At 39.1% G+C, this 248,254-nt stretch overlaps 3 protein-coding genes and 2 long non-coding RNA genes across 6 annotated transcripts; 3 read left to right on the forward strand and 2 right to left on the reverse strand.

Moving 5' to 3' along the window:
- Window positions 1-20,555: 20,555 nt before the first annotated feature.
- DBX2 (developing brain homeobox 2) lies at window positions 20,556-40,978 on the forward strand. The gene is made up of 4 exons (XM_084498694.1): window positions 20,556-21,002; window positions 33,169-33,264; window positions 37,771-37,958; window positions 40,191-40,978. The coding sequence occupies exons 1-4, from the start codon at window positions 20,666-20,668 to the stop codon at window positions 40,506-40,508; spliced, it is 939 nt and encodes a 312-aa protein (XP_084354820.1). The 5' UTR covers window positions 20,556-20,665; the 3' UTR covers window positions 40,509-40,978.
- Window positions 40,979-46,709: 5,731 nt separating this feature from the next.
- On the reverse strand, window positions 46,710-50,673 carry LOC311426732 (prolactin-like; the record flags this gene model as incomplete). Its single annotated transcript, XM_084503330.1, has 5 exons — window positions 46,710-47,083; window positions 48,722-48,901; window positions 50,202-50,309; window positions 50,387-50,562; window positions 50,643-50,673. The coding sequence occupies 5 exons, from the start codon at window positions 50,671-50,673 to the stop codon at window positions 46,889-46,891; spliced, it is 690 nt and encodes a 229-aa protein (XP_084359456.1). The 3' UTR covers window positions 46,710-46,888.
- Window positions 50,674-74,057: 23,384 nt separating this feature from the next.
- Window positions 74,058-90,026, forward strand: LOC311424846. The gene is made up of 3 exons (XR_014686210.1): window positions 74,058-74,142; window positions 88,181-88,261; window positions 89,142-90,026. It is a non-coding gene; the product is annotated as an uncharacterized lncRNA (long non-coding RNA).
- Window positions 90,027-94,292: 4,266 nt separating this feature from the next.
- NELL2 (neural EGFL like 2) lies at window positions 94,293-240,813 on the forward strand. The gene is made up of 20 exons (XM_084507019.1): window positions 94,293-94,451; window positions 94,536-94,664; window positions 116,004-116,154; window positions 130,122-130,295; window positions 130,395-130,491; window positions 134,868-134,940; window positions 135,115-135,197; window positions 136,247-136,375; window positions 137,654-137,756; window positions 158,790-158,881; window positions 161,818-161,920; window positions 164,501-164,629; window positions 178,434-178,559; window positions 200,928-201,050; window positions 203,173-203,268; window positions 224,624-224,764; window positions 233,517-233,710; window positions 234,642-234,818; window positions 236,939-237,163; window positions 239,958-240,813. Exons 1-20 carry the CDS (start codon window positions 94,397-94,399, stop codon window positions 240,006-240,008), a joined length of 2,451 nt encoding a protein of 816 aa, XP_084363145.1. The 5' UTR covers window positions 94,293-94,396; the 3' UTR covers window positions 240,009-240,813.
- LOC311430446 lies at window positions 212,693-240,960 on the reverse strand. Of its 2 annotated transcripts, none has more exons than XR_014688793.1 (4): window positions 240,809-240,960; window positions 239,666-239,720; window positions 215,567-215,806; window positions 212,693-213,386 (listed from the first exon to the last, which is right to left on the reverse strand). It is a non-coding gene; the product is annotated as an uncharacterized lncRNA (long non-coding RNA). The 2 variants fall into 2 exon arrangements; XR_014688794.1 differs by having other exon boundaries at window positions 212,693-213,400.
- Between the last annotated feature and the right edge of the window lie 7,294 nt (window positions 240,961-248,254).

Raw genomic sequence — 248,254 nt, forward strand, 5'->3', positions numbered from 1 at the left:
TTTTATTCCTGCACTAGAACTGCATTTCTGTCCAGCATAGCAGTCTAGTAGAGCCTCTTCTTCTTAGCTATAGCTTTTGTGGAAGTGTTTTTGAAGCAATTCACCAGTGGTGCTGGTATTGGAAAGTGCAGCAGCACCAAAGTCTGGAAAATTAAATTAGAATACCTGAGTTCAATGAGCTTTTCTCCTCTATTCATGAACACTGAGCTCAAAGATTTAAAACACAAAAGACCAGATTTTAAAAAATAATTTAAGATTAATGGTTGATATTTAAAATACTATTATGTTTTATGATGTTTTAATGATTAACGATTAAATGAAACATTGAATCACTAACTTTCAAAAATAGAGCATGAGCACAGAGTACTTCTGTCAGAGGCAGCAAATAGTAAGGTCAATAACATTAACCCTCTTTGGGTGCTCTGGCAATTACCTTGGTTCACCCTCTTCCTCTAGCAGTCATGAGATGTCTGTGAAACAATCTGTCTCTTGGCTTTTCATGGCCTTCTCCTCCATGGCACAGCCAAGTTTGCTGTTGAGGCCTGAGAGACCCAGAAATGAGGACAGTTTCACCACTTGTCCTTAGAAACAGCTGCTGTGGGCTCTGTGCAATGCCAGTTTTTGTGCTAGACAGAAAAGTTTCCACCTCAGTCCCCCTGGGAAATAGCCACTTTTTTGTGCGATTTCTGCTGCCACCTCGGGACATTGGGCCAGCCCAGCTCAGCACCACCTCACCACCACCCTGGTCACCTCAGGGAAAGCTCAGCTGTGTGTGTGTGTATTTCTACATGAAATCCCAGTGAGAAGAAAAATGCCCCCAGAAGAGGACCTGTTCTCTGTCAACCTTTAATTATCCTCAGAAAGAAAAAAAATCTGTGTTTTAGACAACTTGTTTGAAATTGCCATGCAGCAGAAACACAGACAATGCTGCTCAATTATTTTCACTTGCTCATCAGCAGAAGAGACCAAATTGTCCCTCCGGAGTCCTTGGGCAGCTTGGGGCCACACTTCCTTCCCATCACCTGCAAGCAGTAGGAGTACATGCTGACAAGCATCATGCTGACACTTTGGGAATTTGCATCTGCTCTGCAGTCAAATTATTATTATTATTATTTTTTGTCAAATTAAATATTACTGACCAATGAAAAACATTTTTTTTTCCCAGAAATGCCTTTTTGCCACTTTCAGAAAGCTCACCAAATCACTGTTTATATCTGCATTTTACTTCTTCTAACAAGACAAAGTGGAGACAATAATAAAACATCCTTATCTACAAATAAATTTTAATATAGAGCTATTCAAATATAGTGATAAGCAGTTCTGGGCTTACAAATGCATGACTATGAAAAGAAGTTGAATAAATATTAAATAAATCTCTGAACTGCTGATCCCTGGTGTTCCTAAACACCTGTATTTATCCTTTCGCTTTCATTAGAGCTTTCATTAGAGCATGTTATTTAATTGTTTCATATTAAAATGAATGCTAGAGTCAAGAAAGTTCAGGCCCCACATAATTTAGCATGAGTTATCAATTAGCTTCGTTAATCAGATTAAACCTCATTTGCACAAATAAGCATTTCAGAGCTACTAGAAGTGAGAAATCTCACTCACTTTCCAATAAAATTGTACATAACTGATCTGCCAGTACTGGAATCTCAGCCAGTGAACGCATGAGCTGTTTGCTTCTCGTATGCAAATATTCTCTTACTTGATCTGATAGATTAGAGACGTTTCTACACATAGGTTTTTCAAAGCCCAAGATTAACAAGAAATCCTGATGAATATTATTGGCTAGATATGATGTTTAACACACATTAATATAATTTATCATTTAGGGCATGTAGGCAAATTATGGTGATTACAATACAAGGATGCATTGCAAAGTTATTTCATACATGGGGGATTTTCAAAGTCTCGCACGATGACATTGATATAGTGCTACTACTCTGTTATAATCTTTGTATATTATTTAAGTGTAACAAATACTTCATTCATGGCCTGCCCTAAACTTTGCATTTGGTGACATTCTTGCTGCTGTGTTAATATCGGGTCTATTAAGCTGGACCTCATGGTCCATTACCCTTTCTTTAGGCCTGACCCCATGAAGTTTAAGGGTCTTGAGCACAGTGTGAAAAAGCAAAGGGTTTCACTCTCACCCAAGGAGCTCATTAGGACTTTATAGAAACACAAAAAATACTCACACAGTACCAACATTTGCACTGAGGGATACTCACCAGACAAACAGCCTGGTGTCAGGAGGTGCTCATTGTTCTCTTTTTCCAGGCCTGCACACCAATTTAGCAGGCTAACTAAAGGGATCGCTCATTTGTAATCCAGCATTTCAGTCTTTGTAGGAGGGATTCATTTGCCAGCATCTTTTAACTTTGCATCCTTGAAATTCCAGTTTCACTCGGGACAGTATATTTGAGACAAACTGAAACCCACTGGGTAGGATCACACTTACCAAGTGCTATGGCAGCATTAGGAGGCTGTCGTTGTTTGCCGTTTCAGGGCAAGCAAACAGTCATTCACAGGACATTTTTAAAAGGCAGCTCCACAAATCTCTTATTGACCAAGGGCCAGGTTCCTCTCTGTTTACCTGCCTTCATTGTGCTCCTTTTCTCCTGGATTTTGGTTGAGATACTAAAGGATTAAGGCACTACAAAAGATGCATAAGACTGTCAGAGTCTGACCCTAAATGGGGTAAAAATAAAGAACTGCTCTCTTGCCACTAACAAGACAAGTTTGCTCTTCTTGGGCCAAAATCCGTCTGTCTGTCTACCTGTCTCTACAAAGTGTCAGCATCTTTGGTAAAGGTCCCATGTACCATTATTTGATGATAACACGGTTCACCACAGGTTTGGGTTCAGTATAATACATCTCTTTGAATAAGACACTGGATTGCTAAGGTTTTTGCAGTATTCAGGATAACTCTGAGCATAACAATGTAGGTAGTGCTTCAACCATGTTTTGAAATGATTTTTCTTGTGTATTCTTTGAAAGCTGGTGCTCATTGCCTTGGGCAGTGGCAAGATAGTTATAACTGATTGGCAAACCAAAGGGATCCACTTTAGATCAAACCCTAAGGGCTTTTTATTTTTCAGGGAAACAAGAAAGTTGTGTAGATAATTTAGTCTGGCAAAGATTCTTTTTAATATTTCACAGTAAGGCATCTTTCCATTAGGAGAACCTATATGGATTCCTGATGATTTCCCACATTCGTGGTGCAAGGTTTTGATCTAAATAAGGGCAACTGACATTAAGGTAACTACACCTTCATTGTTGGCCAGGTGTGGGAAGCTCAAGTAAGGAAATTATTGTTTGTACAGGACTAGCATCTAGGTGTGGTATTCCTCCTATTCCCTTACGTTGACATACATTACGCTATGAAATCAGTGGAGAAACATACATTATGCTATGAAATCAGTGGAGAAACATATAAGTATTTGTTATTCTGTTTTAATAAATTGGCAGAATAGAAGCAGCCCTGCATTACACCTGTGTATCTTCACTGTGAGCAAAACTAGTTTTGTTGGTCAGTGCGGAGTTTTCCTGCTCTAAAAAAAACAACAGTATGTGAGTGAATATGGCCTGATCAGTGGATGCATTGTAAAATAAATACAAACAAAATAGCATGCTAAGGATATATCATACCCCTTCAGGTCTGTCAAAATGTGTTTGGGTCACCAGCATAATTCCGGAATGCTGTACATTTGCTGATAGATATGTTCATAGTTAATTCTTGGTAAGTGAACCCTGCCTGGCAAACCAGGTGTGATTTATTAGTCATTATTGTCTAACATACAAAAACCTGCTTGAGAGTCGTAAACCAAACTCATGGGATTCTCTAGCCATGGTTTAGTTACTTTTTAGCTACTATGCCATCTCCATACAATCGCCTTCTCTCATAGATGACAGTTCCCAGGATTCCCTAGCTCCTGCCCCCAAATGTTTCATCTCAGTTTACATTTGCTAAGCCAAAGAGCTTCTATAATTTTGAACAGAATTACAGGGGGAAGAAAATTACAGGCCAAAAGAAAAATTACGTGCCTTATTCAAAGGCAATTAAAAGAGTGAAGAGAGATGTTGAGAAAGGTACATTTAGGTGAGGTGGCAGATAAGAGAAGAAACCATCAGTCCTCTGAGTCACAATTAATACAAAGAGGAATTTTTGAAGATGATAGCCACCTATGGATTCACTGTACCTTAGCCAAGCAGGAGGGCCAAGGAACAAAATGCAGACCAGTTAACAGCAATTGCAACCCAACCCCAAACAGCAGTGTGTCCAGAATGACTGATGTGAAGACTCATGCTGTCATCGGAGCACTGAGTTTATGCTGCACAGATTTACACAGCAGATTAATAAGATATTGCTGATATTTGGATTAGAGAAGATGCAGTGCACGTATACAATCTATTTTGGCATCTTTGCACTTGGGATGCAGAACATGGTGGTGAGCAGCACTTTAAACAGGCACTGTCATTTCTGCAGTGACTGTCAAGTTGTGGAGTAGGATTTTGGCCTTTAGCCTTGAAATATATGTAATCAGAGACAAGGTCAAACCCCTGTAAACAAGAAGGCTCCTCAAGCTATCACAACAATAACCTCAGATTTTCATTTTTTTCTCTCAGAAGTGGTGCAAACAAACAAACGCAGAAACTGTTCTTTCAGCAGCCATTGCTTTTTAATTACAGTACAAGGAAAAAGTTAGGTCAGCAGATAATTGAAATGAGTCCACTAAAAGTCATTGCTCTTTAGCAGCAAAATTATATAGCTTGAAGGCTTGTTAGATAAAACATAGCATAAAAATCACCAGTAGGTCATTGTTGATTTTAATGTTTCCTGTATGGATTTATTGGCATTCTTGAAAATGCAGAGGCTAGGCATTACTCTATCAACATTTTTCAGAGTAGAATTTTTAGATGAAAACATAACTTGGAATAAGTTACATCTTTGCTGTGGGTGCTGGTGTGTCCACCAAAATTTCACTCCCAGATATCCAGGGATGAGTCCTTGGTGAGACAGAAGAAGCTGCAACAAATTTGGCAATAATGGTATTCAAGTCGTACAGCACAGGACCTTTACTGCTGTGTTTCCAGAGTCTTTGCTCTATCTGAGAGCACTGCTGAACTTCAAAGTTTTCTTCAGACTTACCTGAAATACAAATAAAGGTTTCTAAGTGTTAGCACTCTATAGTCACAAAGTACCTAGGGATAAATAAAACTTATACCAATTTTTATATCTACATATACAGCTCTTTCACAATGGACCATGTATAGCTGATCACTAGACTTTCCAATTATATTACCACTAGTAATATAAACATAATATATTAAGTATAATATTGCAACAGTAATCAGGACAACTAGACAGACACAAAATAAATTTGGGCTTTCCAGTGTTGCATATATAAAAATAAACTATATGCCCAGAACCAAAAAAAAGATCATATGTTAAAACAAACAAAATTCCATACAGTGGTAGAAAAACATTTAGTAATCAAAGGCATGAGATGGACATTGAAGGCATGATGATGTGAAAGTAGCAGGCTTTCTAAAGTGGTATCAAATGGCAAAAAAAAATCATAAAGGTGGGTTTAGCTAAAACCAAAGAAAAGGATGATTGCATCAGATCTGAAAAGAAAGAGAGATTTATTGTGCAAGCTGCAAGAGGTTGAGCAGGGGCTCTAACAAGGGCGGATGATGCTAAGATATTAAGAATGTCTCTTCAAGCAGAGTTTTAAAGGTATGCTGAAATATGGGCATGGTTTTGATATTTAGGAAAAAAAAAACAAAAAAACAAAAAAACACAAAAAAACAAAGAGGTGACTGGGCTTTGAATCAAAACAGAAAGTTGATTTTGTAAGTTATACACAATAGTAAGAAAAACTCCACATTGTCAGCTGTGGATGAGCTATTGCCTGCAATTGTCAAAGAGAAGATCCTGTTGTGGTGATCATCAGTATTATATTTCAAGTAGTTTGAGAGAATAAAAAATGGCCCTCCAACTGAGGTTGACATGAGGACAGGCAGAAAATCACATATCCATAAACCCTGCAAGTAATCTATTTCATGATCAGCTCTGACCTTTTGAAAATTGCATTCCCAACTAGAATAATAACTTGGAATATTATCATTTCCTACAAAGTGAAATTTCAGGTGAGTGTTGCCTCCGAAACATGCAGATGATTTTACTGAAGTGTTCCATTTTGATGAGAGTAATTACATTATATATTTATAGCAGATTTTAGCATTAAAACTGAGTGTCTGTAGTAACAAAACATAAGTTTTCAGTTTTGTTAAGGAATTCATAGATAAAAATTATTTTAGTATTTTAAAACAAGTATTTTCCAACCAAAATATGTTGTCAGAAAGTGTTTGACGCACTGTACCATCTTTAACAATGAAAAGTCGGTACCATTGAGATGTTGTTCATTCTTTTGCAGAGGAAAACAAAACAAAACAAAACAAACAACAACAACAAACACTTAATTCACGTGAGCACATATGGAAGAAAGAATAGACAAAGTAATTGTATACAGGGGTAGGTGCTATGCACACACCTGGCTAGATTGCAATCTACCTTAATTAAATAATGGATCACATCCTTTTGACTTCTATTTCAGTGAGCTGAAAACAGGGGTTAAATAGGGGTTAGTGGGCAATGTGATGTGCTTATAGATGGGCAAAGCAGAATCAGAGTTTGTATGCACAGGACAGACTGACAAACAGTGACAAGTTAAGTAACACACAGTAAACATGCCCTGGCAATTCTCTTTGTAGCATTAGGATGTCTCCTAAATACTTTCTCCCTGTTGGCCCTGAGTCTCAGTTAACTTCTTCCCTAATTTCTTCCCTAATACACGCTACCCAGGTATGAATTGCTACATTAAAAAACAGCAACAACAAAACCTAACCAACCAATAAAAACAAACAAACAAACAAAAACTAACCAACCAACCAACCAAACAAAAAAACCCAAAACACAAAACCCCTCACAAACCAACCCACTCCCACACTTTCTTTCAAGTAATTATTCGGAAAGATAACTGAGAAACATATGAACAGGCACACACTTGACATCATGGAAATATAAAGGGAAAATTGTGTTTAACTAATGTGATTAACTTCTTCACAGGAAAGACAATGAAAACTGACAGGTGTGAAGTACAAGACATCCTAAGTTGACTACAAAGAGGCTTTTTGATTGAGCATCACATAAAAGATTGATATGTAACATCATCAAATGCGGTATTGATGGTGACATTTTACACAGGGGAAAAATGGTTCCTTAAATGAAATAAGAGAGCAGTATTAAGTAGATATAAATTGAGGAAAATCATAAGAATTATAACTAGGTACAGATTTTTTTCCAGCAATATATAAACACTCCATAAAAGACATGTATTTGTGTAAAGCAGAGAAAAAATGAAAAGGCTGGATTTACAGAAGAGAAAGAAAATAAATGGTTGAAAATCTTGGAAAAGTGAGATATTTTAAAGTAATGAATCTTACATCACATTTATTGTCAAATCTTATTCTCCCATTTCTGTGAAAATAATCAGAAAAGTTTTTAAGAGTAATAGCAGAAACTCAAATACATTGCTTGATACTTGTGAAAGTTTGGAAAGTAAATAACTTCTTTGTTTGCTGTTTGCTTGGAAAGCAAAATGTAAATGAGTATCTACAGCTTTGTATGCTAATTTGGCATCACATTAAAAGCAGACAATTGAAGAGTGCAAAAGGCACTGAGGGCAGGTAATAATAAAATCTGAGGATCTTATAATCTACAGAAAAAGAAATATTTTCAAGCCAAACTGTAAGGTATTAAAAGAAGAAAACCAGGATTTCTTACATACAATCTTATATTTTTGTCACAGCACAGTTTTCTGCACACAGCCTTGTACCCCATGTTCCTATGAATCTCATTGGTTTTGAAATATTTAAGGCATAATAGTGATTTCTAGTGAAACTTTAAACGGAATAACACATGCTTGAAATAAAGTTCCACGTCAGGAATTAAATAAAATTCCACATCACCAATACAAAAAGACAATGAAACTATGCTGATTTCAAAAGAAATATTCCTAAAATAGATGATGATCTTTTAACAAATTGTCACTTATGAATTTTCTAAGTCAAATGCCCAAATTGGGTAAGATCCAAAGCAAGGACTAGGTAGAATTTTCATTTTTAGATTTGACTTTAAAAAACATGTGTAACTATGTGGATAGGATGAAAATTACTGACGCTGGTTCATTAACTATAAAAAAGTTAATTTCCAAAGACGCTGAGTACCCCCATGCTGACTATACTCATTCAAGCCATTATAAGTTTTTTTTTTTAACAGAAATCCTCTGAAATTTTAACCATATGTTTTCAACCAGATCCTTATCAGACACAACTTTTTAAATATGGACACAGGCCCCATTGTCTACAGGCTTGACCTACCAGACTTCTTGCCAGCTTTGGAAAAGTACAAAACCTGTATCTTCAAGAGTTAAATGCCCTTTTCTCTCTGAGTTGTCCCACAGCCCTTGTCCACATTCACCCCTCATTGCATCCCTGTGCCCATCCCATGTTGTGTTCTTTGGGAGCCACATGTAGGTTTTGGCTTTGCCTGTGTGTCTGGCAGGGCCTGCTTTGTTTGGCAGAATCTGAGTGTACAATGGATGGAGAACCTTAAGATTAGATACAATTGCTAGGGCCTCTCAGAGACAAAATACATTCAGTGGCTAAGACGATACCCATTTTGATGCTTTAGTTAAGAATATGGCTAGGTAGCCTTGGGCCAGCTAGCACAAAACCTGGAAGAGATCCCACAGGAGAATATGAGGACTCACCCATGGGTCACAGAAAGAAGCTTTTCCTAATGTCTTCTCTCCTGCCCACACGCCTCCTATTCTTCACTGGGCTCAGTTTAAGTGTCACAGATTGTGTTAACTTAAATAAAAAAATAAATAAATTGTATTTTGGTCTAGCAAAGAATATCTGCAAAAATAGGTTCCCAAAATCTTTACCCAAAAGGTGCTTAAATACAGAAGAACTTGAGGCTTTGTGGATTGCAGTCTTACCCCCAAAGTTAGGGCTGTAGAGGTTCTCCAGAAAGATCTAGAAATAGTCTTTCTTCACCATACTCTCCAAGCTCAGGCAATTTTCTCCCAGGGTTCAATATACATTGCAAAGCCTATTACATGGAATATTCCCAATCGTGTTATTAAAAATGGTTTTGATCTTGCATCATAGTTTACATAGACATGTTGTTAATACATTTTTCCAGAATCACAGAATAGGCTCATTGGATATCTCAGGCTGGGAAGTACCTCACGAATTCTTTAGTCCAACCTCCTGCTCAGAGCAGGGACACTCCAGGGCTCAGTCCAGGTTGCTCAGCGCTTTATCCAGTTGGGTCTTCAACACCTGCAAGGATGGAGACTGCATGTTCTCTCTTGGCAGCCTCTTCCATTGCCTGTCTGTCTTCATGGGCAAAAAGTTTTCCCTTATATGCAGTCTGAACCTCTCATTTCAAGTTATGGCCACTGTCCCTTGTTCTCTTACAATGCTGTGTGGTGAAGAACCTAACTCTTGCTAACCTCCACATAGGTGCTGGGGGCTGCACTTGGGTCCCTCATGAAGCTGCCTCTTCTCCAGGCTGACCAAGCGCAGTCCTTCAGCTTCTCACAGGGCAAGTGCCCAGCCCCCAGCCAGCTTGGGGCTCTGCTGGGCTCACAGAGTCTGCCAACCTTTTGTGCACTGGTGTGCCCCAAACTGGATGCAGTATCTAGTGCTGAGAAATGAGAAGTAACTCCTTTCCTTGGCCCAAAGGCTGTGTTTCTGGCAATACAGCCCAGGAGGCCCACCAGACCCCGAGGCCTGTCACTTCAGGGCTGTTCTCCAGCCAGTCCCCCCTGGCACTGCTGCATGGGTCTCCCCTGGGACAGTGCTGGGCACCTACCCTCACTGAATCTCATGATCTTTCTTTAGTTCTTGCAGTTCCCCAGCTTGTCCTTTTGGCCTTTTCTGGAGGATGGGCACAACATTTGCCTTTCTCTAGTTGTTAGGGACCTCCAAGTCTGTAGGACCTTACAAAGACCGTAGATAATAGAGTCATGTTTTATACATGAAGATGCAATTAAAGACAGTTTGTTCCTATTTGCTATAGGAAAAAAAAAAAAAAAAAAAGAAAAAGAAAAAATAAAAGTTTTAACAACGTTGGAGAGATGTCACTTTGTTCAGAGACTTCAAGAGAAATGGGTGAATTTGTGTCTCCCTGGAAGCCTATGGCAAAGCTCCCGTTGTGTGCAGAGGGAAATGTAATGGCATTTGTAGTTCAGGTAGGGCTGGAGGTTTTGTGGCTCTGAAGTGTCTCAGCAAAATGAAGCTATATTTGTCAAAGTAATTAAAAATTACTTTTTTTTTTTTTTTTTTTTTTTTTTTTGAAATGTCCCTGTGTCTTCTCTAAGCACAAGTCAAAGCCCCTTGACATTAATGGAAAGGCTATAATTTTTTAGTGCGCATTAGATCAGATATTTAATATGCAAATTTATGTAATTAATTAACTGTGCCAATTGAGGGAAAAATCAATAATCTGCAGGGAACTTCTAGTTGCTATTCGAAGCTAGTGGGCTAGTACTGCTGTAACTGTGCTTTTTTACCTCTCTGCTATTTTGCATTAATTTAACTGCAAGAACGGATGAAATATTCAGGAGAGATTAACTTTAAATTGATGCAACTGGTCATTTTTCCTAATTAATGTTAACAAACTACGCAGATTTTACTGCTGCAAGAACGCCTGGGCTAAGCATATTTGTTTTACTTTGCTTAAATCTGAGTTATTTTATCTGAAATTGTCTTCCTACCTGACAGTCAAAGAAATTGTGTGTTCCTGTAGGGATTAAGTCAGGAAGCAGTTTTTAACAACAACAAATTGAAACATTTACACAAGGAAGTGTTGCTTTTATAAGTGATGGGAAACTTCAAATTTGATTACAAGCAACCTTTGGCTTCCTATCTGTTCAACAATAGGCCATGTTGTTAAGGGCAATTTCCATGCACAGCATGTGGGTCCCATTTTTTCATCCTTAGACATGGTTGTTTACTGTTCAGAACTGTTTATGCATTTTAATCAGGCTTATTCAGCAGCCCTTAATAAATCACTACTAACTGAATGTACCAAAACAAGAACTATTACACAGGATTTGTTCTCCCTATGCAGCATTTGCTGCCCTCAGGTTCCACTGGATATAAAAATAAAGCGTAAATGGGTAATTGAGTCAAAAGAATAAGTATTAGACATATGATTTTAGTGCCTTTTGCTGAGCCGTTGCCTGCAGCAACTTCCGTTAGCTACAGGAGCCTGCCTTTAAATTCAGCCCAGGCCAGAATGACTTAACAATTGGAACCTGCCTTCAGCTCATGGCACTGAAAGTCTTTTTGATGGGATGAAGCTGACAGCCCAGTTCCTGCCTGGCAGAGGTTCACATGAGACAAGACTGAATTCATATATATAAGTGCTTGAACATTCAGGTATCTGAGGCTCTGGAAACAACGGAGGAGAGGAGCACTGTTGGTGAGAAGTTGGTATACACAAGTAAATACGTCTTTGCTGTTATTCCTACGAGTAACAACCAAAATCATTTTTTTTTTTTTCCGTATAGTCTGGTGAATAAAAAAATTCCGGAGGAATTTTATGGTTTTCTGTGAAAGCTCTACTTCATTAAAAAAACTCCAGAAATAAAGCTACTTAATTTTAAATAAAGGAATATTTAGTCCTGAAAGATTTTTCCAATCCCACTTTTACTGATTTTTACTGGATTACTCTTCATGTGAAAAGCAGGGGAATTTTGTAGATCCATAGATGATGTGCAGGAAAGATGAGATATATATGGCATGGTGCCCTATGTATATCATAGAGTTATGTCTGGGAAAAATAAAGTAAAACACAACAACAAAAAGAGTTCGTAACACATAAAGCAGCCTTTCCTGGAAACCACTACTGAAATGCAAAATATCTTTCTGGAAATTATTTAGCAAGATCCTTGTCTCACCCTGTCAGTTTGCCCCATGGAAGAAAAGGGGAGAAAATAGGTATATTGGAGCCATATTATCTTTGCCTGCAGAAATCCTGTTTTCTTTTGGGTCAGTGTGCTTGCTCAGGCTGCCTGGTCTCTACATCGCTCGCAGCAATAAAAGCTTTGTGCAGGCATCAGCTGCTCTGCAAGACTCCCCACTTACTCTCCTGCTGGACCATAACCCACGCATGCAGCTTCGCAGTCCTTTTCTTCTCTCCCCACCCCCTAAATTGTTTGCGAAGCATTTATGCTTGTTTCCCAAGAAGCAGGATATTTGGGGGATTGCTTCAATCTGCTATTGTTTACCTGGATAATGAAAGGTTCCTTTGTGAAGAGAAAAATTGTCCCAACGCAGCAAAATGCTCGTAGCTAAATAGTAAGATTTCCTTCAGAAATTATAAGGCCCAGTTCTCCAAAAGCCCAACGAATATGAACAGTCATCTTGACTTTAGTGGTGCTCAGCTACCATGATCAGTGTGGCACGCAACCTTTCAGCTAGCTGGGTCAGGTAGGCTCAAACCTTTCAAGAATCCGGTGCTGAAATACTGCTATTTTCTTCAGTGACACCTTGGTTAGACTTACACAAAAGATGGTCCCTGAATTGTGCCGGCAAACTGCTCAATTACTAATATCAAACTGGCAATTGCACCATTCTTCTTTTGAAAATGGATTGCAGTCATTCTGCTTGCAGAAAGAGAAAAGATGGATAAATGAATAGCTACATTCAACAACGAATGCTATTGTATTTAATTGTTTATTACTAAGCAAAATGCGGGCAAACCTCTGTTTCTTGTACACCATTTGCAAAGCGTGTCCAGCTCAGAGCATACTGTTCTCTTGGCTCTTTGCTCTGAGTTTAGGTATCTTTTCTCTTTTCTTATGCTGGTAACAAGCTTGCTTCAAACACTGAAAAAAATAATAAGATAAATCTCCTTAATGTTATGATGGTGAGTGGTAAAGAAAAACTGCCACAGGGAACCAGTCCAGTTATGCAACGGTACCTGAGTGAGCCATTTGCTTGACTAATGGACCACATAATTGTATTGTAAATGTCGGGTTGAGACCCGGCTGTCTGTCAAGATTTTATATCTTTCACAACTGCAGAAGCTATTTGTGTTTTTCTTCACCTTGAAATTTCATTATGCTACCTAACACTTCAGCTAGGAAGTGCCAGAGTCATCCACGCCAGCCATTTGGGACCTAACCAAATTGTGAACCTTCACCTCAGAGGTTAAAACACCTCTGAGTGCACTAACCAATGTCCATGTGCTCCCCTTCACTATGATACAAACCTAAAAAAATATATATATAATGTCAATGAAATTAAGTGGGTAAATGTTACACATTAATTCTCTGCCACTTTGGGGATAATAATTATTTCTAAGGTTTAAGCAACAAAGTTAAAAACAAAACAAAACAAAACAAAACAAACAAACAAAAAAATCCAACACAAAACCAAACATCAAAACACTGCATTTGTTCTTTTCAAAGTAAGAATGAAGAGGATGCAGACCTCTTATGCTATCTTACATTATCAGAAACATCCTAATATGATCATATTTGACGTCTCTTTTAATGGCATTATCTGTCTGCATCTCGTAGAGCCCTTTTAGGCACAGTAGAGAATCAAGTACATCAATTAAAACACAGGAAGAGAAGCCTGTCCATCTGTCCCAGTTACTTTGAAACATTCACCTGTGCTGAAGCAGTGGAGCAGCACACTGTATCTTTCTCTGACCTGAAGATGTTCAGGCTTTGGAAGCTGGAGCCGCCACAGTAAAGCAAGAAACTGGGGGAACACTGGCCATGGAGAGAATGGGCAGAGGAAGCCTCCTGGCAAGAGCTAAATAAAATGGTGACTTTCTTACCCTCTTTAAACTACTTAAACCCAAACATTTTTAGAAGGGCATTTAAAAATTTTGTCTTTTGCTAACAATACAGCCTGAAACTATGATCTGTGAGAGGATGGCATTGGTCAGACAACAGAGATAGCTGGCACTTTTGAGCACTGTGTGGATTTCAGCTGGTTAAGCCAATACTGAAAAACATTCCCTAAAACAATTATGCAAGTCTCTAACAGCACCGCTTTCCCAAGATGACAAAGGTGCACAATAGAAGCTGTGTGAAATACTCAAGACATTCAGAAAACACCTTCCTCTGCTTTTCATATCATCAGATTTGTGAGGCATCAACACTGCTGTAAATCATACCAAGGTATAGAAGATGATGCTGGACAGACTATTGGATAAGCTCTGTATTTCACATCAGCAGAGTTGTAAATATGATTTATTCTTAGCAACATAAGTCATCTGCCAAAAACCCACTGTATGTTTTATATACTGTCTCCTGAATCCTTTGTATCAGACTGGGAGCAGGAGTGACTGCTAATGACTAATTAAACATTAATTACAATTTCTGTTGTATAAGCTCTCTTTCACATCCTCCGCTTTACTCCTGTTATGTCACAGAGGGAAAAAATAAATAAATATCCAAACCATGAAAATGAAATTTCCAAGTAAAATCCTTTAGGACCGAAGTTTTCCAAGTGTGGTTTCTGCAAAGAGAAGCAAGGCTTTAAAAAGTTTCAGCCACATCCACAGAGCTAGCTCTTAGCATGTGTTAAAATCATGCATGGAAGTCCGGGTGCATGCTGCAGGACGAATTTGTGCACATCTGCAACATAACTTGACAGCAATCAGTTCCTTTTCACACTTCAGCATTTCACTTCTGTGTATTTTTTTGCAGCTTGCTGAGATCTAATGCCAAGGCAGATTTGACGGAAATGACTTCAGTCATTTGAAACTGAGCTCTCGAAGCTTTTTATGGAACTGGATTGCAAGAATGCTAATTCCATCTGTGTTTGCTAAGGACGATGGTGATTCCTAAGCACAGCAGAGTTTCCTGGTGAACAGTTAAGTTCAGCTGGGAGTGCTGTGAAATGCTTTAGCTAAATCTAGGCTTCTCAAAAGCCTGACTAACCTGGCAAAGTTTATATTGCTTTCAGGATGTCGGGACTTTAAAAAAACAACAACAAAAAATCAACAAAGAACAGCAGGAGGTAGGAAGAGAAGTAAGTGTCAAGGAGAACTGCTTTCTTGGAAATGAAAATGGGCAACACAGGGTGCCCCGAATCTTCTCATGTTGTGGGCTGGGTGCCAGTTTTGCTCCTCCCTCAAAAGGCAGCCGTCTCTTGAGAGCTTTGGGAGGCTTGCAAGTGGCTTGTGTGGGCAGCTAGAGCGGAAGCCTGTATCAAACACAAGCCCACCCAGGCTCTCTTCTAGGCTGCCCCTCATTGTTGCACTCAGAGCCAGACAGCAGCATGGTTTTTCTACTGTTTTCTGTCTCCCAGTGCAAATATTCTAAGACAGATGGAAAAAATAGTGACCTGTGACAGGACCAGAGCGTGCAAATACAATTTTCCTCTCCCTCCAGACCCTGCCCTTTTCTGGGAAGAGATGCCAAAGGTTACCCTGGGCTGCATGTGGGAAAGCTCACCATAAAGCAGTGCAGGTAACACTCATCCAGCAAAAGTCTGCACAGTGCAAGTCACTGCAAAATTTTTTTGGTCTAAGATGTGCTTAAGAAGTCAGCTTATACCAGGTTAATGCTTCACATCATGCACATGCTATACTTTGTGCTTGAATTTCATCCTAAATTTGATGGTACAAAGAGCAACAGGTATAAGCCAGAACAGTTTAGTTTGGTTAGAAATAAGCTTACGGTCAAAACTTAAATCCCTCCTGCACAGCAGGACCTTTGCCCCTAGTTTGCTGAGTACCTGCACTACATCTCCCACTGCTGTTCTCAGCACTGTGGTTTCTCAGGGCTGGAGCTACCCAGAGCGATTTGCACCCAGGTTGGCATAACATGATAGTGAGTGGCTTTCCTAGGCCAGGACATCCAGCCTCACCATGTACCATTACCACTAAAATGTCAAGGGAGTGATTTTTGAGTATGGAGGGGAAATTCAGAGCATGAACTGGCTAAAAGCCTGTTGCAGCTCTGCATTGATGGCACTGCCTAGCCTGTGCATGGGAAGTTTGGTATTATTTTGCAGAATGCAAATAACAAAGTTTTAATTATATTTTGTTGGCTAACGTTGTATTAAAGAGTGCCTAACAGCACAACCTTTGCACAGTTGTCTACCATGCTCAGGTTAGACAAAACAATACAAGACACCTATTTCCAAGGGCATGGAAAACGCATCTCACTTAGAATAACTATGTAATTAGAAGCACATTTTGTTATTTAGAAGCACATGATGTTATTCAAAGCACAGCATGATGCCGAAGCCCTGGGCATTTAGTGAGAATTTGAGGATCAGTCCCAAGAAGCAAGTGTCATGCACTATCCTTCTGGCTTGAATATGCCACACCAAAGCTTAGGAGCAGGAAAGTGGAGAGGGTATGGCATTATTTTTGCTGGAAAAGCAAAGTTGGAAATCATCAATAACTGATTTAAAGTAGATGTCTCTAAAGTGTCATACACAGAATCCAGTAAAATTATGACTGTGTAGAGTTGCCTTTAGCATGGCAAAGCAAAGAGAGCATTAGAAAAGACCTGTATGAAATGACCTCATCTCTGTCTCCTGCAAGCACGCGTCTGTTTCTGTACCAAGATCCCCGTTCTTGGCTGTATGGCATAAAATGGCAGCCACACAGTACCTCAGGCTGCCCAAGAGGAACGTTGTTCATAAGTGTGGAGGCAGACGGCTCACACCATGTGAGGTCTTCACGCCTAGAAGCGGCAGGTGTACTAGAGCTTCTGTGTATCTGAACTGAATCGAATGTAAAGAGCATTTCAATGACTTATTTCACTTCTTAAATCAGTTTTTGATATTTTAACTATGCTGACTGGAGATGCCTCATAGTCAGAAACAGCACAGTGTGAAATTACCCCAGTCTAGGTAGGACTTTTTCCCTTTTTGTATGTTTCTTTTGAATTACAAACCTTTTCAGCTGCTGCTGTCATAGGGTCCTGGAAAGTACATCTGAGCCACCTATGCTACTGGTTTCCAACACAGCCTATGCAGTAAAATAAAAAGATCATCCCCATGATCCTTTGAGTACCTTGGAGTAACTTACTGGCATGTGGACCTACACCTTGGCAGCTTAAGCCTTCAGCAGCTGTCTTAGCCAAGAAAGTTTTTCTTGTTAAAAATGGCTTGCAGGAAAATTAAATGTATGTAAATCTTGCAAATATTTTAGATGTTGATTGAATCTGGTAAAGCGTAAAATAAGTAAATGAATAAAGAATTGTTTCTCGTTTGGATTTTGTAGTAGACTGCTGCAGCTTATTGACTAGCCATATATTTGGCAGTTTTAGAAGTAAAAAAGTAAGGCAAATGTGAACAAGCTAGTAAGAAACTACTGGAAATTTTCAAAAGAAGCATGTGACAGCTAATATATATGCATCCAGTTAAGCAATGGGAAGGTTTATAAGAAAAGAATGAACTAAAAGCAGGACTCAATTTAACACGACTTGCTACTGGGAAGGAGCTGCAATGAAAAAATCCCCCAGTCCAAGAATGGAAATGCCATTTGAGAAGGGGCAAAGCTGATGTAGTAAAGGAATCATGGGGGAGACTTTGATTTGGTTGCACAGATTTTATACGTGATATGTTAAATAAACTGTCTGTCTTGGCAGCAAGACTGTACCCTGGGCTGCCAGTTGGGAAGCCTAAAAGTGCAGGGCATTTAGTGTATGTTCATATACCCTTCTTTAAGCTCTGCAACCTAAGAAGTATATCGTAATGTTTTCCAAACACCCAAAAGCAAGTGAGGCTACCCAGTTAAGGCAAACTTCTTTTCTCCTTAAATCTGGATAAGACAAAAGTAAATTAATAGATTGGCAAAATTCAAGTAGTCTAAATAGCTTCCAAGTTTGCAGAACTGAATGAAAAGAAGTGGGAATACCATCTCTACTTGCTGTATGTATCCAGGTAACACAGATGCAATGACTTTCCAGCCCTCTGGCTCAGGCTCTCTTTGTCACACATTTCCAGGCTGCATTCACTAGGGAAAATGATCTGGGTTTAGGGATGTCACTTGTTTTTGCACTCAAATTGTTTTGTTCTCCAGATCTGAATGAGGAATCTCTATTTTCTTGGACTGTTTTCCAGCTTTGGACAGGTAACAGGTCTTGGGCCTGACTATATCTGGTTATCACATGCCCAGAGGATAAACAGAATTTCCTAACTGCTGTTCAGCAAAGCTACAGAACTCTGTCCCAGGGACAAAGTGCTTAGGGGCTGCCCTGGTATAATGAGTTCATTTGGCCAGTTGTACACTACCATCCTTACTCAAGCTCTCTCAACTGGTTTTAGCCCTCCCCTGGGAATCTCTTGAAAAACAATCTTTTCTTACTGTCTTGTTTAAAACCTATGTGAGTTCCCTGATCCCATTCACAGCCATGACTGCAGAGCCAGAATACGAGTGAGAGGTCACTGATAGATGAAGATGGGAGAGACAGAAACTTTTAAACTCACTGCAATGGGTTGTGTGTGATGTGTTGAACCCTGGAACTACAGGCAAAACCTGACATGAATTGTTAACCCGTTGTGTGGCAATTTGTCACTCCCTTCCACAAAACATAGCAGTTGCCAAAATGCTACATATGTTGGGCTTATATTTCACAGAAACGTGCAACTTGCTTATCATACTTTACTGAACTACACAGCTGAAATTAACACAACAGCACAACAGTAGCCACTTTGGCATGAGAAAGGGCTTTGGAGGAAACCAAACCCCAAGGCTGTCTTCAATAACCATCTTTGGCTTGGTGAATACCTTTTATTCGTGCAGCACAGCTGGGTGGACTAACTTCATTTTCCCGAGTATTGAATTATGGTTTTCAGTGTCTCAGGCCCTTGGGAACTCTGTGAGAATTTAGTCAGTGAAAGGAAAGACAGAAGAAATCCTCAAGTGTGAATAAATTTATGAGGGGTAAATTAGAGAGGCAGCTACTTGCAATGCTCAAAAGCAGGTGCTCTCCTGGGAGAGTTTGCTTCTTTCCCTTAGAAACACAGTAAATATAGAGTCCTGCATCTTCATATTACAATGATACATAGTAGCTTCTGGTACACTCTTGGCTCCACGGGGCTACATTCTGTCCTTTCCTATGGCAAGAGACAACCCCAGTCACAAAATGCAGACAGGTAAAATACTTGTGTTAATATCTTGAGTTTACAAAGATGAAGATCTTCAGATGATCTGCACATACAACTGCTTATACATTGGGAAATCCCTTGAGCTGAGAACATTTACAGAATGGGAGTACACAAGGGGGAAACTATTGGCAATGTTCATTTTTTTCTTATTCTTCCTCACGCTTACAGCCACTGCTGAAGACAGAAGTTTGGACTACGAGAGTCCCCATTGTGAAGCAACCTTACCTTCTTTGGTTCCTGTGCACCACAGATGCACACCACCGTGGTGCCAGTGGAGAAAGTGCCCAAACTCTGGCAGGACCAAGCTCCCCAAGGATGCAAAGGAAAACTTGGGCTGAGTGATTAACTCACATCTCCCAAGATATTACCTAATACCAAAGAAGTTGAACCATTCGTCCAACCTGCTGTCTCAAGACATGGGTGATTCCACTTCTCCAGCTGTTTGTAGCTATAACTACCTTGCTACAATGTCCAAGGCCACGGCTGGGGATTATCCCTACGGTAATAAGGGACACACCTGCTCCAGAGGATTTTGCAGGGAATACTCCTGAGACTGGTCAGCACCTGCTTGAAAGAAAAGGATTTCTCTGCAGAACAAGGAGACACTTCCAGGTGCTTGGGAAGAGCATCCAGTTTTAGCTTTCTGGGTATTTTAACGGGAAAATGATGCATTTCTGCCGTGTTATGTGGTTTTTAAGAAAATAAATAAAAAGAATATACACGAATAGAAACATAGCCACCGCTGCCAAGGAATGTTTATGCCTACAGAAAGCATCGCCCCACATCTTCTCGAAAACATGATTAACAGCACCACACTGATCTTAATCAGATTTATTGAGACAAACGTTAAAAATCCAGTGGGGGCTGGGAGGGGGAAAGGAGGGGGGGGGGGTTAAAAAAAAAAAAAAGGCAAGTAAAAATGCCCAGAGGGAGTGAGCTAATGACTATCTTCCTATTACCTCATGAGATCATTAGGTCGGCGTGACCTCGTCGGTCAGCACCGCGGCCACCTTCCCCCGCCGGAGGCCGGGGCCCCGCTCCCCTTCCCTCCCCTCCCCTCAGCGCAGGTGTAGCCCGCCCTGCCCTGAGGCGCGGGCCCGCCGCCATGTCGGGGCACCCTGAGGGGCGCCCCCGGGCTCCCGACATGGCGGCGGGCGGGTAGCAGGGGGCAGCCAGCGCTCCGCTCCCCGCCCAGCCCCCGTCCCCGGGGGGCTGCGGGGCGAGGCGGCATTGTTGGCCGCGTCCATCACTCACTCCCCAGCCCGGCTGACATAATGAATGCGCTTGGACACACCTTCCAGCCCGGCGGAGAGGCGCGGCGTGCCTCCAGCCGGCGCTCTGCTCCCCTCAGCCCGCAGCCCCGTCCCGGCCCGGTGAGGGGCCGTGGCGGCCGGGCTGGGCTGGGCTGGGGCGGGCAGCCCTCGCTATGCTGCCCAGCGCCCTGTACTGGGACCTGGTGGGCTCCTCGGCTCTCCTCAACCTGCCGGCGGCGCCGGGCTTCGGCAACCTGGGCAAAAGTTTCCTCATCGAGAACTTGCTGCGGGCCGGGGCGCCGCAGAGCCCTGCCCAGCTCCGTCCCCTCCCCGCCAGCCCCGTCCCCCTCAAGCTGTGCCCCGCGGCGGAACAAATCAGCCCCTCGGGGGGTCCCTTCCCGACACGGTGGGCTTTTCAAGTGCTTAACCCCTCGGCGGCAGACGGCGGCCGCCTGCCAGCGCGGGCTCCGGCGGCGGACAGAGGCGGCGTCTTCCCGCCGGCGGCCACAGGTGAGCGCCGGCCCCTGCCCGCGGGGCCCCGGGGAGCTGCGGGGAGAGCCCCGGGGGCGGCTCCGCGGCCGAAAACCTCTCGGGGGGGGGAGCGGGGAGCGCTGCCCGCAGCCCGGCGGCGGCTCTCGCCTCGCCACGGGGCTGCCTCCGCCGACGGCGGCTTTAAACTTGGCGGGCCCGCGCACCTGCGGGCGTAGTAAGCGAGGCAGGGCGCTGGGCTGCTGAGGAGCGCTTTGAATCGCTGCTCATCGCGGTTCTTGCAGGTCTGGTGGCTGCCTGGGGGGCTGAGGCGATTCGGGAGCCCGACCGCGAGCAGACGCGGTCTGAGAGGCTGCAGGGGCAGCGGAGCCGGAGCGCTCCTCAGCGCGCCCCTCGGCCCCGGCTCGGGGGGAGCAGGGGAGGGGGCGCGAGGTTTTCCTCGGAAATTGGAAATTAAATCAAGAGAAGCAGGCAATTTTCTATAAGTTTTGACAAAACCAGAAGGGGCAGTATGCACTCTGCCCCCCGAAAATAACCAACCCCCACCAAACCCCAACCAATCAACCCCCCTCCCGAAACCAAAAAAAATCTCAAAAAAATGCCTTTACAACTCCGTAAACGACCTGTAATTAGCGATTCGACTCGGTGTAAAAATGAAAGACAGTGCTTTTTATGAGGTGACGGACCCACATGCAGGATTTGCCACTCCTGCCGGTTTCGCCCATTCTCTGTCAGCCCGCTCTGCCCACGGCTTGGCGCCTGGGGACCGCGCTCCGCCACCGGGCAGGCCTCCTGTCAGCCCAGCTAGTCGCTTCGAAACATTTTTTACAAAACTATTTTATCTCTTAACGTCCTACATATGTTTAGTTTGAATAAAAACAGTGTTTTGAAGCATTTTTAGGAATGAGCGTTTCTGTCAGTCACAGAACTATCTGAAGTTGAATTAAAAGTTAATTCATAAAATTCAGCAGTAGACTCACCATGCGTATTTTGCCTTTCTGTTGTCATATATTAGCCTTCTGTAGTGTTTTCAGAATTTTCCTATATGATCATTCAGTTTTAAAGGTTCTTAAAATGAAAATAAGGCAAACAGAAGCATAGTTATTGAGCTAAGGCTTTAAGATGTGAAACCAAAAGGCTTGTTTTAGAACCACAATTATTATTTTTTTTTTCCAAGTGTAATTTTACTTTAATTAAATCCTACAAACTGTTCTGCAAAATCCCAAGCATTTTTTGGGGTATTTGTCATAATGTATTTTAAGGTAAGGCAGGAGAGACTCAAATCAACGTACATTTCTAAATGTTCCAGATCTCACTGATGTAAGTGTATCTTAAGCACTTCAGTTATTTAAGTACATGATTATATTAGTCAAGTGTAGACCAGGTCAGGATCCAGGATAAATGTAATCTTTCTGGAATTAAGTGCATATATCTATATCTATTTTTTTTTTTTTTTTTTTTTTTTTTTTTTTTTAAGTTCTAGAGAAAATGCTGCTTTTCTATGCACAAAGCACGCATAAAAAGGGATACAGCAGATTTCCCAGCACTCATCACTACAGGTAAACTTTTACCAAGTATTACAGGAGTGACTGAGTGCAGAGTTTTTCAAGCGTTTGCTTTCAGAATTACTTTTCTTTCATCAGCCTATAGTGGTACCCATGAATTTAGCAAAGCATTGCAAGGTCAGGTCTTCCTAGTGATCTGGGTGGGGTCTGATCCTACATTTCTTGTGATCCCACAACTCCCAGGGAGTTCAGAGGGAACTCTGGGCTCAAGCACCAGGCCCTAACATTTGGGCAGTGAGAAATCCTAGGTTTCCTCATGCATTATGCACTCAGAAAAAGTCTCCTGTTAATGCAGAAGACGCACAACAAAGATGTATATATAGCAGGAATATATAGATGCTGATCTGACTTATGTGTCTTAAAGTGATGAGTGCTCTTAGGATTCTGAACTCTTACAAGTTAGATCAGAACTATTCTGCTGAGCCAGATTTTGTGCTTTCTAAGGAGTCTCTTTAGCGTAGGCATACTCTAGGGGAACTGTTCACATGCTGGACGCTGGCATTTCTGAGTAAGGCATGGTCAGGCTGCAGTTCCTGATTACGCTATGATAGGGCAAATGACTTTGTCAGATTAGGCGTTTTAAGTAAGGAATTTGTACCAGGCAAAGTTTTCAAATTGATGGATTTTTGTGAATATGCACTGATATTTGTAGGTTTTTCTGAGGAATAAATGCATCCCTGTTTAGACTCCCTAAACTACGTGATTTTTTTGGAAAATCATGGTCCGAGTCTTTAGTAAGACTTCAGAACATAGTAAAGTAAATGTGTTTTTAATCTTTCTGAACTAGTAAGTCTTTACATATTGTGTAGGGACTAAAAATGCTCCAGCAAACTAGCTGTGCATAATACAAAGTTTTTAAAAGAAAAAAAAAAATACCTGCAGAAAAGAAAACTGAAAAGCATCACAACTAGCAGGATAAGTAATCTGTATTGCTCATGTATTCCAAAATATTGGTGAGGCCACAAAAGTCTTCAGAAAGCAAAACACATGAAATCACAACAGGGACCGAACTGAATAAACGGAGCCGTTTCACAGTTCCAAAACCAACATGTATCCACAGCACTTATCAAGGAAAGACATGAACAAAGCACTCCATTTTCAAATGCCTTTCAACACTCTGTAAAAATGCTAAAGAATGAAAAATTGGTATTTTTTCTGTCAGCTGGAAAACTCTAGTCCATGTCTGAAGCAGAGACAGGCTGGGGTGGGACTCGATCTGTGATGTCTGGTCATGCCAGCCTTTCCTGTCGTAACTCTTTAGCCCCAGAGTTTTATCAGCAATTTTCCATACATATTTACAGGTTTAAACTGTTTTAGTTTTATCATCCAAGTGTTTATCTGGTTATGTATTTGGAGTACTCCTCCAAAAGTATCCTAAAGGAAAAACTGAACAAATACACACAAAGTATTATACCATAAGATACATCTTCTAATGAGTGAAGGAAATCTTGAAAAGAAATATCTTTATGTTCTCTGTCAATATTAAAATCACTTTCCAGCATTGTAATGATATTTACAGGTGAAATGTAATCAAATTATAGGTTTTTAAAATTTATGTTGTTTTGACTTAAAAGTACAACCACATGAACAAGCATCCAGAATTTAGAAATCAAAAGCAGAAGAAAGTGTTGTTAGATGTAAAACTCGCGTGTCTTCTGCAATGGTGTGTTGGCTTATGCCACGTTCAAATTCCTGCAGGCTTTCTTGCACCTTGCTCTGAAGCCCCAGTGTTGGTGATGGAAGGCTGAACTGGGCCCACCAGCTTTAACAGATATGTTAAGCACTCTGTTTCTATCCAGCTGAACTGAATTTCTCCTAACCCGTGTGCTGTGGGCCTGCTTCTTCCCTTTCAGGATCTTTTTCCTTGATTAAGTAGAGGTGAAATTGTGTCTCTGCTTTGAGCTTCTGCCTTGTGCCTCTGCTTTGTGCTTCTGCCTTCTGCACTGCGGACTTGCAGCCATGACTATATAAACCAAACCAGAATCTGGTTCTGCTTTTTAAGCTCTGGACACCTGGAGCGTGTTCTTCCTGGGAAGAAACAATTAAAAATTGCACTGTTGTAAAGCAATACTTCCCAGTGCAATGTGTTACAGCTATGCAGTTTATACTTACTCTGACAGTGAAAGGGTGAGGGAAGCCTAAAATAAAGCTTCTGAGCAAACTAATGGACTCTAGGTAGGGAAGAGGTCCTCAATTTCTGCTTGCTGATCTCAGATTTGGTCCTTCTCCTTGTACTCCAATGCTGTCATCACCATCTGAATAAATTAAAAGACTTGACAGTTTTCTCCAGCATTTTCTGACATAGGAAAATTACCTGGAGGACGATGAGATGCGGCCTGCCGTAGCACAGACTTCAAAGAGGTCCATTCCACATCTTCCCTCATGACTCAGTTTCCCCAAGTACTGGTTGGCACCAGGTCACAGTGACCTCAGTGGGAAGTACCCAGTTACCTTGCTACCTGAAATTATTTTCTGAAAATCTCTGCTCTTCTCAAGTAATTTGCCCTGGAGGGAAAATAACAGTAATTGCTTTATATCTTGAATATTCTTACTAGTACATACATGGCAAGAATCCATCTTTCTGCTTTAATGTTGGTGTTTTGATAGATTATCAGAGAAAAGAAACCGAAAAGCACAATGAAACAAATAAAACAAACATAGCAGTGAGATACTTCCATTGCAAAACTTGCTGAAAAATTCATCTTACAGGATTTTTTTCCTAAAGCATCAGAATACAGAATAGAATATGGTACGTTACATGTAACACAAAAGAAAGGAATTGGAGCAAATATAAACATAAACTGGAGGTGTAGTAATAAAGATCCATTCTACGATATGGATATGGCTTCTGTTTCTCTAACTTCTGAGTACTTTACATTTTAATGCATTTAGCATCGCAACGTGCTGGTGAGATAGGAGAGACCTCTGCTGCTTAGAGGAGGAGCTGGAGCAAAAGGAAACAGCTTGCCTAAGGTAAAACAGAAAACTGAGAGCATTGCAGGGAAGTGAAATCAAGTCTTCCTCTCCTGGCTGACTCTTTAGACCAGAGTCAATTTTCTCCCTCGGTGTGATGACAGTAATTGTTTCCTGCAATGCTTGTTTTAACCAACATACTTTACTTCCAGCTTTTAGTAGAATCTCTTGTGACAACCAGGAGATAATTAAATTACTGAAATTAAGTGATTTTTTCCTTTATGTTGGATGTCCCCAGTGAAAAAAATGCTTATTAATTACTGATGTAAAGCCCTCCAGCTGTCAGACTGTGTCCTTGAGCAGCACATAATGCTGTAACTTTCACTAAAAGTAAAGGCAGAACTCTGCTCCTTCGAAGTTTGCACTAGCTGCTGGAACTTGCCATCTTCACTTAGTCAACAAGTTGTTGACTAACAGGTCTCAAGATTTCTTTTTTGTTGGGGTTCCTGTGGGGTGGAGAGATCTATTTGGCATGTTCTTTTATGTCCTGACTGCCAGGAGCATTGAGATTCCTTCATTGTTTTAACAATCAAGTCTCCGACAGGATTGGAGATTGGAGACAGAGAAGTTTCTGTATCAGAAGTCATAAACTGATTTCCCCCAATGTAGCATCTTTTCCTGCTTCCAGGCCAGCAGTGTCAGCACTGGGCAGTGCCATCTCCTCTGGTGGCACAGGGTGTGCTGCCTCTGAGAAAGGAAGAGGCTCCAGAATTTGGTCCTTAGTGAGGTTTAAGCACTGCCAAAAGATCTCAGAACAGCACTAGGAAGAGCAATGGTAGAGGTCTGTAGAAAAGCAATTTACTGAGGGGAAACTGTGAAATTAATCATGCCTACAGTTAGCAAACTTCTTTCTGTAAAATGCACTTTATGCTGCAGCATGAAGTCTTCTGAAATCTCATAGCATATTCTCCATGCTTATAGAAAGCAGATGGAAGTGATAAAGATTAATCTCATCAGGCAAGTTCTCTGCATGAGTGCAGATTTCAGGCTTCATTGTGCTATGCTATTTTGCATTCGTAAGTTTCCCATCATTTTGGAAGGCAAATTCCCAGCCTCCATTGCCCAGCAAAGGTCTTCGACAGAAAATCTTGCTTAATTCAGCTGTGCAAACCAATCCCTACTCTATTTTTTCTAAGTGATACTTTTGTGTCAGTCATAACCCAACAGAATTCAGAATGTAATCTTTATAAAGTAAAAGCAAGTTCAGGTACATAAAGCAATAGGAGGCTCTTTCAAATATCAGATCTGTAGACCCAAAACCTTATAAAGTTAGGCACGTAAATATTTTCAGTAACCTAGTCTGTGTTTCACTGAGGTAAGTCATCATGTTGGAGAACAAGTGGCCTTTGCTTTGTGCTGAAAAGCTCACAAAAATTTCCTGTGGGAGGCTGCCTTTTTCTGAAGTTATATAGCCCATAATTCTGTTGAGGTATTTTGTATGTCTGCTGATGAGTTTATCTCATCCACGTGGATCTTGGACAATTTGGTGGCCTTTGCTAAAGTCCCTGCTGCTGGAATCTTGTGACTATATGAATATCTTGGATTTCAACTTGAAGAAATATTTCCTTGTACAAATGTAAAAGGACTAAAAAGCCTCATGTGTTAAAAAAAAAAAAAAAAAGCAGAATTTACCACTTGTTATTTTTTCATTCTATCAACATCTAGCCAATCTGGAGACTTTGGGCTGCTTGGAACTGGCAATAATGCAGCAAGTAAAGACTGGTTCAGGTAGGAATTTGTAGCTACTCAGTGCATACTGCTGGAAGAAATGGTGCATTTTGGCCAATGGTAAGATTTGGAAGAAGGGTTGCAACAGTAGTTTCTGAACTAAATCAAATAAAATAATTTTAGTGTCTTTATGGCTGAAAATTATCATTTTTCCTGCTTCTTTATGGCTATGCAGAGAATTTGTGTTCTTTTGACGTTACCCATGAAGGATAGTGAGAATGCCATCTTACTTCAGCTGCTTAAAAAAAGTAGGTGTCTTGTCTAATCTAGTTGTCTGAATACCTTGTCTAATCCATAGTCAATACAGAGACACCTCCAGAGGATGACACAACTTACCTTCTTAGGCAGCTATTTTAAGGTGATGAGTCATTATATAGAGCTGATTATCTCTTCTCATTGACTATTCAGGAGTCTATTCAGGAGACAAGGAGCTTAGACAGCACGCCAAACTTTTTGACAAAGTGACAGTAATGCCCTTAAAATATTTAACTGAGAGTGAGAAAAGATTTTTTTTTTTACAAGAACTGTTAAGCAAAAAGTGCTGGGGACATGCTAGCACATGGGTGTCTTGAAGCAGAAGGACAGAGTAGGAGGCAAAGCTGGTAAACCCACAGCTTTCCAGGTCCCCATCCTTCTCAATAGGTACAAGGTGTGGTGGAGATGGAAGCAGCCTTTCTTGCTGACACAGGAGAGCCATGTAGTCTTTGGCAAGTGGTGTGGGGTTTGGATGCTGCTTTGGATTGTCGCAATGCTGAAGTGCACACCAGAGTGTGACCATGCATTGTTGCCAGCCTGAGGCACCCAAGTTTCCTCAGGCAGAGAAACAAACCAAGCATACACGTACAGCAAGGCATGCCCTGATAAAAGGACGTGCAGATGGTGCCTCTGAAAACCAACAGTGATTCATGTGATCTGAGCTAATCTTTGGTGGGCTCCAGCATCCACAATGTTGCTGTAGATGTAGATAATCATGCTGTTAGCATATTTGAAGCCCTTTTTGATGAGATAGCTTTTCTGGAGTAACTACTCTGATAATTTTTGAAAGCCCAGTTGAGACCCATTATAAAAATGCAAGCCTGCTTCTTGCATTGGCTGCTTGTACAGGATTTCAGAATATATTTTTGGAACTACAAAACCATTTCTGTGAATGTTTGCTGTGGTTTTAAAACTGGTCTGTGTATGTCACTCTGGTGTGACCTTTGGGCTGGACCAGAGCATTCATGTTGCTGTTTTACAAGAATGAATGCAAACAAATAGTGATGTTAGGAGTGCAGGAAAGCCAGCTCTGAGGGATGCTGTACCACAAGTTCTCGCAGTCAGTTTTGCCACGTCCTTGTGGTGGTGACCGCTTTTGGTGGGAGATGGCAGCAGCTGTTGCTTCCTTCTCTTGGCCAGGGGCTCCCCACCAGCTGGGAAATGCTTGGGGGTGCACAACTGCTGCTGAAGCACGATGCTGAACACAGCAACTGCAGGAGTCTGAGCCATGGTTCACCCCGAGGCCCATGGCTTGTGGTTCAGGAGCAGAGATGGTGCCGTGTGGCTCAGCTGGACCACCAGCCTGGCACAGCTGCTGCTGGAGTGGTTGCAGGGAGCTCCTCAAGACATGCAGCTTTCCTGCAGCTGTGCTGGAGCCTGCTTTAGTCATTGCCAAGAATGGATGTATGTGGGAAATTGCAGTTGACTTGTACCCGCTTCATCCAGGTTTCTCAGATGAAATGAGATAATTTTAATGATATTTTTTATTTTCCTGCCACGGCTGGAGCCTGGGCATCAATGGGGAGAGCAGTTCATGAGGGCTTAGCAATATGCTTAGGAGAACGCAAAGGCTGTGTTCACACAGCTTGAACTCTGTCTTTATTCCTGTGCTTGCTGTTGCATGTTAGCTGGCTTTCTGCTTCTCTGAGTAACTCTTCGGAGGTGTTTCTGCTCTTGTCACAAGACTATACAACATTTTTATCAGTGAGCTATAAAAAGCACACTACAACAAGCAATATGTGCAGTGAAGGAGACCTGTGTAGGTAATACCTGAGGTTTACTGTAGGTTTGCTTTTCCTCAATAACCATTTGTCATTTGCCTCCTGGCTACTGGCCTACGCTATTTCCCAAGTCATTTCACAATGGTAGGATTAGGAAAAGCAAACAATGTCTTTAATAATATGCTGGTTTAAAATTACATATCCATTTCAACTGGATTAGACTTGGGAACCTTCCTGTCAAAATGCTGGGTAGTTAGAAGGAAAACCTCCAAGCCCATTACTGGCACGGCTTTTGGATGGCAAGGTTTTTCAATTTAGAATATCTTCAGAGTGGGCAGTATGTTTTAAAATGTCACTGTCTGAACTAATCTCTGAGTTTTAGCACCGGATGATCTCGAGTTTCATTTGCATGTTTAGTATCATTTTATTGTCTGTTGGGAAAAGGCTTTGAATTCACACAGCTGAATGTAAATGAGCATTATTACCAAAATTTTGCATGCAGCAACAGTGTCAAAAGAACTTATCTTGTGTGAAAATAGAAAAAGAAATTACTGATTTCATTTTAGGTATTTCATCCTTTTTAATTTATGATGCAATAAATTTTCTTTTAAAGCATATAGTACAATTTTTGGAGTGCCAAAAGGCATTTATGCCATACTCTGATGTTTCATTTTCATGCATCTGTGAAGCTAAACCTGTAAAGTCTCACTCTTGTGAAATGCTTAGTTCTCTACAGTGTCTGTTTTTATGAAATGGGAATGCCAAGAAGAAGAATTAGGTATCTTAGGTATCTATAGTTATTAGGATTTAGCCCATGTTTAGTCCACACGGCTTGAAGTGAAAGCTACTTTTTTGTCACTGTACACTTCATTCTGGTCAATAAATTCAGAACTAATATTCTGACGTATCCCCAATTTTCAGCCTTCTGTGAACAGCAAACACTGTTTGCTTTAGATTGCTCAAACAACAAATAGTGGTAGAGTGGCCATGATATATGTGACCAGAAGGTGGAAACATAGACAATACTTTCCCTATGTGCTAGGGTGAAGCATTAACATTTTTCTCTACACAGGGCTTCCACGGTGGAGTTGAGTATCCCTGTGTTGTGCAGTTTCTTTACTGATGCAACCCTGCCTAACTCCTATGCTTTGCTTTGAGTGCAGCTGCCTCGGTAGACATGATCTGGAGATATGGGTTGATAGACCCGACCTAGAGTTCACTCACTCATCAGTGTAGTTGGAGCATATTAAAGAAGTTTATAAACTAGACATGCACAATGGGTTGTATGGTTTAGAGAGACATAGTGCTATTGGTTATTCCATAGGATCTAGAATAAATCTATCTTGAGAAACAGTCTCAGGAACCACTTGGTTCAGAGGTACCTTCATATAAGGTATCTGCATCTTATCACTTAAACAAATGTTCTCCCTTGGAGGGGTATGTGCCATGCAGGCAGAAAAAAAAACAGTTGAGTGAATTAAGCAAAATGGCCAAGAAGGATGATTTCCATTGACTTGAGTAGATCTTGGAGATCTCTCCTGTTTGCATCATTGTGCTGTGCTAGTGCAGTAAATCATTGTCAACAATATTCATGGAAGTGTGTGGCTAGTTTGAGGTTTTCTTAAGCAAAATGTGTGTTTTAAGTTTTGACACTGATCCATTTGTTGGCCTTTGTGCTTATTTGTCAAGAAATTTAATGAATGGAGAAAACCTATCCTTTCCTATTTCTCAGATATTATATATATCTCATATAAGGGTATTTATATAAATATCTTTATTTGCAGGAGTATGCTATCTATCTGAAGCAATAGCTTATTCAATTCTGATTTATCCAGATATCTCCTGGATGTATCTCACATCACGATGAGTACCATATTATCAAAAAAGAACATGGAACTGGAGAGAATTGAGAAACCATAAGAGGGAAAATCAGGGACAGGCCAACATGACAAAAATCATATTCCATGAATAAGATGCTCAATCTATGGTTAAGGGGAATAGGGCATTACAGCAGTCAAGGAATATTTGATACATGTGTAAGGGAAGCAAAGAAATTGAGTTTGGTACTTTTTGTATGGTAAGTTTTATTTTTAGAAGTGAAATTTCAGAAAGAATTCTACCTTACTGTAAGGGAAGCTTGATAATGGCACAAAGAATGTGGCTGCCAAGAAAGGGAGGAAAAGCCTCCTTTGGGAGTTTCCAAAGTGTAGTAGATAAAACATTAGCAGCAGATAAAAAGTGTTTTGAAGAACAAGCTCTCGTGTTCAGGAAGATGGTGGGGATTATCTGGTAGGTCTTTTCCTTCTCCATCTCTGTGCTTCTTCAGTTACAGTCAAACCCTTTCCAATTTCCGTACTGTTCCAGCTGCATTGAAGCCTCATGGATACCTAAGACAGATAAAATTTAGCTGCACTTTCTTGACTCCTTAATGTTCCTTAGAACACAGTGCTGTATTTGCTGGTCTTGTGTGAAAGAGAAGCTTTAGAATACTAATGTCTGGCATAAATCATTCCTTTTCATAAATGTTTTGCAAGCATGCACTCAAATATAGGCAATTAGTTCCTCTTGGAGTATATTTATATTTCATTACAATCAGCAAAGTGTTGATGATAAGCTGCAGTAATAAAACACCTGTAAATTTAAAGAAATTTTCACCTATCGTGTATGAATTCAGATAAAAAGAGGTGAATATTTTCAAAATATTCAGATTTAGGCTTCTACAGCAATACCTTATTGCTTTGGAAGGCAGCAGATCTGAACATCAGGAAACTTACTAAGATGCCCTAGTATGTATTCAGGAGCCTAATTTTGTGTCATCTTTCTTTTTAATTTCAGTTGGAAAAAAACTTTGAAAATTAACTCTGCTTATATACATTTATTTATGTTTCTTCCTGATTATTGATTTGTTGTAATTAATCTGATTAATTATGGAGACTTAGACAAACTGCAGTGCAGAGTGTAGAGCTGTTTATTTTCAGCCTAAACCAAGACAGGGAAGTGACAGATGCTGATCGCGTACAATTCTAGCAGGCATGATGTATCTATTTTCAAGAGAAAAAAAAATCCACGTTTCATAGTTGACTAATATGAGAGAAATGAAAAAATAATTAAGATTAATGAAAAAACCCACGAGCCTTATAGAAAAAAATGTAAGGAATTATTTGATAAGGAAGAATTTTTAAAGATTTATGATAACTTTTTTAACATAGAGAGACTTTGGATTTATTGGTTCAAAAAATCTATAGAAATGTTACCAGATATTACCTAATTTTATGGGGTCATTTAGCAATTTTGTTGTATTAAGCAGCGCCTCCTTCAGCAAGTGGTTTATTTAAATTTAGAGCACTTTCCCAGTAAGGTTGAATTCAACATCGGGATAGCAGAATCATGTTCTGTAGTCAGTGCCTGGATTGTGTCATTGCATTTTAAATATTTTATTCATAAAGGTTCCTCAGTTATGGAAGTCATTATTGCTTTGAGTACTAATAACAGCACTTGAGTACAAGCAGAACAGTCAGGATTCATTTTTAGATTTTTTTTTCAGGTATTATGCCAACTAGAGTTATTTGAAGTAACTTTCTCAAATATATTATACTAATTAATTTGACAATGCATTATTTTAAACAACATGTTCAATCCTAATATTTAGAAAAAAACACATAATTATAGCAATTACAGAAGTAAATCTCACATCTTCAGTTTCATTTTTATAATAAATAAATTATGTTTTCCATATTATATTTAAATGATACATATAAACTAGCCTTGTTAAAATTAAAGAGCAATTACTTGGCTTATCATTGTTTGCCTTAAAAATATCACCATCCAAAAAAGGAAAAAGAGCTTGTGGGGCAGGACTTTACACACTGACTTTTTGGAGGACTGTTGTTATGAATATCACCTAAGCTCAATGGATAATCAATTAGATCTATGCTTTCTCTGCAGCTCTTTCCAAACACTTTTTTCTCCGAGCCCCGCCATTCTACTCAGCATGCTGCGGTGGGTCCTGTCAGCACCCTGCATCCCCCACTGCTTTTCCAAGTAAGTTTTTATGCTTCATCAGTAATGCTTGAGTTATTCTGTAAACCAAAGCAGCAGGATTTAATGTGTTCTGGAAAACTAATTGGTGATGCAATGGCAGCAGCTAATTCCTTAGTAAAATCACAGCAATCCTATTCAGAAGGTTTCCAAAGATTTATCAAACTTAAGTACACTGAGCAATTGTGAGAGATTTCTAATGGCATTGAGACCCCCAGACAGCGCTAACCTAGGAAATCTCCTTGTTTTCAGTTTGGTAGAAAAGATTCTTTAAAAATCAGTAACTCTTTTAAAAATCTGTGTCAATAACGTTTGCAAATAAGAAAAGAAAAGAGCTGAAAGATCATTAAATGGATGCTGCATTTTGATGTCTGTTAGGGATAAATTATGATTCGGGAAGCTCTAGCATTATTTATATAAAACAGTCATTCTTGTTGTAGCATTCAAATGCATGCATGTTTATTTTTTTTTTTTTTCTTTTAAAAATTATAATGTAAAAATATGAAGACACATTTTGAAGAGAATTTTGGACAGTATGCACTTTACACCCAGGATTGAGACCTGGAATGCCTTTCCATTTAATCCAAATCTAAATTTAACCTTGACTGTGAAGTCTGCATGCCATGGTGTAAGAATATATATTCTGATTTTACATGTTTATGCTCAGGAGCACAAACAGAAGAGGCATTTCCTCAGCCTTCAAAATGGAGAAAAAGCACAAATCCTTTGTCAAATCCAAATGGAAATTAGAGTTCATGAGTGCTCTAGTATATACTTTTTTATCACAGTTGCATTCAAACCCTTCCTGGCTACGTGCATGTGTTTTATGAACGTTTCAGAAGGGCAGTTGCTAAGTTGAATGATTCTTGACAAGTGAGGCAGCAAATGCTGGCAGTTTAATGAGCTGCAAGTTTCTGAGCACCTCTTTAGGGGGCTGACACTTTCCCACAGAGCGTTTTACATGGCCCTGGCTCTCCCACAATGGCTGACAGCACCATGACCAATCACCACTTTCACTTTACTCATCCACACGCGACCTCACCACAATTTTTCACTGTGCAGATGAACTTTAGGAACCATTTCACATTGAAAAGGCCTGGGCAAGGGTCAGTTGCCCTTTTGTATGGCCATAAAGCAATACTCTATGTGCCAGTCTTTTCTCCTGTCTCACATTCCAAGAGATTTTCTGGACACCATTTAAAGCACTTGACTGAAAAATAAAGCAGTGAATGAAACTGACTTTTATAGACTCATTCTAGCTCATCTTCCCATATAACCCTGTCTACCTGAAAAGGGATTTAGTGGATGAGCTGAGTGTATACAGGGACTTGCTGAATACATAGGGCCATTATCAACTGTGGGGATTGTTTATTAACCAGGAGTGATACACTACTATTTTGGAAGTGACCTATTAATTGTCCATTTAACTAGAATGTATTGAGTTCAAATGAAAAAATGGAAACCATGACTAAAGCTTTTACTTGCTCCTTCAAGGTGGTCTCTGCCATGAAGGCAAATGAAGATTGTTCCACAGATTAAGGGGACATTTATCACTATATATTAGGACACAAAGGAGAGATTTAAAAACACACACACACAAAACAAAAACAAAAATCAAACCAGCAACATAGGAAATAGTTGGTAACAGATTTGCATTTATGTCAAAAGAGCACTAAACCTTTTGATGTGTGTTCAGTGCAACAGGTTGCAAACTGACTTGCTTCGTTCTAGAGAATTATTGCAATGAGTGAACAACTGCCTATCCCCACATACTAAAAATCTTTTAACCCACCAACTGAACTGTAATTTTTGAGAGCAGAGTCAGAATGCATTTTGGAACATGGGGCAATCTTACAAAATCATCTAGGCTAGACAATTGAAGATGAGTGTTCATTATCCCAAACACGAGTGGGGATCACCATTTTTGACCCAGTGATGACCCAGTGGTTGTTTACTGCTGCTTATGAGTGTTGTGCTTATGATTAAATTTTGTTCAGTTGGGCTTTTAAAATCAGTCGCATACTGTGCCTTAGTCTACATGGAATCTGCCGAATCACTCCTCACTGTTACATTAGCCTAATGCAGGTGTTAAGCTGTACCCTACATACTGCCTCTATAGGAATTAATTGGCGCCTCAGTGCTCTGGCAGGAGGTTGCTTCTTTGCTGATTGACTGTTAACAACCAGCCAGGCAAGACAAATTTTAAGGGGTCACATAATCTGGCATCCTGGGTCCCTGGCTGACAACTCCATTGTGGAACTCCGCCTGGGAGTCACGGACCAGCCCTGTTAAGCTTCTTCCCTCACTGGTATCTCTCATCTCGTGGTAAGGATGAGAGAAAGTAGCAGCTCCTCCACCATCAGACTGTACCTCCCAGTAGACTTGGGAATTGCTGATGATTCATCAGAAACTACTGGGAGGCTCTCTGAAAAAAGGTACCTGAATTCTGCAAACTCCAGCAAGAAGGACAGAAATCACGACTGAGGAAGAAGGGCTTGTGTTTGCCCCCAGCTTCATGAGCAGGATCAGATCTTGGTGGAGGGGCACGCGGGGCTATATGCTCCTCGGGGAAATACGAATCCAGCTTGCCCTTTACAGAAACCTCCACTGTGACATTTTGACGTTTGTGCTGCAGATAGTTTATTTTGGTTTGCAGGGAGTCTGACTGTGTCACTGGGTGATAAATATCAGGACAGTAACCAGTAGGGTATGATTTTTGTATCAGATCCCAAATATCATTTTGAAAATTGAAATACATTTGTATCCATTCTTTATACTGTAACATTTTAAATCAAAATAATTACTTTGACACAGCTCAAAATAGGGGACAAATATAAAGATGGGGTTTTAAGATGTAGAAGAATTCAAGCGAGGCATGTCTAGTAGAAAATACTAAATGCAGTGGTGCCTAAACAGTAGTGCTTGACAGTGGCAATGTATTTTGGGGAAAGAACATTGTATATTTGCTTAGCTTCTAATATTCTTCCTCTGCTGGCCACAGTGGGAGGCAAGATACAGGGGTAATGTGTGTAACGTAATATCAAACCAGTCAAACACACACCACAAAAGTACCTAGTCAACTTTGCAAGACAAACATAGACACTCTAATTCCTCACTGTCATCCATACACAGTTGTACAATACCCTCGGTGTACATGTGTTTGTTTCTCTGAGAGTGTTTAAAGATACACATGCCCGTGTGTATTTATGTATAATAAACCCAAGTTGAAAGGTGGCTTAGCCCCAAGGAACAGCTTGTGAAAGCTGCATCTGGATTTGATCAGTATTTTCAAGAGCACTATATTTATTGAGCAAATGTATTCAGTTCTGCCCCACTGCCTGTACAGTTGACTAAAATAGAATTTTTTCGTGAAAGAAGGTTACAATGTTTTAGAAAATATACTTTAGATGAGAATTTTGCAATTGGCTTTTGACATGGAAATCCTTGTCAGAAATTGAACTGCAACACCCCTTTGCAGCTGCTGTAACCTTAAACTGGGACAGCAATCTTGGTGTGTATGTGGGGAGGTGTCATCAACAGGACAGCTTGTACCTTTAGAGTCCAAATTGCACGTAATATAAACCAAAGCCACCTTTGTGTCTGCCCTCTCACAGAAAGATCGTAGGTGTCCTTGGCTTTACAGCCACAGCATGGGGTTCTGAATCAAAGGGCAACTCTTTCCTGGACTGCTTGTAAGTGTCCCGTGCAATTATCATGTCTGATGCTTGGCCCTGTTCAGCTAGCCTCTGGTACTGCTCCCTGGGTTTGGGGGCATTTGGGGAAGCTGGGACTGCTGGAGGCATACCGAGCCTCACCAGGACCTCTCCCATTACTCCACATCCTTCTATAGGAGAGGGAGTATGGCAAAGCACAAGGGCTTTGGGCTTTACTGGGCATGAAGATTTATCCTATGGGATGTCAAAGGATTAGCAACCAGGCTGACAGGAATAAGTCCAAGTACTCCCCAGATCTGTAGTAAAGAAATTGCTGTGATTTCTAGAAAAGCAAGTGAATGGCCATAGATTTTCTGAGAAATACTTCACTCTGAAAGCCTTTCATTGGTAAACAAAACTTAAGAAAGCCTATTTAGTTTCTTTGAGTCAGTAATACAGACCACTTTTTATCTGGTTCTGCATCTCACATAAGGAGAAAATAAACTCCTAGGAAAACTTACTGCAGGTTACTCAGTAATGATAATGTGCAAAGGAAAGTGGAGAAGTTTCTCTGACTGTACTTGCTACTGTGCACGGGCCCTGTGTTAATATTCCTGTATGAACTCATCTGATTTACTTTTGACCATGTCAAAGGGAGACTTTTGACCACTGACAACACCTCTAGATCCAAGTAAGAATTTCACCCTTAATGAACACGACTGAAGCATTACGACACACTTATAACACCAACAAATCAAAAGTGGCACAGTAGTCTGCTAGCATTATAATGAACAGCACTTAATATTTTTCTACTCTGTGTTAGATACTGTGTGAAATTCACATCTATTTCCACTAGGAGAGGAAAGTGTCCTGCCTCTTCTGACCCAGGAGTCTAACTCCAAAGCCCGGAGAGGTATATTACGAAGAGCTGTCTTTTCTGAAGACCAGAGGAAAGCTTTGGAGAAAATGTTTCAGAAGCAGAAGTATATCAGTAAAACAGACAGGAAGAAACTGGCCATTAACCTGGGTCTAAAGGAGTCTCAGGTAAGGAATGACAGAACACCCATAACTTTTTATCCTTTGAAGAAAAATCTTTAAAATGGCTTTGAAAGAGGAAAATTGAACAGCATAGGGCCAGCCCTGAGCTCCTTCCCTGAGCAAAGACCTCTGTAAATCAATGGCACTTTTAACCAAAGAATGCTTGACCAAGTTCCTGTTTTTTTTCCTGAAGGAGTACAATCAAAAGTTGATCGCTCTGTTTTCACACAAATGAGAGAAATGTTTTGAGAGAAATGAGAGAAATTTTGCTGTTTGATGCAGCTTTGGTGTAAGGAACTGTGCTGCATCTTGCTGCCTGATAAAAAAAACACAGCATGGAGCCTTCCCGTATTCCTCTGAGCACTCTGAACACCCACAGATATACAGCTAGTAACAATGCAATCAACAGCACTTGCTCAGAAACCATTCTGTCCCAAGAGACAGGGGAAACCACCCTGCAGAACAAACTTAGCTGCACAAGGAAAGAACTCTTCAGAGTTCAGAGAAACTCTAGAAGAAAAACTCTGCATAGTGGACTTACAAAAGGCTCCAGTTTTACTTACTAATTCACATTTCATGTTTTGTTTTGTTTTCACACATGACTCTGCATATCCTACTGTAGGACTTCAGAGTTTACCTGAACATTTTAAAAAAATAATAAAAAAAAATGTGCCTGGCATGAAGAGCACAAAACCTGAAAGAAACTGGAGAATGATGTTTGTGAGGGTTTTAGAGCAGAAAATCAGCATTGTAGCCACTGGCAGGTGGGATTCTGAAGATGATAGAGTAGACACAGGTCTCCAGAGTACACCTGAAAGAGAGTGAGAGTGACAGTACAATTTTATTTCTTTGCATCCAGCAGTAGTGAAAGTGCCTAAGATACATATGGCAGAAGCTGTCTGGTGAGCAGAAAAGCCTGGGAATGGTGATGGCTCTCATCATTTTTATCATGGAGGTTTTCAGAACTTGACAAGGCCCCGAACAATTTAATCTAACTTTGCAGTTGGCTTTACTTTGCGTGGTAGGTTAGATCTTGTGGTTCCTTGCAACCTGAATGACCGACTCCGTCTCAAGCACACCAACTATGAACAAAAAGGAAGCAGAGCATGAATGAAGCTGCAATCTCTGCAGGATAAACAATTTCATTTTGATGAAAATGTGCAATTGCACTCACCAGTGAGCTGCCTAAAAATTTCCTAGAACATAATCAAATTCCTAATATTACAACTATTTTTGTTGATCTTTTCTTCCATGTTCTTGATATTCAAAAGAGCAATGGGGAATAAAAAATAATGGAGTTAGACACAGATAACAGCTATCATTACAGGAAAATAATTTTATGATAATAATAGACCAGATGATACCCATGTCTTTTTTTCTCATAAAAGGAAGAGTAGTTCCCATGAATGTTAGTTCTTCTGGTTCTGACTGGTTGTGCTGGAGTAACAATACTTGCCAGCTAAGGTGATGATTCTCAGACCTTTGGAAGTATACTTCCTTCTATATCCTAGAAGAAAGTTCATGCAAATATTTAAGAAAGAATATAACCTGAATAATCTGCTTGGTCCCCCCTGCACACACCCAGTTCTTCTCTTAATGTAACAGTTCCCAGGTGTGTATTTTCCTAAACTCTTCCCAGTATTTCATGAGTGCATTTTGAATGCCCAAGCTTTGTGAATCAAAGTTTTTGAAATTCTGTCTCGAAAGCACATGATTCTAGGTAACTCCTGGAAAACTGTAGTTAGACAGACAAAATGTCTTTAATCCTAACTTCTGTGTCATATAACACACATTTTGAAGCTATATGACCAAGCTATGGTTGTGAACGGGACAGTCTTAGCTCTTGGGGTCTCTTTTGAAAAGGAAGTTTCACCTTGCCAGTACTATCACTTAGTTGTTAATGACAATGCTAATTTACTCTGAGAATCCTTATGAGTCTAGAAAGATGGTGCTATAAGAAATTGCAGTGTCCCTAGCACTGAGCTGTCATCTTTTCAGTACAAGCAAAATAATCACCTGCTTGAGGTGAGGAAATTCACAGAGAGTATTTGGCCAAGCTGTAATAAATAAGAATGGGAAAAATCCTCAATTAATGTCAGTCAGTCAGCTTGACTGGATGTACTATAACATTAAATAGGGAGGTAACATGAAACTAAGGGGATGGAAGGAAAAAAACTTATAAGGGCAATGTTGTTTAATGAAAAGAATGCTTATAAACTCTCATTAACTTGCCAACAGGTGAAAATTTGGTTTCAGAATCGAAGGATGAAGTGGCGAAACTCCAAAGAAAAAGAAGTGCTTTCAAACAGGTGCCTCCAAGAAGGTCTTCAGGAGAACTACCTCTCACAATCCACCATGAATTTTACCTCCCCATGCCCCTCTGTGTGGGAAGTGTCTCAGGAGCAGGCAAGTCCAAGGTGGAAGGAGAAGTCTCCAGGGAATTCTGAAAGACTGGCTAGTACGCAACCACCTCCAAGAGCAAATTCATCGCAGAGCCCACTGTATTTGTATCCTGACCAAGACACTGCAAATAAGGCAGTTACATCATCAGCTTAAAATATAGGGGCAGTTTGTAAATCGAGTGGAGAATACAGGCTTCAAATAAGAGGTCTTCTAAGACTAACAATATTTGGACACTGTAAAGCTAACTAGTTTATGCCTCATAAATTTGCTAAAGTCTAACACCATTAAAATGACGAACAACTAATGATTTAAGAAATACTTTTCAATACTCAACCTTTTCTTGTGTCTTTTCCAGTCTTTTACTGACCTTAAAAGTGGAATAGGAACTGATGGCAAGTAAGACGAAGTGAAGAGCATGACGCTGAAGTTTGGCTCTGATTTATACATCTGCACTGTATATAGATATTCATTAAAACACACTGATAGATGATCTCTTCTATCTCTCACTGCATTCAGATCAAGTAATTTTGTTTGCGCATAAGAATAATTCTGGTTCCCTGAAGATAGTAAGTTGCTTTGGGTTCTTTTTGAAATTGATTAAATGACACAATAGGTTCATATCAGACAAATGTCTAGTATGTAATTTTTAGTACGTTTCCTCCATCTGTCCTCACCTATATCAGTATCCAGCTAGTTCCAACTAGCACAGGCACACATCAGCTGGTAGCCATAGTAAAGTATGCAATACTAAAAGACAACCAACCAACCCACACAATAAATGGACCGTGTTTAAAATGATTTGATTTGAATGCATACTGGGAAAAGCAATTCACTAACTCCTTTATTTTATCCCGTGGATGAAACTTACAGCATTTTCAATTCAATTTCAGTGGCTTTTGTCAGACTGTAAGTGCAATCTCTTGTAATCTGTTCTGTATTTCAAAACTGCGATGGCAATATGCAGAATTACAGCCCAAACGGACTAAGCAGCAGTGCTATAACTGGAAAAACTGCTACTAGAGCCTCCCTCAGTGAAGTACCTAAAGAGATGGCATGCTGTAGTAATCTCATTCCTGACTTACTCCTCTTTAAACTGGTGCCAACAAGTACACATAAGCATACATATGTATCAAAGACAGGACAGCATTCTGTGTAATACAAGAAGCCTGAAAAAATATCATTAAAACTGCTTTACTTGAAATGATTTGTTTGCTTCATCCACATTAAGGTAATCACCCTATGAATTGAAGGATTGATTTTTGTTCACTTGCAAGGCTTTATAGCTCAAAATGAGGGCAGATTTTTTTTTTTTTTTAATCATACATTTATGAATGTATTTGTCGAGAATAAAAACTAAAGGTATTGTATCCTACAGGCAGAACATTTTGGAGAACGTTTTGACTTTATAAGGACTATTTCATTTCTGTCAGATTGATACATTTTATAGCCAAAGGAGATGATTATGATAATCTAGGCTGGCTTTTCTCATCATGCACACCATGAACGTCTGTAATTATTCTTGCCTTTGAGCTCCAAAGGTTTAGAACTGTAATGTGTATCTTCCAGAAAAAAAAAAACAAAAACATACAATTGATATTTAATGTTTTACCTGGGGAGGGTGATCTAGGAGTTCTGTTGTTACGTTGGAGTATCTGAGAGGTGAAGTTTAGTTACATTTACAGCTAAAAACCTTAAGACTGCCATGACAAAGCTTGTATCATTAAACCACGTGTATGATCAGGTGAGTTTTGTATCTCACTTTTGGGGATGGCGTGCCCTCCAAGTGCTCAGCTGTGCAGTCCTGGTTAAAGAAAAAACAAAACTCCAAAAAAATTAGAAGTCATCTCACCGTCTACTTCCAAATGCTCATTAACATAAGCTGCCTAGATACTTGCCCTCGGAGGGCACTTGGACCCATTTAGTATGCCATGGGATAGGCCATTCAGTAATGCCAGAAGTTTATTCCTCTCTTGCAATAGAAATCCTAGAAACTCACACACGCTCCACCTGAAACCTTTAGGAATGGATGGACCGATTGCCTACTCATGGGGATGAATCTGCCTTCCAGTTCTCCTGTGGAAATCATAGTGTCCTGCCCTGTTTGAGTAGTTCACGACAAGTGTTAGTGGGTGAGAGTCTTATGAATGGCACTGACTAGTGATATTTCCAAATTGACATCAAATGATCAAGTGGAGGTAGCTGTGCTCCCCATAGTGGGGGAAATTGGTGTGTGGCGGGGGAAATTTCAGGTTTTCCCATCTCACCTTTCAGGGGAATGGAGTCTTCACAGCTGCTCGTATTCTCTTCCCAAGAGTCAATCGAGTGTCAGTGTTAGAAGCGACTGCCTTATGGACAGGGGAGACAGGATCCAGAGCGCTCCCTGTGAAATTCTTTCAGCTGATGATGTTGCAAGCACTGGCTGGGAAGTACTGTCACAGCTCCAAGGTGATGTGCTAAGCAGATCGCATGTGAAGAACATCTCACTGAGGCAAAGATCAAGCGCGGCTCATGCAGAATTGGTTTCACAGTTGGAACGTCATATGTGTTTTCAATTGAGCAAGTTCTGGTTTCACCATAGTTACTAAAACTTACACCACTTTATGGCCTTCCAGATCTCTAACACCTCCTCATAGAATTCTTATTCCGCAGCTAGAATAAAGTTTCTATATGCCAGATAAACTATTCTTTACTTGTAAATGCTTATCAAGCTGACCTTGAAACCCAAGAAATATACCCGTGAATTTTGAATTGTATGTAAGAGTCTGGTTCAGTTAGTTGAAGTGGATTTAGCCCGTAACATATAGGACCTTGATTCCTCTTTTTAAGCCATTTAAGGAAGTTTCCCTTCAGTCCATCCCACAAAATCCTGGTAAATGAGGAATAGCACTCCCTGTGAACACAGGGAATCTGAGAGACTTACAGCGCCAGTCTTGTTGCGTGAAGGACTGAGTAATATGCATATGTTTTCTTCAGATAAACACTATTTCTAAAAGAACAAAGAGAACACCAATTCCACATAAAATCCCCAGTGGGTGTTAGAAGTACTTCATGAAAGGCACATTGCAGGCGTGCATGGCACAGAACGCATCTGGCTTGGTATTATAGTGATGTAACAGATACTGATGGCATCTTACTGCCAAACCCAGGAACATACCACTTTGACTTCAAAGATAAGACCTGGTGGGTGGGTTTGTGGCATGGTTTTGGGATATCGGGTATTTCCTGTGATGTGAGTGTTGTGAAGGATGTTTGTTGGGATCCTAGGGCTTGGCAGAGTTTAGGTACCTCAAATTCTCAACTGCAGTAAAACCCAGCTCTTCAGAGGCTCTAAACAACACAGATACTTAGGCTGGGCACCTCACTGTTTGTTCAGGCAACTTCTCAATGCTCGTGTATTATAGAATGCAACAGGAAAAGGGGGAAGGGGCTGAGACTCATTGCTCCCTTGGTTAGCAGAGCACCAGACTCAGGCGACCATAGGCCATGCTGCTGCTGTAGGGCTCCTGCTGTACCATGGAGCATGCTGAGGAACAGGAGGGGCTTTTCTCACCCACCTGTTGGAGATTCTGCATGTGGGTCTGAATGCAGCTCTTGAAAATCTGCTCTTGGGGTCAGGCACTCAGAGGAACTTCTCTGGTACCTCACAAGGAGGTGCCAATTTCCACTTACGGCTCTTGGTCTCTTTTTATAAGAGAAATCACAAATGAGTGGTGGATGATGCCAGTCTACCTCAGGCACAGCTGCAATCCCATTTGATTGCATTTGAACTGCTGCTGGATTTTGTAATTGAGAGGCAAGCCCTCCGTGGGCTTCAGGTAACTCCACTAAAAGCTGGATTTGCTGGCCACACCTGTGCCAGCACTTAGTCTGGGGTTGTACACATTTACTGTAGAAAATAGTTTTTGAAAAATTGTCTTGTTTTTATTGGTTCCCTGCCAAATGGGAATTGTGTCGGTCTGCTTAGCAGAGCAGGTCTGCTTTAAGGCACAAAACTGCATTACTACCTTCAGTGTCAGAACAACAATACAGTGGTCAAGTGTCACTCCTCAGCTGCCCTAATACATCACATTTGTTTTATCCACTGTGATTTACTAGTACTGGGTTTTAAATACCAGTTGCCATCACTGTAGCCACACAGCTCCCCCGATGAATATATGTCCCACAGTCAAAAGCCTGACATAAATTAAGTGCCTTCCCTTGCTTCAGCACCCTCTACCAACAAGACCATTATGATCTTCACAGACTAGAAAGGAAGACAAACCAATTGAAAGCAACTTAGCTGTAAAGCCACAGCCCAAAGAAAGGCCTGGAGAGAAATTAGCGCCCAATTAACTTCAGAGTTCATTGTGAGCCATGAGAGACCAAAAGGCCCCTGCAGAGACAGGTTCACAGCCTAAGTGGACCAAGTTGCCATCGACTATGGAAGTCTTCAATGACCGTGCTTCTACATTATGTGCTTGGAGACTCGCTGGGTAAGACAAGCTGAGGTAGGTCAACCTGGTGCTGAGATGCTCCCAATGTGGGCTTGCACCTCAGTTATCTGCAGCTCCCACAGCAGCTTGGTTTCCTGGTGGTACTGGCTGCAATTGTAAATGATGAAGCTGGGCGTAGTGGATGGGGACATCGTCACAAGGCTGTTGCCTTGTTGCTCCCTCGATAGTGAGCCTCCAGTGCTCACCCAAGCACTCAAACACCCAGCAACACCTAACATTTAAGGAATTCTTCAGATTCTCTAAGTCCTTTTTTATTTACATGTCAATATTTGAGTGAGGTGTGAGGTAGCTGAAAGTTAATATGTATCATCCAGAGAAGATTGATTCTATTTTTTTTTTTTTCCAATGTCTTATCGTCATTTTTAGGCTCTGCTTCATTTGTAAAATGTTTTCCACCTGGCAATAAACTGCAGCCACTGGCATAACTCCCAGCTATGGAAGTACCTAGTAGCATGTGCAGTTAATATTCCTGGTGCTCACCAAATCACCTCACAGCTCACACTGGAAACCAAGAAGCCTCCTCTTTTTAAAGGCTGCAGTGTGCACAGCCCTGGGGCTTGGGAATGACACCACTGCACCCCCCTCTACAGAAGTACTCCAAATCCAGAGACCACACTGCATCTAGGCTCCAGGGCATGGCCATTCTCTGTGGAGGAAGCAATGCCAGGTGCCAGGCACCACACCGCCACCCCCAGCCTCACCCTGCCCTTTTTGCCTCCTTTCCATGCCTTCCCTCAGGCTCCTCCAAGGCCTGGGGCCTGCTGCTGGTCCTGTGGGCCTCCTAAAGGTCTGTCAGGAGGACAAATGATGCCCAGGGAACAGTACTGGGGCCTTCAGCCTGGGCAATGGCTCAGAGGGCAGGGAAAGGAGGCCTCGACCTGTGGCAGCTGGAGGGGTGTTGCCATCGTCCTTCTGGCCTGTCACTTCTGCTCCTTTGGTGGTGTTGCTTCCTTGCAGAACCCTTTCTTTATTCTGACTATTTGGATATGTGTTTTGTTTCCAGAACTTCAAGTGCTGCTCTTTTGCTATGTGTTTGTGGCACCTTCCTGCCTAAGGAATCGCAGTTAGTAACTTCTTTGCAGCAGGCACCTTGTAAACCACTGCACTTCTGGTGTCTGTGGCACAACAGGGACCAGAAACAAATTGTGAGCGCTCACAGCATCTAGCTGAGAAAGTACATTGGTATCTGAGTATCAACAGCGAGTGAAATGCACCTGAAAAGGTTCTATCTCTGCTCTGCATAAATGTTCCTTTGAAATGTTTTCCTGTTCTCTGAGTGTCTCAAGACCAAATCCAGCATCAGTATGAAACAATCATCAGCATTTTAATCTCCATTCTTGGCAGCCTGAGCTCCAGCAGCTGTCAACAACCATCAAGATCAGAGGAGGCTAGAAAAGAGCATTCAGGGATGAAGTAGTCAGGAATGTTAAAGATAAGTCCACAGTGATTATAAATGCCTATTCAAATGCCTCATTTAGGGTCCAAATGCTGAGAAGTTTTGTTCTAGGAACAGCAGTAAGCAACTTCCCCACTGATAGGAAATTGTGATGACCGCAAAATTTCTAATGGCTTTCAGATTTTTACTCGCTGTGGAGTTTGTCATTATTACAGTAAAATCCATGCACTGGGTCAGGACATGCAATGGGAAACAGGTTCACTGCTCCATCAGCCATACTAAGCCCTCACGCTGAAATGGAATTTAGACCAGACTTGAGCATTACTGTCTGTATGGAAACTTGGAATATTTAGATGTCTTTGTACCAAGGCCTAACAAACTGACTTTCACTTGTGACCATGCATATGTCTAAACTGGGTCAAAGACATGGCTTCAGCTACTGCTGGAGTACTCCGTTTTAGCTGGTGTGTTTACCGACATCACACACGATGCTTTATTTAATATTCCAGCTGCATAGGTTAACAGACTCAAGTAGCTGCCAAAGAATTTCCAAACCACTTCCCTCGTGAAATTACTGTAAATAAATTATATTTTCCCATCCTTGTAAACAACATGCTGAAAACTCCTTGCCAAGAGATCACAACTCAACAACTGTTTTCTGGCATAATCCTACACTTCAGAATTTTTAAGTAGCATTGTACTTTGTTGGAGTCTCTCTTGAAACAGTGAATAAAGTCAGAGTCGCTCATCATGTTTGCTTCATTAGTACTGGAGAAGCCAGCAGCTTCAGATGATGCCATTCCATGTAAGGAATTGCTGATGATGCCCATTGACTGCATCTGTTTTGGAAACAGGAAAAGAAGTACAAGAAGCAGCTGCATATAAACAAATCTTTAAAATACTAGTGCACAAGTTAAGCCAAGTATCAAGTATGTTAGGGTGTTCTACTCTTGCCTTTTCTGGTATATATTGAAGATAGGTGTAAAGCTCCTAACAGAGAAATAACACTGCCTGTTTATTCCTAAGTGCCCACACCAAAAGACTAGCCTGAAATGATCTGATACACCAGTAACACAAGGACTATAAGAATTACAGAATCTGAATTGAAGTAGAAACCACTGCTTGGTTGTTTCCTCTTGAAGGAATGCAGCAAATCAGCCTCCAGACTTGTAGGCATTAATTTTAGTTAGTTTGTCAGGGGAAGCTTCTGATGTAAACATTTGACAGTGCTGTTTAAGCTGGTGAAATATGGTGACTGTTATCACCTCTCAGAGGTAGTACCTTCCTTCACAATAAGAACCAAGGTTAGAATTAGTGTCTTAAAAAAAAAAAAAAAAAAAAAGTAAATCAAAGAATTGCAAAATATTAGGGTGCTTTTGTGTCAGTTGCTTGATTTGTTTAAATTCTGCCTACAGTGTGGTGTGTCCATGGTCCATAAGAGGTCAAAAAGGGCATACTGCACCAAACTTCAGAGCCTTCCCTTTCAGTAATTTGCCCAAAGTTGTTCTAGGAAATTAAAATCAGGCAAGTATACTAGAAGTGTGTACCTAGCTCCGAATTTGTTGGCTTGCTTAGTCAACTTAATCAAGGCTGCATTATAGAGTGGGGTGCAATTCCTCCTAGTATACTGATGAGCTCTTTATCATTTTAAAACTTATGCTCCCCACCTGTGCTCATAAAGACAACAGATGACTTATGAATGTAAGATGCTAGTTTATTATTTGCTTTTTAGTTTAAATAGGCACCTTGACAAGTGTAGCCATTTCAGAGATTGGACACATAACCTTTATTTGTCTACCCTAAATGACTCCAAATGACTTTAGATATGAATGCAAAGATTTTAATACAAAGATTTTGACTTCTCGCTAGTCCGGAGAAGACTGAAATGGAACTAATGAAAAATTACATGCAATAATTCACATCCTAGTCACCAGAATTTGGAATAGAAGTTTAAAATGGTTTTGTGACTGGCATCTGAGTTAACCTATGTCATTGTTGTCTTGAAGAACTTGTCTTGTTGTCTTGCAGAACCTGCCTTAGCAATTGTTCCCTTGGGAAGGAGCTCTTTGCAGCAGACTGCAGTGACAGTTGAATTAGTTAGAATGTGAATCAGAATAAACCTGAAAACAATAATCTAACTATTTGTGGCGGTCCGCCCACACCTCCTTTACTCTCCTAGAAAAGTAAAGGCATTACTAGCTCATATTTGAAGCTGTCAGTAGTTCTATTCTTTTCTACATATTTGAATGTTTATTATGTCATCTACGTACCTGTCACTGCATGAACGAAGTCACATCCTTTGGCTGAAAAATTGCAGGATCTATATAACAAAGTCCACCTGTTTCATTAGTATGGCATTTTGTGATCACTCAGGGAACATGAGGCAATGAAGAGGGCTCATGCAATTTGAACAGAAGCCCCTTAAATCACTTGTGCAACATACCTGGTATGAAAAAAAGTTCCATTGGAAACCTTACCTTTTCTGTAACTTTCTCAATCCCAGTCTCCAGCTCATGAACCATCTTGCTGATCTGCTTAGCTTTGCTAAGGCTGTCATCAGGTAACTCTTGATGGTGCTCCATGTGCTGGTTAAAGTGGGAAAGTGGTTCTTTCCAGGCGTGCAAAAGTTTCAGTATCACATAAGTTAGTTCTTCTCTCTTGCAAGGTGAAACAATAAAGAATTTCTCTTAGTTTGCAGCAGCTGATCTGAATGCAGACAGGCTCACAGTGAAATCTCTGCAGGGTTAAGAGTTATGTGCTTAACTCTGTAGTTTGGAAATATTCTGCACGTAAGGGGCTACTCTGTCTCTGGTTATTTGCATAGATATAAGAAACACAAAAGTTCTGTTTGTCTTCTTTTCAGCTTTTTTAGACCCATGTGCTCTGGAGCACAGCATTAGCAAAATGGTGGCGCACTGCCCAAGTTACCTGGGACTGAGAACGTTTCAGGAACTCCTGGATGTCTCAAGACCCCAAGAGGCCTCATCCAGACATTTCGTGTGGCTGGTATGGGAGTGTAGCTGTTGCCTCACACTTCACATGGGTCACTTCAAGGTTCACTGCTGACATGCTTCCAAGAAAAGGGCCTGGTGCTCAGGACAGTTGCCTGTCTAACAGGAGCTAGATGGCCGTCCGACCCTTGCAGCCTCACCTCAGAAGCGAGGTTGAATGCTTCAGGCTTCCTAAACCAGGCAGCACCTCATTTCCCATTGCCCTTCAGGGTGAGCTGCTGAACGTCTGGGGTTAGCTCCTCACCTCAGCACAGAGCCAGACGCTGACATTCCTCTCCCTCTGTCTCCTCCTAGAGGCAAAAGTCCCTCCTGCTGTTGTATCCCTGACTTTCCAGACTTTCTGTCTAAGGAAACTTCCTGACTTTCTCTGAACTAAGAATGATGCCTAGAACAGTTTGCTGCTTTCTCCATACCTACCGATTCAGAGATAGTGACTGTGGCATCTTTCTCCTGATCGCTTTTTACAGTTTGATTAATCCAATACATATCACTCTCATAGTTTACTAAGTTTCTATTTCACAGAGCCACAATTAAGACATATATGTCAAAGGGGTGTCTGCCTGTCAGTCGCTTGTCTCAAGTCCCTCTCTTCTGACCCACAAAGATGCGCTCCCGCAGGCAGCCATGCGGATACACCACACGGCTCACAGCCCAACGAGGCAGGGACCGCGGTGACAGGCACCTGTTTGGGGTCAGACCCCTCAAGACGAGGTGTCGGGGAAGCACCAGGGGCTGCAAACTTCGTTGCCAGTTCCCCGCCGGCCCCGGGGGGGCGAGCACCCAGCCGCATGGTGACAGGGGCTCCGACGGGATGAGAGGGGGACACGGACACAAGGGACCGGGGGGACACGGGACAGGGGAACCGGGGCTGGGAACGGACACAGGGGACCGAGGGACCCCCCTCGGGGCCTCCCCCTCCCGCCCCGCCACCGCAGCCCGTCCTTACCGGGATTTTTTGGGCGTACTCTTTGCCGTTGGGGGTCAGCATCCCAGCCGTGGGGCACCTCCGTGCGGGCTTCCCCAGCTCGTTGTCACGGGCAGGAAAGCGGTTTTCCTGCGGGGGGGAGGAAACCCTGAAGAGAGCCCTATACCCTTCCTTCCCACCTTCCCAAAAGCCGTCCCGGCACCCACCAGCTCGGCGCAGAGAGCCGTGGAGAGGCTGTGGATCCTGCCCGAGTGCCGGATCACCCTGTCGAAGAGATCTGCCACGGAGAGCCGGAGGTAGCCGCTGTCCCCCGGGGCGCACACGGCCGGCGGGGCCGCCGCACGGACCAGCAGCCACAGCAGCGCCAGCGCCGCGCCGGGACCTGCGGAGAGCGGGGGGCGTCAAGGTCCCGTCGGGGTCCCGTCCCTGCCTCTATTCCCTATTCCCTGTCCCCGTCCTCACCTGCCTGCCCCGCCGCCCTGGCGAGGGCCATACCGCTGCGGATCCCCGTGTCCGGCGCCTTTCGGCGCGGCGCTGCCCCCCGTCCCCTATATAGGGCGAGTGGGGTGTGCGCGGCGGGGGCGGGGGGCTGCTGGGGGGCTCCTCCCCTCGCACCGAGCGGCCCCGGCTGCCTACCGAGGGCTGGCACCGACGGCTGCCCGCCCCCACGGGCTGCCCCCGGCCCTGCAGCACACGGGTGCCGTCGGAAATGGGGGGTCCCGGGCTCCTCACGGCTGAGCGGGGGCAGGGGGGGACGGGGTCCTGCTGGTGGGGTTGGGATCCGCACCGTCAGGGCACCGAGGGGGTGAGGTGAGGGCTGAGACAGGGGAAAACTGGCTCTTGTCAGGGGTAACGGGGGGTTCATGCTGGTGTAAGCGTGCCTGCTGCAGCGAGCATGCCTGAGGACAGCCGGTAGTGCCTCATAGGGCTGAGAGGATGAGGGATGAACACAGCAAACCGCTAGGGTCAAGCTCCCCAAAGATATGCAAAACCTATGGACCCGTTTGGTGTCTTTTAATTTCTGGCAGTGAGATCCTGAGCAACCCTGTGAGACATGATGAGAAGCAGGATGCTCATCACCAGGCTACTGACTTGTCAAACTAAGAGCTGCTTTGAGCTGACGAAGAGGGGAACCCAGGTTTTGACATCCCACCCCTTGGGAATCCACAGGGATTGGGTTTGGGTCTGGCAGAGCTGGAATCAGGCAATTCCTCTGCCTGCAGGTGAGGGTGGCCAGGGAACAGCCGTGATTGCCGGCTGTTAGAGTCTGCTCTGCCCTCCCTGCTGAAGTTTGTACACATCAAAGAGAGTGGTCTGCTTAGAAATGAGAATATACTTGACATGTAATTAATTTTTTACATTTGACATGCAATTTTAGTGCTGAGAAATAAAATGTCAGCAAAGTCACTCTGAGTAGGGACCCCCCTTTGCCTTCTTGTGTTCTGCTTGGGTTCTGTTTCCCATGTTTCCATCTGATTAAGGGTTTGGCTCTTTGTTAACAAGAAAAAATTTTAAGTAGAGTAAAAAGATACTGCCATTTGACCGATGGAAGGTTGAAAAGAAGACACATGAGAAATAATATTCAAACACTTAGACAGTCTACATCACATTTATTCATACAGACATCTCAAAGGAACGTTATTTCTCTCTGAGAGGCACCCACAAATTATACGTCCTTCCAGGGGCATATCTTGCCATGATGTGCATTGAGTTAGCATTAGTTGAAAACAATTTACTTTCTTCTTAACTGAATATAAGCAAATATCAGAAATCTCACCATTGGGCTAGTCCACATTCTCATCAGATCAGGATCCATAATACACATTTTATCCCCCTTTTTTTTTTTTTTTTTTTTTTTTTTTTTTGTGTGATTTTCTTAAATTAGTTTTTAAAGCAGTTCATTAAAATGAACTTAACAATCAGTTGAGATTGTTCTCATTCTCTTACCTCTGCTTTATCTCTAATGATTAAAACAATGCTGTTAATTTTAGTAGTTAAAGCTGCTGGGCTGATTCTTAATGGAAATCATTCAAAATGCATTGGCAATAGCTCTGAGCTATTTGATAGCTGATAAAATACTTCTGGCTTGTGGTCCAGATGAAAGCTTGCAATGTTAGGATTGGGTAACTATCAAAAAATGAGTAATCATGCAAAAAGCAGGGTCTGAAGAACATTGGTAGCATACTCGTGGTGAGCACTTGTATCAATGGCTTGTTTTTATTGGCCATTAGACATTTTATTTTGTTTTTCTTGCCTTGGAGAAATCCTGGCATATGCATATTTTATCCTAGACAAGATTTCTTAAAGTGTTAAGAAAATTTTGGACTTTAGCATACAGGTAGGGTACAGCTCAGGAAAGAAAAACCCAGTTACTCTACTTAGAAAAGAACAAGTGAGTGCCCAAACAGAAAGACTTATAAGAAATAACAAGCTGAACCTAAGTGTGTAGTATCTTACTGTTGCTTTGTGTTGTTTATTTATTCATTTGTTTTGCAGTCTGGAGCATGTGCTTTGAAATGCTGTCTGTGAGACATGCAAAATAATTCTTCTGCCATACCTTACATTTGTGGGGCCTCAGCTAGAATACTGTGTTCAGTGTCGGACATCACATTTCAAGAAAGATATGAGCCAGTTGGAAGGAGCTCAGAGGAGAAAAACAAGAATGATCAAAGGTTGAAAAAACAAAAAACATAGCCTACAAAGAAAGACTGAAGGAACTGGGGTTGTTAGCTCTCTAGCAGGGAAAGATGAAGTGAGATACAGTTTTCAGATATACAGAAAGCAGCAGCAAAGAGGAAGGCAATCGATTATTCACCACGCTCATTATGGCTACAACATATAATGGGATTAAACTGCAATAGGGGAGATTTAAATTAGAGATTATAAAGAAATGTTTAATGGTTAGGAGAGTTAAGGAGTGGAACAGATTGCTTAGGAACACTGTGGAGTCTCCATCACTATTTAACCTTTCTCACAGACTTTCCAATGATTTTCAGAAAGTCAGCAGTAAGCTCCATGCTGCTGTAGACAGGAGGGTCAGTGGGCAACATCTGACCTCTCCCCATTTCCAGCCTGCTGCAGTTTTATAGTGCAAGATCTGCTGGAGCTCATTAGATACTCAAAATCACTCCCAACTTTAAGTCAGGAATGAGTAAAATATGAACTAAAAATGTTTCAACCAGATACTGTCCTCTTTTGCTTTTCCCTTTTCCTATACCATAGCAACAAGCACATCTCACAGAATAAGAAGGGGTAAGTCATACTCTTTCACTCTGAAAGTTAATAATTTGAGCTTTTGAACAAAACAATATGGAAATGATATAACCTAGATCTTAGAAGTGAAATGCAAAAAAGTGTTCACTGCCTACTAACTACCTACAGAAGCAGTCATCCATTTTCTGAAAGCTGGATCACATATCTATGATTTTACTAGTTCTGTAAAGAAAAAGATATATTTCTTCTGCAAGTATAGCTAGAGTCATGGGAAAGATTTCTAAACATACCCAATGTTTTGTGTTTCCAGAAACATTTCCAGAAGATGTGCAATTTGCTTAGGTGGTTGTAAAAATATGCTGAAGACTATACAAATATGTATCAAAAGTGTTGTGTCCATTTCATATGTAGCACTGCCCTGCTGATCTTTGTCATTAACACTTGTGCTTCCCAGTCCAGGTTGTAAAAGGTCACTGGCTTGTTGGTTAACAGTCTGTGGAACAGGCTTTGGCATATATAATAAGTGAAGGAGAAACAGTTAACTGTTACTACTGATAAAGGATGACCAGTGTTTGGGTTAGAAATAGAGGAATCTTCTCATTGTATAGGGTCTACAAGGTAATACTGTCTTTTTAAGGTACTGCAACTCCATTTCCCCGGCTAACCTTTACACAGACTCCTGCCAGTTACCCTATTCTTTGCTGGACTGGGTGCTCTGCAGAAGTCTTGCCTAGGAGACATGTGCAACTGATTGAGCATATATACATACACTTGCATAGTGTTGACAAGCTGGATGAGACCGGTTGTTTTCCTTAAACTCCTCAGAGAAAGTCCACAAAGGTTTCTGTATATTCTGCTACTGCTCTTCAGGATGGGAAAATGGAAGCCTGGAGTCAATGCCATCACTTTTGTCATTAGTGTCCCAAGGCCAAAAGGTGGTACTACAAAATTGAGTGGTTGCTACAATATTGGAGTTTGTCTTTTGGAGAACAGAGTTGATTTACTATCCAGTTTTCCTCACTGTCTGCTTTTACCAATTCATGCAGAGGTGTTTGGCTTTTCTGTTCCCACTTTTAACATCTCTTTTATTATCTCTTCACTCACTGAGAAATTTTTCCTTTCATAAACTAGATTTCTTTCTCTTTTTTTTTTTTTTTTTTTCTCTTTTATGTCCTATTTCTCAATTTTGATAGTCACTGAGCCTGCTTTTATTTATCTCTTTGTCTTTCTAAAGAGTCAAATCTCGGAACCAGCTCACCATTGTCATCTTCCTCAAACTGTCACCCTCCTGTCTTGTCTTCTCTTGAATTTCACAATATCCTTTACTGGTTCTCCTGCTGAGAGAGCCTTTATGGAACAGACTTCTTGATGATCTTGTCATCATTCATTTACAAAATAGTAAAGAGACAATAATAAATCCTGTATGTTCAGAACATGTAATGAAATTCTCTTCCTTTCATTCAGGATAGGATAGGGCTTCTCTCCTCTGATTTCAGGCATTTTTCATTTAGAAGTGAGCAATTTCTGATGTTCATAGGGAAGTAAGTGCACAGCACCAATCTCTGGTGGTGCTTGTTTTTGCCTGTTGATTGTCAGGGGAGCTTAGGGTGGTGAGCGTAGACTAAGTCAGGGCAGAGGAATCTCATTCTGTGTTTGCAAATGCAGACCAGGAGCTGATGGAGCATGTGCTTGACACATCAGGTGGAGCAGGAGTGCTGCACAGTAAAGAGGTATACTGCATTTTCAAAGAGATGGACTTATATTTGGAGCAATCTTTTTTGAACATAAAGATAAAAGTATACACAAAATTTGTATGTGCATCAAAAAAATGCATTATCTGGGTCATGATCAGGAATTATTTAGAGAAAAAAATCAGGCAAGTCATTATCCTGGGGTGAAGAATTTGAAGGAAATAGAGATATCTTCATCATACATTAGAGACAATCTCAAGGAGATGTCCTAGCACCCAACAAAATCTGTAGTTGGCTTAGGCTGAATTCTTTGACCACTGAGTTAGACCACCATACTGGTATAGCTCCATTAACTTTGATGATTTCATTTACTTTTGTTTCATACTGGTGTCACAGAGACTGGGTTCAGGTCCTGAGACTGTATTATTTATAATCATGCACTGTTCAAAATGAACTGTAGCTGACAGGTTAGTTGTAGAATACCCATCCAGAAAAAATATATGCTATATCCTTTGTTTTATGAAATCAAATAATTTAGAGAGTTTACTGAAGCAGGAAAAAAAGAGAACAGCGTTATTTCATGCACATTTTTTTTTTTTGCAAGACTGTCCACTGATTTGAAGTGATGCTTCATTTAAATTGTGACTTCCCATCTGCCACCGTATTGAAAATATCATTGCAGAAGAGAAGCATGTCAGAGATACCAAAGTTCCATTTTTTTGGTGAGTATAGTATGGATATAAGTTAACTGCAGTTCATTTAACATCTGGCTACAATCTTACAGCATTGGTGAATGAGGAAAGAGCCACCTGGTCTAGTGGAAGGTGTCTCTGCCCATGTCAGGGGGGTTGGAACTGGGTGGTCTTTAAGGTCCCTTCCAACCCAAACCATTCTATGAGTCTATGATCCTAGTGTTGATGTTGCCAGGCTGTGTCTTTCCCAATGGCATAATAATATTTTACAGTATAAAGTACGTGGCAAGATCTCAAGCTTTGTTTTGTTATAGTAGTACTCATGAGGAAAATGATATAAATATATGAGTCAAAATTTGTCAATTTGTAATTGTAATTGTAAATTGTAATTCCTGCTACTTTCTTTTCATGGCATCAAATATTATAAATTTGTTATTATAAAATGCACCTCACTGTGTTTGAAGATACCAAATATGCTATGGGATCTTCCTTCATATTCCTAGTAAATACAAGAATAATAGCCTTTGATGATACTACTGAATGATATATATATATATATATATATATTTTTTTTTTCACAGTGTTTCTGCTTGGTTCAGTATACTGTATTCAGCTGAATAAGCAGCTATTCAGTTTTGGTTTTCTTTGTTGTTCTTTGTGTGCTCCCATGCCTTATTTACTGCACACTTTTCAAACCCGTTCTGAATACATAATCCTTTTCCTACTGGATTCTCTCTATCACTGTTGATTTTTTTGTCTGGTCACAAACATTCACTCATTTATTATCACAGTTTATTCCTGTGGTGAGGGTGTGCTGTCATACCCATTTGACAGATAATTGAAGAGGCACAGTGAAATTATTTACCCATTTGGATAGTCAGTTTGAAATGCAAAAGGCATAATTAGTTCTTGAGGAATAGCCTCACATCAGATTATGATAAACTTCTTATATAAGTACCACCTTTACTGAATTCAGATATAAAAATATTTTGTTCAGGTTCCAGCTGTGCTAATCCCAAGATTCATTTTCCTACTGTAGGAGAAGAAATCCTGAGCTGGAATCACTCAAATCTGCTTGGAAGCCTGTAATCAGTTATCAGACTTTTTAAGCTAAGAATGTGATGGCAGTGGTAAGTTGTCACGCATTTTTGTTATAGTAGTGTATATATATATATACTTTTATATATATATATATATAATATATATATTATATATACAAATATCCTTATACAAATATCCTTATAAAAGGATAAAGATATTTGATGACTCCAAGAGAACATTTAAGGGTAGGACCTGGGAACATTTTGTCCCATCTCAAGTTGTGAAGGTGTCTGTGCTGTAGCTGGATACACCTGAACTCCATTTCAGCCTTGTCTTTTTGGTACTGAGACACAGACACATGGGAAATGTTCCCTTCACCAGGTTGTACTGGGTCTGGCTGGAATGTTAACTTTCCCGGCAGCAGCCTACTATCTGGATATATTCACCAGTTCTCCCCTGCCTTTTTCATCTAAGATACCTTATTTGAGCTGTTGCATCCTTTCTTCCTGCCTCTTCCAGCAGCCTTTTACATCAAACATAGCTTTAAATTCTCCTATTTGTCCCATAACCTGTTTTCATTAACCTCTAATCATCATTCCCCTTCTTGCACCAGACTTCTGCCCTATTCCTATGTCTTATAGTCAGATTTCCCCAGACTGACTGGCTTCTAACTCCAAAATAGTCAGTTTTTCCCTAGTCAGTCCCAGTCAATGGGCAGTGGCAAGCCCTCCTCACCTGCTCAGGTTTAAGCCAATTCTCTACTGCCTGTAACATGAGAACATCTACAGTGAAGTCCTAGGCACCTCAGACCTGAAGCCTCATAGGATGTACCTGAAGTTTGGAAGGACAAATTCAAGGCTCCTGTATGGACAAATTCCTCCATCTCACAGACTGTGCTTCCCAAGCTGCTCTGTACAGGACTGGTACATATTCTCGCAGTATCTGAATCAGACAAATCCCTCTTCCAGGGTTTCAGAGCACAACAGGAAAACAGAGGCACAGCAGATGAGATATTTGTCATGGCCAAGAACTACATGGCCCATAGTAGCTTTGAGTTGCATCATCTTTGCGATGGAAGATACAGAATACAGGTGAAATCTGTTGGAAAGTTTGCAGATAACATCAATAAGATACATTGCATTAAAAAAAAAAAAAAAAAAAAAGTGTTTTCCTTTTTCCTAAGGGTTACAGTTTGGCCATGTGAGGGGGGGGCAAAAAAGAATACCTATCCCAGATATGAAAACATTTGCCAAATTTCTACTTCAAAAGAGGAATGTGGAAGGAGAGTACTGGAATTCTGCTAGGCAAATGTCAGATATTTCTGGAACATAAACAAAATGACTTCCCCCCCAGCCCCCACACTTTTCCTTTATTTGGAATCAGACACAACGATTCAGGCTAAAGTCCTTCAGAAAATCAACAAAACTTCACTAGATCCCAAATATTAATAATTTCAATGTATAAATGAACAAACCAAACCAAACCAAAATCAGAAAACAACAAACAAGGATTTACAAATAATAAGGAATAAAGAAAGAGGAAAGTATGCAGCCTCCCTGTGATAAGCAGTGACTAGATTACTATAAAAATGAACAGAAAAAACAGAGGAAAAGATATTTTTAATATGCCGTTGATCTTTGAAAGCTGTCTATCCAAGATGTTCTTCAGTCATGACAACTTCCCTGCTTTTCCTTTGTATAAGGGAGGGTGGCTGAGGATTTTCTCAGTTGCTTCCATGAGAGATATTTTGTTATTTGACACCACTGTGATGCTAGCATGTGAGTGTGGGCAGAACAGAAACATGGTATGGAAACTATTTCTTCTCCAGTTTTCCAGTTCATTAATTCCAAGGAGGGATGCAAGTTAGTTAGCAGGGCACTAGCCCCATTATGCCTGCAGAATTATAGCTAAGTAGAAAACAGGTTGCCCAGAGAAGCTGTGGATGCCCCATCCCTGGAGGTGCTCAAGGCCAGGCTGGATGGGGCTTTGGGCAACCTGGTCTGGTGGAAGGTGTCCCTGCCCATGGCAGGGGGTTGGAGCTGGGTGATCTTTAAGGTCCCTTCCAGCCCAAACCATTCTATGATTCTATGATTCTATGATTCTATGATTCTATGATTCTATGAACATTTACTTTTTTTTTTTTTTTAAAAAAAAAAAAAAAACAACAACTATTTCTCAATGTGGGTAGACTACCCAGGAGTTTTTACTTGCATACATGACTGGACAGTCTTTCCCATTTTCCCCAATATGTGTCTTTCCTGGACTGGCGATACCCCTAGTATTCCCTGTCATGAAACATACAGGACACCTGTGCTGGACGGCTTATTACTTCCAGCTGTCCTATTCATGATCTCTGCTGAAGAATTTCTGTTCTCTTTCCTCAAAGGCTTTTCTCCTCCCTGCTCACCACATCAGCAGAACACAGGGGCCAGGAGAAGGCAGAGAATTGGACCTTTTTTTTGCAGAACATAATCACAGCATTCAATATCCCACATAAGTGTTGGGAGACATTTTTCAATTATTTGCTAATGGAAGAAACACTGAATGAAAAAGTGACTTATCCAAGGTTGAGCAAAGAGTCTTCCTGGCTAGGAACAAAATCTCTGCCTCTTGGTTCCTGTGCCCTAACCTTAGGAATCCTCCCCTGAACAGACTGGTGCTCCTTACTGAAACATTGCTGGTGCTCATCCTTCTGACGTTTCTGTTCTGTGATTTGTAAAAATTCCAAATTATACTCTTGTAGCTTTTTAATAAATATTGTATAAAGCAACAAATTATTCAGGAAAAAAATTGCTCCCTCTTGTTCTCCTAATGTTGTTTTTCTAGAGTTGTTTTTTTGTTTGTTTGTTTTCTTTCCAAATCACTGACTTGTATTCCATTTATATTCACATGCTTATGGGCTTCAGTTATTCCCTGACTGCAGCCACATGACAGCATAACGATCGTGAGAAAGCCTGCAGGTTTTCCTACCAAAGTGCTGCAAACCATTTAATAGATTGGAAGAAGTGGCTAACCTTCCACTTTCTTATGTAAGATGATGAACATAGATTATTTATAGAGGCTGCTCTCTCTAAATTTGTTTACTGTCACATGGAATGTGTGTTTGTCTTTCACGTGTCTCTGTGAAATCTCCTTGGAAAATATCAGCCTACCACCAAATTCTAAGAATTCACTGGTCCTGTTGTGTGTTTCAGTTGACAAGGATGAGATATGACATACTTATAAGAGAGCAAATTGGAATGAGTAATTGTATACTTATATTATATTATCATGTTCATATGTTTACATCAAACACATGCCAAAGGAAATCATTAAATACCAGGTTGCTGTAACGTAAGTTAATGCTTCATTTCAGTGTTTCCCAGTTGTCCTTTGTATTCCCAGAAAAGGAGTTGTTTAATGTAGGTGGTCAGAATATCCTTCCAAAGAGGAGAAGCAGTCACACAAGGTAAAAATTGCTTTCCTCTGCATGCCTGATGTAAATGACCTTTGTGTGAAGAAGTACAAATTATTGGGTATGTGGCCCCTTTTCTTTCTTTCCATCAGGACATGCAGCAACTGCCTGAGGAAGAGATGGAGGAGAGAAGAGCTGACGGGTGGCTGTGGCTTGGTGGGGACAGGGTGCAGAGGCCAACCTGATTCTGCTAGGTTGCCCTGGACCGTGCCATGGTGCTGCTGTGCCCAGTGTATCACTTGCCAAGACCTCTACAGCCCTTGAGAGTTGCCTTTGATGCTCGTTTCTTGCTGCTGCTGAATTTAATGGGAGCTGGAAGCCAACCACTGCTTTTTCTTTAGTACTGGTCACCCTCTGGTGCGTGTCATGCTCCAACAGTGCCACAGCCTTCTGCATATCGGTGTGCATGGTCCTGTCAGGAGCCAGTGCTAATTCAAGTGACAAGAGTGTAAATCACAGCTGGTGGGAAGAGTTCTCACCTAGAAAAAGCCTGCTGATGTCCCTGACTTGTATAACACATGTCCTATTGCCTCTTAGCCTATTTCAGCTGCCAAGCACAAGTTGTTCCACCTGCAAGCAGGCGCCTTAGAGACTGCCAGAAGAAATTGCAGCTCCCAGCATCCCACAGCCAAATGCAACACTGGCACAAAGGAGAACTTTTCCTCTCCTGACTTGTGCTTCTGTTCAGGCTGATGTGCCCAACTGCAATACCCAAGTAAGGAGGACATGAGCAGAGGCAACGTGACCAGTGAAATACCTGCTATGGAGTATAATAATTTGTATTTATGATTAATGTCATGTTGTTATAAGACTCCAACCCTAACCAATCTTCTGTCATTGTGTGTTATAGGGTCTGACAACTCGGTTCAGCTGCATCCCTTTCTGAGGGGTTCATAAGTTTGTCAAAGGTGTATAGGTGGCTGGCTCTTCTATAGCATTTATCCAAGTAACATCCAGCTCTTTTCTTATTGGGTGTCTGACAAGGTAGAAAATATGGTACTGAAAGAGGAAAAAAGTGGAAAAATTGTCTAGAATAAATTGACATGGGCTAAGAGAAAATCTGAGAAGGTGAAAGTAAACTATTTTAAAAAACTTAAGGCCAGCTGGGAGGAACTAATGGACTTTTCTGTAAAAGTGTTCTAATTGCTTTTCCCTGCAATGTCAAAGGAAAATCTGAAGCCTGAAAGGAGCGTGACAAATAAAAAGGAAAAGAATTTTAGGGCTAGATAACCTAGTGAAAGGAGAAGGATCCCCAGCGTGGGGAGCAAAACTTTCATCGTTTCAAGCTCACTGTACAGGGTGGTGTGTCACTCAGCAAGTGAGAAGAGTGAGCAGAGTTTTCCTGAGCTCTGAGATAGGCCACAGAAAGTTTTGTGTTCCCATTCCTTCTGATTTACATTTTCTTGACAAGTAGACCATTAATAGTATTGATTGATTTTTTTTTTTTTTTTTTTTTTTAATGTCAGTTGGAGAATATATACAAAGAAAAAAGAGGAAAAAAGCCCCAAGACTATGCTTTTCTCATACTTGTCCAGTGGATGTGTTGTCAAAGTTGCGTAGGTGTTCTTAAGTGTGCAGGTATTTCAATTCATGTTTGTACAAAAATGAGCAATCCATCACAAGATCAGATGGAAAAGTGTATGTGCCATTGAGAAATAAGTTATAATTGTGTGTCACCAGCTGTCAATGGTTTTTAAGAACTGACAGTTCCTATCAGTGAAACGTTGTCCTAGACTTTGTAGTGAATGAACATGTGAACCCTGAAGGAAATATTACAGGCAGACTCATTAGCAACTGCTCATTTCTTTAAGCTACAGTCAGAACACGTTGACAGTGAAACTTAATTGCCAAGAATGTGTTTGGTTTAGAATTGCTGAACCAAATACCAAGAGACTTCTACAGGGAAGTACATTGTCACACCACCTCTGATTTAAACAGAGCCATTAATCATCTTGCTACAAATCCAAAGCTTAGCAAGAACAGCCCTGTTATTGTAAATGTGTATAGATATTGAACTATAGCTATTTCATCATTCTTCTCTCTTAATACTCTTCTCTCTATCTCCCACTGTCAGGTCTATTGTGGAAATGTATATAAGCAGTGTGCAAGGCACGGTGCAAGACTAAAGAGCCGTACGGAGCTGAACTATGTGCTTGAATAGCAGTATAGGCAAGTCTGAAATAATGCAACTAAAATATCATGGTTGCCTGTTTCTTTGTCAGTGGCAGAGTATGTCTTTAGGAGAGAAAAATTGTCAAAGAAGAAAAAAAAAAGGCTATAAAGACATCAGCTCTGCAGAATATGAAAGCATATGTGTGACTTATAAATGTATGCTAGTTGGACTGATCAGTCTGACAGCTGTAGGATTACTCAAAGTTACACATGAATACCTTTTAAAATAGAAGCCTGAAATCTTAAGGGGTAGATCGAGATAAGTCCTTCTGCAACTGGGGAGAATCCAGGCCCAGTGTGGTATTGTGAAGGACCAGCAGGAGCAAGGAGGCTCTGCAGAAGCAGCTCTGATATTTTAGGAGATGGCAGCTGAAATTAAATACTGATAGTTGAGATTTTACTTTGTACTTGGGATTCTTATTCCCATCCAGAGCTAATATAAAGCTAATAGCTCCAGGCAAGATTTTAAAGTTCTTCATTTGAAGTAATGACTATTTCTGATACCAGAGATGTGAAGTAATATTAACCTGAATGAGTATTAGTGAGGTCTATCCTACCAGTGAATATGTTGATTTACTATTTTGTCTGTACTGTGTATTGCATATCCTTTAATGGGAAAGAGCTGTGTTTTGGAATCCCATTGTTAAGCACAAGTAGTCTGACATTTATTGGACTGAGATAGGGGAGTCAATGAGAGCTGGAGCTGGGATCTTTGAAAATGATCTCTTTGGTTTTTAGGTAAAGTGCAAATATTGTCTGAGAAACTCAGACTATTGTTTAACAAGTTAATATTTTGTCTTTGCCCATTAGCAAATATTTGACTCATACAATTCAAGTCATTAAAGTATGCTTCAAGCATGAACACATGTGGAACTAATTTTTGACTTGTGTCCTTATAATGATTTTTAGTGATTAGGAGGCCTCGAATGAGTCACTTCATAATGCAAGGTTAAATAAAGATGACCTTTACTTGGGTTTAATCTATCTTGAGGAGAAGGAGGTCATAGCGTGGGGGTTTCTCCAATGCTCTGTAAATTCACCTTAATTTTGACTTGCAGCAGTAGCCCCTAGTTATGCAACAGGGAATTTTAGTTTTACACTTAATTAATTTTTAGTCATCCTTTGACGTTGGATGCTGGCCTTACTGTTTTTGTTGTAATCTGTCATATTTGTCAGTTGCTTGACAAAGTGAAGTTGATTTGAATTAAAGGCTAACAAAGGCCAACAAACTCATGCCAGTTATACACAATAAATCTGAAGATGGTATAGAATTAGTGGCTTATCTTGTTGCAGCTAGATTTTTTCCCCAAAGAAGATATGCTTCATATCTGTTGCCCATGATGTGTGTTGCCTTTACCGTTCAGTTTTTTATTGTTTATTTGATGCACTCTAGCATTCTGTATACCATACTGATTCCCCAGTAAAAACTAAGTTAGCAAAGACATGTAGAGTGCCTGCATTCAGTATTTTCAAATGTCATTCTGGGGAATATCCTTGTTCCAAATGAAAAACAATCCTCTGATGAAAATTTAGCTTTCAACACTTCCACTCCTTGGTAGAACATGCTCTGTTTGCTCTCAAAACAGTATTGTCAGCACAAGGCTCAAAAGACGCATTTTTCCCTTTGGAGCTGGTATAGGCTGTTGTGCAGTTGGACCAGGCAGCACTTTTAATTGGTGGCAATCAGCACCACCAACCTCTGGGGGGCTGTGATTCCTTAGAGCTGCTGGTCTTCCAACAACTCCACTTACCCCCCCAAAGTTGGATAATTCTGTCTTGCAGATTAGAATTACTTTCTCTGTTTTGAAGATAAATACTCTATAACACTTCTAAAGAGAGAAAATTAAGGCGGAGATCAGTCATCTGAGCAGAGGTGGTTACAGCAGCAGTACTTCTTCCACAGAGTAATAGCTAGATGCTACATAGCAGCTAAGTAGCAGCCTCCTGTTATCCATGCCACAGTCAGTTCTTACTTCTGGGACAAAAAGTGGTGGCATACCATTTTACACTTAATTTGAAGATCAGAAGGACAAGGACGGCAAGATTGAAGGTGATGACAAGGTATTGTTGGTGAATCTGGTGTTAGTACTGAGCACCTTCATGGATACGGTGGTGCTGAAGTTGATTAAAGGCAGTGTCAGGAAGAACAATAACAGGGATACAGAAAACTGTAGTGGGAGTGAGAAGGGGGGATAAGAAAGTATGACCAGCCTTCGGGAATGGTGTGTTTGTCTGTCCTGTGGCACCATTTAGCAAAGGAGGATGCCCTGACATGGGACTGGAGCACAGTCAGTTTTCCTCAGCATGTTCTCTGGGAAGGGAACAGAGGGCACATTAATCAATGGAAGCCCAAGGCAGGAAAATGGAGCCATTCCATCAATTTGTGAGGATATTTCTGGTCTGGGCTGGAGAAAAGAGTGCTATTAAGAGAGAGCAAATGGAGAAGAAAAGTGCAGGGCTGGTTCACTTACGAACAGAGTGGGTCACAGAGGGCGGTACAAGTATTAGAGATGAATAGATAATGATTTTTTTTATTATTATTATTTTTTGGCTTGCTAAAGCCAGTAGGCCATCCGTGTAGATGAAATTTATACATAATACAAGTGTAAAATTAACTGAACTTACACAGAATTCAACAAATAAAAGAAAGATATTTTTTTCATTCCTTCTGGGAGGAATAAATCAAAACCAAACAAATATGGCAGCTTCCTGGTAGAAAGAAAAGAATAAAATCATAGAATCATAGAATGGTTTGGTTTGTAAGGGACCTTGAAGATAATCTAATTTCAACAACCCTGACATGGGCAGGGATATCTCCCATTAGACCAGGTTGCCAAAGCCCCATCCAGCCTGGCCTTGAACACTGCCAGGGATGGAATATTCAGTTTCTCTGTGAAACCTCTTCCAGTACCTCACTGCTCTCATAGTGAAGATTTTTTTTTCCTAATATCTGATCTAAAGCTACTCTCTTTTAGTTTAAAACCATTACTCCTTGTTCTATGAAACTACCTGACAAAGAGCCCCCCTCCAGCTTTCTTGTAGGCCTTCTTTAGGTATCAGAAGGCCACTATAAGGTCTCCCCAGAGCCTTTTATTTTTTCAGGCTGAATAACCCCAACTCTCTCAGCCTGTCCTCATAGCAGAGGTGCTCTAGCCCCTTGATCATCTTTGAGGACCTCCTCTGGACTTGTTCTAATACTTCCATGTCCTTATGCTGGGGACCCCAGAACTGAACTCAGCACTCCAGGTAGGGTATCACGAAAGAAGAGTACAGGGAGACAATCACTTCCCTCGCCCTGCTGGCCATGCTGCTTTTGATGCAGCCCAGGACACTGTTGGCTTTCTGGGCTGCAAGCTCACATTGCCAGTTCATGTTGAGCTTCTCATCCCCTAGCACCCCCAGGTCCTTCTCATAAGGGCTGCTTTCAATTCATTCTCCACCCAGCCTGTATTTGTACTTAGGATTGTCCTGACCCAGGTGCAGGAACTTGCTCTTGGCCCTGTTGAGCCTCATGAGGTTTGCACAGGCCCACCTCTCAAGCCTGTCATGGTCCCTCCAGATGGCATCCCTTCCCTCCAGTGTGTGAACTGCACCACACAGCTTAGCGTCATCGTCAAGCTTGCTGAGGGTGCACTTAGTTCCACTGTCCATGTTACCGACAAATATATTAAACAACTTAAAAAGCCCCAGTATTAAAAGTGTTAAAAGCCCCAGTGTTGACCCCTGAGGAACACCACCCTGGACACTGAGACATTGACCGCAACTCTCTGAGTGACCATCCAGCCAGTTCCTTACCCACCAAGTGATCCATCCACCAAATCCACGTCTCTTCAACTTAGAGACAAGGATATCATGGGGAACGGCATCAGATGCATTGCACAAGTCCAGTTAGATGATGTCAATTGTTTTTTCCTTATCTACCAGTGCTGTAACCCCATCATAGACAGCCTCCAAATTTCTCAGGCACAATCTGCCCTTAGTGAAGCCATGTGGCCTGTTACCAATTACCTCCTTATTTTTTCTGTGCCTTAGTATTGGAGGAGGATCTGCTCCATGATTTTGCCAGGCACAGAAGTGAGACTGATTGGCCTGCAGTTCCCTGGGTCTTCCTTTTTTCCCTTTTTAAAAATGAGGGTTATGTTTCCCTTCTTCCAGTCAGTAGTAACATCACCAGACTGCCATGACTTTTCAAATATGATGGACAGTGGTTTGGCAATGACATCTACCAGTTCCCTCAGGACCCACGGATGTATCTCATCAGATCACATGGACTTGTACATGTTTGGGTTCCTTAGCTGGTCTCAAACCTGATCTTCTCCTACAGTGGGCAGTTCGTCGTTCTCACAGTCCCTGCTTTTGTGTTCTGGGGCCTGGGCAATGTGGCTGGAGCTCTTGCAGGTAAAGACTGAGGTACAAAAGTCATTGAGTACCTCAACCTTCTCCATATCCTGTCTGACCAGGTCTTCCATTTCCTTCCACGGAGGGCCCACAATTTCCCAAGTCTTCCTTTTATCATCGGTGTACCTATAGAAGCCTATCTTGTTTCCCTTGACGTCCCTGGCCAAATTTAATTCTAATAGGGCTTTAGCTTTCCTAACCTGATTGCTGGGCACTTGGACAATTTCTCTGTATTTCTCCCAGGCTATCTGTACTTGCTTCTATGTGGATTCTAGACATGGATCTGAAGATTCATCTGGACAAATCCAAAAACCTTTCAGACAATGGGCCCTCTACTGAGTTTAAATATCCAAGCCTTCGTGATATCTGGAGAAGACACTATAGTTTAATATTTGTATATATTTATTTTCACAGAAATGGAAAAGTACATCTGTGAAGAATTACGTCAAAATAAACAATTTATTGACAAAAGAGTTTAGTGCTTATTCAATTAGGAAAAATATTTAAGATTAGATTTGTATTCATAACTCAATTACTAAATAAAATATTTTCCAGCATCTTAAAAACTTCACAAAACTGTATCTTTTCTTGACACATCAATCCTATGATATGTCATTCACTGTTGAATGGTAGGCTTCGGGGTCTATCTTTTCTAGCAGTATGTAATAAGGAATATAACCTATATTATTAACCTATATGCCTTAAAATGTTTGTAGACAATATTAGTATAAGCTGTAAATTGTGTGAAACATTTTTAGAGGAAAAAATTTGTAAACAGGTCAGTGTTCATATTTCACTTCAGCAAAATGGCAGAAGAAATAACATTTTGATATCTAACTCTGCATTGTGGTCACAGGCAACATTTGTGTTTGCAATCAAGGAGCAAAATGTCAGCACTCTGCTTTTTATTCAGATATCAATGCAGGGTCCTGGTTAGGGCTCTTAGGAAATGTGACCTACATGTCTAGGATGTTAGTGATAATACATTTTTAAAGACAGAAAGGTAAAGAGGAAATTGAGATTCAGGCATAGCTATAGCAGTTAAACAAAATGGCTATTGGGAAAGGGTCATGGTTTTATGCACTGCTTCATTGCAAATTTATGCTTCCTGCCTGGAAAGACATATGTGGATAGTTAACTGAGGATTAGTAAAAGTACAGTATAACCCAGAATGAAAAAAATACTCAGCCTCCCAAGAAAACCCTTCTTTCATTAATGTTGAGACTTTTTTGTTTGCTGAGGTGAAGACTGAAGAGCATTGCATTTCATTCCTCATGTTGCTTCTTCTTCAAATGGAAAAGGAAAAGGGGACGGAAGAGGATTGCATGGGAGAGGAAGGGAGAGGAAGGGAAAGGGGCTTTTTTTTATTATTCAAAAAATAAAATAAAAAAAAAAGAGCAGAACTCTTTCACCTCTAAGCACTTGGGAACACTTGGGAAACCCTTCATGGAAATATAATGAAAAGTGATAGAATTATTACCTTGTGCCCCTTTTTATAAATCCTGCAGTAAAAGATAGTTACATCTTAAATCAGCTTATCTGTGTAATTCTTAGGACATTTTATTTCAATTCCCTAATAGTTACAAGTGGTAGCCTGTTGGCAATTTTAAGTGGACTTTCTGCCACACGATGGCACTACAAGCCTTTAGATATTAGCAAGGGATGCTGGCAAACTTTTTTTCAAGTTAGAACCTTTTGGAATATCCGCACAAAACCAGGGTTTGAAGAGACTGTTTCCAACAGCTGTTGGAGTCAGGAGAAAAGAGCATAAGAGCTGCTTTAACTGCTGTTCTTCACAGCTGTAGTGAAAACAATTCCCTATATACCTGAAAAAGTACAATTACTTTTTAATTATTGGGCACATTAAGCCAGTTCCATTTAATAGATTTGCAAAGTAAAGAGGGATTTTGAGTTGAGACACTATGTATGCATCCCAGAATGCTACAATATTTAAAAGTCTTATTATAGCCGATTTCTTTTGGGTGTACCTAAATACAGTGTTCTGCTGCCAGGAAGAAGGCTGGGTCTTATAGTGTGCCTAAGAGTTTTGTGGAAACAAGAACCACTTTCTAGCTTGAAGTCTGGCACTTCACTAGCTTCCCCAGCCTCCCTTCCTCAGTGTAAAATTAACTACAAGAGAAAAAATAAATGCAAGAAAATTAACTGGCTATTATTTTTCTTTTCCCAATGGTCGAGAAGTTTCCATCTAGTTACCACCTGGGGAAAATTCTGTGAAGAAACAAAGAATCCCAGCTCCAAGAAATCCCAGTTGAGAGGATGAATCAAAGATGGCAAGGTAAGAATGTAAAGTGAGCCAAGGATCACAGTTCATTCCTCCAAGTGCTTCTTTTATCATGTTGTGGTAACCTGTATGATTTGGAAAGCTCCATGGATGAGTTTTCTATTCTTTTTTTTTACACATTCAGAGGGACTCAAAGATGGTTTGAAAAGGTTAACAAAAAAATGGATATGTTGTTAAGGATTTCAAATATAATACCTGCCATCAGTATATAATCAGCACATAATAAAGGCAATTAGGGAGACACAAATGTGTCTAATTAAGTATAATAGGATATGCCAAAATGTCTCATTTTCATATTTTGCATTGACTTGCAAAAGCTGCTTTAGGTAGGATGTGGTTAAAGCCTGGGCTTGGCACTCAGGAGGAGCGGAGTGCAGTTGTGCTCACTGCCGTGCTTCTGCGTGACCTTGGAGTCAAGGAGATGCAGAGATGAACAGGGAGAACAGATTTTCCCTCAGTGTCTCTGTCCTCATCTCTGAAAGCAGAATTATAATTCACTCCTACTTTCTCATATGGATATCTCACCTGTTTTGAACATAAATTCTTTAAATGAGGGACTGCTTCTACTTCTGTACTATTACAAAATTTACTTGATAAAAATATTTCTTCCAGCTACTCTTATGATACTGCTAACACTGCAATCAAATGCACTATCATTGTAACAATAAACTTGTGTGTGAGTTGGCAATCTTGTGCTAGACAAAGGATTTTTTTCATGGATTTATTTAACTAGTTCAGTATTATACACTATCCTTGTTTAGGTGCTTGCTAATTTGGACATTTTTCCCTCTTAGGAAACTTCAACTAACCATTTTGGTCTAACAACACCACACTTCTCTGGCAATAAAAAGTGTTATAAACAGATATATATATTTTTTAATATAGCTGAATTACTATCAATAGTTAAAACAGGTGTAAGTGAGGTTAATAGGAGCTACTATGACATGCACAGCAAAGACCGCAGTCTAGCACAGCCTCTGTAATTGATAAAGCAGTTCAGAATCCAATGAGGGTCTGGAAGGATGAGAGTTATGGAAGGGAGACAAGCTGAGTTGGTCAGTTAGTCGTTGGCTCACCACTGCTGCCTTAAAGAAACTGCCAGTTTTGTGAGGGTATATTTGTAAGTAGAAACTAAAAATTCTGACTTCTTCTTTCTGAATAGTCACCTTATCTTCCTGGTTTGTACTGTATGAGGAAGGCCATGAATGCATGAGACCAAGTTGGGAAGAGATGAGTTAGTATCAAAAACACCTACACTTGTTAATGAAGCATGAAATAAAACTACATGTTGTAGCAAAAGAAAATTAATGCTTGACCATGAAAGTTTCTGTTGCATAACTTGGAATTACAGTTTTAGTTATTATGAATCCAATATAGTATATCACTTTTATAATTACATTGCTTCACTAATCTGACTTTTTAGTATATCTGGTGTCGTATACAGGGCCTGTAGCACTACATACCACTAAGCCTGCCCAATTTTAAAAAGAACACTTTAACTAATTTTTATGATTAAACCAAAGTCTGTTTTGTTTGAAATCCCACATACTGAAATTATAGCCTCAAAGTAAAATAATTCTAACAGTTTCAGCTAAAATAGTCCAGCCATTCATTAAGAAAGAGAACTGCTTTGCCTAGCAGTGTAGAGAAGGAGACCAGAGACTGAAGAGAAAGCTGGAAGTTGCTGGGTGAGGACATGGTGAAACTTTTAGATGACTCTAATGTGACGACTGAGACTTGCAGGAAGAGACAGACTGGAACAGAATTGAAGCGAGGAATGGACTCTTCTGGAAAGAGAATTTGAAATGAGATGTGGAAAAACAATTCCTTCTGAAAAAAAACTCACAAACTAAAATGAATACAGCAAATAGGTATTAATAGACTGTGACAAAGAATCTTGGGAGCAAATTAGGAAGTGCTACAGAAAGAGCAAAAACTTTTACATTTGGTAGTGATGGGCTGGAGAAGAAATCAAACTAGGATAAGGATAGGAAAGCAACCACTCAGAAGCAAATCTGGAGAAAATGGTCAATGAAGGTCACATACCCCTAACCCATACCACATACCTCTATATTTTAAAGGGAACCTTAATATTAACAGCAAACACCTGTGCAAACATCTGAAGTCTACTTGGACACGTCTCCTGAAACTTGTAACTAGTATTCTAATGTACAGACTTTTGTTGCATAATATTGACATATTATTGTCAATATACACTCTCTTCCTCCCCCCCGCCCCCCATTTATTTTTTAATGCAAGAACATAAATATTGGACTCCAAAGAAGAGGTTTCTCAGGTTAGAGAGGGAATTCTTAGAGGAGGAAGAAATCTTTACACACAGATGATGTCTAATGCCTGATTTCCTGCACACTCTAGACCTTTCTTGAACAGCAATTATTAATTTCCATATATGCTTTAACTATCATATGAGAATTCATGCAAACTGATCTTCACATATATCCTGCGAGATGGGAGGGGGAGGAGGGGAAGGAGGCGCAATAGAGTCCTCACAGCATAGACAAAGTTGATAAGCATAAAAGCTTAAAGATGAAAATACCCACTGGATCTGAGATGTTTAAGAACTGGCTTTCAGAGCACAAGCTCTTTTTATAGCACTCCTACTTACAATAATCTCCACTCCACAATCTGCCTTATGTTTTGGCTGGGGCATCAAAAGTCCCCCATGGCCCCATTTTTTGTCTATCTCACTGCACAAAACACAGTGCAGCCCCTACCAGAACTGGAAACATGAGTGCACATGTCCTCCATGACAGAAAAGGGAAAAATTGTTCCCAAGCCCCTGGAGTCTGACCCAAAAGTCACACATATCATTTCCTTCCCTCATCTTCATAGCTCTCTCTGCAGCTTCTTCACTCTCTACAAGTTCTCTGACTTCTCTGTTCCTGAAATATTAGCAGCTACAGGTCACTCCAAGACAGTGTTACCTGTGTGTTCTCCCCACCTCCTGACTTTTCCTTCCAAAGGGTTTGTAAGATGCACAGAGCAATGCGTGTGAAGTGTGAACATGCTCACTATGCTTGGCAGAACCTCACGCCCCCCAGCCAATGCCAAGTTCCTTGTCAAACACTTGAATCAACATCTAGGCATCCAAAAGACACCACTCCTAAGATTATTCCACAATTTTCTCAGCAATACACAGTTATATATATTATGTGCAGAGGATTGAGTCTGAGCAGGTATAAAGAACTGTCATATCCAGAAAACTTACAGAACTTTGAAAATATCTGAAAAACTTCTGAAAATGTTTCTGAAAAACTTACTGAGCTTTGAAAATATCTGCTTACTGTGCATGAAAACACCCACAGAGAAGAGCATTTGATTTAAATTATGTGCATTTGTTTTCCCTAATGACTTTTCTTCTCTTATTCTTCTAATAAATATTCACCAAGCAATAATGGTAAGTGCACCAGGGCCCAGACCACCCCCATGCATGTGATGTTATTACCCTTGAAAATCAGGGGTCTTTTGTCTTCTCCTTTACCAGCCAGACCATGCTGTAAACCAGTATGAACCCACGAAGCACAAACTCAATCTGGGCTCTGTGTCATGCACATTAGGGGGTGCCTGAAAACTCTTGTTCCATTTTGTTTCTTGTCAATCTCTGTTTTCAAAAAGATAACTCCTATAGCCCTAAACCTGCATTAAACAAGATTATTATGACTGGAGGCTGAAAATTCACGCTCAGTGACCTGAGTCAGGTTGTTATTGCTTCTTTCAACTGTGAGTGCCTTCTGTGCTAGCAGAACTTTTTACCAGGGGTACAATGATATAAACATGCAGAGACAGTGAGTAAATGTTTCTGAAATTACAAGAATGTTTTATTGTGTTCCCAGTCATAAAATGGCTCCAGCAATTAATGACTGTGTTTGCATTATTTGGACAGATTTTGCAGGAAATGGATAATTCTTGCTTTAATATTTCTTTGCATTGTTTTTGATTAGGTCCAGGAAGGTCATTAATTCAGTTTAGCCAATTAAATTCAGAGGAATGGCATCTTTACTCCCCAAATGAGAGTAATTACATTGCTGCAGCACTGGCTGTGGGCTCCCCTGTTAATAAAACCCCAGAAAATGCAGTCACAAAGTCCTTGCTGATTATACAATACTTGGGAATCCAGTGATTTATACACACAGCTTTTTTTAAAGGAGGGGGAGTTGTAAAGAGCAGGGTGTTCACCAGCATAAAGATAACAGAGAAACACATATTGACTCTGTTTTGCTTTGGCTGATGTTAGGGAAGAAAGAAAGGAAGAAAGGAAGGAAGAAAGAAATGAAGAAAGAAAGGAAGGAAGAAAGAAAGAGCAAAAAAAATGCAACATCAACAACAACAAAAAAACACACTAGAAATAACAAAATCTACAGACTTGCCCCTTGCATCAGTGCAGCATGAGCAAAACTAGGCTCAGGGTTAGCCATCGGAATGACTTCAGGCAAAAGCTGAAAGCCAGAGAAAACACAAGTGACCATTTCATTTATTATTTCTGCACAACTTCACTGTTTCTTTTGTTTGACTGCTGTCTTTCCCCTTCTTTGCTCAGGATAAATTGGGAAATCCACCAAAAACAAACAAACCAACAAAAAATAGAAATGATCACAGAAGGAAAAGGCAGCTGCAAGAATACAATTCAACCAATGTAAATACACCAGAAGGAAAAGAATTCAAAGAGTGTATTAGAAATTATGACATGGATTCAGTGACAATGTGATTTATCATTTGGAGCATTTCACCACTGCAGCTGAGAGTCCTTAACTGAATGAATTGCAAGTGTTTGGGTTCAGTATCTATTACCATTTCTGTGGGAAAGGAGATCATCTGAAAATGGGCTTAGTTAGTTCACAGCTGATATTTTCAGTGGTATAAAAATAGCCAGTGTGGAGGAAGAGAGCAAGGAGAGTGGTGAAAAGCAGGGACTCGTGGGTGTGAGCCTGAAGGGCTGGTGGAGAAGCTGCTCTCTCTGCTGCAGCAACCTCTTTCCAAGGTGAGCATATGCTATGCAGCCTCCAGAAAAGCAAACAGTTTGTGGGAGGCGGTTTTTAAGTCAGATTAAAAGAAACTTTAACCAGCTTCCCCCATCAGCAGTATGGTGCACAACCTTCCCATTGCATTGGTCTATGTACTTAAAGGACCCTCAATGAATCACTGCCTAAGGCTAAGAGAAGGTGCAGGCTCTGCATGAGGCTTTAGCAGGTTGGGTTAGATGGAAGTGAAGTCTCTAGATGACCTGTCTTTAAAGTGTAACGTGGATATACCAGAGTTATACTCAGGATTCATCTTTTTCAAATTCTTTACTGGGCTACATGTATGTAGCTACTGATGCTCTGTGTAGCCAGGTTAGTGTTGCCTTGAGTTCATCTAAATGTCCTACCATCTCATCTCTCTCATAGTGTGGATACATTCTTTGTCAGTTACGATTTCTGTTTTGTTTCTAAGAGGATTTATTTGGGAAAGTAGAGCTTTTGGAAATCATCACTATCTAGTAAGAGAAATCTCGTTTCACTTTATCTTCTCTCACGCTTCAAGGGACTTTAATCCTTCAGCTTGCCTTGAAAGCTTTGGAGATTTCATGGTAAGACAGAGAGAATGGTTTCAAAAAAGTAACTGGGTTGCAGAAGTGACCGTCCAGATTATGGGGCTAAACCAGAACTCAAGAGACAGAAGAGAAGTTGATACTTTGAAATGAAATGGTATTATACTGCTTACTGATCTTAGTTTAAGGAAATAACACTTCCTGAGACAATAACGTACTTGATAAAAGCTGCATTTAAGTCCTTTAAAATGACTAAGTCTTTGAGAATAGACCCATGTATCTCTGGCGAGTGCAGATATCACTGCATAAGGCAAAGCTGGTGGTAGAGCTTGGATCAAATTTCTAACATTTTTAATGTTGTGAAATACGTGCTCTGCCTGGTGATGAATTGGTCCCCATCCACATCTGAGCTGGTGGTCTAGACTTCCTTTTGAGAGAAAAATAATATTAATATCATATTCTGTCATATTATTAGTCTCACCCCAAAGATGACATCTGAAGTGGGTCAGCTGAATCAACCCCTAGAAGTGGAAGCAAGCATTTGTATTACAGGTGTCTCAAGTGAGGTGAAATGAATCTGTCTGTCTTTCCTGGGCTGTATGGTAGAAGACAGGAGATATTTTTTCAAGAGGAAATCAATTCCTACTTTATTTCTAATTTCTGTAGTTCTGCTGAACAATAGTACAGTTTCCTGTACCGTCTCTTTGAGATTATTGTCTGTCTAAGCAGTAGGATCTTAATTCTCTAGAGTGTTCAGATCTCAGATGTTCTTGAAATATTTTCTTCAAGAAGCATGAAACAGTTTATCTTGAACAATTTCTCATTGAATTCTTAATGGTGGTCCATATTAACAAGTCTATTCACACTATCAGCTTTTCTGTGACAAGAGAAAACTGAAGAAAATTAGATGCCCTCTTCCAAAGGAAGATAAAGTGCAGACAATCAATCCAATCAAGTGCAGACAGAGGGGCTATGTCTTGTCACCAGATCTTGAGCCCTGGGATGAAGGATATATATACTGTAATAGGTCATGCTGAGGGTGAAGTAGGGTGGTTACAGCCCCTCCGAACTTTCCCTTCTCCCCATCCAATAAATCCATACCTGCTTTACTCTTATCAATAGGAATTCAAGCTGTATGAGAACTGATATCAACATACAATATGCTATTTATCAATTGCAGTGGGAGAAATATTCCTTCCTTCTGGGGAAGAATAACTTCTGTCACCCACTTGTCTTTATATGCAACCTATTCACCCCATATTCATACAAATGAAGTACCAGCCAACCTATTTAAAGTTCCAAGATGTGTCGTTGCAGCACTCTCCTACCTATCACCCAACTGAATGCAGTGATTACAATCTGATATGAAACATTATAAATTTACACAGGATAAGCTTGCACAAAAATACTAACATTACACACAGATTTTTAATCAGTTCGGGGTCATTTTCCAAGGCACATACTTTCTTTTCTCACATGCCGCATTTGTATGACTTAGAAACCTAAGCAGGTAGAAAGTGGACACAAACAGTGGATAATTGTATAGACACTTAGCTGTCAGACAGAAGATCTAAGATGCAAAACTCTGGACATTTGGGAGATACTGTGATGTGGTTTTCTCAGTATTTTTAGAAACAAGTGTACAGCGTGTAGAATATATAGTTGAAGATGAAACAAAACTCTGCTTTCCTGAAGAAAATAGAAATCATGTAGAATGTTAACTAAATTGTTCTTGCTGCTTTTTTTTTTTTTTTTTTTTTTTTTTTTTTTTTTTTTTGTGAAGGAAAAAAGAGCTTTTTTCCTGCTCTCCTAAAAATAAAAGATTGATGAAAATGATGCATGACATGCACATCAGGAAAATGCACCCTGACATTTTTGCACAGAATATGCATTACATGTTGACAGATTTTTGCTATAAAACTGACAGTTTTGGTGCAAGCTGTTCTTACCGTGACTATAGGGAATAGATAGCAAAAGGAAAAAGTGTAATTTACACTGTGCACACATGAAGTGAACCTGACAGACTACAAGGTGGCTCAGTTGTTCCATGTAAAGGTGCCATAAGGTATCTAAAACTTGTTTCCTTGCCCTTTGTGACACAACATCCCTAAATGTGGTGCTTGTAATCTGGTGTACTGATTACAGAACAATCATGGGTCTCCTTATAGATTTTCACAGGTATTTAAAAAGTACTGGTGTGAATCAGTGACTTGAAGTCCTTGTGAGATTACATCTCTTCCCCCCAAACATTTATAGAGCAAGACCAAATTTCCTTTAAAAATGTACATGAAACAAGACTGTTTATGTATGAAAGGATTAACAAAGGTGACCATGGTATGTCTGCACAGTTCTAAAGACTTTTTACAAGAAATAAAAATGGTAGCAGTCCTTGTAGCAAATTAAACATTTAGCTGCGCAGAATGTATGTATATTAATTTTAAATGAGTACACCCCCAAAAATCTTTCTTGTTGTGTAAGGGTTATCATCAAAGCTATAATGTATTCAAACTCAATACAAAATGTCATTTTACTAATAAATTCCTTATGCATTGAAATTTGAAAAAAAAAAAAAAAGGAAAGATCTTTAATAAGCAATGATTAAATATGCAAATGAAATCCTTACAGACTTTTTTTTTTTTTGAGAAATATACCTTTTAGAAACTTCTCTGCAGAGAAATCTTACTTCTTTCTCATCTTATTTTTCTTCTCCGCCTCTTCTATTTTTAATGATGGATTGCTGTACAGTAGGCTGAACACTACACAGTTTCAGTCTTCCCTATTTAGATTAATCTAGGGAGAACATTAGATTTCTAATCTTGGGCAGTATCACTGCCACTCTCCCGTTGCTTGAGGGCTTACCTCCTGTCACCTCAAGCTAAATCTTTCTCATTTATTCACATGAACCATTAACTTTCCTGAAACTCCCAAAATAAATAAGACTAGCAGGATACGGCTCCATATTTATTTCAGTGACACCTTTCTTCACTGTAAGTGCTATGCAGAATGACACTAGGGTTCTGCTCTTCACACCCACTATTTTCTAGGAGAGCAACTTGATTTTTGTCTTACAGTGTGAGCTGTTTAGTAAAGTTGTAAGAAATGAGTGAGTTAGGCATAGCCTCTAAACCTGATTCAGTTTTGAGGTATTCTTGTTCTCCTTGGCCCTGGATTACCAGTTTTGCTCGGTACCCACTGAGGCTCACTTTCTTGACTTCTAGGTGCCTGTTCTAGAGGTTTGGCTCTTCTCTAGATGTCTCTCAATGGTCCATGTTTGGAAAGACAATACTTGTAGAGCTAGTCTGATGAAATACTGAGATCAAGGCTACAGTTTTAAAGCTCACCTTGGAGGTGAATGAATATGATCATTCCATTGGGAAATGGCTGCACACCAGCTAGTGTCAGAAACCAAACCAACAACTGGAGTTCACCTACATCCTTTGCTTGCTCATCGTCCTGAGTGCAGGAAATGGGTCCTGGAACTACATAGGAGAAAGCTGGGATTAGAATAAACAAATAAACAAATAAATAAATAAATAAATGCACCCGTCGCAGCCTGTGATAATCAAGACCTCAATATTTTGGGTATTTATATTATAAATTAACATTTATCTGGACCCTGAGCTGTATGTGTCTTTTTCTAATACAGCGGTCTTCTTGCACTTAGGTAGCCCAGCAGGCCCCTGGCCCAACATGCTGTCTTGAACAGCAGTGCAGAAAGAAGTGATGTGCCTGTCATTACATCTGGCCACCTTTCACTTTCCACCTTTAAAGACCCTAAGTCCAAATAGGAAAGGTAGCTACTGCATGATGGAAGGCAAAAATGGGGGAGAAAGAAACTCTGGGCCAAGGACTGGTGGAGAGTCCTGGCATCTCATCAGGTTGCTTTGTGTAATACCAAAGCAGTGGTTGTCCACTTTCTTTAAACAGCCCATATGGTGTCTGCCTTCCTCTCCTTGATAAAAGGGGCACAGTGCACGTTGAATCTCCTCATGCTCTCTCTCCCTCTCTGTCTCACCCTGCTGGAGCCACAGTGCCAGGTCTTCCACATTGCTGCCACCTCTGCACCTCCCTTGCCATCAGAAACAGCTTGGGCAGAGGAGGGAGGAGGTGGGGAGGTCAGCAGCTGGCCCAGCGTGTACAAGAAGAGATTTACACTGGCCAAATGCATCCCCCGACTTTTGCCTTTCCTTTACACATCTAGTCACTGTGCAGTGCTGCCTCTAGTTAAAGAGGCAGAAGCAGTGCCAGAAAAGCTGCTGCTGCCTGTCCCCATCTCCACATTCAGTGTCAGGATGTCTCACTGCCAGGGAGCCCCTCTGCCAGGGAGGCTGCTGCTAGCTTCCTACAAGCAACAGCAGTGGGAATGAAAATCCTCTCTATCTCCATCTATTCTCTCAGTCTATCCCTCTCCCACAGGACATGGTACAATTTGGGGCAGCTGAATCTTCAGATCTGCCATCTGCTTCCCATAGAGCTGCAAGAAATGTATGAAAGAGACTACTGCTGGTCAAAACCACAGATGACAGATGAGTACAAGACAGAAATATGCTGAGCCATCCAAAAGACAAGTTTCTCGCCTAAAAACAGAATGCAATAATGATCCCGAAGGAAGCAAGGCCATATAGTAAGCTGTTCAAAAATGATATTCGGAATGATATTGAATTGTGGGTAATTCTGAGGGGAGAGCAAGACCATTCCACACTATTCTGAGCTCACCCATTACAGTAATTTCACCTTGGCTACCTTCTCTCCGTGGTTGCTTTCCCATATCATGACACACAGAGAGCAGAGCTATCATGTCACATGGGCTAGTATCCAAAAGCATCTTCAATGTGCTACTGATTTTTTGCAGAGCAATCTATCATGAATGTAAGCCAGAAGGAGGGAGGAAGAAGTAGGAGTGGAAGGGAGGGAAAGAAGTGATGCTCATTGTCATGGAAACACTTCCCCACTGTATCGTGGGCCAGCACTTATAGACTTGGATTACAAAACAGCATGAAAGACCCAAAGAATCCATCAGCAGTGGTACATGTGACCCAGTGTGTAGTGGACAGGATATTTGCAGTTTAGCTACCATTGTGCAGCTACTTGTACATCGCAATCAATAAACTTCTTCAGCCCAGTACTCCAAGACACTTGCAGTAACCTGGATACTCCACTACTGATGAAGACATATGTAGGATATCTGCAGACAGCAAAATCTGCTGTGGGGTTGTTCTGCATTCTAACAGTTGATTCTAAGTAATACATTTTCTGACCTTGAGCTCTGCATTTATTTTTGAAGAAGCTTGAGAATCAGTTTCAAATTATTGGAGGAATAGTTGTAATCTCCATTTTCTTCCAAGTGCATTGCTTTCAATTCCCATCTATCCTTTCAGACACCTCCTCTATTAAATGGTCACAGAAGATGAATAACAGTGGTGTGAATTCTTCAAAATTGCATTACATATTATTCTGCTCCTTGTTAATGTTCTGTGTTGTTTTATTTACGATAACCTTGTGAACAGTAAGATGAAATGGCATCCACATGGTCTCCACATCTAGCAAAAAAAACTACACAAATGTATTAACATCCAAGGATGGGGAAAAAAAAAAAAAAAAACACATAAGAAAGCAAGGAAGAAAGGAGAGAAAGTACTTTCCAAAATTCAGTCAGAAATTAAATGAGGGCTGTTACTGCTATGTGTTTGGATAAGCTCCTTCTTAGTTGCCAAGGTTTTAAAGATCTAATTGTGTAGTTCATTTAATTGTCAGAAGTTCACATGTGCCTCTTGTAACACCTACCGTATGCTAATGTGTCTTTTTCTAATGGATTTTACACAGAGTTACTTAATATACTCAAAAATGAACACTGTGGTTTTTCATTGCCTTTACTGGCTCCGAATATAGCGTATCACAGAGAGTTTTGAGATCAAGGGAGGAAAGGTTTTTTTCTTCTACTATGTAGTAGAAAGTTGCTTTGTGGATTGGACCATTGCAGCAGGATGACATGGTTCTCGTCACTTATCCAAAGTATCTTAACAGTATGGTAAACATTCCCTACTTACGGACCACATAGTAGGTGATTAAACAGTTTTCTACATCACTGCATCTGTAATAAGTCCATTGCAGATGAAACTATGTTCTGTACCTTTTTTCTAGCTGCCTGAGAAGGTAACTTTCAGGTTATGAAGTCTGCTTCACCTTATGGTTCCCGGGGGCCCTGGCAGCAGGACATGTGCAGTTTTAATGTAAGAACTGTAACTCTTCAAGTCTGTTTTGTGCGTGGGTTCCCCCTTCCTTTCCCAGAGCACACAGGCATCAGGCTGGCGCAGCCTCCACTTCTCTCTGTATTTAGCACAGTGTTACCACCAGACTCAGAGCTCAAAAACCATGTCTCAGACTCCAAAACTCTTGACATCCCTTACATCGTGATTAAAAAAAAAAATAAATTCATTTCAGGTATCTCATTTTCTTTTAAGCTTCAGAGTGTTTAGGTGCATCTGAGTCGTATTTTTTGGCTTTTATCTATGAACATGAATGACGAACATGTTTCTTTTTTTCCTTTTAATTTTTCCTTAATGAAAGCCAATAGTCTCACGCAGTTGCTTTCTGCTTTCTGTGTCCTTCAGAAAAACAGCAAACGTCCCAAGATTCAAAGTAAAATATGAGTGCTGCTGAGATAGCCGTGAAAATTTCTCCATTTTAGGCTTTTATGGGGAAATTGCTTAATCATGAAGGGCAAGAAAAGGTGTTAGCAAGTCATGCAGGGCTTTATGGTGGGAATAAAAGGTACAGGAACAGAAGCATTCTGATGAACAGAAGGCACAAAGTAGAAAATATGTTTCTGTCAGAGCCATCTGTTGTGGATCTCCCCAGGCTCAGCTGTGGATACGGGTGGAGATCTTTGTGAGATGATGGAAGAATTATGTGTTGGTAGAGTTCACAGGAGTTTTTAACTTGTATAGATCAGAAAGTTATGCTACCAGCAAGTGCAAAATCCTGGTATTCGTGGATGTGGAGATCTGCATTTTCTGCTTTAGGGTCACTACATCATCCAGAGATGATCCTGCTTTCCACACAGATCCTTACAGAGTTACAGAGGAAACTGGCTGACAAAGATCATCTTAGATCAGGGGATTAAAATCAATTAAAATTGGTCTGTAACTGAGGTTTTAGATTCACTATGGCCATTTGGGTATGTGCATGAAGCAAGGCTCGATGGAGAGAGGAGCTCAAGAATTTTAAGGTGAAGGAGGCTTGGATGTAATTTAAGTCAGAATGTGTTACTTCATGGTTTGTCTATGTATTCCAGGTGCAAGGGGAAAACGGTAGGAAAGGTATCTTGACCCACCTGGCAAAAAGTAAACACTCCACAGAAAGTGTTTAAGAGTGAGAAGAAACCTGCTACTAATGGGAAAGGAACTGACCATTAAGAGATCTGTGTCTTTAAGGTCATAAAAGGCAGAGATAAACAGAATATGTTCAAAAGCCCCACTGAGCTGCACCACTGGAAGAAAGCCAAAATAAATAGCAGGAGATACTGTATCTTCTAAAATAAAATGAGAACATGGAGACAACTGCTGACTGACAGATGGAAATAGGAGGTTAACCCAGGTTTGGCTACACCAGTCCAGTTCCCAGCATCTTAGGACTGTAGGGCAGTGAATGTAGCTCTCATACAGCCCTTCCACCCAGCACTGCTTGGCAGCTCAAAAGGCCTCATCCAGTTTCTTGCTGTTTTTAGTGAAAAACTGAAGCTTCATTGCCCACTCGGAAATCTGTGAAAGTGGGTCCTGGTCTGGGCAGCCAGCGAGTCACACTTCCCCGCTCCCAGACCGTGAGCTAGGACTTAAGCAAACAGAAATTTCATCATAGGGCTTAAATATGTTGAGAGGGGAGACCTGAGCAACCTTCCATGAGGGGGGCAGATGCTTCAGGTGATTTACTGGCCGTGACCCCGACCACATTTCCCCCACTGCTGGGTGTCCGTGAGGTGAGTAGTGCTTGCTGGCTGCAGGCTGGTGCATGAAATGGGGCAATGAGGGAGCTGCTGGGGAGCTGCACTTTCCTGCTCCATAGAGAACAGTGCAGCTGCAGTGGGTGCAGGAGACGGGCCCTGTGCATTGCTCCTGCTCTTTATTTTAGAGATGAGCCTCTCCTCTCTGCTCTCTGTACTCACCCTGCTCCTGGCACAGGCTGGCCTTCACTCCTGCCTTTCACGGGCACCCTCCTCCAGTAAGCCAGCACTGAGTTGTTTTGGAAGAGCTGCAAGGACAGCCAGGACCTGCATGGATCCCTTGCCAGTGCAGGGAGATTTTCTGAATGCTCATTTCCCTTCATTAAGAGTCTCTCAAGGTCTTTAAAAGAAATGCCTCCAACACTACTGAACATGCGTGCTTGTTAAATCTATTTAAGATTTAGTGGAAAAAAAGTAGGACTTGGCCCACCGATGAACATTACTGCTCTCCATCCTGACACCTCACTTGCTCAGTAGCTCCTCTTCTCCCCAGAAGGTGCTGGCACAGTACTTGTCTTCTGCTGGCACCTCTCCTCCTCTATCCTCAGGGAGAAATATGCTGTCTCATAGCATGAGCAAAAGTAAAAAAAAAAAAAAAGAGTGGAGAAGAGATATGTAGGTAATCACAGCTCAGTTGCATTTGGTTCTGTATGAACCATAGAAAAGATTTTAGAGAATAAATAAGGATGAAAAAGCAAATATGTGATTTTAAATTAGGAAAAAGCAAAAACGTGGGATGGAATCTATCCAGATTTAAGGAAAGTGTTGAGACAGGGTGTGCCTTACAGGAAATAATGTTTCAGCAAAAGATGACAGGGGATTAATTCTGATATTGTAGAGCAGAGGAGGTTGCTGGACTACACGAGCAGGGGAATAGCTGTGGTCCTGGTGTGGGCAGCTATGGGCCCAGGCTGGCTGGGTGCTTCCCTTACTGACCTTGGTGCAATAGCTAGAGGTGCACATACAATATCTGGGAATGACACAAAGCTGGTACGTATGTACGGCTAATACAGACCAAGGAAGGCCTGATTATTATGCAGGAAAAATCAGATGACCTTGTGGAACAGCAGAATAGAAACAACATGAAATTTAATAATCCAAAGTGCAAAATCATGCCCTTGAAGACTAATCACCGGAACTTTGGCTATAGGAAGGGAGTTCATGAACTGGAGGAAGGAGGGATGAATTAACTGACAATAGGATGGCCATGCCTCCTCCCCTCCCTCCCCACCCCCTGCTGTATGTCTGAGCAAACAGCAGATGACATTCTCACATGGACCTAGTGGGAATCTGCAGCAGAGACAGGAATTCGTAGCAGGGTGAAGGGTCTGGGGCTCAGACCATATGCATTTCTGCTCACCTGTGTTCAAAGGACACTTAAATCACAAATGCAGAGAAAGGCAAGTGTGTAGAGTTGGGAAAGGTCGGACAGGGCAGCAGTGATTACTGTTTCCATGCTGTGTGCCCTTTGCTCCCCTCCCTCCCCAGAAGCTTCCCTGCACTTAGAGGATTTGCTGCTCTGCATTTACATTGATTGCCCTTATTGAGTTAATCCTGTCCTCGAAGGGATATTCCAGTCACCTGAACAGGAGAGGAGTGAATTCCCTTTTCCACTGATGTATAACTTCATTGTGGGGGAAGAGGGAATGTTTACCTTCCTTTGATTCATCAGAGGCTGGATGAAGTAAGACAGTAAGGACAAGCATGCAGAGCCTCTTGTAGTCCTGAGACATCAGCCTGTGCCCATCAGCTGGGTCCTTTTCACCTGCTCAGGGCTGAACTGACCCACGGGGCTGAGCAGGAGTGCTGGAGATGCCAGCAGGTGTGCTGGAGATGCCAGCAGCATCCACGTTGTGGAGTTGGGTCCCCACAAGGTTACCATCCAGATGCTCTTCTCTCACAACCCCGTCGCTGAAGTCTCTGTTGGGCTTTGCTGAGTTAATCCTCATTTACATCCACACAAGGAAAAAAGGCCATCCAGCTCAATGTAATCTCTTTGCTGCACCCCTGGCCTCACATGCACACCAGGCTTGCATTTCCCTCCTCTTCCTTCTTCCTTTCATGTTTTTGGGACCTGTCTGGGGTCAGAAAAAGGAAGTCAAATGCTTCAGTGGGTTGGCCAACATGAATTTTCAGCCAAACCCCTCCCACCAGCACTGTAATCTGTAAAAAAAACCTGTCTTGCAATGAGGACAGGCTGTTCATTTTCCTCTGCGCACGGTTTGGCTCGCCCCGTGTAAGCAGAGGCTATCTTTAGAGTGTTGTCGGTCTTTTTTATGAAGAAATATAAAAGCTCCCGCAGCAGGAGTCCTCTGGCTCTGAGACTGGGTGAAGGAATGGGGCTGTGACAGACTGCCTAGCTGGCCCCGCTGCTCAGAGCCATCTGCTTGCCAAGATTTCTCAGATATTAGGAGAGAGGCAGACACTGCCCTTCACAGCGGTGGTATGTCACCGTGTGAATCCAGCACTGCTTGGAGATTATGAAGGATTCGGATAAAATGAAGCTCCGACGATTTAAATATATGAACAGAAGACACTTTGTGCTTTCTGCTATTTTAAAATAATACATCTCCTCGTAAATAAACACCAAAATGTAGAAACTTTCCCCTCACAAATGCAAGCCAGAAGGGTTCTTCCATAATTCGTTCAGAGCCCATTAACGAGCATAAGCAGTTTAAGCAGTTTGTTTTATAGCCTTATCTCTGCAGTTGCTTATGCCGAACATCATTTCCTTTCCTGTTGCTAGCTTTGCAACAAGTCCCAAGAGTTATTTACAGACACCTTCATTTTATCTAATTTAACAGCTTTGTGCTGTCAGCAGTTTTGCCATCTCATTGTATTCCCTCTATTCCTGGTCATTAATAAATGGATGGAGCCAGAGAAAGAGTGAAATTAATCCTGGCGGTGATCCTCCGGTACAGTCCCCGGGGCATCACACCCTTGCCACCTTTCCATCGCAATCATCTGCCATTCATCCCTATCCTTTTCTCTCCCTTTAACCTGTAACAAAGAACTTATCTCCTACCCCTGGGTTACTGAGTTTCCTTAAAAGCCTCATGTGAATGATGTTATCAAATGTCTCTGTAAACATATATTGCCTGTTTCTCTTTTATTCAATGTTTTGTTAACTCTTTGTAACATTTGAACCAGTTAGGAAAGCTTGGTTCATTCTCTCTTACATCAATTTATCTTTGCTGACTTGCAATTTATTCATCCCATTTTTTTTTTTTTTTCCTTTCCCTCCTACATATCACCTGTAGATGTTTTATAACTATCTTAAAAGATTTTCTCAACTATTTTCCCCATTAATGAATTGAGATTCTCTAGTTTTCAGTTCCTGGGGTCAGCCTTAAGAGCTATTTTAAAGATTGCTACAGTGCTGGCCATTTTCCAGCTATCCATCAGAGTGGCTGTTTTAATGATGAATTACGTATCGCTAATGATAAATTATGGTAGGCTGGAATTGTGCTTCATTCTTAGGATTTCCTCAGAATCTCTGATGAATTCCATTTGGTACTGTGAATTATTGGAACATATATTTCTAGAGTTGTACCAGTGGTATTTTTAATATTTTTCATCCAAAAGTGCTTTAACATTGTTACATGTAATTTCAGAGTAAAGATTCACCCCCATCTCCTCTTTCTGACACTCAAATAAATCATTTACCTTCACTGCAATCTTTTCTCACCCTGTGTTTTTTTCCTTTACACTTAGCAGCTCTAGTACACCCATAATACTCATCTTCCTGTATGTATCATTTCTTATTATTTGTGGTTGTGTTTGACTGTTGTGTACTTTCTGAGCTTCCTCTTACTGTGTGAGCTGTATCTTGCCTGCCAAATGTTCCATTTGATTTGTGTTGCTTTAAATAAGTATCCATTCCTGAAAGACACTTTGAGGAACAAAATTAATTCTTGAACTTTAATTATCCTGTACCTTCCATTTTTTCTTTGTTCTGAACTGTGGAGATCTACTAAAGCACAGGTTATAAATAGTTTCCATCCTAAGGTTATAGATCATTTTTTCCTTTTTTTTTTTTTTTTTTTTTTTTTTTCTGGAAGAAAAATTCAGCTTTAAATGCTAATATCTTGCATATACCTTGAATTACTAAGCCAGAATGCGATTCTATTTATCCGTACTTGCAATTCTACCAGCTACAAGGGAAATACTCATGTAAATAGGGGTATTGTAATTATTATCATCTTAATTATTGTGTTTGGAACCACCCTTTCTGAACCGAACCATGTTGTCACTAAGCTAGTGAACTCTATGAGACATATTATTTCTTCATGCTTAATCATTTTGATCCACAGGTATGTGGAGTGATTGCAGTGCTGAATTTGTTTCTCCACAACCTAAAATTCATGTGCTAGCAGGGTTGTTCCAGTCAGTTCCTCCTACACAACTGGATTTCCTATCAGCAGTTTAAGTGGCACACTTTTAACTCCTACCTTTTCCACAAAAAAAAAAAAAAAAAAAAAAAAAAAAAAAAAAAAGATTGGTATTTACTTCCAAGCAAAGTTACTTATTCACAGTCACTTCATTTCTTCCCAACTTGGTACTAACCCTACCCTCCTGTATCTCTGTGCCTTTCTGTTACTTACACACCTGTGATTTACCATGCCTGGCTTCTGAATCCTCCTCCCCATCCAAGAAAAAAACACCGACATAATTGGATATTTAATTTATTTCTCAGCATTGCACTGTTAGAATTTAAAGTGAAGATGATAAGAAATTCCCAGCTTCTAGCTTTGTTTTTCCATTAAAGTTTAAGTACTGAAGCTGCTGAGAGTCACCTGTCCCCATTAACAGTCCCATAGCCAAGCAGGTATGTTAAAATATGGGATCTCTCGCTTCACATGCGCTTGAATAAGCAATGAATAGAACCACAAGTGATGTTCATGTGAAATGTCTAGTGCTCAGACTTTTGAAAAACAGACCACTTAGATTAGGACTAATCAAGCATTTTATGGTGAAATAATCTTCTGCTAGAAATAACTCAAGAGTTGGGTGCTCACTAGTAATAGAGATAAACCAGAACAAAACATACGCTGTAATCAGATGAAGCAGGCACTCAGACCTGGTCCTCCTAGTTCTAAGTGCAATTTTACTATTAGAGGGACAAAGAGTGGTATCTAAAACAAGTCAGAATTTGTCTGTAAATGCTAATTTTCAAGAAATATGAGCCCAAGTCTTCCTCTGTCTTTTGTTTGTTCAAAAAAAAGAAAAAAAAAGGCAATAATGGACCTTATTTAGTATCATGTTCAGTAATAATTTAGCTGATGGAGATTTTTTAAACCTTGTGGCTTAAAAAAAATTAAAAAAAAAAAAAAGATAAATCATACACATTTTAAAATGTATCATATACATTTACACTCTAGAATTGCTGATTTATTGTATTACCAGCCAGTTGGTTCTAGCTATTAGGATTTGAGTGTTTTTTTTTTTTTTTTTTTTTTTTTTTTTTTTTTTTTTTTTCCATATCTGTAGGACTAACCCAAGGAAGCATGTGCATACCTTCTTTATGCTGATGCATGACAGGAGCTCTCCCTTCCTCTGCAGGAAGAGCTGGTAAGACCTGCGTTGGGCATGTATAGACTGTAGAGTGGGCAGGGTTTGGAAATGCCCAGACTTTGCCATGCCTTGGGTCCAAATGTCATCCAGCACATCCCAACACCACAACATCTGGGCTACCAAATCTGTACAAATGTCCCAGCAGGGGAAGCAAATACTGCTTAGGTGTCTGCACTAAAGCCTAGCTGGGCCCCTCACCACCCAGACCCATCCCTTTCCTCTACATTTTTTACTCCAGGCAGTAGAAATCCAAGGTCATTTAAGAATTGGAGTTCAAGATGTGTTAGTGCTGCCACACAATGCTACACTACTTAAAGGCCTTCTTAATTATCTGATAGACTGAGAGAATCATTGAAGCTATTCCAGTTTTCCCAATAAATATGCCTTTGGGTATGAAGACTGTACAGATGAGTTTTGAAAATCTATTATTTGTCAGGCAGTGTAAGAAATCCTGTGATACTTTCTCTCCTGATACTGCAGAAGTAATTAGACTATACTAGAAACTGTTACACATGTACCTTTGAGGTCACAAGCACATTTTAAACATTTCCTCCCTCTCTCTACAATGCAAGAACCAATATCTGGCTTTGTTCTGCTGAATGAAATGAGTATATGACAAGTATTAATGTTCTGTCCCCACTCATGGCACACCAGACATTTGAAATTGTCTGTGTTGGATTTGGGGAATATGTTGATACAGCAGCTTGTGAGCATGGTAGGAAAGCAGAGCCTTTCACCACAGGTTTCTGCCATTCTTCCTGAGGGAGTGGGATCCAGGGATGGGGTATAGATCCTTATCAGCATCTGCTGTCAAATGAGGATTTGCTTTGATTTGATGCTCAGCTACTGGATTTTGTTTTCCCTTTATTTTCTACAGGAGGGAGTCTTCTACTGCCAGAAATCCTCTCTCCACTCTGGTACTTGCAGATGGATTTACCACGTTACATCACATTGTGGAAGGAGAACAAAAAATTGCTCTGAGCCTCTTTTACTGACTCTCACTCCAGCCAGTGCCTGGCTCCAGCGAGGGCTGTGCAGATTTTTCCTGTACTGCAAAAAAAAGGAACATAGCAAATTAAGGTCTTTACATGCCAGTTTTGTTATCATAAACACTTGTGGTGGATACGCTGATACATTTTTAATAGGGGGTAATATTTCAGATGGCAAGAGGATCAAAGCACAGAGCACACTTAGGTCAAAGTAATTTAACTCTAGTCTTGCCTAATTGTTATTGTGACCCTGACTGGCAGAACTGAGATAATTAAAGCCTGATCATGAACTATCCTCTTATCCTCATTACAGTTCCACACACCAAATACCATGCCAGAACTCCTAGCTGACATTTTCTCCAAGAAGACATTTTTAGGCATCATAATGTGTGAAGGCTGCCAGCAGGGCAGTCTATCACTTCTACCTCACATCAAAAGGATGTGCACCCTGTTGGAGGAAAAAAGTAAAGCTAGTATAAGAAACAAAGCTCTAGCAAGGAAGGTTAATGTGTGCACCTTGCAACTCAGAAGATCAAGGTTCAAAACTGGGAAAAAGAGAATGCAGCCTGCACCTCCAGCCTTTTTTTTCTTGCCCCTGAATCAAACAAGAATCTTTGGGAAAACTTCTGAAAAATACTTTCATCTCTGCCCCTCATAAATGCAATTGGCCTCCGTTCCTCTTCCTGGGCTCAGATGCACACAGCCTTAGCTCTAACCTTGTAATTGCCACCACTCTTTCCATGTGCTGCTTTTCCACTTCTGACTGCACCTTTCGCATTGCCAATGCTGAAATGTCAGGTGCAAGACATGAAATGTACTTGAGTGAAGATGGCATAAAAAAACGTGAAGAGATGAAACTTTAAGAGGTGTAAAGCGTGTTCCTTAAATAGCAAGATCCTTTGTTTCACAGCTCTATTTCCTGATGGTAAGCAATTTTTGAAATTACAAGCGGGGCAATATCAAATTGGTATGAAACATTCATGACTGTATCTAAAATCAGTGATGTATCTTCAGCCGATGCATGTTTGAGAAGATTGCCAGGGCTTTTTAATGGGGCTGGTGCTGTCATGGTCGAGCATACAGCTTACTCGGTTTGACAATCTCTGCTGGGCCTCAGCCAAGTGCTGTATTTAAATCCCAAGTTCTCCACAGCTTCCCTGGTCAGAAACACAGAGTGCATTTTTGAGATGGGAAACCTGCATTATGTGGGACATGGATACAGAAACCACTTCTGAGATGTCAGAGGCTGTAAGACTGGCAAACTGCAAAAAGAAGATGAGCAAAGGGGTGTACATGCATATACATTTGTGTCTGAGGAAGGGAGAAGGAGGGGGAGCATGTGTGCAAGAGAAAGCTGCTAAAGGACAGAGAGCACTTGGGGAATCGGGAAGAAAAGACTGCAAGGAGGGAGCTCTGAGGAGGCTGAGGACGTAGCAGAAGTAAATTTCCTGATTTATAGGTACTAATACATAGAAGTCTGTATAGGTTGGAGGGAGAGAGTGCTGCAGGAGAAGTTCACAGGTCAGGAGGCTGGCAAGAAAAAAAATCGAATAAACACCTGAGGTCTATTGCAGAACAGCACCCGAGGTTTGCTCCTCACTGCTGAAGTCCCCATTTAGAAAACAAGTGCAGATGAGTTTAGTGGTCTCACCTTGGTACATCCTGGTACTTGAGGCACCACACAACTGGATGGATTTTGCACGCAATAGTTTTCATTGAAGAAAAGTCTGGATCGTAATGATGTAACGGTGCAGATACAAGTCCCCATTGAAGGGTGTCAAGAGGAACTGCTGCAGAGTAATTTGCCTGTTTTCCCTGTTGGTAGCTAATAAAACCCCTCATCCCCAGCAATATCAAATTTACTCCAATTAAAAATCTGCTTCTCTATGACAACAGACTATTTCTCCTCGTTCCACTTCAAAAAGTATTAATTATGTAACATCATGTTTTACAAATATTTTTTTTCTTCCATATAAATGCGGCATTAAAGTACTATAACGTCGAGTAAACAACTGTGTTTTGCAGTATAAGGAAGTTTGTTTTCTATACTCTGAGAAAGAAGTTGCATCAGTGTTGTGTAAGTAGGTCAGTGACAATTCTTTATGTATTTCTTAAATTCACATGGACTCTCCAGGTTCCGGCATAGGAATGCAGGGCTAAAGCTACTGTGAATAAAATATTCATGTTTTTCTTTAAAAATAAATAGACCCAGATAAGCTGCAGTAAGAGAGGTAATGCTTTCCCAGGGCAGGATTGTCATCGGCACACTTTAAGAGCTTTACTTCCTTCAGTTTATTAGCATATAATTAATATTAGTATAATTAATATGAGATTCCCTTTGCAATGAAATCATTCATGAATTTGGGACTTGCAACACATGCCTTAACTTTCCATTTGTCATAAAAATTGTTGTGAATATCAGCCATTAGTCAGAAGACCTACTTTTTTTTTTTTTTTAGATTTAGTAGGGGTTTTGGTGGGAAGGAGTCAACACCATTATACCCATTTCACATGAAAATCTCACTGCAGTTGGAACATTTATGTCCAGAAGACTTCTATAAGCCAGCTGTATTACAGAACTTGTGTTACACAGTGTGCTCCCACCTGTGTTCCCAAAGGAAGGAAGGAAGGAAGAAAGGAAGGAAGGAAGGAAAGAAAGAAGGAAGAAAGAAAGGAAGGAAGGAGATATGTCAAAGACATCTAGGTTCTGGAGAGCCTTGAAACCTGCTGAGAGCCTTACAAGTTAATATCTGGAATAGACTGCTTTAGTGAGAGACCTGCCTTAATATAGAAAGCTCTGGATTATTGTGCTTTCACCACTACATTATTCTTATGTAGATGCTCTACCATTTTCTTAGGTCTGTCACCCTTTGCTATGCATGGGATAGATTATGGTGAGCCTCGGTGTGACACATATGTAGATCTCCTGGCTAAAAGATACGGTTTTCATCAAAGGGAAGAGCCAACTAAAGTTTTAGCTACATATTTGAAAGATCTAATCATCAATATCATGTTCCTCCTGTTGGTAGAAAGTCTCTTTCTGCTGTTCACTGAGTTGTTGGTTAGCTGAATTATGTCACTACTGACATCTCACACACAAACACACCTCTGTGTATGTCTATAATGTCTGCCCTGGGCTCCATGTAGAGAACGGGGAGCAGACAAAGCAGGTTAGATGGCAATTTGAGTGATTTTTCATGTATGTGACACAACGATGAGTGGCCACTCCCTGGGGATCTCTTGAGAGAGAAATGGGTTATCACAGGGGCGGGCTCCACCTGATTTACACTCTTACGCCTCTGTGGCAGCTCCAGCTGATGGAAATTGTTGGTGACTGCCTGCATACACAAGAATTAAATGTAGGTGTTTGCCCCTCTTGTTTTGTTCACTTCCACATCTGACTCAGCTGCCTGTGAGGTTCATTATGCACCATTATTGCTCTAGATTTTGAATCCCTTTCTTAAATTAATTGCTTCTGGTTCAGTTATCTGTAACCAATGTGATTGAAATAGCATGAAAACAATCACTGGTGTGTGGTCGTTGTCCATTAACTCCCACAGCAAAACCCTTCTTTCCCCAGCCTGCTTGTACAGCTAGTGGATTACATGAGTTCAGGGGCATGGTGTGACTTTGCCAAGGGGCCAGAGAAGATGTGTTGGTGTAGCAGAGGGGTTTTGCCTGGCCAGGACATCACCACCTCCTCTACTTCCTCCACCACCACCTGGAGGGGAAGCCTGGAGCTCTCCAAGGGTGGCACAGGAGAGAGGACACACCGGAGCTGTGCTCAATGCCCCGGCTGTGGGCTTGGCTCGAGGGATGGAGTTCATTCTTCTGCCCTCATCTTTAGACAATCCTCTCTCTTATTTATTTATTTTTTCTTCTAGGAGAGAAGGTGTTTGCTTTTCATGTTGCTTAGGATCTGAGTTGGTTAATCTGGCCCAGAAAGGAGATTCACCATTGCCTCCCACGGTGATGAAAAAAAAAAAAAAAAAGAATATGGAGAAAAACACCTCTCTTAGTCCTTGGAATTATTATTCAGAAAGATTTGTAAGGATCATTTCTAAAGATTTTATTATTTGTAAAGACCATAAGTGATGAATTTGGGGGGAGGCCAACAGACGCCACAGGAAATCACATATAAATCAGGGTCTTACTGGCGTGCATGCAAAGCTGGCAAAAATTAAAAAAAAAAAATCGATTCCTTGTTCTGCAGAACGCGGCCAACGGGCAGCAGGGCGTTAGCATGGAGCATCAGGAGCCCTTACGAACGGGAAGGTAAGCCCGAGGCTGCCCTCGGCCCCCGTTACACCCAGTGAGGCTCAGAAACGCCACTTGCCGGGGGAGAGGGAGCTGCCGGCTTGCAGGGCGGTGATGCCAAACCGTCCTTCAGGACGGGGCGGCCGGCACCCCAGCGCTCAAAGTCCCGATTTCTCCCCGTTTCACCCCTGACTTTATTTTCCTGGGATCAGCCCCGGCTTTCTCCCGTCTCGGGATGACTCCGGCGGGAGGGGAGGGGGCGACAACAAATCAGGGGGACGGGGGGAACCCAGAGGGCTGCCTGCCGCCCCCCTGCATCCCGGGGGCTCCGGCGGCTCCCTGCGGGCGAGGCGGCGCCGCCCCCGGCCCGGCCCGGCCCGGCGGTGGGCGGTGGGCGGTGGGCGGCTCCCGCGGCCTCGCCATAAACCGGCGGCCCCTCCCGCCGGCCTCCGTGCTCCCGCTGGACGGCGGGGAGCGGAGCGGTGCTCCCGGGGGGGGCTCGCCGGGAGGAGGCTGCTGCAGGAGCAGCGGGGGCATCCCCTAGCAGGGAGGGAAGGGGAGGCTGCGGGGCACGACCCGAGGCTGCCTCCCCGCCCCGGTGGTCGGAAGCCCACCCGGAGGAGAGGGGAGGAGAAGGGGGGGGGCTGCGCTGCCCGGCCCGGCCCCCCCGCCACCGCCTTTGTGTGCTCCGGCCGGCCGCCGTGATGCGCGCTGCGGGGCGGCGGGGGGTCCGCTCCTCCCGGTGAGAGGCGGGGAGGCAGCCAGCTTCTGCCCCCCTCCCCGGAGCCTTTTTTATTATTCTTTTTTATCCTTTTTTTTTTTTTTTTTTTTTTTTTTTTTTTGGAAAGGTGGGGGGTGGGCTATGGACTGAGCGCTGCGCTGTGCCATGGAGTCCGGCAGCGGCTTCGGCACGCTCTGCCTTCTGCTCTGCCTGGGGCCAGGTAAGGTGCGGGGGTCCGGGGAAAGGGGCACCGGGGGGGGGTGCGGAAAGTTGCGGCGGGGTTAACGGCACTTTTGTGGGGCAGTTGCAGGCTTTGGCGTGGACCCCTCGCTGCAGATCGACGTGCTGGCCGAGCTGCGGCTGCCGGGCTCGGCGGCGGGCGTGCGGCAGGTGCCGGGGCTGCACAACGGGAGCAAAGCCTTCCTCTTCCCAGGTACGGCCCCGAGCGGCTCCCCCAGCACCCCCTCCTCTTCTTCCTTCCCTTACAGCCCGCTTTTCCTCCTTTCAGTCCCCCTTTTTTTAATCCTTCGTCTGGTAGACGCTTAATTAAAGTACAGCAGGACCGGGGATGGCAGATGGCTGCTTGTGCGAGCCGTGGGGTGCGGTGATGAATAACAGCACCACCCACTCCTCGGCTCTACTTGGGAACCGCCGAACATGCCCCCAGTCCTGCCAAGGCAACGCTTGCTCAAAGTTTCCCGTGAATCCGGCAAAATGCTGCAGCCGGAGTGCCCCAGAGGAGCGAGGCAGATGGCGAAAAATACCGCTTTTTACTGGGGAAAGTGGCCTTTGTGAGCTCCGGTGCCATGCCCGCTGCGAGAAACAAAGGCTGAGTTTGGGCTTTTCAGAGTGCCTGTGATTTTTTTCTATTCCTAAATAAATAAATAAATTTTTTAAAAAAAGGTAGTCTTGTTCCACTTCTCAAAAATGCAGATACACTTATTTCAAGATACTTAGACTTTCTAATATTGTGAGTCACACAGATCTATAAAATAATTCTCAAAGGACATCTGAATTTGTTGGCACAGGTTGCATTGCCTACACTTGCTCATCTTCAGTGTATTTTTTGAGTTATGCTTTAATAATGTACCCATATCTTAAGTGAAGCTGGAGTCCTGAACATTTTCAGGAAAAATTTCTTCTTCATCTGGAGGAAAAAAAAAAAAAAGCCTAAAAATAGCCTTTAAAAGCACATGGAAGATGAAGAAATGCTCTTCAGAAACCTGACTAGAGAAGAGCAAGGGAATATAGCTCAACATCTGGTGGATCAAGAGGAAATCTCTGCAGCAGCCCATAGTTTTCAGATAGAGGGACTTGGTTGTTGAAACTCCTGGCATGACAAGAAGCCAGCTCTGGTCTGAAAGAATTTCTGATGCAACAGGCAGGAAGCTGTTTCCCATGCAGAGGAGTTATAATTTAAGGGAGATGAGATCTGGAAAGGGAACTTCTTTTTCATGGTTGCTTTAATGAGATAATTTATTAGAAGCTAATAGTTGCCAGGGGCTTTTTTTGAGGTGATCTCTATAGCGGTGTCCTTCCCTGGTACAGCCAGCATGTGTCACTATGGACACTAATGTGGAGACGTGCACGTTATGCGCTCTGAAGCACTGACACATGCTGCTTTTATTAAATGTCAGGGGTGGGCTTGCAGCTTCAGAACAGCCTTCTGTGAGAGGGTGACTGTGGAGAATGGCAACACATTTGTATGGCTGTGTGCTTCCTAGTAAAATAGCTGGATTCCTGAGGTGCTTAAGGTACGGTGCTGCTCAGAGATGAGGTCCCTCTGTGTTACGATGCAGTGTGAAGGTGAGGAGTGAGACCTCCCTATGACTTCAATCTTAGTAGCATTAGGGGTCTGTAAGCATAACTCTATTATGTACTTTCCCCAGTGTTGGGACAAAAAGATTGCTGGGTTACTAAAGAATCTTTCAAGTTATTCCCTCTTGCTTTGTAACTATGTGAATATGCAGTTCCCAAGTAGGCTGCTAATTTAGCTGTAACAAAAGCAGAGAAAAGTTTTTTTCTTTTTTTTTAATGCCAACCTTGTACTTTGTTTAAAGGAATCGGGAATAAAACAGACACGAACATTTAGGTCTACGTAGTGGTTAACTCGGCATCCTTCAGTGCCCTGAAGGATTGAGTATACTTCTCCTGTTACTACATAAAACTCCTGATTTTCTTATAGGAAATAGACTCCTTAGCGGGCAGGCAGTGTCATTTTTCTAACTTGCTTTTAGAAATACAGACATTACCCTACTCAGTCAGGCCACTGGTCCATGTAGTCATTTTTGTTCTGTTCTTAGTGCTAACACCATGGGAGCATTGCTGCAGCGTGTGCATCTTAATGTATGTATTTACAGTGTCTGAATTTGAAATACATATTCTTGCTGGCTTCAGATTTGTTTTTTGCCTGTGTGCTTTTCCTTACTTATACGAAAGCTGTAGTCCTAAACCCAAATAATTTGGGGGAAGGAAACGTGACTTTAAATCTATGAACTTACTCTCAAAGCTTTAACTTCTGGTCCTTGTCCTTCTGACTTCTTCAGAAGATGAATAGTCTATTGCACAACATACATTCTTGTCATTTTAGTGTGTTGTCTTTTCGATAGACTGGTGTAAAGCCTTACTTTATATATGCTTAAAATATACAAAAAGCCCAAACACTGTTCTTTATTTTAGAAAGAAATTATGAAAGTGGAGGTTGAACTGAACAGGCATATAGAGATTATATGGTGGGGAAATTGTACATACAGCTAAAGCAACAGCTAAAGCAGAATGGTCTCTCTTCTTCTGTTTTTAGGTGAAAAGACAGCTTTTATTGCTTAATTGAATGCAGCATTGATTTACAATACAAGGGGTTTTTATCATCTAATTGGCTATCCTGATAAATTCTCCTTTCCGTAAGAGATTTTTAAAGGAATTTATATCTCTAGATCATATAACACAGTATACAGCTGCCATGCATTTTTTTTTTCTGTTACCATCTATTCAAGAGCAGTTAGATTCCTCCTTAACAGTTACTGATTTAGACGCAATTCAAACCATTTGCAATTTTTGTTCACTTGGACTTTCCTTTCATGTATCAGTCTGATCTCTTGCTATACACACCCTGTAGAAAGCATAAGACTTATGAAACAGAACTCTTCCCACTGGCTTCATCAGGATTAAATGCTTAGTCATGATTTTAAAGCTTTTTAGGTTTCTGATGTTGCTTGGTTGTAGTGGCTTGGTAGCACCTGAATGCCAGTGCAATCTGTCCCTGTATAGCTTCAGGGACTTATTTTTCTGTAGGAAAGTGATTTACAAAGTAGTTGTAAAATGTTCCAGTGTAGCTCGTGGGAAGATGGAATTATGAATAGAAAACAGGAGGAAGTCTTAAAAAAAATAATGTTAGTGTTGCTATATATGAACATCTGCCAGCACTTCCTAGCCAAGAGCAGCTATTATGAAGTCAAAATATGTTGAGAGGAAAATTATTTCTTTTCTGGTCAGAGCACAGAAGTCAGAGATCTGCACCACAAACTTCTCTGTTGGTGCCTGTTTATGTATTACAGTGAAGTTTTCAATACCTTAGTTATCCCTTTCAAAAATGGGGATGACATTTAAGGTAAAGCCCAGAGCAAATGAGTGGATTGGAGTATAATTAATGTATTTGAAGAAGGCTTTGAATTCCTTTTGGAGAAATCCTAATTGTCATTTTTACAACTTTCTTTGTAAATGACATCAATACAATTCGAGGTGATAAGTGGGGATTGAGGTAAATGTTGTGATTTTCCTATGCAAATATGCAAATCATATTGCTGCAAGACCACTTGAGCATGTGAACACTTGATGAGGCAGACAGAGGTATCACCAATAAAGGCTGGATAGTGTTGAGAGTTTCGGGTATGTCAGACATATCTGACTTCAGTAGGTTTCCTGAGCATAGGCTTCACTTCAAGCACATGTAAGGCCCAATGAAGCCAGGCATTTCAACTAGCAATGGAAAATGTTTTCGGATGTGAGAATCTAAAGGCTGCCAGAGTAACTTTGTTTCCTTCTGGCAGTCCTCTACGCAGAGACTTTGACACCTTCTCCCCTCCATTAGGCTCTGTATTGTTATTATATCTTATATAATATTTTGATCGTGTTTCTGGGTCCCACCTGAACTGCTGTAATTCAATGTTACACATCAAACTATTGTTGTCCAATGCACTAATGGAGACATCTTTCAGTCACCTCTAGCAGTAGTGGAGAGTGGTGGAAGGTACATAGTAGATCAAGTGAAAAGGGGCACAAAGAGTGAAAATGAGAGCTAAGTGATGTGTAAGGAACGTATGTATCCATGAAAAGGTGTATGTGTTCCTCAAAGAGGAGAATAAAGGGTGGTCAGAACACTGCAGTTGGGTGATTACAGACAGGAACATTTATTTAAGGAAAACATAAAAAGGGCATGACTGTCAAAAATGTGGCAGCTTGTATATCTGAATACATGACTTGGAACTCACTCGGAATGTGTTTTTTTCTTTACTGGTTAGGATATGTAACTTATATGTTTATAAGCAGCATTCAACTATTCTTGTAATACATTCAACTGTATTGTAGGTTATGGGGGGGGTGGGGAGGGGAGCGATATGCTTTAAAACACCAAAGAAATAACTTTAATGCCTGTGTGATGCAATGAAAAGGACTTAGTGGCACTGTTTTTTGAACTGGGTCTTGTTGGCACAGACTGTGGGGGGAGATGGAGGAGAAGAACCCTAAAATACACCTCTTGGTGTAAGTAGTTCATTGCTTATTGCTGTGTGATTGGATCACTAGCCCACTATTTAAAAATGTGAGCAAAATATGAAATAGAACTGTATACACACATCTTCTCTCTCTGGAAAGTCAATTTTTTTTTTTTTTTTTTTTTTTTTTTGGCCTGTGGTGTCATCTCTGAATGTTACTAAAGGAGCTAAAAATAAAGCTTCAGAACTAGATGTGAGTAAACTTTCTCTCATTGCAGAAATAGGATTTAGGTTAGCTATGCACTTCACACATGCTTTTTTCCTTGCCACCTGCCACTGGAACCATGGACAGATGCTCTCTTCTAGTTCCAGCTGAGTGTGCTGAAAATATTACTGTTTCCAGCTGCTTGTCAGTGTTCAGGAGCTAGGGGTTACTGTCCCCACAACTTTTCCAATGCAAGAGATCATACGAGCATCCCCTAATCTGCTGATGGCAAAGTTGGCCAGTTTCAGGAGCTAACTGGGCTGACTGCAGTAACATGGAATAGAGATTCCTGTTTAAAAAAAAAAAAAGTCTTTCTCCAGCTGTCCTAGAGACCCAAATCATCTCTCAGAGGAGCAGGAACAGAGCTGGGGGAGGGAATGCTAATGTTGCCAACTGGCAGGGCTGACTGCAGAGCGAATACCTGTCTGCAGCTTTTCTGTCTTGGAGCAATCTGGTTTCTCTTTCAGTCGTCAAATCCTTAAAGTGTGGGACCTTCCAGCATGAAAATCATCTATACATGTAGGTAACTAAAATTCCCAGAATGTTTCAAAGAGACAAAGAAAGCCCCTTACCCCTTAGTTTGGATAGACTGAAATAATTCCTTTTTGCTTTAGCAAGTACTGGACTTTCTTTCAATGATAGAAATGTTTAGCGTAAGCAAGTATTCTAGGACAACTTGGTAGCCACAGCTGCATTTGGATTTTGGCATAGCTGGAACAGCTGGATGTGCTTTCCCACCCCTGCCCTCTTTCCCCTTCCACCTTTTGCACATGACTGAGTCACCTCTGCCCTTCGTTGCTGCTGTACAAGCAGGAACTATTGCAGTATGGCACTGCCAGGGTGATCTGTGCTGCTGTGGAGCTGGGATCAGTGCTGGAGGAGAGCCCTGAAGAGCAAGGCTACAGAGTGGGGACTGCAAGACACCCTCTTGCTCCAGAAGTAAGAGTTGAATGCTCAGTAGCCTCTTTCTCTCAGCAACATTAGCAAAAGGAGGTGTTTGGGAAGCATTTGCTGCTGGAAGAGCCTGCCCCCCCAAAAGGAGGATGCAGTATGTGAAAATCCTGTATGCAATACACATCCCAAACCATGCTGAGTTACCACACATGGAGAATCACAGAGTCATTTAGGTTGGATAAGACCTTCAGGGTCATCAGCTCTAGCCATCAACCTAATCTACTGAGTCTCATCACTAAACCATGGCCCTTAGTACCACACTTATGCAGAACTGCCATGTACTTAGCCACTACATTGCCATACGCTTTCTTTACTGCTGAGTAATCATAAATACACCCGCTGTCACTGCACTCTAGGTACTGCCATGCTGGCTTATCTGTAAAACAGAAGGTGGGAGAATTATTGGAAGAACAAAACTTCAGTGGGGTTGACATGTGACTCCTGCTTGTAATAATAGTACAGCATGGGCTGGAGCTGAGAAATGGGTTGTGAACAGAGACCTGATATACTCCACAGTCATGTTTCTGGAGAGGAGCTTGCAATCCCTATGCATAGTCAGTAATGCATAGTTGATGCAAAATTTTGTTAAGAATTGACAGAAAACAGCCTGTAGCACTCAGGGGCTGTAACTGTTTTAATGCTGAATGTTTTAAGTAAATAATGTCACTGAGAATGTATACTGGGAATAAAAAGTGTTGTAAAGGTCTGAGTGCAGAGCAGTAAAGCTACTTTAACTATGGCTCTAAAAATGATGTCATTGTTCATTGCAAGAAAAGATATTCTATATAAAACTTTTTTTTTTTTTTTTTTTTTTTTTTTTTTTTTTCCCTGTATTCTTTGTTTTTCTACAGGGGGCTGTTTGGGGAGAGGGAAATGAAATATGCAGAAATTAGATATTCCTTCCATAGCCTTTTTTTTTTTTTTTTTTAATATATATATATACATTCAGATCTTGTGCTATGTGTCTTGGTATGGACTTTGGGTGGCTTTTGGTCTGGTACATTCTGAAGAGCATAGATTCTAGAAGAAACTACAGCTTGGAAAGAGAAACATGTACTAGCTGAAACAGGCACCATGTCTTGTCTGCCCAGATCCCATGGGGAGATGGTGCCAGACAGCATGATTTGCATGGGCTTAATGAGACATCGAAAGCCTCCCACCTTTGCTACTTCAACCTTTGCAAGCAGATGAGTGTCTGCATTTATTCATCTGTGAGGGTTTGACTCCATATGAGGGAATGTCCTATTTTGCCATGCTTTCTGGTGCTTTTCACAGCCAGGTTGCTTCTAATATCGGCAACCATTTGAGGGCTTTGGGGCTCCGATTCCTATTTGGACAGTGTTTGTTGTCTAAAACTTTGTATTTTCTATGACAGTCTGGTTGCTCAGGTTAATTCAAATTACTGCGCTCTGTTTAGAAGCTCAGTATTGCTCAGAACAATTCATGCTGATTAATAACAAGTAGGACTGCACATGCGTGTTCCTACATCTACAGTCAGGCCTCTTCTAATATAACGTAAGAACAAACCCCTTGTTGAAGCTAGTGCTGTCTTAGGGCATTGAGTGTGTTTGAAAGCAGAAGATGAGCCTGGTGTGCAGCTCTGGGGCATATACTGAAGGAAAAAGAGGGCATCCCTGTGCTGCTGTGGGGCAGAGCCTTCTCCTCCCAGAGAAGGAGAGGATGGTCAGAGGAGTAGGGGTGTTTCCTCCATGGCTACGTCTCCACCAGGCCAAGCCTTCACCAGGCAGCCCCTCCTGCAGTGCAGCAGGGTGTAGCTGGTGACAGAGGTGACACTGACAACATGATGGCATCTGTCTTGCATGTGGTAGAAACCCCAGTACCTCAAAACACATGTGTCGTGAGAGCAGGGGCAGAGGCCTATGGGCTGCTGTTAAGGATATCTTTCCATACTGCTGGAGGAGGATTGTGTTAGCAAGGGGCAGTGACGTGGGAGAATGAGGTTTTGCTGCCCTTATGTAACTACCTTGCTGTGTCACTTCTGTAGTCATGAAGTAGCTAAGTTAAAGTTATTTTTATTTTTTATTTTTTGCCCTGCTGCTGCACAGTTCATTCTCTAGTGAGGTTTTGGAGAGGAGAGAAGCATTTCCTATACATTCCTTCATGTCGATCAGTCTCATAGTCTGCTCCCTCCCCTCATTTTGACACAACCAAGCTGTTCCCTTATAAAATCTGGGAATTAGTTTTCCTGCAGTCCACCTATGGCTTGAGTTCAGCTACTCTGTGCTCTCCATCTCATGTGGGTGCAGCCTTGAAAAAATACCTCTGCGAATGGTTAACTTCCCTGCTTCTAGTGCATCTTCGGGGAGGCACACAGCTCAGCTCGTAAGTTATTTAAAACCAGTGGATGAGAGCAGGAGATTATATATAGCTATCATGGGAAGCCGTGCTTCCATGTAGTTACTCTTCAGTTCCCCATATAGTGTCTTGTTTGGCTGTACTCCAAGGCGCATATCCACAAAGCAGCTATGTTCTCCCACCTTAACTTCTATAACTTCTAAGGCAGAGCTGAGTGTGGGGGGAAAGAATTAGGGGGTGAAAAATTATTTTCCACTTTTTTTTTTTTTTTTTTCCTCCATCTGTTTTGGCTAAAACTCTCTACGTTTGTCTCGGTGTTAAAAAAAAATACTGATTTATCCATTTCTGTGTTACCCAAAAGATTTATTCTTGGGAAAATCTGAGAAGAAATGTGATAAGAAAGGGTACTACAGTATTTATTTATTTATTTATTTTCCTGGTTGTGCTTTGTTTTCCATGATAAATACCCGTTATGAACGTTTATTCAGTTATTTCAGGTAGCTGGCACTGGAATTAAAAAACTTAATTTTGTTGCAAAAATATTTTTACAATCTCATTCAGGGAGATTCCCTCCCTCTCCCACCCCCCCTTTTTTTAAGCCATGTTTAGGTGGAAAAAGAATGCTGTAGCCATTTTCAACATGCAAGAATTTAACAGCATTTTTTTTTTCATTATTTATGTTAAGCATTTTTTTGTTTATTTTTCTCTTCTTGGTGCATACTTTTTGTGTGTGTTATTCTGATGACTTCAGGGAGAAATAAGAGCTTAGAAAACTGACTTTTGTGTTGTGCTGTCTTGGGAGATGCCACTCACATCTCTGTGTGCCGCTGGAAGGTGCTAAAGCAGTGGGCATGGTATAAAAGGATGAGATGACTGAGAGAGAATTCTGAAGACAGTGTTCAAAAGGGTTTCAGCTGATTAACATATTTGCAGCAGCAACAACATTGCTACGATAGACTGTAATGTTTCCAAAGGAACCATTACAATCAATATTGCTAGTGATCCATAACTGAGAACTCTTTTGGTGGAATTTAAGTGGCAATTTCCTTCTCTAAAAACATAGAGGGAGTATAATAAGAAAAAGACCTCCACTTTTAGAGTTGTTCTCTTTGTTAGAGGAACATTTAGACAGTTTCATCAGCACAAATGCTCGTGTAAGGATAATTAGAGGATGGTAATGTCCACATTGTTTTTTCTTTGAAAAGAGTCACTGGGAAGAGATGGGCTAGCTTTGACCCCATGGCTGGAAGTCTAGCAGTCTCTAAAGACTAGTAGTCTATAAACACAGCTGAATAATGATCCAGAGACGTTCCAAAGGAACTTTTGTGGTTTGGAGGTCAGTAATCTGTGCTTTAAAGCTCCCTAAACATGCATTCCCGTATTGGGCCATGGCTGTTCCAAAGATACTCAGAAAATTTCCTGTCACACTGGCTCATTCCCTTTAGCTTACAACTGTCCCCAGCTTTGTTCAGCACCCATTCAAGGTGAGATAAACTTGAGTTATACAGTAAAAAGGACTGGCTTACAAAGAAAGATTTTGAACAAACTGAAAACATATAGCTTGTCCAAGCAATGACAGAAGTGTTGTATGATAAGTGTCTGCTATTAGAAGATTCCCAGAGGTTTAGAATGAAAGACTTATTTAGTATTCAAAGAGGTCAAGGAAAGAGTAATTAGCTATGTTGTAGTCATTTTGTTACTTCTAATTCATATGCCAAGGGCAGAGTGGATTACCCTGTAAATTTTTCTGAACTCTGGAAATCTGGGATGTTGATGGACAGATTTTAAGATACAATGGGATATCCAATGCCTAATACTTATTAAAATCAAGCTGGTGCCTTTGATTTTTCCCTAAAACTGTATTTTGGTGCACTTGAGTATATTTTAATGTTACTTGGATGAAACAAGCCAACAAGAGTGAGGAAATCAGTATTTGGAAGCATTTGTGATTTTAACTCATCCAAGCTTATAAATTGTGCATGTGGGTAAAACATGTACCTGATTCACTGGGGCTAGCACATCCATCAGATTCCATTAATACCTGATTTAAATGGAAAATTATTGCAGGAGTTCAGACGAACTTTGAGCCTCCTCGGCTTCCTTGGGACCTCTGAGAACTGTAGCCTGAGTCCCTCATGTATTTCTGTTTGTCTGCCCTGCTCATAGCTGAGCGGTGTGTATGGTATTCCTTGGTATCCATAGTTCCAAGTCCTTCTAAGCCTTCTAATCCTTTTCTTCACCTGGCATCAAAACAGTTATTAGATTAGTAGTAATTTTTCTGAGAATGCCAGTGAGGTTGGGGGCTTGGGTGTTCTTCTCCTCCCCTCATCTGTGGCACCCTTGCCCACTTGCACTTCCCCCTCGTTTCTGCTGGAACCTGAATTCTCCTTATGATCAATCTCCTTCCTTCTCTTCCTACTGCTGTTTGCTCAGGCCACTGCCAGAGGCCTGGGGCTAGCATCAGTGTTGTTAGATACATCAGGCATGTTTGAGATATTTTTTTTCCACTGGTGGCCTCCCTCCCCCTGCCTTGGATGCCTTGCTGGCTTTGTTACTGAGATGAAGGTCTGGGTTTTTGGATTTCCCTAAGTTGCTGACTGTTGACCATTCTTCCGTGTCAGAAGTCGGTCTTTCATGTAGATCACATCATTGTGTTCATCTGGGAATGAAGATTGATCTCGCATTAATGCTTTCTTAAGCTTACCATTGCCTTGTATGAAAATAATTCATCCTTGACACTTAGATGTTTGGTGAGCCAAAGGCAATGAATCCTAAAGTGACTACAAAAGCAATTACACCCCAGAAAGCCAGAGGTTAGGGAAAGCTTGGATGAGCACTCCCAGCTGTTGCAAGGAGGGAGAAACCATTAGATTCTTAATACAGAAAAAAAAAGCTAAACCTTCCAGGGCATCTGCACATGCTTGGGGTTGGGCTAGATGATTTCAGGAGGTCCCTTCCAACCTAAATGCTTTTGTGACACATAGGCTGCATGTGGTGGGTTCTCAGGAGCCGCAGAGAGGTTAAGGAAAAGGAGCTTTTGAGAGGGAGTGAGCGGGCTGGAGGCCGTGATTAGGCCTTGCTGACACTGGCACAGCGAGAGCCAAGGGAGGAGAGCTGGGGGGGTGCTGCTCAGAGGATGTACGAGTGCCCAGCATGATCCTAATCCATGGGTGCCCTGGAAGGTGCTGGCCTTTTGCAGTCAGTCAGTGTGTGACCCAGTTCCCTGCTATGATATGATACATTTGAGGAGCCTGGATTATGTCATAGCTTCTGGGAGGAGGGTAGGTCACGTAATCCAGCTTGATCTACATCCAGCGTAATCTGCTTCTGTGGTTTGTTATTGCTGTTGGTTCGTATTTTATTGTTTTTGATTGATTTGACTTTGTTTACCTTCCTTCATCTCCTTTTTCATTTGGAAAAGGCTAACAAGCCTGCTTCCTCCTCCTGTCCCTTCCTCCATGGCATCACCTGCATAACTTTTAAAATTCTGCCTGTGCTATATGACTAGGGAGTGGAGATAAATCCAGTCTTTTAGCAGTTTTCAAGTGTATCATGCCTTTATTATAGCACCAGTAGGGCTGGAAGATGATACATTTTTTTTTCTTGTGCTCTTCAGTCTGTGTCTCAGTGTTAACGCATTGTGTGGTGTGATATTTTTGTTTGTTGTTGGGTCAGTTTGACACAGTGTGCTCGTATGACAGTATGCAGCCAAGCATAACTAGGTGCATATGCCGCAGATGGCAGCAGCAAGGAAAACAAGACAGGCTTCATTTTCTCCACAGGTTTCAAGGTATTCTCAAACCTTCTAGAAAACCACATTGTGCCTAAAGGGGCACGAGTGTGTTCATGTATATATACATGTATATTTATAAAGCTATACGAACTGCAGCCTTTTAAATGTAACTGCAACCTGTTTTAAGAACCAGACATAAATCTCACTTTACACTACTTCTGTGTTCTTCAAACACAATAGTTTATATAGTGGTATTGGACCTGAAAAACCTAAACAACATCATTAAAAGTATTACCTACAAGCGAGCAAATACAAAGAGTCTTCAAGAATTTAAAGACAAACTGATAATAGTGGTGGAATATAGACTAGGGAAAACTAGTAATCAAAAAGCTATTGCATCTTATAGTTGATAACCCAGAAACTCTAAGTCACCAGAAAGCATTACAATAATAAACACCTGGGGCAGAACATACTATACAACACACATTTTATTTTTCCTACGAGTAGAATTTCCATGATTAGCAGAAGCCATCTTTCATCTTTGTCACTTTGTTATCATGTAATAGGTCCCCACTGAATAGCACCCTCTCTCTTGGTGATAACACTTTGCATGATGACATAGTTACAGCGAAGGAGATAGTATTGCTTGTGGGCAGGGAACAGTGGTTTTCTGTATCATATATGCATTTAAAAATTCCTGATAATGCTTTTGTACATGTATGTTGCTTCCCCCTGTGTTGATGCACACATTACTTATATTCCTTTCAGAAGTGCACATTCACATATTCTTTGGCACTTTGGTGGGAATTGTTTTAGTAACAATCTAGCATGGTAGGATCTGTATTGTTTTTCTAAGCAGTTCAGTTGTTTCAGTCTACTGCTAAGAATACAGATTTATTATCTGGAGCTCTATACATTTAAATTCAGGTTGTTCTACAGTTAGGTTTCTCATCCATTGCAAAAAGCTTGAAAAATATGCTGTTGAAGATTCTGTCTAGAACTTTTACTGTATTTATTTACCTATTTAGATTTTGCCTACTGAGTCTCCAAGTCATGAAACCGCTGACATGGACCCTACATATTTCTGGAAGAGTGCACCTGACTTGCATCTGTGCTACTTTGCCTTATAGCAAATTGCTCAAACTTGTAATCTGGGTGATTTTTTTTTTCTTTTTTTTTTTTCCAAAGGAGCCATAGCCAAAAGGAGGGTGAGAGACATCTAATTGTACTAGCATTGTGATCTGGTAAATTAAGCCCAAGATCAAAAGAGAATTTTGATATGTCGTCCTGCTGCTCAAATGGAGTTTTGTAGTAGTGTAAATTTAGCCACTGGATCCCTCTGCATTTATTTTGTTGTGTTGAAAGGATCTGCTAACCAAGCAAAGGTGCTGTGGTTGTCTGCATTGTGCTACTGGCACTCTGAGACTAGCTGCCATTGAAACAACATTTCTGTGGTTATTATCAAGCTGGGGAATCTTCCTTGCGGCTGCACTGTTAATGTGACAACTTCACAGAAGTAGGTGGATTCTTCTTGTGTAGTAGGTGGCTTGGTGGAAGGAAAGATCCACCTTCCCCATTCCATGCAGTATGATGCAGTTAGGTATGTGTGTACCATGAAGAATTGTTTCATAGCTCAAATCCCAAGATTATCTCAGGGGTTTGGCCATGTTTGATTGCTTTTCAGTGGGTAGCACCTGAACAACTGTTTTGTAGATGCACAAGGGTGTACAAGGAGGCTGTTACAGCAGGGGAAGTCAGTCAGGCTGTGGGAAGGTAAGCTCAGCATTATAGAAAGATTCAGCTTTGTTTGAATTCCCTTGGTATCTGGAAGTAGATAGTTTATACATTCAGAGGCTTAATCCCTAGTATAATCACTTTCAAACTTACATTGAATAGTCTCTTCTGCAGAATGGTCCTAGACATAAAAAGATTTTTGGTGGTATTATTGTCAATTTACAGTGAATGCATGATATATTACAGCCATAGTTTGCCCTGGATGCTCTTGTATTTGCAAACTCTTTCATAAAGACACTTCCATGTCAGTGCCCGGAGCTAGCAAGAATGATTGAGGGCTTTTGGCCAGCCAGTTGTCCAAATCTATAATATCTGGTAGAGGGTTTTCTCCCATATAAAATACGTTCCATTTTCATTGCATTTTGCAAATACATTTGCATTTGTTGATTTTTATTGTTCCTTTAGCTTTAAAAGAGCAAAACCAAAACCAAACAAGCTAACAAACCAAGCAAAAATTGCCTTGGGACTTTGACCATGGAGAACAAAACATTACAAACAAAGCTCTTTGAATGAAATCATGATTACTTATGTAAATGCACGAACAACTCCCAGTTACACAAGCTCAATAATGGTTTGGTTATTTCAGATCAGAAACATTGCAGCTGCATTCAAGCATATATGCCCAGGCTCTCAGCACCTTATTCTTTTCCTGCACTGGATTTGTGTTCTCAGCTGTGCCAAAAAGGCTTTAAACACACAAATATATAGCTTGTAGGTCGGCCAGAGTTTTGACCAGAAGTGATGTGATCAATGTTTGAGGGTATCAGTATGAACAGTCAGTATAATTGAGAGAAAAATAAGTGTGCTCAGAAACAGGCCCTTCTAAGTCTCTTGTGTCACTCCGTTGTGACTTGTGGGACTTTGCATATATACCATAGGTCTTCCTGTGTGAAGTTGGAGGAAAGCCCTTGCTGCGTGGCTCACCAAAGCTGTGGCTGACATTCAGAATAGAGACAGCTACGAAGCAAAAGCAGTGGAAACCTCTCTAAATGCTGCAAGAACAAACTGTGACTTTTCTCCTTTTTTTTTTTTTTTTTTTTTTTTAATTTGAAGTAATGATTTACCTTCAAGTGAGTTTTTGTGTCAATTGCTTAGTTTAAGCACGTTTTTTACTCCTCTGTTTCTCCTTGCCATCCATTGCAGTTCTTCCTACCTCTCTGTGTGCTGAGCCATCTCTGTAATGGAGATAAGAAGGAAGACACATAGACGGTAATCAACTGTGGTGGTGCCTTAAGTGTACAGGCAGATGCAGTCTGTGGGGTATCCCAAGATCATTCCCTGAAAGATCCCCAATCATTCAGCCTGGGATATTTACTGGAGTCCTTGCTCCCTCTCCATTCATGAGTTTTTGTGCTGTTGAGAGTAGGTTGCACCCAGTTTATAGGGAGCACCCACGTGTTAAAGGTCTCTCTATATATACCTGGTTGGATCCTGACTTATAATTAGACCATAGTCATTGTGTTCACCCAGACCTGGCAATCTGGCAGTGCCATGCACTTCCTTTGGGAATGGCCCCAGTGGGAGTCTTATGGGGTCAGTGCTCACCCCCTGTGTTTTAGTCTTTCAAAGCTGGGACAGGAATACAGCACCTCCTCCCAGACTCCCACAGAGCTCCTTCTTAGGGCTTGGCAGAAACCAAATCAGGTTCATGTGGTTTTGGAAGACTGCAGCTGCTCCTATTTTGCTATTCTCTCTGAAATGCTCAGGAACCTATCAGGAGGGAGGAATGAACAAGCATGTAGGAAAATTGTGTTGTTCTTAAGGGTGTTTTCCAATGTACATGATTCTATGAAAGGTAGCTCAAAATGTTTTATCAGTTCAAATAAAGAGTCAGGTATGTATTAAAAAAAAAAAGCTAACCCAATCAACATTCCCAGTGAAGTATCTAAACCATAACATCGTATTGTGGGGTTTTGGTCTAATAAACATTGCTTTACTTCTTTCTATCTTCAATTTTCATTACAGTCATTGTTATACGAATGCAGCTCATAAATTTGGATGCCCTGTGCTCCACTTAAAAAACTGCTATACCCTTTCAACCTTGTAAAGATTCTGCTTTGGGACCAGCTTCACATTCTGCCTAGTTTGCTGAGAGTAACTTAGTCTGCATCGGTTACTTAAATAAAGAACAGTGTAAGGTAAACAATCTGAGATATTGTTGCCCTTTGTAGGATTTGCGAAATCCCTAGTTAAGTAAAAGATTAGCCCAAAAATTTAATAAGGAGAAGTGACAGAATGTGAATTTATGCTTGTGACACTGATCCCAACTAGTGTAGGAAAAAGAAACAAAACTGAGCTAGCTTTATTATATTTTGATAGTGTTTTTAGCCTGCAGCACTTCTCCATTTTCTTACAAACCACTAGAATTAAATTTGGGTAGTTCAGCAAACCTACAGTCAGATGCAGAATTGATTTATAGATGCAGCTATTAAAAGCTGATTATGTGCACATGAAGCAAACTGTGGAGCTCCATTAATTAGAAAGCCTCCTTCAAAGGCTCTTCTGCAGGAGTTGGTTTTATAATTCAGTTCATCCTGTATGTTTAGTTTTAGATGCACTCCAGAAACTGAAGAGCCCACCCTTTGCTAAGACAAGTTATCCATTCCATTTAATAACTGTTTTTTTTTTAATGTGGGCTGGAAAACATCTGTAATGAATGGCTGGTCCTAAACCATACTTGAAATTGCATACTTTTTACTATGCAATTTGTTATGCTGCTGGAGGTGTGTGTGGAAGTTTTCCTGCTTACCTCCAGTAACTTGTTCCTGGTTGCTTCCAACACCTCTTTTAAGTAGTAGGGGGAAGTTGTTTAGTTATAGCTGGATCAGCTTGGATATATTGTAGTAATTAACATAGAATTGCTTGGTTTGGAAGGGATCTTAAAGATCATCTAATTCCAACCCCCTTGCCATGGGCAGGCACACCTCCCACCAGACCAAGTTGCCCATCCAACCTGGTCTTGAACACCTCCAGGGATGGGGCAGTCATCTCATGAGCATGACTGAAATGGCAGTGTATAAGCTTAACACCTCCAGGAGTGTATGGCTCCAGTGTCTGCAAAAGCTGTGAGTACAGATCCTCTGTGAGAGGGAGAATGTGTCCTCCTAGGTGAGACTGCTGTTGCAAATGCTGAGCAGAGGCAGTTATGAAGCTTCTTTGAATGGCAGAGTTCCTGCAGGTCTTACGGTCAGTGGTTTCCTTCACTGAGCATTCAGACTGCTTTGCAATGCTAGATCTTAAAGGATTTGTTTTTCTGTGCCTGTGGCCAGCTGATCACCTCACAACTAGCTGTCCCAGATGAAGACCAACCACCTCCTACTGTTTGTCTGCATCCTTCCTAGGACTGTAAACTCTCCTCAATTACTGTGTGCAAACTTAGCCGAATTAACTCTAATTAATTCTCAGGTGATCGGTTCTGCTGACTTTGTAAATCATTATTATTGCCTACCATGGTACGTGCATGTTGCATATTAATTCTCCCTTCCCCTAGCCTTCTTTCCTAGTTTATTGTGTTGTTTTCAGTAGTTTTGCTAAATCACGTCTCACATCAACTCTGCATGTTACCAAATGAACATTATTATTCCATCTAAAGGCATTTTCATACTATAACTTTTAAATTTACCAATGAATTCAATGTGTTATGCTTGGAGATTGGATTTTTGTTTCTTTCATTTCACTCGCTCTTCTAGAAATTAAAAATAGAGTGCTAATGCTATGGATTTGTGAGTTGTTACAGTGTAGTCAAACCAATCATATGCAATATTCTAGGAATGCAAAAATGATACAAAAGTAACATGGCTAGAGAAATATTTCTTATTCAAGCTAATAGTTTTCACCTTTTTTTTTTTTTTTTTCACTCTAATATCAAAAGATTTAGGATATTGTTTTGGTATATTAAAAATGCTCACAATATGAGGTTTTTATGTAACTCTTGAGAAACCACAAACTATTAACTGAGATATACCAGTTTGATTTTCTAAGCTATTATGGAAGAAGTCCAGTTCCAGTAAAGTATTTTCCTTCAATCTTAAAATGATTTCCAGAAGCCAAATGTCAAGAACAATCTTGAATCAGTATTTATTGAGCACAGCTGGTGATCTATCAAGCAACTACTGCTAGTGTTCAAAGGTAATTGGAACGAGGGATTTGCACTGTTGTGTTAGTGTAAAAAGATGGATCAAGGACCTTTCACCGGTCTTTTTATTTTAAGAAATCCACCTGGTGCTTGCACTGAGCAAAAGGTGCTGTACTTCATCAGAGTAGGAATAATTCAAAAAGCTGTGTAACTGGTACAGTAAGTATGAACTATTTGCAGTACCAAGACTGAATGGCCATGTGTTTTGGCAATTTAATACTGTATCAGGTAATCTTGATACATAGACTTTCAGCATGATCTGATCAAGTCTTGATGCTTTTATCTTTTTCTGAGAAAAAAGGCTAAGGCCACGGAGAAAGTATAGTGTGAGTATAGTGTGCCCAGGTTTTATAGTATAAAGCCTTTTTTACAGTATAGTGTGCTATCGTTTTATAGAAATAAAAGAATAGAAAACTCTTGTCCAGACTAATGATAGGGTAATGATTCACGGGGGTGACAAGAGTAGACTTTAAAAAAAGATTCCTCTCTTGCCTGTGTAGAGGCAGCTCTGCTTTTCCCATGCCTCTCAGTGTAGTAATGAGGGATGGGGAAGCTGTGGACTGCTCCATGTGGCTGCTAGGTTTTGTTTTCTTGCTCTATCACAGGCTGTCTGTAGCAAAGTGTTTGCATTCCCAGTCACTCCAATTAGAATAAAGTGCATGTATGGGAGAGAGATAATCATTTATGTGCAAATGGAACTGGCCTTGTGTAACGGTACCTGTCTTATACATATACTTTCTTTCAACCGTTGCCACTGAGAATGTCATTTGGACTTGGTGGAAAATAATATTTATTTATAATTTAAAGGTTATGGATTGTATTTTTGTTAAACAAGCATAGTCCTGTGGGCCATGTTCAACTTCCAGCATAGAGCATTCAAGACTTGCACTGGTAGGGTGTGATAGAAGTTAAAACTAGGAATGATGCATAGGGATAAAACAGTGTGTAACTGGGGCAGAGAGGCACCTTAGCACCTTCTATGATTCCGAATCGCACAGGGAAAATCCAGATTCTTGGAAAAAGGTAATAGTTCTGCATTTCTTATCTTCCCTTGCATTACCACTTCATTGTCTTGAAGGAAAACTGACAGAAATCAGTTGGGAGACAGTGGGAGCAGAATGAGAACAGTCAGGGAATTTTCTTCCTTTCTCCCTGTCTTCCCATCAAACTCATATATCTCCTACTGCAACGGAAAACCATAAATGTTTTGTGTCCAGCTCCAATACACAACCACTGAAACTGATCATATCTAATCAGTACCTTAATGCCTCTGTAGATTCCTGTTTGCTCACTTTCTAAATTAGAAGATGACTTATGTGACCAGACACAAAAGCTGTTGAAGGAAGGCCCTGTGCAGCTTCTTCACTGTCATGTCCATGTGGATGGGTGCTTTATCAGCTCTAACTGATAGGGAGGTGATGATATAGAAATCATCTTCATAGCCATTTTCTGCCACCCTTCCCGTTCCTCTTAGTAAGGCTTGCAATGTTGTAGGTGAAGGGGAATCAGCCTGAATTAATGTGGCTGAAAAAATAGTGGGTTTTCATGGGGTATACTCTATAGGCTTGGTTTCAATCGTCATCTGAAATTGAGCAAAATATCTCCAGCAAGGAAGTTTAAAAGAAATATGAGGTTGTTGGCAGGACAACATTGCATTGTTACAGTGCAGTAACAGTGATTAAGATGTAAGCAAGAAGGTTTCACACATTCCAGTGGTCCCAGATCGTTTTGGATTTTGTTCTGCCACTGTTATTTACTTTAAATTGCACTGCTCATCCTGACAGAGACTTCTGAGACTGTAATCCCTTCAGGCAGGTGAGCTCTGCTCCTCAGGGCAGAGCCTCTTGACTATGCGCTCAAACACATAAATATGGTTTTATTATTCCTGGTCACATCTTCTGTCATTAGTCAAAATCAAATTATTCTAGTTTGAGTGTTAACATGTAACGTGTTTGTAGGCCCCAGACCAGACTGTGTTTGATAATGAACCTGAAAAAGAAAAGGATATAATCTGGGTTTTTGAAGATGAGAAACCCAGCTCCCCCAGTTGCCAGCTTGGCTAGAGGATGTGCTTTATACCTAGGAACTTGGCTCTGTAGGCTTCTATGTGGGTTTCATATTTTCATTCTCCTGTATTCTTCTGTATCTTGATAGGAAAGCTGCTGATAAGAGCTGTGGTGCATGAGGAGCTTGTGATCGTGATTAGAGAATATGTTTGTTCTGTGTCCTTCCTCTGCTCTGCCTGCTGCGAATAGATTGTTTATATTGCTGGAAATAGTTAATGCAGTTAAACTATCTTCCAGCATGCAAACCTATGTCATTCCACTCTGTTAGTGTCCCTTGGCTAAAAATGAATGCTTTGATGTAATTGTATTTGAGTTGCTTTATGATTTATTAAGAGTTCCATTAAAATACCATGGATGTCTGCTTCAGTGAGAGAGTTATGCAATACACAGTAGCAAAGATAGGAACTTTCAAAGATTATTCTTTCCTTTCCTTTTTTTTTTTTTTTTTTTTTTTTTTTTTTTTAATTCTCCTTTGTGAAGAAAAAATGAGTTAAATTCAGCTCACTGTACAGGAGTTTGGTTAGGACTTATGGGTTGTGCAGATTGTTATATTTCTTAAACACATTAAAATACTCTCGTTTCACAAAGCACATTAAAATGTTTGCTGTTAATACACAGTAGTGTTTTTATAGTTACCCCTCGCAATGTAAACCACTTTCTTAGAACAGCAGTATAAACCAGTACTCATCTTCAGTGCTGCCAACAGAAAATCAGCATTTCTGCTGCAGTTAGCTCTTCCGCTGTTTCTGTCCCTGAATTAGTGCTCCGACTTAGAGCAGGATGTTTAAATTGTAATGACAAGAAGCTTGTGAATTGATTTAGTTTTTGCACAGTTGATTACACACTCTAATGAATTGATTTTATGCATTAAAAACATATATTAAGTTTTTTTTTCCTTGTATAATGTATTATGAAAAACCCTGGGAATTGTTTTTCTAGCATTTTAACATCTTATTTTGTAAATTATCTCTCCAGGGGGCTTAAGGTTGAGCCTTTTTATTTTCTATGTGTGAGTTTGCATAGAACTATGTGAATTCAGCAGAAGCATTCCTTCAGTCTTCAGATTATGTGTGGGCTTTTAAAAGAAAATCTTTTGTGTGTGTGTGCAATTACTCTAACAAATGTTTGTGACATCCTGTACAAGAAGAAGCAGAAGCAACATGTTGCACAACTGGAGTATATAATGATTAATAAGCAAGACTATATTTTGAAAAATGGTGAGGTTTTAAGTTCATTTGTAACTATTACTTAAAACTGAGTAGATTGTCCCTAATGAGAAACTTTTTTTTTTTTTTTTTTTAATTAAAGAATAATACTTCTGCATAGTGATTAAGCATAACATTTTTGTAGAAGTTATAAAAAAGAAGCTCAGGTCATGCTTCGCAGATTAGCCTCATATCCAGTGCTATCTGTCTGTGCTTGTCTCCTAATGAGTCCATATTTCGGATGAGATATTAAAGGTACCATCTGGCCATCCATAGATAGAGTAAAAGTCATGACCCTGTCTTAAAACAAACAAATAAACGAACAAAAAACCACAGGAAAACACAAACAACTAAACAACAAAACACTGACGCCCCCACCCCGGAATAGAATAAGTGTCCTAGAAAACGAGTTTCTTTTGTTGCAATGGCTCTCACTTCATGTAACAGCTAGTGTTTTAAACTCTTTTATCTGTGTTTTTGCCTCTCTGTTCATTGTGCTACTCAGATGTAGTTTGTTATTTTGTAAACTCTTTCATTTGAGTTTGTAAAGTAATGTAATATTTCATACTGAGTGTTTTTCTATATTTTCTTTTAGATACTTCAAGAAGTGTAAAGGCATCTCCAGAAACAGCTGAAATATTTTTTCAGAAGTTGAGAAATAAATATGAATTCACAATCCTGGTGACCTTAAAACAAGCCCATTTAAATTCAGGGGTTATTCTCTCTATTCATCATTTAGATCACAGGTAAGTACCACTTGCTGTATGCAAGCTGATGAAAGTATATGTATTCAAGTAGTCAAAAATTGAACATAAATTATGGGAATATTGTGTAACGGGTCATCTGCAAGTATATATAGTGTATGGGTAAGCATATTGTGAGGATGCATAAAAATTCACAAGTCCAAATCTGCCAAGGGAGAGTGAAGCAGCTGTCACTCTTCAAATGTCTTTTGCCACTAAGGGCATGAAAAGCCACTTCTCTCTTGCTGGTCACAGCTGAGCATCTGGTCCTTACAGTTGGTGTGAAGCTGTCACATCTGTAGAGCCACACTGATTTGCAGAGCCTGCCCTTATACATTTGCTTCTTCACCAGTTAGTTTTTAACACTGTGGGTAGAGAAAAAGATCCTCCAGTTATGGGCTTACACCTACAACGAATGGCAGAGCACTTAACTCAGAATGCTGTCAGCCTTAAATAACTGAAGTAAATGACACTGAGCATTTGAGGATTGTTTCTTTGAGAGGATAACAACTGCTAGAGGAATAAGATATTCTTTATATTTCTGTCTGAGTAATGGCTAATAAAAATAACCTCCCTATGATTCTGTGACAGAGTAAAAAGGAGTTTTAAAATGTGTGCTTTCTAAGCAGTCATCAGTACCAACAACAGACATCTGCTTTAGGTTCACAGTTCTTTTTATTTTTTTTTCCTATGTATAATCCCACTAATTCTTTCTTATCAGTCTCACTGTAATGTAGAAAAAATATAAGGTAAAGATGGATGTTCAAGCAAAGCAAAATACCTGTTGCTTTTACAAAAGTGTGCAAGTTTTCATTAGCAGGTGTGGCATCAATTATTTAGTTCTGGAAGGTGGTCCAATTGTATTCTATTTCCCAGAGGCCCCATTTTCTGCAAATCACCTGTTTAAAAAAAAAGGGAGGAGGGAGTGGTAGAAATAAAAAGGAAAATACTCCTAAGGGTCATTATGCCAAGCTTATAAAAACATCTTTAATATTGCAAGGGGCTGTTTGAATACCTCCTGCATGATGTTTTTTGATGTTATATCAAAATGCCAAGTGGCTTCTCTATTAGTTGTTACCTATGTGTCATCTGCAAGAGTGAGCAGTGTGCAATGGGCAGAACTGGGCAGCTGTGAATATTGAGTTTCTAATTCAGATTGTACCACCATAGGTGGAAATCTTCCCAGATGGACAAGTTTATTCTGGCACAAATTAGGAAGCCAGTCTGCAGGGCCAGCTGTGCCCTAACTAAGCTTGTTTCTACATTTATAGGAAGAGCGTGGGTTGGTTGTGCTGCTGAAAGGACCAACACAACTAGAGTTGAAATTCCAAAATGAGAGATGAAACTTTTATGTGTCAAAATGGCCACAGAGGTGGGAAATGATTTTGCCCATGTGAAACTCTAGATGAATTTGGAAAAGCGAGTAACAATTGTCCTTCTGAGAGGAAGCAAGTGACTTTTAGCTGTGACTGGTACTCAGTGTTGTTGATGAGTTATGGATTCAGATTGTCACCCAGAAAATGCATGTTGCTATAAGGAAAATTCTTGCCTTTTATTTGTTGTAGTTTATGGGCCCCAAACTGGTGACTGGTGGCTCTGTGTGCCTGGACAGGGGTAAAAGACGGTGTACATGTTCCACCACTCAGATTTCATTCTATCATATCAACAAAAGGGGACTTTGTTTCTGCCATTCTTCTTCTTTAGTGTGCTCCAGGAGTAGTGAGAAATTGCTTCTGGTGTTAAACCAGATCTCAAGTGCAACAAGGGAAGATTTCAGTTCACAGTGTACTGGATGAGAGATTTTTGGTCTGTGTTTTGGGACAGGCAAAGGTCAGTCCTCAATGACTGCAGGCAAGCTGCCCTGCTCTTCCTAAAGGAGCTGCAGAGGTGGGCAAAGAGATGTGAAGCTCTCAGAGTTGGGGAAAGAGAATAACCATGACCTGTCGGAAAGGAAGCAATGATTGCTATGAAACCTTTCCTGCCCACAGGAATGGCATGAAGAAAGAGAAGATTGAAAAAATGTGTAGTGTATAACTGAGCCAAACTTGATGTTCACTTGGAGGGTGGCCAACTGGGAGAAAACTGTGCTACTTCACAAACACAAAGATTGTGATAGTAAAGTACAAAAAATGTGCAATGAACTTTTATCAAGTTGAAGAAGAATTTGAGGTATTGTTTGAGAAAATTAGTCCTTTAAGTGAGTAAGAGTGGACAAATAGATCCACCACTGGTCTTATGGGAATAAGAACACACTAAATTGCTTCTATCCATCCATAGCAAAGAAAAGTAAAGGTTTAAGCTGTGCTGACATGTAGGTCACATGGCCACAAAACATAATGCTTCTTATCTGATTTGCATCTTGTTCAACCATGTCATCTGCTTATAACCATATAAAATATGGTTATAAAAGGCTAACAAGCAGGACTCTGAAAATCTAATTATTTTATACTGGCATATTTTTAGGGATGGGTGATTAGATCTTTTTATGATATATTGACAACATACTTTTTCATGAAATTTCTCTCAACCCTTCAATACTTTCAGGTTTTGCTGTTACGTTTCTGTCTTTTCCTTCTGTTTATTTGCATCTCAGGACTTTAAATGTCTAAGCGCAATGAAAGGCAAAAAGTTTTTCAAGGTTTCTGGCTGAAATAAGGTCTGCACTATGTGTAGATATTTTAACTGCATATGTATTGCTGGGCATTTTTGAGGCCCTTTTGCTCTTAACTATGGAAACGTTTAGTACCCTGATTCTAATGTTGTTACATCATCATGAAAAGTGATGATATTAGTTCATGCCTTGCTGAAAAAAAAATCTCCTGTCACCACTGTAGCCAGTGTGCCTTCTCTATCTTGTTGCATCTTAAGTGATACCTGGTGCGTGTATACAGAAGGTATACAAGGATGTATGCTTTGTTTGTTTTTGGGGTCTCCTTATAAGCCTTTGGATAAAAACCTTCTAGATTATTTAGGCCAGTAGAATCACTCATCAGGTCAACTTTGGGTGAAGTAGATAAAAAATCTACATGTGAATATTTCATCACTTTCTTTGGGAGAATATCAGGTAATCTAGTGAAAAAGAAACTTGAATCTCTTTTAAAAAAGGCTAAGCCTAATCTAATGCCTATTGCAATCAGGGAAAACATTTGCCTCCAGCAGATGTAATATTAGTCTCAATGAGAGTATTACCAGAAAGAACTTGTGGCTATTGTGCCCTTGTGCCCTTAAGCTTTTAATAAACATTTTCCAATCTGGTCCGTATCCTACATCTAAAGGATGTACAGAATATGTATTGTCTGTGTGTCATAATAGTGTTTGCTTCATTTAATTGTACTGACCTGGCAGTTCGCTTAGTTTGGTGTTGATAATACTGGAATTAGGCTATCATCTCGGAGTCCCTTGCAGTATCTCTTAAGGCTTTCATTTTATTTTTATGATGAATGACAATGATGATAGGGGAATGTAGGAGTTGAAAGAAAGCACTTATATGCTTTACATTAGCTAACTGTTTCTTCAGTGCCAGATTTCCATCTCAGATATTGCGCATTTCTGATGAGGGACTTGTCTGTAACAAGGCTTTAATTTTTATACAACTTTTTGTGAGCTCTCTCTGTCACAACAGTCATTACGTTACAATGCTGGAAGAAGAAATAGCAACACAAAACTGCTACTCCACTCCATTGCATCAGCTTTAGTCTTGTGTAGTTCCTCTGAAGTCAAAAAAAAGTTGTGCTGGTTGTCCCATAACTGCTGCGTTATGGGACAGTCATACCTGGCTATATTCTTAATTTACAAGAGTCAGTGTTAGCTTTTACTTTTCTGTCAAGAGGGAATTGTGGTGAGAAAGGCTGGAGACAACAATAACTGATGGATATAATCAGTCATCACACAAGTAGGTTTTCTTAAGTTTTATTTTACACAGGTTTCATAACACCTGATAGTTCTAATTTCTAGGGTAAAAGAAAAAAAATGTTTGCTTAAAACTTGGAATAAAGTATGTCCATTTAATATTCAGTGGCTTCGGAAATATTTTACATGCTTTAGAAAACAGTAAAAAACTCATCCTCTGTTTGCATGGGTCTAGGCACTTCAGTGCACATATGCTAATTTAGAGTAATTGAGGACAAATTACTGTTGCAAATTAAAGTTACTTTTTAGATTTCATAATGTTCTTTAAAGTAACGCACCTGAGATAATTTACCTGATTCAGTCTGTTTTGCCTAGTTTTCTATTGGTTTTGGTTCCTTTTTGCTGGTTCCCTTTTGAAGAACGTAAAAAATAAGTACTTCCACTGAGTTATGGTCACTCAGATACTTAAGCCTTTGACTCTCAAGAAGTTGATAGGATCACCCTCCTGAAGCTTTCCCTCTAACTTCATGTGGTGAATGCTGTCTCTGGGGTATAAGATAGATGCAGGAGTTCTCTATATAAATTGAGTGAGGCTTGGGTGTTTGGGTGGGGCTGGACTGTTGCTGCCACCACAAACAGTAGTTCTCTAAAGGATTTTCTACAGACACAGTCATCTTGTTCTACTTTATTAAGTGCTCTTATTTTTTCTTTTCCTAGTTGAATATCAAGACTGTCTTTCTGCTTTTATTATCATTATGTTCTCTCTAATATTTAATGTATTCAAGTCTTTCTAAACTGTTCTCAGAGTGAAAGAATCTGAAACTTTATCTTAACTATTAATTTTTAATTTTTAATTTGCTCACATTCTTCCACAAAGATAGCTTTTTTTCTCCACTGTTCACAGCAAGTAAAGGGTTCAGGTGGTGGTATGTTTTGGGTGCAGCTTGGAAATTAAAGTTTCAAGAAAATTTGTATGGTGTCAGTGAATCCAAATGTGGTGGTTTTACCCAGCTGGGCAGCTGAGCTCCACCATAATTGTTCTCTCACTCCTTCTCCTCAAAGGGAAAGGGGGAGAAAATACAATGAAAAGGGCTCCTCAATGGGCTGCAGCGTGGAGATCTGCTCCATGTGGGACCCATGGGCTGCAGGGGGACAGCCTGCTCCACCAGGGGCCTCTCCACAGGCCACAGGGGAACTGCTCCTGCGTGCCTGGAGCACCTCCTGCCCTCCTGCTTCACTGACCTGTGAGGCTGCAGGGCTGCTTCTCACTCCTGGCTCTCCCAGCTGCTGTTTCACAGCATTTTTTTTTTTTTTAATCATTCTTAAATCTGCTCTCACAGAGGCACAAACAACATCACTTATTGGCTTGGCTCTGGCCAGCAGCAGGGCCCTTATAGAACATGGGGCAGCTTCTGGATTCCTCTCACAGAAGCTACCCCTGCAGCCCCCCACTCCCAAAACTTTGACACTTAAACCCAATGTACCAAATTGCACATCCATGATTGTTCAGCTGAGTTTCAGGCAGCTAAAGACATATTTCTGGGCACTTTTGTGTACGGCATATATCTGAAAGACAGAAGTTATGAATGTTCACTTGACTTGAGAAGATCACCTTGAATACATAGAGTGCCCTGCGTAAATGGATTGTACTTACCAATAACAGGGTAAATATTTTGAAAACTGTTAATGAAGTGATGCCTGAAGTCTGAGTGGAAGTACTGTTAAACACTGATTGCTGTGTGCTTGCTTTCAGCCTTCAGTTTAAGCTCTATGAGCCTCCTCACTTCACTTCTGAATTCATCTCAGCTTCTTCTTGATGAAAGAATCAGCAGAGAGATAACTTTAATCTGTGACAGGGCTTTAATATATGTTAGACCTCTCTATTCCATCATATATTTTCATTTAATTGGCAACAGTGGAGCAATGTAATAAGGCTTTTTCCTCCCTTCATGGTTAGATGCCTTTACACAACTGATGTTATATCCAAATCTCTTGAGGTACTGCATATTAGGGCCCCTAAAAGATTAAATCATTGGATTGGAGTTTAACCATTATTTCCTTCAGTTAGTGTTTTTGTAACCTAAAACAAAGCACCAAAATCAGTAGGATATTGTGGATAGGCATTTCCTAAACTTAATTGTATTTCTCTACTATTTTATTCGATTTCTGCCTTATATAGCATTTATTTTCACAGCTATTGGTGTCTAGTGATTATCTGCCATCAAATGTGCTACACTGTACAGTAGTGTTAGACCTCTTTCAGTACCTTATTGTGACAATTATCTGTGACAATTTCTCTCTGTTATGGATTTACGAGGTAGGTTGCCAGAGGTGAACTCCTGATACATGAATTTTGCTGCATCATTTGACCATCTTACTAGAATAGTTCTGGAACTGTATGTTCCCTGCCTTTGATGTACGAGTGTCTGTATTTCTGGATCACAGTATTAAGTCTCTTTCTGACATCAAAAAAAAACATGCTGTAAACACATTACACTGAGTAAAACTTTCAATGTTCACCACTTAAACCAATACCGTAGATCTACATTGGTTTTGTTTAGGGATGCTTTGTCCTTCCCCATCAATAACTTGCAGAATAGACATTAAGTAAGACATTAGGTAACATGAGATTCAGTTTCAAACATTAAAGCTGTGTGTGGCTATTCCTTGCACCAAAAGAAGTACTATTTTATTTCTGCTTTTTAAATTTTGTGCTGAAATACTAGTTTTTGCTGGAAGCGTAAAAGGTTGTATTATTCTTTTTTTGTTGTTGTTTTTTGGTAGTAAATCTTAGTTGCTGTTTCTTACTATTCTGATAATAATTGCAAACCCTTTCAAATCTGTTAATAACAATCAATGTCTTTTGAATTGACTTCTTCTAGTGATGTAAAACTCCTCTAGTGTCAGTCTTCTTTTCTTTTGATGAAGTTTTCATGTTTCATCAAAGGTGTCAGAAGAAGGTATTTCTTTTGTTCATTCTATATTATAGTGCTCAAGAAGATTCTGAGAGATAAGAGACTCCTTATGTAGCTAGAGAGAGTTTGCCCAGATTCTTTTCTCTTCCCCAAAGAGATAGATTCCATATTTCTTTTTGTTTGGGAGATTAACTTCTATCCTTTAGTGGATGGCTGGATGGAAATATCTGTAAAGCAGTTGTTTTGTGTTATACAGAGTTCCATACAAAATTGGGAAAGGCCTGTTTCTTTAAGTGTTGGTTACAAGGGATGTTACTGAATTGATTGATGCCTTGTCACCATTATCTTTCTTTCTTTCTTTCTTTCTTTCTTTCTTTCTTTCTTTCTTTCTTTCTTTCTTTCTTTCTTTCTTTCTTTCTTTCTTTCTTTTTTATTTTATTTTATTTTTTTTTTCTCTTCAGTACAGCTTATACTTTCTGTCAGGAAAAAAAAAAAAAAAAGGGAAAAGTAGTGATTAGCTTGTGAATTCTTCTAAGTAGTGAATGAACCCACCTTAAAACACACCTTCCTGTAACTTTTATCACATCAAGTGAGGTCAGCCTGTCTGCTGATGTAAATCATTACAGTGCCAACAAATCCAGTCTAATTTGGTGAGAACTTGTTACAAAATGCTCAGATGAGCCTGAATCCAGTAGTTTGAATTCAGATTAGTGACACATCTACTTGAATAAGAGACAAAAGATTTGTCTCTGCCTATGACACTGAAAACACCACTGAAACAGTTGAAATGTGAGTTTTGACAGATATCATCATTCTTTTGCTGTTGTTTGAAAGAGTTTCTATTAACAAATAAATAACAAAGAAATTTGTATTCTGTCAGCGTAGGAATGGGGAGGAGTTAGGTTGAAACTGGCTTTTGCTTTTAGTAGTATGTATTGGAAATTTGTTTATTGTTTTCACAGTCTTCTCACTGTCAATGGAGAAAGGGAGTGAGAGGGATGGTTTGTTCCATTTTGATCTGAGAGAGTTTCTTCCCTCCTTGGTTTCTGTTAGGAAAGGAAGCTTCAGAAAGGCAAGGTTAACATTAATATGTGATAGTGAAAACAGAATGGGAAGTAGTATATTGATAAGTGGGGTAATCGAGGTAGATGGGAGGAATGAGAGCAATTACTCAAAGCCAAGAATTCTGTTTTAAAAAGTAGTTCCTATTTTGGCATTTGCTTTGATTCATATTCACAACTCAAACTCTGACAGCACAGACAATGTGCTGTAACACCAGCTCTTAATTTTTGTGATGCTAAGCCAGCAGTTTCTGGTAGAATAGCTCCTCTCAGTCCTTTGGGGAGCTCGCTGTGACCTCAGACCCCTGCTTCTAGCTTCCGCTTAGTTCTGCAAGTGCTGCAGGGACCTTCCCAAGGCGCACTGGCTTGTCATTGGCATTAGAGAGTCCATGATATTTTGCCCCTGTGTTGACTTCTTGGATCATAGCACTAATCTGAGCAAAAGCTATGCAGACCTTTTAAGTGGTGAAGGCAAGATTTTGTCTCCCTTCTTTAGGGGCATAGTGAGTTTGACATTCGGGAGTGGGCAGAAATACCTCTCAGATGAGAGACAAGTTCTTACCTTCAAAGTCAGCAAAGGCTTCCATATCACAGCAGCCCCACTGAAGTCAGATAAGGCACTGCAGTGTGCTGATAGAAACAAGATCTCATTGACGTGTATTTAGGTAGGTGCAGGCACTGAGGCAGCAGGGATGAAAAGGGCTTGAGCAGCCTCACTTGCATTTATTTCTTTCTGTCCAGAGAAGTGTTGTCCGTAGCCAGGAGTGTTTGTGCAGATGAGAGTGTGTGAATGCTGTCTCTGATCTTCCAGTCTTTGGTCTCCTGTCTGATTTCACATGTAACCTCCCAGTGTAGAGGGTGTTCTTCAGTGCAAATCCCAGCATGGGGCTTGGTCTCCCCTACATTTGAGGAATGCATCTCCCTGCTACCCAGCTGTCCCCTATAGCTGTCCAGCACAACAATGTAGTACCCAGGACCTATGCCCCCAGGGCATGGGGTTGTTATGACCCTAGTGCAGCACCCAGCACTGGCTGCTGGAGCACTGGCCTGATACTGTCCATTCTGTGTAACTGTTGGCATCCTACTTGGCATGCTTTTGTCTTCTGCAATTATCAACTTTAAAGACAGTGCCAGGGCATGTTTTGTGGAACAGTGTTGGCCAGGGACTATTCCCAAATGACAAAATAGAAAAAAAAACCCACACTATTTCAAGCAAAAAATAGGAGAGTGCCCATAAGGATGCGTACTGTGTTAGAGCACCACTGTTGATAGTTTTCTTCAGGGCCAAGGAACAGGCTTTGCTGGGTCTATTTATTAGTATAACTGTAGAGCTTGAGATCAATTTACTAAGGTTAGGTTGTTGTACCTTATTCTGATGTATGGAATGAAATAGCCTTACCAGGTCAACCTGGGAGACTGGTTTTACTGTCCAGCTGTTTGTGTGCTCCATTTGGATATGGGAAATAACCTCTTCTGATCTGGGCCTGTCTTCACTTGGGATCTCTGCTTTCAAATATGTCATAACTGTGGCATTGTAGAGCATTTCAGGAAATTTTCCAGAGAGCCTGAGATTAGCTCTCTCTTGTAACGTGGATTTAATCCTGGACCCCACAAACCTTTCTACTAAAATATTTGTAACAAAATATTTGGTTTTAATGGATCTTTTTTTTGTTTTTTGAATAAAAATAACAGAAAACAGAAATTTCTTGTCCAGCTGCTAAAATGTATTCAGCAAATAAAAGGTACAGAAACTACATTGGCGTCTTTCCTGCTTGCAGTTCATTTGCATTAAGTGCTGCAAAATTATCCAGAAAAAATGAAGACCAGTTTTTTTACTTATTGTTCTTTGGCTAAACTGCCAGTTTTGTCTCATGACTAGGTAGAGCTCTAGATAGGTAAAAGGGCAAAAACAGTAATGTCAAACAGTAATATAAGTGAGAGATGGGGAGTATATTTTACAGCTCTAGTGTGGGTGACACTTGGTATTTACGGTTCATCTGAGGATATTTTGGTGTGGTATTGTTCTAAGGGATGCATCAAGCAGTAAAAACTCCTAGTTAATATTTTAGAGCACTTGGAAGTATTAACTTCCAAATAGAAAAATGTGTCGCATGCTCCTAAATGCCCAGTTGCCACACCATGGAAAAGAACAAATAATGCATTGCTGAATGTGGTGGCTGTTCATGGATTGCTTTTACAACTTCATAATCTACAGCCAGTGGAATTACTTAATGCTGTTTTAACCATAGTTTGCAATGGATTGGATCTACTGAGTAGGATCTTTTGTTTGTTTATGTAATTATACATAGCTGATGAACCAGAACTTTTTTATCAAAGATCTTGAAATAATTATTTTCATAATTAATGGAAAAATGGATTTTATGTATGTATTACTCTTTAATTTTATTAGTTTTCCTTTTCTTCTTAGTGTAAATCAAAAAGCCATGAAAAATTGTTTTAACACTATATCCGAAACTGTGAGAATTAAAAGTTGTAAAAAAAAACAAAAGCAAAAAAACCACAAACCAAGCCAAAAAAAAACCACAACAAAATAAAAACCCACAACAAAATACCCTGTAATTCCTGTAATAAATTCATAAACAACAGACAACGATAGCCTTTAGCTTCTAAAATATTTGTCTAGATGCTCTGAACTGAAGTGGTTTTTTATTAATTGCCTGGAGTAAGAGTGGGCAGATGCAGTATGCATGTGCTGTGTGAGTCAGGATGCCAAACGGGGGAGTGAGCCATCAAAGACCTGGAGCTACCAACATTGCCCATCAGCTAGAAGGGACATTCCTCCCTCTTCTCAAGGACTGATACTATGTACCCCATACACCCTGTTGTTTCACATCCTAAATCTCCAGGTTTTGGCTGCACAGTCTGACTTGTACTTCCTCAGCCTGCCCCAGTGCTGCTGTGCTACAGTTTGAAGAGACCCATGCAGTCTCCTGCAGACCACATGCCCTTCACCGGGGAGGGCTGGGGCATCTCTGTGCTCAAAGAGATCTACTCACGAACTGTGGTGTTGGGATCTGCACACAGCAGTTATGACAGATCAGTGCAGGGCAGCCAAGAAAGCATCACTGTTTTCTTTCTCAGCTTTCTCTGGGGTATTTGAGACAAATTTCTTCCTCTTATGAAAATAGGCTCAACCTTAGTTGGTACATAAGGGATTGCTGTCTGGCAGGTTTCCACACAGACTGGCTGGTCTTACTGTGTTCCTGGCTGGTGCCTTTGAAATGATTGTGCATGCACAGAGTGATGTGCAGAGTTGTAACAACCTTTTTCAGGTTAGCATTTTCTTCTTTGTATGTCAGACATAGTAACCCTAAGCACGTATCATCCCCCTGCTAAATTAAATCTGTTTGACCTGAAGTGTGTGTGGTTTTGGGGGGGTTAACATTAAATAGGCTGGTATTGATCAAACAACCACAGAGATTGTGGGCAGTAGTGAAGGGAGAAGCAGGTTCTACTGCTGTATGGTGTTTATCACTGTGGTTTATTTTTTTTACTCAAGGAGCTGTTTGCCTTTCCCAATGTGGAAGGACACCTTGGAGCTATTGGGAAAAGCAGAAGCGACATTAGCATGGTGAAGTTTTTGGCTGATGCTCTCCCTAAGATAAGTGGGCTGGGCTGGTGTAGGCAAAGAACCAGTGATTCAGCTGATGGGGTTCCCCTAAATCTTTTCCTTAATGAGGTTCTTAGGAAAAGCCTGCAGTATGATGCAGTTATTGTTTCCTTGGGAAGTAAGTCCTTTAGGAAACTAGGCTGCATTCTATGCTGTGAAGTCTGCTAAATGGAGACAGATCTATTTAAGACCCAGAAGTTAAACAAATACAGAAAAGTGGAATATCAAGCACAATATTTTGCAAGATAAATAAATAAATAAAATAGTGAAGTGAAAATGATTAACATTCAGTTCCCTGTGTTTCTGTGTCATGATGTTAGTTCAAGCTGAAGGGAATATTGTTTTGGCTGTCATTGCATTTGCTTTTCTAATTGTGTTTTCCTGCTGCTTCTACAGATTATTAGTAACCATAAATTATAATTCTCCTAATGGCTATTATTTTCTTTTTCATTTTGATGCACATATTATCTAACTATCATCAAGCCTTCATAAGGTAGAGGTATTTGTTACAGTTTACCAAATGGAAGAACAAAAGAGATTGCCTGTGGATCTCAAAACACTGAGTTGATCACAGAATTTTTGCACAGCTTTGTATAGGAAGTTTTCTTTGCTGTTGCAGTAGCATAGGAGGTTAACATCATCACTCAGCAATTCTTTCTCAATTCCTGAAATTTTACATCAATGTCTGTTTTATTGGGAAATTTGTGTTTCCTTCTCAGGGATCTCATCATCTCGTCTGTGTAAGGGACAACACAAATGTTCATTTTACACCTTTGGTACCGAGTGTATCTCTGCTTTGTTACCTTCCTGCCTGCACTTCTGTGTGCTGGGATCACTTAGCCATTGACTTAGAAGAGAGTAGGAGTTAGCTGTTGGCTGTACCAGGAGATAACGTTTCCACATATTCATGCCTTTTTTGTTTCCAAATTATATCTCCAGCTGGGTGGAGATATTTAAAATTGCCTGGAGGAGTCCAGTTCCATAACGTTTCCCTTCTTTGTTAGGTTGAGATTGACCTTATTGTTATCCTTGAAGCTTGAGTCATGAAGGAGGTTATTAAGTTGACTGATGCCCTGCCACTATTGGCCTTTTTTTTTTTTTTTTTTTCCATCCAGACTTTCAATTAGCTTATACTTCTTGTCAATACAAATTTTTTGGGGGGCCATGAGGTAAATGTTTGTGGATTATAAAATTTACTGCTGACTTTAGTTAACTGCTATGTTAATATTGGGGGTGAAGTTAAAATTACCCTTTGCCAGTTTTGTGCTGTTGCTAGGCGTATTTCACTGGGAAACATCCTGAAGGAAGGAGAGATGTGCAGTGAGCCCAACCTCCTCCTAGGGATGATGATTATACAAGATGGTTTTGATTTGGTCTCCTCATATCCTCTTTTGAAAACTAAAATTTTCTCATCTGTTCTTTAATATGGATGGCCAGTTAAAAGAAACTATGCTGTAATCCACATGCACACACATATTAACAAATCATTGCCATGCCTCTCTGCAGAAGTAGTGGCAAACATATGCAAAAATTAATTGCCCATTCTCCTTCTTTTTCTGAATCTTACTACATATGGTTATTTTTGTTATTCTTTAGCTATTGGTTGCATATACGCGTTAGAGAATCTTCGTTGCTGTTTTTCTTTTTTCCTCTTGTTTTAAAAGTATGTTAGGGGAGGACTGTAAAATGAGAAAGTTAGTATTTAGAAATGATTTGTCAAACTTGTTCCCACAAGAGGTCCAATGTATAAGAAATAGGTCTGACTACATAGAGAGTTTGCTTATATAGTGCTCTTTAAATAGATCTGCAGCAGTCTCAGCAGCAAAGCAAGTGTTCACAGTCTGCAAATCTGGCATATGAGACACTTTGGGGAAATGCAATGCTGTTTTTTTTTTTTAACTCTGTGCATACATTTACTTACACACATATACATGCATACACAACACAAATACATACATATTTAACAATGTCTGTGCATATATTCATTTTTAAAAGTTAGCACTTCTTGACTCTGAATTTCTTTTGAGAAATTTCATTATGAAGAATGAAGAGATGTTAACGATGTATCCAAAAGCAAACAAAGCAGTGTCCTGTCTCAGTTCTTGCTTACTTCTCTGGTTGATAATGGCTAATAATGTCCTATCACAGAACTTGGTGTTGTTTTTTGTGTATTCATGTCTTCAGGGTATCCTTACCATGCTTTCAGGATATAATGCAGTTGTTCAGAATAGGATAATTATATTTCCAATCAGGTCATGCTATGTAAAGTAGCATTGCTAGAAGAAAAAATATTTAGCTTGGCATCTTTCTACTTACATGAAAGATAGAACCTGCTCTTATGTATTATTGAGGAGGATTCAGTGCGAACCCGTAAAATGTCTCCTTTCATCTTTCTATCTCTTCTCTGTCTTTCTCCCTCTTTTAAATAGTTCCTGCATGATACTGAGAAGTTATGTGATGTAAAATGTTATTGTGCTGCTAAGAATGGTTCACGATGATGCATTTATGGTACAGGTACCTGGAACTGGAAAGCAGTGGTCATCGAAATGAAATCAGGTTGCATTATCGCTCAGGCAGTCATCGCTCCCACACAGAAGTATTCCCTTACATCCTGGCAGATGATAAGTGGCACAGGCTTTCCTTAGCAATCAGTGCTTCTCACTTGATTTTACATGTGGACTGCAATAAGTAAGTAACGAGTGTTGTTTTGTAAGTTGTCACTTCTGGGACATTCTAGCTTTCAGTAAATGAAATGATAACTTGGGACTTTTTTTTTTTTTTTTTCAGAATTTATGAAAGAGTTGTGGAGAAGCCCTTCATGGACTTACCTTTGGGTACAACATTTTGGCTAGGACAGAGGAATAATGCACATGGTTATTTTAAGGTATGCATTCCCTGAAAGGAAAAAAAAAAAAAAAAAAAAGAGAGAGAACTTAGACAAAAATGGATTCAGTTCTGCTTCCTTGAAGCAGATAAAATAGTGTTAATACTCTGTGATATGAATAGTATTTCAGGTGAGACTTGTGATATGGTTCAGTTGAGATTAATTGATTTACTGGCACACAGGCATGCAGGTGGGATATGACAGTATGTTTGCCATGCTACTTCTCTAGGCGGGCTTGAGTGGTACACAAAAAGGTACACCTTGTAGACCAGAGATGAGAACGAGTTTTATTTGTGGCTGGTCATCTGCTGGAAAGACTCAGCAGAAGTAAAGCTGCATTGATCAAATTGTCATCAGGTTTGTCAGTTTGTTTTAGTAGGTTAAAAACAAGTTTCTGTACAGTATGAATTCATACTGTGCCCAGTTCTGGGCTCCCCAGTACAAGAAAGACATGGCGCTACTGGAGAGAGTCCAGCAAAGGGCCAGAAAGATGATGAAGAGACTGGAGCATCTCTCCTGTGAAGAGAGGGTGAGAGAGCTGGGACTGTTCAGCCTGGAGAAGAGGAGGCTTAGGGAGGGACCTCATCAAAGTGTACAAACATCTGATGGTTGGAGGGAGGAGATGAAGATGAAGGATCCAGACACTTCTCAGTAGTGCCCAATGACAGGCCAAGAAGCAATGGACAAAAACTGAAAAATCTGAAATTCCATCTGAACATAAGAAAACACTTGTAACAAGAAGGTAGTCAGAGTGAGTCCACGATGGAGGTATTCAAAAGCTGCTTGCACATGTTCCTGGGCAGCCTGCTATAGGTGGCCCTGCATGAGCCATGGTGTTGGTTATCTCAAGAAGTTCCTCCTGACCTCAGCCATTGTGTGGTTCTGCAGTTTTAACACAGTTTTTAGTGCCATGGTGTGTTGTAAAACAGTTTAAGACAGGAAAAGGTAAATGGCCAAGAGAAACGGAATTCCAGGAAATTTATATTCATGTTATTGTCTGTTTCATAACTGTGTATTTTTTGTCAGAGAACACTAAGGTCTAGGGAACTCCAATCTCTTCGTGATTTAGGTTTCACCACAATATCCTCTAGGTTCAGAAATAAGTGAGATGACAACCATTAATGAAGAGAATGCCTTTTCCCTCAGAGGAAAAATACTTGATCATGTTTTTTTGCTTACTCTTTCTCCATTTTTCTATATACATATATATACACATATTAATATATACATATATATCAACCACCTGGTGTATAGGAAGATTGAAGAAGTGAATGCTGTGTTTCCACTGGAGTGTAAATTTTGATTCCTCTGTGTCCATTAGGTAGCATTCATTGGTCGCAGACACTTTCTGTCATTTGGCTTTAGTCCTCTTGGAAACTGCTTTAGCAAATGATGGCATCCCTGTGGAATACTGCAGTCCCATTTCCCTCCCTGTGGGAATCTTTTTACTTGAGTTGCAAAGTGGAATTGATAATGTTGGTCACAGACCTAATCACTTTGTTAAATATGGCCTGCTATATCTTTTTTTTTTTTTTTTTTTTTTTCTTTTTTTTTTTTTCCCATCATGAAACGCTCTGACTTGACTACTGTTGTCACAGCAAGTTCTGTAGTTGTGTGCTAAAATAAGTTTTTGGGTGTTGTAATACCGTTTGCTGTACTTAAATGCTAAACTATGTCTTTGTTTAGTGTAAGATATGGAGATCGGGTGGGGAACTCATGTTTGAAAACTGAAGTATGACTATGATTTTATTTTTCTATTCAATATGTGTTTCTTTTTATTTTAAAACAAAAGAGGATACATGATAAACAAGCAGCAAGATTATATTACTGGTTTTAAAAAAATCAACAACAGTTGAATCCAAGAATAAAATCATAAAATATTAACAAGTTGCCTAAACTGATCTCAGACACACTTCATTTATTCTATGTATTTATTATTTATATATATATATATATATAATATTCCTTTTGTTTATTTGTACCTTCTCACTTCTTGACTTGATTATATTCTTTTTGCCAACTCATTGTGACAATGAAGAAGCTCATTTGGTGTTGAAAAATAAATACTCCAGTAGTGGACTGTATTTTTTGTTTGTTCATTTGTTAATTTTCAAGAAGGATAAAATGGACCGAGATATATGGAAAAATTTGTCTCAGTTACAAAGACAAACCAGTCTGGAAGAAATACAGAAACTGATAGCTGTTAAAAGAACATTGATTTAGCCAAAAATATACTGTGTGAAGTAATTTCTCCATCACAATAGAGTACAAATGGTTGAACTACATCTGCAAATGTGACATTGTTGTACAGAAGACACATCACTCTAGAAGATGAGTACTTTCAGTGATTCTTAGTGTTTTGGAGAGCATATGTTTTTAGATACTGTGTGTGACAACTTCCACTCATCTGATTTTCTGACATCCATTTGTTTAGTTGTTTCTGAAAATCAGGCTGCTTTGAGTGGGTCTTAAATGAGTTGTCCAGAAGGATCAAAGCACCCAAAATCATTAGCCACTCATTGAAATGATTTTCTTTGTCTAATACTGCTCCACTGAAACAATGTGTCTGTAGGCTTACTCACACTGGGGTATATTTGTACCCATTTCATTTTAAGGTTTTAAGTCTGAGAGTGCAATTCTGGCCATCTAATTTCTGGTGTTGTGTAAAGTCTCCAACACCTAATATCCAGAAGTACTTTAATTTGAACCAATAGCTTCTTCTGGAGCCTGTGAATAGCCTTTCATGTACAGTCAGGAACTCCTGATTTGGCAGCCCAGGCAGGTGAGGTGTCACAGCTCCTGGTTGTTAGGCTGGGGAGATGGGAAATAACCTGAATTCCTGTCAAGTGGCAGAGTCCAGCTCACAGCACAGCTGATGTGTGGTGAATATATCTCCCCAAATAGTTGCAGGGGCTTTACTGTTGATTAATAGCTGAGTGATTTGAATACTTGCCCATGTGTTCAGTGAAAGATCTGTTTTAAGCTCTTTACAACCTGAAAGGATTGGACCCTGTGATTCTTCCTTTTCATGAAAATGCTGTAACTTGGGTTGACACGAATTTGAGTTTGGTGATGCTGAGGAAGAAAGGGAGGAGAATTGAATATTGTGAGCTTTTCAATGTTCTCTTCAAAGAGGTCTTTGATCCTGATTCCAGAACACTTGCTGAGGGAGGTCCTGACGTGGAGTCCTGTCTCAGGCATACCCACCTATTTTTCAACTATTAACTAATCACTGCAGCTCTTTGCACAGGATGGGGAAGTATCCAGTTGTCATAGATAGTAGCTTTATTGTTAAGGGAGAAGGGTAGCCATGACACTTCTCAGTTACTCTTCAGGGACACCTGCTCTTCTCCATAGGTCACTTAGGTGTCTAGACCACCCTGATTCATTCACTTGAGGTCAAAATTCTCTTGCTTGGACTTTGCGACATCTGTAGTGGATGCCCTGTGTACACACATGAAATGTGGCCTTTTGCATTTAGTTTGCATTGTATTCTTTGTGTCTTGAAACATTCACTTCATAAACATGCTGAAGCATGTTGAAATTATTCTGCTTTTACTTCTAAGAAGGAATTTTGGACATGCAGGGAGGGAATCATAGATGAAAGGGACATCTGGAGTGTATATGATAGGATGGCTATTTGGCCTTTGCTTTTGGAAAGCAGCAAAGTGGCTGCTAATTATGTCTTAATGACTAAGGATGCATGTAAATTCTGCCTGTAAGCATGTGATTTCTTCTGGGTGAAATGGGGCCTTTCCAGATGGCATATTTGAATTTCATGCTAAGCTTCCCGTTCTCCCAAATTCTTGCCAACATGTTACTCTGCAGCTGTGTAACAGATATGTAGGTTCTTAACACTCTGTGTGTTCATGAAAAGATCCACATCAAAATCATAAAAGGTTTGCATGAATGTGTTTTTCCTGACTCAAGTTTTCTTTAATCTGCACTTGTTGACAGTCATAGCTTAGTGAAAAATTTGAGTTTTATTTAAGAGAGCTTCAAAATAACTGAAAGTGCAACTTTTTTTTCAAATTACGTTTAAAGGTCATTTTCAACCTTTTCTGCAATGGCTAACTAAAAATAACAATGAATTCAAAACAACCAAACTCTTGCCACATAATTATATCTTGACAGTTAATGTTATGTCTTTAAAAATGATTCACTATGCCTGTACATGTACATCTATCTATTTTGCTTTCTCTTTATTCTTCTATCGCTGCATTGTGTCCAGAAAAGAAGCTATGTATTCATAAATATTGTTTTTATCAGGCACTTTTTCTGTGTGGGCTTTAATGTTTTACATGGTAAATGGAAAACATAATTTTGACAGGTAAAAATAATACATCCTTTCGTTTTTTCTCTCCACTTACACATAGGGCATAATGCAAGATGTGCAATTACTTATCATGCCTCAAGGATTTATTTCTCAATGCCCAGATCTTAATCGCAGTAAGTCTCTTAATTCTTATACCATAAAATGAAAGGTATGCTTTGTACCTATTTTCTGTCCTACAAGCTTTCTTAAATCCTTGAGTTTCAGTATGTTGGTTGTCAACTTTGATGTGATTGAACCAACTGTAAATAAATGGTCTTGTTACTAGTATACATATCTTGTTATTCTAGCATGCCCAACTTGTAATGATTTCCATGGACTTGTGCAGAAAATTATGGAACTGCAAGACATTTTAGCCAAAACATCAGCAAAGGTAATATTTACTAAAAGGCATGGCATGGGAGAACTGAGGACCTTTAATTGCTGTTTTTTTAGATTGTGTATCTGTGTGGATGTGTATGTGGGTGTGTGCAGAACACCCATGCATGTTGTGTTTATATATGTTTGCATTTATATATCTGTGCCTACTATCTATGCATACAAATTCACAGTTCAGAGAGCTTTCTTGTTTTTTAATGTTTTTATAGAATAATATATTGTAATAGTAAACAGAATCCAAATGCCTGAACAGGGAAAGAACTCATACATATTCAGGCTCTATCTATCAGGCTAACAAGTCCATAAAACTGGTCTGAAATAGGTTACCGTGCTTATATGGCTTATTGCAGCAAGATTTATTGGTCCAAGACTTTTCTAAACCTGAGCTGACGGAGTGCTCAGACAAAATCTTTGCAAAATAGGGAATGGAGAACCCTAAGCAGTATTTTCTTCTTGTTATTATTATTATTATTATTTTTACAGAAGATAACACTAAAAACATTCACATCTTCCAGTAAACATAGACTAGTCTTCTGTTTTTAAATGACAGGTCTTTAGATGTCTGCAGGAATGCTGTTACCTGGCTAATTTGATACACAAATGATAAAAATGAGTTAGTTGAAGTGGAAGAACAATTGCCAGTGTTGGTTTTGAGCTTTACATCCAATGTGGCCTCTTCACTCAGATTCAGATCTTTTGTGCTTAGCCTGGTATCTGCAGATGTATGTAGAGCAAGATTCTTGGTTACTTCACACATACAAAGATCAGGGGTCATACTCATCTATTTGCTTTCTGTCATGACCTATTCACTTTCTGTCATGATGTCCCTGATGTTACAATCAAAAGATTAAATGCATTGTTTCTTGCTTCTTTATTTCCATTTCTGAATGACTGGTGGTTTAATCATTTTGTATTTAACAAAAGTCATTATCTTTGCATGAATTTAAATGCATGCTTGACAGTAAGTGGGACAGTTTCAATCATGTTTATGCTAACATAGTGATCACTTACAAATTTCAAACTTTTTGTGAACTTCAAATACAGTTGTCCCAAGCTGAGCAGAGGATGAACAAGTTGGATCAGTGCTACTGTGAAAGGACCTGCACAATAAAAGGCATGACATACAGAGAGTTTGAATCCTGGACAGACGGTTGTAAGAACTGCACTTGCATGGTATGACTACATTTTGAACGGAGACCCAGGAACCTTGATGTTTCCTCTGATTGTGGGTTTATTGGGGCAAAATAGTAAGGGGTGTTTATAAATGTGTGCTAAGTAGTAGCAACAAAATGTGAGAAAAATATATTGTTCTAAATTTAGGGGATAGTATTAATAAATGTATTTTCCTATTGTTGCAGCAGTGGCGGCATGTGTAGCTCTCCTGGATTTCATGCCAGTATAGGCAGATCCTATGCAATACACTTAGCTATCACATTATTCCCCTGCACTGAGTTGCAAACAGTTTCTCTGGATAATTAATTACCTGTTTTTATCACTATAAACACAGCCTTTTTCTTAGCAAATCATTTAATAGATCCCTTGTGTCTGATTCCCTTTAGTTGCCTTTGGTTACATCTCCAAAAGCAATAAAGATTAAAATGTCAGGGTCATATGCATGCTCTATTATATCACAAACAAGAAAAGAATTTAAATGGATAGAAGATTCCCAAATGTATCAGAACTCCAAAACTGAATGCAAGTATCCTTTCAAGCACCAAATCATAGCATCTTTATTATTGTCCAGTCATTTAAAACTCATTAATTCCATTTGGACTCATTAAATGCCTAATCCAAAGGCCATTAGTAATTGATGGAAAGGCTGTTGTCTGTACTGCACCTTAGATTGATTTGCTGCCGTCTATAATTTCCTAAATGGTTCTACTTAAGCTTAATATGACTTTGATCTTTATATTTTTGCAGTGATATTAATTTTGTTTTTAAGATTTTGTGGTTGAAGAAAAGGTTTAGTCCATACTATCAGACCTGGCTGATAGCTGTCTAAAATGCTTTGAATTTAGTGTTACATGCATTACATATTTTTGTCTCAGTTTTTTCTTGCTGCTACAGTATTATTACCTTTTAGAAATGTATTGTCTCTCATATAAAAATCAGAAGGTAGAGTATTCTGTGAGGTTCTTATTTCACACTATTATGTCAATTTGCTGCTGATTGGCAGAATGTTTTACCTCCAAATAGATTTGCCTCTAAAAAAAGTCTTTGATCATTGACATCTGAAAGAATACATCATATATGTCTAAAAGGTTGTATGCACGTTAATCTGAAGTTATAGTTTCTGTTCCTGTAGTTATTAAAAGAACCATGCTAAAATGGCTTTTTGGGTACTGTCAGAGAGTTCATTGCATTTAAAAATAAATTTTAAGTTCTTGTGTATGAGAACATCTCTGTTCTTGCTAAATATAACTACCAGTTAAGCACCTTTTATTCTTCTAGAATGGTACTGTGCAGTGCGAAGCTTTGATATGCCCCCTCTCTGATTGCCCGATTAATTCTGCCCTGACATATGTGGATGGCAAGTGCTGCAAAGAATGTCAATGTAAGTTTTACTCTGGGGCTTCCTTTAATGAATATTATGAAATCTGGAAAGAAAATGAACTTTTCTGTAAACACGTCATTGAAATAACTGGTCAGGGATTGTAGTATTTGGGTAGAGGAATAGGGGATTTTTTTTTTTTTTTCTTCTGAACACACAGATATTTCTTATCAGTGTTTTTTAAAAAAAATTTAAAACTTTCCACAGACTTCCTATAGGTTATCTTTTATACCAAACTGCTAGAAATTTGAGAATTGCCTCACATTTGTTTAGACCAGTGTTTCTAACACAATCTCAAGACTGTACTTTCAACCATATGTTGTAGTACCAGAAAAAAACAGTCACCTAGCAAGGTTCTTTTACAAAAGGTCAGACAATTATACAGGAAATGGGATACAGGTAATTTAATATTGTCATTTAATACAGGTGATTAGCTTTTGGTTTTATAGCATTTTGGCTTTGTTGCAAATTGGGTTAAAGAAGGGGAATTTTAGGTTAATCAGTATCTAGATGGATTGTATATAATATTTCATATTGATTATGGATGTGCAAATATGTTATGGCTGTGGTGGAATCCATTCTTGAAACTGAGCAGAAGATGCATACATTTCTTTATTATATAAATTTTGAGATTTTTCCATATAGTTTCATCACTCTTCTGCTGTATAAAACTTCTTAGAGAGTATAGAGATACATGTAACTGCTTGAAATGCCACGTTTTATGATAAAATTCAGCAAGATGTTTTGTAATCCACTGATCTTGCTCCCACAGGAGTTTATTAATATTTAATTGTGTTAGAAGTTACACAAACCATCCCATTTTATGAAACCTTATTAACTTAAGTAGATTAATTCTAATTGAGGGGAAATGAGAATTCAAATACTTTTTTTTTTTTTTTAATTTATTTTTAGTCAACTACACAACATTTCCATGCATATTAGTTGTCTCAGGGAATTGGTAATTCAGGGATGAAAGATGAGTGGAGTTCAAACCTCTATTTGAATCTTTGACCATGCTGGCAAAGTTTAAAAACCTGATCTTCTGAAGTATGTTTTTGTAATGCACTGCTTGCAAATTTAGTAGGGAATTATCTATCCAGATGTTAACAGGGAAGCACTCACATCTCAGGAGGTCTTATGAATTTGTTATTTTTATTGGGAGTCTTTGTGAAGGTCAAGAAATGTGAATGGGCACGTGGACATAGAACTTGTCATACAGCATTAATGCTTCCACTTGCAGTTAACGTAGAGCTCTGGTACACCACACTGGGAAGTTTACTCTGGTATTGCCTGTTTGATGTTCTTAATGTTATCAAAGCTTTTTAGCTTCCAATACTGTTCATCTGATGCCAGTACCTAATTGATAATGAACATGCAACATATAACTCTTGACAAGATAAAACAAAACAAAACAAAACAAACAAACAAACAAAAACTTGTTTTGAAAACTTGTCTGTTTTGTCTATTTTAATCTATTTCAAAACTATTTTCACCTAGTTTATTTAAAGTGCCTTAAAAACAAACAAGTCCACAAACAACCAAAAATCAAAACAAATTAATCAACAAACAAACAAACAGAATGAAATTAAAAACCCACAATATTTTAAGTAAACAGTTCCTGGGAACCAAAATACTGAGGGTGTAAACTGGAGTCCCATTGACAAGATAGCTATATTCCATTGAAAGTGTAAAGAGTGGAAGTTAGATGTAGTGGTGGCTGTAGGACCCTCATTTATTCTCCAGGCTGGTTTGGTGGAAATGTCAAGTGCTCACTGAGTTAGAGGTCTTCCAGCCATATCCTGCCCTCTCGGTGTCTTCAGCTCTGGGTCTGAGCTGATCATGGTCAGTGTGCTCAGTGACTACAACTCTTGCTCAAGGGATCAAAGTTGAGTTCCTCCATTTAGATAACTTCTGAAAATAATGTTTTTGTTCTCTTGTTCTCAGTTCTTAGAACTGTATCAGGGGATGTAGCATCTGTCTAGGTGATGGCATCTAACCAAACACAGATGGCTTATAATTGGGAGAGCAGCTAATTAGGGTTTGTTGCTCAAGGAGCCACTGTCCTTACTATTGGACAATCAATCATAAATGCTGAGAAAAATTGAGGCCCATACCCATTTCTTACACCGAGTTTTAGTATTTATTTATTTTTTTATTTATCTATTTTTGTGAGATGCAACATATATGGCTATTTCTTCCTGCTATTTGTGGTACCTCACACCAGATGATGGAGTGTTTCTGTCAGCCTCTTGGGAGTGTAAAACTGTCCAGGCAGTGGTAGCTGTGGCAGCCTTGGTGCTATGTCTCAGGGCTGAGTTTTCTCCATCCTTCTTTCTTTCTTCTGCTTGTGTGATTACAAAGCCAGAAAAAATGAAAAGAGCAGGGTTTGATGTAATGACAGCTGGCATAAAGAGTAAAAATATACAGTGCTTAAGACATTCAGAGTGACGAGCAGGCAGGCTTCACAGCTTTTTTGTTTTGTTTTGAGGAATTCAGAATGGATTAATTCAACATGTCTTTAGACACATAGAATTTGGGATTGCAGTCTGAAGTGGCTTTACATATGTTACTACATGAAATAGGGCACAGTCCTGTGGCCCTGGGGTTAGGTGCCATTTGTGGCTCACAAAATACATGACCAAGCTCTCTTCCCCCTCCCCTAAAACAGTGTCTGCCTCCAGATGGCTGACTGGGAATGATTCCTCAACAATCCTGTCCCCCAAACCATGTCTGGCATTGCATCAAAGATTGCTGGCTGGTACAGGCCAAGGGGCTGCCATGAGTTGTGCTAACACTCAAACTGTGTGGAGGATTATGCACCAGTGTTTGAGCCTGTTGGCACTTGCTATTTCATTTACCTCTCATGTTTCATTTACTAGTATGGACATCATCATCAGTTAGGCTTTCTCAATAACCAGTGAAAGGGACTGGCATATCCAGAGGGTGCTTGGTGCTTAGAGGTGGCAGGAATAGATAAGATGAATTGCCCTGTGGAGGTGCATGTTTCTTCCCACAGGAGGCCTTATACATAGGGAGGCCAGGCAATGGATTAGATACCAAACTTGCAGGTAGCTAGAACTGTGAGATTAATCCTTCCATCAGTTACTGCAATGAGTATCAGCTGTGTCACATAGGAATGGAAAGTGCTGAATTTTTAAGCCTGGAGCTGACATTAAGCAGTTATGCTAAGAGACTGGTGAGAGCAAGTGACGCTTCCAAGCACTAGGAAATGAATTTCAGCCCAGCTCAGCATTTAAGAACTGGGCAGTGCAGCGATGTTGTGCCTTGTTTGATGATATTTTCAACACTTCAAGTATTTCAGCACAACTGACCACATTTTTTTTTCTTAAATATTTAGTTCAGGGAAGAACAGGTATTTTGGAATGTGGTCGAAAAATAATTATAGCTTTGACTTTGATTTTTCTTGTATGCTAAAACATAATAAAACCAGACATGCACCTTCTGACCAAACTGCATATCTTTGCTTGAGAACACTCAGAAAACTTGTTCTGGGTTGTTAGACATTGTAACAGGCTGCCCAGGGAAGTGGTGGAGTCACCATCCCTGGAAATCTTTAAAAGACGTTTAGATGTAGAGCTTAGGGATATGGTTTAGTGGGGACTGTTAGTGTTAGGTCAGAGGTTGGGCTCGATGATCTTGAGGTCTCTTCCAACCTAGAAATTCTGTGATTCTGTGATTCTGTGAAGGTCAATGCTGATATCAATAGGAATGACAGCGCATATGAGTTATCACTGTATTTTCTGTTGTCCCTAATGGGCTAAAAGCAGCTACAATCTTCGCAGGCACATGAATTGGCCAATGTGCTGGGTGTATGTTTCAGCTACAGACAAGCTATTCAACACAGAATTTGGTCAACCTACTGAAGTATGCCTCTTAGATCAGTGGGAGCTTCCTATGGAGAAGTGTTTGGAGCTGGAAAGCAGAGGCTACTTTCTTTTCTATTCCAAGTGCAATTTTAAGCCTATCTGAGAAGGTATGCGCAAGAGATCTTTATATCTTTTTTTTTTTTTTCTTCTTTTTTTTTTTTTTTTTTTTTTTTTTTTTACTCTGCAGAAAAAAAATGCATTGCGTGGTGATAGGCACTGATACAAAACATGGAGAAATTAAGCTCCCCTACTGACTCTGTGAAGTATTGCTTTAGCCCATGGACTTGGCTTAAAATGTACAAGGACAAGTTCATTTATTTTAAGTGAATCGTGAAAGGACTAACAATGTCTTAGTAGCTGAGACAATTGGTACTTGGTCAGCAAATCTTTTTATGGTAACTTTCCTATTAGTTAGTGTATTAACACTAAGGCATCACTTCCAATAACTGTTATATATGTATTTTTTTTTTTAATGAAGCGAGTGTATTTTTAACAAACTAGCTGACTTTCTTCTTCTTAAGCCCAGAAGTGATTTTTGTACCACTGTCTGGCACAGTAATAATTTCTATCACCAAAGACTGATCTCCAGGAAGAAAATAGGTCTATTCTTATCACTGTCCTTCTCATGACATTGCAGACACAGATCTAATCCCAAACTATTTAAATCTATTGCAACAGGTTTTAGTGGGGGCTAAAGTCTAAGCCATTATATTAAATCTACAGGCTGTGATTTTCCATGTGCTTGTTTTTTTCTGAAGCAGGACATTTGATGTGTTTTGGTGCATTGTAGCAAATTCTGCACTCTAGCACAAGTGTTTTAAACAGATGTAAGAAGCATAGAACTGTGTCGGATCAGCTGCCACTTCTGTTGCTAGCTAGCATGGAAAGAGCATATATCAGGAGGTTATTGTGACTCAGAAAGGGGTTTTGAATAAAATGATTAAAATACAAATATGCAAATGTTTTCTTGTATAAAATGAATGGGTTTCTGATACATTGATCTATTTTGCTAGCTTACAGAAACTTATAATTTTATAGTCACAATTAAGGGGATTTCCCCTTTTTCTCTTCATGATGCTTTGATTTTTTCTGCAAAGCTATACACTGTTTTTGCAAGCTCCAGCATGCCTGGCTTACTAACACAGAGAAGGAACTGTAGAATTCCATCTGGTTCTCATATGCAGAGCAATTGACCATCAGCAATAGTGCAAAATTTGTACCTAGAAAATTAAGGAATGTTGATTAAGCTTCTTCGCAAATTCATTAATATTTGTTCAGGAGGATTGAAGTATTATGTACTTAATACTGAGCTGTTTTGCTTACTAAGTTTGATCTTTTCACAAAATTGGCACTTTTTTCAGGGCTGAAGGAGTGGCACCACCTTGCTTTAGCTGCCAGTGGCAGCTCAGCACACCAGCCTCAGACTCTGCCTCCCACATGCCAGAGGAACTCTTTTTGCATTTAATGTGGCATGATGTGGTTGAATGACATGATTGGTGTGCACTCATGTGCTGAATTACATCTATGCCTATTGAACACGTCATCTAATCCTTGCAGGAAATCAGAGGAAAGGGTAGTCTGGAAATCAAAGCCCAGCTCCAGTAGGCCATCTGGGGCAAGGCAAGTGTGTCAGTACTGCAGAGGAGCAGGAGACCTCACGGGGACAGAACAGGCACTTATAAAGGAGAAAAGAAGAAGGAGATTTCTTAGTTCATGCAAAACTGCCTATGTAGGCACAAATCTTTTTCTTCAACAGTGAAGCAATGATTATTAGAGCTTAGGGATATGGTTTAGTGGGGACTGTTAGTGTTAGGTCACAGGTTGGACTCGATGATCTTGAGGTCTCTACCAACCTAGAAATTCTGTGATTCTGTGATTCATTTACCATTTTTTTAAATACGTGTTTTAGAACACAAAGGTGGAGAAATCCTTTGCAAAGGACTAGTTGCTCTTTGATGATAAATATTTGTGTGGCTTTTTAAAAATACAAATGCAAATAGAGCAGAAATTCTGTTATTCTGAGATTACTTTTTTTTTTTAATATGTGAAAAATGAAATAAATTAGACTACTTTCAGAACGCTACTAAAAGATGTCTGGAAGATATCTGTCACTGGATTATTTCCTAGAACTATGGCATTTATTATGACCTCTTGTAGTCAGCAGTCAGAATGTCTGAGTGTTATTTAACACTGTAGTGGAACAGTGTCTCTTCAGCCTCTGTTTTCTGGATTTCCTATGCTGAAATTATTTCCATCAACTTTTTTTTTTTTTTTTTTTTTTTTTCCTCTCAGGTCTTTAAATACATATGAAGATAGTATCACATTATAATGACAGACAAAAAGCATCATATACAAGCTTGTACTACAGAGATGAACCACAGTGTACTTTACTGCTTGTTTACCATTCTATTACTTTAGCAAATCCATGTCTGAAAAGGAAAGGTGGTATTTTTATTTATTTAGAAATAGCACAAACTATTTTTGAGGGGAAAAACATATCCTTGCATTCATGTAGGTCAATAAAATCAGTGGAGCTATTTTAGATTTGCAAAGGTATAGTGGAAGAGCATAATTGGTGAATGTGAATAATTAGATCTGTGAATCCAGCATACTATCAGAACTATAAAGCTCAGAACCTCACAGAGTGGTAGAGGTTGGAAGGCAACTTCTGAGAACACCCGGTCCATCTGCCCTGCTCAAGCCAGGTTGTCTAGAACAGGATGTCCAGGGCTGTGTTCAGTTAGGTTTTGAGTACCTCCACAGATAGACTCCACAGCCTCTCCAGACAGCCTGTGTCAGTGCTCAGTGACCTTCACAGTAATATATATATATGTATACACACACATATATGTATATATATATTAAAAAAAAAAAAAAAAAAAAAGAAAAGTGTTTTCTTCTGTTCAGGTCAGATTTAATGTATTTTACTTTGTTCACATTGACTCCTGTCCTGTCAGTGGGCACTGCTGAGTCTGGCTCCCTCTTCTTCATTCCTTCCCATCAAGCATTTATACACACTGAGAAGATCTCTCCAGAGCCTTCTCTTCTCCAGGAAATTTAAGATCTCAGGAAGCTTAACACTGAGACATTCCAAAAATGTTTTGGATGCTTTTCTTGTGCTGAACTCAAAGCCAGCTAAAGGCACCGGCAAGGGCAGTCTCTAAAGGTGTGACAGGACCCATGACTCTAGCTGCTCAGACTCTGATATATCTTTCATGGTTAAGCTACAGCAATTTTCAAACTACTCATATACCATAGCAATATATTTGGCTTACATCAGTTAAATTTCCAATGCCATAATTGTTATGAGCTTTTTGGGCAGAACTCGTAAGCTGGGCAATATGCCTATATCAAAAGGGAAACCCTTCAAGTGTGTCTGTTGTACTGTGTAAATTAAAATACAGATTGCAGGAGTTGGACTCTTCAGAGTATTTTATGTCTACCTTTCCTTTCCTCCTTCCCTATGCCCTTTGAGTTGCATTGTTCTGTGCTAGCTGAGGAGAATTAGGGGATTCAGTGCATTGTGCCTCAGTCAGACTTTTAGTGCACCACAGTGCAGCTCCCTCCTAGGCTGGTTGCTTTTTAACTATTATGGACCCCATGCATTATGGAACTCAACTGGAAGACTATAGCTCTGGAGGCAAGGTATCAATGTATGAGGAGAATTCCAGTTAATGTGAACGTAACTCTGTTTTGGTCCTACTGTGTGCCTGAGGAAGGAATTATGAAGTGTTTAAAAAAAATTTATACATTAAAATACATTACGTATGTAGATTGTATAACAATCTACACTAAAGGAGAAATTGGGAACATAATATTGGTAATTTTATCAGTAGAGAATTAGTAATATTTTTTTTACATTGGAAATTTTGCTGTAGGCCATCTTCTGCTTTCTCCTATTCTGCTTACAACCTATTCTATTCTTGGCTGTCAGGGAAAGGAACCTATTCTTTTCCATTTCTTTTTTATTACATTCTTACCAGGGAATTCACAAAATATAAAAACTGTTCAGTGTATTGCTACTTTATTATTTGCACTGGAAATAAAATACATTAACATAAGTTAGATATGAATGTTTTGGTTTTCAGACAGCTGGAAGAGGACAGATGTTCCAGTCTTATAATATGTCACTACCCAACTTCAATAATGCTGATTTCAACAGAATTTGATTAGTTGGGTGTTGTAAAATAAATACACACAAAATCTGGTTCTATTTATAATTACAAAAATCACCTAGGTTATGTGGGTGTTCATGTGGCTATACATTAATTTCAGTATGTTTTTTCTTAACAGTAGTTAGCTAACGTCACTGCATCATCAGATGTGTGTATTTATATATGTCTCATAATCAGGAGCCCATTGCCAAATCAGAAGCTTGTAGCTGATGTCCTGGGTTCTGCCTGGAACTTTTGCTCTGCAAATGTCTGTAGTACTAGTAACACTGATCTTTAATGGACATGTTTTCTGAATTTGGTAGAATTTGGCTTTAGTCAAACACCTCCAGACTGCAAATTTAGGAAGAAGTCACAGAAAAGTAGCAAGTGGGAGTCAGAGAGCACATAATGGAGTCAGCTAGAGCAGACTCCTCCTCCACCCCAAATAAACAAATTAAAAAATGAATTAGGGCTTGTTGAGATGTGCATTTTTGCAAGACCAGTTTGCACTGGACATGATGGTATTAATAACAGGTTTGCCATATTGTCAAGGGGCATCTAGGTGAAAATTTGGCCTAGAGAAGACACTGCAAGGAGCCATGGGAGTGTAAAAGAAGGAGCATGTACAGTTTTCTGACTGTGCTTCGGTCACATGAAATTAAGAAAATGGGAAGGTTGTGAAGGCTGAAAATCAATAAATAAAATTTGGAAAATAAAAACCACCACAAAACCCTCAAAAATGTGATCTTGATTCCCTGGCAGTTTAAGGAAGAGATAGTAAAATATGAATGACATTGATTCAGTGAGCTTAATATAAAATGATGTATACTGTTACCCTTTATTTGTCTCTTTATAAAGATAACAATTTAAACCAGTGGCTTTCAGTCTTTCTCTGACTGTAGAAATCTGAACGTCTTTCAGTGGAAACGTGTAGTGAATTTATCCTTCTATTGTTTGGTTTACCTTTCTTAGCCATCACTTGCAGATATCTGAATTGTGGTGTAGAGACCTCCAAGCTGTTATTGATCACTGTTTCTACATTTGTCAGCTCATAAAATATTTTCTGTTTCAAATAATGGCAACTTTTGCTCATGTGAGACACAACTTCAAAATTGAAATCTATGGTGTAACTGTCCTTTCTCGTGCTCTCCTCATCTGTTCCCTTCAAAAGTCTTTGCAATCCTCTTTTTTAGAAGTATTTCTGCAATTTGCTTAATTTGCTTTCCTCACTTGGCCCAGGGCTATATCTACAGCACTTGGCATGTTTTCTTGTCAATATAGAGAGTGTTTTTAGTATTTTTTTTTTTTTTGTAGTATATTTCAATTAAAATAAAAGCTCTTCCCATTTGTTTAGGAAGGTAGTTGACCAGACTAAGTCTTATGAATAGTATTTTTTCCTAATAATTGTTGAAATTATTATTTTTGTTTGTTTCTTTGTTTGTTTTTTAACAAAAGTTCTGATACTTCCCTTGTTGCTCTTGCAAAAAAGTTTCTTTAGACTCACTTTTCAAACACAGTATTGATTGGTTTCCAGATTTCAATTTATTGTTATTCGTGACATTTAGTTAAAATCCCTTAAAATTATGACATCATGACATCATGAATGTAATTTGAAGATGCTATTAGGTATGCAGTTTCGTATTGTCCTAAGGTATCATGGTAGAGAACAGCATTTTTATCTTGCTTGTTTCTGATATCCAGTACTTATATACAGTTGTGTTAGAATGGTAAAGTGACATTATTGTTTGATGTAGTAAATTGGTGCAGAAAACACTTGGTTTCAATTATCAGATTCATATTTTGCTATCCTGAAAGCAAGGAAGATAGTGTTTTGAACTCATGTGGAAAACGGGCACATACCTTTTATTTCTAGTAGGTGAATTTTTGAAATACTTTGGCGGTAGGAAAGATAAAATGGCATAATTCTCCATTTATCAGTATTTTAACAAAGAGCTACAAATTCAGGTATTTCCTTACACTGTCTCATTTGTTTTTATATATATTCACTAAAATGCAGTGTCCTCTCTAGGCCAATTTTGAAGTCTTGAGAAGAGGGTGTTTGTTTTGTAGATGTTTTCATCATACTATATCTAGAAGCTTAATAGGTTCTCAAGACACCAAAATGAGAAATCACATGAGTAGAGCATAGAAAAGGTAACAGTCATGTAAATGGATGTTGCAAAGTTCTCAAAGATGCTGTTTAACAGTAGTAGAATATCACTTCAAAGTGCTTAAACCTTGTATATGATCTTTTGCTGCTTTGTGTGTATAGAGTTGGTGGTATTGCAGAAGCACATAATACCACATACTCATTTTGCATTGCAGAGTTGCTCTGAAGAAATGTGGAAAGTAATAAGTACATTTTAAAAATAGAAATTTAAAATAGACATAGAAATAAATAAAAGAATCATTTCCTTGTTTTCATGCAACAATTCAACCATCTTTCCAGTTCACCCATTTCAGACAGCTGCATTTTGGTTCCTGTTTCCAATGCGACATCTTGAGCTCCATGAAAACTCAATGTAAGGAACAGGTTGATTTCTTACAGTGTGAACAAACAAATTAAAAATCTTTGCCTTGGCTGCTGTTGTTCTCTGAAAAATAGTCTGTATGTACTTTGCAACACTCTTTCATCATCTAGAAACCTATTTATTAGTATATTTACCAGATGCTGTTTAAAGCAAGTCTCAAACATTTTTCCTTCTTGCTGACAACTGATCTTAGACAGCAAGAGACCTGTCCTTCATTCTTTCCAATAAAATTCCATGTTTTGAAGTCTAACCTCTTTAAAACATATGTGGACAAGTCTTATGATCTGTTAAAAACAGTCCTAAGAAAGTCACTGAAATAAAATATTTTGTGGAACACAAGAAGCTCTCTCCCTTGGAGGATGACAGCTTTTTTTTTTTTTTTTTTTTTTTTTTTTTTTTTTTTTTTCTCAAAAGCTTGAAGGTCATGTTGCAAAACAAACTGCATTTGGCCTTATGCCTTTGGCAGTTCTTAGCATACTATCTACTTGTAAGTAGATGCAGAAAGCAAGTTTATTTAAGTAGTTGTACTTGATATTGTACTGAGATTGCACTGATTATTTGTATTAAGACCATTTAAAACCCTTCTGTATGATGAGCCATTAGTTTAGTTACTGTACACACGAAAGACAATCCACTGTTCAGCAGAATTTGAAAACTGAAGTGTACATGTAAAAGCAGAGATAAAACACTAGATATATAAAGACCTATGTGGGAAAAATAGTGGAAAAATAGAAGAAATGGTTCATTCTCCTGTCAGACTTCTCTCTCAGGTGTGTCTGTGCCTGTCTGGTTAGACATTCATGAGCTCTGACATGGAGCTTTTGTGACTATGGGTGATGTCTTGTTTTCGTATTTGGGATTATGTCCTGCAGGAAATGCACATACTGAGTTACTGGTTCAAGATATGAAGGCAAAATTGTTTGTTTGTTTGTTTCCCCTCTCAAGATATTTGGTCCCATTAGTTTAGCTACTAGAATGATTAAAACTTAGAGGGAAGAGAATTAAGATGCTAATTTGACTTTTTGATATAATTCAGTATTACATGTGTAATAAGGTTATCTTGTATCTTGAAAATACATTACCAGCATTATTATATGCTCTTCACTTTTTCCATGAAATACTGAAGTATTCCCCATATATTGAGCTGATGTGATCACAGGCAGTGGGAGGTGAAGTTAAATTAATTTTCTAAGTCCTGATAAAGTTCCCTTTGACAAAACTGTATTGTTCCGCAGGAAAGGTGGCACTTGTTTTTCCTAGGGTACCACTCCAAATTTTTTATCTGTCAAGTTTGATCATCATAATTCCACTGTTCCTGTTTGATTCAACTAAATCTGAACTAGATCTCTGCAGCTAATAAAATTAAGGTCTTTCCTAATAATCTCTTGGTAACAAATTCAAGAATTATTCAATACAAACTGGTATTTTTCTCTTGGGTTTTCAAGAACATGAAAAAATGAAAAATACTGAGAAAAAAATCCATAAAGTTCATAAAGTATGTTCTCTTAATGTTATTCGACCCATTCCAGTAATTTCTTAGATTCTTGGTAATGAAAAAGATGAACCTATTCATTTAAAGATGAAACTTTTTATTCTGTGGCATTGAATCTGCAGAACCTTTTGCAGATTTGATGATAATAGACTACAATTGAAAATGAAATATTTTCTTAAACTGTTCATTTTGACTCTTATTTTCCATAGAAAGGTAATGGTAGACAAAGAAAAAGGAAAAAACAGAACAGCATGAGTTGGCTGATGTGTCATTGAGATGGAAGTATAGCAGCTCTCTTAGAAGCTGACATGCTCTGTTGCCCCATATAGACAAAAATAGGTGGTTGCACGAGCATCCAAATTCTGAGTCTAATGTCTGGAAAGGTCTGCCTGAGGCAATAGGACTGTTAATATACATATATTTTTTTTTCCTTTCCCCTTTCCCCTTTCTGTTGGTGAAAGCAGCCACTCTGAGGCTTTCGTTAATGCACTTCTATACTAAAAAGGAATAGTCACATTATCAATTTATGTGAACACCAGTTTAATGTTTTCCAGTAACTGTGTCAAAGCATCAACAGCTGCACTGTGGAGAAATTAGCTATGACACAGCAGAATCTGTGAGCATCTGCTCAGCTGCTTTTACATTTTTAAATATTTCAAGTCATGAACTGACTTTTGACAGTTGACACTGACTTTTGACCCTGTTGTTTGGGAATGCACAATGGATAATAGTAACTTCTAGCAGCCTTCAGAAGTAGGAGCATGATATTAGGCGTACATAGGTTTATATTTAAAATTATGTTTTGAAGATTTCCAACTCTATTGGTAGCACCTGATTTTTTTAGATTAATTTTTGATTAAATGCTATTTGATAATGAATGTTGAGAGAGAGTAGATAACAAATTTGGAAAGGTGATTTGCATAACTAAATTTAATCAAGATTTCAAAAAATGTGTTTACCTTACTATCTTTTTAAAAAACCTTTTGCCAAACTAATGCTAAGGACAGCTTAGGAACATTAAGTAGAGTTCTCTGGGGTGTTTGTGATTATGCCAACTAATCCTGTAATTTCAGCTCAAGTGAGGGAGGAAGGATGATGGGTCTTAGAAGAGGACTGGGAGGATGGGCAGGTTCCTTATGCAGGAATGAAAATAGGTAAAGGAGGAGGTGAGAGTGTGAAATTCTGCTCAGTTCTTTCATGGACCTAGTTGCTTCTATACAGGTGCTCTGAAAGAAATGAGATCTAACAGCAGCTATAGATATGGTACTCCATCTGTGCACTAATCCATTCCTGGGAACTTCTAAACACATTAGACTGGCCTGTGCAATTGTGCAAATAAGGCTTACTTGTCTCTTACAGTAATATCCAATTTAACAAAGGGCTGCCATTTGGAGTGGAAGTGAAAGTGCTTGGATTTGGGAGGAAAGTAAACATAGCAAAATAGGCAAAGCTAATGGAACTAGATGAAGTCAGGTCATGGGATGTTGTGCCTTGTCCACAGAGGCATGTGCAGCAAATTCACAGTGCAAAATTGTATGTGTCTGAAGAAGTTGTCTGGGCAAAGGAGAGTCTGGCTAGGAATGGGGGCATCTGTAGTGTTCCTGGTAGTCACTCAGATATGGGTGTATTCTGTGGGTGATTAAATAATGTTGGGGCAAGCTTTTGATCCAAAATAAAAACAAAAAATCTTTGGAAGTAACTGCATTTTTGATGCAGAAGTTTTTTGTAACTTCAATGGCTTGAGTGCATGGAAATGTCACTTTCAAGTTCTTTTCCCAGAATTACAGAATGGTTTGGGTTGGAAGGATCCTTTGGAGTTCATCTGGTCCAAACTTCACAAGATTTACAATTTCTTGGTAAACTGAGTAGTTTTGCTGTTTTCGTATGTTTTTTTTTTTTTTTTTTTTTTTTTTTTTTTTTTTTTTAAGTGCTTTTAGATGAAACAAATTGTAAAATCTCTGAAAGTGTTGCCTTTTAGAGGAACTTGCCTTTTACTGTTTCACTGTGTATCTAAAAATCATCTGTGGCCTTAAGGCCATCACCCCAGCAAATATACTTAAAGAATTACATATCATTGGCACACTCTACTTTTCCATGGTAAATCTGGGGAAAAAATGTGGACAGTATCCCAATGAATAGCATACTTAATTCCTCCCTCTTCCCCTCTATTTGAATTCTCTGTGAAACCAGATAACAGTTGCCCCATATAAGCACTGTTGCAGGAGTAGCTGCCCTCCTCATGTTCATTGGTGGTCTGAACTTAAAACATAGAAATGGAGAATACAACCTGCTTTTTATAATGTTAAATTAATGCTGATGGTGGCAACTACTTACCTCTCATGGATTTATAACAGTGACTAGAACATGTGGAGGCCCTCAGCAGATCCTTACTGCTTTCAGAAATTCTCAACACAGTCCTGATCAATTCACCACACTTTATCTTATATATGGATCCCTGTGACTTGAGGCTTTCTGATGGTTGTACTTGTGAGAGTAAGCATGTGATGAAGTAGAAGGTGTTTTAGGTAGGTGTCTGCTTATTTTTCTGCACTGCACCATTTTTCTACAAGCACAGTTCTTCAGAAAAGCACCCTTTATAGTTAGCCTCTAGCAATACCCACTGGGAGAAGGTGAAACTGAAGCAGAAACTTCCCTGTCATTAGTCATTGTCAGGACCTGATCTACTTGAACCTTTAACTAAGACACAACTATGTAACTGCTTTTAAGAACAGCTGACAAAAGGAGTCCATCAAAAGATGTCTAATCCCACTTTAAAGAGGATTAAGTGGGCATGCAGCGTTTGCATAGGAATTCTTTTGGTCTTGCAGACTGTTGTGCTATTTATAAACCTTTAATGTAATTGTAATACAATAGTCATATAATATAATTAATGGGAACTTTAATTGCTTTTTGTCTCTTGACACCCTCTAGCACTTTTGTCTTGGCATTTGATTTTATTACTTGACATTTTGCTGAGAAAGTTGTTTTGAGTACTGGGTGGCCAACACAGTTAATTTGGCAAAGGGATGGACATTATGATTGCATTAGTTAAGTCCAAGTTTTCAAAATCCTATGTTTAGAATCCAAAATATTCCGGTTCTGTTTGACAAACAGAATATGGTTCATTGCTCTAAAGCCAAAGTTGTGCATGTCTGTCAGTATAAATATTTTGGCTGCCATATTTAACCAAGTTTAAGTATCAGTAGCAATAATGCCATCATAGAGAGAAGCTGACATCAAACACAGCATCCAGATTCCCTGTGTATAGATACATTCTCTAAAATAGTCTAAAGTAGTAATTTTTTTTTCCCCTGCAGATGTGAACAGAGTTTCTAATTTTATCTTAATTATTATTTGTTAAAATGCTAATAGCATTGTGGATGCTGACTAGAGGAAAGAGGAAAGCAAACCTAGGGTCAGTAAATATGAGGACACTGCAGCTGGTCTCTCTGAATGTGTGATTATAACATACATTTCCAAGTATTTTGATCCTGCAGCCTGAAACTGAAGAGTGTTGCTTATGGTACCTAATGCTCTTACAGTATTAGTAGTAAGTAAAGCATCTTCTCTATTGTTTTTCTTTTTGTTCTCAGTACAATAGAGACATCCAGCATTTCTGGCTAACAAGAAACAAGATACAGATAGTAATTGATTCTTTATCATTACAAAATTAATTATTTTATTTTATTTTATTTATTTATTTTTAAGGAGGAAGCTGAAGCATATTCATATATATTTTCAACAACGATTGATTAAAAAATTTAGCAATAATTTTCTCCAGCTTGAAATCTGAAATCACTGTGAATTGTTGAGGGGAATGGCATGAAATGAAAGAAGTCCTATTACAGACTGCAGTTACAGAGGAACTTGTGCTATCCAGGAAATAGACAAAACAAAACAAAACAAAAAAGTAACACCTGAATCCCTGCAAAAATAAATGAGAAAGGGGTGAGAACATGCCTCACAATGGCATGGTAATTGAGAGAGAGAATTTGTGGCAGGTGAGCATTATCTCTATGTGCATACCACACAGAGGTTTGCAAAATATGATTAATGATACTAAAACAATGTCTCAGCCTTGATCTCTGAACAGTGGAGAACGTAATCAGGGAGATTCCAAGGAGGAGGCTGGAAAATTAAATGAATGAAATGCTATTGCTTTGCTATTGTTTTGTTTGTTTGTTTGACAAACCAATGTAGTTGGACAAAGTTGCAGAAACATGGAATTTTTTACCAGAATTAAGGTGTACATTCATAACTACTGATGCATTTCACAGAACTTCAAGTTATATCTGCTACTCATTAGCTGATTATGAATACAAGAAAATAAAGTAGTTTGAGGAGTTCACCAGTGTTCCAAACCTTCTGCTTTCACTTGGTGTTAAGTCTGAATCAAAATCAGCTAAGCACAAAGAAGCGTACAGGCATTTCTCAGAGGAAGGCATGAACAATCTAGGTATCAAAGGTGATACACACATAAGTGAGAAAATGTACAAATGACATACTGTGAAATCAGTCAACAGAAGGTGAGAATTAGCTGGGTTGTGGATTTTGTGTAGACTTTTTAAGGACACATAAATGCAGAGGGAAAGTCTCATTTGGAGGCCGATAGGAAGAAAAAAGGATGGTGAAAGAAAAGTGGTGGCTTGACAGAGCGTTGGTAATTCATTGAGTGAACACAACAACCACTGGGCTCCTGAAAGATTCCTTTTGCTGGATGAATATGAAGATGTTGTGTTAGCACAGTCTGTTAAATGATACTACAGGGAATAGTTGTATTATTACTACTACATCTGCACAAATTAGTCATGGATATATAAGCAAACCTTCCTAATAATTTTTTAGACCCTGTGCTGATACCTATTGTTTTAATATTTGATCACCCTATGAATACCAGTAGATCAAGAGTAGTTAAACTTCCTAGCAGGTTTTGTAGACTTCCTGTTTCACCTTCTTAGAAAATTAAGCTTTGAATAATATACACTGTTTTAGGTATGTTGTAGGGGGATATGGAAGTTTGAGTGTGGGAGGAAATGGTTTATGTGATCCAGCTGTAGAGAAATCCTGCATAGGCAATAACTATGAAGTTGTGGAACAACTAATCATCAGGTAATTTCTTGACTATGACTCAATCTGTTGGACTAAAGGAATTAGGAAGATGAAACATGTTATGTCTCCCCAGAGAGATACCAATCACAAACTAATCACAGTATCTTGGGAAGCATCTAGCCAAGCAGAAATTAAATCTTCACCGGACTTTCCAATTACACTGTTCTAGTCCAGATGTTCATGTTGTTGAAATATCTTTATTTCTGAAGGAAAATAAAGACATGAAGTGCCAGCATCATGGGATATGTACTGGCTGTGTCAATTGCTGGCAGGAGGCTGGAAAATAAAGGTGTTCTGAATGTAGGTCTATCTTAGCAGAAAAGCAGAGGATAAGAAGATTAGTACCTTTATTTTACTAGAAATCTTTCCAAGTGTGCTCTGTGGACAACCTGAATGTAAAGTTCCTAGAAATGTTCAAGTGGCTTGACAAAAATCTGCTCTTTTCTATCTGTCAGGATGTCTCCTCTGTGGCCAGCAAAAGAAAAGAGGACTAGAAAAGAGAAGCATTTATGAGGGGTCTGGAGAAGACAAGACAGTGTGCACTGGCAAACTTAGACCATTACTAAAACCACTGGTATCTGTTGTGTTAAACATTGAGCTGGTGCTGGTGTAGATGAAGTGCCCATGTGTTTTTTGTCAGCTTATTTGATCTAGATTAGCACATGTGAAAAGAAAAGAAATAAGTGCTGGTGCTCTGAATAAGAGCTTCTGGGTCTGACCTTGTTCTTTCAGATTCTTAATGGCAGGAATTGTCTAATGATGGTGGAATCCTTCAGGTTTTACAGAAAATGATCAGGAAATAAATAATTGAAATACAGTTGATTTTGATGACTTCAAGAAGAAATGTCCCTTTGGACTGTAGTCTTAATAAATTACAGTCCATAAGAAGACATGTTAAGCTTGTACTCAGATTATTCAGTTTATTCTTATTATTTTAATTTCACTTTAGTTATCATGTGTTTATTTTTTTTTTCTCATCTTAAACATAGTTTGATCATTTTGTATAGGCAAGTTGCTGATACCTGGAGGATCTATAGCCTTGCTGACAAAGCAACAGCAAATTCCAATAGTTAGAAGTTTTGTTTAGGGAAATTCAATTAATCAGGTATAATTTTCTAGCTGCTTGGTGGTCAGGAGTTATGGTGGCATATCAAGGAGTGAATGTGGGGATGTTAACATTGCTTGGACTTTCTGAGACCTACACAAACATGTGTCTTTAGCATACACACTGCAATGACTTTCAAGCCTTTGAGAAACAATCTTCCACTTGTGTATGAGACTCAAGAGAATCTGTCTGGACAGAGCAATCTCTCACAGCCCTAGGATTTGTGAGTCTCTGTTCATCATCTTTCTGTTTGTTTGTTTGTTTTTTTTTCAAGGCTTTATGGAAAAGAGTTGCTTTTCTTACTTTCAGCATGTGTTTGTGATACTGTAGTGCTGCGTTATGATAATTTAACATTCTGAAGCTTCAGAGGGCTGATGGTGGAATGAAGAAATGACTTCCTGATGTTGCAGTAGGCTGGATGTGTTCAGGCAGTTTTTCTATGTACTTTATTTTCTAAGTTTCTCTGAAGAACCAGAGGTTTGCCCTGTTGATAAAGTGATGGGATTCAGTGGACTGTGATTTGAGGTAGTATGGATACTACCATTTAAAAAATAAATAAATAAAAAAATATGCCTCAGTGGTCTCATTAATATGCTATGAGTATTCTGGCTTCAGGAGAGAGTTTTCTTCTGTGACAGAATGACTGTGATCTTGATATCTTTTGTCTTTCCTACAAATAGGCATAGGCTGCCTGTTGGAAGTGTAAGGATGTGTTATCAGTCCATTGCCATTGTCTGGTCCTCAGGCATTGCAATACTTTGTTTTTTTTTTTTTTTTTTTCTTGTCATATGTAGTTGTTCTTGAAAGCCTGAAAAGTGTGGGGCAAGGGAAAGGGCTTAATATATGAGTATTTCAGCTTCGTGTCATGGCCTGTAATATATAGGAGGTCAATATATATATGACTGGATGATTGCTTTCTCCTGTCTGGATTCAAGATCTGCTAGTCCCCTGTAAAGATTTATGTGGATTTTTTTTTTCATGTATTCCTTCCTTCTAGAGGAGCTTGAGTAGTTTTTTTTTTTTTTTTCCTTCTCCTTAGTAGAGGAAAGAGGCATTGTATCATTGTATTGAGCTTTCTAAACTCTTTGTGACCTCTCTTTGTGGATACTGTGCAAACCTTCTCATTTGGTTACCCCTTTATTAAAGACCCTTATTAAGTCTGACTGCAAACTCTGCCATTCATGAGATCTGGAGTGTTGAGCTTACTGTGATATTAATCCTTGAAAGGGTTGTGTTGGCTTATTTCACACAAGATACTTTATTTTATACAAGATATTAAAACTAATATTTTGAAATTTGGAAGGAAAAAAACACTTTTTATTTTTTTTTTCACTATGTCTATCACTTCTTTTTCAGTATCAGTTCAAAGACTTGGCTTTTTACATGCTGACAATGTAATAAGAAACTTGCAAAATCACGGAGATGCAAGTAAAAAATAAAATAAAATAAAGGAGAAATTAACAGCAGTAATGGTAATTAATGTAGGTTATGCGATAAAAACTCTTGTACTTTCAGAGATTTTAAAATTGTCTACAAATTTTATAAACAGAATAGATAAATCAGCATAGATTTATCTAAACAAAATAGATAAATCAGTCTGTGAATGAAAAAAGTCTGTGAATTGTAGTACAATTAACTTACATCTCCAAATGAACAATTAGCAAATTAGGCTTCAAACAGGTAATCCAGAACTTTAAAGCAGTAGCCTACTCCTGTTATTTCATGACTATGCTTACCTGATGAGCCTTGACTGTGTCTTAAGCAGTAGAGACAGACATTAGATTTTCTGTACCTAGCATCTGTATTACTTAGCCTTTACACTTTACATAAAGTAATTGCAATAATAGACCCTTTTTAAAAAACAGGGAGGTTGTTTGCTTTGAGGGCATTTTACATAAGCCTTAAACACCAAATAGGAACTTTGATGAGAAGTGTGATGTGAGCTGTGTCGGCACGCTACTGGAACTCCTAGTATTGCTGGGCTGTAGGAGTGGCAGGTTGCCAGATCATGGTGTAGCAAACAACTGATGTGGGTAGGTTTGACCTATGGAGGTTTGATCCTACTTCTATCAAAAAAAAATAATAAATCATTGAAGGTCTATTCCTGTGCAATAAAATTAATATACATTAATATAAAGTAGAAGTAATGGTAAATAGCTGGAATAATCAAGTTACAAATATGTAAGTTTGAAAGACCTGTGTGGGGTGGGGAAACATCCAAAAGCTGTGATAACAAATAGTAAATATGTTGCTTCAGTGATTGCCCTTTCTCGTACAACATTCCTCTTCAAGACATTGGTTATCTGTTAATGTCACTCGTGCTGCTCTCACATCTCTATTCTTTTCACCTCTGAGCTTTTAATAGGGCTGCTTAGCATGGCTTCCCTCAGCTACATTGCTTCTGGTCCCAGCTGTGTTTCTGTGCTTCTTTCCTGCCAAGGCAGGCAGCCACATCTTCCTTGTCATGACCTGTGATGCATCTCTTCTGCCCTCTCAGCTGCTATCAGTACTCCATCATCAACTTTACCATCCTTCACCTTCTATTTATACACACTTTTGTGGTTCTTTCATCTTTTTCTCCTCTGATTTTTTTCCCTGTGATATCCAGACTCCTGCAATTGTGTTTAGGATATTCTTGCAGCTGACTCAATTTTTAAGTTTTAAAATGCAGTTATCTGTAAAACAGTGCGTCAGTTCTATGAACAGAGTACTAATACTTTCTTAGAAAATCATTGTGGTATTTTTTTTTCTCCTGAAGCGGTGTGCATATTTGAAGGCAGAACCTACTTTGAAGGACAAAGAGAAACTGTGTATTCAAGCTCAGGGGACTGTGTTCTGTTTGAGTGCAAGGTAAGAATATTGTTGACGGAAAAAAAAATAATTCTTGCATGTTAGAAATATCAAAGTCCTACTGAATGAAGCTGTTGAAATAGAGACAGGTCTACGCTAGGAAATGGCAACAGAAAAGGCATCTAAGGCATCCTGTGTTTGTTTTGTCTTACTGAGTTCCGCATAATATTTTGCAAATATATTTGCTTTGCATAGCTGCAGCCTTGATTACACAGCTTATCAACTGAGCTGCATCCCTTCCTCCTTACATATCCTCAGCATCACCAGTAACAAACCCCACCAGGCTACATTATGTTTCTATTTACATGTGCGCAGTGCTATTGTTCATATTTGTAAGCCCAGGTACAAGTGACGCACAAACATGATGGGAACATAATTTGGACTCCAGAATAATTTTTAGTGGAAAAAAATAATGAAAAAGAAGGAAAGGCGGGGGGCACATCAGATGTCTGGTTGTCTTTCTAGTGTTTGAAATTGGGAAGGGTTGTAGTTTTATTTGTAAGCAGAATGTGCCCAATACTGCTGGTCTCATCCTGCTGCATGAACAGAGATGCTCTTGAGGCCACAAATGCACTTTAAGGGCAAAATGTGCCCCAGGGCATGGCTGCAGGTTGAGTGTTACCCAGATGGCTGCAGTGGACCCCGGTTTGCCTGCCAGGGTGCAGAGATGGTGTGGAAATACCTCCGGATAGGAAACCACATGCTGTGGTGCAGATCTGAGAAACTGAGCATGTGTTTCCAGTGCAGAGAAATGGGGGATATCTTCTGTGAAGCTGCAGCACAGGTTTGGGGATTTAACAGCCATGCTTAACACTGTACAAACTCTGTGGGGCTGCAGGAAATCCAGACTGCTAGACAAAATAACTGGTATGAAATCCTTTTTAGCTGCGAAGGTCAGAAATGTATGGCAGGTTTGCATTGGCTTCAGAGCCAGTGCTCTGCTCTTGTTCCTGCCTAAAGTCTTCCCCTTTGGCACTGTGGAGCCTCTTGTGCCTTGTCTGCCTCCTGGAGGGAGGGGGCTCTGAGCTGTCTATGGGATTGTTTTCTGGAAATTTCAGAACATTTTCATGCTGTTGTGAAAAAGTGTGTTTTACCAAGTACAACTGGTGAACCTCGTCTTTCTCTCATTGATTTTCATCTCTTTGAGCTTAATTCCCTGAGTAGGTACTTTGAAATCCTTTGCAAAAGGAAAGGAGAAGATGGCCAAAAATAATTCTGAAAACTGATGGTTCAGTCATATGGTTTTCAGGCCTGTGTACTTGTATTTTCAACATGGCAACTGGGACACGAATTCTGTGATTAACTCACAGCCATCAAAACTTACATGATGTTGCCTTGTGTTTCCTGCAGCTGTCAGGTGCTCTATGAACAAAATGCCTCTGTTGCCCATGCTAGTCTGCATTTTGTTGATGATACTTGTTTGCAAGTGGGATGCCTGCTTTTCCTGGTAGAAATGTTATGCAGCAACTTTGATTCAAATTTTCATTTTTTCAAGGTCTGAAGTACATATTGGTTCTGATGAGCAGGCTTGTGAACCATTTTTCAGAGCAGAAAATCCCCATATTGCAAAATGTGTGAGTCAGCCAGGAATTCATAGGTTGGCCCTATTTTAATACCACCAGAGTTCCCATAAAGGGATATAATTAGTAACCCAACTCAATAAAGACTTGATAAGAATGGCACTAGCACAGATTTCATTCTTGAAGACTTATGGTGAAGTTAACAAGGCAATGTAGAAAATTTCTTCTTTCAAGTTACACATAATTTTAAACATTATAAATGACAGTTCTATCTGCTATAGATAGGCTCTTTTCTGTTTAAATATTGCAAAACAAGTGGAAGAAACATTCTCTTCCAAGTTAGAGTCTGCAAAAGAATAAAATGTAATCCAGACTACCCTGATATTATTTCTATCAAAGGTTATTTTCTTCATTTTGAAGGATTGTTGTTTTTTGTTTGTTCTGGTGTACAGTATGCGTCAGCAGCTGGTTTGATTTAGTGTGTTTTCAGGCTCTGTGCCACGAATGTTTAATGTAAAATTTGGGTGGCAATTTTGATTTCATCTTTGTAGTTTCTGTTCAAAGATTATTTAAAATCAAATGCTAAACCATACAATAATACATGTAATAGCATATGCATGATTTTAGGCACTTTTCTTACATGTAGAAATATAGGGTCCTGAGTTCAGAGAGCTCATATTTTAACCAGATTGCTGATCTTATGGTAGATGCCTCTGAGGAACGTGTTTGCTATGATTTCTGTCTTTTCCATGAGAGGACCAAAGCACTTCAGAACACATTATTTAGGGCCTGAGAGAGCCTGAAGGTGGTATTTCTGTGGTAGCCTGATTGCCAAGGTAGGCATTTCCCTGTGGTCATACTACAGTGCCTGTGCGTGACCTGCACTAATGCCTGAAGAGTTTCAGATACCATCTTGGCATTGGACACTTCCAGATGCTGATAAACATCTAACTGGGAAGTGCTTTGTTCCTAATAGGGAATCAGTGCCTGTTTCCTTCCGTGTTACTACTACAGTGTTGAGATCAGAGGTGTTCAAGTTTTATTTTACTTGCTGGATAAATACAAAGCTGCTTTAGAGTATTCACAAGGCGGACCCTTGATTCTGGAATCTGCATCCTCAGTTTCTGAGAAATAATTGTTACTCTTTGAGGCATAGTTTTAAGATAAACTTTTGAGGCATGTAGCTTTACAGCTAAGGTCTGGTTCCTCATTTTTGCTTGCTTGGGAAGGTTTTCACATAGAGTAGTTCCTGATGCTTTTATTGTGCTGTGCTGTCCTTTCAAATAGTTTTCAAAGGTACCTGGAATTTGGCATAGTCATTTTTTGTTTGTACATTATAATGCTAAATCCAACTAAAGTTATCATTTATCTTTATTTCTTCTCCCACAATATTAACTGATTGCCTCAATTTGACAGGACCACAAAATGCAGCGTATTCCAAAAGACAGTTGTATGACTTTAAACTGCCCAGAATCTCAACAGATCCCCTTGTCTCACAGTTGCTGCAAAATCTGTAAAGGTAAGATAATAGTAGGATATATATAAGCTCAGTGTAGTTTTGTATTCTTATAGATTACAAGACTTTGTGATCTTTTTGAATAGGGCATTCCTGTATGTTATGATCACAGCAGATTTTGTGAAGCTAAATGGATAACATCTGCATCATGACATCTGAAAATTATTTGTAAAATGTCTAATATTTTAAATCCCGTGAAAGATGTTTGCTGGCTCTTCTGTGTTTCATTCTAGCCAAAAGTGGGTGAAAAGTCAAAGAAACCATATGCATAATTAGTGACTTTCTATCCTTCACCCCATCTAGTGTCAAAACAAAATGATATTGGAAAAACGTCTGTGTTCCCCAGCATCCTTCTGAGGTGCTTTGAGTTGTCTGTTTTGGAGAACAGTGTGTGCTGTGCAATTGTTCTGAGGCTGGCATGCATTGTTTACCTGTTTGGGGTTGCAGAGAAAATAATTCTGTGCTTCTAGTGCCAAGGAGAGCTAGAAAGTTTTAATACATGTTAGATTAGTGCTTTCTGAACATTTTCAATCCTGCCTGAAGCATGCTAGTATAGCCCCTTATGAGCAATATATTTTATTCTTTAAACAAGAAGCTGCTGCATGCATTCAGCAGCATTATACAGCTGACACATGGGTGTTAAGAATCTTAAGGAAAACAAACAAACAAAAACCATCGTCCACTTCCTTGATAAGATTTACATTCTTAGTTATGTAATGCCAAAGTCTGATACAAACCAATAAAGGCCAGGAAATCCCCAAATAAGACTATTGCCTTGTCATTAACTCAGGCTTCAACGAGGAAGGCAACAAAAGGGCAAAGAGTATATATCACCATGGCCAAAGGTTGCTCTTGATGCACACTCTTTTGCTGTCATCAATGAGTACTGAAGAGCCTCTAATGCTAGTAAAAGTGTAGAGCTTTTTGCTTCTCCATGTCCTGTTAGATAACAGCATTATGGTAGTTATGGTAAATTATAACATATAATATGTAAGTAAAATAAGCACAAAATTAGTAAAATAATAATATACTAGTCAAATCTCTTTATCCATAGCAGGAAAGACAGAAGGGAAGTCACCTGCCTCTGATATCATAGTAGGTCTGTGATGTTTACATCATGATGACCATGTCACTGGGTCGAAGTACTAAAACCTTCTGCCTTTATATGCTCTTCTTTCTGTTGTCCTTTTTTGCTTTGTTTCTGTTGATTAATGCTGTTTGTGAACTGCCCGAGTGCAAAACACACCTTTGATCTGACCTCCAGGCAGATTCTGCCATTTACATTTCTGACTTACTCATGTAATTTAGGCATAGAAGCAATTCTACATCAAAATATGAAGCAGAAGTCAGATGGAGTGATGATAAAAATAATCCCTACTGCTAACAAATACATGTTTGATATATCGTAACAGGCCAGCGTTGCAGGAAAATTCCAGCTTGCTTTCTGGAGTTGTTGCTGTTACAGAAATCCTGGTCCCCTGACCTATGTTGTCCACTTCTCCTATGGGGGATTTTGAAACAAGAAATAATTATTGGCAAAGACCAGTGAAGTACTGCTGCTTGACCAACTCTGATGTTTCAGTTACAGAGCAAATTAAATTGCTGAGAAAATAGTGAAGAGGACAAACTTCACACCTTAATAGATATGGAAGTCTGGATGCTTCAAGTCAGTTACTACAACCAGATTATATTCCATATAATAAAGTCTGAGTTAATGATGTTCAGCAACATTAGATTTCATGAGAACATACACAAGGTATTAAAAAAAAAAAAAAAAAAAAAAAGCATCTATTGAGTTGAAAGGCTCACTCTAAGTCTTTTAGTCTAGAAAAGAACTTCAGAATCTGAAAAAAATCATAATTAAGGTGCAGTCAAAAGCAGTCACACTCAGGAAAAATGGAAAGACAAAAATAGGAATACAAGAAAATAAGAAAGGTTAAAAGGTGAGAATTTAAAAATAAGTTTCTCTGAAATGGAAAGACAGAGGCAATCAGGGAAGAGTGTTCAGTCAGTAGAGCTTGAAAGGAAAAGATAAGGGAAAGAAAAAAGCAAAACAAGTCAATGGTAATCAAAGACTTCTAGTTAAATGGGAAAAGATTGTAAATACACTTGGGAATAAAAAATGCTGAAAAAAAAAAAGGATTGGGCTAATGCCATTAGTAAATGAACTACTGAATGTCAAAGCTACAAAGCTACTGAGCTCTTTTACAAATGTCTGACCAGAAAAATAAAATTAAAAAAAAAATATATATATATATACACATAATTAAGAGATGTCCTGTAAAAGTACTTAACAATGACTAGGAGACTATAAGGGGATTTAAGCAAGCCACCTACACCCTACCCAGCTGCCTTCAGATCAATGCCATAACCTGCAATTGAATCGAAGACCTAGAGACAGTCTGTTCTTGTGGCCTTTACTACTCCTTTCATCATGCTTGGTACAATTTATTTTTCAGAATCTCATGAACAATAGAAAGGTATTCTTTGACCTGACTGAAAAAAGATACGCCTGTCTTTGACAGGGGTGTTTTATAATCCCTGGATTCTTCTTAACCCTCAATCATATTTGTTTCTGAACAGGCCATGACTTTTGCACCGAAGGACACAACTGCATGGAGCATTCTGTCTGCCGAAACCTGGATGACAGAGCTGTCTGTAGCTGCCGAGATGGCTTCAGAGCCCTTCGAGAGGACAACGCCTACTGTGAAGGTAACACCTTGTAAAGATGCTTAGCTTCACTGTATTATTTACTGCAGAAAGAATGTATTAATTCATGAGTAGTCAAAGTGATGTGCCTATTAAATGGAATGAATTAGATATGCAGCATATTAATCAGCTAAAATAATTATCTCTCCAGTTAAGGTGTTATTTATTTATTTATATATTTATTTTTTATTTTTAAATTCTGGTAAGTGTAAAAGTTGCAAGTTGCTATGGTTGAGGTCTGGAATTAGAAACATACTTCCATAGGAAAGTTTTCCTTTATTTTCATAATATCCAGATATTCAGGCAACCTTAATGTCAAACATCTAAATGGCATTTCAGTATGATAGTTTCTCTTTTCACCACTGTCTGTTCCTATTCTCTCAACCCAGGAAGTAAGTAAATACAATACACTAGATACTAGTATTAATTACACACTAGCTAGTCATACTGAGTGATGATTTGTAATTTGAGTGACTCTTTTGGTATCAGGGAGCAACAAACTACTTAATAAGAAGTGATGCTTCTAAAATTTGTAGTTTTAAATTCTCATGTAATCCTGTGAAAGAAAAAACATCCTCACTGCTGCAGCAAAAGCCATAGTCCTCTGCACGATCTGCTTTTGTGCTAACTATTACTCTTTCTTGTGAAACCCCTGATTCTGCAAGCCCCAAGCACTGGTGTCACATACATAATATCAGTGTGCTATCAAGTCATTCTTACAATAAAGCTTAAGTGTTGCCAGTAGCACGGTCTTTGACTAATGAGCAGTTTGGTTCAGATTTAGCCAGCTGAATTGAAAATTAAGCATATGTGAGTAGAGTCTAAGGTCCTCTGTAGTCCCACCTAATACCTGGATTGCTCTCTGGTGATGTTCAATTAAGTGGGATGGATTGAGGCATTTTAAGACAGTTTCTTTGGCTGAACTCTGCAAAAGTTAATGCCTGCAGCTTACTTGAATTAGTAGCTGCATTAGCCTTGGTGGTAATGCTCATCTGTAAATTTAGATGCGAGAACTCCTGTCTGTTTTCAGGAAAGGAGTGTGTTATTAATTCAGCTTCACATACATCTCTGCTTAACTTTTATGGTAAGCCATTTGATGGAAATCTGTTAAAAGAATTAGAACTAAGTCATAGAGAAACAAATCCCTTGCCCCTCATCCTGTCCCAGAAGACATCTGACATCAGGACCAGTTGTATAGCTTGGTTTGCAGCATCAGCCACTTTTTGCCACACAGCCCTTGGAGACTATGCAGAGGCTTAGGCTGCAGAACTGAATTTCAAGGAGATTTCATCAGCCACTACCATTCTGAGGGAGTCACTGGTTACTGAAACTGTGGAATTAGAGTGAAATCATGTGCTTTAAGATTCCATCCTCCCCGCCCCCCGCAGCTGTATTCTTACTCTGCTGACTGGAAAGCAGAAAAACAAATTATGCTTTTAGTGATCTCCATATCACTCAAATCAGAGTCTGTTGCTATGAGTAGAACTTGCCAGGCATGTAATAAGTTAAAAATAGGAAGCTTCTAGATTTCACTGTTGGTGAAATGTTTAGATGAAAGGTGAAGACATGGTAGTTTATCATATGCGAGATTGGTGCATCCATATTATAAGAGGATTTACCAGTCTGTGCAATACCTGAATTAGACATGATGATTTTTTGAGATTTCTTGGTTTGAGTGCTTCCATATGGGCAAATGATATTGTTTCTGTGTGGAAATTATCAGTCTACTTCTGCACTTTCAAAAAACTTGCTAAAGTGAATAGAAGGTTGGGGTATGTTATTTACATTAAAATAATCACTGTATTAATATGTATGGATGCAGAAAATGACCTCCTAAAAATGTGTGTGATTTAGGACCTGATCCAGTAACACTCACATTGAAGATAGTTAAGTCCCATTGGGAAGATGTACCCATGTGAGCAAAGCTCATGAGACTGGGTCCGTGCCAGATGAAGTTCTTGTAGGCAAGGATGAAGCTCAATCTGCAGTCAGAACAGCATGTTCTGATTGTTATGTGTCATGGCTGAAACCCTGTGCTTGAACTATGCACCTTTTGCACATGGTTTGAGAACTGGACTTGACTGGCCTTCTCGGACTGGGTGTAGAGGTCATATGCTGACAGAGGGGAACTAAGGTCACAGATTTGAACCTTTTATTGTGTTTTGTGAAAGTGGGGGGCAGGGGACAAAGGAGACTGAAATACCTGTGTTTTTTTTTGTTGTTGTTGTTTTTTTGTTTGTTTGTTTGTTTGTTTGTTTTTTTCAGAGATGTGCTTTTACTATTGTATCCCTTTTTCCAGCCCAAATACCTCTTCGGATACTGAGTTTTTTCTTCTGGAGGGAAACTCTGTCTTAATATTAAGCAATGTAGTAACAAAGGTCACATTAGCAATAATATAATTCCAAGTCTTTTCAGAGTCCTGTCCCTCATCCTGAATGGCTCAAATGGTCCCAAGCTCTCTTTCTCAGCACAGACCCATTCCTCACAGTGACATTATTGTGGCTTTAATTACTAACAATACAAAGTGAAGAAATGTCAAGCTAACACAAAGCTTTTCAAAGAGGGCATTTTGTAATGGCTATAGCCTATGGGTATGATAGCTGTTTCTATGTTCTCACTTAACAAGCAAAATATACTGCAAAATTGGATGTCATTTATTCTGCATTAGAGCCAAACTTCACCAATCATGATTCATTCCTGAGCACTGCAAAATTCAAAGAATAGGTAGAAATAGCAATGCTCCCATTGGTAGAATTTCTCTGTAAGGTAGAATAACAAAAATAAAAATATTCAAAGCTGGTTTCAGTATGGGTCTTGAAAAACTGCATACATTTCATCTGAATGATGGAAAAGTTTGGCTTCTGTCCTAGAAAGAACTGATGCTTTTCCAAAGCTAAGTGATGTCTCTAGATACTGTTATGGTAGATACCTTTCTGTTTTATAACAATAATACTTGTTAAGATTTATGTCACATTTAACTTTCCTTTGGAGGACTGTTAAAAGCAATATTTTAAGAGGTGGGATTTCTTCATTTACCTGCCCTAAGCCTTATTACAAGTACTCTGAAATACTTTCTGCCTCAGGTCATTAAGCAGTTTGAGATACTTTACTGATAGGTTGGGTATGGATTATGCTGTGTTCAGATGTAGGTGCTTTTCAATATAACATCCTTGGCATATAGCCTGCTTAACATCAACATTTTACAAAAACAGATGTTCTGATGATGTATAATTAGTTATACCCACTGCAACACCTGAAGTCCTCTGTAACTGACAATCACCCTTCAGGATATATTTCAAAGAGTGTTCAGTGCCCATGACATTTGTGGTGGTGGACTTCTGATGAAGTTTTTAAGGATAAAGTTTGTGACTTTTGGCTATCAGGATACATTGATGCATCTAGAAGAGTTAAATGCACCCAGACAGCAAGACTAGGCATCTACTGAAATAAGATGGTATGCAAATAGTCTGCTGGTAGGCTCAAGTAAGAAGACAGGAGAACGCAGTGGTCTTCTGTAAGCATTGTGACTGAGCATGATCTGCTCAGGTTATTTCATTATTTATCCAGAGGATTTTGCCTGATGCAGAGGCCATTTTACATCATGTCTTGGGTCTGGCTGGGATGGAGTTAATTTTCTTCATTTACAGCTCTTAGGGTGCTGTGTTTTAGGTTTGTTACTAAAGCACTGTTGATAACACACCAATGTTTTGGCTGTTGCTGAATAGTGCCTTCTCTATATCTCACTTCCTGCACAACGAGTAGGCTGCAGTGGGCAAAAGGGTGGGAGGGGACACATCCAGGACAGCTGACCCCAACTGACCAAAGGGATATCCCTTAAATCCATATAATGTCATGCTTGGCAATAAAAGCTGGGGAATAGCCTTTCTAAGGTGGCTGTTGCTTAGAGATTGACTGGGTATCAGTCTGCTCATAGGAAGTGGTAAGTTATTGCTTTTGCATGACTTCTTCCCCCTCCCTCCCCTCCTCCCCCCTTTTTTTTCCTTTCACTTATTAAACTTATTTTTTTATTGGTTTTGCTCTTCTGATTCTCTCCCCCATCCTGCTGGAGGAGGGGGAATGAGTGGCTGGTAGATGCTTGATTGCTGACCTGGGTCAACTCTCCACACATTCCAAATCCACAATATGGTTGTGTGGGCCATAACATTTATTTTCTGGTATTTGGGAATTTAGTTGTTCTAGTTGTGCAGTATGCAACATAGCTAACTTATCCTAACAATATTTGGAAGCATTTAATATTATTAAACATAACTGTGTGAACCATTTTCCATTTTTCTTCCAATTTACCTCTTTCTCTCAATAACTCTCCTAGTTTCTCTTCTGTTGCCATGTTTGTCCCAGTTTCAAGTGCAGCAGCTGAGATGAGAGCAAAGACTGAGTGACTGTTTACATTTGAGTATTACATGAGTTTCACTGATGATTTTCCCTCTAGGGAACATGGTATTCAGTGTAGAAATCCACATTTGAATAAGCTGTCTCGATTTGAATAATCCTCGGATGAAGGAAGTAAACAGTCTTAGAGGATGAACCCTCTCCTTCTAGAGTAGATGTCCAAAGTAGTTTGGAATCAACACTTGGTTGGACGTCATCAGGTTTCTCTTAGTTTAGAGTTGTATGTTCTCATTCTGCTTGGAAAGATTTACTAATGGAAGCTTACATTTATCCACGTTTGTGTAAAAATGCTAGTATATTATTCAAAAACAAACAAACAAACAAACCACAAAGAAACACCAAAAATACATTAAAACAAACAAACAAACAAAAAATGTAACAACAAAACTGTTGCACATCATCATGTACATAATAGGCAGATTACTGTTTTTTGTTGTTTTTATCTACTGGCTAACCAGACTACAAAAATAAGGTAGTTTTCAGATTGAGTCTGATTTCTACAGATTGCAGTTAAGAGAAGAAATCTTACAAAAGTGAGAAGAAATAATCAAATTACAATAAAATATACCTGGTATCATATTGGCAGTAATCAATGACACATTTGCTCCTTAAGGAGTGTAATATTGAGAAGAATATAAGTAAATCAGATAAAGACATCTGAAATTGAGATAAACCCCTGAGTATTTAAATATATTATTTTAAATCTTGTGATTAACTAATACTCTGCTATTTGCTAGTCTTGCTGTCTCTACAGGATGCACAATGTTCTTTAGGTGAGAGTCCTACTTAGGAGCTGTGCAGTACTGTCAGTTTTGTTAAAGTGAGAAGACTTCCTGAGCTTCTCTCTTCTTATGTAAATTCTTTTTTGTAAGTGAGCTGCAGCAATAGTATCACATATAGTTAAGAAATAAAGATTCCTATCTGCATTAACTGTCTGTGTTTGAATTATTACCTTGTCATTTTGGGTTGTGTTGGAAAACTAATAAAGCAGATAGAAAAGCTTTCATTCCAGGGAAGCAGAATGTTATTTTCAAATCTCTATTAAAAAGTAATTAAACTTAATTATATTACACATTAAATATTAAATACTAATATTAAACAGTTAATATATTATCAATTATTAATATCTTTTTCTTAGCAAAAGCACAAAATGTGCTTTTTTCCACCATTATGCTACTGAGAAATCTATATCTGTGGAATATTCACTGACACTTCTAATGTGTCAGTGTGGCTTAGGGTAGGCTGAGTCCGTCTTGTCTGCCATGGCTCTTATGCAGGAAGATAATAAAATATATTCCTAACTTAACATGTACCAGAAGTATGCCTGACACCAGTACATAAAGTGTGGTACTTGGGTACAGGTAGTACCACTGCCTGTAACAATGGTAGAGTTTGTACATTTACAGATTGCAGGATGTGATTCAGTGTTATTTGATTTTATTTACTTATATATGGGAAGGATATTCAGACCAATTCTACCCATAACCAGGACTGATAGAAATGTTATTGACTTAAACAAACAAACAAACTGAAACAAATCATATAAAGAGAGACTCATGGAAACTCTATTAAATTCTTTGCACTACCAGTGCTTGCTAATGACAGGCTTTTCTTTTACTTCAGACAACCTTTTTCTACCTGCAATAAAAGAATATGTTGCATTTTGGTTTTAGAAGAGAAATTAAGGTTAATGTTTTAATACAAAATGTTTAAATCTGCAATCTAAGCAAAAGAGAAAAGAAACTAAAGCCTTAATCTTGTTCTTGTTTACTTCTGTCTCCAACTTTCATTAGTAGCTGGGAGGTGTCTACTGAGAGAATTAGATGCTGCTTCTGTGCTGAAGAGTACTCAGAGCCATTGCTTACCTAACTTTTCAAACCTTAGTCTAAATGTGCAATATATCTTTGAATCCATGGAGGCTGGATCCCCAAGAGCTGTAACAAATGCACAGAAATGCTAGGCATTAAACCAAAGTGATCTTAAAATACAGATTCTTTCATAAAGCATGCAGAGCAATAACAGCCATAGTGATTATATGTGCCATAATACTCTAACTTATGAGGCATCATTTGAGAGAGATGAGTTTTGATATCTCCACTTATTTCTGTAGAACAGGCAGTATTTTACTGAATAGCTTGTGGGAATATGTTACATACTTTAGATCCTACCCAAATCCCAAATGCAGTCTAACCCACCCACATGGTCTCTTACCACAGATAGTATCCTATATGCCTGCGTCTATCTTCCGACAAGGAGTTTTAAAATATACACATGTGGCATAAACTGATATATATTTGTAGTTTCTGTATAAAAAATTTATCACTTTTCTTTCTTATTCTCATTTTTACATAGAGGAAAACAAAAATCTTAACTGTGGCAAGTATTGTTAAAATCTTGAAATTCACAGTTGAAAATGATGAGATACTGTCATAATTTCAGAAAAAGGCAAAGTTTATTTTGCAATTCAAATTTAAAACCTATTTCAAACTCAGTGTACTGCTGAAGGGGGGAATGGATCACGAACTGTAGTTTCAGTAAGTTGTTCTAATTTTTGGAATTCACTAATTAATCATATACAACATCTTTTTTATTCTCAGTGTGCAGCTACATCAGACTAGTTATTTGGTGCCTAAGGAGAGCCCCCTGGGATGCTTTCATGCCTGACAGAGAGCTATATATAATTACTTGTTTTATCATGTATACACTACCATATGAATTAATTATAAGATATTAAATAGTAAGAAGATGCAGTTTGCCAAGTAAAACATTACATGATGGCAGACAGTATTTGTTTTCAAAAATTTCCTGTGATTTATATTTTCAAACTGCATAATGTCTGTGGAGTCCAGCAATGTTTTCATGAGGCTAAGATGAAGATTTCATTTTCTTCCAAGAGTCTCACTTGCACCGGTAGCTCTTGAACAATATCTCCTACTGCATGTGTAACAAGGATAGTTTTATCTCAACAGTCTGTCTTCCCTTCCAAAAACTAGGGCAAATTGAAAGAAAAACATCTCTATGTACTGTTGAAAATGATATTTCTGAAATGTTGTAATGTTTATTGTGTCCTTCCAAAGCTATCTAGAGCTTCTGTCAAACAATCTAGACCTTGAGTGACTTTACCTTTATTTTAAGCATGTTTTCTGTCCTAATAGCCCACTCAGGTTGCAGGAGATGGGCAGAGAAATCATGAACTTAAGCAAAGATTGGAGATGTAAAATAATGTGACGGGAGTGACACCAAGATAGGTACAATGTGTGGAAGTGTTATGTAAGCAATTCAATTGTGGGCAAGAAAAGAACACAGCTTATATGAGGATCCAGTAATTGGAATTTATTTTTAGCCTAATTGATGTTTTAGCAGTCTAGTCAAGCTATAACAACCTCTTATTAGTTCAATTACAACAGTGCTAACACTTATAATCCAACTCACTCAATTTCTCTTAAAGTCCATTAATAATTCAATAAAAATCAATAGACACAAGTAGCTGCCCATTTCCTCTAATGTTCAGCTCTTACCCTCCCTATGCATTGCTACTGTAAGTTAGCAGCAGCCCCGGCTCTTTGCTGGGAGCACCATATGTGGAAGGTGTTTTTTTTCTTTTTTTTTTTTTTTAAATCTGTTTGAACCCAATACACGGGTTATGTTCTTGCAGTTGATTCACAAGATTAATTATATTGTGATTCCTTAGGTTTTAGTGCTTCTAAAAAGTGCTTGGGGGAGAAGAACAACTCTAGAGGAAAAAAAAAATAATAAAAAAATAAGGAAAAACAAACAGGCAAATGGAAAAAGAACCAGCAGAGGTAGACAGCACACGTGAGCACTGAGTAATTTTGCTGTTGGAACTAGTCTTCTGTTGTCTATTGGTACCAAAAGTGGTCAGGCACAGGCCTATATCTATGCGGAGAAGAGTCAAAAATGATCTTCAAGAGGTATGAGTGATGACAACAATAGTGGTGAGTAAGCTGAAGATAAATAATGTGGGAGATTGAGAGAAAATGCACAATCTGACTGAAGTGGAATATGCCAGTTGGAAAATCTGCTGCACCAGATTTGGGAGAGCAAAGCAAAACAAAAACACAGCAATTGGTTTGACTCACTGGAGAAACGGTGGTTAAACCAAAGGTTTGCCTGCTGATGGAGAACCTAGGAAGAGTTGTGGAAGGAGGTAGAGCAAAGGCTGTGCCAGAGCCCTGAGGTGTTTTGTCCTCTTGGGCAGCAGCATAGGGAGCATAGCATTGTGAAAAGCAAAGAATTCAAGGCATATAGGAACCAGATTGTATCTGAGAGTGAAGGGAGCCTGGAGAGAATAGGAGTTTGGAAGTACAGCTGGGGAAAGTGGGAGAGACTCTACTAAGAACATTTTTATTAGAGCAAGGGACTGGGGATTTTGAAACTTAAGCAAGTTGGAAGTATTTGAGAATGAGTCAGTACATTTGGTGGTGAAAGAAAAAAAAACAAATACAAGTAGGTGAGCTGGAGGGAGCTTGCTTTAAATGTATAGAGGAAGAGTCTATCCTTTCTCATTTAAGCTGGTGAGAAATGGGCTGCAGATCAGGTGAGAGACAACATGAGCAAAGCCTGGAGACAGGACTATAGTTACTCAGACAGGTCAAAGATGGGTGAGGGGGGAAAACAGTAGGGAAAGCTTGATGCCAGAGGTAGAAGGTGGGGAAAAGAACACTGTCAGTGGAAGGAAGGCAAAGAGAAAGAAAAATGACAGAACATTTTGTCCTTTGTAGTCATGAGAAGGTTGCAAGACAGATAGTGTTGATTTTGAATCCACCTATTTTCCCTGGTAGCAGTTGCTGTGATTGGTCTCTGTTCATTCTCCTCTTTTGTCCTTCCTTAATGAGCAGTGATCTTCTGATGCCCTTTTCCTACGTCAGGGAACTGATAAGAAAGTCATAACTTTTTCCCAGCTTGTCTATTTCTTTGAAAGTTAGGTGAGTAGTGTTAAAAAAAAAAGGGGGGGGAAGGGGGAGGGAAGGGGAAAGAGAGGGGTCAGAAGGCTCTGAGGCCTGAGACTCACAGGGATGGTGGGTGCATAAATGATGCTCTTGCACTTAACATTGGAGCCTTCATGTTGGCATGCAAGTTTGCTGATGAATTTGTGTGGGAGAGGTGGAAAGCCATTGCCCTGCTCTGCAGGTGAATGTGGAGCTTCGTATTTATGGGCTGTCAAAATGGAACCTTTCATTAACAACAACGACAAAAAAGTATTGTCTTTTTTTTTTTTTTTTTCTCCTCTTCTTAATTCTAAGTGGAATCTACTCTGCTCTTGTGTTCAGAGTAATTTTTGATGCACTTATGAAAGTTTTTTTTTTTTTTTTTTAGAAATACAACTTTTAATACTCCTGTTTGCTCTCCTCCTAGATACTTAATATTATCCATTGCAAAAATCCTGCAAGAGCATCTCTCTGTCAACCATATGCCTCTGTAAGTGTGAACAGGGAGATCATTTATGCCAGATAACCATTGAGTTTTAAAGAAAATGGCTGGAGGCAAGACGCTATCTATAAAGTATCCTCACTTCTGGAAGCAGCTTTCTCTCTTTACTTTCCAGCCCAGATTTACTGACTTAGCACCAGCCTCATTTGTTCTGGCAGGCTTTTGTGGTGGATAAGGGCAATGATGGATAGCTAGGCCTAAGGAGAGACTTTGTTAGCTTTGGTCAGCATTGATATATATGTTACAGGTCAAGTTCTCTTCTTATTAACGGGACTGTAAAACATAACTGGGAATTTCATTATGGGGAAGCAAATTCATTTGGGCACGAGAGTGAGGGAGATGAGGAAACTTTTCCTGGGTTATATATTTTTGTATAAATTTTGTTAGAGCTCTTGGAGGGCTAAAGAAAGGCACTTTCTTCAGTTTTGATGTTTTTGCAACTATAAATAAATCATTGAAGTGCAGATTCCAAATACTTTTGCACTCACCAATTTTCCCAGAGATTCCTCTTTTATCTGCTCCACTGGGAATCGAGCAGATTGATGATCTCCATGACTACATTGTTGTCAGTACATCCCAGCTGGTGGCTCAGTATCACATCACAGACTTAAAGCACACAGGTCTTTATCGTTGGATGTTTAGAACCAGTGGAGTGGCGCATTCATCCTATTGAGCTGACTGACTTCAGGATCTTATTGACTAAACAGTGAGACATTAATGCGCATTAATATGCTAACAAGGCTTTTTGGCAAGGGAAAATTAAGATAAATGTTGTAGGCTTTCATAGATATGGAAATATATCAGGTTTACTGTTGTATTAGTGCATTTGTGTCTAAAGGTGAATAAAAGACTAAAGCAGCGTTTCAACCACTAAGCAGGATGAAAAGACTTTTATTTTGGTAGTTTTAAAAGAGAACAGCTGCTGAGCTTTTTCCCTGCCCCAGTTCAGTCTTTCTTGATCTGTATACCTTAACCTAATGTATACAAAGCTTGCATATAGTAGGCAAAAGGGGGAATGGAATTACATGTTTTGTTGTTGTTGTTTTGTTTTGTTTTGCTTTTTTTTTTTTTTTTTTTTTTTAATGTGTGTGGTCACTTTCTTTGCAACTAGTGATTTGTCTGACACTATCCCTTTTTTATCAATTATCTTAGTGTAATTTAGTGCTAAAGTTGCAAACGGTTTGTAAAAGCAACATTCATCAATCATGTGTCTTGATGTGAAGCAATGGAGTTAATACTTAGGGTCTTTTGGTGCCAATGTAAAATAGTAATGTAATAGTGGAAGTAATAATCACTTCATTTTCTTTGCATTCTGCATAGGCATTCTAGAGAGCTGGGTGGGAAAGAGTTTTGCTTTCTGGTGAGCTTTTAAAATCAGTTTGAGAAAGAAATCAGGTTCGTTCGAATGAAACACTTCAATCTGAAGTTAACGTGATCATTTTGTTGTTATAACAACTGAACAAGCAAGGTTTTGAAATAAAGGCAATTATAAATAAAACATTTTGCAAAACTTCAATATGTGTGATGTTGGCAAAATGAAATCTTTCATTTACAACACGTCCAAATTAGAAGGTTAGAACCATTAGCATTTTTGGTCTCCTGTGGCTTTTTACCTGCCAAAGCAATCATTAATATAGTTCATAGAAAATCCTATTTAATGTTTTTGAGGCTTTGGATCTTTAAGTAGAATTTTCTGAGGGTGCCAAAGCTGGCTCATAGGCAGTCTGTTGACTCCAAGAACATAAGGCCTCTAATTACTCGAAGACTGATGTTATTACTTAAACATAAATCAACACCATTAATTTAATATGGAGTTGGGAACTAGGATAGGAAAGACACAAGTTGCATCTTTTGTAGGGGCAGCCAAGACATATGCTGTAGCTGCTGACTGGTTTTGTGAACTCCACGTTTGTGTTTCTGCAAAACATCTGTACTTCAAGAGGTTTTGTGCCATTTCCCACTTTCTGTGCAAAACAGCCGCTTCTGTGGTAGTCTTGGGATAGCCTCACTTTTTTCTTTTTGTGCTTTCTTTGATGATTTGCATAAAATGTGTTGTCTTAGTATGCTCACTGCGCTCACTGTAAATATACATTTATTTTTTTTGTATTTACGTATGTATATGAAAATGAAAAGTGCTTTACAAAACATTACCAGTATATATAGATATGATTCTTCCATGCCTGCAGAGCTTGCAGGGAAAGGAAGGGAAGGAAAACAGATGAAGTTTATTAGAACTTCCCTTGGGAACAGAATTTGTGAAAAATAGGTTGTGCTCACCCCACTGAGCATTTAGAGTTGAGAACTTAGTGTTTTTTAACAAACTGCCCCCAGCTTCTCCAGCAGTATCCTAGGGACAGTTGCACTGGGCAGAAAAACTGGGTTCTAACAAATTGGGGAAAAATAGATTTTTTTTCCAAAACTGAATCAAACTGGAAAATGACTATAGAATCACTAGCAGTCAATGTGTCACATTGTTTTGTACTGAAATTTTCCTGTGGAAATGTATAGGGAAAAGCAGTCAGTGAGTAGGAAAGTACCTGTTAATTTAAAAAAGCTGGAAAGAGGAGGAAGAATTGGGAGGTAAGCATATGATCTAAAATGGAGTAAAGTACAGGAGTTAATAGTGTTGACATTTAAGAAGTCAACCCCAATTTGAGTTTATATATCCAATCTATTGTTTTGAACTATCATCAAACTCTGGAACACAGCACTGTTCTCCATCAGGAGATTTTATTTTCAACTCAGAAAGCTGGAAACATCATTGAAAACAGGGAAAAAATCAAAACTGATGAGCAGGAAAAAAAAAATCGACAATCCACCCTTTTGATTTGTAACATACTTTTCTAGCAAGGTTCAATGGCACATTGCATGACAATATACTAGATGTACAGAGCGTCTCAGTAATGCAGTCTGTATCATTGCTATTATGGGAACAGCATGCTACTAATCACTTCCAAATTAATATAGCCTTTGTTCTTTACCACATATTAACAGTGTGCAGAAGTTGTTTTGTTATTTGTGGTGCTTCCTTGGTCTTACCATTTAAATATAGCCTGCTACAAGAAACAGGCCTAATTTTGCAACCAAAGTGAGTACCAAAACCAATCGGTTTTTAAAGTCTGTGCCTACAGTGATTTATGTCTGGAGTTTGCTCTGTGACTTAATACTGCAGCAAGTATTCCACCCCAACAAGTATTTTACCAAGTTCCAATTTTCTTTCTTTTAGAGCAGGTCTTTATATAAACCAGAATCTTTCAGGTTCCGTTCAGATACGGTGTGTGTATCTGTGAATATATATATGCACAGACACACACGCATATGTATTTATATATAAAAATGTAATGTATATACGCACAGACACACACAGGTATATATTTATATATAAAAATATACAAAAAAAAAGTTACTGCTTTGTGGTTATGACATATATTTCTAATAAGCTCTAGTGTCTTTTCAGAACTTACTGTGCTCTTTACAGGTCCTTCCCAGAGAACAGCACCTGTTAGATCAAAGACATATGGAACGCATGCAGTAGTGTGCTCATATACTGGTGACTACAGTGACTGTAATGATACAATGATGGATGATATTACAATACTGAGCCAGTTGGTCTGCTGTTTGGTCCCCCAGTTATTTTGTTGTTGTTGTTCTTTAAATAGTAGGAATAACAGCATAGGCACTTCAAAAGGATTTAGGAAAGATCTAAGCCACTGTAATCTTCTTTGTAACTCCACTAACAGCTGCTCACAGAAAGCTCATGCTGCTCCTGTTGTTTGAACACTTCAAGCAGTTGTTTGAAAGGAGAAAGCCAAAAACTTTCCAAAATGCATTGCTGTTTAAGAAACAGTTTAGTCTAATCCAGTATTGCCAGAAGTGGATAGTGGTGTATGGAGGTATTCTGAGGAACAAGTCTGAATTTGACTCATTCTCTTTGTCTTGTTCACAGATATTGATGAGTGTGCTGAAGGACAGCACTACTGTCGGGAGAACACCATGTGCGTAAATACACCAGGATCCTTTATGTGCATCTGCAAAACAGGATATATACGCATTGATGATTATTCATGCACAGGTAAGAGAGGTATATTTGTGAAAGGAAATAACAGGGTAATAGCACTGAGGAACACCGATATGATTCCTCTAAAGTTAATCTTTTTTAGGTTCACAAAATGTCTACATGAAACCTAAACAGAATAAACACTGAAATAATTAGAAGGATACAGTGCAGTAAAGCTACTATATTTTTACAGATCTTGTATAAGTTCCATTGTTTGCCTGAATCTGTAAAGCAGAATGGATTGTCTTGTAGGTCTGCATGAGCTTGGATGCTGAAAAGGTGAGGGGAGGAGGCTGAAGGGAAAAACAAGAGACCAAAAGTAGTGCTATGGGGTCTTGGTTTCCACGTGGCATACCAGTACAACTCCACTTGGAGTCTAATGACACTTCTACAAACTTCTGATGGAGTTAAATATGATATTAGATATGGGTGTTCACTTGTTTTAAATGCCCTGGCATCAGGGAGGTTCCCCAGTTGAATGCTTTGTGTTCAGAGAGCAAAGGCTCAGCCTGCTTTGTGCTGCTGGACCACACCATCTGTCTTACCTCTGTATCCTCCCTTCCTCTTCTGCTGGCACTGGAAGCTCCAGTGGGAGTGCTGGGTTCACAGTGGCTTTCTGTTGTTCTAGTCTCCTTTTATTTCAAGGTACTTTAGGGTTATGGAATGAAAATGGAACGTTTAAAATAGTGTTCTGTATCAGAACCAGTCTGACTGTAATTGTCCCTGGGAGGAATGTTTTTTTCCTACTAGGCAGATAAAGCAAATATGATTCAAAGATGTGGCACGTTCTCTCAGTGAAGAAAAATGTGTGTGAACAAAACAGTACTGCTATTTTGTGTGCACAGGGGAATGCATCATCTCTTTTTATAAAAGGTTATATTTGTTCAGTAAAACTTTCTTGGAGCTCATGTTTTGTAACTAACACCAACATGATCTATAAAGAGACTATTGTATGAGACTATTCAGAACGATGGTGCCAGCAGTGTGAAATTCATTTTTAATTTTATTTAATCCTGTCCTTTCTGTTTTGTCACGATTGGCGTCAGTGGTATGTTTTGGTACAGAAACAGCTTCCTCATAATCTAGCGTAACTGGTTTGCCCAGGCATGCACAGTACACAGGGACATAGATTTGAAATCATATATGTGTTATTTTTGTGCAGACTGTGCTACCTGTACTTGGCATTGCTCTTACGTACACCGGTAAGCATTATTTTTACTTAATTAAGCCCTGTTCTTGAGTGATCAAGGTATAGGCTGCTTGCAGCATGTCTTTCCTGAAACAGCCAGTGTGTTTCTGGTCACTCCCTCATGCTTTCCACACTCTCAGTTGAGTAAAACAATTGTTTCACCACTTGTTGAATGGGAATATTCAGATTATTATAGGACTGAGTTTAATGAAATCACCATGATATTTTTTCCATTTCTTTTACCCCTAATTTGCCATTCTCATAGAACTCTACAAATGGTGAACCATCCTAAAGAAGTTCACCAGGGCATTTGGTACCTATAAATACAGTAAAGGTCTTTCTCAATGTTCTGCATGCTGCATTCCTCTTATTTGCTGAAATGGGCTGTCATGAAATTCAGTGTAGTCCAGAAGCTCTGGACAATCCAACTGGTAAAACTTGCTAGAAATCCATTACAGATCTCCCATTCCAAATTAAGTTTGGCTCCTCATTTGTAATTAACAATTTCTACTGGAATCAGCCTCATGAATGACAAGATGAATGATTTTTCTTTCACCTTTTCCCTGACCATGCAGGGAAAAGCTAATGCAAAAGGAAGTGAAGTAGTAGGTGAAATAGATTTGTAAAATTTCAAACCTTAAGGCTCTCTAAGCCAGATGAAGCTTAAGTTGTGCAGTGACTTTGTGTATGTCTGAGCAATGCCACTCACTGTGATGCAGAAACTAGAGTTTTCCTGTAGTTAAATTAGAGTAGATTTTGGATACTGAGAGGCAACTATGAGGATGCAATGACTACTGAGTGGTGGAATTTCCACTAATGGCAACCTAACATAATTAAGTCTATATGTCAAAACAAATGTATTTCCTTCTGGTTCCACGATTATGGCAAGCACCTCCAGTGGAGATGTTAGCCACTTAGTGAATTAGGTAGAGTTATGAGACTTGAATGACATATCCACCAAATGACTAGGGAGTGGAAGGTCAATTGTTTTAAAAATGTTAGTGAAAACCAGGAGACTTTTAAAGTCATTTGGCTTGATCAGTAAATGGCATTCTGTACTTGTTTGAGTCTATATGAGTGACACTGAGAGCATTTACATTACAGCACTGTATTAAAGCAAATTGCAAGCGTATGTATTTGCACAAGATCTCTATAGTTTTTCCACCTGTCAGCATATTCTTTTCTCTTTAATGGTTTTGCCACCTATCAAAGCTCCTGATTTATGAGACTTTCATATGCACCCATTTGCCCAAATATAAATCTGAGGTAAAGTGAACAAAAGTAGTGAAGGTATGCTGCTGTGGCTTTGACATGGAGTCTGTAAAAGTCTTAAATTGCCAGTTTGCTTAAAATTGTCTTTCCTGAAGACACTGACTGTGTTATGAGAACCAGCAAAAACTCTTATAGCAAAAACACTGAGTGCATTTACAGGACACTGCATGTTAATAAATCAGTGCAAAATAATAATGGGAAGGATTTGATGGTGATAATAGTAGTGTTTTGCTGTCAGAAAAATTTGGCAAAAACTTTGGTCTGGGTATAACTGTTTGGGTATAACTGACTTTTCATAACCAGTGTTTTCTCTTGCAAAATATTGTGGTATTTTAAAGCAAATGCTTTAAAGAAAATCTCATTATACTTTTCTTTTTTTCCACTTGTTTGTTTGTTTTCATTTATAATTTAAGTGGAGCCATAATATCATCCAACTAAACAAATGACATTTAGGACTTGAGAAAGAAAAGCATTTTCCAAATAGGTTTTGTTTAGAGAACCAATTTCCAGGCAACCTGGAAAAAAAAAAAAAAAAAAAAGGGGGCTGTGCACTATCCTTAAGAGATTTTCCTAGGTTTTTCATATATATATATTTTTTTTATTCTAATAATCAGGTTATTGTGGAAGCTGCACTAAATAGCTGATGTATTCCATAGTTTATACAAATGCCTGATGTTTACATCCGGCAAAAAAGAAAAGTGGTAAAGGAATGGTATTTCGAAACAAATTCAAACACTAATATGTAAAATATCTTCATTTTCATGCCATCAGGTAGTCTCTGTTTATGTAATTCATGCAGAAGGTGAGTATTGTAGGATATAACTTCTGCACTGCTCCTTCCTTTTTTCCTTGAGATAGCTGAAAGCTTCAGCTTTGATAGCATCAACTATCAACTGCTGTGGAAGGGTATTATAACGATGTGTGTTGCCAGCTACTTGCGAGAACCATAAAGTAGATGCCTTACAGACATCTCTTGTTTGCAAAGGCAATCCTGAGAATCTTAGGGGCACCTTGGTACTGCAAGCATACTACAAAAACTACCAAGAGCCCATGCTCCAGGACTGAAGTTGGTGTGGTTGGACAGTATGCAATTCTGTTCAAATGTACATGTAACAGTGCTTGTGTACAGAGGGTCTGATACACTTCGGCTTTTGCCAATGTGTGCAATTAAATTTAGTCATTCAGACATCTTTTTTCTTCCACAGAATTTTAAGTTTTTTGCAAGTACCTGTTTGCCTTGTTGGAAATTCTGGGTTTAACTTCTTGACTGAAAAATTGATGAAACTGAAGAGGCAGATTTTTAATCCAGTTCAGGAATAATAAGAATAGGGCAAACAAATGACATCTGGCTCTGTGTGTTACTAAATGTTAAATTTTTGAAATATATTTCAGGTCACACTGTTCCTTGTAATGCTGTGTAATCAAATCCAGTTGTGGAACTGTAGCTGTGTATGAAATAGCTGACTTGCTGCAAGCTGGGCTAAAAGATATGCTAGCACATCCTTGGGAATATTACTAAGTAGGAAGAAAATGTTCTGCAGCTTGGCATTAATATGTCATTGTTTGCACAGGATAGCTGAAGCACAGGAAGGAGATGTTGAAAAATTATAGATGAACCTTGATTAGGCAGTTTATAATGTGAATGGTGCCCATGCAGTTTGCTAGCAGACTAACGTGGTGTCCTATTTTTTCATTCTGATACACACATGCACATATGTAATTTGCCAGTCATTGATCAAAATAGAAGAGAGACATAAAATCAGTGGCATTTAATGATTTTTCTCCTGCATGAGACATTTGAAAAGAAATCTGCAGTATCTACCTCTGACAGAACTCTCTGCACAAAAGACTGATTTAGACAGCAAATAGTTATTTCCAAAGCAGCTCTAGTCTCTTTCTTCATGGCATGTTTATTGCAAGTTTTACAATAGATCTGAATTACATTTTGATTTTCACAACAAAGGATGTAATGAAGACATCAATTTCAGATTTTGTTATTTGTATTCATCTTGGAAGCAAATTTTGCAGGGTTAGATTGTGTTAGTCACAACCATATTTACACAGAAATCTGTTGTTCATGACTGATTTTATGGTCAGAAATCAATCATAGCTATGAGAAGGGGAGATGACTCCTAAGCTGCACCCATATGCCAAATGGGTGCACAAACTGCATAAAGGCATAAAAAATATGCCCTGAGCTACCATGCTTTCTTTACTTTCATATTGCCTCATTCCCCATCCACTTTGCTTCACAGGACCTGAAGTGTTATGGTGTTGCACTGGGGAAAGGCAGGCAGAAAATGGCATGACTCTCTGCTGGGATAGTTTTGTATGTGTAGCAGTATGTGGCACCATCACTGTTGTAGATGATGAAATCTAAATACCATCATATTTTTCTGGAACAGTAATACTTACATCCTTACTCTGTCTGGGATTATGAAAAGGCACAGGCTGTTTTCTTGGCTGCAGAAAATAAAGTTTTCCTTCTAGAAATAAGGATGCAGCCATTGCCACTGGCAGTGTTTCAGATTGCAGTATAATCTGCACCTGGTAGCAGAGCTCTGAGCAGCATAATATGTAACCTTTCCTGCATTTTTTTTTTTAATATATTTTTATTAATAGAATAATAGAATAGAATAGGGAGAAGTTAGGAAATCAGAGATGAAAACTCTCTTTTTTTCACACTTTGTTTCTGACAGTGAGGAGTTCACATGCTGTCCACAGGGGATGATTAATCATATTTTGTCCCAACAGAAGTCTTTAGTTTCTTAAAGAAACTAAAGTGCCTTGGGACCACTCCCCCTAAATAACACATCAAAATGGAGCAGAAGAAAGAACACTCTGTGGGATTTAGTGCAGCATCCTCCTTAGATCATACTGAGGCAGAGAAAGATGCATCCCATGGCCCAGAGAAGGGATTTTCCAAGCTCGAGACAATTTTTAAAGCCTCATTTCTGTGCAGTTTCATGGGCCACCTACTCTCTTTTTTCTCCCTCCTTTTCATGCTGGCTGGAAAGTGGGGAAGTGATTCCAGTGGAAGGGGTGCAGCTCGGGGCTGCTCTCCAAGAGAAACCTCGAGGGCTGCCCTGTGCCTTGAGCTTAGAGCTACCAGTGAGGGAGGTATTAGGGCTCCCTGTGGATTTCAGGCCAGAGACATGAAGATCGTAAATCTGTATCTTCAATAAATATCTCTGTTTGTGCAGTCTGTGTAAGGTGATAAATGACAGAGGGTCTACTAGAAGCAATGGACATGTACTGGACCTTGCTAGCTGAGCTTCTCCCCCTCCCCAGCATACTTAAGTCATTTATGTCTCTCAGAGCTTTATCTAACATTTTTTTTTTTTTTCACAAAGTGCTGTTAATGCATTCAGCAGCATTTTTTTTTTTTTTTTTTTTCCAGTAGCCTCTCTCTGTAAAATGAAACTTAATAATTGCATAAATTGCCAGGAAGCATGGTGGTAGCAAGTTGAGTGACACCTGAAATGTTAATTCTTTGGAATACTGGCAGCACAAATCTGTTACAAATTGGAAGAAATTCCAAGAACAGCATTAAAATAATTAAGGGTCTGAGGAGATTGACTTGACATATGGGAAAAGTTTAAGGAGAAAGCTACACATTTAGCTGCATAATGATGTGCAAAAAGTAGGAATTCTGGTAATGATAATACTAACAAATGATTACTTGAGGGGTGTCCATAATGAAGGGGAAAGTGGGAGGGAAGGGCCTGTACCACTGTGCATCATTTTTCCACGTTAGTTGTTATATCTCACCCATGTACTCTGCTCTTTAATGACACTGTGAGATGTCTTCAAAGCAAAGGCACCGGGTCATAATGTATAGACAAGGGACTGTCACGTTTAGCCTGCTCAGTGCTCATGCATCTAATACTATCTCACCTATTTCACGCTATTTTTCCCCATGCAGCCATTACTGTTTTGTCACTCCAGCTTTCTGACTGGCCACACCGTTGTGATTTATTTTACATTTGCTTTGCCTGCAGTAATAAAACCTGTGCCCCTCCTAAGCCCTCCTGTTTGGATCCATTCTTATAGATAGCTGTGTCTTATAAAAAACAGTGTATTTGCCTGGCTTACAGTCAATGCCAGTGGATAGTCTTTTGAAGTTGTAGGGAAGTTAATATTTTATGTCACTAGGAATGTTTTTGATGCACGGTTGTGTTTCATTAGTAAGGTTGGTAAGGAGACATAGTCCTTACTGCTCCCAGAGATTGACGCTGCCTGCTTTGGAGAGGGAGAGATTTTCTGTAGGTTACACAGCAGCTCTGGTGATGTCCCCACTTAGGAAAGATACCTGTTGGTTTAGTATTTTGCTAAGCAGTGATACAAGCTAATGATGATCTCCAGCAGGTGGGAGATGTTTTCTTTCAGAACTGCCAAACTTCTTCCACAGCTTTTGAACACAAGTATTAAAGATACAGTTATAGTCCTCAGCAGAAATGGGAGTTACCTTTAGAGGCTTCTCTTCTACCTTTCTTTTTTGAAATCTCTGTATTAGTTTTGTACTTCTCATACAAAATGTGTTTTATATGTGCAAATGCCCAGTTTCCAATATCCTTTTAGGCAGGAAATAAACAAGACTGTTTTTTTTTTTTTTTTTTTTTTTTTTTTTTTGTATAGCGTACAAAGGTTGTGTCTTGCTTTCTTTTTTTGCATTAATGTTTTGTTACAATGTAAGTCTTCTGAAAACACTTATGATAAAATGGAGATAGGTGATATGATATAATGATGGTATCCATCATTATCACTTGAGTGCAGATGCTCCCTCTGTTAAAACCAACAGGGGCCTGTGATTTGGTTGAAATAACTCAGGTCAAACACTATCATTCAGATTCCTAAATTGGTAGAGGTTTGGCTGTCTGCTCAGTTTCTGCTTCTTGCAAAATACAGCTTTTTCTGAGGGGCAAATACAGTCACGTGCTATTTTTATTTATTTATTTTTTTACCTTGGTACTCTGACACATTTCAGATAAATGATTCCTCTTGGAATCTAGAAACTGAAGCTCATAAACTTGCATCTGCCTCCATCGATTGCTTGGGACATCAACAGTGAGAGAAATCACACCTTTTCCTGCATTATACAGCAGAAGCAATGCAGGGATACTTGAGAAAATGTTTTGTTGGACTGCCAAAACTTTTCTTCCAGATATTAATGAAAATGTCCACAAAGGATTCTGTTGTGTGGCTGGAAATGGATTTGTAACAGTATGTGTTGGTAGAAGATAAACTCCAATTAGTTGTGAAGTGTGGGTATTTTACAATATCATGTATTTTTAGTTATTTTTGTTCTAGCCGTGCATTTCCGTAACCACAAATCAGTTCTGGGAGACTGAAAGGAATGCCTCTCCTTAGTTACAATGAAAAATAAAATCTAGTTTACATATGAGGAATGTGGGCTATGTTTTAGCACCTGCAACTCCTTCTTCTAAGATTGGTATAATTGCCAGGGATGAATGCAACTATAAGACTGATGTAATCCAGACTTGAATTAAGTCATCCAGCTTCTGTGTTTAAAGCTGCACACTCATCTCTTGTTAATTAACAGTATAAAATTGACCTACTTTTTCAGACACACAAGAGCATCCACAAGTCATCGCAGAGATAATGAGAGCTGATAGTGCTTAGTACATTGGTAAATGAGGCCACGTTTTAATAAGCGACTAAATACGCCTACAAGATGCAACTTTATTCAGCACTGCTGTATACACTTTACCTCTCACTGCTGCGAAGAAGCTTCAGAAAAAATCTGTGACCTCAGATTAATAATATAGCATACCAACATTTTTATTTGAAAATATAGTAATATAAGGCATTGTGAAATTAAAAGGTAATTTCTTCTTGTTTTTTTTTTCCCTTGACTCATTTTGATACAAACAGCAATATTTCAAGTTTTCCTCAAGTTCTCCAGCACTACAGCTGAGCTCGTTGACTCTACTTAAGTCAAGGCTGAGAATAATTATACAGTACGATGCAAGGGATAGAGCAATAATACTGACAGGGGCTTGTTATAACATCAATGTAGTGACATTCAGTGGCTTGAGTAAGGAAATGTTTTAGTCAGCAAACCACCAGAGAAAATGTGATTAGGAGCTCTGGATTTATAATGATGTGGGCAAGATGAACCATCTGTCTCTTCTATCTCCGATTTCGGCGATTTTCCCACCACACACGCACCTATCTCCCAATTATATGAATAAAAGAAGCATGAACACACATGCATTATCAAACAGTGTAATCCAAAACCCACTGCGGTGATGGTGTCTAGCTATACTGTCATGGTTGCTGTTAGTAATAAATGCCCTGGCTGCTAGCTTGTAAGCACAAGGCAGTTCCAACTCAAAACCCATTTGATTCTGATTTCCTTTACTTGGCACAGTTTACATTCTGCTTTATAGCATGTCAGCCTACAATCCTCAGCCTCTCAATCCTCTTTCAGGATAAATTCTCTCCTGTGTTGTACAATATCCGCTTTCTAGCTGTAAGATAACTCACAAAGCTAATAGAGGAATGATCATTCAGACAGAGCTTGTTGCTATGCTACTGCATTACTTAGATAACAACACAAGTAATTTTTATATATCTGCTGTATCATATACAAAGGAACTCACTTATGCTTTATTTGGATTGGATCAAGTTATCATTGACAACTTAGTTTAGAGGCTGTTTTAATCTGGAACCAGACTTTAATTTATTTATTTTTTTTTAAGAAGATTTTTTTTTTTTTTTAAAGAGAAGAGCCCCATTTCCTCCTGGTTACCAATCCAGTTCATAACAACTGTTAATCTGGCTGTGCAATTACAGCAGGATTGATTTCTTTGCTGATCAAAACCCAACACATTTTAAAGGGTCTTTGGTAGAATACAGTGTGGGTTGATAAAAAGCAAATGTATTCACTTGACAAATACATGAATGTGTGATTTTCAGTATTGGATGATTAATTCTTTTACAGAAATTATCCATCTTTCTATGGATGATCACAGACTGTGAAAGATAAGGGAACTGCAAAGATAAAGGAACATGGTAGGTAACCTTGAGGGTAGTTTCTTTGAAGTTGCAAAGATCTTTTTGTCTCAGGAGATGGGAACCTGCTGCTGTCTCAAGTAGTGAAGCATAAGTCAAGGAAGTTAGATAGCTCATATCTATCATGTCTGAGCCAGCTGGTGATCATCTCATGCTGGGAGAGCTTATCCTGCTCTCAGAGGAACTCTAGCCAAGGTCAGTGAGAGATGGGAGCTCTTGTATGAAGCAAGACAGCTTTTAAAAAGGAACAGTGGAATTATTTAAGGTTATGTGGTCATGCTATATTGATGTCAGCATTTTTCTACAAATTCACAATAAAAATCAAAGACACTATGGCCATGATATAAATTACACCATGTTTTGAGGGTATTAGACACATCTGGCAGTAAATGACTACTGCTGGACCTGTTGGTCTGTTGGCTTTCCATTGTTGAAAAGTATTTCTGACCTTAAGGTAACACAGTTGTTAGAAAAGGCAGGGGGGTAATTGTCTGTCAAGACTTATAAAAGGAGACATAACATTTTTTATTTTTTAATATAGTATCTGAAAGTTTTTTTTCTTTTAATAGAATATGGAAACTTCTTATGTGGAGAGGAAGGAACCCCTGAATTATTTCTGTTCAGATAACCTGTGAGAATGGAAACTTAATTCTTTATAATTTAATTTTCACTGCATGCTAAATGGCATATCCAGTAGTCAGCAACTCCAACTTATGTGTCCTATATTATTTCATGAAATCTTTCAAAGATCAGTCTGCTCTATGCTAAATGGCAAACCATTTCCTTAACTCATGTTTTATACTATCAGTCAACACTGGAAGTCACTGTGACTTAGTATTTGTCATCATCTGTTACAAACCCTGCCTAAGTTTGTTGCTGGGATAATTTTTTTATCAATGATACTCACTTTTATCAGTCTCTTAGACTGATGATTTTTGACTTACAAGAACAGATCTACTTTGCTGCATCAAACTTCTTCAGATTAGAAGTTCACTGCTACAGCCAAAAGAATTTAGAAATAGCCTTTCTTGTTCTTTCAGCTATGTGCTTGAGTAGAAGCCTATGTGGTACAAACTTCTCAACCACAGCACGAGCTGTGTACTTGCTAGTCCTTCTTTGCAATCAGAATTATGATGAAATCAACCCTGAAATGTCTTGGTGCACAAAGTAAACATGTTGGATTTATTCACTTCACTGACTCATCTGGTGTCAGTGTTCTTCTGTGTAATCCCAAAGAAAGGCTTATATTTTTAGTTCTGCATATTACTTTTGTTGCATGTAGAAATTTGCAGCCAGACGGTAGCTGTTCCTGCACGAAGGCGTACCAGGAAAGCTAAATTGGTGTTTTTTCTGCTCTTCTTTTTCTGTCTAAGCTTGTTTCAGTTCCAGAATTTGCTCTGTGTTTGCCAGTCCACCCAAATGAGCAGAGAGGTGATGGCAGGACCTCCCCGCAGCAGTCAGAAAGAGTAGGTCAACAGGAAGGAACAAATACTACTTACTAAGAAAATACATTGGGACCCATCCTCAGGGTTTTGCTCTGGCACTGCCCTGAAGAAGACTGGCCAAATCATTACAATTAATTTGAAAAGCCATGTTAATACAAAAGGGAGCATCGCTGTTTATGCTGTGCTCCTGTACAACATAATACTAAGGTTCTTGGGTGAAATTTTACTTTTTTTTTTTTTGTAGATCCATATTGTGAGGCACTGTTTTTAAAATAATGCATCTCTAAAAGGTTCTTGATATTATTTCAGAGGGCATTCTCAATATACAGAATTATTCTTATCATGTCTTTTTTTTTTTTTTTTTTTTTTTAATTATTATTATGCTAGTGGTTTTGAGGCATCTTTAAGTATGAACTGGAAAACTAGAAAACTTAAACCAGAAATTATTTCAGAAATGTTAACCAGCTTTCCTGAAGTCAGTGCTCTATACAATTTATTCAGATGGATGTGCAAAAATTGTTGCCATCCCCCATCAAATCAGTAAAAAAAAATATTGAAAATCTTGATGTTTCTCTTGAGAACTGAGAGCTCTGTCAACAAGCTTAGCAATCAAATAGGAATCTGTCCAACCTGGAGATTTTGTAGGAGTTTTTGTAGGAGTAGATTTTTTTTTTTTTCTGACAAGCTTCCAAACCATTTCAAAAAGCCTGCTTCTGTTTCCTACTGTCCTTATATGCCATTATTTTTACACATCATCATAATATGATTAGGAAAATAAACAAACAAACAAACAAAAAAAAAGGGAATTGTGTCTATTTTATATTTTAAAAGTGTATGGTATTCCATGGAAACACTTGCAGTCAGCTAGTTTGGTAAGCCTGTAACTCACAGTGCTTTAAGCAAAAAGTCGCCAATGTCTTCTGTAGGTATTCCTTAAAATCATTATGAGAAGGTGGGAAGGCAATGAGAATTAAGTATTTTATTTTATTTTATTTTATTTTATTTATTATTATTATTTTTAATTTAAACTCATGCTTTGCTTTGGGAATGAGAGTTTTGTGAAAATCTCAATGTACTTATTGGCATTTTATTCCTTTGTTTTGTTTACTTGTTTCAGCATGTTTCCCTTCCAAAATATTAATAAAAAAAATGACCATTTGATTTAAATGGGAAACCATATTTCATTATACATGCTTATTTTCAAATTTAAATGATGTTATAAAGTGGTGGACTGCCTAACCATGCAATAAATTATGAATTTATACTATCCCAAATATCTGTCTTGGCAGATATTGGAACTAATTTGTAAATACCTGCTAAGTTAATGTCCAAGTCACATGGAAATGGAGATTTGGACTGGACTGACAAAGATAAGCAGCTCTGAGTCACATAGACCAATCATCAGGGAAAATATATTGTCAGCAACGGTAATTACAGCAAGTAATTGTGTCATTTACCCTGTTACAGACCACTAAATATGATGACTTTGGAACATATCAGCTGTCACACAGTGTTAACTTTGATGTTCGGGGTTTGGAAAACTATCGAATCTTTCAGTGTTAGTGCATTTAGAAAAAAAAAAAAGAACGCTTCACACTTTTCAGAGTGGGCATAAAATGGTCAGTTCTTTTCAGAAGAGGACTGATTTCTGAAAGGGTAGGATGTCCATCAAGAATAATACCTTTTAAATATTTTTCAGTGTTTTGCATAAGTTTGGGGTGTAGAACAATTGAGTACTTTGTTCCTAGTTCTTTGAAGGTGGAAATGTAAAATTCAACTTAACTTCTGTATACAGTATTTTAATGTTTGGGAAGTAAGTAGAGAATGTGGTTGATTTTTGTCTGCACATTCCAGTCTGCTATGAGTAGCCAAGGTGTACTATTAGCTTAGTGCACTTTTCAGGGAGTGGGTTTCACATTAATTTGAAGTTGTTCACAGAATCTCAACTTTAATTCTAACTTGTTCAAATGGGAAATGTGTAAAGGAGGTAGGATGACTGTAGTATTAGGAAAATTAAATATCATGTCAAGGCTTGCTTTTTTCCTTAACTCTGTGGTTTGATTTTTAATTCATATTTTGGATACTTTAGACCTAAACAGCAATGAAGGTATATTGTCATTTTGTTTCTGCTTATTAAAGCAATTAATGGTGTTCTTAAATATGATAGCAGATTTGATGGCAGAATTTTTCAGATACATAAATTTTGTTAACATGTGCCTATGCAAATATTTATAAATATATAAAAAAATACAGAAATAATGATCTGTAAGGCTGGTTGGCACTAGCAACCAATTTGTTTCCAGGGAAAGCAACTTAGGTGCAGTGGTTGTGATGATGCATTTGTTACGCTGTTTTGGTGTATCTCTGTAAACTACCAAGAAGGATCTGCCTTAGGGAAAATCCGGAGCATCATTAGAGACAGTGTCAAGGCTGACCTGAGAGCAAAGCATCAGTATCATTCTGCTATACCACTGTTATAGCACATTTTTGTCCCTGTTTTCAAGTAGAGAACCCTTTCCTCAATTAGGTGAGCAACACTAAGGTTTACCCTCCCCATTGAGAGCCACAAACACTACAGTTACCTTATCAAAAATAGCACTGTCCTGCTTGACATCCAGTGAGTCATCCGAGTGCTTGTGCCACAGTACCTCCAGGGAAATAAAGTGAAGTATCTCATGCATTAAGAAATCTCTCTGCTGTATAAGAGAACCGGAAAAAAAAACAAACACATTTTTTTTCCCTTATATTTATGGTTAGATAAGTTGCTCCAGATTCCTGAGGAAAAAAATAAATAAATCAGGAGCAATGCAACAGCAGCAATTCATCCACTACTGTGGTGTGTTCCATTTTCTTCACCTCACAAGCACTGTCCACAATAATAGCTATATTGTAACTGTAAATTCCCTATGATCCCCCTGCAAAATCTGTTGACAAATTCATGTCATGGTGATGTCCCAAAAAGAGTAGATGTCTCCAGAGAGTTTGTACTAAAGTTTTAGTTTATCAGACCAACTTTGGACAGTACTTGATTGGTTTTAGACACCTTTCTTCTGTCCTGTGGTATATCCATCCTTCCATTGTCTCCATGCTGAAAAAAAATATGTTTTGTTCAGAAGTGTTTCTATGGAGCCCTCTGATTGTAGAAATGGATTGTTAACCAGAGTAATCTGAGAAGAGGTAGCAAGTTATGTGTTTCAGCAGCAGTCTGAGAGCCAGCCACATCCCGCTTTCTTTGTGTAGCAGAAATATGTATAGGATGGAGGCCAAGTATCCAATACAAGTATCTGTTGCTTGTGGCAGACTTGTATAACATTCCTTACTTTTAGTAAGGAAACAGTAAATTAAAAGTGTTGTCATTAAGAGAAGTAAAATAAATATTTTCACTTGTCTGAGTAGGATATTTACAGCTCCAGTCTGGCTGTTCTACTACCCATAAAATAGGGAGCACTACTGTAGATGCAGAATTCACTATCATTGTCACTTTTGACAATATAATAGAAGATTTTGAAAGCATCAGTTTATCATAAGTACCTGAGAGATTTAGTGCACAATACAAGTTGAAATTAAAAAAAAAAAAAAACAAACACAAAAACAAACAAACAAACAACTACCTAGGACCAAATAACACATCTAATAAATAAATAAAGAGAGAAAAACTAAATGATGAAATCTCTTTTAAAACATAGAAACCTTATTTTTAAATGTCAATGATAAGAGACAATATATTAAGAGATCAGTTTGAATTAAGGCAAAAAAAGAAGTCTCTGACAAGGTCGCAGACCTTATGTCTAGACTAAAATCTCTTAAAGTGGGGTTTTCAGTTATTCTGCATTTGCATTACAGTCCTACCATTGAAATCAGTGGGAGTTACAGATTTTCCTTTAGGGGAAACAGGCCTATGCTAAGTGCTTTAGAAAATCCTTCCCTTAAAATTTTCTGTTCAAGGAAGAATACAGAAAATGGCAGACATGGAGGAAACTGGAAATAAATTAAAGCTTACTTTACTTTAGCAGTCATACTAAATATTCTTCAATATATTTCCTCTGCCTGACTGGTTGAAAAGTGTAAAAAATTATAAGATGTTATGTGAAGTAATACTGATTAATTGTACAATAGAACCCTCCATGAGAATGTGGGTATTTTGCAAAAATATATCTTGTTCCATGAAACTGGAAATCATGATTATAATACACATTCTGAGGTCGAAGAAACGTAAGTGGGTTAAAAAAAGGTTTAAAAAATTTGTTCAAGAGCTATGGAGAAAGTAATGGTAGTCCTGCCTGAAAATATGTATTTTAGCCATCAGCTTACCTATTGTGGCTGGGACTGAGAATATCTTTGTCTTCCCTGTGTTCAAGGAGATTTTAGCACTGATTTTGTGATGAACAGATATCACAGGAAGGAAGGACTGGTCAATGTTCAAGCTGTGTGTTGGGCTTTTCGAGTTAAATTCTGGGGGAAATGTATACCCTTCTTAAAGCCATAAAAAATATTATTGGACTTACAGAGTTTGGAGTTACAGCATTTATTGCTGTTGGAGTTAAAACATTTTGTCAGTCTAGGAGGAATACCCAGAACAGGAATAACCAAAATCTAAAGAAGAGATTTTATTCAAAGATCAATTTGATAACATTCTGTAAAGAAGAAAGTCTTAAAGTCCAAGTGGAAGAATAAAAAAACCCATATATATGCCTCTTGCAGGATTTGGTGTGTGAAATATTTTTGCTAGATGAGTCTGTTGTGAAATAATATGTAAAATTGAATTTTGTCTTAAAATATGTTTTCAAAAAAAAAAAACAACTAATTTTTACTCGGATTAGAATGTCACATATTTTTTGAAGTTATATTTGCATGTAAATATGCAGTATTTCTCTCTCTTTTTTTTTTTTTTTTTTTTTTTTTAAGAATATGGTAGCTAAATATATAATAAATTATTCACACAGTCACAGGAGCGTGCAAAACAAATTCAGCAACACAGTATAGTTTGGCTAATCCTTTCAGTTGTGATAAGCCTCCAGAATCATCAGTATTTGGGACCTTGATGCAGAACTGTTTTTAGGTAAATCAGTGTCCCACAGCTATGGTTATTAAACTGGAATAGGAAAGGTCTGACTTCGCTTAAACTGAAAGAATTCAAGCTGTACATGTGCAACACCAAAATGCCAGTTCCATCCCTGCCTGTCTCTAGTCTCCTCAGAGGTACAGCATACGCAGAGCTTTCTCCAAAGCACTCCTCACCTCACAGAGAGAAGCAAGGAGTGTGGGCCCATGCTTTTGCCCTCTCTTCGAGTGTTTTGCAGCTACTTTTAATCCTTTGCCAATAATGGCCAATAATATAGGTTCCCCTTTACTGTATAAATAGTATGCAGTCCCAGAGCTTTCTTATAATGAATAAGAAAAGGAACACTGGATTTTGACAGTATCCTCAGTTTGACTTTCTTCCTAAGCTTTTGTTATAGTTTTCTTGCTTTCCCTTTTTATCATCTTAACACCAAATATAGAATAAGTGAATAAGCTAATATATAAAAGAGAGAAGTAGACATCTGGATGAGATGATGGCAGCTGTTCTCCCTGAAGAACAACAATGGACTAAGTAATTACAGACAGAAACAGCATTTCAGAAAGCAGGATTGTCTCTAAACAGACCTTGAAAATAGAACATGCACATCCCAGATCTATTTTTATTATAAACATAATTGAGGGGGAAAAAAATAGGAAAGTTCTTGACATAGGTTTATAAAAAGAGCTGTTTTCTTTCTGAAGAGAGAATTAGAAAATGAGGACCAAGAACAGGATGGAAATATGGGAGTGGATGAAGGTGAAAATCAATCAATTAACAAGATTAGCAATGAATAGACTATTGTAGGACGACCTGGATTTTCATATCCCCAGCTTCAGCTTTGAACACAGGACAGCTGCTGGTGGTCATTAATTAATGATTAATGACTTCAGTGTTAAATAAGGGTATAGACTGTGATGGCAACCATGAGTGGTTAAAGCATGGATTCCACTTTGCATTTGAATTAGGGAGTACGTGCAGAAAAATGAACTGGGGAATATTTGAATTGGGTAGTATCAATACAAAAATGTAACTTAAATATAGAGAAATGGTAGCATAGTCATCAATAATTTTACAGCATTTGCTCCTTGAAAATAGTGTGCATATACAGAGACAAGTAACCCTGCTAATTAGAGTTTAAACTATCTAACACGAACTCTTTAAAGAAATTAACCATCTGTCATTTCTCTAATGATCTTAATGGAATAAGTCTTCCAAACTGCCTATATAATTAATACTAATTTTTGTCTTGTACATGAACTATATGAGGAAAAGAAGCTTGTAATTAAGATAAACTGTAAGTGGGCATTTAAATGTGTTAAGTGTTGATAATTCAAGCATCTCTTATCTCTTGTCACTGTCACTGCCACATCAGATTGTTAGCTGGTCACCACACGTCTATCTATAGATTTATACTGAATCAATGGGAGTAAGACAGGTGACAAAAAGTAACTGGAGCTCAAGAATTCAGAAATTTTATGCACTTCTGTGCCTCAAAAGTGATCTCTTACTTTCCAATGTTAGTAATGAATGGTTTGGGAAAACTGACAGCATAATATTCTTTACCCATAAGTACGTGATGCAGCTCAGTCAAAATTTGTTTTTGCTGTTGGATTGGATTCTATTTGTTCTTTGTTTTTTTTTTTTTTTTTTCTTAGATGTTTGCAGAATTTGGATGCACAAGATAAATATTGCAAAGTTGGTAGGGGCTTGCAGCACACAAGTGGGAAATGCTATATAGATCTTCTGTTTATTTTTAATAATGAAATACACGGTAGGAAGAATAGGGGCTGATGTTGCACAGCACTAGGAAAATGAGAGGAGGAGGAGATAGATGACACACCTCATAGACAGTGTGTTAACTTTTACTGAGTTCTGCAAAAATGTCTGCATGGCTAATAAAATTAGTAAAACGAACCCCCTCTAGTTGCCATTGCTCTGTTGTACTTAATAAGGTCTAATGGGTCTGTATTATCTCCTGAGAATGCTGTTATTCGCCCTCAATAATCTTATAAAGTTTTTGTACAGCAAACCACACAGTATTGTGAAATAATAGTACGTGTGTGTGTGTGTAACGTGTTTGATGCACAGTCAAATGCACATAATTGAATTAATTACATTGTTAAATATATTTTGCAACTCTAACTTGTCTGTGTCATAATGAACATTCTATGTTTTTTTTTTTTTAACGGAGCTTTCATGTGCACTTAGTGTTATTATTACTGTGGAGCATAACAAATGATGGAGCTGAAAAATATTTTGTATCTAGAAAGAGCTCATTTTAGACATAATTTAGTCAATATAAATACTGCATTTAAAACTTAAGTTGATTCTCAGAACAGAAATGTTATGAATTTTAGCACTGTTGAGCATAGATTTCTAGCCAGTACAAAATGGATTTTGGATATATTAGATAATACAGCTTTAGAAATAATCACTGAAACTAGTGCTTTTGGTCTTTATTGAACGTTTATGTAAATTTGGGTGTGTTGATCATTTAAATCTCTCTGGAAAAGTAATTTTTATTTCCTTTCCTCTGTAATACTCTTATACGGTCCTGTCTCCATCATCATTATGATGTGCACTGAAATAAGTATGGGACATTTGTTAAATGTGTTTCACGTAATTTCCAAAGATGCTTGAAATAAATGGCCTCACTGCTTCTTCTTAGAGCATAAGAAATATATCTGGGCAATACTGGCATTTCTAAATAATGCAAATAATGATTCTATTTATTTTTGAACTTCAAAAAGTAGAAGAATCCATATTCACAGTTCTCTTTGAATGATTATTTTAGGAATTGTTTTTTAGCTTCTTTGTAATGCACAGTTTTATCTTCTACAGTTCATGGATTGGCATTTGAAATTTCTGAACTCAGTTTCCTCAATGTCCTCTCTATTTAAGATAACTTCCTGGATGTTTCAGTAAAAAAAAAAAAAAAAAAAAAGTGATGGACATGAATTAATAAAGAATTATCAACAGAGCACCACCCTTTTTATTACAATCAAGTATTTATACTTTTAATAAAGCTGGAGAGTCATACCTTGTTATTAATAGAGAATTCTGGCTAAAGCTGTTTCTGATGGTCTTGTCAAAACTGCTGTGGATGGTGTGCCATACATTAGAAGAGTGAATGTCTTAAGAAGCTCTATGTGCAGGAATTTTTCCTCTGTATTTTAACCATCAGTCCGTATCAGAGACAATCATGCAGTGCAGCCTGATTGCTCTCTGAGGTGCCACTCAATATACATGTATATTCAGCAAGTATGAAGAAGTATGGAAGGAATATGAAGAAGTACTATGTTTAAATGGTTTAAACTGTGTTATCGAACACAAGCCAACATCTAGGTGGAAGGTAGAACACCCTGATTCTTTTTTGCTGCTTTTTTTTTTCTATTCATATAATTTTAAACTGTCTTTTCCTTTAATAGAATCACAAATTTTCTTGTTACTCTGGGGCATTTTCCCCCTAACTAGTGACATGTAATCTTCAATCCAAAAATCATTTATCAGGGCCACGCTTTTTTTTGTTATTGTTGTTAAATGCTAGTATTCTGTTTAAAAGAAAAATAGACCTCAAGATTGAACACATAACCCAAACTGTATCAAAAGAGCCCACACTTCTATTTCTGTGGCTGAGAACCGGATCCTCTTCCTGAAATGTCAGCAGACATACTACAAAAGCTTTCTTACAGGAGGATATGAAGTACTGGAGTTTCTTACAGCAAAAGTAGGAAACCAAGCAAGTTATCTTTGAATCCAAGCTTTCTTATTTAGCTAATGGACCATTAATTTTATTGGTAATGTATGCTTTAAGCAAGTCCATCTTAAAAGACTCAGTAGGTTTTCTTAGCCTGGAGAGTAAATGTTTGGAAGGTGCATTTAAGGATGAGTATTCTTTTTCCTACAAAGGTCATACATCTGTGCAAATGGTCTTTAAACCCCCAGCACTGCAAGATGGAGTTATCCATATCTGTACTGGAACACCGACAGAAAGTTCACTTGGCAAGGCAGCCACAGCTTCCCCCTGCCTTTGGGTCTCTTGTGGGCTTTCAGAGCTGTGCTTGGGTATGCCCTTACAGCTGCTCCTCTGGGTGTCAGTCTGCCTCCAGCTGCTTTTCTCTAATAAGCTCTTACCCATAGTAAAGAGCTGTTGTGCATGCTGGGGATGCTGCTGCATCCCCAAGGCATGGGGTGGATGGTAGCACTTTCTCATTGAGCATGATATTTAATTTGCCAAACGCAGTGATTTGAGCTGAGTTTACCAGTGTGATGTATTGCTGTATGTACCCTGCCTCCTGAGATTTGAAAATAATGGCTTTGCAAGATATTTTGGCCTGCTGAGTGCATAATGTTTCTCAGATTTCCATATTTTCCTGTTGTATGGTATATAAAACCTTTAAAAATGAGAAAATGATATATATTTGTATACATATACATGTTATTAAATAGCACACCATATTTAAATAATATCATAATATTAACACAAACTTAGAAAACCAGAATATTATTATGGTATAGAAAACACTTTTAACCTCATTTGCATGGTCATGACTTCCCTTTCTTTTATTTTGTAGCCTGATCTAGCATACATACTGCTTCAGCCAGCATGAGAGATTTTAGTGTGGTAGGAGGTTGGAGTCAAATATTGTAACTGGATTTTGAGGTGCCGGATCATTTGGTGAACAATAACAGTTTCAGATATTCACACTGAGAGCAAAGTAATTAAATCTCATGCTTCAGGGCAGAGGCCTGCAGCCTGTGCTTGGCTGCATCCAGTAAGGGACTTGGCCTAGTAAGTGCCAGGGCCTCCATGCTGAGGGCTGATGAGAGTGTTGGTGACGGTATGAGATGTGCAAGACCTTGTCTAGAAGAGGGAGAACAGGTTGGTTTAATAAAACAAAGCAAACAAAGAAAGAAATGGAACAACAACAACAAAACAAACAAAACCCACAAACAACAACCACCACAAAACAACAAAAATACCACAACAAACCTGTGCAGTGTTTAAAATAATATATTTTCATGTTGGTGATTTTTCCCTCTTTTAAACAACAGGTACTCGCCATTGCTACAAGAAAATTTATATCTAGTCATAAGCTAGGGATGTGCCATTCTGCCAGTTTTATACTCCTGTGGTTTATGGCCAGTATTGAAATAGCAAGCTGAACTCTTCCATAGTGATTTGCAAATGTTAACAAATTAATTTTCTTGACAACCCTGTGGGGTGTGTGCAGACTTCAGCTTTTATTTATAAAGCGGAAGATTCAGAGCAGTGTAACAGCCAAGACTAGGGAAGAAAGAGCATCCAATTCCAGATTTAAGACCTGTGTCAGACATCCAGAACTGCCATAAGCTGCACTAAAAATTTTTTTCTAAAGCCTGTACAGAACGATGGCTATGGAAACCTCACATGCAGTTGGCCCATGTGTGCTGACTCAAGTTACGTACCTGTATGTTCCCCAAACAGACAGTTTTCCTGAAAAGAAAATTTCAGGGGGTCTGAAGTTATTTATGCTTAGATGAATGCTGTTAATTTAAAAAAAGAAAATGCATTTTGAATATATTAGAACATTTCACGTGACATATGGAAATGACACTTTAGAGCACCTCATTTTGAAATTGCATTTTCCACTTAAAACAAATCACAAACTAAGATATTAAAACATTCACCAGTGGAAATGCTTGCCAAATACTTGTTTGTTTCAGGCTAAACGGTACATTTAAAGTTTACACAAAATCATATTGTCCATATTTTGAATGTATTCCCCAAAGGGATATTTTCCCAGAGTGTCACCAGACTGAGGATTTCTATCTCAGAGCACACCGTGACCAAAGTTCCTTACTCTAAGGAGCAGTCAGACCTTTGCTCCTAGGTTACTTAGCTCATCCAAAATAAAGAGCTTTGAATGCACTGAAGCAAAAGAAAAAAAAAAAAAGGCTACATTTTGAAGTCCAGCTTTCTGCTAACCATATTTTTTGCAGCTTGGAGCACGTGACACACACCATTAGTCAGCTTTCTGCAGGAAACCCTATGAATCCTGCATAGGATAAGCCTGTGTGAATAAATTATACATTAGAACTAGCATATGGATTTGCAGTATGTTAGCCATCTCTTTGGCAAATATTTACAAGAATCGTGTAGCCCACATGGAAAATGTATTGATGATTGCTTCCCATTAATGAAAGTGGAGTTATGCTCCAACACAGCCCTTGCGTAGTTGCATGTCTTAAAACTGTGTACTCTGCTTATCCCATTGTTACATGTGCACATAGCTGTGTCATCACTAACTACTACTGTGTTAATCTCTTACTAAAAGGCTTTCATTTTTTTGTGGTGTGAAGCTTCAAAAGTGTCCCATTCTTGTTTCACTTTTCAGAGCATGACGAATGTATAACAAACCAGCACAACTGCGATGAAAATGCTCTCTGTTTCAACACTGTGGGTGGGCACAACTGTGTCTGCAAGCTGGGTTACACAGGAAATGGTACCGTGTGTAAAGGTAAGCTGCTGAAATCCTGGCGGTTCAGCTTTCCTTGAACTGGGTGAGGTGCTTTGTCATGATTAATGCATATCTGTTTGTATACCCTGAAGAAAACAGACAAAATGGTAGGCTGGGCATTGAGACCTACAATGTCCACACTTGATATATTGCTTGGGTGAAGTGAAAATTATTTGGTTTGCTGTGTCTTTTTATTTCAAATGAGAAAAGTGGTAGACATGTTTGCACAAACCCTTTGCCACAGATGAGGTGGTGCCCTGTTTCCTAGCACTCTCACTCCCTGGTAAACATTAGAAGTCATATTACTGCTTTAGGAAAATGGTTTTCCAGAGATGAAATGCTGCTTTTATTTCTGTTGCATCTCACGTGAGAGGAGATGATACTTGGACCCAAATCCTTGGAAGTCCTCAGACTCCTAGCACAGGATGCCCAACAAGAAAAGTAGTGCAGTTGTAGAGGAATTGGCCAGACATGAGAGGTAGTCTAACTGCAGCAACAGCATACCCAGTGTTCCTTGAAATGGCACTAATCCACGTGATGTCTTAGGTGTCAGACTCTAAGGGGCCTCAGTTAACATTGATAATGATGCAATTGTGCTGCTGCTTTATCATGACTAAGCAACCATCTGATTGATAGGCCTACTGATGATCTTAGCACTAGTTTTTCCTTCACCTGAGTCACAGTGTGACTCTTCTAAATATTCCTCACATAAATGAGCAGTTTGTAAATCACCTTCACGCCTGCATCCAGTGAAACATATAGGTAGATAGAGCAAATGCACCCTTTTGTGCTGTGTTCCCTCCTCTGGGGAATTGGAAAAGCAAGTTAGCAGGGGAAAGTTCAAACCCACAGCCGCTGCTCAGCCTGTGCAGCTCACAGGTGAAAGTCTGTCAGCTTACAAAAAGGTGACAAAGACAAGATGCGTAACCCTTTTTTTGGCACTGAATGCAGATCTAATATTTCAGGGGCTACCTGGCCCCACTGTAGAAGTGCATCCTTCCCCTCCTTTTTGCTATTAAAAGCAGGATTCAAGAGAAGGCTCACAGCCTATGTATCCCATTCTCTGTAACCCTAGCTTGGATGCTAGGTTGTGTCTTTCAGAGGGAGCTGGACGTGCTTCTTGTCTCTGGGGGTCTGGCAGCTTTTCATGTGCTGTGCTTGCTGCTCTGGGTAATTTGCACCAGGAGGCTTAGATGTCCCAATGCTGGGGTCTCACACCATGAGACTGGTGCCTCAGAACTGAGACCTGGAAAGCTCAAATTCATAACACCTATGGCCACTCTCAGATGAGGTTTAAGACCTCATCCCGTGGCTGGTCACAGATGGAAGGCAAGCACAGTGTGCCCAGATTTCCACAGTTTGGAGAGCTTAGTGATAATTGTTGTCCACCTCCTCTCACCTCAGTTTTCTGTAGGTTCTTGTGACCAGAGCATTGCTCATTCTGTATTGCAGATACAATCAGCAATTAAACAGCTGCTGTGGTTTGCATCAGAACTAGTTGCATTTCTCTGTGAGCAGAGGAGTCTCTTTAATGCATGCACATATTTATAACTAAATCTGGAGAAAGCTGAAATGCCTAAATACATGAGCACAGCTTCTCAGATTGCAGTGTGCCAACAAACAAATCCAGGGATTGACTTCAAACTGTAAATGGTAAATGTTTTTGAGTTCTTCACAATCTCTTGAGAGAAATTGCTATTTTTATTGTTTCAATCTAGTCTCTGAATCAAGGAAGAGGGTAGCCAGCTGATTTAGTGCTCATTTGTGCCTGTTGTGCTCAGGCATTTACTTGGGAAGCACAGAAGAACAGCACTGCCCTACGAAGTCTGTTCCAAGGGAATATGCTGCCCTTCACTGATTCCCAGTGCATGGGAAGAAGTATGTATGTGGGCTGTTGTCTTCAGATGACTTACACTAATCTTCTTCTGTAGCTTGTCAGCCCATCTGGCCAGTGAGGCAGGGGGGCTATAAACCATCCCTTAGTGACCTCTGTCCTTAGGAGAAAGAAGCCTCTGTGCTGGGTGCTGTAGGGACTGCATTTTGTCTGTCTGCCAGAGCCCTGTGGACACCTGCATAGATACTGAGTGTAGCTTTGTTAATTTCTATGCTTTTATTATTTCAGCATTTTGCAAAGATGGGTGCAGGAATGGAGGAGCCTGTATTGCTTCCAATGTGTGTGCCTGCCCACAAGGCTTCACTGGCCCCAGCTGTGAAACTGGTAAGATTATTATTGAATTTATGGTGAAGGTAATGCAAGAAGGATGCTTGAGGTAATCCAAGAACGAAGGGGAGTTTTAACTGTGTGCCCTAAAAGGGGAAGCTGCTGCTCAAAAGTTACTCACTTTTCCTATATGCCTCCCAAGTGAACTCATTACAGCAGTTCTAATTAGAAACACATGGACTGCAAAAATGAGAACATGAATTAAGATGTCTTGGGTTTTGATGTTTCATAATTAATAAGAATATTATAGACTTGCTTTTCACCTCAAATGATCTTTGCTATTTCCTATAAATGGCAGATAATTTGACATTTCTGATTTAAGTCCCAATAACTGATTACTTCTCTGCTGTATACGTGTCCCTCCTTTGCTAGCCCACCTTCCCTTGCAACCTTATTTGAATACTTTGATTAATTCAGCATTCTTTACTCATTGTAAGGCAGATTTCCTGCTGCTTTTACCTCCTCTTGCAGGCATTCCTTTCTCTTCTTGCTGTCCCTGAGGATGGCTGTACAAATAAAACCTTGTTTTAGAGCTTTATTTTTTAAATCTTGGATCTAGTCAAATTACAGCAGGAGGCACTTTGCCCAGCAGAGTACAGTGTTAATACTTAGTATTTCCAGTCCCTGTAAATAATTTCTCAAAGTTCAAATGAATAGTTTCAGCACCTTTATTTATTGCTGCAGAATTTTAAAACGCATTCTAACAGTACGTGCCCTCAGGAGGTAAAGAGAGAAAGCTCGCTTAGATTAATTGGCTTCAGTATGCCTAATAAAAGGGCAGTCTGCCACCTATGATTGACTATTGTTGCCATTCTATATTGCCTTCAATAAATCTTCCAAGCAGAGGAAAGGAGGTCATTTGAGCAAGTATTGCTTTCATCTGACTTGTAAACATGTCCAGTTTAATGAAAAACACAGACTGATCTGAATTCTGTATTATCTGGTCCATTTGAGAGGTGAGAAATTAGATTGTTTTCGTTCTGCTGTAGCTGGACATATATTACCACAGAGCGCAAGAGGGGTGCTGTGTGAAAATCAGTATTCTGACTGTTGATCTATTTCTAGAAAAATGTCAAAATGGCAAGATTTCAGGTATTTCTCAGTCTTTCACAGACTGAAAATAACGTAGTGCAGGATGTCAAGGTCTCTTCAGTGTAACTGTTGTGTTTTCTTTGGAACAGTTAATGTGCTAAGATAATGCTGAAGTATTAAAACAGTTACTTTGTTTTAGTAATATTTGTCTCACATGCTCTTTGCTGCATTCTGCTGATATCAACTAAACATAATGTGTATCATTTCAAGGCCCATATTCATCTTTTCCAGCTTTTTATATCTATCTGAAATATGTAGACTAGAAACATCTTTGTTTTAGTCTGTACAGGCAAAATGAATAGCCACTATCAAAGGGTGAGCTTCCTTGTCTGAATTGTCGCCTGGAAGTCCTGTCTCTGATTCCTTCTTTAGAGGAGAGCCCAGGTACAGTCTGTTCCCAAATCAGAAAGTTCAGATATTGGCCTAGAGTGAAACTTCTGCGCCTTCAGTGCAGTCAGGCTCGATTACCCTTCAAGGGCAGCCAGACTGCTGGCCTTCCTGCCCTACAGCAACCTTACAGGAGGGCAGGCAGCATAGCAGAATGCCTCCAGAAGCATTGTCCTATACATGTATGCTCTGAACACCTGATCTCAATATTTAACATATGATTAGTATGCTAGTTTTGACCTGATATATGAGAGCTAGTGATACTATTGCTATGATTTGGAGGCAGTTTGGTAGCACCAAACCAGTTTTGTAGGCCAATTTTACAAAGAGAAGCCCCTCTCCCCTGGTGGAGGTCCAGTGGGCATCATATTTGTTCTTACTGGTGAAATAAATTGTGCAAGTGGTCAGCCAAAGGGTACAAGCCTGGTCACTTTATTTGGATATTAATGTCCAGGAATGGGATTATAGTCAGATTACATGTGGCTTTGAAACATACATAGTCTGAAATACCTTCAGTGTGACAAGTGGAAGAGATGCTCTGTTCATTCTGAGACTGTGTGCTTAGAAGCATGCAGCCATAAAGGAAAACCTGAGTTTCAGATAGCACATACTTACTCCCAGTGAATGTGGCAGAGTTTCATGAAGGTAGTTCTTGTTAAGCTTGAAGTGATCAAGACATTCACACTACAAATAATTTATGCTGGAAGCTTCCCTTTTTGAACAGTCACTTTATCTCCAAAAGTGTTATAATTTTTTTTTTCAGGCAGACATCTTTAGTTGCAGTCACATACAAGTAGGGAGGAGGATTGATATAATGATGCCATCTCTATTTTTAAATCACATACTACTTATTTTGGTTTATGCCACACATATTTAAAAACTGCTTATTGAAGATTCTTGGCATTTTTCACCTAAAACATGTAGTGTTATAAAAATTATCATCAACTGCTGAACTCATGAAGCAATTAATAGGATATCGAATCCACACTGCAGCAATAACCTAAAAAATACAGTCACCAATTCTTACTCCACCCTTCTGTAAAAGATTGATTAGTAGCTGTTTAACTAATTTCTCAGAACTGTGGTGAGGATGAGGTTGGGAGGGGTCTCTGGAGATGACCATGTCCAATCCACTTGCTCAAAGCAGGGTCAAATGAAGTGAATTTCTCCTGGGTTTGTCCAGTTGGATATTCAGTATCTTCAGGGTTGCCTCTCTGGGCAACCAATTCCAGTGTTCAGTCACCCTCACAATAAACAAACAGACAAATAAATAAAAGTTTATTTTTTATTATGTTTAAATGTGATTTATTGTATTACAATTTATGTCCACCCTCCCCAAGTCATTTTCCTGCACATAACTGAGAAATGTCTGGCTACCCCAGCACCATGATGTATCAATAAGATCCCCCTCAGACGTTTTTTTCTCCAGGCTGACCATCCTAGTTCTATCAGCCTCTCTTTGTATGACAGATGCTCTGCTCCCTAAATAATCTTCAAGACTATTCACTGGATTTTGTACAGTATGTCCATGTCTCTTTTGTGCCGGGGAGCTCAGTACTGGACCCAGCTCTCCAGATATGACCATGACAGCATGAAATAGTGGAGAAGGATCACCCCCTTGATCTGCTGGCAATGTTCTTCCTAATACAGCCAAGGAGGCCTTTGGTCTTCTTTTCCACAAGGGCACATTGCTGCCTCTTGTTCATCTTGGTTGAGTGCCTCACCCTTTTCCAAGTCCATTCCAAACACCAGCTCTGCACATATATTGTCACTGTAAGCCTGAAAGATGCTGCCCCTGCTCAGTTCTTGCCTATGGGGCCAGACTTGTGTGTTGTAGGACACGCCATTGACCCAGAACAGGCAGAAACCACAGCTGAAATGGCTGGGATTGCTGGTATCTAGAGCATTCCCCTAAGTCTTTAATGAGGCTCTCTACCATTTATCAAAGACCTGGCCTGCTCCCTTGGTGCCCTTGCTGTTGGCTGGGGAGTTACACTATTTCACCATTCGTCTGTCAAAGCTGCAGTTGGGAATGGCTTGCAATAAGAGATCAGACCCTTTTGAACCAGCTAGGGTGAATAGCTGATGAACTGGCTATAGCTGTAGGCATGGAAGCTAAAAGGTACAAGATGGAAATTCAGTCAGGCCTGGAGGAATGAGACTCACAGCTCCTCTGAGCCTTCCAAAAGAGTGGAGAGAAGCAGGGGCAGTGAGTAGGAAGCAGACAGCCTGCTTCTGATGGGAGAGGTCAGAAATCTTCCGACAAAATTATCCTGAAATTGAAATGTGGTCTTAGGGCAAGCCCATTCACCCAGGACACCAAGCAGCCTTCCCAGTTTCTGTAGATTAGTAACCAGAAGCCTGTTTGTCTTTAGAGGCATAGCTGTAATTCTTTTCACTTGTCACCTGCCATGGAAAGGGTATGTCAGATTCCTAAACACAATGCAGCTTTGGCAAAGAGAAGCAAAGCTTTCTGTAACTAGGTGCTGTAATGGACATTGCATTTCAGAGAATTTTTTGCTTCTGAGTGGGTGCTTCTAAGGTGTCAGTAGGAACCACTGCTCCCTCAGTAACATAAGAATGAGGATCAGCTAGTACTGTTAGATATTATTTGTGTGAGATGAGGTATTCACTGTGAAGTGCCTTACAGTTAACAGAGCTGTTGCAAGGCTTTAGAATTTTTCCTGCAAGCATTTTAGATTAATCGTGGCCTATGCCCTATTGAAATGAATCAGAAGGACAAGGAAGCAGATGTAAGAATTGTGTGCAGATACACTGACCTCCAGCGCTTTTTTTTTTTTTTTTTAAATTGGTAATAGAACATAAAAATGAGATCTGGGAAAAAAATCCCATTTCTCTTCCCAAAGGAAGTAATTTGAGGCATAACTAATGCTGGGAGTGCATTTGTTGGCTTGTATATGTGTTAAAAGATTTTCAAGTTCTACAAGACACAGCAGTAGTTAACCTGGTAGAGCACTATCTTCTGCAGCTGAGACCACCAAGGGAATCTGAAAATATTTGTGCCAGTTAAACTTCAAAATACCTGACAACGCTGTCTTGTTTGATTGCAAAATTATGAATTCTTCAGTAGACATTTTTAAATGCTGTCTTAAACTGTGTTTGAAAACTGCTTTATTTCAGAAAGTTATAGGATAACTTTGTTAGGTTGCCTTGATGTTATGGTAACTCCCCTTTAATTTGATGATAGAACTTTAAAAGTGAGTTTGTTCTCCTACTATATATGCATATATGCTAGTCCATGTGTCTAAGATTACTGCATTCTTGCTGTTTGTCAGCTTCTCTTTTGAGTTCCCACATTCATTTTGTACTTTGAGTATTCCCTTGGACCACTTTTATTTATGGAGGAGATCAAATAGCAGAATTTCACTACTATAGTAGTGTTTTGATGTAGTTTTTGTAACAAGTTGTTTGGAAGTATATGGCTTCTTTATGGATGATTGGCTCTAACTTTCATTTCCTGATAAGAAACTTTCTTTGGTTATCAAAGGAATCATATCTTAGAGGTCTTTTCCAACCTAAATGATTCTATGATATCCCCCTGCTATTATGCCATGGCAAACTGCTGAAAATAATCTGGCATACAAAGCTGTTGTGTTTGAACGGATCTGTTGAGAAAAAGTTTAACTTACAGACTCTACATTTATTCAACCCTATATTATTACAGATACTAACCCGGTATTTTTACTGACAGTGTAGTTAAATATATAAGTGGATTTATGAAAAAAAAAAGGTCAGCGTGAGATATATGAGCTCACTGTCTTTTATCAGATCTCTTACCAGAAGTAGCTAGATATAAGGAAAAATATATTATTTGGCTCTTCTATGTATTTTTTTCCTGTATGGAAAGCTCAAACAAAAATACAAAAAGTGTTGTTAATATTTCATGGAGAAACAAAAAGACTGATGTAGCAAAAGTATTCATGACTTTACCCTTAACGCTTGTAGTTCAAAATACTAAAATACGACTCAGACAAGTGATTTGGCAAAACAGTTGTTACAGATCAGATCTCTCTAGAGTTTTGTGCCACTTTCTGTATAAGCTAAATAATTAGCATGTGTGACTGTTGCTCTTTTCAACAAATCCAAATGAATTTGTTCATGTGCACTGGCCATAATAATAGCAGGCTTCAGATTATTGAATACTATTATTATTCCTGTTTCAACGAATGCTTGAGAAATTCTTATAATTCTGGTACCCTTGTTGTTGGGAAAATAATTTTACTGGTATTGGAATAGAAGACATTGTCAAAGTAACCAGAAAACTTGTTAACGTTACTGATTTTGAATATATATATATATATATATATATGTATATATATATAATTTTTTTTTAGTACTTTCATCATCCTAAGATAATTGTGTCCATTTAAGCCCTTCATTATTGGTGTTCAGCTAAACCAACTACAATAAGCTTGTGGCCAGGTAGGCTCTGAAGCTAAAACTGTGACACAAATGGCATTTGAAGCCCACAGAGCATTGAACCAATTCTAAAAGAACTGGAATTACTTTTGGCACAACACTTAAAAATTCTTGGCCCCAGTCTAACAGAAACTGTCTGTAACCTCTGAAGTATCGTACTCAAAACTTTCACAACTAAGGAATCTGCTTTTCACCCAGTTTTATTTTTAAAATGAGAATTGAAATTACTGAGCATAGGATTGGAGTTTACAACAAGAATGTTAAAAGGCTCAAATTTACAGTGCAAGTGTGCAAGATTCTGCATAAACCTAAAGTAATAATAGTACCTTTAAACAGTTTGTAGTCTAGCTAGAGAAAGCAGATGGTTTGCAAAAGAGGGGAGCAAGATAAAAGTGGTGAGTGAATATGAAGATAGTGCAGAAGTAGACTGTCCGGAGTGAGAGCTATAGCAAGAGGTGATGCCTTCCTCAGTTCATTGGTTTTCACATCCTGCCTGGCTTGCTTGCCAGAGAATTCAGGCTTCCATTTTTTGGGAAGGCTGCCAGGTTTAAGACCATATCTTAGAGGATACTTTCAGTGGGCAGTGCTTTAGTAACATTAAAGTGCTGACTTTGACTCACAGAAATAGGAAAATGTTGAGTTAATCTACTGAACCTGGATAAAACTTTTTTAAAGCAAATAGCACTTAAGCCTGATTTGTGATGTAAAACATTTTAACAGATCCCACTGGGCAGTGAATGGGGAATTCATCATCTTCTGAAAGTCAGGACTTTTAGAGTCAATCAAGTCTAGCATTTCAAGTTAAGTCATTTTCAAAGTTCATAAGCTATTTAAAATTGTTCCTTTGATGCAAACCAAACCAAACCAAAACAAACAAACAAACAAACAAAAAAAATTACCCAGGACAAAATGCAAAGAATCCAAATTGTGGCTTGCAAGCAGCTGAGATCCAGCTTGCATGCTGGGCTGCATGCTGCTACTGGCACCACAGCTGTGCTGAGGAGGTAGTGGCAGGTCCCCACATAGCCCAGACCCTTCCCTTGCTGTAGGAGGAGGTGAGTGAGGAGGGATGCTGCAGCTGATGTGTCCCCCACATCGCTGGACTTAGCAGTGTGCATTCCCTAGCCCTGGGCAGTCACTGCTATTTCTCATCCTTGTGTTATCTGTTGTACTCCCCATTTTCTTGGTACATCTGCTGGCATCCTGCCCTATGGAAATTTGGGCATGTGGCATATTGAGTTGGGAAATTTGGTCTTTCTAGCTATAGCTCAAATGTAGCTTTAGACATGGGATTCTCAGTATCCTCTTTAATTGGTTTAACTGAGGCTTGCAACAGCAAATATCTAACTGTATTCTCTATTTGCAGGAGCTGACTTTGAAGTAAAAACTCTTCTGAATTACTGCATACACCTGCATTTAATTAATATTTTCTGTAGTCTCCATTTCAGCAGAAAGAGACAGGACCCAGCTGCTAAAAATAATGAAATGATTTTGCTGAGGATGCTGAAATATCTTCCTTTATAACTTGCATCTTTGTTACATAAGGTCATTACCCAGCTTGCACAGGCTGGGTAATGAGTGGGCTGCCTCACGGTCTTGGTCTTCTCAAAGATGGTTTATTTGCATATGAGTTACTGATTACAGAAGCAAGAATAATGTTCTCTGAGCTATCCTTGGTTTATCAAGGTAATGTGTATAACTAGTGTGTTCAGTGGTGCTAAATCTTACACTGTATTATTCCATTTTAAATGCTCACTTACTGTAGGAGAAGCATATATGGGAAGCATCCTATATCATCAATTTCTGTATCTTTTTTTTTCAATATAACAGCTAATTCAATATAACAGCTAATAATTAAAAAAAAAAAAAAAAAAAAAAAAAAAAGTTACTATGATAATTTCCAATACCTTGATACAGAAGCCTAACACTGAATTTGGAGATATATCCTTCATATTTTGCAGTCCTGTCACTGAACTACAATTATGCATTGTGAATAAAAAGAATCTTCATTTATAATATTTTGGTAACACAAAGATAAGTTAGCAAGAAATGACTATGAGTTATTTTCTTAAAAAGGCATACTGGTATTTCAGTCATCTCATATCTCCTTTTCTTGTAGTTGCTTTTTTTTTTTTTAATATTTTCAAAATATGAGATGACTTTTGAGATTTGAACAAGCACTAGCAGGGAGTAGGCTAAAATCGCCACAGTAAGTTGCATAAGCTTAAGGTAATTTTTCTGTTGCTCAGGGTGAAAGCTATTAAACTTCACCTCCTGAATTTCTGAAGGCAAATAGTGCCTAAGGGCAATGATTCAAATACTGAGCTGTGCCCCTGTGAACCATCTAACCCAGAACGTTGGTGGTGATCCTGTCTTTCCAGTACTTGGAAAGTACATTGATTCATTGTCTTTTTTCTTTTGTCTTGCTTCAGTTTCAAATGTCTTGCTTTCAGTTTGTGAGAACAGTAATTCTATGAATTTGAACCTCCACGTTGCTTTCTTGCCAACCTTTTGCATTGTTTTTTTAGTACAGTTTTCTGATGTATTGGTTAGAGCATAATGTAGTGACCTACTTGTGTCTGGTGATTAACAGGGAGAAATATCCTCACTAATACAGGGTAACTGTTCCAGACAGACAGGCCTAATGTGTTCTCTGTCAAATCTGAAATTCCTAGAAAGTCTTTGAAAAATCTCCTTTGGCTGTTCTGGAACAGAGAATGCAAAGAAACTTTTGGCTCCTATATTTTTTCCCTACACTCTGTGATATCATCATGATAACATAACATCACGAGGGTAGGACCTATCATCTTTAGAGCATCTCTTCTGGTCATGAGCTTTGTTGATATGATGTCTCTAGTGAAACAAAGAAAGAAAGCAAATTATGGCCTTGATAGTTGACCGGGCAGGAGGTGGACGTGGTTCTGTGCTGACAGATTGAAAGTGTATGGGTATTACTGAAAAGCTGGTACTGAAAGTCCCATAGAGTTCTTCTGATGAAATGGTTTGTTATCCTTAGTTGTAGCTTTCTGTAATCATCTGAAGGTATTTTATTAAAAGTGTAGAAAGTTATATTTTTAAACCATCTTCCAGAAATTCAAAATGAATGACTATTTTGTCTTATTTTTTTGCCCTGCTCCTCATCTCTTTTAGTTTCTAGGTTAACCTGATAAAAATAACTGTTTTCCTAACTGATCTCCTTTCTCACACTTTCATCTCATAAAAACTAGGCCTGGTATTCAACTGATACGAACTGATGTAGTTCTCTTGACATACACTGTTATGTGCTTTGAATGAACTGCATGTCTGCTCTTTCATCTTTGCATGTGAGCCAGTTTCTCTTGTTTATTTCTATGAAATAACAACAATAGCAGGTTGTGTTGAGTTGTTCTGAAATGTCCATTTGGGCTTATCCAAACCTGATTCTGTGCCATTGATGGTCAAGACCATTCAACCATGGTAGTTCTGATCAAGACTAAGAAAAAAAGGGCTGTGAAACATGTTGTTGAATTGCTTATGCTTTAATAGATTTCTGAAGTCAGGCCTTGGGTTAGCAAGAATCCCATTAAGTTAGAGTCTATGTGAAGGAACTATAACATACAATATGTTCATAGCATTATTCATAAATCATCTGCCTCCCCACAACTAATTAGTATTTTAGGTGAATAGGTGCCCAGTCCGACATGCATAAAAATAAAACAAGTTGCTACTGATGCTTGTACTTTTATGAGGCAGCGGATGCACTATGGTTTAATAAAATTTGAGATAGGGATAATTTCAAAAAAAGGTAATACCCACATAAGGATCTCGAGTGTGATGCAGTTTTCTAATCTAGTTAGATGTGTTCATGAAAAATATTTTGACTTTGCCTAACTTAAAGTCATGCAAAGCATTTGATATATTACATCTTAAGGAACACTGAGCACTAAAGAGGCAAATACTGAAATCTCTGCTTTTTTAATTGGGCATCAGTTGCTCTTCTAAACATAAGCAGACTGAGGAGAGCAAACACTGGCAGAACTAAGTAGAGGCAAAGATATTAACTCTTTCATAACTCTACCTCTCTTCTATTTGGCATCTCCTTCTTTTTACTGAAGTCCAGTGGAAGCAGGAGAGAGAGCATCCTGTGGAATGCATGATGCAGCAGCAGCTTTGCTCACAGGGCTTGTAGGTGGCAAAGGGCATGTCCCTCACTCCATCTAAAACAAAAGTACTGAAATGAAGAGGTGAAGGCTGAAGGAAGGGGGTAAAATTCATCCAGGCACAAGATGAAAGTTCACAGACACTTACATCCTGTAAGAGGAGGACCCCAAATTTGTGGGGAATCTTTGTCAGTTGGCAAGTCAATAAACTGTAAACTATGCAAAGTATGAGTAACAATCTGGTAGATAATAGGTTATAAATATGGGTTGTCTGGGTTACCATCAAGTCCCTGACCCCTTTTACTTGTCAGAGATTTCTCTAATGAGGCATATAAAGAATGTAAACCAGCTAAAGTTTCTCTTTTTTTGCCCCTGACCCAAAAGAATTCAAAAAGATCCCTTTTCAGAGAGAACAAGAAATGCTTGAACAGAGTTTCTGTTGCGACTCTGCTTGAAGAGACTTAGCATGTATTTTTTTTTTTTTTTTTTTTTTTTTTTTTTTTTTTTCTCCCTCAGGGAAAAAAATTAATGGATTTGCAGGATTTTATTCTTAAAAAGCTTAATAAATCTTGGGCATGTAATGTTTACAGCCTAAGAGTAACTATAGATTCAGAAAGGACTGTCCCTAGGAAGAGAAATCATACTGCATATTTCATAATACCAATAAAAATCTGTTAAAGGATTAATGAGCGTCAGTTGAATTATTATTATAATTAATAATTCCATCAAAATTCATCTAACCTTGTGCCAATAAATGCCAAGTCTTTGAATTTATTGTTACAAGGAAGTTCTAAACAAAAAAAAAAAAAGAAAGGAAACATGATTGGCAGTCTCAGAAACTGTAGTAGAGAGGTGTTCAGCTAACCCCTGGAGAACAAGCCTTCCTGCAAGGAATGCTCTATTTTAACAATGCTCCAAGTGCTAATTCAGGCTACAGAAAAACAGACATATGCAGCTAGCAGATGGGTTACAAACAAGGGATATATGGTACTGATGAGCTGTATTTAAGAAATTCTGAAATTCAATGTGCTGGTGTAAAAAATAGCTTCCTGCTCTTCCCTCTCTAAATATCTCTTCTGAACATATATAGTAATATGAAGTCTAACCGCTATGGCACCAGCACTGTGTTCAATCACTCTTTCAAATTTGCAGAAAAATTAAAGATCCTTAGAGTTCAGCAGAACTGTACGTGGGAATATTACATTATTACAAAACAAAACAAACAAAAACAAAACCAAGCAAACAAACAAACAACCCTCCCCCCCCCCCCCCCCACACACACACAAACAAGAACACTTGTGGTCTACACGGTGAGCTCTGTTTTAAAAAATTGCAAGACAAATAACCATCAGTGAGTGCTCTTGTGACTTCTATGATATGTCTGTGGTACTCAGTAAAGTAGGTGAGGGAGTAAGGGCAGGGGATGCAGCTTTTGTCTCCAAAGCTCAGTGCTCCTCCTCTTGCCTCCCCCCAGGACAAGTTGGCCTCTTTGGTAGCTCCTGTTCCCCAAACCATGCAAGAATTATAACAGAATCAGCACTGTTACTTAAAACTTTTCACCCAGAGTCCTTTATGTACAATAAAAAAAAATTAGAGTGCTGGTATAGGCACCTTCTCCTCATTTTACAGACGTGGAAATTAAGATGTGGGAAAAACTGAGTAGGTGACAAGGTTTGTAAAAGAAGGCAGCGGCAAAAATCCAGAGAAGACATAGATGATTTTATTTCTGCTCCTCTGCTCAGATATGTCAGTATCTGATGGAAGAAATGGTGGTTTTTATATTGTATTTTTCAGAAGGGGAAGTGAAGCGAATTCATAAAACCTGAGAAAATACTTTTCTTTTGACTTTCAAAGAGGACATATTCTAAAACTGCTAGCTCATTAAATTGCAGAAGAAGGTTTAAAAGTTGTCTGTGAGAATAAACAAATGAGATCTGCAGCAAGCCAACAGGAAAGCCAGGGTTCTGCAAATGAAATGCTTTTTGCTTTGCTGCAGTGTCTGGAAGGGAGGTCACCCTAATCCCAGTTATCACCTGAATTTTTCTCACATATGAAAAATCAGCTCAAAAATGAGCAGTGAGACAATGGCTGGTGACTGTAGAAGCTTGGAAAGTTTTGCTTTGCTTCACATTTTTGCTTAGATTTATTCACAGAGTACATCTTTGGCAGAAATTAAACAAAAATACCCAATATTGAGTTTGGTGAGTATTCTGGATTTAGGCATGAAACCTTCTTACCTCACCCTTTCTGTTTTGTAGTTTAATGTGCTTTAGTGCTCTTTCCTTCTGTCTCTTTCTTCCTTCATTTTCCTTGCCTGACACGCTTTCTTGGGTGTGTATTATTTCTTTCTTCCCTCAGAGTCCTTGTCAGTTTTGAATAGCAAAAGACATCTTCATCTTCTCTGCTGAAGAGTCAGCTAGTACTTATCTTTATATTTTCTTTAGCTTGTTGAAACACTACAATCCTATATGTAGCATCTTAAAAAAAAAAAAAAAAAAAAAAAAAAAAAAAAGAGAGAGAGAGAGAAACCAGGAAAGGAGGGTGCTACAAAAGAGATTGGAGGAGATGGGAAATTTTGTTCTTTATTAAAAACATTGAAATGCATCCACTACTTAGCTATTACTTGCTACGGGAAAGAATCTCCTTTACAAAACATGAAAACTAAAATTTCAGTTAGGTTCTTAAAAGACAGTGTACTATAAATAGAATGTGAATAGTGCAGCTGGGCAGCACTATAATAGAATTTCCTTCTGTTATACAAGAGAAATAAGGATGACCTTCATAACTCACTGTAGGGTCTCTCTTTTATGAATTATGAGACATTCAACTATTAGTGGAATTAAAATCTATAACACTGCCAATCATTGCACCATATCCCTGTGGAGCCCTTCCTCTTACTGTCATCATGAGGGAGTGTGCAATCTCTGCAGATATATGCCAATGATATGTTTGTAGCCCAAGCAAAGAATATAAGAATATAGCTTTTTTTTTTAATTATTTTTCTCCTTTTTTTTTTTTTTTTTCCTTCTGTGATTCAGCAGTTGTGTGCAGTTGCTACATCATTTGACACTTTAAGAGCAGCACTGTAAATCTGTAGTCATAGAATCACAGAATGGTTTGGGTTGGAAGGGACCACCCAGTTCTAACCTTGTTGTGGACAGGTCCACCTCCCACTAGACCAGGTTGCTCAAATCCCCATCCAACTTGTCCTTCAATACTTCCAGGTCAGGGCTATATGGATGATATATACATGTATATATACGAGAGTCATGGTGACAAGTTGCTGGTAAGAAGATGTAGGTAAGAATGTTTTTAAATTATGCACTTTTTTAAAGGATAGAAGACTTAAAATAGAAGACTAAGCTCAGATCAGGGTGTCAGATCAGACCCTAGCCAAAACTGAGTTATTTTGTGAGTTTTTTTGTTTGTTCTCCTGAAATAACCTCTGAACTGAATCATTGGAAATTTATTGTAATTTGCACCAGAACTGAAATGAAACAGCTTTTTGCAAAGTTGAACCCAAACATAGCTGAGAATATGCTGGTAGAATCCGTGGTTCAAACATGTAGAAGTTTTTCTTACAACTGGCAGTTATGACTGAGTTTATTCCTCACTTGAGAAAACTCACGATCTTCAATCAGTGCATTCTGCAAGCAAAGCCTTCTTTCCCACTCATTAGAAAAAGAGATAACATCTGGACAATCTAAATCTTCTTCTTCCTTTTCTTTTTTTTTTTTTTTTTTTTTTTTTTTTTTTTTTTTTAATTTTATTTTTCAGATGAAATGAGCTAGCATTTTTGTTTAAGACTCCACTGCTGTTATCCAGTAACTGACATGCTTAGGGAGATAGGGAGTATTACTACTGTGTTAGTCCTGTTCCTAACATGGGCAAATGGAGTTACATCACTTCCAAACACCAGTATGCATCTAAAGTGGTTTTGTCAGTGTATTTCAAGGTACAGAAGTGCTTTTTCTATCTTGAAGAAAATAATTACTTTTTTTAATATAGGGCTAATAGGGAAATGGAAGTGTGTATTAGGGTAAAGATGAGGTGCTGTCCTGAGAATTATGGACAAAGTGAAAGCAAAACCACACCTTTGTCAGTGTCTAAAAGAAAACCAGTATCTCTCAATTAGTTTAAATTTCTACTGGGGATTGGCTCAAGCAGTTTCACAGAATCTCATTGAAAAATATATTCCTCTTTTTTTTTTTTTTCTTTCTTTTTTTTTTTATATATATTTTTTGCTATTCATGCATGCACCTAGTTCATCATGGCTAATTAGGTGTTCTGAATTATCATCTTCAATTGTTACAATGTCACATCTTTAGATGATATTGGGTACATAATGAAGAACTGTCATAGTTTCAGTTATCTGTGGGGTCTGTGATTGATCAATTCTTGACAACAAAGAATTGTTAACAGGGCTGCATGGTGAAGCAGTCAGTGGAAAATTCCCTTTCATAATGTTTCTATCTAATTTTGGAGCACCGCCACTGACACACATGAAATAACAACACAATTGAATTTCTTTTTGCTGGCATTTAGCAAGACCTATGGGGGTGTGCAGAAATCAATGGGGGATCAGGAGTCTGGAAAATTACATACTTGAAGAATTAATGAACTATAATTCCGTATTACATCCTCAATCACATTTTGCTTCCTTTTCATTAATGGAACTAAATTAGTTTTCCATGGACAGGGTACTTTAAAAAATGCAATCATGCTCTTGATGGGATTTAAAAAAATATATTAAAAAACCTGTTTCAACGACAGTTATTTTTTCATGCAACATGACAGTTGGAAATTTAGAGGGAAGAACATGTATGCAGCATTGACTCAACCTGTTGAAGCAATTTTTAATGTGACGATTATAACTCCAACTCTAGCTTTCAGCCCTTTGAGGCAGATTATGGTGTTAAGGTGACTCAGACAGAATTTCTGCAAGAGTCTGGGTGAAGTAGAGACATAAAGAAGAGTAGCAACTTCAAAGGCATTTAAAATGCATTTCTTCCTGCATTGGCCTAAATCATTATACAGAGGAGCAGGAAGAGGAAAGACCGTAGTCTTCACTGTTCTTTGAAAGCTTTATCCGAGATAACTGATGTTTCTAATACTATATCAAGACCTTTTACTCATGGAATTATGCTATTCTAAGATAAAATTGTGGGTGACTCTACTCTTTGCTATGCCCCAGCAGTAAGGCCAACAGTAGTCTGGCTCTTCATGATTTAAACCTATAACTGAATAAAATGCTGGGATGCTAATATGGTTAAACTCAAGAATATTCTATAGTTTACTGGAAGCTTTGATGTGAGAGCCCATAAAATGGAAAGTGTGTCCTAGTATTCATACTATAATATCATATCTTTAAAGAGTTGCTGGAAGTTGAAAAAATCAGAGTGAGCTTGTAAGCAAAATCAGGATCTAGAATTAATGAAGGAAAGAGTTCCTTTTGGGAACCAGCAGTAATATTTGAAGAAAGGATCTGATCAGACTTTACAGAACGTATTTAATAGGCATTCTAAAATAACTGCTTTTCTGACATAACTTGTATCTTCTTCAACTACTTATTATAGCAGTCTAGGCTTCATTCTCACTTAAAAAAAAATATCTTCTGTCTGATATACAGATACATGCACTGCATGCAGTGTATGGGAATGTAGCAGGATGGAAATCCCGAAAACTGATATTTTAACAAGATAGCTCCAGTATATTGAACTAGTTTAAAGCTCTTATATTTCTCCACTGGGACCTGTTTTTTGTTGTTGTTGTTGTTGTTGTTTGTTTGTTTGTTTTTTTGTTTTTGTTTTTGTTTTTGCATAAGATTTCAAATCAAAGGTCTGATTGAACAACAGGGTCTTCTCAAGTATTATCATATTAGAAACTTGCTATAAAATGAAAACCAACACAAGCACTTCTCGTCTTAAATATGGGACTCTGAAACTTGCCGTAGAGGTGATGAATCCTTTCACAGCTACTGAGTTTTGACAGCAGATACATTATGCAGTACAGTGAACTTTTATTTTGTCTTACTCAGTAAGGCCTTTTCCTCACTGCATACGTATTTACTAAAATCAGATATCCCAGACATCCTAATGTTACCAGGCATACTGTTGTCTGAGCATAAGTCTGAATAGCTGGGACATGGTCTTTTATACTCGAGTCAGACATAAAACCCTTGAAAATGCATTGAAAAATGCAAAGACATATCAAAGTCTGACTGTTCCAAATGTACTCAGGAAAAACAAAACAAAACAAACAAACAAACAAAAAACGACACATAATAACAACCAAAAAAACATTGAAGACTTCTTTTTTTAAACAGCTTAATAGTACCCTAAACAACTTATTTGGTGATCTGTTTCTGACATGATTTTTCTTTCAGTGTATGCATTTTATTTATACTTTTTGTGGGGATAGGATGTGGGTGGCTCTGGAGGTTAGCATTAGGCTCAAAAGGCTGTTGCATTTGAAATGAGATCTCAGGGTAGCCTAAGCCAGTAGTGACTGAATATTACAAAAGTTGCTGGCTGCTCATTAATCTTTATAAATATATCAAGTTAAAATAACAAAATTAGCACTGGGGCAGATTACTGTAATTGGGAGTCTATTAATTGGCAGTCTTAGCCGAGTGTCATGTTCTATACTGTCCCAGAAAAACTTCCAAGATGGAAATAATTAATTTATACATATTCACAGCTTCCAGTCTGTGGTGTTTCCTTCATGACATGAAGAGACTGCTGAGGCTTTGGTTTGCATTGACCTGTATAAAGAAGTTTATGAAATAAAGAGTTTTTGGACTAAACTGTGCTCTATGTCTCTAACTCTGTGTTTGATGGTGGCATGATGACTATTCTGAAAGGAGGATTTGGTGATTAATATTTCAGTCCTGAAGCAAGTAATACAAAATGGTATAGCCATACCCCGCCTCTCATCACACATGGCTCTTTGTTGAGTGCAGCTTGACCACATTAGAGAGCTTGGTCCTATTGCTGGATGAAAGAGTACTACTATCTTTCAAATTGGCAATTTTATACCACTTTCTATCTTCAAAGCTCTTATTATACAGAAATTCTCTAATAATATTCATCAGACTGCTAGCTTTTCTTTTTTTTTTCTTTTTTTCCTTACTGTACCAGTGGATAATTTGCTAATGATCTTATTTTACTCTTCAGGGAGCAGGGTTTTCTTAGTCTCCCCAAGAGAAAGGGTGTAATAGCTGAAACTGTTGCTACAGTTCAGGAAATGAGTGATTATGAGGTATAAAGAAGGTGATTTGGAAGAGCATTTTTTTTCATGTCAAGGAGAGCTAGCTGTACACAGTACTTACTTTCAAAATGCCAGACACTGTTTTTCAAAGTAGGGCTTCAGTTTGGAGGAAAAAAAAAAAAAAAAAAAAAAAAAAAAAAGCTGTTTTTTTTTTTCCCCTGTTGAAAGTTGGGTGACAAAATATTGACAAAACCAGGCTGACTGATTTCAGTTTCAGAAAAACGTACAGGATACTGAATATTTGAAAACCAAATCATGTGCAACATAAGTGTGTAATAATCAGTTACCCTGTTTTATGGCAGTATGGTACGTACAGTATTGCTGTGAGTACATTCATGAACTACATCAGGTAGAGATTCCCTGTGTTTCTGATGTTTTCTGGGCTCAGTCAGTCTCATACATGTGTGTTCTCCAGACAGTTCAAGAGGTGAACCCACAAATCTGCTGCCTTGCAAGTGTCCTGAGGTGGGAACATGGCCAGAACGGGGTGCTGCCATGTAGCTGCACTCTGGACTAGGGTGAAGGTTTCTGGTGGAAACAACCAGTCTTAGTGTTACTGCCTGTTCCAAATCTGATTCCTCACATGAGTGGGGTGACAGATTTGGTATGTGCAATTGTGCAACCTGTTTGAAAAGGAAAAGAGAAAAATAGAGAAAATGCTGCCTCTGTGATAGTCAGTGGGAACTCTTCCATAAATTCAGGGCTTGGATTAGACCATTTGCTCTAGATCATAACACAAATGACACTCTGTTTTACAGTTAGTTGAAGAAGGGAACTTGCAAACTCAAAATAAGATGTCTATTTTGTCTGTCTGCTTACAGATGCAGTGAAAAAATGACATCCTTCCTCTCCTTGTACTTTTTTTTTTTTTTTTCAGAAGTGAAAATATAAAGTCCTTTCAGTAACTTCTTTCTATAGAACAGTATTTCATTTTCTATGCCTTTCTAGTACAGCATCAAACAGAACTTCATTAGTGCTGTTAATGTTCCGTATAGCCCACTGATATACCATAGCCACTGGCCAAGCAAAACTTCAATCAGTTTTTTTTCCTGTTGTCAGCTCACACCTCTGACTGAGCAGCTGCAAGATGATTCATCGGAGAACGTTTCACCATAGGACAGAGAAAAATTATTTCTAGCTGCTTTTTCCATACTAATAAGATCATTTCAGTTGTAGAGACTTTTGCAGCACTTCCTGAGCCATGTTATGCCCATTTGAAAATAGAAATCCTTTCATCCAAATGTCAAGAAAATTTTCCATGAAATCATTGCTTTGGCTCTGCAAAACGTGTCTCTGCTGTGATTTCTTAACAGAATTGTGACTCTAACAGAGTTTTGTCCTATTACAGAGAAAGTCTGATAGAATTAATAATGAACATTGGTTGAGAGATTTAATGAAAAATGTTGTGCATAAGGAACATTTATGTTCTGAAACCCACCAACACATGCTGTATAATATCATTTGCCTACAAAGTCGGTGTGAGAATTTATTTATTTATTATTTACTCTCTTTGCTGCAAAATCATGTAAGGAATAATGAAATTTTCACTGTCCATGCAGCAATAGTTCCAATGGAATGATTTCAGGCAAACAAACTGTCAAGAATATGACATTTCTTAAAGACCAACAGTGTGCTTCCATCTATGCTTTTTATGGTAGCCACTCCTTCATAATTCCACTCAACTTTGCATGCTGCCATAACAAACCAGAAGGGTGTATTTCTTTGTTTATTGGCATCTGTAAAAGCTTTTCATTTCAAGCACTATTTCTTGTGATATGGGTTTGTCAGCTAGTTTGCAAATAAATACAAAAAAGCACTTTTGTTGTCAGTTTACCAATACTGATGTGACATTCAAGACTTGTTTTTCCTGAATAATCAGTAAGTGAATTCAGTAGAATGCATTCAGCCTGTGCCTGCAATACTGTGCACATAATTATAAAAGTTACAGATTCACAAATAAATTGTCCTGAAGAGAGGAACTCAGGCTTTCTTTAATTAATATTTTTCCTATGAACTCTAAGACACTCTTTCCTCCACCTCATCATAATGAAATAAATTCCATTTTCCAAAAGAAGACATATGCTATCTGGTTTCTTAATGTGTGATATTAAGTAACATTAAGAAGCAATCACATGCTTCATTGATTCTCTTGGGCCTGTGGCTCTGACCACCCCCAGCAAGTTATCTTGTACTGAGCAGATGATCCCAAACCTATAGGATGATAACATAGGTTATGTCCAGGCAGGTAAGCTATCTCCCAGACTGAATGCACCCCAATGGTAAGGGATCTTCTAGATTGCAGTCCTCCTTTCTTTTCCTTTCACTTTTCTTAAGCAATCTGTGGGTACGTGAGTGAATACCTGTAGAGAAGGCACAGACTGCAAACCAACCTTTTCTCACTACAGCAACATAATTTCCATCGATCTTCCTCTGATCTCTCAAGCACTTCTGAAGTCCCACTGGCTCCTGGCTGCTCACAAGAAAAAGGCCAGAGTTTATACTGATTTATAGAGAGACACACTGAGCAGCTGAAGGTTGCAAAGGTTTGGCATTTCCCAGTCCTGCAGCAGGAGCACTTACATGATTATACTGCCCGTCACCATGGAGTTGAAAATTCTGTGTTTTAAACCAATTGAGACTTAGGACTTAATTTGTGGTACACAAAGCTGAGAAGGACTGTGAGCAGTATTTTGACATACATTACATATAGCTCAGTGGTCATATCACATCTCTCCTCTGTAGTCACATCCCAGAGGATACTAGATCAACTGTTGAGGTACTTCTGAGAGTTTGAGTCTTAATTCAAATCGTTTTTATCAGTTCTCAGATTCCTGGCTAAATTCGTACCTCGGCCAGCACGGCGAGTGCATTGAGGGTTTATTCAATATTCAAAAGCATGGGGTTATTTTAAAGCTTTTTGTTTTGGAAGGAAGTTTGTGTGCGTATTTTGTCTCCCTCTGTGCCTGTTCCATGGGCACATCTCAGTCAACCTGCTGTTCCATTAGGTATGCTACCCTTCATATGAAACAGTGATAATGTGATGAATCTGATAATAAAGGACCCATTTTTATCCCTGTCTGTCTACATGCTCCCTGAAATTCCCTACCTGTTAACAGAACTCATGTTCTGGAACCTACTCATTAATATGGCTTACTGCTTAACTGAAGGCACTAGAAATGAACCTGTGGCAAAGTCCTCTACTTTACTAAATCCGTGAGTTCAGGTATCTGCAAGACACGCCTTTGAGGATACTGGATCTAGTGAGTGTGTCCAGAAATTCATTCTACTGTGGGTCATTACTGTAATGTTTAGTTAGTAGAAGTGCTTCTTTAAAGAAATGGGCATCCCAAAGAAATTATCAGGAGAAGGAGAAAGCGTTGTATTTCATCTTCAGGATCTAAGCTTTGGTTTGGAATCCCAGCTGCTCTTTTTGATAGTGAGAGAAGTGAACTACAGTCAGTTATGCTGAGAGTCAGCAGCATGATGATGTAAGTCAGCAGGAACTCCATGAGACAGGGAAGTCCTACTGACCTAATATCAGTGTTACCAAGGACCACAGCAAACATTTAATGTTTGACATGGCACCAGAAAATAAAAATTAAAAAAAAAAAAAAAAGAGAAAAAAGAGGAAAAAAGAAAAAAGAGAAAAAAAAAAGTTTTATCAAGCAGCTTATACCCAAAAGGTTAACATCTTATTTGAAGTGGGATCCAATTCCTTCCTTCATACTGTGGGCAACTTACACAGAAGACAGACTACCTAGCATGTACTGTGAAGAATTGAGTTGCTAATACGTAAACAGTAAACTGAAATCAGCAGAACTCCAGTTAGCAAGGCCAAAAGTGTTAGCCAAAAACTGTTATGGAAATGATTTAAAATTTTACAATAAGTAAGTAAAAATTCAAGTGGCAATAATCAGAATACTTCTGTGAAACCCAGAAATAAAAGAGATATTGTTTTTCCATCAGATGGATGTGTTAATTTCTTCTGTGTGAATTTTCTTTCCTTTTTTGTTCTTTTGAACCAGACATTGACGAATGCTCAGATGGCTTTGTTCAGTGCGACAGCCGAGCTAACTGCATTAACCTGCCTGGGTGGTACCACTGTGAGTGCAGAGATGGCTACCACGACAATGGGATGTTTTCACCAAGTGGGGAATCCTGTGAAGGTCAGTATCTAAGAAAGGTGGGGTAGTGTTATAGCTTGCATTACAGTGGTGTCTAGTATCTCAAGCCGTTGTGGACAAGTATTGTCTTGGGCACTGTTATCAATGAAAGTTAAACCTTGACCGAAGAAATCATTGTCTAAATAAGCATCGTAAGCAAAAGGCAAAAGAAAATAAAGTATGAATAGTTCTAATTTCTATGTGGAGCATTAATGGCTATTTCTATGACTTGCTAAGATAATATGCAGTCAGGCACTGTGCTTAAAAGAGTCTCACTGGCCTGACATCTGCTTCTGTGCATTAGTGATTTCCCACAGGCTGATAGTAAGCACTGTAATCTGTCACTCCACAGTAATCTGTTTATATGTCAGGTTCTTTATGTGTATAAATGAGCCTGAATCCAGACCCCAATTTTTCCACTTCATTCCTCTTACACTGAAATAACCTGTGATGAAAATATTTACTGTTGCAAAGAATGATTTTGCAGCCCTAACACTCTTACCCACATTCAGGTTAATACTGGGATCCTTCTCTGTGCACAGACCAACAACTACTTTTAGGAAGTTGTTATTTGAAGGACAACCTCACAAACTGTGAAGTTCAGTGGACTTGGGGATGGGGCAAAACACAGGGTGCAGGAAATGAGAGGGTGACAAGTAGATGGGAAAGGTTTTTTTGTTTATGAATGATGCTAGAGAGAACAGCAGGTTAGTGAGTACACAGTTATTTTCAAACGCATATCTCTTAGTACAAAATGTTCTTCCTCTTCTAAGAGCAGCTGATCTTAAATAAGAGAACAAACCTACCTCTTTTGCCATAGACTACTTAGGGCAAAATTAGGAGTTTTTCTCCCTGCTGTCTCTAAATGCTTAAATATTCAGTGCTCACACAGTGTAAGCTTTCCCATCTTACTGTTTAAACTCACATTGGTGGGCTGCATTAGCCCCAAAGGGAAAGAATTGAATTAATTTCACTAAGGCAGACACACAGACAGTTCTCCAGGAGTGAGAATGACCTTTTCGGTATCCCCATCATCAATACTTTATTTCAACACATTTTCACCACAGCTGAAAGCCTGTGTTCCCAGGAGAATCCAGTGATTTGAATCAGCCACTGCTTTCATAAGTTCAGCTTTCTTTGTCAAGAACTAACTAAATGTCAGTGTTAGCTGGCCAGGTGTTAGGACAGGAAGGTGCAAAGACTTCTGAAGAAGTTGTGACAATGGCAATAAAAAGTTGTGATGCTTCTGACTGCAACGTCACTCTTTTGTCATTCATGGCACAGGTACCCTGTCCAAGCATTTATGGAAATGTTCTCAATACCCCAGGTTTTATCTTCAGCATCAATACAGTATTTGTCTTGTGGGCTGAACCTTCAGGTTTGGCATGTGCTGTGTCAAGAAATCTGAGATGTAAAATTAAACTAAAGGTATGATGCTTTTAACAGTACCTCTGTTGTTAAGATGTATGCAAACAAGGAATGATTAAGCAACAATATGTAAGGAAAGGAAAAACCAAGGAAAAAGAAATATGGAGACCACCACATGTATGCAAAAGGAAAAACCAAGGAAAAAGAAATATGGAGACTGCCACATGTATGCAAAAGTATCAGTTATTAGCATGCTTTGGCATTTTCTACAAAGTTTCAGCAGCACATATTAAACATATGCAGAGTATAGCATAATTAGAATTAATTCACAGATGCCAGGAAAATATCTTCATTGCTGATAACTTTGGTCACAATCAGTGGGAACGCTTTCGGTTTGATCAATTGCAGCTCCAAATTTTGGAATATTTGGAGATAGGTAGGAAAACTGGATATTTTATTAGTCTCACTGCATCACTTTTTATAGTATTGAAGACTGTGACATTATCTCTCAAACAGAAAAACAGTTTGGAAAGTTGAACTTTCAGCAGTAGAGTACAGCAGTGCAAAAGCAATTGGTTTCTCCCTTGTCAGATCTTTCCACTGTGAGAGTTACCCCTACTGGGTTTAAAGGCAGTCTGGCCATTTCTTATGTCACTTCTTCAGTATCCTCTGTGTTAGAGGTGATTAGACTGAGCTGTTGGTGGATGGCCTTTCAGGTGCTCACTGTAACAACACTGAAGTGATGGGAAATGCAGCTGGAGGGCTTCAACCTCTTAGTAGCACTTGCTGCTTTTCCCTTGGAAATAGAATTATGTTGTTCACCATCTTATTTCCAGAAAAGTGGTGAAAGATCAGCTGTTTAGTCTTTGAGAATTGCATGGGTTTGTGAAGTCTTGAATTTTATATATATATGTAAATAGAGAATTCAGCATAGTATATTACTTTGTACCTTCCTCTTCATCCTCTAACGGCTTTTCTTTATAGTTTCCTTACTCAGCCATATTGGTGCTCTGGCAGTTGTCTCTCAAGAACCATTTCATAAAAGAGAACTTGGCTGAGATAGTAGATACCACAGCCTCAAGCTTCACTGCATTCAAAAACTGAAACCACTGAAGGCATAATCCTAAAATAAGAACATTCAGGCCCAGTTAACATTTACAATGCAATGTCTGAAAGCTTTCAAGATCAGTTAAAGAGAGAGGCTATATTGGTTTGTATGAGAAGTAGTGGAGGTTATATCTCATTGGCTCTTGGACATTTTGCATACTCCCATGTCAGAAGAGTAGCTCACCTAATAAATGAACTCCCATTGGACTTGCCAAGAGTATCTGGCAGGTACCAGCTGTTGATACAGAATATAAGAGAAAAATATCTTTGCTCTCGACAGGTATCAGATTCTTTAAATGAGACAGGTGCAAATGAACAGGTTGGAAAGCATCAATCCAGAATGCCCCAGCCAATTCAAAAAGCATCTCTTTTGTTGCAAGAGTTTACCTGTATGTGAACTTACAGTTTACAATTTTGAAATGTCTTGTAACATTCTTTAGTACAACTGCTGTCCTGCTTCAAGAAGTAGAATCACTTCCTTCCCCATGTGATAGCACAGGCTGCCTGACAACACAGAGGGCTAGGACTCCCTGTGATTTTTTTCTCACTACCGAGAATAATGAGGCTACAAGGATGCTCTCTGTTCTTAACCAGTGAACAAAGTCCAAACTGGTCAATTCTGTACCTAAATCTCTGAATCTGGAAGGCAGAGGAATTGCTGACTGTCAGGATGTCTGAATTCATCTCACGGTCCATCCAGTGTATTAATTAATACATGAGTTTTCTCATAGTTGAAAAACCACTGTCAGTTTAGAGTCCACACTCAGGTATTTCTACAGAGCTTGTCATGTTTAACAGAAGCTTTGTTACTGATAGCATTTAAGGAGGCAGGAAATAAAGAATCATTAATCTTCAGCAGATAATCTTACTAGCACTCACAAAGCTCCATGGAAATCCTTTCATCTTTATTTACGGTCACAGAAGGTCAACAATTAAAACTATGAATTGACTTTTTATCCTTCTGTCTTAAACAGAGCTATAGGCATTAAGGCTTCATTTTTGAATTTAGGAATGCAACATAAACAACACTGGAGAGAAAGCAGATTTGGGGACACATTAGTATTTAAATATTCTGAAGTGTGGGCAGAGTACAAAATTGGCAGAGTTTCTGATGCTTTATTAGAGGGCTAATAAAAAAGAAGCACAGACTGTACATTTTATGAGACAGTGACTTGAACATGTTTACTGTATCAGGTAGCAACATTTCTATGAAGCTGGGTTTACTGACATCTGAAGTCTCAGCTCTTCATCTTCCACATCTGCTAAGCACTCTGACAGCTGGCTTGCATGAAGTCACAAATAAATTATTCATAATTCACTTGCTCTTTGAAGAATGGTTACATCAGTTAATAGATTTATTTGGGATAGACAACAGCAGAAACCAGACTTTCTGCTCAGAAGAGCTTGGGCTCCAAATCAAATATACTCCTTCCTGTTTCGCCTTAAGCAAAAAGTATCCAGGTATCCTTGTACAGCTACCCTGCTGAGAAGGTTGTCAAAGCTAAGGTAATTGAGAATCTTCAGTTTTTTCAGAGCAAAGAAACTATCCAGCATCTCAAACCATCTTTCAACAACATATTTATCAATAAATGAGGTGTTCATCTTTTCTTTACATGAACAACACTAACTGATTCAAGTGATTCTGTTAGGAAGCCATGCCTGGGGGAGACCTTTTTTGGCTTTATGTGAATGTCATGCATATAAATCTAGATAACTCATCAGAGGAGGGAAAGTTACAGCTTTCCATCAGTTGCATCAGAGCACGTCTCTTAGCTATTTGTCACTACCTAGCAAGGATATACACACTTTTTCTTTTTCTTCTAATAGTGCCTTCACAAATTCATGTTCCTTGTGAGTGTACTGCAAATCTTCTCACCTGTTGTTATCAATAACGTTTTTGTTGTTTTTGTTCAAAAGAGTACTGGGCTGTCACTTTTAGACCCTGACATAGTAACTCCAAGATCACTTTCCATAATAGATCTAAAAAATGGGTTTGACTTTTGAATGTGTACTTTTCCATGTGCCTTACGACTGAATTTCATCTGCCATATTATTGCTTACTCAGTCAGTATCATTAAATACTTCTATATTTCACTGAAAATTTTTGTTTTTAATACTTGCTTAACAACAACCTTTTTCATCTTATACTTTATCTAGTGCTCCAGATGACTTTTAAGTACAACATGGGCAGCACATGTTCTGTCACACATTCCTAGGGAACTTTACTGGTATATCAATCCATTATGACAACTTGACCATTTATTGTTGCTTTTTATTACTTACTAATTAACCCACTATAAATCTGTGAGTGGATGACCCCTTTTATTCCAAGGCAGATAGTTCCTTTAATAGCATGTGTTATGCAAAAGAGCTCACCAAAAGTTTTCAAATGAAAGTAGTGCATTATATCAACTGTATCCCACTTTGAAGTCTCTTAATTAGTATGGTAAATGTTTATTCTGAATCTATAATATAGTGTCTTAAAACAATCTTCTTTCTATCTGAAAACATTTTATAAAGATTTAATTCATCTTTAATTCATCATCATTTGAATATAACACACCCCCTTTGAAACTAAGTACTACCACAGAGAATTTTTGCAGCCTTTTAAATTACTTTATGCATGTTGAACTTGCATACATTGTAGTCACCATGTGTCATCAATACGGAGTAATTGTTCAGCAGTGACATCTTGAATCAGAGGCTGCACACTGCTCATGGCCAAGTCAAATGTTGCTTTCTCTCTGCGGGAGTCTTTGTCTGTTCCAAGCAACAGTCAGAAAATCTGTTAAATACAATCTTGGCTCACAACCTGGTGGGCAATTGAGATTCCTGTTTTTATATAGTTTTTTGCCTTTGCAGTCTCTCAAATACTATGAATGTAGTTTAGGCATTCCAGGTACTGCCACCATTATGTCTAGCTTTAGTCCAGTATTTCTCCTGTTTAGGCATGAAATTACTTGTGATACAATTAACTCCCAGCTCTCTAATGTTTGTCACTACTGCTTCATCCATAGTACTCTTTTGTCGTTGCAATATTAAGTTGTACTCAGGGAAAATGAGAAAAGGAAAATCCTTAAAAGTGTGCCAGATCAAAGCTGCTGCAAATTAGATAAATAAGAACTGGTCCTCAACTGAGTACAAGATAGCTAGTTATAATTTGAGTTTGTTTTCTTTTCTGAGGCAAACCTCCAAGTCTTTCGAGATTTAATGTTTTAATGTTGTAGCAAACAAGCTGCTGGATTCCTAAGTAGTGTGTTGTAAATAGCCTGAAGTGAATTGATATGCTTTGTTGTTGTTGTTGTTTTTAAAGGAAAACATAACATGGGAAAGATAACAGCATAATCTGTAGCTGGATATACTGGCAAATAAACACAGGGTGTTTATTTGCCAGTATAATAAATAACCCTTACCCCTTTTCAGACACACAAGATGCAGGGGTCAATGTACCCTGTCCACATGGCTGTGGAATTTGGAAAAAAAGTTGAACAAAGTTTTGCTTAGTGTGGATGCTTTGTATGCAAGTCTTTTGCAGATAATGACTGAAGTTTGATGTGGATAAATAATCCAGATGAGAATTTCATGCATGCAAGTTTATGTTTCTCTTGACATGTTGTAAACACATTGATGTTTATGATTAGGTTAGAATCAAAACCTAAACAGCTTCTGCTTTGACCTGGGATATTTAAACTGCCTTATCCAGAACATTTATTTTCATTAATCAAACAACCGAAAAACAAGGTTGGGATTTTTTGCAAGTGCTCAATGTTGGATAAGCTCTGCTTAATATCAGAGTTAATGACGAAAGCTCAATTATTTTCAGTAACAGTGCACTAACCATTACCATGTTGAAAAACAAACCCCAGAAGCTCTTTCCTCATAGGCAGTTTGTGAAAGGCATTTGCACTTATAGTGCCAAATGCAGACTTAGTGTTTATAGGGTTACTGTTTGTCGTTTAAAGTAAACGGTTTTTATTTACATAACAGCTGAACTTTGCCCAAGTATCTCATTAAATATGTCTGCTTTCAGTTAAGTGACCAGGTTGTTGGGAAGTGATATTATTCATTTATGACACTTGCTGTGACAAAGCTTTGTACAGAAGAGTGTTTTAAACAAATGAACACAAGTGTCTGGAAGTTGTTTATTAAAAATGGCTTAAATGGTAAAGAGAATCCTGCTGCTAATCATTATATTTAGATAGGATTTGTATTTGTTCTCTTCATTGAATAACTTAAAACCAATTAGGTTGTGTGTGTGGAGTTCTTAATTTTCAATTCCCAGATCATATTACTGTCAGTATGGATTTAAGTGAAAAGAGAGGGAGGAGAGTACAGTTCTTCCATCCCTCTGCTCTGCCCAGATCAGTATTACTCAGACAATTCCTGTTAGCTACTTGTCTAAAAACCTTCAAGACTGGAGCCTTCACACTCTCTGCACAGCTGTCTGTCCCAGTGATTATGTATCCTTACTGTTGGGATGGGTTTCCCTGTCTGAGGTGCCTGTGATGTTTCAACTGTTCATGTCCATGCAAACAGCCACACTCAGGCTAGGTTCATGATCTCAGTTGCCTTCTGCCCTGTTGCAACAATGACCAGCTCCAGATGCTTCAGACAGTGAGGCAGGAGATGTGGAGAACTGAGATGCTTTGCCCATGCTGGATTATCTGATGCACCTTTTTTCCCTCTTAACAACATTCTGTGGCAGCGAGTGTCATAGTTTGTTTATATATTGCATGGAAAAAGTATTTCCTGAGACATGAATTTGTTGTTTTCCTGTTTCATCTACTGTCCCATTTCTTGTCTATTAGGCAAGTCTGGTCAACAAAAACTCTCAATAAGTCTTCTCTGGAGTATTTATTATTTTTTGGTTATGTTTTTCTTGCTGATATTCTTTCAGAGAAGAACAATCCATTACTTTTTAGTTCTTCTCAAATGAGATTTTCCTCATCTTTCTCAGAAGCCCTAGTAATTTTGTAATACATTTTTTTCAGATGGACCCACCATTACACAGTATACTTGAAGGAAACCCACAACACTGCTTATTTATACAATGGAATTCTAATAATTTCCCTGCTGTTTTTCATACCAATTCATATTCATGTTAGCAACTTGTTTACTTTTGTTTGACTGGAGCTGCACATGGAATTGAAATAATTGAGTTATTTTGCTTTAAACTGAATGTGCTTAAGGTGAATTGAAGGTTTCATTTCCATTCTTGAATCCAAAGCTGAGTGTTTTATTAAGATTTTATGCTGATGTTGAGAGATATGTGCTGAATATGATCATATTGCTTATTTTATTTTGTACTGATCTGTTGGACAGTTAAATGTCACAATACTACTTTTTAATGAACTCTAATTAAGAGCTTGGGCCAGACTTGTATATAGACATGAACCCACTGTATTGATATTTACAATTGCCATAAATCTAGTCTTTGATCTTGTATTTTTTTCTACATTTTATCACATCTAGCTGCTTACTTCTTTCCTTTTCAAAGCCAAATTTTTTTTCAGATAACTTTTCTCCAGATGAGCAGCTGAAAAAGCTAAATAAAGAATATTCAAGTATAAAGCACTTTGTGCTGCCAGTTTGCCTTTGCAAAATAATTGTGTATATGTATAATGATGACATAGGCCTCTAAAAGTACTCTTGAATTCTTTGTAACATAATTATTTTTAACTAATTTACCTTTATTCACTGAAGGCATTAATTTTTTCATTATTTTCTGTGCTGGGTACAAAGGCTGTAGATGTTGCTGCAACTTGAATAATTAAATATTCTAGTTTGTACACTCTAATAAATGATGCAATGCTTATTTAAATGACCTTACAGGTCAGACAACACCTTTCACGTTAACTTTTTGGCAAGTGAACTCAAATGTGCTAGACAGAGCCAACAAAAGGTTTTGAAAACAACTTTCTGCAGCTTTACTTGTTTAATTGAAAATGTCTTCTGAATGGTTCCTACAAACTATTTCTCTTCAGGGAGTCACGTATTATTTTTATTCTTATGTTTCCTGTGATTGCTTTATTCTACCTTTCTCAATAGTATTATTTCAGGAAGATGTATAAGAAAACTCCAAATATGATGTTTCTAAAGCTGATGTGACTTGAAAAATATTTTTGTGAACTTGTAAGTTATTTTTCCCTGTTCTGGTGAAGAGCAAATTAATTTTCAGCTGAAGGCTTTAATGGCCACGAATCATTTATACTGGCTGCCACAAGAACATTTTTGTTAATTGAATGTGGTCTAAAAGTATTACATGGCATGTTTTTTTCAGACATTGATGAATGTGGGACTGGAAGGCATAGCTGTGCCAATGACACTATTTGCTTTAACTTGGATGGTGGGTATGACTGTCGATGTCCGCATGGCAAAAACTGCACAGGAGACTGTATCCATGAAGACAAAATCAAACACAATGGTCAGATTTGGGTGCTGGAGAATGACAGATGCTCTGTCTGCTCATGCCAGGTCAGTAGAAATAAAACTATCTGCTACAGCAAAGATTTTGGTAGGGATGAAGGGAAGAACATTGTGATTCAAGCAAAATTCCTCTTTTGGCTGCCTTTTCATCTGTGTATGTGGTGCTACACAAAAATGGCATTTTGTAGGGTTTTGGGGTGAGCTTCTCTTTCCAACCTGTACAAGCAGAATTTCCACATGAGGTTTATTATATACTCCTGGCAGATAGGGAAGAGTACCACTTGGTTAGCAGAGATGCCACGTATGTTTTCTGGGTGGGAGTAATGGCATTTTCACACAAAGAAACTGCCTAGGCCGATACTGGTGTTGGTAACTAACGCCAGTATCTCTAGCAGGTGGCTATAAACAGAGGTAGATTCTGTCTCTGCAGGGTAATTCAGCTTAGCTTTCTCAAATGTTTGTTGTGGGAAGCCTGATCCCAAGCTAAATGCTGATGATGAGTAAAGAACTAATACACTATTGTCAAAGTCCTGAGTGTTTCAGAAGCTTAAGTTGCATTGGCATGAGTTTAATTTCATACCAGCTATCATCATCTTTATGCGAATAGTTGCAAAAAAGAGCTGGAAGTTTAGCAGAGGACTCAAGTAGCATCCATATGAGAATGATAAAACTTAGTGCGATCCACTAAAACTTGACCGTTAGTAACAACACCATTGAGTTTCATCAACTTAGGTAAAAGCTGTCTGAAAGTTGCTGCAAATCTGAAGGTTTTATAAAAGACAACAATTTATGGTGGTTACTAAGTGTGTATTGTAGTTTCTGCCTCTTTGAATTGTATTTTGACAAAGTTATGGTATCATGGAAAAAATCACAAGCTGGCAGTGGCTTAGCATCATGCCAACAAATCAAGTTTTGGTACAAGAACTGTAGGAGTCATGCAGATTTCTGCCATTACTCTTTGTCTGTCTTCCAACAACAGAATGGATATGTGATGTGCCGACGAATGGTCTGTGACTGTGAAAATCCCACTGTAGACCTATTTTGCTGTCCTGAATGTGACCCAAGGCTCAGCAGCCAATGTTTACATCAGAGTGGGGAGCTTTCCTACAACAGCGGTGACTCCTGGATACAGAACTGTCAGCAGTGTCGCTGTTTGGTAAGGCTCCTGATTACAGCAGAATAGACAGGAGGAAAAAAAGGATATGAGATGTTCTGATCTGTGAATAGTTCATTTTCATGTATTAGCATCCATTTAGTTCCCTCTGGAGTATGTGTATAATCAAAATCTGGTTTTCACGGATATTTGTCAGTATTATCAAGTCCCAGTCAAAAATGCATTTGGACACAATAGACATAATAGAAATTATTTAATCACGAAAATTGTTTTAGCAAAGAGTGGAGGTCATTTGGATGTGACACCTACATAGTAACACTCATGTGATCACTCATTCAGGGACCGATGAGGCTGCATAAGGATATGTATTTATGTAAATATGTATTCATTATCACAGTTGATAATTTCAAATATGTTGATAGACTGAAATGTGTTTATTCACTCAGACATTTCCAGTAACAGAAAATTTAATAAGACTTGATGCATTCTTCGAAATAGTGAAATGAGGTTTGAACAAAAATCTTTTAAAGCTTGTTATCTTTTTCCTGGGTGGGTATTTCAGAGTCTTAGGAAACCTGTGCTGCATAATGGTGCTCAGGAAGTTTCTATGACAGAAGCAATCCCAAGATAAAAGCAACTAGCTTTTATCACAGGTTATCTCCAAATGTAAAGTGTAGTCCATCTAGCAGCTTTCCTTTGTCAGGGTGTCATGAATTACAGCCAGAAAGCAATTTCTGTAGACACTGCTTTCCGTGTTGCTACTGCTAAAATCCAATGAAACAGATTCCCAGGTGTTTCATTAAAAGTCTTAAAAACAAAACAAAGCAAAACAAACTACAGTTTAGGATCTCAATGGGTGTCTATTCTTTATTCAAGATGCTACTCCCATAACTGAAGCCTGCTTTCTTTCTGTTGTCACGGTGATTTTTTAGGTGACTACATATTGTCTACTCCTTGTACTGTCCATTGCTACAAAAAACTAATTGAAATATCAAGATCAGTAACTGGTTTAAAGATTGCTTTCATTGTTACCATCATGCGATTCAAAAAGAGAGGAAAATTGACCCAGATAAGAATTTTGTAAAAGTGTAACTTCACAATAATTTCTGCAACAAGAGGTGTAAAATTGGAGCTATGGCAAAATGCTGGGGATTTTTTTTTCAGCTCTGGTGTTGAACTCATAATTCTCAAAGCATTAGAAACAGTTTTTGTGACTACACTTCATTCCTTGGACCACATGCCATTATCTTCACACACACACAAATCCATGCCCTCTGGAGCAGAGGTAGACCAGTTCCAAAGCAAATGTGCATTAGTGACTTCAGTGAACTGTTCCCTTTGACTGATAGATCTGCAACTTTGGCCTTTGACCTGAGCTGAATAGAAGTTAGCCCCAACTTCTAGGAAATGAAGTGAATAATGAGGCATCTTTAGATTTGTGTTGAGGAGTGCAGTAACTTCTCCTACCACCATTCTGGCCCAACAATAGTCTATCTTATGATCTTTTCATACCGTGACTGTACCAAACCCATCATGTGACATGCAGAAAGAGTGGTTAAGTTTGGAAACCAGGTAATCTGATCATAACATCCAAAAGAGATGGTAAGTGTTTAGAGGTCCTTTCAATGAAAATGCTGTGATGTTCTTGCTAAGTTGGGTTGCTTGACACCCTTAACTAAGCTAATGCATTTGTAACTGTGGAAAAGATAAACTCTAGTTCACCCAGAGCTGAACAGTTGAGAGATTATACAGCAAACCAGCAATGTGAATAGAAGTAAGAACTAGAGAAACAGAGATTTCAAAGCAGTTTTGTAGTGTAGACCTGTTATGGCTTCTGCCATTCACAGAAGTAGGACTTCACAAGAACAGATCCATATTCTGTATTTCACAAAGTTCATGGAGAAGTTTCAGCAGCAGCTTGATGCAGAGTATATTGAAAGACATTAAATGTAATGCACTTTCTCAGTAGCAAGCAGAAGAAAGCAACCAACTTGCTACTTCTCCCACTGGCAATGAATGCCAGTGTTCTCTGTGCTGACTTCTGAGTAGGGACAGATGGAAACAATTAGCCTTCTAAGAGACATAATGCTGAGTCAGAGAAATGGGCTATGAAACAGAACTAATAGCTAACAATCTTCTCTTACTGTAATGTTTTTGAACAGCAAGGTGAAGTTGACTGTTGGCCCTTGCCATGCCCAGAAGTGGACTGCGAATTCAGTGTCCTCCCCGAGAATGAGTGCTGCCCACGCTGTGTTGCTGACCCCTGCCAGGCAGACACCATTCGCAATGACATCACTAAAACCTGCCTGGATGAAACCAATGTCATTCGCTTCACTGGGTCTTCTTGGATTAAGCATGGCACAGAGTGCACACTCTGCCAGTGCAAGGTAAAGTGCTTAAAGATTAAGCTGTCTCTTACTCAGCTTGTTTCATGACAAATAAATATTAATGCATTGAGCCTGGTCAGTGGCTAGGTGATGTCAACACTTGTTTTAAAGCAGTGGAGATTACAGTATAAGTGTTCAGTTTTGGTATCTTCACTCTTGCATGTGCTGGAATGATGGTTTGACAGGCTAGCAGGTCAGATGTAGGACAACAGCCTGTGCTGCAGTGTTCTGTGAACAAGTTAAGGGGCTTGGCTTTCCATCATAAAACCTCGGTTCAAGTTTGATTGCAGTTCTTATGGTATAGATCCATGGTATCTTGGAAATACGTACATGTACAGTAACAAATAGGTATGTAAGGCTAGACTTCACCCGAGAAATGTGTTGTGTGTGATACTATAGAGTTATAACTGATTGATTTGTTCTTTGAGAGTAATAATTGCTTTGAGAATAATAGGACTAGTTACCTCATTGTGTGGCTTTTTTTTGCTTTAAAATTAAATGTGGAATCAACATGACATAGAGAACATTTTATAGTTTTTGTAGTCAAAGAAAAACATTGTCTGAGGATAAAAACATTATGGCTATAGGCTTATGTGAATTCTTATATCTCTTTTTAAAGATGTGAGAGAAAAGGAGGTTAAAATAGGTTTTTCCATTCAAAATAAGCCCTGTGAGGTGAATTGTACCTATACTGAAGAATGACAGAGTGCTCCCACAGTAGTCAAGCAGAAAGAGACAGGAGGACTCATCCATATATCTTTAATTTTTACTGAAATTCACAGTTGATTTTGGTCTTTATCCCGTGTCTTTCCCAAGGAAGAGACTTCCCAAACTCTAGAACTTGGTGCCATTAACTACTTGGAAAAGTGCACATAAAAATAAACTAACTTCAACATCTCTTCCTGGGAAAGTTGGGGAGTAACTGATTGTTGAGCACAAGCTGACAACCGACACCTTCTTCCACCACTTTTCTGACATAATACTGTGCGCAACAACAGTTGCTGTTGTCAAGGCATAGTTCTTTTACTATGGAAGAGTTACATGCCAAGTAACCACAAGCACTTGTCTTAATGTAAGAACAGGTCAGTGGTTAGGAGGAAACACTGATCCGACAGAGTGGCTAATGGTTTGAAAGCCAGACGCTGCTCAAAAGATGTTACAACGGGCTCATGTGCACAAACCATTTTTAGTGGGGTCCACAGCTGGCAGTATACACCAACTGCAATGCTAGGAGATACTTTTGGAGAAAATAAAAATAATAATAATAAAAAAAGGAGTAAGAGAAGCCATGAGGAATCACATTCCTGTGTCCAGCTAATTTGGGGTTGGGCGGTTTGCTGAGGTTTCTGTGCCTCATTTTTCCTATCTGTAAAACAAATTGTTTTGTGTGATTCTTCTCTAAACCACAGCTGAGATTCAGTGATGGGAAATGCTTTCTCATTGTTGTAACACTAATCAATGGCAATGCGGAAGCGATCAATTCTGCTGATGGCCAGCAGTGTGCTGCTTCCATCTGCCCTTTTCTCTTGAGGCTCAACAAAGACCAAATCTTAAGCACAAACTAATTTCTACTCAGTGTAAGCAGATATATAAAATCTATTGCTGCAGTATGAATGTATAGAAGACTTAAACAGATACTCTGCCAAACCCATAGATTTAAAGCAGCTCAGGTGAGAATCTGCTTGACAATGAAGATGTAGCACTTTGACCTTCAGCAAGCAAAATCTTATTCAATTCACTTTCCAGAGCAGTTTTCTTTTTGAAATAAACTATCTGTTCATATTGGCAGCATTTTTGTATTGTAGTTCTGCGTGCAAGCAGCCCGCTCCTGCAGATCAGGTTAATGCTATGCCCAATTTGTATAGTTCTCGCATTCACCCTGTGTCACCCCACTCTTTCCTTGCAAAGCACGACATGGAAGGTCAAAGCTCGAGGCTAAGCCTCTCTAACCAAGCTATAGCAAAATAGGTTTACATAAATCCTCTAAGAATTCAGAAAGCAGGCATCAGCTGAAGCTGACTTAGCCACAAAACCATGTCAAATCACAAGTAAAGAAGGTGAACAGTAAGATTGTCTAACCTTCTGTAACAGAAGGAGTGAAGGAAAATGTTTGAATGATTCAGACCTTGGTCTTCAATTAGTGCTGGCAGTTTAGTCAACTAAATGTATTTGGAGTAATCTAAAAATAATATAAATTTTATTTGCCTTATAAGAATCAGTCTGAAGAAAAGAAGTAGCCAAAATGTAGAAAATATTTTCTTCATAATTTAATCATGTCCAAAAGTAATCTGCTCCTTTAATTGCTAATATTTTCAGAAAAATGTCTCAACTATCAGGAAAAACTTTATGCATTAACATTTGCTGGTGCTGCACCTAGGATTAATTAACTTGAAGCATTCAATGCTAAATAAAACCCAGAGTCTCTTCTGTGTAATCTAAATAAAACTCCCAAGTGCCCTGTCTTGTTCAACAGCTTTGTGTATTTGGACAAATGCCCCATACCTTTATGACAGGAGTATTCCAGTGATCCTAGCTCCTTTCAGTCTGACTGTTGTAGCTATGGGATATAGACCACAGAAAAACAAGCAATTAGAAGAATCATCATAGCCGATACCCTTAGGCAACAGGACACAATGACAATTTCATGAATGCTATCAAAATTTGTACACATGTATTTTACAGATCTATGTCTTAAAATCTGATGTGAGTTTTTAAATGGTTGAGCTTGTTAAATTGACCAAGCTTATAAAAAAATGCTAATTGTTTCAATTCTCTTTGTTCTTCCTTCCTTTAGAACGGCCATGTCTGTTGCTCAGTGGATCCACAGTGCCTTCAGGAACTGTGACACCAACAACCATCTCTCACAAAGCAGTTTCTGGTTAAAGAATTTTCCTTCACAAAAAAAAAAAAAAAAAAAAAAAAAAAAAAAAAAAAGATCTTTAGACCAAAAATTGTATAAAATTTAAACTAAAATTGGATTGTTTTTGTCCATCTGAAGTGCAGAAATGTGATTCAGTTACCTGAATCAGAGTGAAATTTATGAGACTCAAGACAAGCTCAGATGTGTAAACCTTTGTATGAGGTCAGGCCCAAATGTTCCGGCTATTTGTCTGTCTGACATCATTATGCAGAATATTAGGTTAGTGTAAAGTGACACATTGTAATGCTGTACATAACGATGTCAAGATCCTAACACAGCTAGGAGCTCTTACAGGGTCTTCCAAAGCTTTGAGAGTCCAGCACTTGACCAGATGCAGAGATTTTTACTTAATCGTTATTGGTTCTGCACAAATGTGTTTGATTGCTCACTGCAGAATATAGCAGATGTAAAAGGATGAAGCCTTCAGGAATAAAGAACATAGCAGCTAAGATGTGATATGTACAGTATATGCGCTGAAAAAAAAAAAAAATACAAGCTATTGTAAAAACAAAACAAACAAACAAAAAAAAAACATACAAAAAAAAAAAAAAACACAAAAAACCCTAAAAACAAAAATCGTGATGCACAGGCATGGCTTCTTAATGTTTTCTGATGGGAAAAGTCATCAATATTTTCTTGTTTTACTGCACTTACTATTATTTCTTGATTGAGTTTGTTCAGTATAAGCTCGTTATTGTGCAAATTTAAATAAATATTTCTCTTACCTTAAGTTTCTGTTTGTGTCATTTTTCCTTTTCAGGGGTGTCATTTTTTCATGTGCGTTGTTATTCCTCCTCCTTTGTCGGCATGCCTGGGCAGCTGGGCAATGCATATAGAGAGGAGCTCCTCTCTAGTTCCTCTGTGTGTGGGAGTCTCTGCCCAGCACAACCTTATAACTTATCTTTGTTTGTAACTTCACACATGCGAGTCATTGCAATGGATTGAACAGAGTAATTCATGTGCCCTCCTGCCCCATGTGCCAGTGGGATGCTGCCACCCAGAGTGGGTACAGACCATTTGTCTGACCTGCATCTGTTCACATTTAAGGGGCTGTTCTCTAGATTCCCACTCTGCTCTGAGCTGGTTTGTCTCTCCATAAGCTCCACAGCTGTTTCAGTTGTTTGTGTAAACTACCATAATTCACAGGGATCACTCCAATACGCAAGCCCTATTTTCATTACTGTACTGTTGGGACGATAAATAAAAGAGGCTGCATGACCAAAGCTGTGTTACTCTGGGAGAGAAATAAAGAAAAAAGCAGTGTTTACAAATTAAGGGTTGAAAAGGCTGAATATATAAGGAATGCAAATATCTTGTAGGTATTCCCATCTGTCCTGGTGTGTATCAAATAATTCATGTTTCTGGAGCAGGGAATACAAGAGATGCCAGGCCACTGAGTGCAAATAATACAAAGAAAAACAAGAAACTAAAAACTTGAAAAAAAATGCAAAATTTGATTGATAGTCTACATTGGACCATTAAAGCTATGAAGATTTTTCAGACCAAATAAACCTTTTTCTTCACACTGTCCATAAATAACGGGTACTCAAGGGATTTACTGTTTTGTCCTATTCCTGGCAAGCTATAATCAATGCTTTTTGAGCACAATGTTAGCTCCTTGAAAAAGAGGCTGCTTTCTCTACAGTGTTTTCTTGCCTGCTAGTAATTGTTAAGAGGTCATGTTTTGCCCTCAGCCACAGAGGCACATCTCCAGTTGATTTCAGTGGCAGCTGCATGCCTATTTCTGAGAGGAGGTATAACAGAGGGTATAACTGTTTAGAAATTGCACTTCACTTTCATTAAAGAAAAGGTATAAGATAGGTATGGGAAATACATAAAAACAAGTTTTTTTTTTTTTTTTTTTTCCTTTTTTTTTTTTTTCTTTTAATATACAAAAACAAGTGAATATTTTTCAAGCACAAAATCCTGAGGCTCTGTCAGAGGCTGTAGATATGCAGGGCAGATATCCACAGCACAGCTGTAAGAATCCCCATTTTGGACCAGTGAATAGGTAAGTTGTATGTGAGGTGAGTGCTCCTGCCCTTGTTCTGCTTTAGTGCGTCCCCAGAAATCAAATTTAGACCTGTAGCAGCTATGAGAACTAGAAGAAAAAATCTCTCAAAATTTTTTCTCACTCCTTGGAAGGCACAGTAATCCTAGCTTTTATTCAAAACAAAAAGGTGTGTAGAGGGAAAACAAGAATCTCTTTCCTTTTGTTGCCTACTATGCCTTGAGTGTTGTAGGATCTTTCTGCTATTGCAGGTTCATGAAGCATGGTACAATACAAAAAGAAACAGGCTAAAAAGCCAAGAATTGAGACATAACATAATAGCTAAACCTTGAATCAAATCCTTGGAGAGACAGTCAGTGCCACATGTATGTGAAGAGCTGAAGTTATACTGCTGAACAAAGCTGGAATTCTCTTCTAAATAAAAAAAAATGGGAATGGGCTGAGTGAATATTATCTAATTTATCAATGTTCAAGGTTACTCATCAGTTGGGAGTTCTTCTAAAGGTCAACTAAGTCCAATGAGACATCTCAGTGACCTTCGTTTTCATTCACATTCAACCCCCCTTCCCCATCTCCCCCCTGTTCAGTCAAGCCACTAATTAGTGGTACATGTTTTTAATTTTTCTTGAAAAGTAAATTTAAGTATTATTAAAAATTGATGTCTAATTTCCAGGCCTAAATTGTCTGTCAGACAATGTAGTCCATAAAAAATAATAATTATTATATTTCTGTGTTTTTGAGCAAAGCAGGTACATTGTGCTCTCTTAGTGGCCTTTCATTATGGATGCACTGTTTGCACTACTAGAATTCAATAACTTCCATAAAGGAATTGTCACCTCTCTGCAGAGTAATTGCCCTAAGTTAATAGACCTACAGATATAAACGCTGAAATGTCTTCAGTTCCAATACTGAATTTAATGCTGTGGCAAAACAAGTTGACAAAAAGCAGCGATGCTGTAAACCGCTGAAAAGAAAGCTGGCTGTGGTGCTGCACATTTGCTGCACTCTTTACAAGGACATCTAAAAGTGGGTATTTACACAGAGAGTGCTGTAAAGCTGCCCTCATTCAGTGCCAGCATCGGCTTTCCACAGAGCACATTGGGTGTAGCAGATTCACCCTGGGCACCTCAGATAAGTACAAGGTTGTGAGCTGCAGAGCCCAGACGTCAGCTCCCACTGTGATAGAGCAGCAATAGCAGCTGGTTTCAAATGCTGGGCTCTTCAAATGCTGCAGATACATATGGGACAGCTCCTGCCCCAGCCCTCTCCGTGGGCATGGTGCTTCTCACCTTGAATGGGTCACTTCTGCCAACGCTCTGGTGATGTGCTCAGCCACAGGGCAGGATGTGCTGTCCAGACAGCACTCACAGGCTTCCCATAAAGCGCACAAGTCTCTGTGCATCACGGCTCATGCATCCTCCCCTAGTTTCTCAGCCAAAAATAGCAGTAGCTTTAAAGTAAGGCTCAGCTAGTTATTTTTTAATGCTGAAACTAACTTACAGGCAAATGCAGTTTAACTTGTCCCCAAACCAGTTAATAATTTAAGTTAAAAATCATCGGATAACTTTTGCCTACTGTTTAAGAAAATGTTTCAGAGGAATACGAATAGGAAGACCAGAGCAGCTCTGGCATCTCCTGAGTGCACAACCTGTGGTGAAGAGGCTCTGGAGCACTGGAGAGGTCCTGCAACAGCTGCTGCTTCTGCCCAAGCCAGAGCAGCAGCCAGCACCATGTTCTGTGTGCTCACGGGCCCTGCTAGCTCTTCAGTTGCTATTTTAATTTCTAATTAAAAATTTAAAACTTCTTGTTGTTTTGGCACTATGGCCAAGTCTCTGCCCTGGGAGGAAAGAAAAAGAGCACAGCTGGATTTCTGACTTAGAAGAAGAGTTTAAAGGAGGGCCTGAAAGGAAAAAGACCATGTTGCTTAATTCCTGTCCTGGTCATCAGCCCTGTGAAAGACCACTAGCATGGCTCTATTTCACTTTTTTTTTTTTTTTTTTTTCCCACTGGTGGAAAACAAAACAGTATGTACAGATATGTATGTGTATATATATATATATATAAATCAAATTTTAAAAGCAATTACACTTCTAGGTCTGCATTAACCAGTATTTTCTTATTGCCAGAGCTTACACAGTCTGTAAGATGCCAAACAGACATTGTTTAATGTAACAGGAGGTTTGCACCCTTTATTCTACCATTCTGTTCACGGAATACTTCTATAACATGAAACTTTAACTACTACAAACCATAATAATCTATTGATCACATAATGTTTCATCCATAAAAGAGCCAAACTCAATTACTATGCTTCATCTGTAAAATCTGTTTTCATCAGTAATCTCATTTTGCTATTTTAGACTTCAAATGTAACTCCCAGGATGTCATTTATGTATCAGCAGCATCACTTGGAACTGTAAAATAAAATTGTTTAAGGACTGAGTCATATTTGAAAACCAAAATAACTAGAACTACATCAGCACAGCTAGAACATCCATCTAAAAACCAGCAGAAATGAAATACTGACTCAAGTGCAATTTCATGGTAGGGAGGGAGTGCAATTTCATTTGGGGGAGTGAGGAACAAAACAGAAAAACAACCAGCAATCCCACCAATGCTAACTCGGTCCTCTCCCTGCTTTTAATGACCACCAATTTGAGCAAGAAGGAGGATAGGATACAGCTTTTTGCATGGCTACCTTATTTCTTATGAGAAGCTCTGCAGATGATGTTGCTTTTGAATATTTCATCTGGCTCAGTGTGCCATAGCCCTTTCCTGTTTATTTTTTTAGAAACATTAGTAAAAATTCAAAAAAATAAATTTTTTAGGACCATCACAACACCCACAGTTTTTTATTTAGTTAGTTATTTTTAATTTTTTTCCAGGGTTGGGACTGGCCCTGGAGTTGCACTGCAGTGGGTGCCTCCTGTCCCCAGGGTGGCTGCAGGCACTGGCCCCCAGGGCAGAGGAGCAGCTGGGGGAGCAGCACTCCAACCAAAAGTAGTGCAGGATCAGGATTGGGACCCCTCCAGGAGTGCCCTTATCACCCCAGCACATGCAGCCCAAGGAACAGGAAAGTTGAGGTCTGCCTTCTTCACACAATAGTTGTTATTGCCTGTTTTTTTGCCCTTTTTTTAAAAAAAAATATTTATCTTTCCCCAAGGAAGAATCAAGATACCAAGCTCTTTATTTGATTTCCAAGACAAAAATCCTTTGCTTGCCTCATCCCCACTATGGGCTCACATGTGTGCTCACAAACACACCTCAAAGTGTAGTCATTCCCCAGCATTGGTGTTTTGTGGCTATACAGGTAGGTAGAAATTACCTTGGACACCTGAGAGCAAAGCTTTTTCTCTACAGGATTTTTTTGGGGCTACACTTATGGATACAACTTCATGGTCTTGGACCAAGCATCCCCTCTCCCTCTGCTTAGCGTGGCTGGGCTGGTGACGAGTGGATATCAAAGCCCAGCTAATGGAGGCAGTGTGAAAATTTGGCCTTGCAGACATTGCCAGTGGCAATGTGAGTGGGTAATGTAGTTACTGCTTAAAAGATCCTTTTTTAATTAGCCTGTTTTGCCATTTTAAGTTTCCTCTGGGTAACAATTATTTTTGATGGTCCCCGATGCTCCTGTGAAAAACTCAGCAGGAGAGGAAGAAATAATTCAGTTTCTTCCCCTGGTAAACTTGAGAGGCTGCTCATCTGATGCTACCTTCAAAGGAAGGAGAGCTGTTACCCACAGAGCCTGTGATCCCACCCAAACCAGCACAACTCAGCAGAACCACAGGTCGAACCTGGACTCATCCCTAGTGCTCTCAGCAGCTCCTGCCCTCCAGCCCAGCACAGCTTGTCACTGCAAGTTAACTCTTTGCTATGGAGCTATGGAGTTTGCTTCCTCTGGCTGGAAACAGGGTGGAGAAAGGGCAACACACTGGGTTCTGTAACTACATTGCTTTGTGTTTTACTCAGAAAATTATATACAGCTTCTTCCTCTTCTTTGTGGGCACAAAGATGGGTACCTGGTAGATCATTTTCATTGCTGGCCTGTCTCAACACAGCACTGATGGCTCCCAGGACCAATCATTTTATTTTGTCATGTTTTAAAGCTTTCTTGCATTGAATTCATCAATTCTTGTGCTGGAGATCACTCACATTACTTTAGAGGTTTCAGACAGTATTAGCCATTCCTTTACAAAATTAAAACTATATATTCCCACTGTGCATTTTTATGTGTTTGTATGGAGCTGTGTGATTAATGTCACTGAATTGGGACATATTTGGAGTCAAATTCTTACTTTAGCCCCACTTTTGACAATTCAGACTCATCCGTATTTCCTATTGCTTTGGGACTTGAGCCAGACCGAGAAAGTTGTTGCTGAAATCCCAATTATCTTTTTTTTTTTTTTTTTTTCATTTTTTCCTCCTGAATGAGGATTATAGAAAATCAAGTTTCTTTCTTTTTTACTTTTCTAATGGAAGCAACTTCTAAAATCTGCAGCCCAGAAGGCCAATTTCATCCTTTCAGGTCTAAATCCCTCAATCACCTTACACCAAAATGTGAAATGCTTCATCAATTCCCAGCAAAGCTATAGATATTCAGACTTTTATACAGCCCATTTGAGTGATCTTTTTATTTCTTATATAGCAAGTTTACATCATTCATGCATCTTTCAAATGATTTTTTTTGTATGCTTTATGTATTTGAATTGCTTCCTATGGGTAATATCCACTTGAACATAAAGCTTCTCAGCTGTTGCATTTGGCTTTTTTGAGCTGTTAGAATTTATGGTTCATACATGAAATACATCCTCATGTGCACCTGGCCAGCAGAATCTGACCTTTCTTCCTACAGAGAGCTGAATTTGGCTCAGTGCACATAAAGGTGAAGCTGAACTTCTGTTTGATTTAGTATTCGAAATAATTTCTGTGTTTTATTGTGTTCTTGTGTTCCTGCATTTTTACATTAATCCAGTTTACAAGTATAAACTTGGTTTTCTGAGCAATCAATCAATACAAGGTCAACTACAGCCATTTCCTGCAGGGTGTGAATCAAAACTTAGACACAGGGACATTTATTGTAATGTAGAGAGGCATAGATTTCACTGTAACCAAAATGCTTTTCATGTACAAAAAGAAATATACAGAATAGCTTCAAGTGAATTAGGTAATAATTTTTTTTTTCTCCAGGTGTAGCGAGAGCAAAATCACAGGCAAACTTAGATGTGAATTTAAAGTATATTTGCTGAGTACTGGACCGCTCTAACCCAGAAAATACTGAGAAGGCACCAGCTGAATAGAGCAGACATGGATCATCTGTCAGGGAAAAGCTTCGGGAAGTTCTGGACTGAGAAACTTCTGCTGCTGAGCTTTAAACACATTGCATGACTGCTGAAGCACACCTGAACACAGGGCCAGCTGGTGACAGAGGAGCAGTTGAGGGATGCTGTCACACTCTCAGCTGTGATGAAAATAAATCCCAGGAAAGTCAGCAGAGCTTTTCCCTCCTCTTAGGACCCAGGTCCTGAAATATTTCTGCACATGCTAAATGAAATATTGTTATAAACCTTAGTTGTGTCCCCCGTCACACCCCCTTTTTTTTTGTCTTTTCCTTCCTTCCTTCCTTCCTTCCTTCCTTCCTTCCTTCCTTCCTTCCTTCCTTCCTTCCTTCCTTCCTTCCTTCCTTCCTTCCTTCCTTCCTTCCTTCCTTCCTTCCTTCCTTCCTTCCTTCCTTCCTTCCTTCCTTCCTTCCTTCCCTCCTCTTATTTTTTCTTTTGTAGGACCTTTGAGCACTTACACATCATACACATCATGTCTGGCATGGTTCAGATGTGTTCTTTCTCCCAGCCCTTTCTCCTCAGGGATGATATTCAAAGAAGCTATAAATATATATAAACTGAAAACGACACTGACGAGGGATAAAGTAATAAAGTTGGTCTATTTTGTTAGTACAAGGCACAAAGAAAAAAGTCAAATCTGTTTTGAAGCTATTTTGGCTTCTGCAAAGGAGTGTGGTGTTGGTAATGTCAAGAAGGCCCTGGCTGTGTCCCTTTAGGTGTTGCAAATGAAAGGATCCATTTGATACAGGGCAGCTTCTCGAAGACTGGGCAGCGATGCAAAAAATTGCACACACAAAGAAACAGAATGACTTGCAGATGTGTGA

The sequence above is a fragment of the Aythya ferina genome (genome assembly GCF_964211825.1).
Source record: "Aythya ferina genome assembly, chromosome: 1".
NCBI lineage: Eukaryota > Metazoa > Chordata > Aves > Anseriformes > Anatidae > Aythya > Aythya ferina.

Bases quoted from the DNA above. Each gene is read 5' to 3' on its own strand.
- NELL2 (XM_084507019.1), top strand. From the start codon at position 94,397: ATGGAGTCCGGCAGCGGCTTCGGCACGCTCTGCCTTCTGCTCTGCCTG. The intron at 94,452-94,535 runs GTAAGGTGCGGG...TTTGTGGGGCAG, and splicing joins TCTGCTCTGCCTGGGGCCAG to TTGCAGGCTTTGGCGTGGAC. The intron at 134,941-135,114 runs GTAAGTCTCTTA...TTGTTATTCTAG, and splicing joins ATGCCCAGATCTTAATCGCA to CATGCCCAACTTGTAATGAT.
- DBX2 (XM_084498694.1), top strand. From the start codon at position 20,666: ATGCTGCCCAGCGCCCTGTACTGGGACCTGGTGGGCTCCTCGGCTCTC. The intron at 21,003-33,168 runs GTGAGCGCCGGC...CTTTCTCTGCAG, and splicing joins CTTCCCGCCGGCGGCCACAG to CTCTTTCCAAACACTTTTTT. The intron at 33,265-37,770 runs GTAAGTTTTTAT...TATTTCCACTAG, and splicing joins ATCCCCCACTGCTTTTCCAA to GAGAGGAAAGTGTCCTGCCT.